Source organism: Hoplias malabaricus, chromosome 2, assembly GCF_029633855.1.
Source record: "Hoplias malabaricus isolate fHopMal1 chromosome 2, fHopMal1.hap1, whole genome shotgun sequence".
Taxonomy (NCBI): Eukaryota; Metazoa; Chordata; class Actinopteri; order Characiformes; family Erythrinidae; genus Hoplias; species Hoplias malabaricus.
In genome coordinates, this window is record NC_089801.1 from 78,676,338 (window position 1) to 78,948,497 (window position 272,160).

At 41.3% G+C, this 272,160-nt stretch overlaps 6 protein-coding genes, 1 long non-coding RNA gene and 1 pseudogene across 7 annotated transcripts in view; 7 read left to right on the forward strand and 1 right to left on the reverse strand.

Moving 5' to 3' along the window:
* The first annotated feature begins 29,317 nt into the window (after positions 1–29,317).
* Positions 29,318–149,173, forward strand: LOC136678193 (NLR family CARD domain-containing protein 3-like). The gene is made up of 12 exons (XM_066656140.1): positions 29,318–29,634; positions 31,491–31,604; positions 32,699–34,738; positions 34,934–35,107; positions 39,118–39,288; positions 43,470–43,640; positions 83,790–83,960; positions 140,432–140,602; positions 142,809–142,979; positions 145,492–145,665; positions 147,812–147,858; positions 148,632–149,173. Exons 1-12 carry the CDS (start codon positions 29,318–29,320, stop codon positions 149,171–149,173), a joined length of 4,263 nt encoding a protein of 1,420 aa, XP_066512237.1.
* Positions 65,156–78,696, forward strand: LOC136687623 (NLR family CARD domain-containing protein 3-like; the record flags this gene model as incomplete). The annotated part of the gene is made up of 7 exons (XM_066662130.1): positions 65,156–65,159; positions 69,047–69,158; positions 69,835–69,948; positions 71,096–71,595; positions 71,689–73,228; positions 77,694–77,873; positions 78,561–78,696. Coding segments are annotated over exons 1-7 (2,586 nt in total), but the record flags the coding sequence as incomplete, so codon positions are not given.
* LOC136687628 (NACHT, LRR and PYD domains-containing protein 3-like) lies at positions 110,519–139,543 on the forward strand. Its single transcript, XM_066662138.1, has 7 exons — positions 110,519–110,649; positions 111,605–112,098; positions 112,192–113,731; positions 113,856–114,029; positions 115,214–115,384; positions 121,152–121,341; positions 138,963–139,543. The coding sequence occupies exons 1-7, from the start codon at positions 110,519–110,521 to the stop codon at positions 139,122–139,124; spliced, it is 2,862 nt and encodes a 953-aa protein (XP_066518235.1). The 3' UTR covers positions 139,125–139,543.
* On the forward strand, positions 134,317–138,705 carry LOC136687634 (NLR family CARD domain-containing protein 3-like). Its single transcript, XM_066662141.1, has 4 exons — positions 134,317–134,322; positions 135,622–135,632; positions 136,578–137,077; positions 137,162–138,705. Exons 1-4 carry the CDS (start codon positions 134,317–134,319, stop codon positions 138,703–138,705), a joined length of 2,061 nt encoding a protein of 686 aa, XP_066518238.1.
* A 38,586-nt stretch (positions 149,174–187,759) lies between the features above and the next one.
* LOC136687383 (uncharacterized) lies at positions 187,760–189,237 on the forward strand. The gene is made up of 3 exons (XR_010800459.1): positions 187,760–187,878; positions 188,363–188,476; positions 189,129–189,237. It is a non-coding gene; the product is annotated as an uncharacterized lncRNA (long non-coding RNA).
* A 3,388-nt stretch (positions 189,238–192,625) lies between these two features.
* LOC136678200 (NACHT, LRR and PYD domains-containing protein 12-like) lies at positions 192,626–210,073 on the forward strand (annotated as a pseudogene).
* Positions 210,074–226,193: 16,120 nt separating this feature from the next.
* LOC136678214 (NLR family CARD domain-containing protein 3-like) lies at positions 226,194–238,174 on the forward strand. The gene is made up of 10 exons (XM_066656177.1): positions 226,194–226,267; positions 226,725–226,838; positions 227,491–227,604; positions 228,464–228,857; positions 228,922–228,940; positions 229,036–230,575; positions 231,316–231,489; positions 235,528–235,698; positions 237,172–237,345; positions 238,072–238,174. Exons 1-10 carry the CDS (start codon positions 226,194–226,196, stop codon positions 238,172–238,174), a joined length of 2,877 nt encoding a protein of 958 aa, XP_066512274.1.
* Positions 238,175–268,749: 30,575 nt separating this feature from the next.
* LOC136678220 (NACHT, LRR and PYD domains-containing protein 3-like) overlaps positions 268,750–272,160 on the reverse strand; it is a 32,040-nt gene continuing 28,629 nt past the window's right edge. Inside the window, exons 17-19 of the mRNA XM_066656189.1 lie at positions 271,741–272,157; positions 269,869–269,972; positions 268,750–268,767 (exon numbers count right to left, since the gene is read on the reverse strand). Of these exons, the coding sequence (XP_066512286.1) occupies positions 268,750–268,767; positions 269,869–269,972; positions 271,741–272,157 (539 nt within the window). The remainder of the gene's footprint in view (positions 268,768–269,868; positions 269,973–271,740; positions 272,158–272,160) is intronic.

Consider the following 272,160-nt stretch of genomic DNA (forward strand, 5'->3'; position numbering starts at 1 on the left):
CTACTTCTGTATCCCAGGCTCCTCAACACCATCTGAGCGCCTCTTCTCTACAGCAGGAAATATAGCTTCAAACAGAGAGAACCAGCCTTAGCCCAGAACATGGGAGAGGTTTCTATTGTTACTCTGTAATGAAGGAGTGAGGGTGTGAGTGAGTGAAGGTGTTTCCTGTAGGAGGAAAGAGGACAGAGGGGATCAGGGTGTAACGGGTGGGTTGTGTTCATCTGTGTCGTCAGTGTAAACACAGACCCTCGTCATAGTGCACTTCCACCTCCAGAACGCTTCAGATATTTGTAAATATTAAATATTTAGTTTTCAAACGACGCCAAACACAATGTAAGTGTGGGCTAACACTGAACTGTCTTTGTTCTTGTTAATCTGGTTAATGGTGTAAACTGAGCACAGACAGTGTGTTGATGCTGAGTGGACGGGGGTTAAGAGATGTGTCTTAAAGCTGAAAGGAAACACAAACATAGGAACAGAAGGAAAAGATGGGGCTTCTCTAAGAAACTCTTCTCCTTTCTGTGAGATTGGATTCTGGGGGTTTGTTGTGGGGGGAAATGAAAGAGTGATGTTTGTTGGTGGAAAAGAAGAATTCTGAAATATACTTTTATTAAAGTTTAATATTATGAACATTTAATAAATCTCTTAAACAGAAGTCTGTCTTTCTAAACTATAAAAAGTGGGACTGGGTCAATTAATATTTAGTTAAAAACTAATAGTAACTTACACTTAATAAAAAAAGACTATGTATTTATTTAAATCAAATTGAGCTAAATTCAATTTAAGTATTAATTGCAATTTACACAATTTTGGCTAAATAAAATTAGCTGTGAAATGCTGAATAGAATTTATTCATATTTTATGAGTAACACCAAAGATCCAGAAAATGTAATAGATTTTACTCATTGGGAGGTCTTTAATTTTAATCACACACTTCCACCCAACGCATTTTGAAACTCGTGGACCCCAGCATTACTGGGTTCTGAACGTCCTCTGACTTCCCAAAGTGAACAGCTTTTAAATTATTAATAGGTAAAGAACAATTTTTATCTAAAATTGTGTATTTTGTTGAGGCGCTCTTAAATGTGGGGACACGCAGTTCTAAGCTCCGCATTTTTTAAGGTGGATCGGTGTTTGAGGGGGAAACGACAGTTGTTTGTATGTGGATGAAGTTTAACTTGTGTGTAAGTTTTTAATTCACTGATTGAATTTCCAGAGACACTCATTTGTAACTCGAGGTGTTTAGTTTGTAGCACTGTCGCTAATGCAGTTAGCCGTCTCCAGAGTTTGGAGGCATTTCCACCTTATGTGATCCAAAACAGCAAAACCACGGAGCAGGAATGGAGTAATCCTCATTTCTGTTTGTGGTTTTCAACGTTTAGAGTTCTTTTCGTTGTCTAAATAAACACCAGATGCCTCTGCTATGTGCAGGGAGAGAGAGACCTAGGTAACGGACTGAGACGGTTTATTTACAAACACTGGTGCTTCGTAAACACAAGACCGGTTTCGAGCACAGACTGGAGAGTTATCACTAGCAGATGGTGAGGAACACCGCTTGTTTAAAAAACAAAGTGTTTTGTGATAACAATCCTGAATTACGGCTTTAAGAAGCGCACTCTCACTTAATACATAGAGTTGCGTTTGAATACAGAGTTCAGTAAATTAGAGGAACACTGCACACCACGAAGTCAGAGGCAATGATTCGTCTGTTTACTAAACATTTAACATTTTACGTATTATGTTAGCATTCCATACTCAATGCATTTTTTCATAATATCTGTAGGAACACCTAGCTACATTTGTTTTCATTTTTAATCTCTTTGGTTTCCTAAGATTAAAAAAATCTATTTCCCAATAGCATTTTTTCTTTTCGCGCCATATACCTGATGGTTTCTGTTAAAGTAGACCATGCAGATCACTCTTAATTTTACTGCTGATGTTATTTCTGTCAGAAACTGTGTTATATTCACTAATTTAGCACTAATTTGTGTTTCGGACATTTTGTAGTGTTCGAAAACAGGCTGTAGTCGATATGGCTCCCAGTTTACTGTTTTTCTGTGAATCTGAATCATAAAACCAAATTCAAGCGTGACTTGAGGGCACTACTATAAACAATATAAATAGTACTTTTTAAAAGCAAGAAAAATTCCAATCGTTTCTATAAATATTTTATGACCTGTGTTTGCTTACTGTCTACAGTCTGGATTAAATTATTTGACTGTACAGCAAGGTTGTGTCTGTTTATATTTTATGTACATAATGTATTTGAAATACAGGATATCATATTTTGTTAACAATTATACCCAGTCAATCTAATTAGGACCCAGGATGCACCTGCAAATAGATGAATAGCTATTAGTTTTAAATTCATATATCACCAAACCAAAATGAACATTTCTGAATGAACTAAAACCAACACTAAAACATTACAATACCTTATGAAGTTAAAGCTAATATTCATCTATCTGCAGGTGCAGGCTGAATCCTAATTAAATTGATCTGGTGTAAGATGAGTGCAGTCTCAAAACATTGTTGAGATTTAAGTGCACCAACAAGTTCTGACCTTGCATCACATCCCCAAAATATATTCTGCCTGTGATCCTTGATGTAGTTGTATCAATCTTCAATTTTTGTATGAATAAATGTTTCAGCAGTTGAATAAATGTTTACCTGGTATTATTTTTATGCACATTGACCTGTTGACTCGAACACGGCACAAAATGACATATTAAGTAGATTTAAAATAAAATAAAAATATGGCAACAAAGTGACACGTGATATTATTGAATAGATGTAAAGTTACTATGATTAGTAAATAGAAACGAGCTTTCTCCAGATACTTAGTACATGCTACTCAATTTTTGCAAGAAATTTAGTAAATGTAAATAAATACTTAAGATATCCATCCATCCATCCATTATCTGTAACCGCTTATCCAATTTAGGGTCGCGGGGGGTCCAGAGCCTACCTGGAATCATTGGGCGCAAGGCGGGAATACACCCTGGAGGGGACGCCAGTCCTTCACAGGGCAACACAGACACACACACAATCACACCTACGGACACTTTCGAGTCGCCAATCCACCTACCAATGTGTGTTTTTGGACTGTGGGAGGAAACCGGAGCACCCGGAGGAAACCCACGCGGACACGGGGAGAACACACCACACTCCTCACAGACAGTCACCCGGAGCGGGAATCGAACCCACAACCTCCAGGCCCCTGGAGCTGTGTGACTGCGACACTACCTGCTGCACCACCGTGCCGCCCACTTAAGATATCTATTCATTCATTCATTATCTGTAACCCTTATCCAGTTCAGGGTCACGGTGGGTCCAGAGCCTACCTGGAATCATTGGGCACAAGGCAGGAATACACCCTGGAGGGGGCGCCAGTCCTTCACAGGGCATATGTAGGCTTATTATTACTAAATCCAACACATTTTAACTGTGCATTTTATTAACATTTACATAATTTTCTTGCTTACATTTAGTTAATTTATTCAACGAATGTTAAAGTTTGAAAATTAGAATCTACTCATTAATATTACGTGTCACTTTGTTGTCTAAAACTAATGGGTCACATTATTTACAGTGTACTGCATCTCCACACACACACACACACACACACACACACACACACACACACACACACACACACACACACACACACACACTCTGAAGCCCTCTATTCAGGGTCTAGTAACGGATTCTAAATAAAATTCAACATTCTCACATTTTAAAGCAGTGAGAATGTGGCGGTCACACCCTGTTACTGAAGAAGAATATTCTGTTGTGTTTCACTGCAACAACAAGCTGAATGTATGAGAGTAAAGACTATAAGAGAATGTAAACACAAAAGATCCTCAGTGATTTCTCTGGTAAAAAAGAAAGAAAAAGACCCAATGTTCCCATGACTAACTCCACAGCTATTAAGAGCTTTATTTATATAATCAGTTTAATATAATCATGTACCAACAGTAGAGATGCACAGACTGATCGTCCGTGACCGGAAAAGGCCGGTTTTTATCGTGATCGACCGGTCAGTGTCTCCACACAGATTTGTGCCGGTCGCATTTACACATGTGCACCACACGAGGGCAGCAGCAGCAGCGCAAACACAGCCACACACTCACTGTTTAAGCACTGTTTCCTATTGTACTACACTTGTGCACTTGTTTTCATTAGGAATCGTTAATAACTGCTCTTTATTTTATTTAGGGTTTTTTTTCGAAGACAACATTTGTCACATTAGTGCACAATTTTATGTTCAGATGTAAAAGTTTCCATTAAACCCTTTGTACAGAAACGCCCTCTATTGTTAATCAACATTAATTAGTTCATAGCGTCAAATTATTTGATCAAAAAGCCCTCAGCACCACCTCATATGTCTCAGTAGTAACACCACTACACACACACTGACTTTCAGCCCCCTGCTCGGTACTGACTGTTTACACCTGGAGCAGGACGACATTTAAACTCGGACATTTAAACCATAACAGACTGTAAAATCTCTTCAAATTCTGTCTTTAAAAAAAACACAGTCTCAGGAGAGAGGCGCCGCACCGGTGAAAAGCTCCAAAAGACAATCCCTTACTCACCACGCCACAGTAAACGTACCTTTATTTCCTGAGTAACGGTAACGCACTGTTCTGGAGCTCCTAGCGCCCAGGCAATGGTAAGTTTTGACGTAAAGTCTTCGTGAATTTAAAGTTGAGGGCGTTCCTTCTTAGATTCAGTGCAGCTGTGGACCAATGAGCGGCTGCCGGCTGTGAGCGGGGTCCTATTCCCTGGGGGAGGGGTGCGCTGCTGGACGCCGCTCTCCACAGGGATTCGCTCACAGCTCTGAGGGGGCGGGTCAGAAGTGATTGACACCTCTATGAACTAATAGCAGGGACTCAGATGAAGACCGAGAGAGTCGATGTGCCGAGATCACTCACTCTCTCTGGGTCTGGGAGAGAGAAGGAGCGCCTGGGAACATATTTTCGAATAAACTTAAATTTACTTGTTATCGCAGAACAACCAAATAAAACCTTTATGTTTGGTGAGAGACAAATTATTACTATAGTTTGGGCACTTTGAGGTACATACTCAGTTCGTTACTTATTCGCCAGTTTCTTATTCGGACTCTGTTCCACTTTTAATGGTGCAGTAGTTGCATTCTGTCGCCGCTAGATGGCAAAGTACGAACACATCTTCCATAACATGGAAAATTACACGTTTAGCTTAATTCCGTGGATATTATCTATTTATTTTCAAAGTGTCTCAAAAATCTGAAAGTTTCACTGAAGACACAATATAACAGACTATTAATGTCCTGAAGATGAAGAAATTTAATTGTAGAATTTTTTTATAATTGCCCTATAAACAGCATTGGAGATGATAGAATGTGTGGAGAAATTGCGCATTTGGCTTAATTCATTGGACATTATTTTTTACTTTTGAAGTGTCTCAAACATCTGAAAGTCTTATTGAAGACACAGTGTAAAAGACTCTCAGAATCCTAAAGATGAAGAAATGTCACTGTGGAATTGCTTTGTCATGGTCCTGTGAATATAGCACATGACATGATGAATATGTAGAAACATGAACTGTGGAGTAAATGTCCTATGGCATTTTTATTATTTAATTGTGAGATTATCAAGAATCTGATATTGATTTTACAGAAGGTGTCGTACAAATATAACATCCCAAAGTGTAGAGTTTAATTCATAAAGGTGTGTGTGTTTAAACACTGAATGTCAATGAGTATAAAAAAAAATGTCAAAAAAACCTGCTCTTGCTCCTTCTATAGTAGAGAACTACAGACCGGTCTCTCTCCTCCCCTTCCTGTCTAAAATCATTGAAAGAGCTGTCTTTAAGCAGGCAACAAAATTCCTCTCCCAACATAACCTTCTTGAGTCGAACCAATCCGGCTTCAAGAGCGGCCACTCGACGGAAACTGCACTTCTGTCAGTAATGGAAGCTCTTAAAGATGCAAAAGCAACAGGTCAATCCTCAGTTCTCATTCTGCTCGACCTATCAGCAGCATTTGATACGGTCAACCACCACATCTTACTAAACAAACTCACTGACATGGGCTTCAAGAACAATGCACTCTCCTGGTTTGAGTCTTATCTCACTGGACGATCCTTCAGTGTGTCATGGCTTGGACAAACATCAGCGCGACACCACCTCACCACAGGTGTGCCCCAAGGCTCAGTGCTGGGACCCCTCCTCTTTGCCTTGTACACCACCTCTCTAGGCCCAATCATACATTCGCACGGCTTCTCCTATCACTGCTATGCAGATGACACACAGCTCTATTTATCCTTTCCTCCAGGAGACACTTCAGTGGCAACTCGAATCTCTGACTGTCTCTCTGACATATCTACATGGATGAAGGAACATCACCTCCAATTGAATTTATCCAAAACTGAACTACTGGTCCTCCCAGCCAAGCAAGCTATTCTCCACAACATCAGCATCAAGCTAGGGTCCCTATCAGTGGCTCCCACCAAGGTTGTAAGAAACCTAGGTGTCATGGTTGATGACCAGCTGACCTTCGCAGACCACGTTACCACTGTAGCTCGATCGTGCCGCTTCTCCCTATTCAACATAAGGAAGATTAGGCCATACCTTACTCAACATACAACACAGCTCCTCGTTCAGACGTTAGTAATCTCCCGTCTAGACTATTGCAACGCCCTCCTGACAGGTCTTCCGGCCTGTGCTGTGAGACCGCTACAGATGATCCAGAATGCTGCAGCACGCCTGGTCTTCAACCAACCAAAAAGAGCACATGTCACGCCCCTATTAGTTGAGCTGCATTGGCTACCCTTAGCTGCTCGCATCAAATTCAAATCACTAATGATGGCCTTCAGAGTATTCACTGGTTCTGCTCCCATCTCCCTCAATAGACTCTTAAAACCATACGTTAGCGCTCGCCCTCTCCGTTCCTCAAAGGAGCGCCTACTAACACGACCAACCCCCCGTACAGGTCAGTTGAGGCTATTCTCATCTCTGGTACCACGCTGGTGGAACGAGCTTCCAAGCTCCATCAGAGCAACAGAAACCCTCTCTGCATTCAAGAAATCATTGAAAACCCAGCTCTTCCGAGAGTATCTTTTGCATTGAATGTCTTTCTTTAATGCACTTATTACTTCCTGCATATTGCACTCAGTGTAAGGTATTTTGTATAAATTGTGCTGTAGTTCGAATGTTAGATCCTCTTTTGTAAATCGCTTTGGATAAAAGCGTCTGCCAAATGCATAAATGTAAATGTAAATTCACGATGCCTGGTTATTTCCAATATTATTATATTCTTATTATTATGCCAATTTATAACAATGTTATGCCATTTTATTAGTCTGGTTGCCTGGCAACATTTTAACACAAAAGAGAGCCTTAAATATGAATAACAATGTGTAAAAAAGCTCAGAAAAAACTGGGCAGCTGGACCCATGAGGCTCAACAAGGCAAAGCTTTCAAGTACAAGGTCTAAAGGCCAAGCCCATGTGTGGATAGACATTACATCCCACACAGTCAAAGTACCAAGAGAGAAATGTACACATGTAACATTAGTTAATAGGGGGTGGGTGTAAGTACACACTGAGTCTGAGGGAGTTTGGGCCAGTGAGGCTTCACAAGGACTTACTGCCTTTGTGTCTATTTACAGAGTAAGAAAAATGAGAGGAGGTTTATTTAAAAGACATTTTTGACCATAACTATTGAGAGCTGGTGAAGATTATGATGAAGATTTTGAACACGGTTTGTAAGAGACTTCAAAAGTTGGTTCATAAAATTGAACCCTTTGATGCTCGTGACAGTTACGCCCAGTGATGATGTCATCGTCTGAGTGTTTGACACTGTTGGTCTCTGCTGTTTTAAACCTGTGTTGGTTCTGCTCATCTATCGTGATCTGTGTGTATCTGACCATAAAGCTGTGTTCTTTGATTTTCCGCTATCGTGTCAACAGCGAGGGCAGCGTCAATCAACGCCAGTTTACATTCCAGAGCCTTAAAAACATCAGTCCTCCTGCTGTTATGGAGATGCTCAGTCAGAGTCCGGTACCTGATTGTTCAGATCCTGATTTGCTAGTGACCCACGACGACGAGACACTGTCACATATTTTAAACCACTTGGCACCTTTAAGAACAAACACGCTTGGCTCCATTTCCTCAGCCTGCTCCTGTGGTGGAGAAAATAAACACAAGTGTTAAGAACTGAACTCTAACAGAGCATTTACAATCAGAGAGTAGTTTATTAACCTTAAGGTGGTCCACACACAGTAGCACAGAGCACTATGTGAATGAGGACAGAGAGGATGTTTTCACAGAGGGTTTATGAAGGTAGTTTATACGTCATAAGCATGAGATAATCACTCAGTTTCTGCAAGATTCGTTTCCTTAGAGACGTCCCAGTTTGATAAACAAGATGGAGGACAGAATGTTTTGTTTCTGATAAAGCACTGACCTCGAAACCGACCCGACACACACTTAGTTTCTGAGTTCTGTTGATGATTAGAAATGAATATAGAGACAAAACAAGCACAGGGTCTTTAACAGAGACATAAACACTTCCACTACAGTCCTCCCCTTGTCTCTAAGGACACTGAGAACATACAGAAACTCTAGGATCTGCAGAAGGAAACTCACATTACTGCACACAGAGGTTAAAAGAGGAGAAAATAATGTATAAACGTTTAATACAAGAACTGAACATCAGCTGTTACATGTTAGACTTTCTGCACCAGTTTCATAAATTCTCATTAAAAACAGCAGTAAAACATTGTAACAGTCATCACATTTAAACTGAGGTATTTGTTTGTTCAGTTTCAATACAGGAGGTGGTTTTAAAGAGTTCTGTCTCATAGAGGAACCTCTTAGTGAAGTGAAGAAGATGGACTGAGAATGGAGAATGGGGATTAAAATGTTCCTGAATGAATTTGCTGGTGAGATTATAACTAATTTGTGTCTAAACCCATCCACGCTTTATTCACTTCATCAAATGTATTTTCAGAAACTGAAGATTCAAAAGGATCAGTGCTGGAATGTGGCGTTAGTGAACACACAGTGCATGTGTCATGGTCATTACCAGTTGTCTTCACTGTGAAGTTCACATATCGCCAGTAAACATTTTTACTGCAGTCTATGAACCTCTCTGTAGTCTCAGGTTTTCTTCCCTGCGTATTTTCACTGTCATCCAGATGGACGCTGTCAGGACGATGCAGATGAAGATGAGTGCTGTCACCTTGCAGAGGTTGAACAAGATGTGAAATTGTCCTGCCATGGTGAACCTGTGGTGTCTGTTCTGGGGCTGGGGCTCTTTTACAGTGTGAGATGTGGACCCACGTGTCCCTCTCAGCAATCTTCACTGTGGTGTGAGTAGTCAGGAGCCCCTGGAACGGTCCTTGACAGCGATCCACTTTCCAGTTCGCCCTCCTGTAGACTTTAGTCAGGATCCAATCCCCAGGCTTCACCGTGTGTCCTGTAACTGCTCGGTAGAGACTCTCTCACCCTCCTGTGCACATCAGACAAAACAGAACACAACGTTGCACAGTATTTTTGCATGTGATCGTCTTCCAAGGCCAGTGTTTCTCCTTTTGGAGCACATCCTGTATTTGGCGGACGGTCAAACATTATCTGGAAAGGGGAGAGTTTGGTCCTGGACCACACTCTTTGTCTCAGACTCGTGCACACACCAGCGGCAGGGCTTCCACCCGATTTAGCCCTGTTTCTGGACACACTTTGATCAGGTTTTGTTTTATTGTGCCATGTGCTCTTTCTACCGCCCCTGCACTCATAGGGTGATAGGCACAGTGTTTGTGTAGTGGCGTGTCAGTTACTTCACTGATGTGTGTTAAAATGTTGCTAACAAACGATGGCCCATTGTCAGATGAGGTTTTCCTAGGAACGCCGAACCTAGGGGCAGTTTCCCTCAACAGTATTTTTGCTACCGTTAGTGCGTCTTGGTGAGAAGTGGGGAAAGCTTCTACCCGTTTTGAAAACATGTCAATGATCACAAGCACATACTTCTTTTTCAGACGCGGTGTTAATTCAATAAACTCCATTTGTAGGTGATCAAAAGGCCTGTGAGGTTCTGGATGTCCATGTGTGTGTTCATATGAAACGGCTCCTGTTGAGTTCACCTTCAGACGGGTGAGACACTTTTTTGAAAAATGTTGTGAGTAATTTGAGAAGCCTTTTACAAACCACTGTTGATTTACTGCGTCTACTGTTCCTCCCCTCGAACGGTGCTCCACTCCATGGGCCATTTTCACAAAGTAAGGAAAGCAATAGGAGGGTAGACATGGTTTGTTGTTTGGTCCCAACCAGATTTTCCCATTAAACGTACGCCCTGAGTTTCCCCATGTTTTCACATCTTTAGCTGTTCTGGTTTTTGAATTTCCTCAGGTGTAACATCCTGAGGTTCAACAATGGGGGCTTGTATTAAAAACACCCCAGGGTCAGACGCTGCCTTCTTAGCTGCAGCATCTGCTCTCGCGTTCCCCAATGCTCCTGGGGTTTTATCACTTGTGTGCGCGTGAACATGTGCTACTGCCACCTGTTTTGGTAAAAGAATGGCGTCCAGAAGTGCTGACACTAGTATGTGATGTGCAGGGGCCTTACCTGATGATGTTAGGAAATGTCTTTGTTTCCACAAGGTCCCAAAGCTGTGAACAGCCCCGTAACTGAACCTGGAGTCTGTGGAGAGGGTGACTGCCTTTTCTTTGGCTAGTTTTCATGCCTCAGTCAGTGCAACTAGTCCAGCAGCCTGTGCTGAAAAACTGGAAGGTAGGCTGCCTGTAAACACAGTGTCTGTTAGTGTAACAACAGCAAACCCTGTTTTTCTCACGCCTTTAGAGTCTTTGTAGCTGGATCCATCTCCATAGAGGATTAAATCAGGATTATCGAGTGGAACATCTTTCAGGTCGTGGAAAGCAGACGAGGTCCAGTGTGTGCAGACGGTCATGGGGCTCCCCGTCCTGTTCTGTGGGAAGGAGAGGAGCTGGGTTCAACACTGTACACCTTTTCACTGTAACATTTGTCATTTCTGTCAATAACGTGTGATATTTGAGGCACCTGGCTGCACTGAGGTGTGATGTCTGTTTTTCCAGAAAGATCATGGACACTGCGTGTGGAAGGTGTAGGGTGATGTCTGCATACCCCACTATCTCTCTAGAAGCTATGATGGCCTTCTCTGCTGCTGCTATAGCTCTTAAGCAGTAGGGATAGCTCTGAGCTACGGTGTCTAGCCGCCCACTGGTTGAAGTTTGTACCGTGTTCTTGTAAGAGAACAGAAGTCATGGAGCCTTGTTGTTCATCTACAAATTGTTCAAAAGGTTTGTCTGGATCAGGCAGAGCTAACACTGGTGCGTTCTGAAGGGCTATTTTTAGATTTACAAATGCCCCCTCCCCTTCAGGGGTTCAGGTTACTTTGGACGAGGCTGTTAGACTCTTTTTATGTGCCGTGTCGTGTAGTGGAGCAGAGGTTTGTGCATAATTTGGAATCCACATTCTGCAGTATCCAGTCAAACCTAGAAAAGAGAGGAGCTGCTTTTTTGTAGTTGGTTGTGTGCGATTTCAGAGATTCTTTCTGCACACAGTGACTTTCCCTTTGCTGACAGATCATGTCCCAGATGTGTGACTGTTGGTTGCACAAGCTGCATCTTGTCCCTCTCCACTCTGTGGCCGTTCTGTGCTCGGAAATGAAGCAGAGAGACAGTGTCAGTTACACAGGTGTTCTGATCAGGAGAACATCTCAAAAGATCATCTACGTACTGTAGAAGTGCACTAGGACCTGGGAGAGAGAGCTTAGCTCAGTTACCCCTCAGGGCTGTACTGAAAAAAAGAGGGTGACTCAGCGTATCCTTGTGGGACACGTGTGAATGTGTGTGATTTCCCTTGAAAAGAGAAAGCAAACCAAACCTGAGAGTCTTTGTGCACTTTCAGACTGAAAAAAGCATTTTCCAAATCTATCACTGAGAGCCACTGTGAATTTTCTGGGACCTGACTCAGAACAGTGTGTGGGTTTGGAACTTCTGGAGCTCGAGCACGAATAGCCTTGTTTACTGCCTGCGAGTCTTGAACAAAGCCCCACTGCTCTGGTTTTTTCCTGGAGCCGTTGATTTTATTACAGGCCAAATTGGAGATCTACACGGTGAGTCCGGACATCCCATAATAATCCCTCTCTCCAACAGACTGTTCAAAACAGGGGTTATTCCATCGATGGCCTCCTTTTTCAGAGGATATTGAGCTGTGCACGGCCTGTAATCACTTTCTGGAGTGATTATTAATTTTGGAGCTCCTTTCATAAGACCATCATCATATTTGTCTTTGGACCACAGCCAAGGTTCAATGGCGTCTAGAAAATCTGCTTCGTTACTGACGCTGATTTGTTGAGACAAATGTGACCCTTCAGCTCGGGCTGAGAATGACACATTTACTGTTGTTCTGTGTGTTTTGGACGTCTTTGAATATTCCCAATCTTCAGTTTCACTCGGCTGTCAATCAGTGATTGTTAAACAAGTTAAAATGAAATTTGACATGTCTTTCCTTTGTTTATTTGTTCCCTTTGCTGAGGAAATGTGAGGTACCTCCCCTCGAAACCACTGACTCTGATCTGAGGTTAAATTCACTGCGCAGTCCGTCCACTGCTCTCCAGTAAATAGAGTGGTTACAGAGACTAACACACTGTCTCTACCTTGGGACACACACATTTGTTCCACATCAACAGGCCAGGTCTCCACACTAGCAGTGCACTGCACATCCCCTGAGGTTGTGACGTTATCGTAATTAAATGTTGCCCGTAAATGATTTAAAAAGGGGAACCACAGGCTTGATTTTTCTAACTGCCGTCCCATCCACACGTGTGTAAGATCGGATGGAGTTTGTGGCAAATGTAACACGTTTATCTCAACACCCTCCTTCGTGCGTGACGTTTTCATTCCTAATTTACACATTAGGTCCCGAGCTAAAAGATCCACAGGGCAGTTTGGTGATAGAAGGAAAGCGTGTTTCAGGGCTGTGTCACTTCCTGCACGGTGACACCAAAGCTCCTCAGCGTAAGAGTCCATTAAAGGAGCTCCACCCGCCCCCAATACAGATGTTTTCCTCCCTGATAAACGTGGGTCGGGTGTAAGGCCCCTGTTTTTATGATGTGTGTGTGGTGTGTGTTCTGATCTCTGTGTGATTCATGCCTCCTCTCCCTCAAGCTGTGTCTCTCTCGCTGCTGGTTCTCAGGACGATTAACAGCAGCGTGTCCCACTTCTTTACAGGTGTAACTCTTGTACTGAGAGAAGTCTCTGAAGCCAGTGCCACCTCTTCCTCGTCCTCCACCTCTTCCTCTGTCTCCTCTGAAACCAGCTTTTGCCGCCTCCAGCGCCGCACACTGCAGTCGGTGCTGCTCCTTTTCTCTCTTCTGTTGTCCTTTCTTCACTTCCTCATTCAGTCTTTTTTCGACGTGTAAAGGCCAGGACGGTCTGTAGTCGTCCTGTGTCCACTTCCACACAGTCGTCTCTCACCTTCGTCTGAATGTCGGATTTCAAACCACTCATGAAGCGTTCTTTTAAGTGTCTTTCCCATGGGCTCCTGTCGTTTCCGGGACAGTCGGCGGGTTTCTGAAGTCCGGAGCGAGCTTCGTGGAGTTGTTCCAGTTCATGTAGATAATCAGTGACAGTCTGTCCTTCTTTCTGCTCGCACTGAGACAGTTTGTCCAGATTCAGTCTGAACTGGAAACGCTGCTTCGATCCTTGTACAGAGGGCAGTCACTGAGACTTGAGAGGGTGATCCAGGGTGCCCCCCCTTTACTGTACGTCTTCGGGAAAAGGAAGACCCCCTTGTGCTTTAGTCCATTCCAGTTTCATCTTGTGTCCACATACTTCTGTCAGTTCATTCACAGAAGGTCTCCACCCGGTCACAAACTCCGGTCCTCCCTCTGAAATCGGAGGGAGATCTTCACATACATCTTCACGTCTGAAAACATAGTCTGCCCCATTAGGCCCCATCACCTGGAAACTCTGCGTTTGAAGCGAGGTGCTCGGTCCCTCTGGGCTTTTCCTGAGGCGCTGCAGTGGGAGGAGGTCTTGCTGCTTTCTTTTTCCTGCTTCTTTCCTCCAGCTCTGATTTGCTCCTCCAGGACTTTAGCACGTTGCTGCAAACGTTCAAACTCTTCATCCTTCTGCTGATGGAGGAGGATTCCTCTCGTCTTCATCCCTTCTACCACTTTGGTGTTGGGTTGAGCTTGTGGTGTCTGGGGAGTAGCTGAGGTTAGAGGAGGGTTGATAAAGGCTTCATCGCCAGCATACTCTTCTCCATCTTCTGCTGTTTCATCTGGAGGAGGAGGAGGAGGAGGATGAGGAGGAGAATGAGGCAGAGGAGGAGGAGAATGAGGAGGAGGAGAAGGAGGAGGACAAGAAGGAGGAGGACAAGAAGGAGGAGAAGGAGGAGAACGAGGAGGAGGAGGAGAAAGAGGAGGAGGAGAACGAGAAGGAGAAAGAGGAGGAGGAGGAGAACAAGAAGAAGGAGAAGGAGGAGGAGAAGGAGAAGGAGAAGAAGAACGAGAACAAGAAGGAGGAGAAGGAGGAGGAGGACGAGAAGGAGAAGTAAGAGGCCAATCATCCAGGGATTCTTTCTGCAAATTCAAAAACTGACCACAGATCACTGTTTCTTTTCTCTTTAATGTGAGGTGTCTGATGTGTGTTTACGCTCCTGGGCCTTTTCCTTATCTGCCTCTTTCTGCGCTGCCTTTCTCCACTCTCCATAAGCACATGACACTCTGGTTTCCATGGGAACTCCTCTGGTTTGTGTTTTATTGTGTGACTATTACAGTGCTCTTCAGCTTTATCAGACCTGTCGTGTTGAGCTTGTGATTGTTGTTTAAAGTCGACTAGTTCATTTCTATTTAACGTCCCCTCGGGGGGAAAGTGACAGTATTTTTCCACTCGTCTGATTGGACGCAGCTGTCTGGTTCCCTTTGTTTCAGGCCTCTATTAATTCACCAAAAGGAGGGTCATTGCAGTGCACTATTGGGGCTGGGGAAGGTTTCCCTTTCCCTCTCTTTGAATGACTTTGACCCATTTCTGAGATTCTTGGAGCGACCAATAACTGAATCCCTTCACACAGACAGTGTTCTACAGACGTCACACGTATAAACTCCTTCTGAAACGAAAGATACTCACCAAGGAACTTTGAAATATGTTCAACCCCCAGGTTCTGTCCTGAGTTTCAGCACGTCAGGGGACGGGAGGTCGGTCCGTGTCCCGTTCCTCAAACAGGTGAGATGTGGTTCAAGGGGTGATCAGTCCCTTTCCACTGGAAACGATCCCCCCTCCGAGACAGTGTTCAATATCCTGCCGACAACGACACACTGTGGTGGAGAAAATAAACACAAGTGTTAAGAATGAAAAGTCCTGGAGTCTGATCTGCTCTAATCACAGTTACTCTGTCCTTCACAATAAGAACAGCACTGATCTCCCTCCTCCTCCCTCCAGCTCTAACAGAGTAGGAGTGTATGTGGACTGTCCGGCCGCACTCTGTCCTTCTACAGCGTCTCCACTGACACACACACACTCACACACACTCACCACCACATTCACTGAACCCCTCTGTGCTGGGTTTATATGTTTATATTTATATTTTCTTTTATTTAAGGTTATTTTTCGAAGACAACATTTGTCACATTAGTGCACAATTTTATGTTCAGATGTAAAAGTTTCCATTAAACCCTTTGTACAGAAACGCCCTCTATTGTTAATCAACATTAATTAGTTCATAGCGTCAAATTATTTGATCAAAAAGCCCTCAACACCACCTCATATGTCTCAGTAGTAACACCACTACACACACACTGACTTTCAGCCCCCTGCTCGGTACTGACTGTTTACACCTGGAGCAGGACGACATTTAAACTCGGACATTTAAACCATAACAGACTGTAAAATCTCTTCAGATTCTGTCTTTAAAAAAACACAGTCTCAGGAGAGAGGCGCCGCACCGGTGAAAAGCTCCAAAAGATAATCCCTTACTCACCACGCCACAGTAAACGTGCCTTTATTTCCTGAGTAACGGTAACGCACTGTTCTGGAGCTCCTAGCGCCCAGGCAATGGTAAGTTTTGACGTAACGTCTTCGTGAATTCAAAGTTGAGAGCGTTCCTTCTTAGATTCAGTGCAGCTGTGGACCAATGAGCGGCTGCCGGCTGTGAGCGGGGTCCTATTCCCCGGGGGAGGGGTGCGCTGCTGGACGCCGCTCTCCACAGGGATTCGCTCACAGCTCTGAGGGGGCGGGTCAGAAGTGATTGACACCTCTGTAAACCAATAGCAGGGACTCAGACGAAGACAAAGAGAGACGATGTGCCGAGATCACTCACTCTCTCTGGGTCTGGGAGAGAGAGGGAGCGCCTGGGAACATATTTTAGAATAAACTTAAATTTACTTGTTTTATCACAGAACAACCAAATAAAACCTTTATGTTTGGTGACAGACTATTTTAAACGTTTGGTCACTTTGAGGTACATATTGTCTATTTTCAGAAAATACCGAAAACTGCATCTGTGTAAGAATGAGTGTTTTAAAATAAGAGCGGTATTTCCAACGAGGGCCACAGGGGGGCAGTGTGAGCCCGCAGCGCTTTACCTCCTCTCCCTCCTTTAATGATTTTGCTGGTAGTTTTATGGAGAGAGATTAGTCTCAAAATACTTTACAAATGCGTAAATGTTAATCCACAGATGTGGCGGTCACACCCTGTTACTGAAGAAGAATATTCTGTTGTGTTTCACTGCAACAACAAGCTGAATGTATGAGAGTAAAGACTATAAGAGAATGTAAACACAAAAGATCCTCAGTGATTTCTCTGGTAAAAAAGAGAGAAAAAGACCCAATGTTCCCATGACTAACTCCACAGATATTAAGAGCTTTATTTATATAATCAGTTTATATAATCATGTACCAACAGTGTTTTAAGAGAAGAATATTCTTTTCTATTGTGTGTCTTCATGTGATTTTAATGCTGTTTTAATCTATGAAATTAGTCACTTGATAAACCACAGTGTAAATAAATATTAATCGTTTTAACACAAACTCAGAAAAGAAATCAGTGTCTCACTGTTAACAGCAGCAGTGTTTAATAATTCTTCAGTTTAATTCTTGCTGTAATTACAAACATTTATTAATTATTATTTATTGTTGGGATTAAAACCATGAGCCTGAAGCTAAACGTGACACAGGGGGTGTTTCTACAGCTGTAGTGGCTATGACTCCAGAAGTAGAGGGTGAGGAGGAAGAGGCTGTCGAGTAAAAAGCTCTGTGCCTGGTTCACCTTGAAGAACAAAGCCTTATTTAAAAAACCCAACAATTTCCACTGAGTAAAGTTCCTTGTCGTTCTGATGACGTAGAATCCCTAAATTCTTGAGATCATTAAAGTAACGTTTAGTTTAAATCAGTGTTGGAGCCAGAAACAGACCCTGGGCAAAAGTGTGTGGACACAATCATTCTTCCTAAAATAATAAACAAATGCTAATTTTAGCACATGGTCAAGGTTTTTATCACGGGGCGAGTGTTTAACACGAGCAGGACACGAGTAATTATTTAAACACAATGCAGCATTAAATGAACATTGCTCTGAAATGTATTTGATCTAGAAGCTGTTACACGCTGAATATTTAATCGTGTATTAATTTGACGTAAAGTACTTCACTTGATTTTTAATTTTCAGAGAAATCCCACAGTTTTCAGTCGAGTTGAATCTGAAGAATATCACTCACTTTATGAGGTATTTATGCAGAACACTGGCTCAGAGAAAGAGTGATCCACACATATATATTTACATTATGAACGCATATAATATCACCTTCTCTTTGATCTTTCTGCTGCAGTAAATTCTCCTCGAGTCGTTTTTCACCAGTTCACAGGCTTCATCCACTTTCATCACCACAAAGACCTGAGGTGTGTCCACTACACAATCACACAGGAGATTACACACATGTAACAAAGCTCAGCAATAAATCATTAATAAATGAGGGGATTCTATATAAATAACACTTTAAATTTCACTTTAAAACTTTACAAATGTTACCTTTTTTCAGGAAAAACAGTTGAAACCTGGACTCGTTTCACCACGGCACTTTCAGTCTTTCAGCGTCTGAGATGAATCTGGGCTCAGAACCTGGTGCTGTTTATGAACAGAAATGTTATATGGCTCTCTCCTTTCAGAAATGTTTCAGGGTGCGTTTCTTGATGCAGTGGCTGACTGTGTTCAGTTTCATCTCTGTTTCTGACTCAGAAACATGTGCCCCCTGATTCTCCCTCTGTTCCGGGGGCAGGTGGGGGGCATAAGGCACAGTTGGAGAAGCACTGGTTTAAAGCACCCACACATGAGCCTAAGGTCACCATGTCCAGTGCCGAGCAGAGTGTAAAATCTCCCAGCACTGGGCGGTGAATCAGTGGAACTGTGCTCTCTGGAGTGATGAAGCTCCGTCTGATGATACCTCTGTGATGAGCTGGAGATTCATCTCAGCACCGACCCTCACTAACGTCGCTGAATACAATCAAACCCTCAGAGCAATGTTGCAGCACAGAGTTTAAAGCCTTCCTAGAACATAGAAGACTGTTACTGCAGCAAAGTATCAACAAACCCACTGTTAATGCCCTTCATTTCAGAAAAGCACTGGAGGAGCAGGTGTCATATTTGGCCTGGAATGATGGCATTGACTCAGGGTGAGGCTGGATACTTCACCTCAGCCACAGCTCCACTGTGTATGAGCCACATGTCAACATTTGGTCCACGCCTGACTCACACAACACACACCATAGCCCAAGTCAAGCCCAGCTCCTGAGAGTCGGCCCACGCCTGGCCACACAACACGAGCTGTAACTCAGGCCAGGCCTGGGTCGTGACGTTTGGCCCAGGTCCAGCTCACACCACACTTGTGCCAGTGCCGTTACTGAACCGTAAATGAATCCCAAAACTGACACAGATTCGGCCCAAATGTGTCTGCTGTCTGGGTCTGTGCTAGGTGTGGAGTTTTATTTAGACTCCGCAGTGAGTTTGTGTCAGAAAGGACAGGCTGTGTGTGTAACTGAGTGAGAGTTTAAGTCTTGTGCTGATGTGTGGACACCTGGGTTTCAGCTTCATGAAGGATACAAGAGGTTTTAAACTGAGAAAAGCAGAACACTCAGTTACACTACATTACAATATGTGTTTGGACACTGACCCACAGATTAGATATAGAAGAGTCTCTGAGTCTCTCTCTCTCTCTCTCTCTCTCTCTCTCTCTCTCATTCACAGTGTAAATCCAGAACTGTGTAACAGGATTATGTTACAGTCCAATGCATTCATATATTGTGTGTTGATCATTTCTTTATTAAACAGAAAGTGAACACATCCTCCACAGAGAACACACTTCTGTGAACTTTACTGAGCCCCCACTGTTTATTTACTGGATTTAACACAATGGGTTAAAAATATAAAATATAAATTGTGGCCACATTATGCCTTTTTCCAGTCTGTTAAACTTTCCCATAGAGAATGTTATGATAAGCACTGGGTGATGATCAGGAGGTTTCTATCCACAGGTGAAAAACAAGAATGAGGAAACAAACTGAACCAAAAGTGACTCTGAGCTGAAGAAGATTTCAGAGGAAGACGGTCTGGATTTCACTCGGTAGGTGTTTAATCGTTAACATTATTTTTCAGTGTCTCATTGTTTACAGCTGTGTGTTTATATCTACCATTCCTTCTCTTAGTTATGTTTTTCAGACCTAAGTTATATTTAAGGTGTTGTTCAAAAAGACGTAATTTTGACGTCTGTGAATAAACTGAACACGGCCAAGTGTCTGTGACAATAAACAGGTTCATCCGGTTTACTGCAGAGGAATGTAGAGTTTATTCACCTGGGATTTTAAAATGTTAACTGCTGTTGAACAAAGTCAAATAATAAATGGAGTCCAGACAACAACAATAGAATTAAATAGAAACAACAACGACTACAAACATTTATTTGTGTTTTATAGAAACTAACATTATTATTAACACAGAGACAAACAGTTAAATAAAAAGGGAATTTTGTCTCCTTTTACAATAAGTTCTTTAAAAATGGAGTAAACCTGCAGTAAAACTACATAGTTGTTACAAGCTTGATATTCCTACTGTGGTAGTGCAGTATATAGATGTTCATATTAACTTTAACAGACATGAGCTCTTAAAGGAGCAATGTAGGATATTAACTGTATTTAGTCATTAAATGTCCAGGGTGTGATCATAGATTAAGGAAACAGTCAAAGCTCAAACACCGCTGCCTCTCACAGCACTGCAGTATATTCTCTTTGAGAAGTGCCCAGTCCGGAGCAGAGCTCCTATGATCCCGCCCCCTGTCATTTTACAGTCCACCGTGTGGTCAGGTCTACAAACAGAGTCTCACAGCCATGAAAGAGAACAGAGTTAATGTTAGATTTTACTGGACCCAAAAAAAAAAAATATAGAAGTACAGACGCCTCTGTATAGATTAGAAAGAGTAAAGACCGTAGTTTTTGTGTTTTATTTAAAGAAAGTGAGGTAAGGCGATGTTTGAAAGGTTTAAAAACAGGACGGTGTGTGTTTTGTGTTTTATACGAAGGAGGTGAATAACAACAGGATTAAAAAGTGTAATAACATTGTTTTATTTTAAAGAAATTGATGCAGATTAATGTGTGTTTCTTCATGGTATGTGTGTGTTTTAAACAAATTGAGTAAAAATTATGTTTGAAAAGCCTCGCATTTTCACCTATTTAAGGTGGAATGGAGAAATCAAGCTTGGTAGTACACAACAAATATAAACGTTTTTAATTTCACACAAACTGATAATACATTCATTCATTCATTCACTGTAACCACTTTTCTGATTCAGGGTCAGGGTGGGTCCGGAGCTTACCCGCAATAATTGGGCGCAAGGCAGGAACACACCCTGGAGGGGGCGCCAGTCCTTCACAGGGCGACAAACACTCACACACACACACACCTATGGACACTTTTGAGTTGCCAATCCACCTACCAACGTTTACCAGTGGATCCACTACCTGCTGCGCCACCTTGCCGCCCTAATACATGTGAATCCACATTTATTTTTGACAGTAATCTTACTCCACAGTTTGTGAGCGAGTGGAGGGGGGAGCCCGGTATATCCGCTGAATATCTCAAATCAACGTAACTTTACGGACCTCCTACACTCTGTTCTGTGACGACAGCTGTAACACAATAATTTCCGAGCCCGTAACGGTTCTCTCTCTCTCTCTCTCTCTCTCTGAGTGTACCGTCTCAGAGGAACTTCAGAGCATCTATAAAAGTCTCTTGTTGCTCTTTTCCTTTCAAGTTTTTTTTTGCCCTGAATCACATATTTAACTGAAATCGTGTGGTTATATTGTGAGAAAAACATTTAGATAGTGACTTTGGATCACTCCTATCACTTACTATCACTCTCAGGGTGCTGTGCGGGTGTCATCAGCTGTGCACGCATCCAACAAGCAGCAGAGAGGTAAAGAGTCTGACACCCCTGTCCCAGTACAGTACTCGCACTTCCCAGTAAACACAGGTCAGTTGAAAACGCATTGAGATGATGTCCGTCGATGTTCGAAATATGTTTGAATTTGGACCAAGGTCATATTAAAGTCAGATTTATTTTAAAACCACATTTTAGTTATAATCTGTGCTGTGTGTTTAATGTTTCACACAAGAATTAAGTCTGTTTTCACAAGAACACATTTAAATATATATATATATATATATATAGCAGGTAGTGTCGCAGTCACACAGCTCCAGGGACTTGGAGGTTGTGGGTTCGATTCCCACTCCGGGTGACTGTCTGTGAGGACTTGGTGTGTTCTCCCCGTGTCCGCGTGGGTTTCCTCCGGGTGCTCCGTTTTCTTCCCACAGTCCAAAAACAGTAGGTGGACTGGGGACTCAAAAGTATCCGTAGGTGAGAGTGTATGAGTGAATGTGTGTGTATCTGTGTTGCCCTGTGAAGGACTGGCGCCCCCTCCAGGGTGTATTCCCGCCTTGCACCCAATGATTCCAGGTAGGCTCTGGACCCACCGTGACCCTGAACTGGATAATCGGTTACAGATAATGAATGATATATAAAACCACCTGCAGGTCCTGCTTCCTCCCCAAACATGCACTGCTTCCTTTTCTGTTCAGGAGTGGCATAGCTGTCATGGAGCTGTCAGGCACCAGTTAATCATGCAATTATTTATAATTTCTTATCACTTGTAATTGAATATGTGTGGACCATCTCTCTGTCTGATTGTCTTTCTCTCTCTCTCTGTATGTCTTCCTCTCTGCTCTCTCTCTCTCACTGCTGGATTTGCTTGGTTTTATTGAACTGTCTTAGGGCTGGACAATATTTAAATATCAATATATATCACAACGATAAATGTTTCAATAACACATTTTCCATATTCCTGTATACATTATTTACAGCACGTGTTACTGACTGACGTTCATTACAGGGCACTGCCCTCAATTTTAAAGTTAGTTTATAAATATTAATATTGATGAAGCCAAGAGGGTGTTGTTTGATGGTAATGTCATGTTTCTTTCCGTTCTTGGCAGTTTTTCTTTGACTTTTTTTATTGTTCATATCGATATGAGAATTATCGTATTGACCTAAATTTAGAAATATATTGTGATATAAATTTTGATCCGTATCGTCCAGCCTTTAATGAGAATATTTTTTCACAGGAAGCAGAGAAGAATGTCCAGTGTCCAGCTTTATCTCTAAAGTATAGAAACTTCATGATGGAGCCTCATAACTTCAGCAGCGGAAAAAGAACTTCAGACTCAAAGTGTGTTACTTTCTATTACTGATTTTATACATCATTAATTTTTCCAGTTTTATTGACTCCTGCTACTCACTTGTCAGTGATGTTGATTCCCAGAGGTCCCAGTCGTACGATGCAGCATTTAATTATGGAATATTCGAGGGATAAATCAGAATGTTAAGTTTAAATTAGTAGCACACATTGTCTTAAGCAGATGTAGACGTAAGTATTTTTATTCAGTAAGATTACTTGTTCTGCTGCACTGTGGCTTAATCTGCTCCTTCTTTTACTGAAGATATCACCAGCTTTTGAAAACACACTTTCAACCTAATGCAAAAAAAAAAAAAAAAAAACATTGTTTCACGAGAAATGCTTTGACAGTGTGTGGAATGTCCCATCCCTAGTAACAAAGAGCCTTTAGGATTTTCTTGAGTTTGATAATAATAATAATAATAATAATAATAATACATTTTATTTCACCTGTCACTCAAGGACACCTCACAGAAAAAAAATAGAAAATAGAATAAATAATAAAGGAACAAAAGAGTAAGCAACATTAAAACAAGTTAGAATAAGACAACACAACTGAGTCAGTCTTAAACAGGTGGGTTTTGAGTGTGGACTTGAATTGTAAAAGTGAGTTTAAATTCCTTATGTCCGGTGGTAAAGAATTCCAAATCTGGGGAGCAGATCGGCTGAAGGCTCTACTCCCCATGGTAGTGAGACAGGCGGAAGGGACAGACAGATGAATGGAGAGAGATCTGAGGGTGCGAGGGGGAGTAGCAACATGGAGAAGATTGGAAAGATATGGAGGAGAAAAATTGTGGATGGCCTTGAATGTGAGCAGAAGGATTTTGTAATCGATGCAGAACTTGACAAGGACCCAGTGGAGCTGTTGCAAGACAGGAGTGATGTGGTGAATGGAGGGGGTTCTAGTGATAATTATTCATTATATAAGGCTACAAAAATTAATTGACAAAATTGATAAAAATCAGTGATAAAAATAATTGGCAGCAGATTTCATTTTCAATTAATAATAATAATTTTTTAGTAACACAGATATATTTCTCCTTTTAATCACTGTGGCTGTTCTTTTGCGTGGTGTGTTTGTGGAGTGTGATGTGTTTTGTGTGTGCGTTTGTGGGGTATGATGTTTTTGTGAGATGTGTTGTTGGAACGTACAGTGTTTGTGCTGTGTGTTTTTGGAGTTTTTAGTGTTTGTGCGGTGTGTATGTGAAGTGTGCAGTGCTTCTGTGGTGTGTTTTTGGAGTGTGCTGTTTTTGTGTGGTGTTTTAATGGAGTGTGATGTGTTTGTGAGGTGTGTTATTGAAGTGTGCGTTGTTTGTGTGGTGTCTTTGTGGAGTGTGCAGTGTTTGTGTGGTGTGATAGTGGAGTGTGCAGTGTCTGTGTGGTGTGTCTGTGGAGTGTGCGGTGTGTTTGTGGAGGGTGCAGTGTGTTTGTGGAGTGTGCGGTGTTTGTGCGTTTTGTTTGTGGAGTGTGCAGTGTTTGTGTAGTGTGTTTGTGGAGTGTGTGGTGTGTTAGTGAAGTGTGCAGTGTCTGTGCAGTGTGTTTGTGGAGTGTGTGGTGTGTTAGTGAAGTGTGCAGTGTCTGTGCATTGTGTTTGTGGAGTGTGTGGTGTGTTAGTGGAGTGTGCAGTGTCTGTGCGGTGTGTTTGTGGAGTGTGTGGTGTGTTAGTGAAGTGTGCAGTGTCTGTGCAGTGTGTTAGTGAAGTGTGCAATGTCTGTGCAGTGTGTTTGTGGAGTGTGTGGTGTGTTAGTGGAGTGTGCAGTGTCTGTGCAGTGTGTTTGTGGAGTGTGTGGTGTGTTAGTGGAGTGTGCAGTGTCTGTGTGGTGTGTTTGTGGAGTGTAAAGTGCCTAGTGTAGCTTTAACTCTTCCTTATGTCTCCACTTCACATTTCCAGAGAGCAGACGTTGAGAGCAGAATCTCCAGAGCCCAGCTGTGTGTCTCTGAAGAGCAACAACTCAATGACTCAGCCTCCATATTTCAGCAATGAAAGAATCAGTTCTGATCAGAGGTGAGACCTGAACCACACTCTAGTGAGTTTTAGCATGAGTCGCCTCAACAAGCAGCCTGTTAATTTTTTCTTGAATTTTCTTGTGTGTGTGTGTGTGTGTGTGTGTGTGTGTGTGTGTTTGTGTGGTGTTTGTGGAGTGTGCAGTGTTCGTGTGGCATGTTTATAGAGTGTGTTTTTGTGTGGTGTGTTAGTTGAGTGTGCATTGTTTGTGTGGTATGTTGGTGGAGAGTGCATTTTTATGTGGCGTGTTGTTAGTGTGCGGTGTTTGTGTTCATACGGGGAACCCATCCTCCTTGGGTCGACATGGGAGACACCACAGAGAACAGAAAAAGTAAAAGTGAAGTGATGACAGATGAAGGGGGTTATAGTAATGTGAATGTAGAATATTAGTGATATGAGTCTGAGGAAGGAGGAGGTGATCAGTAATTTGAGAGTTAAAAGTAGGTGCAGAGTTAATTTGAGATAAAACAGCATGGCCAAACATGATAGGGTAGATGAGACAAGGCCAGGATCCTGTACAGGATACACAGGGGCTGGATCAGGGCAACACCTGGAGAGCTGCAGGACATCTCAGAGCATGAGAGAGACAGGAGAAAGAAAACCAGACAAAGTGAACAAATAAAAATACAGAGGTATTTAGAGTCATGGTAAAGAACGGGCAAAATTGTCTTGCGAAAAAAGCTTCCACGGGTCAGGCAAGAGAACCCAGCGACAGACAGTGTGTTGGCGATTACTAGAAAGCTAACTAAAAAAGCTGTAGCTATGGTAATATAACAGGGTTAATACAGAGCAGTGATAATATGAAAACCAGCTCTAATACAAATAGAGAAGGAGTAACCTGAGAGTGAGTGATTAGCCAAAAGCTTGATTGAAATGGTAGGTTTTTAATCTAGATTTAAGGATTGAGAGTGTGTCTGAGCCCCGAACAGTAACCGGAGGCTATTCCAGAGTTGAGGAGATTTGTGAGAAAAGGCTCTTCCTCCTGCAGTGTTTTTCTTAATGCGAGGAACTAAGAGTAGATGGGCATCCTGTGAACGAAGTGTACGTGATGGGCAATAAGGTATGAGAAGTTCAGTAAGATACTGTGGGCCTAAATTATTTAGAGGTTTATAAGCTAAGAGGAGTATTTTATAGTCAATGTGAAATTTTACGGGTAGCCAGTGTAGGGACGAGAGAACTGGGTTGATATGGTCTAGTGCTGTAGTGAGCACCCTGGCTGCTGCATTTTGAACTAACTGAAGCTTGTGTAGCGCTTTGCACGAGCCCCTGCCAGGAGCGCATTGCAGTAGTCTAGACATGAAGTTATAAAAGCATGCACTAGTTTCTCTGCATCTTTTAAGGATAAAATATGCCAAAATTTGGCAATAATGCATAGGTGGAAGAAGGCGGTTTTGACTGTATTGGATATCTGGGTATCAAATGTGAGAGTCGAATCAAAGGCTAATCAAAGTTTTTAATGATGGTACTGTGTTTTAATGTTGAATTATGAAGATTAATAGCAGCATTTCTGAGTGAATGTTTCTGAGTAGCCCCCTCCAGGGTATATTCCCACCTTGAGCCCAATGATTCCAGGTAGGCTCTGGACGCACCACGACCCTGAACTGTATAAGCAGTTACAGATAATGAATGAATGAATGAATGTTTCTGAGTATCTGTACCTAGTAACAAGACCTCGGTTTTATCAGAATTTAACATGAGAAAATTTTGCATCATCCAGTCTTTAATTTCAGTCAGACATTCTGTTATTTTACGTAGACAAGCAACATCATTAGGTTTGGCTGATATATACAGTTGTGTGTCATCAGTGTAACAGTGGAACTGAATATCATGCTTACGGATTAGTCTACCCAGTGGCAGCATGTAGAGTGTGAATAATATCTTCCTCTAAAATAAATGGTATTGACAGGGAGTAGTTCCCACTTTGTTGCAGTATCTGCTTATATTCTTTTGAGGAAGACTTTGCTTTTGACTTTGGAACAATGCTGCCATGTGACTTTGACTGCACTCAAGAACAAATCTGTGATGTATGAACCTAGAGATGTCCTATTTACACTTACCCACCTGAGGGCAGACTGCCACTAGGGTATCTAGGGATTCTGAATGTAACCAGAGTGGCAGTAGTTCAAATAAATACGTGAGTGAACCAGCAAGAAGTTGTCCTCCTCGCTTTGTGTGTCGAGTAATAATGTTTACTTAGTTACACTATAAGTGAGCAACATAACATAAATTGGCGATGAAGTCATGTTTTTCAGAATATTTTGGATCGATTGGCTGTGAAAGTTAAACCAGCTTTTTGCAAGTTTTGGACCAAAATATACACCCGCGTGGCTAGCTAATGTGCTGATCAACTATGAGCCAACTATCAACGGATACTAGGACATTGAGTGCTTTGAGTTCATCTACAGTGCAAGTAATCCCAGAAAGACGTATGATGGCTGGAATATATGGACATATAGACGTTTTCGATGAGTCTGGTGAGCAGTGGGCAATGTATATTGAACATGTTGAGCATTATCTGGTGGCTAATGACATTCATGAGGCTAAGAAAGTTTCAGTACTGTTCAGTGTGATGGGACCTAAAACATATGGACTGCTTCGTAGCTTAGTAGCTCCCGTGGCATCTGGCACAAAGACTTACAAACAGGTTGTGACTGTGCTTAAAGATCATTTCACACCAAAACCACTTGTTATAGCCAAAAGGTTCAGGTTCCACAAGCGAAATCAGGGGGAAGGAGAAACGGTAGCACAGTATGTAGTAGTGCTCAAGAAGCTATCGGAACACTGTGAGTTCGGGGCTTACCTAGAAGACGCTCTGAGGGACAAATTTGTTTCCAGATTGAAATGCGAAGCTGTGCAGAAACTGTGCGTCTTCTGATGGAGGAAAACCTCATGTTCAAGAAAGCGGTGGAACACACAGCAGAGTGTCAGCAGATAAAGCAGCATGTGAAGTACAGCAGTTAAGTAAATAATATATGAAAATAAATGCAGTGTTTTTGCAAGGTGAAAAATGCCGCCGCTGTGGGAAGGGAAATCACAGTGATGATGACTGCTGGTACAAGACCACGAATGTCACAAGTGCGGGAGGAAAGGCCATACGAAACGAATGTGTAGGGGTAGATCAAAGGGCAGTCACAAAAGAGAACATAAACACAAAGTTAGAAAGCCTGAACAGAAAAGCCATGCTCACAAACACAGCATGAAAGATAGAAAGAAAAAGATCCATCACGTGGAGGCAAATGAAAGGGAAGGAACGAAAGCAGATAGTGACAGTGACTTGGGACTGTATGCAGTGTCTCAAAAAGGGAAGTATTCATGCATATCAGTAGTGTCAATGGAAAGAAAATGGAGATGGAATTGGATGCGGTGAAGGCGGATGCTCCACCATTGTTTGGCAGGGAGTGGCTGAGAGCCATTCAACTGAATTGGAGAGACTTAAAGGTACATGCAATTGAACATAGATAGACAGACAGCTTAGAGACAGTGTTAAAGAGACACTCCGCTGTTTTCTCCGATGAGTTAGGCACCATGACTGGAGTGAAAGCCAGGCTCACTCTAAGACCAAACAGTGTACCCAAATTCTGTCCCCCACGCAATGTGCCATATGCTCTTTGGCCGCGAGTGGAAGCTGAACTGACACGCCTCACTGACCTTGGTGTCATCTCACCGGTAGCGCATAGTGACTGGGCTACGCCAGTGGTGCCCGTGAACAAGAAGGACGGCACCGTAAGACTCTGCGAGGACTTCAAAGTCACACTCAACCCAGCGCTCTGCATCGACAAATACCCAATTCTTCGTATTGAGGACTTGTTCGCTTCTCTCGCTGGAGGTCAACGCTTCAGTAAGCTGGATCTATCCAATGCATATCTACAGATGGAAGTAGAAGAGAGCTCCAAGAAGTTGCTGACCATCTCAACACAGAAAGGACTCTTCTGCTTCAATCGCTTGCCGTTTGGTGTAGCATCATCGGCCGCCTTATTCCAAAAGGCAATAGACCAGGTGCTCCTCGGACTGACATACACTCACTGCTACCTGGACGACATACTTGTCAGTGGTCCTGACGAGCAGACACACCTGAAAACCCTGGATGCAATGCTCAGCAGGCTAGTGGAATACGGCCTGCACATCAAGAAAGAGAAATGTCTCTTCTTCCAGGAGTCTGTGGAATACCTGGGCTACGTAATCGACACTGCTGAGCTCCACAAGTCACTGGAAAAGGTATGCGTCATCGTGGAAGCACCAGCACCAGGCGATGTAAGTCAACCTCGATCTTTCCTAGGAATGCTTAACTATTATGGACTCTTCATCCCTGATCAGGCCACTGTGCTAAAGCCGTTGAATGAATTGCTGAACAAATAAAAGAAATGGTAGTGGACGTCAGCCTGCGCATCAGCGTTCCAGAATGCGAAAGCACTCCTGATTTCACCGGAGGTGCTCACACACTACAACCCCGAGTTGCCTCTTCACCTCACTTGCGACGCTTCACCCTATGGGGTTGGAGCTGTTCTCTTTCATGTCATGCCCGATGGCGATGAAAAACTCATCGCCTCTGCATCCAGCACTCTCAGCAAAGCAGAACAAAACTACGCTCAGATTGAGAGGCGAGCGTTAGCGATAGTCTTAGGAGTACGCAAGTTTCACCAGTACCTGTATCGCAATACATTCGCTCTACTCACTGACCATCGCCCGCTTACAACCATCTTCAGTCCAGTGAAAAGCACACCATCCATGGCAGCCACTCGCATGCAACGCTGGGCACTCCTGCTCTCTGCTCACAATTACACCATTGAGTACAGAAAAGGGGCCTTACATGCCAACGCTGATGGACTGTCGAGGTTACCGCTCCCTCATGACCCCAGGGAGACACAAGGTGCAGTTGGACACATTGCCAGTCGGCCACGCCGAGATCAAGAGCCACACCATGTATGACTCCACCCTGTCCCGTGTCATGGAAATGGTCACAACTGTTTTCCAGCTGCAAAGGATGCAGGGGACGAGCTATCTCCCTATCTCCCTATCATGATCTCACTGTGCAGCATGGATGCCTCATGTGGGGTTTGAGAGTGATTGTGCCACCCAAACTGACAGAGCTACACTCAGCACACCAGGTGTAGTAAGGATGAAGAGCTGTGGCACTGTGGCACAGCAGGTAGTGTTGTAGGCACACAGCTCCAGGGACCTGGAGGTTTTGGATTGAAGTCCCGCTCTGGGTGACTGTCTGTGAGGAGATTGGTGTGCTCTCCCTGTGTCTGTGTGGGTTTCCTCTGGGTGCTCCGGTTTCCTCCCACGCTCCAAAAACATGCATTCGTAGGTGGATTGGCGACTCAAAAGTGTCCGTAGGTGTGAGAGAATGTGTGAGTGTGTGTCACCCTGTGATGGACTGGCACCCCCTCCAGGGTGTGACCCTGCCTTGCGCCCAGTGATTCCGGGTAGGCTCTGGACCCACCACGACCCTGAGATGGATAAGTGCTTAGAGATAATTAATGAATAATATCTTATATTATATCTAAAATGTGCATGAACTAATGCACTCATTTCCAAATGACAGGGTAATCCTGCATGTTCCCTACAGATATCCGTTATAAATCAGGGCACTATCTGTTAAATATTCCTGAAAAACAAAACTTGGCACAAAATTGCACATAAAATTCTGAGCTAAGACTTTTGGTTTATTCATAAAAAGACTGAAATTGTAGGTGGTTGCTTCTATTATACCTTTTTTTATTCACCTGCTTATAATGGAAAGTTTTAAAGTAGCAAATCTTAAACAGTCTGTAAAGTCATTGTTTCCTTTGTCTATCATGTATGTATAAGCACATGGCTCTTTGTTTTGTTCCCGTCTTCCTTGTCTTCGCATTTGCTCCTCCCTCTTCTGTCTCCTTTGTATTGCTGCCCGCTCATTATCTGTCCCAGGTGTTTCTTGTTTGTGTAGTCTTTTTATAGTCCATGTCAGTGTTACCTGTTTGTGGGTCATTGTGGTTGTATGTATGTTTGTGGTTCTTGCTTAAGAGTCTTGCTATGTTCTGGTTTGATGTTTATAGTCTTTGTGTTTAGCCTCTGTGTTTTGTTTATCCTCTGTGTTTAGTGTTTAGCCATCTCGTTTAGCCTCTATGTTTAGCCCTTGTGTTTAGCATCTAGCCTCTGTGTTTAGAGTTTAGCCTCTGTGTTTTGCCCCCCCCCCCTTGTTACTCTCCCCTCCCTTTATTTATTGTTTATTTATGTTGTATAGTAAATTGTCTTGCATATTTTTTGCATATTAAAGTCATTTTGCTTTTTGTATGTTATTGCAGATGTCACATTTGAATTTTTTTTTATGTTTGCAAAACACAATCAAGTTGTTCAGTGAACACATTTGAAAATTTTCTTTGTACCTTTTGTCAGTAAAGAAAAGGTTTATGAGAATTAGCAAAAAAAAAGAACAGAGAAAAGTCTGTTTTTCACTGCATTTTAAAAATTGTCCCAAAAGTTTGGAGAATGGGGTAAAAATATAGAATATCATAAAACCATAGTGATGTCATTAATCAGCCACATGGTCCAGCACTATCTCCAGTTATTTGCCTATATATAAATAAATGGCAAGAACCATTGTTTAAATAAGTTATTTTTCTTTTTCTTGATTTCACATGAATTTTCACATGACACACACTTCTAGAATACATTATTTTTCTTATATATTCTCTTCACCTTTCAGAGAGCAGACATTCAGGGCAGAACCTCCAGAGCCCAGCTGTGTGTCTCTGAAGAGCAACAACTCCATGCATCACGATGTTACTTTCAGTAAGGGAAGAATCGGTACAGACCAGAGGTGAGACACTGACACAGCATCATGCAACATGGAGGTGATTTACAGCAGGAAGTTCCTCAGGATGTGTCCTTTTGCTTTAACAGCTTTACAGCATTCTACATTAAACAGGGATCTAATATATGACCGGGAGGCTGTAGACTCCTTTCTCTGAAATAAATGGTATTAAAAGGGAGTAGTTGACTTTGCTTTTGACTTTGGAACAACACTGCCATTTGACTTTGACTGCTCTCAAGAACAAATCCATTAGTAATGTGAGGTACTGATGATGAATGATCAGTTCTGGATCACAGACACCATTCTGACTCACTCCTGAGGTGTTGAATGGTGCTCCATTAGTCCAGAGAATGCAGTTCAGTGCTTGGTATTGGGCATGATGACCTTCTGTTCATGTCTCATTGTGCGAATGCATTCACTCTTATTGACTAGTGCTTTTGGATTTTACACAAACTGTGTTTGTTTGGAAGTATCTGTGAGTAACATGTGCACCTTAAAGTATCTGAATTTGTTCATTAGCTGATGATGTTTCTAAGGCTTACATTCAATTCTTTTGTGTGTCTCCAGATCACATTTTACTATGTATTACACAATGTAGTGGGGTCTAGTAGAATTACTTTTTTAAATCTTTCAAGTGCACTATTTAGGGGGTAGGTCATGTTTCTTTACTTTTTTGGTTCAACATAAACAATATCTGTCCAGTTACTGACCAATCACAGTCATTGTGGTCTGCATCAATGTGACACACAGTCACATTTCTGGAGAGGTGCACATCATGCTATGGCATAGGTTCGAGCACATCATGCTATGGCATAAAATCAACTGAATGCTCCCAAGAACGTTCCTGAATAAATATGTTTTAAATGTGACAGAGTAAATGCTAAATATTTTACAGTTTAGAGACTATATCTTGTTCTGAAAGGCACTTTCATTAACTTAGACATTTATTTAATAATAGACAGCATGATCCCAAGATGATTATCTAAACTGATCTGAGTGGAGACAACCAACATTGACAGGAAAAAGAATGACTGCGTGTATTGAATAGAAATGAGATACTGTTTATGTCTGTGATACTGATGCATTACTGGGTTCTCTAGGAGGGATGTGCTACTGCAGGATGGTTCCAGGTGTGGAGTGTGTGAGCAGATTCAGACAGATCCAGTCTCTGTCACCTGTGGACACACTTTTTGTAGGCAGTGCATCAGGAGCCTTAGGGACCAGTCTGTCCACTCAGGAGACTTGACCTGTCCCTGCTGCAAAAGGAGGTTTAAAACAGGCTCTGTTCAGTTTCCACACATGGAGGAGTCCATGAATGAATACAAACCAGTGGATGACGTCCTGCTCAGTGTCTCAGAGAGAAACAAAATCTGCCTGAAGAACAAGTACGAAAGCTTATTTGAGGGATTCAAAACACAAGAGAATAAAATCCTCCTGAACAGGGTTTACACTCAGCTCTACATCATCGAGGGAGAGATGGAAGGAGTGAATGAAGAACATGAAGTTTTACAGATTGAAAAAACTAGGAAACATCAAGATGACATAAGATCAATTAGTTGCAATGACATTTTTGTGCTTGATGGAAATGAAAGAGACAAAAAAGCCAAAAACCTCAGAAGCGTTCTGACTAAAGGCATTGCTGGCATTGGAAAAACGGTCTCTGTGCAGAAGTTCATTCTGGACTGGGCTGAAGGAAAAGCCAATCAGGATATAGAGTTCATGTTTGTGCTTCCATTCCGAGAGTTGAACCTGATTAAAGACAAACAGTACAGTCTTCGTGGACTTCTGTGCGACCTCCATCCTGAGCTAAGAGGTCTGGACACAAAGGAATATGACGTGTGTAAAACTGTGTTCATATTTGACGGCCTCGATGAAAGCAGAATTCCACTGAAGTTCTCAGAGTGTGAGAAAATGTCAGACGTGACCAAGGTGTCTTCAGTGTATGTGTTGATGACAAACCTCATCAAAGGAGACCTGCTTCCCTCTGCTCACATCTGGATTACCTCCAGACCAGCAGCAGCCAATCAGATCCCCTCTCAGTACATCAGCCGTGTGACAGAAATTCAGGGATTCAATGATCCACAGAAGGAGGAGTACTTCAGGAAGAGGATTAGTGACCAACACCAAGCCGACAGTGTCATCTCCCACATTAAGACAACGAGGAGTCTCCACATCATGTGCCACATTCCAGTCTTCTGCTGGATCTCAGCAACTGTGCTTCAGCGAATCATGAAACAAGGGACCACAGAAATCCCTAAAACTCTGACTGCAATGTACTCACACTTCCTGTGCACTCAGACAATCATGAGGAAGGAGAAATATGAGGAGGAAGATGAGAGAGGAACTCTACAGGAACTCCTGAGATACAACAGGAAGATGTTTCTGAAACTGTCTAAACTGGCTTTCAAACAGCTGATGAAGGGCAATGTGATGTTCTATGAAGACGACGTGAGAGAGTGTGGGATTGATGTCACTGAGGCCTCAGTGTACTCTGGGATTTGCACTGAGATCTTTAGGGAGGAGTCTGTGCTTTACCAGAGGAAGGTTTACTGCTTTGTGCATCTGACCTTTCAGGAGTTCCTGGCTGCTTTCCATATGTTTAGATTTGTGAACAAGAGCAATGAAGAACTGAATGTGTTGAGTTCTCTAAACAGAGAGTGGTCTGACAGTGTTTCACTGGACAAGCTGCTGAAGGGAGCTGTGTGTACTGCTTTAAAGAGTAAGACTGGACACCTGGATGTGTTTCTCCGTTTTCTGTTGGGCATCTCACTGGAGTCCAATCAACAACTCCTGCAGGACCTACTGACACACACAGTGAGCAGCTCTGAGAGCATCAAGAAAACAGTTCAGTACATCAATTACATTATAGAAACAGAGGATCTTCCTTCTGACAGATCTATCAACCTGTTCCTCTGTCTCACTGAAATGAATGACTCCTCTTTATCCAGTAAAATCCAGGAGTATCTCAAATCAGAGAAACACTCAGATAAGAGACTGTCTGCTGGAGAGTGTTTAGCATTAGCCTACATGCTCGTGAACTCAGACGAGGTGCTGGATGAACTGGACTTGAGGAACTACAACACCACTGAGACGGGTTATTGGAGACTGATCCCAGCTGTGAGCAACTGCAGAAAGGCCGTGTGAGTATTGTTTCTCAGTGAGTTTATTTTAATATTTCAGCATTGATGCTGAATGAGACACATTTCCAGATTGGTTTCGGGGCAGTGTCTAAGAAATAGTTGAACAGAATTAGGATGTTAGCATTAGGGATGTTCAGTGTAGGTGTAATATGATAAATCTAAAAAACTGAGCACTGTGTTTACTTCTCCTTACAGGTTGACTCACTTTAATACGTCCTTGAATTCCTATGAAAGTCTCTGCTCTGTTCTGAAATCACCAAACTCACCCCTCAAAGAGCTGGACCTCAGTCACACTCATCTGCAGGATTCAGGAGTGAAGCTGATCTCTGAGGCACTAAAGAGTTCAAACTGTAAACTGGAGACTCTTAGGTGAGATTTCTGAAATTTTATTCTTGAAAAAGTTAATACAGTTCTCTTTGACCTCTGCAGATATGAGCTAAAGCTGTTTGCAGTTCAGCAGCCAAACCTGAGATCTTTACCTTTTATGGGGACGGAGGAGAGTGGGCATGTTGTCCACACAACTTACAAAGCATTAGCCTGGCAACTCTGTTATGTGTATATGTTTTTGTGTTGTTCATGTCCTGTGTTGTATTCTGTACAATCCAAATGTTCAGTGATTCTGTTGCTTTTGTTTGCAATTTAAATTATATTAGTGATAACATCCTGTTTTCCACAAGAAAACATTTTTCACAGAGACAGAGAGCCATGCCTGCAGAGCAGAAATCAATGTAACAGCATTTTACCAGTGATAATAATGATACTTAATATGCTGCATTTGAGAAAATCTATGATGATGATAAACATGTTAAACATGAGAAAACAGTGTGATACGTTACATTTCTCCAGACAGGTCTAACACAGTCTGTGCTCCATTTGTATTTCTCTAAATAGCTTCTGTGTAACAGCACAACACTGTGGTTCACCTCTGAAAGGTATATAATGTGCAGACTTTGTTAGTAATGATATTAAATGCTGTTAAAACAGAGGGACTACTACGATTATGTGACAAGACACAACTAAATACTTTCTTTTTAAGAAAGGACTAGAGACTAGACCCTGGGCTAAAGGGAGACTAAGACCAGTCACTCACTCCCCTGCTCTTGTGTGTATTCTCCTGCTCCAGCCGACTGCAGTTTACTCTCACTCTGTTTTTGTTTGTGAAAGATAACATAAATGATTCATCTCACTGTGTCTGTGTGGGTTTCCTCCAGTGACTTTGGTTTCATCCCACTGTCCAAACACACATGTTGGGGTGTGTGTGTGTGTGTGTGTCTGTGTGTGTGAGTTTGTTTACTGAGGGGAGAGGAAGAGTGAAAAAAGTGTGGTAATAGAATGTATAGAGCACTACAATATTCGGAATAACATTCAGAACCAATGTTCAGACTGAGCTCATAATGTACACACTCCTGAATAATTAATATTGGAGAATTTCTGATGTATGAAAATCTCATAATTCCTGATTTCACTGGAACTAAGGGGCTGAGTCCAACTCTTGAAAACCAACCCCACACCGAAATCCACCTCCAACAAACTTTACACATAATGGTGCAGTGAGACAAGTACCGTTCCCCTAGCACCCATCAATACACAAACAATAACAAACAGAGCCATATGCTAAGAGAGCACATGGCGGGGAAAACAGACATGACAGGACGGGGGCGTGACACTACGACTAAAGTTTATGTCATTTTCAAATTGTATACTTTTCTTTCAAAACAATATGGAGCTGTTTTCTGAAATATTTCACTTGAGAATAAACAGGTTTTACAAATACAAATGTAAATGTTAGTAAAGAATTTATGTATTTCCTGAAGAATTTCTCCAGATTAAATCAGTTCAGTGGCTGAGTGTCTCTGCTCTTCACAGCAGCAGGTGTCCATAGTTTTTTACAGTACAGTAAGTTGGAATACTTTTTTAGCTTATTTTTTTTTCATACATTTAAACATCATCATTAAGCGTGATCATAAATGTCAGTGTCAATCCTAAATCATAAAAATCTCATAAATGTCAAATAGGTGAGTGAGTGAAGACCTGTGATGCACTGGGGCCCTGTCCAGGGAGTGTTCCTCTTGCATCCAGTGATTCTGGGGAGGATTCAGACCCATGTGACCCTGAACAGGACGAAGCACTTACAGAAAATGAATGAATGTTCAGATTGAGCTCATAGTCTGTGTCTCTTAATAACGTTTATAACACACAGACCCCAAGTTTATAACATTAGTGTTTTCCACACATCATAATTCTGTATTTACTTCTCCTTACAGATTGTCTCGCTTTAATCAGTCCTTGAATTCCTATGAAAGTCTCTGCTCTGTTCTGAAATCACCAAACTCACCCCTGAAAGAGCTGGACCTCTATCAGACTGACCTGCAGGATTCAGGAGTGAAGCTGATCTCTGAGACACTAACGAGTTCACACTGTAAACTGGAGACACTCAGGTGAGAGTTGTGTGATTGTGAGTTGAATGTCCATGTGGATAATGTGTGTGTTCTCCTGCTCCAGTTGGCTGTAGTTAATCTCACAAAGTTTAGTTTGGAGTGAAATTCCATGTGGAAATAGAATGTAAACAGCACTAAAAATATTCAGAATAACATTCAGAACAAATGTTCAGATTGAGCTCATAATGTACACACCCCTGAATAATTAATATTGGAGAAATACTGATGTATGAAAATCTCATAATTCCTGATTCACATGAGTCTGAATTTCACATTCTCTATTTTAACTCTACTTTCTCCTGTATTTACTTTACCTTGCAGACTCACAGACTGTAAATTCACCCTGAATTCCTATGAAAGTCTCTGCTCTGCTCTGAAATCACCAAACTCACCCCTGAAAAAGCTGGACCTCAGTCAGACTGACCTGCAGGATTCAGGAATGAAGCTGATCTCTGAGGCACTAAAGAGTTCACACTGTACACTGGAGACACTCAGGTCAGTTTAGTCAGTTCAGACTTGATTTTTAATGCTTCACCAACATTTAATTTATAAATCTTTAACATTTTATTTAAATGATACAATGTTGCGCTCCACACTCCTTTGTAAGATGTATCTAGGGAAATCAAGGGATAGGTTTAACATGGAATGTGTGGTGTAATGTGGAAGTGAGGGAACAACAGAATGTTCTTTTCAGCTTTTATGAAGTACAGTGAAGTTAGTGAAGTACAAGGTACAATAAAGCAGCAGTAGTAGTATGATAATGGTTTAAGAATATAACAATGCAAATGTAGTTGTAGCAGTGATATGAGAAGTAGAAGACAATGAAAAATCTCAAATGCTAAAACCAACCGACTACTACTGGGTGGACTGTGGATGGTGCCAAAGAAAAGAAATAAACAAAAGTTCCTTAATAAATAAAAATAACCTACCCCAAAAATACAACGCTGGCACTCACAACTAAGTTAGGAGCACCACAACTAAATCTCAAACTAGTGACAGCAACAACAATCTCAATTTGAGCTAGCAGCAAAGATCATCAAACAAAATAGCAGCAACATCTGTATACATAAGCTAGCAGCAACAAGCCTCAAACCATAAGTTAGCAGCATTCAAGTATCCTACGGGTAAAAAGCTCCTCCTCCCATTGTTCCACTTGGTGGGCTTTATATCCAAGAGGTCCTGCCTCTTCCAGGTGAACAGCTCGTCCTATAGGAGGATTAGGACAGCAGTCTTGGGCAACAGCTCCCCCATTGGCTGAACAGGTAATAAAAAGACAGGAAGTGAAAGAAAGTAGAGGGAGAAAACAAAACAAACAGTGCCTCTCTGGCACGTAACATACAATATGAAATATTAAGATGAAGTCAGGTGCTGGATTCCTAGATTATAATTCACCACTCACAAAAATCAGATCGTCTTCTCCTACATTATATCTGCTCTCTGAACACTCCAGGACTTCCGTAAAGTGTTTCCACTGCTGGAGTAACAGTCAACAGCAGACTCTCCCCATGATGATATTATCAGTCATACAGGCTATGCACCAGAGCAGAGGTTTATTATTATAGTGATATACAGACACTGACTCTTTGGTTTTTATCTTTTAATATATGTGTTCTACACAGAGTCTGATCAGTGTAATGTAAAAGATCAGACTGAACTCTGTTGTTCCTAAAGTTATCTTGTTATTTGAGGCATTTCTCTTTAGCTGCTCTAAGAGTTTTTTTTTTGAAGCTTCAGTTCTGTTCTGTTAAACTGTGTGTTTTAATGTTTAAATGAAGCATTTTCTCCCCCCACTGGAGGAAAAATGATTTGCAGTGGGATGTTTTAGTTTGTTTTTGTTGTTGTTTGTTTGTTTCTCCTCTAAATGAAATCAACATGTCTTTCTTAATCCTTTCAGAAATGTTCCTGTAACTATTCAGTGAGTAATGTCCTCTCTCTTTACAGACTAACTGGGTGTAAACTTGGGGAGAAGTGTTGTGAAGATTTGGGCTCAGTTTTACTGGTGAACTCCTCCCTGAAAGAACTGGACCTCAGTAACAATGACCTGCAGGATTCAGGAGTGGAGGAGCTCTCTGCTGGACTGAAGAGTTCACTCTGTAAACTGGAGACACTCAGGTCAGAGTTCTGGGATTTTATTCTTCATGTTCTACTCTGCACAAACCTGATTTTTACATAAAAAAAAAAACATTTATTTTTTTCTAAGCTCTAGTATAAAATATAAAGGAAAAGACTGTGTTACTAGATTATAATAAACACCCCACTGGGATTATTAACACAAATAGGGGTGGGGGATTTGGCCCTAATTTTGACAATAACAATATTCTTGGTGATATGAATAAAACACTGAAAATATTTAAATAAATGTTATATTAATATGAATTATATTAAATAATACATATTTAATAGAGCTGGGCGATATGGACCAAAAATAATATCTCAATATTTTTTTAGCTGAGTGGCGATATAGGATATATATCTTGATATATTTCTTCTCATGCGATAATAACAAAAAGGCACTTCTGAGTCAAAGCTACATATCCCAAATGTCACACAGGATCTTTCATTAACATTCAGCTGTAGATGTCCATGAGACATTGCTCAAAAATAAACTATTGGCATATATTAAATAATAATGGTCCTTAAATTAAATAATGTTATTTTCCTGCCTAGCCTCACTCCATATCTCTGTTCTATCTTGATATATTTTAATATACAGCCCAGATATTTAATACATATTAATGATCTTAAACGCTTTTATTTATTAAAAAGATTTATTTTACTACAAATGTAACATTACAACATTCAAAAGAAATGACAAAAAAATCTGTAAACATTTGGTTTTTGGAAATAACAGTAACTTTCCAAGATTCTGATTTTGTAATAACGTAGCAGAAAGTGTAGTGTGTGAATATAAACAGCAAACATTAGAAAATATACAAAAAGTAACATTACAGCTTTATGGTAAATAATAAAAAATAAATTAAAAACACAGAATAGTGTCTGTGCAGAGTCAGTGTAGTTTATCTACTCTGGTTAGAGCTCATTGGCTGCTGAACTCTTCTAAAGGACTTTCCTCATCCTCCCCCAGTTGCTTCTGCTCGAGGAGGTGAAACAGATTAGTTGTGTTTCCTCCTTCTGTTGTTACAGGCTTCTTTCATTTCTTACATAACCATGGTTTATTGTTCATCTGATATTTTGTAACAATCCACCTCCACACGACTGAAGTCACTCCACCTTTTTGGAGTAAATTCCTCCGTCTCAGAGCCACTTTCCACCGTACTTCACTGTGTCTAAGTGACTCATGTAAAGAATATGCACTGTACTCTGGGTAACTGCATGACATCGTTACGTAAACAAGTCACGATAAATTGATTTTTTATTGGTTTAAAAATTGACGATATTATCACGAACAATACGATATGGAACAGCCCTAATCACAAATACTTTATATGTATATCTTTCCTTTGCTTATTTCATTTATTTATGTATATTGTATAATTTCTTATATATATACACAGTGAAACCTTGACTTACGAGTGAATTAACTTAAGAATTTTCTGAGATATGAACCATCGCTCTGTCGTTTTTTTTGCTTTATGATGCGAGTTGAGAGTTGAGTTACAAGCGAGCGAGCTTACACCACCCGCCATTAGACAGCCCAGTGAGAGTTCAGTTCACTTGGTTATCTTTCTGCATGGACGTCCAGATCTGTTTTAGCACCCCCACCCCTTTTTTTTTTTTTATAGAATCCGCACACCATCCCATAAACCACGGAATCGTCCCATCTTTGGACACTAAAAGATGTGTTCCGTTTTAAACCAATAGAGGATGTTGTTCATTTGTTGTTGTTTTTTTCTTGAGGTCACACATTTATGTTTGAGACAGAATCACGCAGCTCTCCCTCAGCCGGAGAGAGGGGCAGATTCTGCACGGCTCCTAAACAGAGAACACGAGTTTCATTGATCGTCACTTATTATCCAAATATTTCATTGGTCTTCATCATTATCCAATCAGCAGCCAGAGTTATCTGTCCATCATTCAGTGTTGCAGCCAATGGAGTCACAGTCCCTCTGACAGCGGTTTGTTTTGTGGAGGCGCTGAGAGCAGCAGATCAGTATGGAGAGAGATTAGTCTCAAAATACTTTACAAATGCGTAAATGTTAATCCATAAATTAAACACAAGTCACAGATATGTTTCACTGTTCACAAATGAATAGATCACACTCTGTGTCTCACGGTCTGCAGTTTGTACAAATACAGTTACATTCATAAACACATGTGTTTGGTTTTCATAGATATATCATACTTTTTTGTGAAAGTAAATACATTTGTTTAAATTTACATTGTATATATTTGTAAAGTCTCGAATTTAAAATTAATTTGTAAATTGTTGAATCTGCGTTTCTGAAACAAGTCACTCACGAGTTTTCCGTGACATGCATTTTTTCATTTCCTCTCGTGGGTTTTTGGATTTTGAGACTTTTCTCTCGCATTTCACCCAATCCAAATACAAAAGCAGCCTGATCCACAAATGTGGCCAGCAGTCAAACAAGCCATCGCTAGCATGTTTTTTTTTAATATCTGATTTTAAAATTAAAAAAGAATGATCTGTTCAGTCTAAACTCCAGTCTGATCAAATTCACAAAACATGCACGAAGTAGCACTTAGTACACGTTTGTTAATCCAGACCACCCCACAAAGACTGAAATGGGGAGGTGAACTCAGAAGTCTTTGGGGAGAAAGACCCCCCCCCACACACACACACACAAGAAAAGGATGGAGACAGGGTGGGGGTGGGAGCAAGATTGTCTGACCCAGAATTGTTTGTGCGTGGTCCTACTCCCACAATTATTTTATTACATAACTTCAATTACCATGACAGCGAGAGAGAGAGAGAAAGAGAGAGAGAGAGAGAGAGAGAGAGAGAGAGAGAGAGAGACTGGTCTCATTAAGACGTGTTTTCTTCTGTGTTCACTTTTGCTAAAATAAAGTTAATTCCTTCATTCATTCGTTCATTATCTGCAAGCGCTTTTCCAGTTCAGGGTTGCGGTGGGTCCGGAACCTACATGAAATCACTGGGCACAAGGCAGGAACACACCCTGGAGGGGGCACTGTAAATGTTGATGTTTGCACCTACACATCATCAGCTGATTTTTCTCAGGGGAGTGTTTTACTGAAATCAAACACCACACACAACTCAGAACTGACACATTCAGAACTCACACAGGTTCAGTAAAGATTAGTGAGTCATTCAGGTTCTGTACCACATTCACACACCGTCACAAACTGTAGCTGATTCTGACCTCACTTTTCTGAATGACGTTAGAGAAATGAGGCAGTTTGTGAGAAAAGAAAACACAGTGACGTTTCTCCTTCTGTCATTGGGCGTGATGTTCCTAGCCAGGTCAATATATGAAGGAGAACCTGTTCATGAAATGTTCCTGTAACTATTCAGTGAGTAATGTCCTCTCTCTTTATAGACTAACTGGGTGTAAACTTGGGGAAAAGTCTTGTGAAGATCTGGGCTCAGTTTTACTGGTGAACTCCTCCCTGAAAGAACTGGACTTCAGTAACAATGGCCTGCAGGATTCAGGAGTGGAGAAGCTCTCTGCTGCACTGAAGAGTTCAATCTGTAAACTGGAGACACTCAGGTCAGTTCTGTCAATTCAGACTTGATTTTGATAGAGCTTAGCATGTTTATTTAGAGGATACAATATGAAATATTAAGATAGTTATTTGCTGGATTCCTAGATTATAATTCACTACTCACAAAAATCAGATTGTCTTCTCCTACATTATCTCTGCTCTCTGAACACTTCAGGACTTCTGTAAAGTGTTTCCACTGCTGGAGTAACAGTCAACAGCAGATTCTCCCCATGGTGATATTATCAGTCATACAGGCTATGCACCAGGGAAGAGGTTTATTATTATAGTGATATACAGACACTGACTCTTTGGTTTTTATATTTTAATGTGTTCTACACAGAGTCTGATCAGTGTAATGTAAAAGATCATACTGAACTCTGTATTTCCTAAAGTTATCTTGTTATTTGAGGCATTTCTCTTTAGCTGCTCTAAGAGATTTGTGTGAAGCTTCAGTTCTGTTCTGTTCAACTGTGTTTTAATGTTTAAATGAAGCATTTTCTCCCCCCAATGGAGTCACAGTGGGATTTTTGTTTGTTTGTTTTTGTTGTTGTTTGTTTGTTTCTCCTCTAAATGAAATCAACATGCTCTTCTTAATTCTTTCAGAAATGTTCCTGTATCTATTCAGTGAGTAATGTCCTCTCTCTTTACAGACTAATTGGGTGTAAACTTGGGGAAAAGTCTTGTGAAGATCTGTGCTCAGTTTTACTGGTGAACTCCTCCCTGAAAGAACTGGACCTCAGTAACAATGACCTGCAGGATTCAGGAGTGGAGAAGCTCTCTGCTGCACTGAAGAGTTCACTCTGTAAACTGGAGACACTCAGGTCAGAGTTCTGGGATTTTATTCTTCATTTTCTACTCCTATCCAACATGACTTTATACATTTTAAAAAAAGAAAATAATTAGTGTTTAATATTAAGAAAAAGACTGAATTACTAGACTATAATTTACGTAATGTAATATATAATATATGATGTGCAATTATTTGTCGTATAACGTACAATGAAATGTGTCTTCCATTTAACCTATCTGTGGCAGTGAACACACACACACACTAATGCACTAGGGGCTGTGAACACACAACCAGAGCATTTGGGTTCAGTGCCTTGCTCAAGGACACTTCAGCCATGGATGTTCCTGCTGGACCTGGGGACTGAACCAGCAACTTTCCGGTACCAAGCCCAGTCTCTAACCATTAGCCAAGGCTACACTCCATTGGGATTAAAACACAACACAAGTACTTTTTAATGTGTATCTGTGTCTGTAAAAGGAAACCTATGGCGTCACATCAATGTCAAAAATAGAGGACGCAGTAACACCAGGTGGAACATTTAAAGCTGTCCTTTTTTAAAATTGTGTTAGTTAATCGCAAATGTGAAAACCATGAGCACACAGAGAGAGAGAGAGGGAGAGAGGGAGAGGAATTGCACTCACACAAATCATAATATCACTCTCAAAATGTCTGGTTTTAATTCTAAAATGGTTTTTGCCCTCTTCATTTTCAATGTTTTGAAATGGGAGTGTCTGTGACAGTTTGGGAGCGGGGTCAGGGCTGTTCTTCTCAGTGAATGCTATTGGCTGATGTCTCCTGGTTCTGTGACTGCCTCATGCACCGTGTATGTCCCTCTTACTGGGAGAAGCCTTCTATAGAAAAACAAACATGGAGGATGTGTATTGTGGTTATTTGTGTTTCATTTTGAAACAGGGAAAATGTAAAATAAGAGACAAATCCGTATCTAAAATTGTTTTGAGAGTATGGTTCCAAGGCCGTCCCACTCTGTGCAGTGAGAGCATGTGGAATAGAAAGTAAAGGTACACTGTCAGAGATTTTGTCACTGTGGTGGTACCCTCAAGGGTACATGTTTGTACTTAAAATTAGGAAACATAATTGTACCTTATTGTATTATAAATTTAGTTTTTTAAATTGTGATTTCATATGTCCTATTTCATTTCCAGGACTCCAAGATTAGAAATATGTATCCTGCTGGAGAACAGAATGTAATGTACCTTTAAGAAATAAAATTGGACTTTTAAACACTGTTGTACCTTTTAAAGGTACATTTACAGAGTTTGTACCTTTAGTGACTAATAATGTACCTCTAACATACCTTTTTTTCTGAGAGTGTATCTAGTAAACAAGAGTTGACTCACGAACGAATCAGTTCCCTGAGCATCATGAAGTAGGGCACCTCAACCTCACTGTCGACTCAGTCTCAGTTTTCTAACGCCTTCCTGCAGTGAAAATCATTTCCACATGTTTATCACATATTACTATGATCTGAACTCACTGTAGACAGTGGAATATTACCTTATCTTGACTCTGTTTATCCATGGTGCTGTCCCGGGGAAAACAGCAGCTCTGCTTCACCCAGTAGGAGGGACATATACAGTTTATGAGTCAGTCACAGAACCATGAGACATCAGCCAATAGCATTCACTGAGAGAAACTGTCCTGACTCCGCCCCCAAACTGTCAAAACCCTCCCATTTTGAAACATTTGTAAAAGAATAAAATTAGGATCTTAACTTAAACAGGGAGGTATAGAAACCTTTACTGGATTAATGTCTGTATATTTACTTCTAGTAATAGCCCCTCTGTGGGACACTGTTGTGAAAATGTTGTGTTGTGATTTGATTTCATTTCTATTGAGTGAGGATTTTATCAATATCTAAAATGTGTTAGATTTATGAAAACAAGCATCCAGGTCTTTTTTAAAATTATGTTAGGTTTTTTTTTTTTTTTACTTTTTTATAACTTTTACCTTTAGATTTTAACCTGTTTGAGATTGAAGTGTTTTTGTAAATTAAACAGAATTTGGTGCTTTTTGGTTTGATTCTAAACAGCAGCTTGTTTTGCTCTGAGTAAATACCACATCTCTCACTTTACCTCTCTTTGTCTCTCTCTCTCTCTCCCTGCAGATTGTCTGGTTGTTTAGTTAAAAAGAAAGGCTGTGCTTTTCTGGCTTCAGCTCTGAGCTCAAACCCCTCACACCTGAAAGAACTGGATCTGAGCTACAATCACCCAGGAGACACAGGAGTGAAGCTGCTCTCTGTTAAACTGGAGGATCCACACTGCAGACTGGACACACTCAGGTATGGACAGCTTTCTGTATTTGTTTGTGTTCAGTTACTGATGCCATCTGCTGTTACTGTATTTCTATAAAGCTCTACAGCTCATTGTTCCTTCTTCATTTAGCCTCTTCTCTGCTCTAGTAGTATTTAATGGTTAGAGTATCACCCTTCACCGCTCTGTCTCCACTGTTCAGTGTAACTGTTGTCAGGCTGAAGGCTTGTGAGACACTTGTTTTTGCATGCAAAAACCACAGCAGAACTTGCTGCAGTCAAAGATGAACTCCAATTTTCTCAGCACCTGCAGTCAGAGACAGAAAGCAAGCTAAACATTGCTAAAGCAGAGCTAGAGAAGTTACGCTCACAGCTATTTAGCAACCAACAGCGAACCACTCACAGTCATAGGGAGCTGCAGAATCCAAAGTCCAAACATATCCCTGAGTCATCTTTCCCAGCACCAACAGCCCCTACACCAGCTCCACCACTGGAGGCTAACAGAGTCCTCCCAAACACAGCTGAACATAGGTTCTCTCAGTTTAGCTATGTGCCTTCAGCACAGTACCAGACTCCATCCTACAGGGACCTGGATGGGATCGCTCACCATATAACCAAAAATGAGAGCCAAAGCCGGATGGCTCAATTGATATCTATTCGTACCTAAAAGATTTCTTTTAGCAAAGGTTCCCTGGAGCCACGGTAGATAACAGAATCTACCTGATCAGAATGACATCCAGCAGGGAAGTCAGCAGTTTCATTGAACGGCAGCCTAACTAAGTCAGGAGACAATATGATGTGCTCTGTGACGCTTTGGAGAAGGAGTTCTACAATCAGCTGTCATAGGCAGGACTGATGACAGCGCTGCAAGTTAAATAACACAGGTAGTAGTCACACCATCAGTACTATCACCGCCTTAGACAAGCTTATTTCGGGCCCCGAAATGAACCAGGAATAGAAGAAGAGTTGAATTTCAGAACACTTTTTGTCCTAAATCTCCATCCCAACATTAGTTATTATCTAGGGGTTGCAGCATGTCCACGCACCTTGTCTAGCAAACAGCTGCATGACTTAGCACTCAAAGGCTTTTTAAAACACCAACAAACTTTAAATCAACAGTCAGAAATGCCACAAAATTTGTGCTGTTACACTCAGCCTTGGAGCTAGATGAAGCCCCTAAGGCTGAATCATGGTATCCAAAACCATGACATGCTCCATCTCACAGGCTTACAGAAAATCAGGAGAATAATAAACCTTTACAATCCAATAGTAGTTTGCCTCACTGGTCAGGTGAAACTCAACATCACTCAAACCACTGTGTTAATCAGTTAATGTCAGGGCACCCTCAGAATAAATTCCCTACAAGTAGGCATGAGAATCCAGCACTCAAGGAAAATGTTTTGGACCACGGATGGCCCCAAAACTCTCACACACATGACAAAACCCTAGACAAAAGCCCCTGTCCTAACTCGACTAACGAGAACAGGGATGAGAACTGGCACCGGTGTGAAAGCTCAGATGATGCGAATGCACAGAAATTCCAGTTACCGCTGAACAAGTGTTTTTGCACCTGTGTAAAGAGGAGCATCAGACAGCTGACCTCTTCTCAGACACATCAGGTGAAACTGAGCATGTCCCAAGGACCCCTGCAATTCAGACTTGCACGTCTGACCAATTTAATAAGGGGGGTGAAAATCAGACTCCTCTTAATGTCACATTGTTAAAGGTGATCCACTTGCACCACAGTTCCTGGGCCATTTAACAGAAAAGGGGGGGTGCTCGTAGATTAAACTTGACCACAGTCCTGGAAAAGAAGCTTGTACAAGAAGCTCTCTTGGACACTGCATCAGACATCACACTGATGTCATCCACACTCTTTGATGAAGTGTGGGCTGCAGCAGACCATGCCCCACGGAGATTACAGTTACAAAACTGTTCCCTACAAATTGTGCCTTATTCATACACTGGTATCAAAATAAGGTCTGTGGCAAGAGTGCTCATAACAATAGGACCTATAAGTCTGATTCACCCTGTGTATGAGTGTCCTATTGAAAACATTCCCTTCCTTATTGGCAACAGGCTTGAGCCACTGATTGACTTCAAGTGTTTGAAAATCTGGGCCCAGGTTCACAAACCCCTGCCCATCGCACACTCGCATCAACTTGAAGCTCAGTTTTTTCACCTAAACACCAGGTCCACAGAGACTACTAACACCTTTCACACTCCAACAATCACAAAGGATGCCATGAGCCAGAGAATCTCAGCTCATGATGAACAAATGACTTTCCACACAATAACAGTCCCTTTTGCTAACACCAATTCGGCTCCCAAATGGCCTCCAGAAAGAAATAAATTAAAAGACCTGACAAACCAGGGTAACCACAAAAACATACCATGCGATTTTGATTCCATTCAGATCCCAAGTGCAGGAGAAAAAGGAATTAAAGTAAAACATCACATAGTCCAGAAAAATACATACAACACACAACAGGACAAGGGAAGCTTGCAAAACTCCTCAGAGTCGCATTTGCAGTCAGCCAGCAGAGACTGGAAAAGAGCAAAATGGGATGCAAAAATGATTATGGCCAAATGTGTTCCGTGAAAGGCTGAAAAGGGGGGACAAGTTGCAAAAGTACCCAAAAGTTCATGAAAAGTGAGAAACAAGCTAATAAGCTCCTGCCACATGGGTCAGACCCACACAAGGCCCTAAATCTTTCCCCCACCATTCATCCTCTATTCAGGAATGTAAATAAAGATCAGCAAAGTGCTGACTTCAAATGGGTTCCTCACAACCAGATGGAGCCTCACCAAATCACCATGAGACTTGTAGGGAACAACAACACCTTTGTTAAGTCATAAAAGAGCAGCAGACACCCAGAACGTCTTTAATGGTATTAATGTCAGCTTTCACAACCGAATATATATATAAAAAAAAAAATAAAAACTTTCATCTGTACTTATGTTGCATCCGCCTGATAAAGTAATCCACGGTATATCAATCTAGAAATAAAAATTCTAATAAAATAATAATGAATTATCATTGACTCCGCTATGTAGTGCTTATGCCACCACAACGTGTGCATACTATTTACACTACAACACTGAAGTAAAACTAAGCCCCATATAGCAGTCTCTTTATGTGGATTGTAGACTGTTTCTAGAACAGTCTTCAGAAATGTACATTCAGTGTTTAGGGAAGTACAGGAGTACTCTGGTACAAAAGTTCTACGACCTCAATGCTGAAACACTTTAGACTGAAAGATCCTACACTACTGCTGCATCCTGAAACTGAGTCGACTAGTCCATCATTATCTCTGTATTCCTATCATTTTGGGGCATCTAAATGGGTTGGGATCAATGCTCAGCAGATGGAAGGGCAGACTTTAATACCCAGAGTGGTGTTATCAGTCAAACGGGCTACAAACCAGAGCAGAGCTTTATTTATTATAGTGATATACAGCCATTGACTCTTTGGTTATTAATATTTTAATGTCGTCTACAGAGAGTCTGGGGAGTGGAATGTAAAAGTTTAGATGAACCTGTGTTCCTACTAAAGTTATTCTGTTATTCGGGGTGTTTCACATAAATACTTTGGGAAATAGAATGTTATAAAATGGGCAGTAGAACTCACTGCTGTGTTTAACAGATCTATACTCAGCAGCGTTATTATCTGGGGTTCTTCAGTGGGACGGGTCTAGACTCGGCAGTGTTGTGATCTGGGGGTCGGATCTAGACTCGGCAGTGTTATCATCTGGGGTCGTCAGTGGGTCAGGTCTAGACTCTGCAATGTTAGGATCTGGGGGTCTTCAGTGGTTCAGGTCTAGACTCGGCAGTGTTATGATCTGGGGGTCTTCAGTGGGTCAGGTTTAGACTCAGCAGTGTTATGATCTGGGGGTCTTCAGTGGGTCAGGTCTAGACTCAGCAGTGTTATGATCTGGGGTCTTCAGTGGGTCAGGTCTAGACTCTGCAATGTTAGGATCTGGGGGTCTTCAGTGGTTCAGGTCTAGACTCGGCAGTGTTATGATCTGGGGGTCTTCAGTGGGTCAGGTTTAGACTCAGCAGTGTTATGATCTGGGGGTCTTCAGTGGGTCAGGTCTAGACTCAGCAGTGTTATGATCTGGGGTCTTCAGTGGGTCAGGTCTAGACTCTGCAATGTTAGGATCTGGGGGTCTTCAGTGGTTCAGGTCTAGACTCGGCAGTGTTATGATCTGGGGGTCTTCAGTGGGTCAGGTCTAGACTCGGCAGTGTTATGATCTGGGGGTCTTCAGTGGGTCAGGTCTAGACTCAGCAGTGTTATGATCTGGGGTCTTCAGTGGGTCAGGTCTAGACTCAGCAGTGTTATGATCTGGGGTCTTCAGTGGGTCAGGTCTAGACTCTGCAGTGGTGTGTGGCAGTAAAATGAAGTCCACTGAGGACCTGGATGGACTGAATGACCAGGTCGTCCCAGCAGTGGATTGTTCCAGGAGGACACCCAAGATTCATCAGACTCAGATTGTGAAAGAGTGAGGAATCATTTTCACACATGAACTGACCACCCCAGAGTCCTGACCTGAACCCACTGAGAGTCTTTGGGACGTGCTGGAGAAGACTTTACGGAGTGGTCAGACTCTCCCGTCGTCAATACAAGATGTCCACCAAAAATGAAGGCAGTTCTGGAGGAAATAAATGTTGTGGTGTTGTAGAAGGTTGTAGAAACAGAGCCGTGGTGAATGTGCAGCGTAATCAAAGCTAAAGGTGGTCCAGTGGTGTTGGTCGGGCAGTGTAGGGGTCTGTGATGAAATGGTTAGTGAGAGCAGGTACAAGGCAGAACAACCTAATAAATGAGCAGCTGAGTGTAGGGTCTAGAAAGGGTTTAATGTAGCAGTTGTAGAAGAGCGACTCTGCTGCATTATTCTGTGTTGAAGGCTGAGAGGAACAGAGGGAAATGGAGGAAATGAAACACAGAGAAAGAGAAACAGAATATTTCTCTTTGATAAAAAGACAGAGAGGATGAAACACCACAGATGATGATCTTTCTTCTGTTTCCAAAAATGACATCAATGAATGACGCTGTAATGAAGCTGAATGTGGGGCTCAGAGAGAACATTGAGAACACACACCACTTAAACACATCCATCAACTCACAACTGTGTGTGTGTGTGTGTGTGTGTGTGATGTAGGTTGGAGAATGGAGGAGAGATCAGGATAAAAACAGGACCAAGAAAATGTAGGTTCTCTCTCTCTCTCTCTCTCTGACCTGTTGTTTGCCAAATAGTAAACCCACATCCATCTACAGTTAAACCTCAGATCTTGCCGAATACTGACCTCACTGTCTCCTCCTTCAGTCTACATTAACCCCGTCAGCTCCAGCACATATTTGCTAATGCGTTTAACCCTTTAATGAATTACCCACCACTAGAGTGTCTTTTTCTACTTTAATGATAATGTGGTGAACCTTAACATGTGAAATGACTAAACGCACATTCTCAGGTCTGAGCTTATTCTTTACCTCCACATTTTCACTAAGTTCTCTCACACTTTCAGTATTAGACACAAAAGAGTTCACTGTCACACTTCCTTTCTCTGTGTTACAAAGGATTATTAATCAATTCAGTGTTCACAGTGTAAATAATAACCATGTAATAACAGGCTTTTCAACCATTTGTAAACCTTTATTAGTGTATTCTTATTTTAATGTGGTACCATTTTATGTCTGATTGTGTGATGTGTGTCTGATTGCGTGCCGTGTGTCTGATTGCGTATCGTGTGTCTGATTGTGTATCGTGTGTCTGATTGCGTATCGTGTGTCTGATTGCGGGTCGTGTGTCTGATTGCGGGTCGTGTGTCTGATTGCGTATCGTGTGTCTGATTGCGTATCGTGTGTCTGACTGCATGCCGTGTGTCTGATTGCGTATTGTGTGTCTGATTGCGTATTGTGTGTCTGATTGCGTGTCGTGTTTCTGATTGTGTGTCGTGTGTCTGATTACGTCTCGTATGTCTGATTGTGTGTTGTGTGTCTGATTGTGTGGTGTGTATCTGATTATGTGTTGTGTATCTTGTTGTGTGCAGATAACTATGAGCTCACACTGGACCCAAACACAGTAAACACAGAGCTCTCTCTGTCTGAGGGGAACAGGAAGGTGAAGTGGGTGATGGAGAAACAGTCGTATCCTGATCATCCAGAGAGATTCAGTGACTGGAGGCAGGTTCTGTGCAGAGAGAGTCTGACTGGACGCTGTTACTGGGAAACTGAGTGGAGTGGGGGAGGGGTTTATATTTCAGTGGCGTATAAATCAATCGGAAAAAAAGGACTCAGTGATGACTGTTTGTTTGGAGAGAATGAAAAGTCCTGGAGTCTGTTCTGCTCTAATAACAGTTACTCTGTCCGTCACAATAAGAACAGCACTGATCTCCCTCCTCCTCCCTCCAGCTCTAACAGAGTAGGAGTGTATGTGGACTGTCCGGCCGGCACTCTGTCCTTCTACAGCGTCTCCACTGACACACACACACTCACACACTTACACACATTCACCACCACATTCACTGAACCCCTCTGTGCTGGGTTTAATCTTTTTTATTCATTCTCCTCAGTGAGTTTGTGTCAGATAAAATAGTGCTGTGTGTGATCTATTGTTTTGATTGGTCTTTTCTGTCAAACGAGCTGCTGCTTTAAAATGTGAGGAGAATCACAAAAGACGATGAAACAGAAATGAAGCTCAGTTTGTAAAAGAAAGCGAGCAGAGAGACTCTTCAGTGACAAAACAGTGATAAAACCTGGATCTGAGTGAACACTACACCCCTGCACTTCTCTCTCTTTTATATCCCTGATGTAAACAGGATTTTTCAGCTGTTTATTTGATTTCTCTCGTTATAAAGCGCTGTGTTTATTTACACTGTGCGCTGGTCTCCATCATCTCTCACATCAAATCTATGGGGAGTCAGTTACAAAACAGTGGATTCTCTGTCTCTGACGTGTCCAGCTCGGTCCTACTTCTGTATCCCAGGCTCCTCAACACCATCTGAGCGCCTCTTCTCTACAGCAGGAAATATAGCTTCAAACAGTGAGAACCAGCCTTAGCCCAGAACATGGGAGAGGTTTCTATTGTTACTCTGTAATGAAGGAGTGAGGGTGTGAGTGAGTGAAGGTGTTTCCTGTAGGAGGAAAGAGGACAGAGGGGATCAGGGTGTAATGGGTGGGTTGTGTTCATCTGTGTCGTCAGTGTAAACACAGACCCTCGTCATAGTGCACTTCCACCTCCAGAACTCTTCAGATATTTGTAAATATTAAATATTTAGTTTTCAAACGACGCCAAACACAATGTAAGTGTGGGCTAACACTGAACTGTCTTTGTTCTTGTTAATCTGGTTAATGGTGTAAACTGAGCACAGACAGTGTGTTGATGCTGAGTGGACGGGGGTTAAGAGATGTGTCTTAAAGCTGAAAGGAAACACAAACATAGGAACAGAAGGAAAAGATGGGGCTTCTCTAAGAAACTCTTCTCCTTTCTGTGAGATTGGATTCTGGGGGTTTGTTGTGGGGGGAAATGAAAGAGTGATGTTTGTTGGTGGAAAAGAAGAATTCTGAAATATACTTTTATTGAAGTTTAATATTATGAACATTTAATAAATCTCTTAAAAAACAGAAGTCTGTCTTTCTACTGCATCTCCACACACACACACACACACACACACTCTGAAGCCCTCTATTCAGGGTCTAGTAACGGATTCTGAATAAAATTCAACATTTTCTCACATTTTAAAGCAGTGAGAATGTGGCGGTCACACCCTGTTACTGAAGAAGAATATTCTGTTGTGTTTCACTGCAACAACAAGCTGAATGTATGAGAATAAAGACTATAAGAGAATGTAAACACAAAAGATCCTCAGTGATTTCTCTGGTAAAAAAAGAAAGAAAAAGACCCAATGTTCCCATGACTAACTCCACAGCTATTAAGAGCTTTATTTATATAATCAGTTTATATAATCATGTACCAACAGTGTTTTAAGAGAAGAATATTCTTTTCTATTGTGTGTCTTCATGTGATTTTAATGCTGTTTTAATCTATGAAATTAGTCACTTGATAAACCACAGTGTAAATAAATATTAATCGTTTTAACACAAACTCAGAAAAGAAACCAGTGTCTCACTGTGAACAGCAGCAGTGTTTAATAATTCTTCAGTTTAATTCTTGCTGTAATTACAAACTTTTATTAATTTTTATTTATTGATGGGATTAAAACCATGAGCCTGAAGCTAAACGTGACACGGGGTGTTTCTACAGCTGTAGTGGCTATGACTCCAGAAGTAGAGGGTGAGGAGGAAGAGGCTGTCGAGTAAAAAGCTCTGTGCCTGGTTCACCTTGAAGAACAAAGCCTTATTTAAAAAACCCAACAATTTCCACTGAGTAAAGTTCCTTGTCGTTCTGATGACGTAGAATCCCTAAATTCTTGAGATCATTAAAGTAACGTTTAGTTTAAATCAGTGTTGGAGCCAGAAACAGACCCTGGGCAAAAGTGTGTGGACACAATCATTCTTCCTAAAATAATAAACAAATGCTAATTTTAGCACATGGTCAAGGTTTTTATCACGGGGCGAGTGTTTAACACGAGCAGGACACGAGTAATTATTTACTGTTTCTTATTCGGATTCTCTGTTCCACTTTTAATGTTGCAGTAGTTGCATTCAATTCAACATGGAAAAACAAGCTTAATTCCGTGGATATTATCTCTTTATTTTCAAAGAGTCTCAAAAATCTGAGTCTCACTGAAGACACAATATAACAGACTATTAATGTCCTGAAGATGAAGAAATGTCACTGTAGATTTTTTCTTATAATTGCCCTATAAACATAGCATTGGATGTAAATGTGTGGAGACATTGCGTATTTGGCTTAATTCATTGGATCATTATCTTTTTAGTTTAGAAGTGTCTCAAACATCTGAAAGTCTTATTGAAGACACAGTGCAAAAGACGATCAGAATCCTAAAGATGAAGAAATGTCACTGTGGAACTGCTTTGTTCCCCATATCCTGTGAATATAGCACATGACGTGATGAATATGTAGAAACATGAACTGTGGAGTAAATGTCCTATGGCATTTTTATTATTTAATTGTCAGATTATCAAGAATCTGATATTGATTTTACAGAAGGTGTAGCACAAATATAACACCCCAAAGTGTAGAGTTTAATTCATAAAGGTGTGTGTGTTTAAACACTGAATGTCAATGAGTATATTCACGATGCCTGGTTATTTCCAATATTATTATATTCTTATTATTATGACATTTAATTAGTCTGGTTGCCTAGCAACATTTTAACATAAAAGAGAGCCTTAAATATGAATAACAAGGTGTAAAAAAAAGCACAGAAAAAACTGGGCAGCTGGACCCATGAGGCTCAACAAGGCAAAGCTTGTAAGTACAAGGTCTAAAGGCCAAGCCCATGTGTGGATAGACATTACATCCCACACAGTCAAAGTACCAAGAGAGAGACGTACACATGTAACATTAGTTAATAGGGGGTGGGTGTAAGTACACACTGAGTCTGAGGGAGTTTGGGGCAGTGAGGCTTCACAAGGACTAACTGACTTTGTGTCTATTTACAGAGTAAGAAAAATGAGAGGAAGTTTATTTAAAAGACATTTTTGACCATAACTATTGAGAGCTGGTCTTAATCACGATAAATAACTGTGTTCATACGTTCTCATGTCTCGAGCTGTGAAGACTATGATGAAGATATTGAACACGGTTTGTGAGAAACTTCAAAAGTTGGTTCATAAAATTTAACCCTTTGATACTCGTGACAATTACGCCCAGTGATGATGTCATCGTCTGAGTGTTTGACTCTGTTGGTCTCTGCTGTTTTAAACCTGTGTGGGTTCTGCTCATCTATCGTGATCTGTGTGTATCTGACCATAAAGCTGTGTTCTTTGATTTTCCGCTCTCGTGTCAACAGCGAGGGCAGCGTCAATCAACGCCAGTTTACATTCCAGAGCCTTAAAAACATCAGTCCTCCTGCTGTTATGGAGATGCTCAGTCAGAGTCCGGTACCTGATTGTTCAGACCCTGATTTGCTAGTGACCCACGACGACGAAACACTGTCACATATTTTAAACCACTTGGCACCTCTAAGAACAAACACGCTTGGCTCCATTTCCTCAACCTGCTCCTGTGGTGGAGAAAATAAACACAAGTGTTAAGAACTGAACTCTAACAGAGCATTTACAATCAGAGAGTAGTTTATTAACCTTAAGGTGGTCCACACACAGTAGCACAGAGCACTATGTGAACTAGGACAAAGAGGATGTTTTCACAGAGAGTTTATGAAGGTAGTTTATACGTCATAAGCATGAGATCATCACTCTAAGTTTCTGCAAGCTTCGTTTCCTTAGAGACGTCCCAGTTTGATAAACAAGATGGAGGACAGAATGTTTTGTTTCTGATAAAGCACTGACCTCGAAACTGACCCGACATTCACTTAGTTTGAGTTCTGTTGAGGATTAGAAATGAATATAGAGACAAAACAAGCACAGGGTCTGCACAAGGAAACTCACATTACTGCACACAGAGGTTAAAAGAGGAGAAAATAATGTATAAACGTTTAATACAAGAACTGAACATCAGCTGTTACATGTTAGACTTTCTGCAACAGTTTCATAAATTCTCATTAAAAACAGCAGTAAAACATTGTAACAGTCATCACATTTAAACTGAGGTATTTGTTTGTTCAGTTTCGATACAGGAGGTGGTTTTAAAGAGTTCTGTCTCATAGAGGAACCTCTTAGTGAAGTGAAGAAGATGGACTGAGAATGGAGAATGGGGATTAAAATGTTCCTGAATGAATTTGCTGGTGAGATTATAACTAATTTGTGTCTAAACCCATCCACGCTTTATTCACTTCATCAAATGTATTTTCAGAAACTGAAGATTCAAAAGGATCAGTGCTGGAATGTGGCGTTAGTGAACACACAGTGCATGTGTCATGGTCATTACCAGTTGTCTTCACTGTGAAGTTCACGTATCGCCAGTAAACATTTTTACTGCAGTCTATGAACCTCTCTGTAGTCTCAGGTTTTCTTCCCTGCGTATTTTCACTGTCATCCAGATGGACGCTGTCAGGACGATGCAGATGAAGATGAGTGCTGTCACCTTGCAGAGGATGAACAAGATGTGAAATTGTCCTGCCATGGTGAATCTGTGGTGTCTATTCTGGGGCTGGGGCTCTTTTACAGTGTGAGATGTGGACCCACGTGTCCCTCTCAGCAATCTTCACTGCGGTGTGAGTAGTCAGGAGCCCCTGGAACGGTCCTTGACAGCGATCCACTTTCCAGTTCGCCCTCTTGTAGACTTCAGTCAGGATCCAATCCCCAGGCTTCACCGTGTGTCCTGTAACTGCTCGGTAGAGACTCTCTCACCCTCCTGTGCACATCAAACAAAACAGAACACAATGTTGCACAGTATTTTTGCATGTGATCGTCTTCCAAGGCCAGTGTTTCTCTTTTGGAGCACATCCTGTATTTGGCGGACGGCCAAACATTATCTGGAAAGGGGAGAGTTTGGTCCTGGACCACACTCTTTGTCTCAGACTCGTGCACACACCAGCGGCAGGGCTTCCACCCGATTTAGCCTCGTTTCTGGACACACTCTGATCAGGTGTTGTTTTATTGTGCCATGTGCTCTTTCTACCGCCCCTGCACTCATAGGGTGATAGGCACAGTGTTTGTGTAGTGGCATGTCAGTTACTTCACTGATGTGTGTTAAAATGCTGCTAACAAACGATGGCCCATTGTCAGATGAGGTTTTCCTAGGAACGCCAAACCTAGGGGCAGTTTCCCTCAACAGTATTTTTGCTACCGTTAGTGCGTCTTGGTGAGAAGTGGGGAAAGCTTCTACCCGTTTTGAAAACACGTCAACGATCACAAGCTCATATTTCTTTTTCAGACGTGGTGTTAATTCAATAAACTCCATTTGTAGGTGATCAAAAGGCATGTCAGGTTCTGGATGTCCATGTGTGTGTTCATATGAAACGGCTCCTGTTGAGTTCACCTTCAGACGGTGAGACACTTTTTTGAAAAATGTTGTGAGTAATTTGAGAAGCCTTTTACAAACCACTGTTGATTTACTGCGTCTACCGTTCCTCCCCTCGAACAGTGGTCCACTCCATGGGCCATTTTCACAAAGTAAGGAAAGTAGTAGGAGGGTAGACATGGTTTGTTGTTTGGTCCCAACCAGATTTTCCCATTAAACGTACGCCCTGAGTTTCCCCATGTTTTCACATCTTTAGCTGTTCTGGTTTTTTGAATTTCCTCAGGTGTAACATCCTGAGGTTCAACAATGGGGGCTTGTATTAAAAACACCCCAGGGTCAGACGCTGCCTTCTTAGCTGCAGCATCTGCTCTCGCGTTCCCCAATGCTCCTGGGGTTTTATCACTTGTGTGTGCGTGAACATGTGCTACTGCCACCTGTTTTGGTAAAAGAATGGCGTCCAGAAGTGCTGACACTAGTATGTGATGTGCAGGGGCCTTACCTGATGATGTTAGGAAATGTCTTTGTTTCCACAAGGTCCCAAAGCTGTGAACAAACCCCGTAACTGAACCTGGAGTCTGTGGAGATGGCGACTGCCTTTTCTTTGGCTAGTTTTCATGCCTCAGTCAGTGCAACTAGTCCAGCAGCCTGTGCTGAAAAACTGGAAGGTAGGCTGCCTGTAAACACAGTGACTGTTAGTGTAACAACAGCAAACCCTGTTTTTGTCACGCCTTTAGAGTCTTTGTAGCTGGATCCATCTACATAGAGGATTAAATCAGGATTATCGAGTGGAACATCTTTCAGGTCGTGGAGAGCAGACGAGGTCCAGTGTGTGCAGACAGTCATGGGGCTCCCCGTCCTGTTCTGTGGGAAGGAGAGGAGGTGGGTTCAACACTGTACACCTTTTTACTGTAACATTTGTCATTTCTGTCAATAACGTGTGATATTTGAGGCACCTGGCTGCACTGAGATGTGATGTCTGTTTTTCCAGAAAGATCATGGACACTGCGTGTGGAAGGTGTAGGGTGATGTCTGCATACCCCACTATCTCTCTAGAAGCTATGATGGCCTTCTCTGCTGCTGCTACGGCTCTTAAGCAGTAGGGATAGCCCTGAGCTACGGTGTCTAGCCGCCCACTTGTTGAAGTTTGTACCGTGTTCTTGTAAGAGAACAGAAGTCATGGAGCCTTGTTTTTCATCTACAAACTGTTCAAAAGGTTTGTCTGGATCAGGCAGAGCTAACACTGGTGCGTTCTGAAGGGCTATTTTTAGATTTACAAACGCCTCCTCCAGGTTTCTTTGGACGAGGCTGTTAGACTCTTTTTATGCGCCGTGTCGTGTAGTGGAGCAGAGGTTTGTGCATAATTTGGAATCCACATTCTGCAGTATCCAGTCAAACATAGAAAAGAAAGGAGCTGCTTTTTTTGTAGTTGGTTGTGTGCGATTTCAGAGACTCTTTCTGCACACAGTGACTTTCCCTTTGCTGACAGATCATGTCCCAGATGTGTGACTGTTGGTTGCACAAGCTGCATCTTGTCCCTCTCCACTCTGTGGCCGTTCTGTGCTCGGAAATGAAGCAGAAAGACAGTGTCAGTTACACAGGTGTTCTGATCAGGAGAACATCTCAAAAGATCATCTACGTACTGTAGAAGTGCACTAGGACCTGGGAGAGAGAGCTTAGCTCAGTTACCCCTCAGGGCTGTACTGAAAAAAGAGGGTGACTCAGCGTATCCTTGTGGGACACGTGTGAATGTGTGTGATTTCCCTTGAAAAGAGAAAGAAAACCAAAACTGAGAGACTTTGTGCACTTTCAGACTGAAAAAAGCATTTTCCAAATCTATCACTGAGAGCCACTGTGAATTTTCTGGGTCCTGACTCAGAACAGGGTGTGGGTTTGGAACTTCTGGAGCTCGAGCGTGAATAGCCTTGTTTACTGCTTGCGAGTCTTGAACAAAGCCCCACTGCTCTGGTTTTTCCTGGAGCTGTTGATTTTATTACAGGCCAAATTGGAGATCTACACGGTGAGTCCGGACATCCCATAATAATCCCTCTCTCCAACAGACTGTTCAAAACAGGGGTTATTCCATCGATGGCCTCCTTTTTCAGAGGATATTGAGCTGTGCACGGCCTGTAATCACTTTCTGGAGTGATTATTAATTCTGCAGCTCCTTTCATAAGACCAACATCATATTTGTCTTTGGACCACAGCCAAGGTTCAATGGCGTCTAGAAAATCTGCTTCGTTACTGACGCTGATTTGTTGAGACAAAAGTGACCCTTCAGCTCGAGCTGAGAATGACACATTTACTGTTGTTCTGTGTGTTTTTGGACGTCTTTGAATATTCCCAATGTTCAGTTTCACTCGGCTGTCAATCAGTGACTGTTAAACAAGTTAAAATGAAATTTGACACGTCTTTCCATTGTTTATTTTTTCCCTTTGCTGAGGAAATGTGAGGTACCTCCCCTCAAAACCACTGACTCTGATCTGAGGTTAAATTTACTGCGCAGTCCGTCCACTGCTCTCCAGTAAATAGAGGGGTTACAGAGACTAACACACTGTCTCTACCTTGGGACACACACATTTGTTCCACATCAACAGGCCAGGTCTCCACACTAGCAGTGCAGTGCACATCCCCTGAGGTTGTGACGTTATCGTAATTAAATGTTGCCCGTAAATGATTTAAAAAGGGGAACCACAGGTTTGATTTTTCTAACTGCCGTCCCATCCACACGGGTGTAAGATCGGATGGAGTTTGTGGCAAAAGGGTGATCCAGAGTGCCCCCCCTTTACTGTACGTCTTCGGGAAAAGGAAGATCCCCTTGTACTTTAGTCCATTCCAGTTTCATCTTGTGTCCACATACTTCTGTCAGTTCATTCACAGAAGGTCTCCACCCGGTCACAAACTTCGGTCCTCCCTCTGAAATCGGAGGGAGATCTTCACATACATCTTCACGTCTGAAAACATAGTCTGCCCCATTAGGCCCCATCACCTGGAAACTCTGCGTTTGAAGCGAGGTGCTCGGTCCCTCTGGGCTTTTCCTGAGGCGCTGCAGTGGGAGGAGGTCTTGCTGCTTTCTTTTTCCTGCTTCTTTCCTCCAGCTCTCTGATTTGCTCCTCCAGGACTTTAGCACGTTGCTGCAAACGTTCAAACTCTTCATTCTTCTGCTGATGGAGGAGGATTCCTCTCGTCTTCATCCCTTCTACCACTTTGGTGTTGGGTTGAGCTTGTGGTGTCTGGGGAGTAGCTGAGGTTAGAGGAGGGTTGATAACGGCTTCATCGCCAGCATTCTCTTCTCCCTCTTCTGCTGTTTCATCTGGAGGAGGAGGAGGAGGAGGAAGAGGCCAATCATCCAGGGATTCTTTCTGCAAATTCAAAAACTGACCACAGATCACTGTTTCTTTTCTCTTTAATGTGAGGTGTCTGATGTGTGTTTACGCTCCTGGGCCTTTTCCTTATCTGCCTCTTTCTGCACTGCCTTTCTCCACACTCCATAAGCACATGACAATCTGGTTTCCATGGGAACTCCTCTGGTTTATGTTTTATTTTGTTACTATCACAGTGCTCTTCAGCTTTATCAGACCTGTCGTGTTGAGCTTGTGATTGTTGTTTAAAGTCGACTAGTTCATTTCTATTTAACGTCCCCTCGGGGGGAAAGTGACAGTATTTTTCCACTCGTCTGATTGAACGCAGCTGTCTGGTTCCCTTTGTTTCAGGCCTCTATTAATTCACCAAAAGGAGGGTCATTGCAGTGCACTATTGGGGCTGGGGAAGGTTTCTCTTTCCCTCTCTTTGAATGACTTTGACCCATTTCTGAGATTCTTGGAGCGACCAATAACTGAATCTCTTCACACAGACAGTGTTCTACAGACGTCACACGTATAAACTCCTTCTGAAACGAAAGATACTCACCAAGGAACTTTGAAAATAAAAAGTTCAACCCCCAGGTTCTGTCCTGAGTTTCAGCACGTCAGGGGACGGGAGGTCGGTCCGTGTCCCGTTCCTCAAACAGGTGAGATGGGGTTCAAGGGGTGATCAGTCCCTTTCCACTGGAAACGATCCCCCCTCCGAGACAGTGTTCAATATCCTGCCGACAACGACACACTGTGGTGGAGAAAATAAACACAAGTGTTAAGAATGAAAAGTCCTGGAGTCTGATCTGCTCTAATCACAGTTACTCTGTCCTTCACAATAAGAACAGCACTGATCTCCCTCCTCCTCCCTCCAGCTCTAACAGAGTAGGAGTGTATGTGGACTGTCCGGCCGCACTCTGTCCTTCTACAGCGTCTCCACTGACACACACACACTCACACACTTACACACACTCACCACCACATTCACTGAACCCCTCTGTGCTGGGTTTATATGTTTATATTTATATTTTCTTTTATTTAAGGTTATTTTTCGAAGACAACATTTGTCACATTAGTGCACAATTTTATGTTCAGATGTAAAAGTTTCCATTAAACCCTTTGTACAGAAACGCCCTCTATTGTTAATCAACATTAATTAGTTCATAGCGTCAAATTATTTGATCAAAAAGCCCTCAACACCACCTCATATGTCTCAGTAGTAACACCACTACACACACACTGACTTTCAGCCCCCTGCTCGGTACTGACTGTTTACACCTGGAGCAGGACGACATTTAAACTCGGACATTTAAACCATAACAGACTGTAAAATCTCTTCAAATTCTGTCTTTAAAAAAACACAGTCTCAGGAGAGAGGCGCCGCACCGGTGAAAAGCTCCAAAAGATAATCCCTTACTCACCACGCCACAGTAAACGTGCCTTTATTTCCTGAGTAACGGTAACGCACTGTTCTGGAGCTCCTAGCGCCCAGGCAATGGTAAGTTTTGACGTAAAGTCTTCGTGAATTCAAAGTTGAGGGCGTTCCTTCTTAGATTCAGTGCAGCTGTGGACCAATGAGCGGCTGCCGGCTGTGAGCGGGGTCCTATTCCCCGGGGGAGGGGTGCGCTGCTGGACGCCGCTCTCCACAGGGATTCGCTCACAGCTCTGAGGGGGCGGGTCAGAAGTGATTGACACCTCTGTAAACCAATAGCAGGGACCCAGACGAAGACAAAGAGAGTCGATGTGCCGAGATCACTCACTCTCTCTGGGTCTGGGAGAGAGAGGGAGCGCCTGGGAACATATTTTAGAATAAACTTAAATTGACTTGTTTTATCGCAGAACAACCAAATAAAACCTCTAACTTTGGTAATTTTCAATACTTGTTTGAAGCAAATAAATGATTTTAGCATGTATTTGTGAGGATGAAATTGGTAAATCTTTGTCAAAATTAGCAAAATTAGCGTAGCATCTCTCATTGTAAACAACAAAAGATTAATATTTCTTGGTTCATTGGAAAAAAAAAGAAGCATTTGACTTTTTTTGCAGAAAGAACATATATTACTTCTCTAAAATTTAAAATACTCTTCTTCTGGACATAAAAATTATGAAATAAAATGTTAAAATCTGACATTTTAAACTGTTTTAATATATTCATTATTATGACATATAAAATAAAATTATATATTACAAACCTTTTCTAATACAAAAGCCACTGTAAGGATTTCAATCAAATAAATGACAAGAAACAAATAGAAATAACTCTTTGTGTTGGAGTTTTTAAACACCGTCCACACATTTTTGGTTGGTGGACTATTCTCAGTCCAGTAGTGAAGCTGAGGTGTTTAAAAACAGATGTACACCATGCTCCTGTGTGGTCAGTAGAGATGATAAAATGGACAGGGAGTGTAGAAACAAAAAGGTGGTTCCTAGTTATTCTTGCCTTATATTACAAAGAGTTAGTTGAACATTTTCTGAAATATAAAAAACATGCAGTGTCATAAATCAACCACAAGGAGAAAACGTTTGAATGCTTTAAAAAAACGAATATTATATATGTGTATTTTATTTAAGGAACAACAACATACAGTCCACTTCTTCTGCACCAAATGTATATGTCATTGGACTAAACGTTCACATACAGACTTTTCCTAAGGTTTGATTGTGTTTTTCACACAGGAAAGAGAAAACAAGGAGGTGGAGGCTCATGCTGAGAAGACTATGGGTTCATTAAACAAAGGGAATATGCGAAACACGGTCTAAATACAACCACAAGGGAGAAGAGATATATTCACAATGAGTGACAAGAAAGAACTGAACACACTGAGCTTATAAACAGCGACATAAGAATCTTGCAAGAAGATGGTAAAACCTTCACTAATCCTTCACACAGATATTATAACTGATATTATAAACCATTTAATCATAACCTAATGAGTAGGACACACATATCTTAACATACCTTTTTACTTAAACTGTATATTACATCACTACATGCCTCCATCAGCTTCTACATTCTTATGAAAACCAGTGAAAAACTCCTTTACCGTGGAAATGCCGGAATATTCTCTCACACATCAATTTGTCTCAGTGTCTGTGTGGGTTTCCTCCGGGTGCTACAGTTTCCTCCCACGGTCCAAAAACACACGCTAGTAGGTGGATTGGCGACTCAAACATGTCCATGTGTGAGTGTTTGTTACCTTGCTAAGGACTGCCTGCTCCTCCATGGTGTGTTCCCGCCCTGTGCCCAGTGATTCCAGTAATTGTTCCTACAAAGGGAGGGTGCACTCCAGAAAAATGACTTAAATGGTCTAGTCGGACGTGATTAAACCCACCGAGTTACTTAATAATATTTACATTACCCTGAGTCTACCCTGTCTGAACAGGGCTCAAGACATCCACAATTACACACAGTGTCATCAGCCAGGCTGGGCGGGATAGGCACATGCTTCTTCTTATATTTGTAAATCAACTACTGCTTAATGCAATGCCACTGGACAGCTCAACACTTTTGGAAGAGAACTCTATATGTCCGAATATGTTACAGCAGCCAACAGAGACACACCATTTGGCACTGTGCTTCTGATGATGAGGAAAATGGGCCATCAGACCCACCCAGATAAACTGAGACCTATTTTTTTGTGTATGTGTCCCGGCCTTGGATAGCTATTCAGGGAAATGACAGACATATCTAATAAAATGTACAATAAAAGTGAACTTTGGAAGCAAATACAGGACTTGATCCTTTATATCAGCTCACATTTCAGTTTCTCATTCTCTTAGCTCCATTACTTACGAGACTGAGGTCAGTTTCATAGTTCAAGAGACTGTGTACCCTTTTTCTCCTGATTTATTTCCTCTACTTCACACACACACACACACACACACACACACACACACATGCCCAATGCCAGTTGTCTCCTAGATGGGTAAATGTAAATGAGCGATGAGCTGTGGAGCACTGCAACAGTGGCACTGATTTCTCTGGAGTGATTTGAGCTCTAATCCACACGTCTTGAATGAGTTAGAATCTCAGAACTAATCACATTATTACCGGACTTCACTGAGGTTAAAGTGTCTGGATACAATCAAGTCCTCACAGCAGTATAACAATATCTAATGTAAAGACTTTACAGATGAATAGAGGCTGTTACTTCAGCAAAGAGAAGAAAAACTTCCTATGAATTAATTCCAGAATTACAGCATGAGCAAGTGTCAAGACATTTATCCATGTGTCTCCTTTGCTGAGATAATCCATCCACCTCACAGGTGTGGCATATCAGGACGCTGATTAGACAGCGTGATTACTGCACGTGTGGGCCTTAGGCTGGCCATAATAAAAGGTCACTTTAAAATGTGATTTGATGAATGATTTATAACTTTTGGAAGACATTTATTTTTGCACAGATTATTAATTTCCATCCCCTTTCAAATGTCTGCGTTTTAATTTGGTGTTTTTTATTTGAAGCGGATTTCTCATTAATTCTCCAAATTTTACACAACAATACAAACAAAGTCTGGAACGAACAATGTGTGGAACCATAAACTTTCAGTTCAGTTTGAAACTGTGCATTTCACAGAGAGACAACTATATTCATGAAAAGGACACATTTATTAAAAGTAACATCCAGATAATAGAAATATTCCCATGTTTATTATCTATAATTAAAACTTTATAAGCAGACAAAGCATATTTAATTTCATGAAACTTAATTTAAAGATGATTTTATGATCCATTAAAAATAAAACGCAGTCTCCCAACCCCGGTTAAATTATAATGCTAAAACACAGTATATGTACAAGTCTTTAATTTCACTCAAACCGATAATACACGGGTGTCCACATTTATTTTCTACAGTAATCTTACTCCACAGTTTGTGAGCAAGAGGAGGGGGGAACCCGGAATATCCACTTAATATCTCAAATCAACATAACTTTACGGACCTGCTACAATCTGTTCTATGATGACAGCTGTTCTGTGAATATGCTTAAAGCACAACATTACTAAACAAAGTGTTGCATCACGCAGATTTATTTCTTTGACCGGAAAATTAACGGATTCCCCGGATTCATGAAGCTGAGAGGAGAACTACAACACCCAGTGTGCTGTGCGGGTGTCACCATGACGCAATTCCCACATTTCCTGAAAACTACAGGAAGAACCGGATGGAGGGAGTCAGAAGAGAAACTACACAAAGCCGCTGGGGTTTGAGACGGTGAGCCTTAATAACATTAAAACATTATAACATTAATGTGAACACTATCCAGCGGGTTAAAGAGAGAGCCCTGTGTTTGTAGCTGTTCTCTGTGGTTTACTCTCAGCTTTAGTCGTGTTTTTGATCCAGACAGGATGGCGTTCAGTGGACTACAGCTGTTAGTGCGAAGCTTGGTTCTGTGTTTATTGTGTTGCTGAAGTCAAATATAGACCACATCTGAGTGTGTATTAACTCTACAAGAGTATTGTTTACTTTAGAGTCATTTTTAACATACTTTATGGTTCTATTGAACTGCTTTCGGTTTCAACTCTATACCCTTCTTCTTCCTACTGCTGCAGCCAATCAGATGCTCGATTTATTGTCAGTTTTTTAAGCCAATCACCAACAGGAGCTGTCACGTCAGCCAATCACCTTCTTAGTTTCTCTAGAAGAAGGCGGGATTGTCGCTGCTATTGGTTTAAAGCAGATCAACTGAAAACCCAGCAGTGAACAACAACTAAACAGAATCGGGGCGCTTTCTGTCAAAAGACAAAGGAGAAAAACTGTGAAAATAATGCGTTAAAACTTAAAAACTGTTAGAAAATCAGGATTAGGTTTTCCTCTGGTACAATTTGAGCTTATTGTTATTGTTCCAAAACGGTACATGAATCCAAAAAGGGGGATAAATCACCGTAAATATCTTCAGACTCTTACAGGTTTTAGTCTGTGAACCTTCTCTAGAGAATCTAAAGATTTCTCTGGGAGCTTGGGTCTTTCATTTCTCTTATCCTTTAGCTTATATACTGTGTTGAATATTTTAGATTCAAATTTGAACTCCTCTCAGACCAGAATAAGTTTTTTGGTCATCTTTTTTTAATACGTTTTTACTACATTTCAATCTTCACACTATGGTATACAATGAATGTAATCAGTGAATGCTGAGGTGTTCTACCTGCTTTGCGGTCTGTCTGCTCATAGCAAGAGAACTGTTCTTTTTGGGGAGTCTTGACTAGAAGAGGATGGGTTTATGTTTTGGGTGTTGTTTCATCTGATCAGGTTTTCCTGCCATATGAAAACACTTTTTTTTGGATGGTTCAGAGTTTATGACGAATTACAGGAAGTTGAGTCAGTACAAAAGACAGTGGTGGATGTGAACGGGCAATTTATTCACTGCCATCACAAAAAATCAACCAACCAAACAAACAAACAAACAAAAAACACCTAGAACAGATCTAAAACCATTTAGATCTGTTTATTTTTTATCTGAAATTCATTTCCATAACCATACGAAACCAAGTACAAAGCGTGTCATCAATTAAATTCAATTTAAAACATTTATGTGGTTCTGTGTGTTTTAACAAAGATGAGGGGAAAAATAACACATCACTTCTCTTCAGTCTCTGACACAGCAACTGTCGTATTTTTATGTTGTCATACTGTAGTAAACAAATAAATTTAAACAAGTGTGATTTCCACAGCATTACTTCTGCATTATTTCAAAGTGCACACTAGCGTACTACAAAGGGTATAAAAAATGGTAATGCTTCATTATCAGAAGGGCACTCGGTAGTGTAGAAGGTCAAGTTCAGTCAGTCGTGGTTTGGGACACAGCATTAATCAGACGCACCAGTGAGTAGAGCCTTTAACTGAACTGATGAAGAACAGTTTTAAAAACAAAGGTCTTTAATGAGATTCATGATGGCTTGTTGGTGGAGTGCACAGTGTTTGTGTGCTGTGGTTGTGGAGTGTGCAGTGTTTGTGGAGTGTGCGGTGTTGTGTGGTGTGTTAGTGGATTGTGCGGTGTTTGTGTGGTGTGTTAGTGGAGTGTGCGGTGTTTGTGTGGTGTGTTTGTGGAGTGTGCGGTGTTTGTGTGGTGTGTTTGTGGAGTGTGCAGTGTTTGTGTGGTGTGTTTGTGGAGTGTGCGGTGTTCGGGTGGTGCATTTGTGGAGAGTGAGTTTTTGTGTGGCGTGTTGTTAGTGTGCTGGGTTTGTGTGGTGTGTTTGTGGAGTGTGCGGTGTTTGTGTGGTTTGTTAGTTGAGTGTGCGGTGTTTGTGTGGTGTGTTAGTGGAGTGTGCGGTGTTTGTGTGGTGTGTTTGTGGAGTGTGCGGTGTTTGTGTGGTGTGTTTGTGGAGTGTGCGTGTTTGTGTGGTGTGTTTGTGGAGTGTGCGGTGTTTGTGTGGTGTGTTTGTGGAGTGTGCGGTGTTTGTGTGGTGTTTTAGTTGAGTGTGCGGTATTTGTGTGGTGTGTTAGCGGAGAATGCGTTTCTTGTGTGGTGTGTTTTTGGAGTGTGCAATGTTATTGGGGTGTTTGTGGGGTGAGCGTTGACTGTGGTGTTTTGTTGGAGTGTGTGGTGTTTGTGGAGTGTGTGGTGTTTGTGGAGTGTGCGGTGTGTTTGTGGAGTGTGTGTTGTCTGTGTGGTTTGTTTGTGGAGTGTAAGGTGTCTGTGCAGTGTGTTAGTGGGATGTGCAGTGTCTGTGTGGTGTGTTTGTGGAGTGTGTGGTGTGTTTGTGGAATGTGCAGTGTCTGTGTGGTGTGTTTGTGGAGTGTGTGGTGTGTTTGTGGAGTGTAAAGTGCCTAGCGTAGCTTTAACTCTTCCTTATGTCTCCACTTCACATTTCCAGAGAGCAGACATTCAGAGCAGAATCTCCAGAGCCCAGCGGTGTCTCTGAAGAGCAACAACTCAATGGCTCAGCCTCCATATTTCAGCAATGAAAGAATCAGTTCTGATCTGAGGTGAGACATGAACCACATTCTAGTGAGTTTTAGACTCACCTCAACAAGCAGCCTTTTAATTTTTTCTTGAGTTTTCTTTTGTGTGGTGTGCCTTGTTGGTGGAGTGTGCGGTGTTTGTGGAGTGTGCAGAGTTTGTGTGGTGTATTTGTGGAGAGTGAGATTTTGTGTGGCGTGTTGTTAGTGTGTGGTGTTTGTGTGGTGTGTTAGTTGAGTGTGCGGTGTTTTAGTTGAGTGTGCAGTGCTTGTGTGGTGTGTTAGTTGAGTGTGCAGTGCTTGTGTGGTGTGTTAGTTGAGTGTGCGGTGTGTTTTTGGAGTGTGCAATGTTTTGCTGTGTGTTTGTGGGGTGAGCGGTGACTTTGATGTTTTGTTGGAGTGTGCAGTGTGTTTGTGGAGTGTGCAGTGTTTGTGTTGTGTGTTAGTGGAGAGTGCGTTTCTTGTGTGATGTGTTTTTGGAGTGTGCAATATTGTTGCTGTGTGTTTGTGGAGTGTGTGGTGTTTGTGTGGTGTGTTTGTGGAGTGTGTGTTTTGTTACTGGAGTGTGCAGTGTCTGTGTGTTGTGTTAGTGGAGTGTGCAGTGTCTGTGTGGTGTGTTTGTGGAGAGTGTGGTGTGTTAGTGGAGTGTAAAGTGCCTAGCGTGGCTTTAACTCTTCCTTGTGTCTCCACTTTACATTTCCAGAGAGCAGACATTCAGAGCAGAATCTCCAGAGCCCAGCTGTGTGTCTCTGAAGAGCAACAACTCTATGGTTCATCCTCCACTTTTCAGCAATGAAAGAATCAGTTCTGATCTGAGGTGAGACATGAGAGTTTTAGCATGACTCGCCTCAACAAGCAGCCTTTTAATTTTTTCTTGAGTTTTCTTTTGTGTGTGTGTATGTGTGTGTGTGTGAGAGTGTGTGTGTTTTAGTGGAGTGTGCGGTGTTTGTGTGGTGTGTTAGTGGGGAGTGCAGTGTTTGTGTGGCGTGTTTTTAGTGTGCGGTGTTTGTGTGGCGTGTTAGTGGAGTGTGCTGTGTGTTAATTGGGTGTGTGGTGTTTGTGTGGTGTGTTAGTGGAGTGTGTGGTGATTGTGTAGTGTGTTAGTGGAGTGTACATTGTTTGTGCACTGTGTTTGTGGAGAGAAATGATTTGGCAAATTTTTCATGGGCTCAACCCACATACTCAGCTCTACTGCTCATCCCACAAATGCATGTTCCTTACAAATGTGACACCATTTAAAGGGGAAATTAACAGACTTTCTAATGGTATAAGATTTATTGCCAAGAAGCATTGTTACAACAAAGAAATAATCTACAAACACACATTTCCTTACTTTTTGTGCTAAGTTTAGTTTATTACAGAGTCCACTACCAGAAACCTCTGCTTTTCAGAGGTAGTTCTAAATCCTCCAGTAATGTATTTCAGGCTTTGTTCTTTGTCTACTGAAGTATGATTGTGAGAATATGTAAATGTACTCATTCACTTTTAGTTTATAATTCCTCTCTTTTGATGTATTTCAGAATGAGTTTTAAATATTAAAATATTAAGATCAGTTCTAAAGGGAATATGCAAACAGTGAAGTGTTCATTTGTTGGTGTTTTTGTAACATCCTGTGAACAGTACATTACTGAAGTAAAGAGGAGAAACAACATTGGTTCCATTTCTTAGCGCCTTGTGTCAGGCAGGTGATCCACTTTTCTAAATATGGGACATTGATTTATTTTCTGTAAATACAAATCGTGTTTATTTTCTCAGGTTTAAGCCGTGTTTCTGTGTCAGTAAAATGTTACCTTCAGTGCTATAATGATTATTAGTAGATGAAGAAATGGAGAGTAGCTTCTCTTTGGTTGAACTGAGTCAGTGAATTACTCACTTGTATGAACTTATGTTTAAGTCTTGTTCAAGTTTCAGACTCTCTCACACTTACACATTCTGTTTCATCAACTCTTTTATTTCTCCTCTAGCTCTGGGAGGGATGTGCTGCTCCAGGATGGTTCCAGGTGTGGAGTGTGTGAGCAGATTCAGACAGATCCAGTCTCTATCACCTGTGGACACTCTTTTTGTAGACAGTGCATCAGGAACCTTAGGGACCAGTCTGCCCACTCAGGAGACTTGACCTGTCCCTGCTGCAGAAAGAGGTTTAAAACAGGCTCTGTTCAGTTTCCACACACGGAGGAGTCCATGGAGCTGGATGAATACAAAGCAGTGGATGACGTCCTGCTCAGTGTCTCAGTGAGAAACAAAATCAGCCTGAAGAACAAGTACGAGAGCTTATTTGAGGGATTCAAAACACAAGAGAATAAAATCCTCCTGAACAGGGTTTACACTCAGCTCTACATCATCGAGGGAGAGAGGGAAGGAGTGAATGAGGAACATGAAGTTTTACAGATTGAAAACAAACCCTGGAAACAAAACCTGCCAGATACACCAATAAACTGTTTAGACATATTTAACCCTGTACAGTGTACGATGAGAGAAATGGAAGAAGACGACACCAGAGCTGTGATGGATGAATATGTGAGACGTGAAGAAAGAAAAGAAGATAAAAATCCACAAGTGGAAAAACTTAAAAGCGTTCTGACTAAAGGCATTGCTGGCATTGGAAAAACTGTCTCTGTGCAGAAGTTCATTCTGGACTGGGCTGAAGGAAAAGCCAATCAGGATATAGAGTTCATGTTTGTGCTTCCATTCCGAGAGCTGAACCTGATTAAAGACAAACAGTACAGTCTTCATGGACTTCTGTGTGACCTCCATCCTGAGCTCCGAGGTCTGGACACAAAGGAATATGACGTGTGTAAAACTGTGTTCATATTTGACGGCCTCGATGAAAGCAGAATTCCACTGAAGTTCTCAGAGTGTGAGAAAGTGTCAGACGTGACCAAGGTGTCTTCAGTGGACGTGTTGATGACAAACCTCATCAAAGGAGACCTGCTTCCCTCTGCTCACATCTGGATAACCTCCAGACCAGCAGCAGCCAATCAGATCCCCTCTCAGTACATCAGCCGTGTGACAGAAATTCAGGGATTCAATGATCCACAGAAGGAGGAGTACTTCAGGAAGAGGATTAGTGACCAACACCAAGCCGACAGTGTCATCACCCACATTAAGACAACGAGGAGTCTCCACATCATGTGCCACATTCCAGTCTTCTGCTGGATCTCAGCGACTGTGCTTCAGCGAATCATGAAACAAGGGACCACAGAAATCCCTAAAACTCTGACTGCAATGTACTCACACTTCCTGTGCACTCAGACAATCATGAGGAAGGAGAAGTATGAGGAGGAAGATGAGAGAGGAACTCTACAGCAACTCCTAAGTTCCAACAAGAACATGTTTCTGAAACTGTCTGAACTGGCTTTCAAACAGCTGATGAAGGGCAATGTGATGTTCTATGAAGACGACCTGAGAGAGTGTGGGATTGATGTCATTGAGGCCTCAGTGTACTCTGGGATTTGCACTGAGATCTTTAGGGAGGAGTCTGTGCTTTACCAGAGGAAGGTTTACTGCTTTGTGCATCTGAGCTTTCAGGAGTTCCTGGCTGCTTTCTATGTGTTTCACTGCTGTGTGAGCAACAACACGGAGGAACTGCAGCTTCTGAAGCCGAAAAACATGAAGTGGTCTGACAGTGTTTCACTGGACGAGCTGCTGAAGGGAGCTGTGCGTACAGCTTTAAAGAGTAAGACTGGACACCTGGATCTGTTTCTCCGTTTTCTGTTAGGCATCTCACTGGAGTCCAATCAACAACTCCTGCAGGACCTACTGACACACACAGTGAGCAGCTCTGAGAGCATCAAGAAAACAGTTCAGTACATCAATTACATTATAGAAAGAGAGGATCTTCCTTCTGACAGATCTATCAACCTGTTCCTCTGTCTCACTGAAATGAATCACTCCTCTTTATCCAGTAAAATCCAGGAGTATCTCAAATCAGAGAAAGGCTCAGATAAGAGACTGTCTGCTGGAGAGTGTTTAGCGTTAGCCTACATGCTCGTGAACTCAGACGAGGTGCTGGATGAACTGGACTTGAGGAAGTACAAAACCACTGAGAAGGGTTATTGGAGACTGATCCCAGCTGTGAGCAACTGCAGAAAGGCTGTGTGAGTGTTGTGTCTCAGTGAATTTATTTTAATACTTCAGTTCTGATGCTGAAGGAGACACATTTCCAGACTGGTTTTGGGGCAGGGTCTAAAATGTTACACAACAGAAAGTTCTGCAGTAAATTCACCTCAGTGTGTACATAAGGGATGTTCAGTTTAGGTGTAATATGATAAATCTAACAATCACAATTCCAAAATGAACATTTACTCTCTCTTTTTCTCTCTGAAATTCACATCGGTATTTACTTCACATTGCAGATTGCCTTGCTGTAAGCTGTTCATGAATTCCTGTGAAAGTCTCTGCTCTGTTCTGAAATCACCAAACTCAACCCTGAAAGAGCTGGAGTTCAGTGAGACTGACCTGCAGGATTCAGGAGTGGAGCTGATCTCTGAGGCACTGAAGAGTTCACACTGTAAACTGGAGACACTCGGGTGAGATTTCTGTGATTTCATTCCTGAATGGAAATAATTTAAGACTGTTTTGATGGGTCTTTGATTTCAGTAGAAATGAGCTAAAGGGGAACATGTCCATGCGTCTTAAAAAGCATTGACAATGTGTATCTATATTTCTATTGTTTTGTTTGTTTAGTGTGTTCAGTGATTCTATGTGCATACAGAAAAGGGAAAAAGAAAACAGATATGTTTTGGCTCATTTATTCAGACAGGTGTAATGTTCCCAGTGCTTCATTTGCATTTCTCTAAATAGATTCTGTGATGGAGCGCACCACCATATTTTTTCTGTGAAAGGTATTGGATCTCAAAAGTGATGTTTAGAGGAAAAAGTACCTAATGCAACAAAGTAGTCACACCTGTAGGGACAGGATAGATTATCAGGGGGACCTTGAAATGAACCATTTTCACAAACTCCCTGCAGCCCCCCAGCCTTCCTTCTTGTTCCTCATTTAAAGTACAGCACGGGGACACAGCTGTGGTCTGGGAAATAGACTTTGGCCTGAAATAATTATATTATAAAACATATTGTCCAAACATCTATCAATTCTGTGTTACTGAAATAATCATTTATTTTTCATTCAGGTAAAACTGTTTGTAAGGCACCTATCCTCTGTTTGGACGTTATATCCTTAAATATATCGACAGGGGAAGCACATGAATGACTGCCTTCACTTTACTGAAATATTACTGATGCTTCTGTGACGAGTGCATTGCAGTGTAGTAGCGGTGCATTGTAAAATTAGACTTGCCTTTTTCCCGTTCTCTCCACTGGTGAAAGGTGATGTAATAGAAATTCAGATTAAATTTAGAGCAGAGCAGAAGCCACTACCTTTGTTCAATAACTAGGAGAAAAAAGAAGTTTTCTAAATCATGCTTAACGTACCAGGAACTTAAAGTAACAGGGTGAAAGAGGAAGGTGGGGTCTCAGGTGACTTTAAATGTTAATGTCTGCCCACTTTAGGATAAACTGATTTGTACACTTTAATTATTAATCCACAACTGAACACTGTGTGGTTATATGAAGTTGTTATGCCACATTAACATCAGTCTGGAGCTGATTCTATCTGCATTTTCCTGAAGGACACAAAAAAAAAAACATTGTGACATTCGTAGCTCAGTGTAAATATGAAATCAAACATGTAGACATCTCTTTCTCAATCATTTCAGAAATGTTCCTGTAACTATTCAGTGAGTAATGCCATCTCTCTTTACAGACTAACTGGCTGTAAACTTGGGAAAAAGTCTTGTGAAGATCTGGGCTCAGTTTTACTGGTGAACTCCTCCCTGAAAGAACTGGACCTCAGTAACAATGACCTGCAGGATTCAGGAGTGGAGAAGCTCTCTGCTGCACTGAAGAGTTCACTCTGTAAACTGGAGACACTCAGGTCAGTTCTGTCAGTTCAGACCTGATATTTAATGCTCTTTAACATGACTATTATTATCTTTACAAAAATACATATTTTTTATATTTGCATAAATCTGATTGGCTAGTCCTACATTGTCTCTCCAGTCACTTCAGGACTTCTGTAAAGTGTTTTCCACTGCTGGAGTAACGAACAACAGACTGAACACCAGACTTTACATGGTGTTTCCATGGTGATTTTATCAGTCATACAGCCTTCAAAACAAAACAGAGGTTTATTATTATTGTGATATGCAGCCAGTGTCACTTTGGTCATTTATAGGGATTATTAGAGATGTCCTAATCCGATCTCAAAGATCAGTATCGGGTCCGATCACAGCGTTATTTTACTGACCTGTATCGGCTTTATTGGGCTCGATCTTAAGTCTGATCCCTTGTTTCCTCTAGGCAGCAAGCTCAGATTCTCTCCTACGTCTGTAGCATGTGTTGCTACCAGATTTGGCCTGCTGCCTGATTTGGACTGCATATGCACAGAACATCATACTTGTGTAGACTTTGCTGATAACTCTAAATTGTATTAATTTCTTCTCTGAGGATAATTGTAAATAGACACAGCACTGTTTGGCTGAATGGTGTGTGTCCCACAATGTTATTCTGTCATGTTTTTTTTAAACAGAAGACTACCACAACAATATCTTCAGCAGTAAATAAACACATTTAGCAGGGGCTCCAGTTGTTTAAAGCTGTAAAGGACTGTAAGGAATGACTAACTCAGTGTTAATATGTGTTTAAAGATAAAGCTCTCCTCTGCTTTGGAAAACACTCTGCTCCTGTAAGCTACATGTGTGAAGTTCTGCGCATGCGCAGTCCAGATCCAGCAGGTCACACGAATTGGGTAGCCACACCATGCTTTGTAAATGTGGTGATCTGACTCTGCTGGACACCCAAATTGGACCAAGGCCCACACTGTCAGCCAGAGTTAATCCCTGCGTTTGAGTGCACGTTCACGAACTCACACCTTTCTGACTGTTCTGCACAAACACACATTCCCACGAGTCAGATTCAGAGCAAAAGGGGATGTGATTAGAGTCATCAGCCGTCTCATATTTGGACAATAAAAGCCGTGTTGTGTTTGGGTACGATACGGGATGCGTTTTATCCTGTATTTTTGAGGTAAGGCTGAGACTATGATTTGTTTGAGACACGCTGCTCTCCCTGAGTCAGAGGAGGGGCAGATTCTCCACGGCTCCTAAACAGAGAATGAGCTTTTCATTGGTTGTCACTTTTATTAAGCCAATCAGCAGCCAGAATTAGCTGTCCATCATTTATTGCTGCAGCCAATGGAGTCACATTCCCACCTACAGGGTTTTGTTTTATAGCTGCGCTGAGAGAAACAGGTCAGTGCTGTAAAAAGATATTACTTATTTTAGCACTGTGTCCTGAAGAAACTACATTTCATTTCTCCCTCAACACACCTGTGATGACAATAAAACTGCCAGACTTTTAGAATCTGTCACAGTCGAGGGAGGATGAGGACATGCACGCAAGGAATATTTATTTAAACAAAACCAAGGCAAACACAACAAACAGAAAACAAACAGGAGCAGGGAGGCAAGAAAAACTAGAACTCAGTGGAACATAACTGTGAACTGGTGGTAATGTGTAAGACAGCAGACAAAGAAACACATCTACACCCACAAGAATGGACAAGGGAACACTGAAACAAAGGGACTATATATACACAGAGCACTGATAAGGAACACCTGGGGACAATAATGAGAGGGCAGGACAACAAAGTAGACTCCGACGAGAGGGCGAAGCTAAGGCGGGACTAGGGCAAAGATAGGAAGAATAAACAAAGCCGTGTGCTAAATGAGCACATGGTTAGGAAAACAAACAGGACCTGACAGAATCAGAGTAATTCTTTATACAGGTGTGTAAGACAAACATAGGAGTCTAAATAATCAGACAAGTCTGTGTAATTAATATTAAATATAGTAATGAAATGAGGATGAGGCTCTTTCAGAACTCTTAAACCGAGGAGATGCTTTCACTTCAGACCTCATTTTAATTAAATGAAAATATAAAGTAGTCATACAGCGGGTCTTCTGCTCACCTCCAACATTTCTTTCAAATACTGTATTACTTTATGGCTATTCTATATTTTCATTAAATGAAAAAGACTAGAAGAAAAGAGGAGGTTTGATAAATGGAGCTAAATGTAACAAAGAACATAAAGTCACAGGGTGAAAGAGGTCCACTGTTATTTCAGAATAACTGTAAATGTTGATGTCTGCACCTACACACCATCAGCTGATTTTTCTCAGGGGAGTGTTTTACTGAAATCAAACACCACACACAACTCAGAACTGACACATTCAGAACTCACACAGGTTCAGTAAAGATTAGTGAGTTGTTCAGGTTCTGTACCACATTCACACACCGTCACAAACTGTAGCTGATTCTGACCTCACTTTTCTGAATGACGTTAGAGAAATGAGGCAATGATGAGTGAGAAAAGAAAACACAGTGACGTTTCTCCTTCTGTCACTGAGTGTGATGTTCCTAGCCAGGTCAATATATGAAGTAGAACCTGTTCATGAAATGTTCCTGTGACTATTCAGTGAGTAATGTCCTCTCTCTTTACAGACTAACTGGGTGTAAACTTAGGGAAAAGTCTTGTGAAGGTCTGGGCTCAGTTTTACTGGTGAACTCCTCCCTGAAAGAACTGGACCTCAGTAACAATGACCTGCAGGATTCAGGAGTGGAGAAGCTCTCTGCTGCACTGAAGAGTTCACTCTGTAAACTGGAGACACTCAGGTCAGTTCTGTCAGTTCAGACTTGATTTTTAATGTTTCACCAACATTAGTGTTATAGATCTTAGCATGTTTATTTAGAGGATACAGTGTGAAATATTAAGATGAAGTCAGGTGCTGGATTCCTAGATTATAATTCACTACTCACAAAAATCAGATCATCTTCTCCTACATTATCTCTGCTCTCTGAACACTTCAGGACTTCTGTAAAGTGTTTCCACTGCTGGAGTAACAGTCAACAGCAGACTCTCCCCATGGTGACATTATCAGTCATACAGGCTATGAACCAGAGCAGAGGTTTATTATTATAGTGATATACAGACACTGACTCTTTGGTTTTTATCTTTTAATGTGTTCTACACAGAGTCTGATCAGTGTAATGTAAAAGATCAGACTGAACTCTGTTGTTCCTAAAGTTAGCTTGTTGTTTGAGGCATTTCTCTTTAGCTGCTCTAAGAGGTTTCTGTGAAGCTTCAGTTCTGTTCTGTTAAACTGTGTGTTATAATGTTTAAATGAAGCATTTTCTCCCCCCACTGGAGGAAAGATGAGTTTTTTACTTTGTTTTTGTTGTTGTTTGTTTGTTTCTCCTCTAAATGAAATCAACATGTCTTTCTTAATCCTTTCAGAAATGTTCCTGTAACTATTCAGTGAGTAATGTCCTCTCTCTTTACAGACTAACTGTGTGTAAACTTGGGGAAAGGTCTTGTGAAGATCTGGGCTCAGTTTTACTGGTGAACTCCTCCCTGAAAGAACTGGACCTCAGTAACAATGACCTGCAGGATTCAGGAGTGGAGAAGCTCTCTGCTGCACTGAAGAGTTCACTCTGTAAACTGGAGACACTCAGGTCAGAGTTCTGGGATTTTATTCTTCATTTTCTACTCTTCACAAACATGACTTTATACATTAAAAAATACATTTATTTTTTTCTAAGCTCTTATATAAAATATAAAGGAAAAGACTGTGTCACTAGATTATAATAAACACCACTGGGATTATTAACACAACTAGGGGTGGGGGATATGGCCCTAATTTTGACAATAACAATATTCTTGGTGATATGAATAAAACACTGAAAATACTTAAATAAATGTTATATTAATATGAATTATATTCAATGATATATATTTAATAGAGCTGGGCGATATGGACCAAAAATAATGTCTCAATATTTTTTAGCTGAGTGGCGATATACGATATATATCTCGATATTTTTCTCCTCGTGAGATAATAACGAAAAGGCACTTCTGAGTCAAAGCTACAGGTCCCAAATGTCACACAGGAACTTTTATTAACATTCAGCTGTAGATGTCCATGAGACATTGCTCAAAATAAACTATTGGCACATATTAAATAATAATGCTCCTTAAATAAAATACTGTTATTTTCCTGCGTAACAAAAGACTCATAGCTGTGCTGTTAAACTGTAAACAGAAAACATACAGAGCAACAATAGCAGAAAGTTCATTTGTTCTTTAAAAGTGAGTTTCCTGTGAAGCAGACTTCACCAAAGTGCTTCCTCCTGTGTGTGCTCCTGTACGTCTAGTACTTTGTGTAAATAACAAATCATGTAAACAGACTGAATGAAATAAAAATAAATCCATCCTTCAGTCATCAGTAGGGCTGGGCGAAATGGACAGAAAATCATATCTCGATATATTTTAGTTGAATAGTGATATACGATATATGTTGTGAAAAATAATGTGAACAAATGTTTTATGAACATTTTATAAACAGAACATTCAGTTTTGTGTGTTAGCTCCACCTCGTCTCTCAATATTCAAATGAAAATCAAATGTCCGTGTGTGTTTAAGACAAAGGTTTTCATTAACTCTTCCCCATAATTGTACACTGAAAGGCAGCGCTTCTTGTGCAACTGCGACTGGACAATTGTTATCGTGGGTCAGGAGTTTTAATCAGCCTTTTGGAGCCCTTTTTCTCTACTGTTGAGAAGGGGAGCAGACCCTTTTGCTCTGTAGTAAACTACCGCTTTAGTAACACCACGCCACTTCGTACTTTTCTTTTCGTAAGGCACAGCGTTAGCTAATGAAGCTTGCAGTGCTGTCTGAACTAGTTTAGGGAACTGTACTGGGACGTGAATACTTCAGAACAGTGGCAGCAGCACCTCGGAGTTTAACAGCTTCATACAGAAGTTTGTGCTGCTGTTGTAAGTGGTGAAATAGGCTGGGAGTGCTCCCACATTTTGATACTACCTCCTTTCAGCGTTCCCTGCAGATAGCCGTTTCTGCTCCTCATCTGACCGGTAAAATCCGAACCATTTACATATAACAGAACCGCTGTTCTTCTTTTTCATGCCCTGTGTTACTCTGCTCCTGTGTGTGTGTGTGTGTGTGTGTGTGTGAGAGAGAGAGAGAGAGAGAGAGAGCGAGAGAGTGCCCGGGTGGGAGCAGGGCTGTGAGCAGAGTAGAGGTGGGCAAGACCGGGAGTTTTGATTTCGATCCGATACCAATTAAATACAGCGCCAGTATCGCCGATATTGATACTGATACCGATACCACTAGTCTTCACCACGTGCAGGTGCCAAAGCAAAAGACAGGAGCTGGGGGTAGGTGCCAGCGCGCCTGCTCTGCGCTGACTCACCCATATGGGGTTATTTTTGTGCCACAATTCTGAGATTTTCTCCAGTGCGATTAAATTCATTCCAGTTATAGATTCACGGTCCATGTAAAGTATCAGTTCTGTATTTTATCATTTGTGGCTAAATCCAAAAATAGAATATTGTGTGTAAAACTTTATTTATTCACATTTTCATTTGGTTTATTAAATAACGGTATAATTTAATATATAATTATTATATTTTGTATAACGGTATTATATAAAGAAGGTTTTCTCATTTTTAAAATGTGCTCTCTCTCAGAAACAGGTTTGTATCATCACCATGTGTCAGTGTGCACTGTCTGGCGGTGCTGATCTGAACTGCACAGCGACAAAAACCCTTCACTCGACCCACACTCACAGATACGAGGCTCAGCGCGACCCGGCAGTGCAAACCGAATTTTAACACCGTCCTCAAGGCATAAATACAAAGTGCTAACTTTGATGTTTTTACACTTGCTCTTGTAAGGTCACTGTTGTCAGAGCTGTTAGTTTCAGAGCAGGACGGGTTTAGAACCACACTCTGAAACAATTGTACACACGGCAAGAAGGGGACTATATTCTACAGCCGTCTTGTGGCTATTTCTCATTGTTTATTTCATTTAATTACGTATATTGTATAATTTCTTATATATACACAGTGAAACCTTGACTTACGAGTGAATCAACTTAAGAATCTTCTGAGATACGAGCCGTCGCTCTGTCGTTTTTTCTTTGCTTTATGATGTGAGCCAAGATTTGAGTTACAAGTGAGCGAGTTTACACCACCCGCCATTAGACAGTCCAGTGAGAGTTCAGTTCACTTGGTTATCTTTCTGCATGGACATCCAGATCTGTTTTAGCCCTTTTTTTATTTTTTTGTTCATTTATTTATTTATTTGTTTATTTTTTTGATAGAATCCGCACACGTAGTGTTGCCAATTGTCCCGTAAACCACAAAATCGTCCCGTATTCGGACACTAAAATATGCATTCCTTTTTACACCGATACAGGACGTTGTTTATTAGTTTTTTTATTCTTGTTTTTTTTTTTTTTTTGAGGTCACACTTATGTTTGAGACAGAAACACACAGCTCTCCCTCAGATGGAGAGAGGGGCAGATTCTGCACGGCTCCTAAACAGAGAACACGAGTTTCATTGGTCGTCACCTTTATTTATCCAAATATTTTATTGGTCGTCATCGTTATCCAATCAGCAGCCAGAGTTATCTGTCCATCATTTAGTGCTGCAGCCAATGGAGTCACAGCGGTTTGTTTTGTGGAAGCGCTGAGAGCAGCAGGTCAGCAAGGAGTGAGATTAGTCTCAAAATACTTTACAAATGCATAAATGTTAACAAATGTTTTAGGATGTGGGGGACAACTTAAACGGAGACGCATTTGCGCAATATTTAATGTGGAAGTTCAAACAAAATGCCGCCAGAGCCGCTGAATTCAGCTTCATATCACAGACAGTTAGGAGGAGGATCACTGGGGAACACTTGAAGGTGCCCTAAATTTAACAACGTTAAAGTCCAGTGGAACTTCCCTAATTTTGCTGCAGAATAGGGTCGTCAAATAAAATACTTTATAATCATTCCGTATTTGGACACTAAAAGCAGCGTTGCTTTATGTTTCCGTACGCGATGTGTTTCGTATTTTTCCGATTGGACTGTTAAAACGGGTGATTTGTTTCGGCTCCTAAACAGAATATGCGCTTCTCATTGGTCATCACTTTTATTTAACCAATCAGCAGCCAGAGTTATCTGTCTATAATTTACTGCGGCAGCCAATGGAGTCATAGTCCCGCCTACAGGGGGTTGTTTTAGTGTGGCCCTGACAGGAACAGGTCAGTCCTGAAACACTGGGGAAAACAGCAGTGTCACCTAGCGGGGGCTTGTTCTCCTGCTGGCCACTTTAGTGGATCAGGCTGCATTTGTATTTGGATCGGGTGAAATGCGAAAGGAAAGTCTCAAAATCCAAAAACCCGCGAGAGAAAATGAACAAATGCATGTCACGAAAAACTCGAGTGACTTGATTCACAAACGCAGATTCAACACTTTACAAATAAATTTTAAATTGGTTGAAGAAGTCACGTGATGTAAGGAAAACGAGGAAGTGAGTAGAGGAGAGAGTGTTTGTGGCTTCTGACGGTGGAAAAATAAAAAACAGCACTGCCAGGAAATTATCTGTCTCCATCTGGTTTCTTTTTGAATGAAGAGTATTCCAACCACCCTTTATCGAACCCCTACGTGTACACTAGTGTTATCTTAGCTCCTTGTGGCTTTGCTTAATCTGTACCTCGTCAAAGAAATGTTCTGCTATGAGGCACTTACCCCAGACCCCCTGGTTAAAGCTTAGCCCCTCATCATTCATCTCTAGTGACTGCCCTGTCTTGTCGTGCAAACATCTCAGTCGTATCACTGTTTTTATAGCATTGTAGCATTAACGGTGTAGAGAGCAAATTAAGAGAAAGAACACGAAAAGAAAAACTCCCCCAATCTCCTCCACCATTTATTTTATTTATTCATTTATTTTATTAACACTTAATTGGCTTTGAATGGTAAGACTGATGTAGAGATACAGGTGAAATTGTACCATTTTGCTAAAATGCAAATAAATAATCATAAATATACGTAAATATATAAGATAAGCACCGCGACCCTGAAATGGAGAAGCGGAGAAGAAAATGATGATGATGATGATATAAGATAAGCAGTGCGTGTTTTGCTCGTTAAAGTGATTTGAAATGAAACATTATAATAACTTAATTTTAGTCCAATATATTATTTCATTTCTCCGTAATAAAAAACAATGGTGTGCCTAAACGTACATTTGGATTTGAAGCACTGATGGCTTTACCATCAGTTTCCAAAGCGCAAATAGCTTGACCCCAGTGAATCACCTCAGGGAAAACCCTTTTCTGCTCCATAACAATGAGGAATAGCCTCAGAGACGGCTGTAGAATGTAGTCCCCGTCTTGCCGTGTATACAATTGTGTCAGAGTGTGGTTCTAAACCCGTCCTGCTCTGAAACTAACAGCTCTGACAACAGTGACCTTACAAGAACAAGCATAAAAACATCAGAGTGAGCACTTTGTATTTATGTGCCTTGAGTTGCCTTGACGACTGTTTGATAAAAAGAAAAAGACTGGCTGTTTTAATGTTTAAATGAAGCATTTTCTTCCCCCTCTGGAGGAAAGATGAGTCGCAGTGGGATATTTTTGTTTGTTTGTTTTTGTTGTTGTTTGTTTCTCTTCTAAATGAAATCAACATGTCTTTCTTAATTCTTTCAGAAATGTTCCTGTAACTAATCAGTGAGTAATGACCTCTCTCTTTACAGACTAACTGTGTGTAAACTTGGGGAAAAGTCTTGTGAAGATCTGGGCTCAGTTTTACTGGTGAACTCCTCCCTGAACGAACTGGACCTCAGTAACAATGATCTGCAGGATTCAGGAGTGGAGAAGCTCTCTGCTGCACTGAAGAGTTCACTCTGTAAACTGGAGACACTCAGGTCAGAGTCCTGGGATTTTATTCTTCATTTTCTACTCCTCACAAACATGACTTTATACAATAAAAATAGTTATTTTTAAGCTGTAAAATGAAATATTAAGGGAAAAACTGGATTACTAGATTATAATTTACATAATGTAATATATAATGTATGATGTGCAATTATTTGTCATTGTATAACAGACAATGAAAGGTGTCCTCTGCATTTAACCCATATGTGGCAGTGAACACACACACACACACACACACACACACACACACACACACACATACTAGTGCACTAGGGGCTGTGAATACACAACCAGAGTGTTTGGGGGTTCAGTTCCTTGCTCAAGGACACTTCAGCCGTGGATGTTCCTACTGGACCTGGGGATTGTACCAGCAACCGAATAAAATAAAATTGTAAACGAATAAAATTAGGATCATAACTTAAACAGGGAGGTCATGGTATAGAAACCTTTACTGGATTAACATCTGTATATTTACTTTTAGTAATAACCCCTCTGTGGGACACTGTTGTGATAATGTTGTGTTGTGATTTCATTTATATTTATATTAACTTTACTCATTTCTATTGAGTGAGGTTTTGAACAGACTCTAAAATGTCTTAGATTTATGAAAACAAACATCCAGGTCTTTTAATTAATCATGTCAAATTTCTTAAACTGTTTTTTTTTATAACTTTTACCTTTAGATTTCAACCTGTTTGATACTGAAGTGTTTTTGTAAATTAAACAGAATTTGGTGCTTGTTGGTTTGATTGTAAACAGCAGCTTGATTTGCTCTGAGTAAATACCACATCTCTCATTTTACACCCCCCCCTCTCTCTCTGTGTAGATTGTCTGGTTGTTTAGTTAAAAAGGAAGGCTGTGCTTTTCTGGCTTCAGCTCTGAGCTCAAACCCCTCACACCTGAAAGAACTGGATCTGAGCTACAATCACCCAGGAGACACAGGAGTGAAGCTGCTCTCTGTTAAACTGGAGGATCCACACTGCAGACTGGACACACTTAGGTACAGACAGCTTTCTGTATTTGTGTGTGTTCAGTTTCTGATGTCATCTGCTGTTACTGTATTTCTATAAAGCTCTACAGCTCATTGTTCCTTCTTCATTTAGCCTTTGCTCTGCTATAGTAGTATTTAACACTCTGTCTCCACTGTTCAGTGTAACTGTTGTCAGGCTGAAGGCTTGTGAGACAGTGAAGTAAAACTAAGCCCCAAAAAACAGTCTCTTAATGTTTCTAGAACAGTCTTCAGAAATGTACATTCAGTGTTTAGGGAAGTACAGGAGTACTCTGGTACAACAGTTCTACGACCTCAATGCTGAAACACTTCAGACTGAAAGATCCTACACTACTGCTGCATCCTGAAACTGAGTCGACTAGTCCATCATTATCTCTGTATTCCTATCATTTCGGGGCGTCTAAATGGGTCGGGATCAATGGTCAACAGATTGAAGAGCAGACTTTAATACCCATAGAGGTTTTATCAGTCAAACAGGCTACAAACCAGAGCAGAGATTTATTTATTATAGTGATATACAGCTATTGACTCTTTGGTTATTACTATTTTAATGTCGTCTACAGAGAGTCTGGGGAGTGTAATGTAAAAGTTTAGTCAAAGCTGTGTTCTTCCTAAAGTTATTCTGTTATTCGGGGCGTTTCAGTTTAGATTCTCTCAGAGTTTTTGTGTTTATCTGTAAAGCTGCAGTCCATCAGTTCTGTTCAACTGTGTGTTTTGTTTTTCCTGAATGATCCTAATCAGAGATCACACAAACATTTGGTGAAGTAGTATGGTATAAAATGGACAGTAGAACTCACTGCTGTGTTTCACAGTGAAAGTAAGAGCATTTCTCACAGGACTGGGACTAAACAGCTGTGTGGTCTTTAGAAAACCACTGCTCAGTGTTGGAGATTAATCAGAAAAAAAGGCTTCAGTTCACTATGGAGCATAAACACTGGACTCTGGAGCAGTGGAAAAAGATCATGTGATCTGATGAGTCCAGACTGACCCTATTCCAGAGCAATGGGGGTGTCAGGGTCAGAAGGGAAGTGGATGAAGTGATGATGTCCCTGTCATGCACTGTATTCAGTGGGTCAGGTCTAGACTCAGCAGTGTTATGATCTGGGGGTCTTCGGTGGGTCAGGTCTAGACTCAGCAGTGTTATGATCTGGGAGTCTTCAGTGGGTCAGGTCTAGACTCAGCAGTGTTATGATCTGGGGGTCTTCAGTGGGTCAGGTCTAGACTCAGCAGTGTTATGATCTGGGGGTCTTCAGTGGGTCAGGTCTAGACTCAGCAGTGGTATGATCTGGGGTTCTTCAGTGGGTCAGGTCTAGACTCAGCAGTGTTATGATCTGGGGGTCTTCGGTGGGTCAGGTCTAGACTCAGCAGTGTTATGATCTGGGGGTCTTCGGTGGGTCAGGTCTAGACTCAGCAGTGTTATGATCTGGGGGTCTTCGGTGGGTCAGGTCTAGACTCAGCAGTGTTATGATCTGGGGGTCTTTGGTGGGTCAGGTCTAGACTCAGCAGTGTTATGATCTGGGGGTCTTCGGTGGGTCAGGTCTAGACTCAGCAGTGTTATGATCTGGGGGTCTTCAGTGGGTCGGGTCTAGACTCAGCAGTGTTATGATCTGGGGGTCTTCAGTGGGTCAGGTCTAGACTCAGCAGTGGTGTGTGGCAGTAAAATGAAGTCCACTGAGGACCTGAATGGACTGAATGATCAGGTCGTCCCAGCAGTGGATTGTTTCAGGACGACACCAAGATTCATCAGGCTCAGATTGTGAAAGAGTGAGGAATCATTTTCACACATGAACTGACCACCCCAGAGTCCTGACCTGAACCCACTGAGAGTCTTTGGGACGTGCTGGAGAAGACTTTACAGAGTGGTCCGACTGTCCCGTCGTCAATACAAGATCGCCACCAAAAATGAAGGCAGCTCTGGAGGAAATAAATGTTGTGGTGTTGTAGAAGGTTGTAGAAACAGAGCCGTGGTGAATGTGGAGCGTAATCAAAGCTAAAGGTGGTCCAGTGAAATATTAGAGTGTGTGAGTTGTGTTGGTCGGGCAGTGTAGGGGTCTGTGATGAAATGGTCAGTGAGAGCAGGTACAAGGCAGAAGAACCTAATAAATGAGCAGCTAAGTGTAGGATCTAGAAAGGGTTTAATGGAGCAGTTGTAGAAGAGCGACTGCATTATTCTGTGTTGAAGGCTGAGAGGAACAGAGGGAAATGGAGGAAATGAAACACAGAGAAAGAGAAGCAGAATATTTCTCTGTGATAAAAAGACAGAGAGGATGAAACACCACAGATGATGATCTTTCTTCTGTTTCCAAAAAGGACATCAATGAATGACGCTGTAATGAAGCTGAATGTGGGGCTCAGAGAGAACAGTGAGAACACACCACTCAAACACAACCATCAACTCACAACTGTGTGTGTGTGTGTGTTGTAGGTTGGAGCATGGAGGAGAGATGAAGATAAAACCAGGACTAAGAAAATGTAGGTTCTCTTTTTCTCTCTCTCTCTCTCTCATGCTCTTTTGCTTTTTCTGTTTCACTTTCACTTTTTCTTTTCTCTTCTGCTCGTTCTCTTTACATTCGTTGTGTCTCATTTTGTGTTGTTTGTGTGTTGTGTGTTTGTGTGTTGTGTGCCCCTTCAGAATAAGACTTCACTTATAAAGGTTTATAAATGGTTTAAAGTCTGTTTATTAATAGTTATGTTGTTAAAACATTAATAATCAGTTATAAAACAGATATAAAGGGCACCAATAACCTGTGTGTCTGATTGTGTGTCATATACCTTGTTGTGTGCAGATGCCTGTGAGCTCACACTGGACCCAAACACAGTGAACACACTCCTCTCTCTGTCTGAGGAGAACAGGAAGGTTAAGTGGGTGGAGGAGAGACAGTCGTATCCTGATCATCCAGAGAGATTCAGTTACTTGTACCAGGTTCTGTGCAGAGAGAGTCTGACTGGACGCTGTTACTGGGAAACTGAGTGGAGTGGGGAGTGGGGGGTTTATATTTCAGTGGCGTATAAATCAATCAGGAGAAAAGGAGACAGTTATGACTGTTTGTTTGGAGCGAATGAAAAGTCCTGGAGTCTGAGGTGCTCTAATAACAGTTACTCTGTCCGTCACAATAAGAACGGCACTGCTCTCCCTCCTCCTCCCTCCAGATCTAACAGAGTAGGAGTGTATGTGGACTGTCCGGCCGGCACTCTGTCCTTCTACAGCGTCTCCACTGACACACACACACTCACACACTTACACACACTCACCACCACATTCACTGAACCCCTCTGTGCTGGGTTTTATCTTAATTCAGACTCCTCAGTGAGTTTGTGTCAGATAAAATAGTGCTGTGTGTGATCTATTGTTTTGATTGGTCTTTTCTGTCAAACGAGCTGCTGCTTTAAAATGTGAGGAGAATCACAAAAGACGATGAAACAGAAATGAAGCTCAGTTTGTAAAAGAAAGCGAGCAGAGACTCTTCAGGGACAAAACAGTGATAAAACCTGGATCTGAGTGAACACTACACCCCTGCACTTCTCTCTCTTTTATATCCCTGATGTAAACAGGATTTTGCAGCTGTTTATTTGATTTCTCTCGTTATAAAGCGCTGTGTTTATTTACACTGTGCGCTGGTCTCCATCGTCTCTCACATCAAATCTATGGGGAGTCCGTTACAAAACAGTGGATTCTCTGTCTCTGACGTGTCCAGCTCGGTTCTACTTCTGTATCCCAGGCTCCTCAACACCATCTGAGCGCCTCTTCTCTACAGCAGGAAATATAGCTTCAAACAGAGAGAACCAGCCTTAGCCCAGAACATGGGAGAGGTTTCTATTGTTACTCTGTAATGAAGGAGTGAGGGTGTGAGTGAGTGAAGGTGTTTCCTGTAGGAGGAAAGAGGACAGAGGGGATCAGGGTGTAATGGGTGGGTTGTGTTCATCTGTGTCGTCGGTGTAAACACAGACCCTTGTCATAGTGCACTTCCACCTCCAGAACTCTTCAGATATTTGTATTAGTTTTCAAACGACGCCAAACACAATGTAAGTGTGGGCTAACACTGAACTGTCTTTGTTCTTGTTAATCTGGTTAATGGTGTAAACTGAGCACAGACAGTGTGTTGATGCTGAGTGGACGGGGGTTAAGAGATGTGTCTTAAAGCTGAAAGGAAACACAAACATAGGAACAGAAGGAAAAGATGGGGCTTCTCTAAGAAACTCTTCTCCTTTCTGTGAGATTGGATTCTGGGGGTTTGTTGTGGGGGGAAATGAAAGAGTGATGTTTGTTGGTGGAAAAGAAGAATTCTGAAATATACTTTTATTAAAGTTTAATATTATGAACATTTAATAAATCTCTTAAAAAACAGAAGTCTGTCTTTCTACTGCATCTCCACACACACACACACACACTCTGAAGCCCTCTATTCAGGGTGTAGTCTGTGTGATGGTGTCTCCTCAGGGGGTTGGGATGGTTGTGAATATTCAGTGGGGTTGTGTCAGATGGAGCTTCAGTAAATCTTCAACTATCTTCAGGAATCTGTGTAAAATCTGTTTCAAGGCGGTTCCAGTAATGAACTTTATAGTGGAGCTTGTTGAGAACGTGCCAAAGATCTCTGAACTCCTTCAGATGTTAAAAAGCTCCAGAGCTGGGATTTTCAGGGCTGTGAGTTCTGTTCTGAAGCTGAAGACCAGGGCTTCACTTCACTGCTCCTGTAAAGGCACTCTTTAGAGATACGAGGTTCTGACTCAACAGCCGTGACACGCCTCCTTTCTATCAGCAGCTTCAGTGCAGTTCATCACAAGTTTGGGTACACCTGAGTACATGGTTGAGTTTCTGAGGTGAAGGAGATGAACACAAGATAAATAAATGAATTTAGAGAAACAATAAACTTGTAGGTGACTGGGGGGCGTCCAAACTTTTCCACTGAACTGAATCTGTGACGTCATCCTTTAATTCTGGCTCTTCTTCCAGACCACGGTCATTTAAGGAGTGTGTGTGTGTGTGTGTGTGTGTGTGTGTGTGTTGGGTGGGAGGGGTGTGTGTCACTGAATGGAGGATGGACGGTGCTCGGAGGGTTACTTTTAAAATGGATTCCGTTAAAAGGCCCCCGTCAAAGTCTGGTTCCTTCCAAGGCTTCTTCCAGACGGGGAGTTCTTCTTTGCCACTGTTGCCAATGTCTTGTTTTTCGGGGGTTGGGCTGTGGACGCTGCGATGGACCTTTCACAGAATATTCTCCATAATTTTGAAATTCTAATAATAATAAATTGATAAAAGTGAAAACATCTCTTTGTCTCCTTTGTCACAGTTCAGCATTTTTTCTCACATTTAATGAACACAGACAAACATTAATGTCCCCACTGCGCATGGAAACAAACACAGAGAGAAAACATTAATATGGTGAAGACAACGTATACAGCTCCTACACTGACCCATCTCTTACCAATGTAAAATACTGTGGCAGTTTATTTAACACAGAAAGAATAAAGGTGTTCAGTTGAACTCCAGTGAATTGTTTACACACAGGAACATTTAAAAACATAAAACACATCAATAGACGATAGACGTACAGTGATAATGTAGATGTATTTTCATGAGCTCATCACACATTAACCCTCCTTCACTGTCAATCATTTTGAAACGTCACTGTGTCGTAGTGAACAGAAAGCTTCATTAGAGATGTGTACACTTTTGTACGTCACTGAACAGATTATACCATTTGAAACTGAAGAAACACGAGGCACATGTATTTAATAAAAGTGCATTTCATTCTGTTCAGTTTTTCAACACAAAGATCTTGGTAAAAAAGTGCTTCAGGGATTAATTATCAGTCCTTTCCCATCTTTTGATTCTGATTCAGTGATTGAAGTGTCACTGTCGTCATGATTAATGATGATGAGAAAATAAGATGAACAATAAAAACAACCATTAATTGCTGTAAAAGCTACACACAACATTGAAAATAACTAATAAAAGATCAATAATGATATAAATAACCATTTAATCGTAGAATACACTCTAAATTGTGTTGTGTTTCACACAATGATCAATGAAAAGTGTTAAAGTTTATTTTGTTATAAATGATACATTTACACAACTATTTTATTCATCATTCTACAGACTTTTAAGTTGAAGTTGTGGGGTCCCTCTGTGGTTCCCTCTGGGACGGTGTTTTCAGTGATTCTCATTAATCATATAAGACACAAGAATATTAATGTGGGTAAAAACTCGGACATGCATTAACCGTCTGATCGTTTAGAGGGTCCTTGTCGAGTTGTTGATTGACGTACATTTGATCCAATCACATGACGACATCAACCACAGGAAAACAAGGGGAAGGGGGATTAGGACGGGGACGATTAGGATCCACACCGGTTTTTATCGTGATCGACCGGTCAGTGTCTCCACACAGATTTGTGCCGGTCGCATTTACACATGTGCACCACACGAGGGCAGCAGCAGCAGCGCAAACACAGCCACACACTCACTGTTTAAGCACTGTTTCCTATTGTACTACACTTGTGCACTTGTTTTCATTAGGAATCGTTAATAATTGCTCTTTATTTTATTTAGGGTTTTTTTTCGAAGACAACATTTGTCACATTAGTGCACAATTTTATGTTCAGATGTAAAAGTTTCCATTAAACCCTTTGTACAGAAACGCCCTCTATTGTTAATCAATATTAATTAGTTCATAGCGTCAAATTATTTGATCAAAAAGCCCTCAACACCACCTCATATGTCTCAGTAGTAACACCACTACACACACACTGACTTTCAGCCCCCTGCTCGGTACTGACTGTTTACACCTGGAGCAGGACGACATTTAAACTCGGACATTTAAACCATAACAGACTGTAAAATCTCTTCAAATTCTGTCTTTAAAAAAACACAGTCTCAGGAGAGAGGCGCCGCACCGGTGAAAAGCTCCAAAAGACAATCCCTTACTCACCGCGCCACAGTAAACGTGCCTTTATTTCCTGAGTAACGGTAAGGCACTGTTCTGGAGCTCCTAGCGCCCAGGCAATGGTAAGTTTTGACGTAAAGTCTTCGTGAATTCAAAGTTGAGGGCGTTCCTTCTTAGATTCAGTGCAGCTGTGGACCAATGAGCGGCTGCCGGCTGTGAGCGGGGTCCTATTCCCCGGGGGAGGGGTGCGCTGCTGGACGCCGCTCTCCACAGGGATTCGCTCACAGCTCTGAGGGGGCGGGTCGGAAGTGATTGACACCTCTGTAAACCAATAGCAGGGACTCAGACGAAGACAAAGAGAGTCGATGTGCCGAGATCACTCACTCACTCTGGGTCTGGGAAAGAGAGGGAGCGCCTGGGAACATATTTTAGAATAAACTTAAATTGATTTGTTTTATCGCAGAACAACCAAATAAAACCTTTATGTTTGGTGAGAGACAAACTATTACTATAGTTTGGGCACTTCGAGGTACATACTCAGTTCGTTACTTATTCGCCAGGTTCTTATTCGGACTCTGTTCCACTTTTAATGGTGCAGTAGTTGCATTCTGTCGCCGCTAGATGGCAAAGTACGAACACACCTTCCATAACATAAATCTGATATTGATTTTACAGAAGGTGTAGCACAAATATAACATCCCAAAGGGTAGAGTTTAATTCATAAAGGTGTGTGTGTTTAAACACTGAATGTCAATGAGTATATTCACGATGCCTGGTTATTTCCAATATTATTATATTCTTATTATTATGCCATTTTATAACAATGTTATGCCATTTAATTAGTCTGGTCGCCTGGCAACATTTTAACATAAAAGAGAGCCTTAAATATGAATAACAATGTGTAAAAAAGCACAGAAAAAACTGGGCAGCTGGACCCATGAGGCTCAACAAGGCAAAGCTTTCAAGTACAAGGTCTAAAGGCCAAGCCCATGTGTGGATAGACATTACATCCCACACAGTCAAAGTACCAAGAGAGAAACGTACACATGTAACATTAGTTAATAGGGGGTGGGTGTAAGTACACACTGAGTCTGAGGGAGTTTGGGCCAGTGAGGCTTCACAAGGACTAACTGACTTTGTGTCTATTTACAGAGTAAGAAAAATGAGAGGAGGTTTATTTAAAAGACATTTTTGACCATAACTATTGAGAGCTGGTCTTAATCACGATAAATAACTGTGTTCATACGTTCTCATGTCTCGAGCTGTGAAGACTATGATGAAGATTTTGAACACGGTTTGTAAGAAACTTCAAAAGTTGGTTCATAAAATTTAACCCTTTGATACTCGTGAGAGTTACGCCCAGTGATGATGTCATCGTCTGAGTGTTTGACACTGTTGGTCTCTGCTGTTTTAAACCTGTGTGGGTTCTGCTCATCTATCGTGATCTGTGTGTATCTGACCATAAAGCTGTGGTCTTTGATTTTCCGCTCTCATGTCAACAGCGAGGGCAGCGTCAATCAACGCCAGTTTACATTCCAGAGCCTTAAAAACATCAGTCCTCCTGCTGTTATGGAGATGCTCAGTCAGAGTCCGGTACCTGATTGTTCAGATCCTGATTTGCTAGTGACCCACGACGACGAAACACTGTCACATATTTTAAACCACTTGGCACCTCTAAGAACAAACACGCTTGGCTCCATTTCCTCAGCCTGCTCCTGTGGTGGAGAAAATAAACACAAGTGTTAAGAACTGAACTCTAACAGAGCATTTACAATCAGAGAGTAGTTTATTAACCTTAAGGTGGTCCACACACAGTAGCACAGAGCACTATGTGAATGAGGACAGAGAGGATGTTTTCACAGAGAGTTTATGAAGGTAGTTTATACGTCATAAGCATGAGATCATCACTCTAAGTTTCTGCAAGCTTCGTTTCCTTAGAGACGTCCCAGTTTGATAAACAAGATGGAGGACAGAATGTTTTGTTTCTGATAAAGCACTGACCTCGAGACTGACCCGACATTCACTTAGTTTCTGAGTTCTGTTGATGATTAGAAATGAATATAGAGACAAAACAAGCACAGGGTCTTTAACAGAGACATAAACACTTCCACTACAATCCTCCCCTTGTCTCTAAGGACACTGAGAACATACAGAAACTCTAGGATCTGCACAAGGAAACTCACATTACTGCACACAGAGGTTAAAAGAGGAGAAAATAATGTATAAACGTTTAATATAAGAACTGAACATCAGCTGTTACATGTTAGACTTTCTGCAACAGTTTCATAAATTCTCATTAAAAACAGCAGTAAAACATTGTAACAGTCATCACATTTAAACTGAGTTATTTTGTTTGTTCAGTTTCGATACAAGAGGTGGTTTTAAAGAGTTCTGTCTCATAGAGGAACCTCTTAGTGAAGTGAAGAAGATGGACTGAGAATGGAGAACGGGGATTAAAATGTTCCTGAATGAATTTGCTGGTGAGATTATAACTAATTTGTGTCTAAACCCATCCACGCTTTATTCACTTCATCAAATGTATTTTCAGAAACTGAAGATTCAAAAGGATCAGTGCTGGAATGTGGCGTTAGTGAACACACAGTGCATGTGTCATGGTCATTACCAGTTGTCTTCACTGTGAAGTTCACATATCGCCAGTAAACATTTTGACTGCAGTCTATGAACCTCTCTGTGGTCTCAGGTTTTTCTTCACTGCGTATTTTCACTGTCATCCAGATGGACGCTGTCAGGACGATGCAGATGAAGATGAGTGCTGTCACCTTGCAGAGGTTGAACAAGATGTGAAATTGTCCTGCCATGGTGAATCTGTGGTGTCTATTCTGGGGCTGGGGCTCTTTTGCAGTGTGAGATGTGGACCCACGTGTCCCTCTCAGCAATCTTCACTGCGGTGTGAGTAGTCAGGAGCCCCTGGAACGGTCCTTGACAGCGATCCACTTTCCAGTTCGCCCTCCTGTAGACTTTAGTCAGGATCCAATCCCCAGGCTTCACTGTGTGTCCTGTAACTGCTCGGTAGAGACTCTCTCACCCTCCTGTGCACATCAGACAAAACAGAACACAACGTTGCACAGTATTTTTGCATGTGATCGTCTTCCAAGGCCAGTGTTTCTCTTTTGGAGCACATCCTGTATTTGGCGGACGGTCAAACATTATCTGGAAAGGGGAGAGTTTGGTCCTGGACCACACTCTTTGTCTCAGACTCGTGCACACACCAGCGGCAGGGCTTCCACCCGATTTAGCCCTGTTTTTGATCAGGTTTTGTTTTATTGTGCCATGTGCTCTTTCTACCGCCCCTGCACTCATAGGGTGATAGGCACAGTGTTTGTGTAGTGGCGTGTCAGTTACTTCACTGATGTGTGTTAAAATGTTGCTAACAAACGATGGCCCATTGTCAGATGAGGTTTTCCTAGGAACGCCAAACCTAGGGGCAGTTTCCCTCAACAGTATTTTTGCTACCGTTAGTGCGTCTTGGTGAGAAGTGGGGAGAGCTTCTACCCGTTTTGAAAACATGTCAACGATCACAAGCACATACTTCTTTTTCAGACGTGGTGTTAATTCAATAAACTCCATTTGTAGGTGATCAAAAGGCCTGTCAGGTTCTGGATGTCCATGTGTGTGTTCATATGAAACGGCTCCTGTTGAGTTCACCTTCAGACGGTGAGACTTTTTTTTTGAAAAATGTTGTGAGTAATTTGAGAAGCCTTTTCCAAACCACTGTTGATTTACTGCGTCTACCGTTCCTCCCCTCGAACAGTGCTCCACTCCATGGGCCATTTTCACAAAGTAAGGAAAGCAGTAGGAGGGTAGACATGGTTTGTTGTTTGGTCTCAACCAGATTTTCCCATTAAACGTACGCCCTGAGTTTCCCCATGTTTTCACATCTTTAGCTGTTCTGGTTTTTTGAATTTCCTCAGGTGTAACATCCTGAGGTTCAACAATGGGGGCTTGTATTAAAAACACCCCAGGGTCAGACGCTGCCTTCTTAGCTGCAGCATCTGCTCTCGCGTTCCCCAATGCTCCTGGGGTTTTATCACTTGTGTGTGCGCGAACATGTGCTACTGCCACCTGTTTTGGTAAAAGAATGGCGTCCAGAAGTGCTGACACTAGTATGTGATGTGCAGGGGCTTTACCTGATGATGTTAGGAAATGTCTTTGTTTCCACAAGGTCCCAAAGCTGTGAACAACTCTGTAACTGAACCTGGAGTCTGTGGAGATGGTGACTGCCTTTTCTTTGGCTAGTTTGCATGCCTCAGTCAGTGCAGCTAGTCCAGCAGCCTGTGCTGAAAAACTGGAAGGTAGGCTGCCTGTAAACACAGTGACTGTTAGTGTAACAACAGCAAACCCTGTTTTTGTCACGCCTTTAGAGTCTTTGTAGCTGGATCCATCTACACAGAGGATTAAATCAGGATTATCGAGTGGAACATCTTTCAGGTCGTGGAGAGCAGACGAGGTCCAGTGTGTGCAGACAGTCATGGGGCTCCCCATCCTGTTCTGTGGGAAGGAGAGGAGCTGGGTTCAACACTGTACACCTTTTTACTGTAACATTTGTCATTTCTGTCAATAACGTGTGATATTTGAGGCACCTGGCTGCACTGAGATGTGATGTCTGTTTTTCCAGAAAGATCATGGACACTGCGTGTGCAAGGTGTAGGGTGATGTCTGCATACCCCACTATCTCTCTAGAAGCTATGATGGCCTTCTCTGCTGCTGCTACGGCTCTTAAGCAGTAGGGATAGCCCTGAGCTACGGTGTCTAGCCGCCCACTGGTTGAAGTTTGTACCGTGTTCTTGTAAGAAAACAGAAGTCATGAAGCCTTGTTGTTCATCTACAAATTGTTCAAAAGGTTTGTCTGGATCAGGCAGAGCTAACACTGGTGCGTTCTGAAGGGCTATTTTTAGATTTACAAACGCCTCCTCCCCTTCAGGGGTCCAGGTTTCTTTGGACGAGGCTGTTAGACTCTTTTTATGTGCCGTGTCGTGTAGTGGAGCAGAGGTTTGTGCATAATTTGGAATCCACATTCTGCAGTATCCAGTCAAACCTAGAAAAGAGAGGAGCTGCTTTTTTGTAGTTGGTTGTGTGTGATTTCAGAGACTCTTTCTGCACACAGTGACTTTCCCTTTGCTGACAGATCATGTCCCAGATGTGTGACTGTTGGTTGCACAAGCTGCATCTTGTCCCTCTCCACTCTGTGGACATTCTGTGCTCGGAAATGAAGCAGAGAGACAGTGTCAGTTACACAGGTGTTCTGATCAGGAGAACATCTCAAAAGATCATCTACGTACTGTAGAAGTGCACTAGGACCTGGGAGAGAGAGCTTAGCTCAGTTACCCCTCAGGGCTGTACTGAAAAAAGGTGACTCAGCGTATCCTTGTGGGACACGTGTGAATGTGTGTGATTTCCCTTGAAAAGAGAAAGCAAACCAAACCTGAGAGTCTTTGTGCACTTTCAGACTGAAAAAAGCATTTTCCAAATCTATCACTGAGAGCCACTGTGAATTTTCTGGGTCCTGACTCAGAACAGTGTGTGGGTTTGGAACTTCTGGAGCTCGAGCACGAATAGCCTTGTTTACTGCGTGCGAGTCTTGAACAAAGCCCCACTGCTCTGGTTTTTCCTGGAGCCGTTGATTTTATTACAGGCCAAATTGGAGATCTACACGGTGAGTCCGGACATCCCATAATAATCCCTCTCTCCAACAGACTGTTCAAAACAGGGGTTATTCCATCGATGGCCTCCTTTTTCAGAGGATATTGAGCTGTGCACGGCCTGTAATCACTTTCTGGAGTGATTATTAATTCTGGAGCTCCTTTCATAAGACCATCATCATATTTGTCTTTGGACCACAGCCAAGGTTCAATGGCGTCTAGAAAATCTGCTTCGTTACTGACGCTGATTTGTTGAGACAAAAGTGACCCTTCAGCTCGGGCTGAGAATGACACATTTACTGTTGTTCTGTATGTTTTTGGACGTCTTTGAATATTCCCAATGTTCAGTTTCACTCGGCTGTCAATCAGTGATTGTTAAACAAGTTAAAATGAAATTTGACATGTCTTTCCTTTGTTTATTGTTTCCCTTTGCTGAGGAAATGTGAGGTACCTCCCCTCGAAACCACTGACTCTGATCTGAGGTTAAATTTACTGCGCAGTCCGTCCACTGCTCTCCAGTAAATAGAGTGGTTACAGAGACTAACACACTGTCTCTACCTTGGGACACACACATTTGTTCCACATCAACAGGCCAGGTCTCCACACTAGCAGTGCACTGCACATCCCCTGAGGTTGTGACGTTATCGTAATTAAATGTTGCCCGTAAATGATTTAAAAAGGGGAACCACAGGTTTGATTTTTCTAACTGCCGTCCCATCCACACGTGTGTAAGATCGGATGGAGTTTGTGGCAAATGTAACACGTTTATCTCAACCCCCTCCTTCGTGCGTGACACTTTCATTCCTAATTTACACATTAGGTCCCGAGCTAAAAGATCCACAGGGCAGTTTGGTGATAGAAGGAAAGCATGTTTCAGGGCTGTGTCACTTCCTGCACGGTGACACCAAAGCTCCTCAGTGTAAGAGTCCATTAAAGGAGCTCCACCTGCCCCCGATACAGATGTTTTCCTCCCTGATAAACGTGGGTCGGGTGTAAGGCCCCTGTTTTTATGATGTGTGTGTGGTGTGTGTTCTGATCCCTGTGTGATTCATGCCTCCTCTCCCTCAAGCTGTGTCTCTCTCGCTGCTGGTTCTCAGGACGATTAACAGCAGCGTGTCCCACTTCTTTACAGTTGTAACTCTTGTACTGAGAGAAGTCTCTGAAGCCAGTGCCACCTCTTCCACGTCCTCCACCTCTTCCTCTGTCTCCTCTGAAACCAGCTTTTGCCGCCTCCAGCGCCGCACACTGCAGTCGGTGCTGCTCCTTTTCTCTCTTCTGTTGTCCTTTCTTCACTTCCTCATTCAGTCTTTTTTCGACGTGTAAAGGCCAGGACGGTCTGTAGTCGCCCTGTGTCCACTTCCACACAGTCGCCTCTCACCTTCGTCTGAATGTCGGATTTCAAACCGCTCATGAAGCGTTCTTTTAAGTGTCTTTCCCACGGGCTCCTGTCGTTTCCGGGACAGTCGGCGGGTTTCTGAAGTCCGGAGCGAGCTTCGTGGAGTTGTTCCAGTTCATGTAGATAATCAGCGACAGTCTGTCCTTCTTTCTGCTCGCACTGAGACAGTTTGTCCAGATTCAGTCTGAACTGGAAACGCTGCTTCGATCCTTGTACAGAGGGCAGTCACTGAGACTCGAGAGGGTGATCCAGGGTGCCCCCCCTTTACTGTACGTCTTCGGGAAAAGGAAGATCCCCTTGTACTTTAGTCCATTCCAGTTTCATCTTGTGTCCACATACTTCTGTCAGTTCATTCACAGAAGGTCTCCACCCGGTCACAAACTCCGGTCCTCCCTCTGAAATCGAAGGGAGATCTTCACATACATCTTCACGTCTGAAAACATAGTCTGCCCCATTAGGCCCCATCACCTGGAAACTCTGCGTTTGAAGCGAGGTGCTCGGTCCCTCTGGGCTTTTCCTGAGGCGCTGCAGTGGGAGGAGGTCTTGCTGCTTTCTTTTTCCTGCTTCTTTCCTCCAGCTCTGATTTGCTCCTCCAGGACTTTAGCACGTTGCTGCAAACGTTCAAACTCTTCATCCTTCTGCTGATGGAGGAGGATTCCTCTCGTCTTCATCCCTTCTACCACTTTGGTGTTGGGTTGAGCTTGTGGTGTCTGGGGAGGAGCTGAGGTTAGAGGAGGGTTGATAACGGCTTCATTGCCAGCATTCTCTTCTCCCTCTTCTGCTGTTTCATCTGGAAGAGGAGGAGGAGGAAGAGGCCAATCATCCAGGGATTCTTTCTGCAAATTCAAAAACTGACCACAGATTACTGTTTCTTTTCTCTTTAATGTGAGGTGTCTGATGTGTGTTTACGCTCCTGGGCCTTTTCCTTATCTGCCTCTTTCTGCGCTGCCTTTCTCCACTCTCCATAAGCACATGACACTCTGGTTTCCATGGGAACTCCTCTGGTTTGTGTTTTACTTTGTTACTATTACAGTGCTCTTCAGCTTTATCAGACCTGTTGTGTTGAGCTTGTGATTGTTGTTTAAAGTCGACTAGTTCATTTCTATTTAATGTCCCCTTGGGGGGAAAGTGACAGTATTTTTCCACTCGTCTGATTGAACGCAGCTGTCTGGTTCCCTTTGTTTCATGCCTCTATTAATTCACCAAACGGAGGGTCATTGCAGTGCACTATTGGGGCTGGGGAAGGTTTCCCTTTCCCTCTCTTTGAATGACTTTGACCCATTTCTGAGATTCTTGGACCGACCAATAACTGAATCCCTTCACACAGACAGTGTTCTACAGACGTCACACGTATAAACTCCTTCTGAAATGAAAGATACTCACCAAGGAACTTTGAAAATAAATGTTCAACCACCAGGTTCTGTCCTGAGTTTCAGCACGTCAGGGGACGGGAGGTCGGTCCGTGTCCCGTTCCTCAAACAGGTGAGATGGGGTTCAAGTGGAGATCAGTCCCTTTCCACTGGAAACGATCCCCCCTCCGAGACAGTGTTCAATATCCTGCCGACAACGACACACTGTGGTGGAGAAAATAAACACAAGTGTTAAGAATGAAAAGTCCTGGAGTCTGATCTGCTCTAATCACAGTTACTCTGTCCTTCACAATAAGAACAGAACTGCTCTCCCTCCTCCTCCCTCCAGATCTAACAGAGTAGGAGTGTATGTGGACTGTCCGGCCGGTGTTATGCTGAATTCAGCACCCCCGCCGCGAGATGCATCCCCAGCATATTTAGTCCTAAGGGAGGTTAATCGGCGTTTTATGACAAAACAGGCAAAATATCATGTTCATTTCCGTCAAAAAAAAAAAATCGCCTTTTCCCCAGTAGAAACACTCTAGATGTTGAGATGTAGAAAAGAAAATGTCACTTGTAAATAATAAAATGATATAATCTACATGCATCACTGCTTTTTCTGAAGTCAGCTTCGACTTATTCTAAAACAAACGTGTACGTTCATTTTCTGACCACAATGAAACTCCTACATATCCTGTCGCAATGTTTATGGAATACTTAAACACTGGAAATAAATAGGAATATAGGACAAAAGCAGCGAATTGTAAATAAAATTACCACTTCATTACTGTACTTGCTAAAATGTTATATCCATGAAAATGTACACATGCTGCCACTGCCCAAACATAACTGCAATATTAATAGTTGAATTAGAAACAAATGTACCCTACTTTATTTCTGGCTACATTTCTGTTTTTGCCATGAAACTTATACAGGTATTTTATATTGATCCTATAGGTGTACTGACAAAAACAAACCATATTTGTGTGTACAGAAAGAGAGTTACAGGGGGATGCTTTTTAAGGCAGTCCATCTGCCTGAAAAGGCACCCCTGCTTAATTCTGGCTACACTGCATAGAGTCTACATGTGTCCAGCATTCAAATAGGGGTGCTCTTCTTTCTAACATTTGATGTTTTTTTGGTTAAATATACTTGAATCTTTTAAAGTTAGTTTATTTGCAAATGTAATGTATGTATATATGTATACAGTATTGTGTTCATTTTCAGATAAAAATACTTTAAGATAATTAAAAAATTGTTTAACTGTTGATTGTTATAATAGTTTTTAATAGTTTTAATATTTGTTTTTTATTTATTAACATGCTTTTATATATATTATCATTAAAATAATTGCCATAACATATTATTATGCTACAAGTTTGCTTGAACTTGTTTCTAGATTCTAATGTTTATTTACATGTGCAGTTTAAATAATATATTTTCTTTCATAATATATTGTTTTTATATTATAGAATAAATGTGTGGTTGTCACCGCGACCCTGAAATGGAGAAGCGGAGAAGAAAATGATGATGATGATGATGATGTGTGGTTGTATTTTTCAAAAAATATCTTATTTGAATCAAGTGTTTATTTCTTTCTACTTTAAAACACACAGCATTTTTAAGAGGGGGTGCCTATTCAGGCAGGTGGACTGCCTTAAAAAGCACCCCATCATAACTCTCTTTCTGTACACACAAATATGGTTTGTTTTTGTCAGTACACCTATAGGATCAATATAAAATACCTGTATAAGTTTCATGGTTATAACAGTAATGTAGCCAGAATAAAGAGGGGGTGCCTTTTCAGGCAGGTGGACTGCCTTAAAAAGCATCCCCCTGTAACTCTCTTTCTGTACACACAAATATGATTTGTTTTTGTCAGTACACCTATAGGATCAATATAAAATACCTGTATAAGTTTCATGGTTATAACAGTAATGTAGCCAGAATTAAGAGGGGTGCCTTTTCAGGCAGGTGGACTGCCTTAAAAAGCATCCCCCTGTAACTCTCTTTCTGTACACACAAATAAGGTTTGTTTTTGTCAGTACACCTATAGGATCAATATAAAATACCTTTCATGGCTAAACCAGAAATGTAGCCAGAATTAAAATTGGGTACATTTCTTTCTAATTCAACTATTAATATTGCAGTTATGTTTGGGCAGTGGCAGCATGTGTACATTTTCATGGATATAACATTTTAGCAAGTACAGTAATGAAGTGGTAATTTTATTTACAATTCGCTGCTTTTGTCCTATATTCCTATTTATTTCCAGTTTTTAAATATTCCATAAAAATTGCGACAGGATATGTAGGAGTTTCATTGTGGTCAGAAAATGAATAAGTCGAAGCTGACTTCAGAAAAAGCAGTGGTGCATGTAGATTATATCATTTTATTATTTACAAGCGACATTTTCTTTTTTACATCTCAACATCTAGAGTGTTTCTACTGGGGAAAAGGCAATTTTTTTTTTTTTTTGACGGAAATGAACATGATATTTTGCCCGTTTTGTCATAAAACGCTGATTAACCTCCCTTAGGACTAAATATGCTGGGGATGCATCTCGCGGCGGGGGTGCTGAATTCGGCACAACAACGGCTTTAAAAGGATGTCTTTAATGTGACTTTGTTTAGTCGTCTTTTCAACTTTCATTTTCAACCTTAGAAAAACGCTGATTGAACGACATTTAGGTACGTGATTTCAGCGTTGAAATAACGGCTTTAAAAGGACGTCTTTAATGTGACTTTTTTTAGTCGTCTTTTCAACGTCTGTGTTTGGACATCTTTTCAACTTTCATTTTCAACCTTAAAAAAACGTTGATTAGACGACAGTCAAGTACGTTATTTCAACGTTTAAATAACGGCTTTAAAAGGACGTCTTTAATGTGACTTTTTAGTCGTCTTTTCAACGTCTGTGTTTGGACCTCTTTTCAACTTTCATTTTCAACCTTAAGAAAACGTTAATTAGACGACAGTCAAGTACGTTATTTCAACGTTGAATCAACGGCTAAATGTTTACTGGGTTGTAACTGCGTTTGAGCAACTGCACACACGTAAAACTAAAATCCACAAATCATCAAATTTAAAACAACAATAATAATAATTTAAATTCACAAATATGAAAAAAAATTTGAATTTGTAAATCGAATGTCGTGAATTTGTGAATCAGTACCTTCTCAAACGTCTTAAAATGTGCAAGAGCAAACCTTTTTAAGGTTCCAAATGTGACAGTGGGAGTTTTTGAATGAGGTGGAAATAATCCACACATTCGCCTTCTCTGCTGCGTGCGAATCTCTTTTTGCAGTTGCGGGTTTAAGACCCTGTTTTGACGACCAATTGATGGACCAATAGGAAAGCTTTAGCTGGACCAATCAGATCGCGAGGTTTGTTTAACCAATAATTGAATCATTGATATGTTTCTGTCAACCATTGCGCTTATCCACCAAATGAACTCAGGTTCTTGAACCGGTTCCGTTGCTGATTCTTGGAACCATGGTTCTTTCCAGTGAACTGCCGCCTACGGACAGCGGAGAAATGTAACCAAGAGCAGCTGTTCTGACCAAAGCGCGTGGCATCGCGCCTAACTGCACCAGAATCTCACAAAAGCACATAAAACGGTGCGTGTTCCTGTTTTTGTCCTATTATTTATTCATATGAAACGTTGGAAATGACCCTGTCAAGCTCCACTGGGCGATAAGGGTGTATTTGAAGCTCTGAGCTCTTGGTTACGTTTCTCCGCTGTTCACAAGGTCAGCAGGACGCCTCTGAACTCGTCCACAGCGTCCCCCGCTCATGACGTATTCGTGATTCCCATCTAAACGGGTAGAAACGCCGCGGTTCACTGGAAAGAACCAATGTTCCAAGAATCAGGAACGGAACCGGTTCAAGGACCAGAGTTCTTTTGGTGGAAAAGCGCTATGGTTGACAGCAACAAATCAGTTTTCCGATTTGTTAAACAAACGTGTCTGCAGTTGCTCAAACGCAGTTACAAAGTCCGTTACATTTGTGAGTATTGTTTTACAAATTCAAGATCTTTTTGACCCTTTTTGACTCCATAGAGTTGTCCACACAGAGGCCACAGTGGAAGTGAAAGTTGCAGAAAGAGAAGAGGAAAGTGTCCGCACTTCACCGCTTCGACTTTAACGTAAGTTCGTTAATGATCTTTAATGCGTTTAAACAGTTGTGGAGTCACTTCGTTGAATCTGTTAAATTATTAAAACCACTCAATCCTGCGTGTGAACAGGGACAAAGCTCACAGTGACGGCGGTGTGAAAATGATGAGTATCTCTCTGAATTTAAACCGCTGTGGAATAAGCTGCTGTAGCTGTAAACAAACGCTTTAAACCGGAAATCACGGCAGATCTGCGGATACATGAATAAAATATTTAAAACAAACGGGACTTGACGTTCGCTCCGTGGTGTGGACATCAAACAGGGACTTCTTCCACCGAGAGCTGCGAGTGTCTTCAACTAAAGCTGTTTTTAAGCGGTGCTCCAGCTCTGGTCTGGTCCGAGGAGAAGCGCGTTCATGTGATTAATGTGAAAGATATTTGGACGGATAAGGACGTGAAAACATCTGCGGGTGTCTCTTCTGTTCTAGGGTTTCCACGTGACGTGAGACCGTTTCTTTAAAGTTTTTAATTATCATTTAGACGTTACAATTGAAGAAATATAAGCAAACCCAGTAAACAAGGAACGTCCCTGGACGTTCAAAATAGGCCTAAAAGTAGTCTGTCCGTCAAGGACATATTTTAAACGTCAATGGAAGTCCAAAATCCATCTTAATAAGTTAGTTAAGTGGTGACCAATCGATAACGTCAGTAGACGTCCAAAACGAGTTTTATACAAGTAATTTATTTCGGGAGCAATTAATAACGTCAATGGACGTCCAAAATACGTCTAATAGTCGTCTTTTCAATGTCTGTGTTTGGACGTCTTTTCAACTTTCATTTTCAACCTTAAGAGAACGTTTTTTTTACACGGCAGTCATTACGTTATTTCAACGTCGAATCACCGGCTAATTGTTTACTGGGAAGTAGTTTTGTATCTGCTTGATGTTTGTTAACAGGCCTTTTTCGACCAGTGGCTTCTACCCAAATGGCGTCCTACTCACGCCTATAGTTTCATGGGTCGTTGGTGTCACACACACACACACATAAATATAATATGTTTTATTATTATTTTATGACCACCTCCTTGTTCCTACACTGACTGCCCATTCTCTCAGCTCCATTAACAACACAGGAGCACTTTGTTTCACAACTTTTACGGGCTACAGTTTTTTCTAAGTCTAACAATTACAAACTGTAGTCCATTTGTTGCTCTGCATACTTTCTTTGCCCCATTTTTATCCCGTTATTCAGTGGTCAGGACCATTCTCAGTGCTGCAGTGAGACTGACGTTTTGGTGGTGTAGTGTGTGACACAACAGTGCTACTGGAGTTTCTAAACACTGTCCACTCTATAAGACACACCTACCTCACTGCACTTGCACCGGTGATGTAAAATCAGCTTATTTGTCACAACACAGTTAGTGTTGGTCATCTGCTAGTCCTCTAGAGTTTCTTTACCCAGTGAAAATTAGACCGTCTCTCTACTCACATTATTTTAGGTGTGTAAACTGAACCAAGCTACATTTATTTTCATCATCTTTCATGATTAAAATAAGCATAAATTCACAGATCGTGCACATTTCTGTAAACTCTGTGAATCCTGTCCCGTCAGATTTATTTTCCTTTTTTTGGAATGATTGGCTCTTTATGTGGTATTTTTATCTGGAGCCTTGTAGCCTCATTATCATTTTTCTCCATTGAGTTCTGTACACAGCAGTTATCTTCTTACACCATTTCCTTTTGTACATTTTATGTGATAAATTAATATTCAAACTTCAACAACACAATGATTACTCAAATGTTTTGTTTAGCTGAACGTCATGGGGTTTTAAAACTGTAAGTGTGTATTTATGGCTTTGTAATGCCCTGTTGGACAATTAGCCTCATGTGAACCTCTACTGAGAACATATTTAGGATTGATTTGATTGATTTAGGAGCGAAGACATAGAGAATGGGGACATAGTGTCTGTACTTGATTGTATTGTTTAATATACACCTATGGGTTTGTATTTATATCAGTATTATTTTGGTGTGAATCGTGATTGCTGATGAACAAAGGACACATTGGACAGTGATTTATTATTTAAGTAAAACAAGACCAGAGAGGCATTGTACTGTCTTCTGGTTGTAATCCTGTGTTTTACAGGAGCTGTGTCTGTTCCACACATCCCACACTGGGGACCTTTACCACATTTATTTATTTATCAGTTACTCACTGAGTGGCGCAGTCTGTTACTCACTCACACACTCTTTCACTCAGTTGTTGTGCTGTTCATTGCTTCATATCATATGACCCCGTGTGTTCTTATGTGTCCTCTGACCCTCATCGCTGTAAAATCTTGTGTGTGTTACTTCAGTTCTGTGCTGTTTTATTGTATTATTAAAATAATCACCTAATTCTGTTTTTTAACACAGAGACCATCTGCCCTACCCTCTGTTTGCTGTTTTTGACTTAGAACACTTTTGTTTTTGCCTCTGCCTCCAGTCCTCTCCCCTCTGACAGTGTCCTCATCATCCTTTAAATGTGAAAATCTCTTCACAGGAAACAGAAGCATGTCCTGTGTCTGTGAAGAATAAAAATGTCCTGATGGAGCCTCAGAACTTCAACAATGGAGAAGAAAGCTCAGATTTAACGTGAGCCTCTTCTATTGCTTGTTTTAGACGCACCATTCAGTTTTTCAGTTTTTCCTGCTAATGGCTCTTCAGATTTATTCATTCCCAGAAGTCACAGGTGTGTGATGCAGTTATTAATTTGGGCATATTTGGGAAATAAAATTTTCAGAGCACACTTCAAAATAAGCAGACAACAAAAATGTAAATGTGTATTAATCTGTCAGTTTATAGCAAACCACATAATGTATATTTGACATTTATCCCATCTGTGGCAGAGAACTCACACACACACACACACACACACACACACACACACACACACACACACACACACACACTCTATGAGGCCATGGCTGGCCCTGTGTTATAACAGAATATGACACATATGAATGTTGTAATTGCGTGGCTAGATTTATTAACTCCAGACTGATATTTAAATATCTGAATTCTCCTTCCTTTTATATTATCAGCTGTGAGATCTGTTCATGTGTCTCTTCTTCATTTTTTCCAGATGGAAGGGATCCGAAGGCTGTTCTCCAGAGCCCAGATCTGTGTCTATGAGGAGCTACAACTCTATGATTGATTCTTCTTTTCACAGCAGTGAAATGGCTACTTCTGACCCGAGGTGAGACACTCGGGTGTATGCATCATCGCTGTAATATTACACATTACACTTTATAGATTCTGTAAGGGTTCAGTGTCATACATTTTACTGTATCCACCTTATTTTCACTGCTCTGAGGGACATGGTGCATTCAAAAGAATTTTGTGAAAGATTTTCTTTCCCATATTTCCACTTTTTTTTTTAAACTGGTTTTGTTTGTTACGTCCAGTAACTTTGTGTTCTCCTCCCTCTCGATGAAAAAGCTGAGGATGTGGTAAAGACTCAGTATTATGGTCTGTATGGTGTTTGGAGAACTATCCTACTGTTTTGTAACTCTGACCCAGAACTAATGCAGCGAAGAGGAAATCTCACATAGAAAAATAATGAAGAACCCTTTCTTACTTTCTTTGTTTCAAAATAAAGTGGATATTCCTACCTTATTCCTCCTAGTTCTGAAGGTATAGGTCATTATCTCACGGTTTACACTGTTCCATAACTTACAAATCCCCATTATCTGACAAGTCATGTGTTCAGTTATTGTTTGAGTTAATTATAACCTGTGATATTTACAGATTTAAAGATAATTTGGGGATGGTGCTTAATGACCATTTTGCCATTTTCAGATAAAAGTACTTTAACTTCATTGTTTTGTCTCTACTTCACATTTCAGAGAGCAGACATTCAGGGCAGAACCTCCAGAGCCCAGCTGTGTGTCTCTGAAGAGCAACAAGTCCATGCATCACGATGTTACTTTCAGTAACGGAAGAATCGGTACAGACCAGAGGTGAGACACTGACACAGCATCATGGAACATGGAGGTGATTTACAGCAGGAAGTTCCTCAGGAAGCGTCCTTTTGCTTTAACGTCTTTACAGCATTCCACATCAAACAGTGATCTAATATATGACCAGGAGGTTGTAGACTCCTTCCTCTGAAATAAATGGTATTAACAGGGAGTAGTTCCCACTTTGCTGCAGTATCTGCTTATATTCTTTTGAGGAAGACTTTGCTTTTGACTTTTGAACAACACTGCCATGTGACTTCGACTGCTGTCAAGAACAAATCCATTTTCAGTTTTCTTTTACCATTCAGACCTCATTTACTGCACATTGTTGAGAACTATTATATTAGCATTAGCTAACCTGCACCATTTGTTTTCAGTGATAAAAATGTACAAAAAGATCCAGGAAATATAGACCCTCATCAAAAACAGACCATAAACAATGAAATCAGTTAACTAATTAAATATCTTTATGAAATGAATTAGAATTATTCTTTTCTGAATTCTTTTTTAATCATCAGATTAAGTTCCTGTGTTAAGATTCTCATGAGAATTTTCATTTTTATGGAATAAACATGTTGCTGTTTTATTTATTTAGAAACTATAAATGTTTTTATTTTGTCAATGATCGTGATGTGGGTTCATTTAGTAAAAATATCCCTCTTAAGGGGAGCACAGTGGTGCAGCAGGTAGCTGTCGTAGTCGCACCACTCCAGGGACCTGAAGGTTGTGGGTTCGAGTCCCGCCCCGGGTGACTGTCTGTGAGGAGTGTGGTGTGTTCTCCCTGTGTCTTCATGGGTTTCCTCTGGGTGCTCCGGTTTCCTCCCACGCTCCAAAAACATGTGTTCATAGGTGGATTGGTGACTCAAAAGTGTCCGTAGGTGTGACAGAATGTGTGAGTGTGTGTCGCCTTGTCTTGACCCATCACGACCCTGAGACGGATAAGTTCTTAGAGATAATTAATGAATGATATTCATCTTATATTCTAAAATGTGCATGAACTAATGCACTCATTTCCAAATGACAGGGTAATCCTGCATGTTCCCTACAGATATCCGTTATAAATCTGGGCACTATCTGTTAAATATTCCTGAAAAACCAAACTTGGCTCAGAGTTTTATGTGCAATTATGTGCTAAGACTTTTGTTTTATTCATAAAAAGACTGAAATTGTAGGTGGGTGCTTCTATTATACCTTTTTCTATTCACCTGCTTATAATGGAAAGATTCAAAGTGGCAAAATTTAAACAGTCTGTAAACTCTGGGCCCTCACATTCAGACTGTGAAACAGTTTCTTTCCCCAAGCTGTCAGACTCCTGAACAATCAGAGTGTGGTATGAAAAAATGCACTCATCAGGGACTGGACTGAACACACACACACACACACACACACACACACACACAATCTCACCTTTTCAAACTGTCTACTTGCTTCTAAACGTAAGAGGACAGTGTTTATGTTTATGGACAAAAACTGCCGCTATATACAATGTTTACACAGAATGGACATAACTTCACCTTACTGCTCCCAGTACTTGGGCTTATTTCACTGTCCCCTGCCTTTATTTATTGTTTTTTTTTATTGTATCGTAAATTGTCTTGCGTATTTATTGTATTGTCAAGTATTTATTGTAAATCGTCTTGCTTTTTTTAAATTGTTGCAGACATCACATTTTACTTTTTTTTTATATTTGCAAAACACAGTCAAGTTGTTCAGTGAAAACATTTGAAAATTTTCTTTGTACCTTTTGTCAGTAAAGAAAGGGTTTATGAGAATTAACAAAAAAAAAAAGTAGAGAGAAAAGTCTGTTTTTTACTATATTTTAAAAATTGTCCCAAAAGTTTGGAAAATGGGGTAAAAATATAGAATATCATAAAACAACAGTGATATCATTAATCAGCCACATGGCCCAGCACTATCTCCAGTTATTAGCCTGAATAAATGGCAAGAAATATTGTTTAAAGTTATTCTTTTTCTTGATTTCACACTTCATATTTCAGATTGCAGACATTCAGGGCAGAACTTCCAGAGCCCAGCTGTGTGTCTCTGAAGAACAACATCTCCATGGATCTCCCTCATAATTTCAGTAATGAAAGAATTGGTACAGACCAGAGGTGAGACACTGACACAACATCATGCAACATGGAGGTGATTTACAGCAAGAAGTTCCTCAGGAAGCGTCCTTTTACTTTAACATCTTTACACAATTCCACATTATACAGTGATCTAATATATGACCAGGAGGTTGTAGACTCCTCCTTCAGAAATAAATGGTATTAACAGGGAGTAGTTGACTTTGCTTTTGACTTTGGAAGAACACTGCCATGTGACTTCGACTGCTCTCAAGAACAAATCCATTAGTAATGTGAGGTACTGATGATGAATGATCAGTTCTGGATCACAGACGCCACTCTGCCTCACTCCTGAGGTGTTAAATGGTGCTCCGTCAGTCCAGAAAATGCAGTTCAGTGCTTGGTATTGTGCATGATGACCTTCTGTTCATGTCTCACTGTGCGAACACATTCACTCTTATTGACTAATGCTTTTGGATTTTACACAAATTGTGTTCATTTTGAAGTATCTATCAGTAAAGTGTGCACCTTAAAGTATCTGAATTTGTTCATTAGCTGATGATGTTTCTGAGGCTTACATCCAATTCTTTTGTGTGTCTCCAGATCACATTTTACTATGTATTACACATGGTAGTGGAGTCTAGTAGAATTACTTTTTTTAAAATCTTTAAAGTTCACTATTTACGGGGTAGGTCATGTTTCGTGTTTCTTTACTTTTTCAGTTCAACATAAACAATATCTGTCCAGTTACTGAACAGTCACACTCATTGCGGTCTGCATCAATGTGACACATAGTTACATTTGTGGAGAGGTGCACATTATGCTATGGTATAGGTTCGAGCATATCATGCTACGGCATAAAATCAACTGATTGCTTCCAAGAATGTTCCTGAATAAATGTTTTAAATGTGACAGAGTAAATGCTAAATATTTTACAGTTTAGAGTCTACATCTTATATCTTGTTCTGAAAGGCACTTTCTTTCATTAATTTAGACATTTATTTAATTACAGACAGCATGATCCCAAGATAATTAGCTAAACCGATCTGAGTGGAGACATAACTAACATTGACAAGAAAATGAATGACTGCGTGTATTGAATAGAAATGAGATACTGTTTATGTCTGTGACACTGATGCATTACTGTGTTCTGTAGGAGGAATGTGCTACTCCAGGATGGTTCCAATTGTGGAGTGTGTGAGCAGATTCAGACAGATCCAGTCTCTATCACCTGTGGACACACTTTTTGTAGACAGTGCATCAGGAGCCTTTGGGACCAGTCTGTCCACTCAGGAGACTTGACCTGTCCCTGCTGCAGAAAGAGGTTTAAAACAGGCTCTGTTCAGTTTCCACACACGGAGGAGTCCATGGAGCTGGATGAATACAAACCAGTGGATGATGTCCTGCTCAGTGTCTCAGAGAGAAACAAAATCAGCCTGAAGAACAAGTACGAGAGCTTATTTGAGGGATTCAAAATACAAGAGAATAAAATCCTCCTGAACAGGGTTTACACTCAGCTCTACATCATCGAGGGAGAGAGGGAAGGAGTGAATGAAGAACATGAAGTTTTACAGATTGAGAACAAACCCTGGAAACAAAACCTGACAGATACACCAATAAACTGTTTAGACATATTTAATCCTGTACAGTGTACAATGGGAGAAATGAAAGAAGACGACAACAGAGCTGTGATGGATGAAGATTTGAGACGTGAAGAAGGAGAAGAAGATAAAGATCCACAAGTGGAAAAACTTAAAAGCGTTCTGACTAAAGGCATTGCTGGCATTGGAAAAACTCTCTCTGTGCAGAAGTTCATTCTGGACTGGGCTGAAGGAGAAGCCAATCAGGATATAGAGTTCATGTTTGTACTTCCATTCCGAGAGCTGAACCTGATTAAAGACAAACAGTACAGTTTTCATGGACTTCTGTGTGCCCTCCATCCTGAGCTCCAAGGTCTGGACACAAAGGAATATGACGTGTGTAAAACTGTGTTTATATTTGACGGCCTCGATGAAAGCAGAATTCCACTGAAGTTCTCAGAGTCTGAGAAAGTGTCAGACGTGACCAAGGTGTCTTCAGTGGACGTGTTGATGACAAACCTCATCAAAGGAGACCTGCTTCCCTCTGCTCACATCTGGATAACCTCCAGACCAGCAGCAGCCAATCAGATCCCCTCTCAGTACATCAGCCGTGTGACAGAAATTCAGGGATTCAATGATCCACAGAAGGAGGAGTACTTCAGGAAGAGGATTAGTGACCAACACCAAGCCGACGGTGTCATCTCCCACATTAAGACGACGAGGAGTCTCCACATCATGTGCCACATTCCAGTCTTCTGTTGGATCTCAGCGACTGTGCTTCAGCGAATCATGAAACAAGGGACCACAGAAATCCCTAAAACTCTGACTGCAATGTACTCACACTTCCTGTGCACTCAGACAATCATGAGGGAGGAGAAGTATGGGGAGGAAGATGAGAGAGGAACTCTACAGGAACTCCTGAGATCCAACAGGAACATGTTTCTGAAACTGTCTGAACTGGCTTTCAAACAGCTGATGAAGGGCAATGTGATGTTCTATGAAGACAACCTGAGAGAGTGTGGGATTGATGTCACTGAGGCCTCAGTGTACTCTGGGATTTGCACTGAGATCTTTAGGGAGGAGTCTGTGCTTTACCAGAGGAGGGTTTACTGCTTTGTGCATATGAGCTTTCAGGAGTTCCTGGCTGCTTTCTATGTGTTTCATTGCTATGTGAGCAACAACATGGAGGAACTGCAGCTTCTGAAGCTGAAAAACATGAAGTGGTCTGACAGTGTTTCACTGGACGAGCTGCTGAAAGCAGCTGTGCGTACAGCTTTAAAGAGTAAGACTGGACACCTGGATCTGTTTCTCCGTTTTCTGTTGGGCATCTCACTGGAGTCCAATCAACAACTCCTGCAGGACCTACTCTCACACACAGTGAGCAGCTCTGAGAGCATCAAGAAAACAGTTCAGTACATCAAATGTGTAATACAAAGAGAGGACCTTTCTTCTGACAGATCTATCAACCTGTTCCTCTGTCTCACTGAAATGAATCACTCCTCTTTATCCAGTAAAATCCAGGAGTATCTCAAATCAGAGAAACACTCAGAAAATAAACTGTCTACTGGAGAGTGTTTAGCGTTAGCCTACATGCTTGTGAACTCAGACGAGGTGCTGGATGAACTGGACTTGAGGAAATACAAAACCACTGAGAAGGGTTATTGGAGACTGATCCCAGCTGTGAGCAACTGCAGAAAGGCCGTGTGAGTGTTGTGTGACAGTGAATGTATTTTAATATTTCAGTGCTGATGCTGAATTAGACAAACTTCCAGACTGGTTTTGGGTGAGTATCTAAAAACTGTGTACTGTGTTTACTTCACCCTGCAGATTGTCTGGCTTTAATCTGTCCAAGAATACCTATGAGAGTCTCTGCTCTTTTCTGAAATCACCAAACTCACCCCTGAAAGAGCTGGACCTCAGTCACACTGACCTGCAGGATTCAGGAGTGAAGCTGATCTCCGAGGCACTAAGGAGTTCACACTGTAAACTGGAGACACTCAGGTCAGTTCTGTCGGTTTCAGACTTGATTTTTATGCTTCACCAACATTAAATTTGTCATTTAACATTTTATTTAGAGGATACAATGTTGTGCCCCACACTATTTTGTAAGATGCATCTAGAGGTATGAAGGGATGAGTGTAACGTGGAATGTGTGGTGTAACGTGGAAGTGAGGGAACAACAGAATGCTCTTTTCAGCTTTTATCTAAAGCGAAGTACAAGGTACAATAAAGCAGCAGTAGTGGAATGTTTAAGAATACAACAATGCAAATGTAGTTGTAGCAGTGATATGAGAAGTAGAAGACAATGAAAAATCTCAAATGCTAAAACCTACCAACTACTACTGGGTGTACTGTGGATGGTGCCAAAGAAAAGATTTAAACAAAAGTTTCCTAACAAATAAAATTAACCTGCCCCAAAAATACAAATGTGGCACTCACCCCTTACCTAGTGTGTGTATATACAGGGTTTGTCCTACCATGGAATGTATATGTGCCCACACCAGTGGTGGTGGTAGAGAGATTTAACAAGGGAAGAGCAATCCACAGATTTAAAATGGCTGAAGTAAAGCTAGGCTAAAGTAAAGTTAGCAGCACCACAACTAAACCTCGAGCTAGCAGCAAAGATCATCAAACAAAATAGCAGCAACATCTGTAAACATAAGCTAGCAGCAACAAGCCTCAAACCATAAGTTAGCGGCATTCAAGTATCACACAGGTAAAAACTGCTGGAGTAACAGTCAACAGCAGACTATCCCCATGGTGATATTATCAGTCATACAGGCTATGAACCAGAGCAGAGGTTTATTATTATAGTGATATACAGACACTGACTCTTTGGTTTTTATCTTTTAATGTTCTACACAGAGTCTGATCAGTGTAATGTAAAAGATCAGACTGAACTTTGTTATTCCTAAAGTTATCTTGTTATTTGAGGCATTTCTCTTCAGCTGCTCTAAGAGGTTTCTGTGAAGCTTCAGTTCTGTTCTGTTAAACTGTGTGTTTTAATGTTTAAATGAAGCATTTTCTCCCCCTACTGGAGGAAAGATGAGTTGCAGTGGGATTTTTTAGTTTGTTTTTGTTGTTGTTTGTTTGTTTCTCCTCTAAATGAAATCAACATGTCTTTCTTAATTCTTTCAGAAATGTTCCTGTAACTATTCAGTGAGTAATGTCCTCTCTCTTTACAGACTAACTGGGTGTAAACTTGGGGGAAAGTCTTGTGAAGATCTGGGCTCAGTTTTACTGGTGAACTCCTCCCTGAAAGAACTGGACCTCAGTAACAATGACCTGCAGGATTCAGGAGTGGAGAAGCTCTCTGCTGCACTGAAGAGTTCACTCTGTAAACTGGAAACTGTAGTGTATTGGGCAATGTTTTGAACTTTGTGGCTATCCGTAGTGCCGTTCAGAGAGAGTAAAAGATGATGGGTAATGTAGTCTGGCGCGCTGGTCGGAACGGGTTGAAGGAGAGCTGGTGTACGTTTTGTTTCCTACTGCAGTAAAAAGATTATTCGTTCTTCCGTCTCTGTGTGGGTTCATTTTTGTTGTGGATATAACATAAAACTGGCGACGAGGATCGACGAACTTGTGCTGCACTCTGCTGCTATCGTCACTGAGTGAAACTTGTCGACTGGAGCTGTGAGTGGCTGCCGCTAGCTGCATAGGTACGAGACAGAGACTCGCCTGTGTTTTGCGGGTGAGAAAGAAAGTAACAAAAACGGAACAGAAAGAAAATGGCTGTGTTAACTGGAGCTTTTGGACCATTTGAGGAGTCAGTGGAGACTTGGGGAGCTTACACTGAGAGATTTGAATTCTTTGTAGCAGCAAACAGCATCAAAGATGAAGTGAAGGTTGCAACTTTCCTCACAGTGATGGGAGCAAAGGTATTTAGCCTGCTGAGGAGTTTAGTCCAGCCACAGAAACCAGGTACTCTTTCATACACCAACATTGTTAAAGTTCTAGACGCACACTTCTCACCCAAGCCACTGCAAATTGCAGAGAGGTTTAGGTTTCACAAGCGGAACCAAGAAGATGGGGAAACCATTGCACAGTATGTTGCAGTACTGAAGAGGCTTAGTGAACACTGTGATTTTAAAGATAATCTGGATGATGCTCTACGTGACCGGTTAGTGTGTGGGTTGAGAAGTGAGGCAATACAGAAGCGGTTGCTCACAGAAGCTGGCCTAACTCTAAAGACAGCTATTGAAATAGCATTGTCAATGGAATTGGTGGCAAAAGAGGCACAAGAGCTAGGTGCTTCAGCCAGAGTGCATAATGTGACAGCTGGACATGATAGGCCGACGACAAAGCAGTGTTATCGGTGTGGTAAAACAGGCCATTTACCTACTGGGTGCTGGGCAAAAGAGCTCATTTGCCATAAATGTGACAAAAAGGGCCATGTTGAACGAGCCTGCATGAGTTCTAAGCACAAGAGTGGAACTCGTCAGAATAAAACTGAGAGTGGGAAACAAGCAAATTTCCATTACAAAAAGAAAAATGTGCACTGTGTAAGAGAGACACCAGTAAATAGCAGTGAAAGCGACACGGAGAATGCGCTGCCCATAAAAATACTGACAGTAAAGGGGGGCTCTGCAGCCTATGGCACCACAGTTCTAATAGAAGGGCATCCCATAAGGATGGAAATTGATACAGGAGCTGCTGTCTCACTAATATCAGAGACACTTTATACAGAGAAGCTACACCATGTAAAACTGAAACATTCCAATATCCAGTTAAAGACCTACACGGGTGAGACAGTACCACTGCTTGGCAAAGCTCAAGTTAAAGTAGAGCTAAATGGACAGGAAGCAATTCTGTTGCTCTATGTGGTCAAGGGGGACAATCCAGCACTTTTAGGAAGGCCTTGGCTAGAGAAATTGCGGTTGGACTGGTTAAAAGTACAATCAATATCAACTGAAAAATCTAGCTTGACAACAGTGCTAAAGCGACACAGCTCGGTGTTCAAAGATGAACTGGGGTGCATGAAAGACATGAAGGTGAGACTCCAAGTAAATCCAAATCATCAGCCAAGGTTTCTTAAAGCAAGAAGTGTTCCATATGCTCTCAAGCCAAAGGTTGATGCTGATATTAACCGTCTGTTGGAACAAGGTGTGATTGTACCTGTTTCCCACAGCGACTGGGCCACCCCTGTGGTTCCAGTCCTAAAACGAGATGGTTCAGTTCGTTTGTGTGGAGATTTTAAGGTTACTGTTAATCCAGCGCTAGTAACTGAACAGTACCCCCTGCCTGTAATTGAAGATCTCTTTGCTGGGCTGACTGGTGGCAAGAAATTTAGCAAAATTGATCTCTGTCAAGCATACCTACAAATGCATGTGGACGAAAGCTCTCAGAAGTATCTCACAATTTCAACCCATAGAGGATTGTTTAGATACCTCAGATTACCATTTGGTATTACTTCAGCACCAGCACTATTCCAACGGGCCATGGACCAGATTCTAAGTGGTCTTCCAGGGGTACAGTGTTACCTTGATGACATTTTAGTTACTGGACGTAATGACACAGAGCACATAAACAACCTGGACAGAGTACTGGGGCGACTTGAAGAGTATGGTCTACGTGTACGGGAAGACAAGTGCGACTTTTTCAAGTCTTCAGTGGAATATTTAGGCCATGTCATTGATGCTGATGGCCTACATACTGCCCCATCAAAGCTGAAAGCAATTTTGGATGCTCCTGTCCCAGAGAACGTCAGCCAACTTAGGTCGTTCCTGGGTCTTCTGAACTATTATGGGCGATTCATACCCCAGTTGGCTACCTTATTGAAACCAATGTATGAATTGTTGTGTGATGGCAAAACATGGAAATGGTCCAAAGAGTGTGATAGGGCTTTCAACAAAGCAAAAGCCGCACTCACAAATGAGACAGTACTGACACACTTTGATCCCTCTTTGCCCCTTCAGCTGGCGTGTGATGCATCTCCATATGGGATTGGGGCTGTAGTGTCTCATATCTTACCAACTGGAGAAGAGAGACCAATTGCCTTTGCATCAAGAACTCTGAGTAAGGCAGAGACAAAATACCCTCAGATCGAAAAAGAGGCACTTGGAATAATTTTTGGTGTGAAGAAATTTCACACTTACATCTTTGGACGCAAATTCACTCTGTTAACAGACCATCGTCCACTTACATCCATTTTTGGTTCACACAAGGGTTTGCCAACACTCGCTGCAAGCAGACTTCAACGCTGGGCACTTATCCTTAGCGCTCATGACTATGAGATTAAATACCGGAAATCATCAGCTCATGGAAATGCAGATGGTTTGTCGAGACTTCCATTGCCTGATTGTCCGCAGCACATGGACCAGAACATCTTTTACTTTCAAATGGTGGACAACACACCTGTCACTGCTCACCAGGTCAAACAAGCGACCAGAACAGACCCTGTACTGTCAAAAGTACTTGACTGTCTAATGCGAGGGCAGTCACTGCAAACTCTGGCAGCTGTACCTGAGTTCCAACCTTACTTTTCACGGGGGAAGGAGTTAACAGTCACCTCTGGATGTTTGCTGTGGGGCATGCGTGTGATAATTCCACACAAACTGAGAAGACCAGTGTTAAAAGAGCTGCATTCTGGACACTGTGGCATTGTCCGTATGAAGGAGCTGGCACGTAGCTATTTTTGGTGGCCTGGACTGGATAGGGAAATTGAGGAAACTGCCAAATCATGTCCATCATGTCAGTCAGTTCGAAATATGCCAAGCCCTTCTCCACTACATCCATGGGAGTGGCCAGCAAATCCATGGCAACGTGTGCATCTTGATTTTGCAGGGCCAGTAGAGGGTGCTATGTTGTTAGTAGCTGTAGATGCCCATTCTAAATGGCCTGAAGTCTCAGTCATGCCTACAATCACTTCTGAGGCCACAATTCAAGTTCTGAGGGAAATGTTTGGACGGTTTGGGCTACCAGAACAAGTGGTTACTGATAATGGCCCATCATTCGTGTCTAGAGAAATGGAGGAGTTTCTACAGAATAATGGCATCAACCACATCCTCTCAAGTCCTTATCATCCATCCACGAATGGGCTAGCTGAGAGAATGATCCAGACCATAAAACATGCGCTGAAATCATCAAAACATGAAGCTCCTCTCAAGCAGCGTCTAAATACTTTCCTGCTAAAATATCGCAACACCCCTCACGCATCCACTGGAGCATCTCCTGCAGGTCTACTCATGAAACGACAGCTTCGCACACGACTTGATTTGCTGAGGCCCACACCTACCAAAACACATGTCCACAACAAACAACAAAGCCAGGTCATCCAACGCAGCAAGTGTTCTAAAGACCGACACTTCTCTGAGGGAGATCATGTCCTTGCTCGCAATTACTGCACAAAAGAGAAGTGGGTTCCTGCAGTTGTTCTTCAAAGGTCTGGACCTGTTTCATACAAGGTTGGCACTCAGGACAACCAAGTTTGGCGGAGACATGTTGAGCAGTTGCTTCCAAGTCAATCTGCTGGAACTTCAGTGGCAGAGGACTTGGATCTAGTTTTAGCTAGTGAACTGTCAAACCCGAATATGTCAAAGACATCTTCTGTTCCCTCTCCACAAGCTTCCGCTGTCTCTGTTGCTCCATGTGAAACTCCTGCTCTAAGAAGAAATCCACAGAGGACCAGAAATCCACCTGATCGTCTTGATTTGTAAAAAAAAAAAAAAAAAAAAAAAAAAAAAGAGCAACCCACAAGGATAGGGGCAGAATAATCCCCTGGGTTTAGTAGGGAGTAGAGGCAGTCTACCCTCTCTCCCACATAAGAGACTTTGTTCTGCTGTTCTGTTGTTAATGTGTATACAAGTGCATAACTAATGTTTGTACCTTTATCATTTAAGGGGGAAGGAGATATGTAGTGTATTGGGCAATGTTTTGAACTTTGTGGCTATCCGTAGTGCCGTTCAGAGAGAGTAAAAGATGATGGGTAATGTAGTCTGGCGCGCTGGTCGGAACGGGTTGAAGGAGAGCTGGTGTACGTTTTGTTTCCTACTGCAGTAAACAGATTATTCGTTCTTCCGTCTCTGTGTGGGTTCATTTTTGTTGTGGATATAACAGAAACACTCAGGTCAGAGTTCTGGGGTTTTATTCTTCATTTTCTATTCTTCACAAACATGACTTTAAACATTAAAAAATGTAAGCTCTAGTATAAAATATTAAGGAAAAGACTGGATTACTAGAATATAATTTACATAATGCAATATTTAATGTATGATGTGCAATTAATTGTCATTGTATAACATACAGTGAAATGTGTCCTCTGCATTTAACCCATCTGTGGTACACACACACACACACACACACTAGTGCACTAGGGGCTGTGTACACACAACCAAAGCGTTTGGGGTTTAGTGCCTTGCTCAAGGACACTTCAGCCATGGATGTTCCTGCTGGACCTGGGGATTGAACCAGCAACCTTCCGGTACCAAGCCCGGTCTGTAACCATTAGCCAAGGCTACACTCCATTGGGATTAAAACACAACACAAGTACTTTTTAATGTGTATCTGTGTCTGTAAAAGGAAACATATGGCGTCACATCAATGTCAAAAATAGAGGACGCAGTAACACCAGGTTAAATCTGTACCTTTTTTATATTGTGTTAGTTAATCGCAAATGTGAAACCAATGAGCACAGAGAGAGAGAGAGAGTGGGGAGAGAGAAATTGCGCTCACACACATCATAATCTGACTCTCAAACTGTCTGTTTTTTAAATATCAAATGATTTTTACCCTCAACATAACCACAACAGGCAGGTCATGGTATAGACACCTTTACTGGATAAATGTCTGTATATTTACTTCTAGTAATAACCCCTCTGTGGGACAGTGTTGTGATAATGTTGTGTTGTGATTTGATTTCGTTTCTATTGAGTGAGGTTTTGAACAGACTCTAAAATGTTTTTGATTCATGAAAACAAACATCCAGGTCTTTTTATTAATTATGGTAAGGTTTTTAAACTTTTTTTAAATAAGTTTTACCTTTAGATTTTAACCTGTTTTATACTGAAGTGTTTTTGTAAATTAAACTGAATTTGATGTTTGATTCTAAACAGCAGCTTGCTTTGCTCTGAGTAAATACCACATCTCTCACTTTACCTCTCTCTCTCTCTCTCTCTCTCTCTTTAGATTGTCTGGTTGTTTAGTTAAAATGGAAGGCTGTGCTTTTCTGGCTTCAGCTCTGAGCTCAAACCCCTCACACCTGAAAGAACTGGATCTGAGCTACAATCACCCAGGAGACACAGGAGTGAAGCTGCTCTCTGTTAAACTGCAGGATCCACACTGCAGACTGGACACACTCAGGTACAAACAGCTTTCTGTATTTGTGTATGTTCAGTTACTGATGTCTTCTGCTGTTACTGTATTTCTATATCAATCAATCAATCAAATTTTATTTATATAGCGCTTTTCACAACAGAAAGTTGTCACAAAGCAGCTTTACAGAGATCCGGGTCCAAGACTCCTATGAGCGAGCCAGGGGCAACAGTGGCAAGGAAAAACTCCCTCAGTACACAAGGAAGAAACCTTGGAAAGAACCAAGACTCATACTCATGGTGGTTACTAGAAAGCTAACTAAAAAAGCTGTAGCTATGGTCGTATGACAGGGTTAATACAGACCAGTGATAATATGAAAACTAGCTCGAACACTAATAGAGAAGGAGTATTAGTCACTATTCCAGAGTGATGGGGGTGTCAGGGTCAGACGGGAAGTGGATGAAGTTTATGGCCTCGTCAAGCACCGTGCCCCCGTACAAGCCTCTGGAGGATGTGTTATGATCTGGGGCTCTTCAGTGGCTCAGGTCTAGACTCAGCAGTGTTATGATCTGGGGGTCTTCAGTGGGTCAGGTCTAGACTCAGCAGTGTTATGATCTGGGGGTCTTCAGTGGGTCAGGTCTAGACTCAGCAGTGTTATGATCTGGGGGTCTTCAGTGGGTCAGGTCTAGACTCAGCAGTGTTATGATCTGGGGGTCTTCAGTGGGTCAGGTGTAGACTCAGCAGTGCTGTGTGGCAGTAAAATGAAGTCCACTGAGGACCTGAATGGACTGAATGACCAGGTCGTCCCAGCAGGGGATTGTTCCAAGACGACACCAAGATTCATCAGGCTCAGATTGTGAAAGAGTGAGGAATCATTTTCACACATGAACTGACCACCTCAGAGTCCTGACCTGAACCCACTGAGAGTCTTTGGGACGTGCTGGAGAAGACTTTATGGAGTGGTCCGACTCTCCCGTCGTCAATACAAGATCTCCACCAAAATTGAAGGCAGCTCTGGAGGAAATAAATGTTGTGGTGTTGTAGAAGGTTGTAGAAACAGAGCCATGGTGAATGTGGAGCATAATCAATGCTAAAGGTGGTCCAGTGAAATATTAGAGTGTGAGAGTTGTGTTGGTCGGGCAGTGTAGGGGTCTGTGATGAAATGGTCAGTGAGAGCAGGTACAAAGCAGAAGAACCTAATAAATGAGCAGCTGAGTGTAGCTCTAGAAAGGGTTTAATGGAGCAGTTGTAGAAGAGCGACTCTGCTGCATTATTCTGTGTTGAAGGTTGAGAGGAACAGAGGGAAATGGAGGAAATGAACTGTGTGTGTGTGTGTGTGTGTGTTGTAAATTGGAGCATGGAGGAGAGATCAGGATGAAACCAGGACCAAGAAAATGTAGGTTTTCTCTCTCTCTCTCTCTCTCTCTCTCGCTCCCTCTTCCTACTTCATGCTCTTTTGCTTTTCTGTTTCACTTTCACTTTTCTCTCCTGCTCTTTCTCTTTACATTCGTTGTGTATCATTTTGTGTTGTTTGTGTATTGTGTAGGTACCACTTTATAAATGTTTTAAATTCTGTTTATTAATAGTTATGTTGTTAACACATTAATAATCAGTTATAACACAGATATAAAGGGCAACAGTGACCTGTTGTTTGCCAAAAAGTGAACCCACATCCATCTACAGTTAAACCTCAGATCTTGCCGAATACTGACCTCACTGTGTCTCCTCCATCAGTCAACATTAACCCCGTCAGCTCCAGCACATATTTGTTAATGAGTTTAACTCTTTAATGAATTACCCACCACCAGAGTGTCTTTTTCTACTTTAATGATAATGTGGTGAACCTTAACATGTGAAATGACTAAACTCACATTCTCAGGTCTGAGCTTATTCTTTACCTCCACATTTTCACTAAATTCTCTCACACTTTCAGTATTAGACACAAAAGAGTTCACTGTCACACTTCCTTTCTCTGTGTTACAAAGGATTATTAATCACTTTTAAAGTGTTCAGTGTAATTAATAATCATGTAATAACAGGCTTTTAAGCCATTTAGAAACCTTTTAGTTTATTTTTATTTTAAAGTGGCAATGTGTGCGTCGTGCTTGTGCTTGTCTGTGTATCGTGCTTGTGAGTGTGTGTGCGTCGCGCTTGTGAGTGTGTCGCTTTTGTGTGTGCGTCGCGCTTGTGAGTGTGTGTGTCATGCTTGTGTATGCGTCTTGCTTGTGATTGTGTGTGTGTGTGTGTCGTGCTTGTGAGTGTGTGTGTGTTGTGTGTCTGATTGTGTGGTGTGTATCTTGTGTGCAGATGCCTGTGAGCTCACACTGGACCCAAACACAGTGAACACACGCCTCTCTCTCTCTGAGGGGAACAGGAAGGTGAAGTGTGTGTGGGAGAAAGAGTCGTACCCTGATCATCCAGAGAGATTCAGTGACTGGGAGCAGGTTCTGTGCAGAGAGAGTCTGACTGGACGCTGTTACTGGGAAACTGAGTGGAGTGGGGAAGGGGTTAATATTTCAGTGGCATATAAATCAATCAGGAGAAAAGGAGTCAGTGCTGACTGTGGGTTTGGAGCAAATGAAAAGTCCTGGAGTCTGTTCTGCTCTAATAACAGTTACTCTGTCCGTCACAATAAGAACAGAACTGATCTCCCTCCTCCTCCCTCCAGCTCTAACAGAGTAGGAGTGTATGTGGACTGTCCGACCGGCACTCTGTCCTTCTACAGCGTCTCCACTGACACACACACACTCACACACTTACACACACTCACCACCACATTCACTGAACCCCTCTGTGCTGGGTTTTATCTTTTTTCACACTCCTCAGTGAGTTTGTGTCAGATAAAATAGTGCTGTGTGTGATCTATTGTTTTGATTGGTCTTTTCTGTCAAACGAGCTGCTGCTTTAAAATGTGAGGAGAATCACAAAAGACGATGAAACAGAAATGAAGCTCAGTTTGTAAAAGAAAGCGAGCAGAGAGACTCTTCAGGGACAAAACAGTGATAAAACCTGGATCTGAGTGAACACTACACCCCTGCACTTCTCTCTCTTTTATATCCCTGATGTAAACATAAATATTTAGTTTTCAAACGACGCCAAACACAATGTAAGTGTGGGCTAACACTGAACTGTCTTTGTTCTTGTTAATCTGGTTAATGGTGTAAACTGAGCACAGACAGTGTGTTGATGCTGAGTGGACGGGGGTTAAGAGCTGTGTCTTAAAGCTGAAAGGAAACACAAACATAGGAAAAGATGGGCCTTCTCTAAGAAACTCTTCTCCTTTCTGTGAGATTGGATTCTGGGGGTTTGTTGTGGGGGGAAATGAAAGAGTGATGTTTGTTGGTGGAAAAGAAGAATTCTGAAATATACTTTTATTAAAGTTTAATATTATGAACATTTAATAAATCTCTTAAAAAACAGAAGTCTGTCTTTCTACTGCATCTCCACACACACACACACACTCTGAAGCCCTCTATTCAGGGTGTAGTCTGTGTGATGGTGTCTCCTCAGGGGGTTGGGATGGTTGTGAATATTCAGTGGGGTTGTGTCAGATGGAGCTTCAGTAAATCTTCAACTATCTTCAGGAATCTGTGTAAAATCTGTTTCAAGGTGGTTCCAGTAATGAACTTTATCGTGGAGCTTGTTGAGAACGTGCCAAAGATCTCTGAACTCCTTCAGATGTTAAAAAGCTCCAGAGCTGGGATTTTCAGGGCTGTGAGTTCTGTTCTGAAGCTGAAGACCAGGGCTTCACTTCACTGCTCCTGTAAAGGCACTCTTTAGAGATACGAGGTTCTGACACAACAGCCGTGACACGCCTCCTTTCTATCAGCAGCTTCAGTGCAGTTCATCACAAGTTTGGGTACACCTGAGTACATGGTTGAGTTTCTGAGGTGAAGGAGATGAACACAAAATAAATAAATGAAGAGAAACAATAAACTTGTAGGTGACTGGGGGGCGTCCAAACTTTTCCACTGAACTGAATCTGTGACGTCATCCTTTAATTCTGGCTCTTCTTCCAGACCATGGTCATTTAAGGAGTGTGTGTGTGTGTGTGTGTGTTGGGGGAGGGGAGGGGTGTGTGTCACTGAATGGAGGATGGACGGTGCTCGGAGGGTTACTTTTAAAATGGATTCCGTTAAAAGGCCCCCGTCAAAGTCTGGTTCCTTCCAAGGCTTCTTCCAGACAGGTAGTGTCGCAGTCACACAGCTCCAGGGGCCTGGAGGTTGTGGGTTCAATTCCAGCTCCGGGTGACTGTCTGTGAGGAGTTGGTCTGTTCTCCCCGTGTCCGCGTGGGTTTCCTCCGGGTGCTCCGGTTTCCTCCCACAGTCCAAAAACAAACGTTGCAGGTGGATTGCCTACTTGAAAGTGTCCGTAGGTGTGAGTGTGTCTGTGTTGCCCTGTGAAGGACTGGCGTCCCCTCCAGGGTGTATTCCCGCCTTGCACCCGATGATTCCAGGTAGGCTCTGGACCCCCCGCGACCCTAAATTGGATAAGCGGTTACAGATAATGGATGGATGGATGGATATAATGTATAGTTCTGTGGAATTATAATGCCAGATAATAGAAATATTCCCATGTTTATTATCTATAATTAAAAATTTGTAAACAGGCAAAGCATATTTAATTTCATGAAACTTAATTTAAAGATGGTTTTATAATCCATTAAAAATAAAACGCAACCCCTGTTAAATTATAATGCTAACACACAGTATACGTACAAGTTTTTAATTTCACTCAAACCGATAATACACGGGTGTTCACATTTATTTTCTACAGTGATCTTACTCCACAGTTTGTGAGCAAGAGGAGGGGGGAGCCCGGAATATCCGCTGAATATCTCAAATCAACGTAACTTTACGGACCTGCTACACTCTGTTCTGTGACGACAGCTGTTCTGTGACTGCGGCTGCCACCCCCCGCATGTAACGGTTTTTCCTCAGTCCTCTCTCTCACTCTGTGAGTGTACGGTCTCAGAGGAGACAGGAAGAAGCAGACGAAAGAAGTCAGAAGAGAAACTAGACAAAGCCGCTGGGGTTTGAGACGGTGAGTCTTAATAACATTAAAACATTATAACATTAATGTGAACACTATCCCGCGAGTTAAAGAGAGAGCCCTGTGTTTGTAGCTGTTCTCGGTGGTTTACTCTCAAGTTGGTTCTGTGTTTATTGGTTTGCTGAAATCAAATATAGACCACATCTGAGTTTACAACAAGAGTATTGTTTAGTTTAGAGTCATTTTTAACACAGTTTACGGTTCTATTGAACTGCTTTCGGTTTCAACACTACACCCTTCTTCTTCCTACTGCTGCAGCCAATCAGATTACATTTATTTTTGTTAGTTTTTTAAGCCAATCAGCAACAGGAGCAGTCACCTCAGACAATCATCTTCTTAGTTTCTCTAGAAGAAGGCGGGTTTGTCGCTGCTATTGGTTTAAAGCAGATCAACTGAAAACCCAGCAGTGAACAGCAACGAAACAGAATCGGGGCGCTTTCTGTCAAAAGACAAAGGGGAAAAAACTGCGAAAATACTGCGTTAAAACTTAAAAACTCAGGATTATGTTTTCCTTGGGTACAGTTTTAGCTTACTGTACATGAATCCAAAAAGGGGAAGAAAATCACCGTAAATATCTTCAGACTCTTACAGGGGTTTAGTCTGTGAACCTTCTCTAGATAGAGTTCATCTTTCTAAATGTAGACTTTAACATTTTTAAAGACTTCTCTGGGAGCTTGGGTATTTCATTTCTCTTATCCTTTGGCTTATATACTGTGTTGAATATTTTAGATTCAAATTCAAACTCTTCTCAGACCAGAATAAGTTTATTGATAAGCTTTTTAAATAAGTTTTACTATGTTTCAATCCTCACACTATGGTATAAAGTGAATGAAATCAGTGAATGCTGAGGTGTTCTACCTGCTTTGCGGTCTGTCTGCTCATAGCAAGAGAACTGTTCTTTTTGGGGAGTCTTGACTAGAAGAGGATGGGTTCCTGTTTTGGGTGTTGTTTCATCTGATCAGGTTTTCCTGCCATATGAAAACACTTTGTTTTGGATATTCAGACTTTATGACAAATTACAGGAAGTTGAGTCAGTACAAAAGACAGAGATGGATGTGAAAGGGCAATTTATTCACCGCCATCACAAAAAATCAACCAAACAAACAAACACAAAACACCTAGAACAGATCTAAAACTGTTTAGATCTGTTTATTTTTTATCTGAAATTCATTTCCATAACCATACGAAGCCAAGTACAAAGTGTGTTATCAGTTAACATCATTTAATTTAAAACATTTATGTGGTTCTGAGTGTTTTAACTTAGATGAGGGAAAAATAACACATCACTTCTCTTCAGTCTCTGACACAGTAACTGTCTTGTTGTGTTGTGTGATACTGTAGTAAACAGAAATACATTTTAAAATTTAAACAACTGTGATTCCCACTGCATTACTTCTGCATTATTCCAAAGTGCACACTAGCGTACTACAAAGGGTATTAAAAATGGTAATGCTTCATTATCAGAAGGGCACTCTGTAGAAGGTCAAGTTCAGTCAGTTGTGGTTTGGGACACAGCATTAATCAGACGCACCAGTGAGTTCAGCCTTTAAAGATGGAACCGAAAATACAAATAAAATGCAGGTAAATAAACAGTTTTAAAAACAAAGGTCTTTAATGAGCTCGATAAAACAAACCTTACTAATCAAATGTACACAACGTTAACAAAAACATGAACTTGGTCCAAGCATGGTCCAGACTTTCAGGTATAAACACACTTTAAAACACAGTTTAAACATTACATTACAGTAATTGCTTCATATGAGCGATGTATGAGATAGTAGATGAAACAGGAGCTCTGTCTGTGTGTCACAAACTCACTGTGTATGTGTTAATGTCACAGGCTGTGTCAGTGCCCTAGTCATTAAGTAATTTGTTGTTTTGTTTTTCTGACATTTCTGCATTAGTCTGAACACACAGTGCACTATTTTCAGTGCCTTCAAACAATCCACAACACACCTCCATCAGCAGCGTACAACCAATGTAACAGAGCAGACAGCGGATTCTCTCTGGCTCTTTTTCTCTCTCTCTCTCTCTCTCTCTCTCTCTCTCTCTCTCTCTCTCTCTCTCTCTCTCTTTGTCACTTTTCTGGTTTTATTGAACTGTTTTAGGGCTGGACAATATTTTTTATCAATATATATATTATAAATTATATAATTTAAAATAAAATTTTAATTTTTAATCAATTTTAAAGTTAGTTTATCAATATTAATATTGATGAAGCCAAGAGGGTGTTGTTTGATGGTAATGTCTTGTTTCTTTCAGTTCTTGGCAGTTTTTTTTGGGCTTTTTTTATTGTTCATATCGATATGAGAATTATCGTATCGACCTAAATTAAGAAATATATTGTGATATAAATTTTGGTTCGTATCGTCCAGCCTTTAATGAGAATATCTTTTCACAGGAAGCAGAGAAGAATGTGCAGTGTCCAGCTTTATCTATAAAGTATAGAAACTTCATGATGGAGACTAACTTCAGCAGCGGAAACAGAACTTCAGACTCAAAGTGCGTTACTTTCTATTACTGATTTTACACATCATTACTTTTTTCCAGTTTTATTGATTCCTGCTACTCACTTGTCAGTGATGTTGATTCCCAGAGGTCCCAGTCGTACGATGCAGCATTTAATTATGGAATATTCGAGGGATAAATAAGAATGTTAAGTTTAAATAAGTAGCACACATTGTCTTAAGCAGATATAGATGTAAGTATTTTTATTCAGTAAGATTACTTGTTCTGCTGCACTGTGGATTAATCTGCTCCTTCTTTTACTAATGATATCACCAGCTTTTGAAAACACACATTCAACCTAATACTAAAAAAACATTGTTTCACGAGAAATGCTTCAACAGTGTGTGGAACGTCCCATCCCTAGTAACAAAGAGCCTTTTAGGTTTTTCTTGAGTGTGTGTGTGCGTGTGTGTGTGTGTGTGTGTTTTAATAATAATACATTTTATTTCTACTGTCACTCAAGGAAACCTTACAGAAAAAAAGTAGACAATAGAATAAATAATAAAGGAACAAAAGAGTAAGCAACATTAAAACAAGTTAGAATAAGACAACACAACTGAGTCAGTCTTAAACAGGTGGGTTTTGAGTGTCGACTTGAATTGTAAATGTGAGTTTATATTCCTTATGTCCGGTGGTAAAGAATTCCAAATCTGGGGAGCAGATCGGCTGAAGGCTCTACTCCCCATGGTAGTGAGACAGGTGGAAGGGACAGTCAGATGAATGGAGAGAGATGATCTGAGGGTGTGAGGGGGAGTAGCAACATGGAGAAGATTGGAAAGATATGGAGGAGAAAAACTGTGGATGGCCTTGAATGTGAGCAGAAGGATTTTGTAATCGATGCGGCACTTGACAAGGACCCAGTGGAGCTTTTAAAGACAGGAGTGATGTGGTGAATGGAGGGGGTTCTAGTGATAATTGTACTATTCATTATATAAAGCTACAAAAATTAACTGACAAAATTTATAAAAATCAGTGATAAAAATAATTGGCAGCAGATTTCATTTTCAAGATTTTATTGATAATTCTTTAGTAACAAAGATATATTTCTCCTTTTAATCAGAGTGTGGCAGAGTGCACGGTGCTTGTTAATGGAGTGTGTGGTGTTTGTGTGTTGTGTTAGTAGTGTGTTTGTGGAGTGTAAAGTGTCTAGCGTAGCTTTAACTCTTCCTTATGTCTCCACTTCACATTTCCAGAGAGCAGACATTCAGAGCAGAATCTCCAGAGCCCAGCTGTGTGTCTCTGAAGAGCAACAACTCAATGGTTCAGCCTCCACAATTCAGCAATGAAAGAATCAGTTCTGATCTGAGGTGAGACATGAACCACATTCTAGTGAGTTTTAGCATGAGTCGCCTCAACCAGCAGCCTTTTAATTTTTTCTTGAGTTTTCTTGTGTGTTTTTGCTGTGTGTTAGTGGAGTGTGCCGTGTTTGTGCAGTGTGTTAGTGCAGTGTGGTGTGTTAGTGGGGTGTGCGGTCTTTGTGGTGTGTGTTAGTGGAGTGTGCAGTTTTTGTGGAGTGTAAAGTGTCTAGCGTAGCTTTAACTCTTCCTTATGTCTCCACTTCACATTTCCAGAGAGCAGACATTCAGAGCAGAATCTCCAGAGCCCAGCTGTGTGTCTCTGAAGAGCAACAAGTCAATGTTTCAGCCTCCACAATTCAGCAATGAAAGAATCAGTCCTGATCTGAGGTGAGACATGAACCACATTTTAGTGAGTTTTAGCATGGCTCGCCTCAACAAGCAGCCTTTTCATTTTTCTTGAGTTTTCTTGTGTGTGTGTGTGCTGTGTTTTTGCTGTGTGTTTGTGGAGTGTGCAGTGTAGTGTGTTACTGGAGTGTGGTGTGTTAGTGGGGTTTGAGGTGTTTTTGTAGAGTTTTAGTGGAGTGTGCAGTGTTTGTGTAGAGTTTTAGTGGAGTGTGCAGTGTTTGTGTAGAGTTTTAGTGGAGTGTGCAGTGTTTGTGTAGTGTTTTAGTGGAGTGTGCAGTGTTTGTGTAGAGTGTTCTGTGTTTGTGGTGCTTTATTGGAGTCTGTTATGTTTTAGTGGAGTGTTCTGTGTTTGTGTTGTCTGTACGTGGAGTTTGCAGTATTGTTGGAGTCTGAAGTGTTTGTGTGATGTGTTGGAGTGTGTGGTGTGTTAGTGGAGTGTTCGGTGTTTGTGGAGTGTATGGTGTGTTAGTGGAATGTGCAGTGTGTGTTGTGTGTTAGTGGAATGTACAGTGTCTGTGTTGTGTACTTGTGGAGTGTGTCGTGTGTTAGTGGAGTGTGCAGTGTCTGTGTGGTGTATTTGTGGAGTGTGTGGTGTGTCAGTGAAGTGTGCAGTGTTTGTGGTGTGTTTGTGGAGTGTGTGGTGTGTTAGTGGTTTGTGCAGTGTCTGTGTGGTAAGGCTACAAAAATTAACTGACAAAATGTATAGAAATCAGTGATAAAAATAATTGGCAGCAGATTTCATTTTCAAGATTTTATTGATAATTCTTTAGTAACAAAGATATATTTCTCCTTTTAATCAGAGTGTGGCAGAGTGCACGGTGCTTGTTAATGGAGTGTGTGGTGTTTGTGTGTTGTGTTAGTAGTGTGTTTGTGGAGTGTAAAGTGTCTAGCGTAGCTTTAACTCTTCCTTATGTCTCCACTTCACATTTCCAGAGAGCAGACGTTCAGAGCAGAATCTCCAGACCCCAGCTGTGTGTCTCTGAAGAGCAACAACTCAATGGTTCAGCCTCCACAATTCAGCAATGAAAGAATCAGTTCTGATCTGAGGTGAGACATGAACCACATTCTAGTGAGTTTTAGCATGAGTCGCCTCAACAAGCAGCCTTTTAATTTTTTCTTGAGTTTTCTTGTGTGTTTTTGCTGTGTGTTAGTGGAGTGTGCCGTGTTTGTGCGGTGTGTTAGTGCAGTGTGGTGTGTTAGTGGGGTGTGCGGTCTTTGTGGTGTGTGTTAGTGGAGTGTGCAGTTTTTGTGGAGTGTAAAGTGTCTAGCGTAGCTTTAACTCTTCCTTATGTCTCCACTTCACATTTCCAGAGAGCAGACATTCAGAGCAGAATCTCCAGAGCCCAGCTGTGTGTCTCTGAAGAGCAACAAGTCAATGTTTCAGCCTCCACAATTCAGCAATGAAAGAATCAGTCCTGATCTGAGGTGAGACATAAACCACATTTTAGTGAGTTTTAGCATGACTCGCCTCAACAAGCAGCCTTTTAAATTTTTCTTGAGTTTTCTTGTGTGTGTGTGTGCTGTGTTTTTGCTGTGTGTTTGTGGAGTGTGCAGTGTAGTGTGTTACTGGAGTGTGGTGTGTTAGTGGGGTTTGAGGTGTTTTTGTAGAGTTTTAGTGGAGTGTGGTGTGTTTGTGAAGAGTTTTAGTGGAGTGTGCAGTGTTTGTGTAGAGTTTTAGTGGAGTGTGCAGTGTTTGTGTAGAGTTTTAGTGGAGTGTGCAGTGTTTGTGTAGAGTTTTAGTGGAATGTGCAGTGTGTGTTGTGTGTTAGTGGAATGTACAGTGTCTGTGTTGTGTATTTGTGGAGTGTGTGGTGTGTTAGTGGAGTGTGCAGTGTCTGTGTGGTGTATTTGTGGAGTGTGTGGTGTGTCAGTGAAGTGTGCAGTGTTTGTGGTGTGTTTGTGGAGTGTGTGGTGTGTTAGTGGTTTGTGCAGTGTCTGTGTGGTAAGGCTACAAAAATTAACTGACAAAATGTATAGAAATCAGTGATAAAAATAATTGGCAGCAGATTTCATTTTCAAGATTTTATTGATAATTCTTTAGTAACACATATATATTTCTCCTTTTAATCAGAGTGTGGCAGAGTGCACGGTGCTTGTTAATGGAGTGTGTGGTGTTTGTGTGTTGTGTTAGTGGTGAGTTTGTGGAGTGTAAAGTGCCTAGCGTAGCTTTAACTCTTCCTTATGTCTACACTTCACATTTCCAGAGAGCAGACATTCAGAGCAGAATCTCCAGAGCCCAGCTGTGTGTCTCTGAAGAGCAACAAGTCAATGTTTCAGCCTCCACAATTCAGCAATGAAAGAATCAGTTCTGATCCGAGGTGAGACATGAACCACATTCTAGTGAGTTTTAGTATGTGCTGTGTTTGTGTGATGTGTTAGTGGAGTGTGCTGTGTTTGTGTGGAGTGTGTGGTGTTTGTGTGGTGTGTTTGTGTAGTGTGTTTGTGGAGTGCGTGGTGTATTATTCGTGTGTTTCTGAGGTAGGTTCAGGAGTCTGATGGCAGTGGGGAAGAAAGAGTTCTTTAACCTAGTGGTCTTGCATGTGACACTTCTGTACCTCTGGCCTGAGGGCAGAAGTGTGAACAGTCCATGCTGGGGGTGGATGGGGTCTTTAAGGATGGAGGCAGCTCTACTGCGGACTCTCTGGTGGTAGATACTTTGCAGAGAGGGTAGTGGAGTCCTGGTGATCTTCTCAGCAGTCTTCACCACTCTCTGCAAGCGTTTTCTGTCCATCACAGTCGTGCTGCTATACCACACGGTGATACAGCTGGTCAGGAGGCTCTTGATGACACAGCTATAAAAAATTTCCGAGGGTTCTGGGTGACATCACAAATTTTCTCAGCCTCCTCAGGAAATACAACCGCTGCTGAGCCTTTTGACCAGCTGCATGGTGTTCAATGTCCATGCAAAGTCCTCACTGATGTGGATGCCCAGGTATTTAAAGCTGCTCACCCTCTCTACTTCAAGCTCCCGAATGAACAGTGGCTGTTGAGGTCTTTTTTTTATTTTTTTATTTTTTTATTTTATTTATTTTTTTTTTTTTTTTTTTTTTTCCTTTTTTCTTCCCTTATATTCACTATCAGCTCCTTCGTCTTGTCTGTGTTGAGGGTGAGGTTGTTGTCCTCACACCATGCTGCCAGCCTGGTCATCTCCCTCCTGTAGGCCTCTTCATCTCCATCAGTGATGTGTCCTATCACTGCAGTGTCATCTGCAAACTTGAGGATGATGTTGTCCTTGTGATAGGTGACACAGTCATGGGTGAACAGGGTGTAGAGGATGGTGCTGAGGACACATCCCTGTGGAAGCCCAATGTAAGTGGTGATACTGGCTGAAGTCCTGTTGCCAACCTGGCAGACTGGGGCCTGCCAGTCAGGAAGTCCAAAAGCCAGTGGCAGAGGGTGGGGTGCAGGCCGAGTGTGGACAGTTTGTGGGTAAGTTTGTGAGGGATGACCGTGTTAAAGGTGGAACTGTAGTCCACAAAGAGCATCCGGACATAGTCTTTATTTTCCAGGTGAGAGAGAGAATAGTGGAAGGCAGCAGCAATGCAATCCGAGGTGGATCTGTTGGCATGGTAGGCGTACTGCAGGGGGTCCAGGGTATCTGGTATACTGCGCTGGATGTGGGTCAGCACCACTCTCTCAAAGCACTTCATAATGGTCGGAGTGAGTGCCACTGGCCTGTAGTCATTCAGACGGGGGGGGGGTTCTTGGGGAGGGGGATGATGGTTTTGGTTTTGTAGCAGGTTGGAATGATGCTCTTGCTGAGGGGCAGGTTGAAAATGGAGGTGAGAACATCAGCTAACTCGATGTGATGTGATAGTGGAGTGTGTGGTATGTGTGCGCTGTTGTCGTGGTGTGTTTGTGGAGTGTGCAGTGTTTGTCGAGTGTATAGTGTTTGTGGAGTGTGTGTGGTGTGTTACTGGAGTGTGGTGTGTTAGTGGAGTGTGCGGTGTTTGGCAAATTAGGCTAACCCTAACACTCAGCTCCACTGCTCCTCCCACACACTCCGCTCCACTGCTCCTCCCACACACTCCGCTCCACTGCTCCTCCCACACACTCAGCTCCACTGCTCCTCCCACACACTCCGCTCCACTGCTCCTCCCACACACTCAGCTCCACTGCTCCTCCCACACACTCCGCTCCACTGCTCCTCCCACACACTCCGCTCCACTGCTCCTCCCACACACTTTGCTCCACTGCTTCTCCCACACACTCGGCTCTACTGCTCCTCCCACAAACTAAGCTCTTCAGCTCTACAAACACAAATGTCTACATAAATATTTATAATAATGCTAGAAATAACCAGACATTGTGAATATACACTCACCGACATTAAGTGATTAAACAAACACAATTTTATGAATTAAACTCTGCACTTAGGGATATTATATTTGTGCTACACCTTCTGTAAAATCAATATCAGATTCTTGATAATCTGACAATTAAAAAAATAAAAATGCCATAGGACATTTACTCCACAGTTCATGTTTCTACATATTCATCATGTCACTTTCTATATTCACAGGACCATTACAAAAATTCCACAGTAAAATTTCTTCATCTTCAGGACATCAATAGTCTGTTATATTGTGTCTTTAATGAGCCTTTTAGATTTTTGAGACACTGGAAAATAAAGAGATAATATCTGCGGAAGGAAGCTAAACGTGTAGTTTTTCCACGGTATGGAAATTGTGTTCTTATTTCTCCATCTAGCGGCGACAGAATGCAACTACTGCACCATTTAAGGCGAAAGAGAAAATCCTAATGAATCGATTGCTCATCCTTGGTGTCCTGGATCTGAATTTTTTGTTACTCATATTCTGGTATCTGAATTTCGTCTTCCGAATCTGAGCAACTTTGAAATAAATTGTTAGAATTTTTTTAAGCTTGTTCAATTCAAGAGAAATTATTTTCAGATGCATAATTGCGAAGCAAAATATTCAGCTACAAATTCAAAGGTGGTAATATTTCAAAAGCCGATGAGACAGATTTGCTTCCAAAGAACTACATTCTAGTGAGTTTTACCATGACAAGCAGCCTTTTAATTTTTTCTTGAATTTTCTTTTGTGTTTGTGTTGTGTTAGTGGAGAGTGCGGTGTTTGTGTGGTGTGTTGTTAGTGTGCGGTGTTTGTGGAGTATGTGGTGTGTTAGTGGAGAGTGCGTTTTTAGCGGAGTGTGCTATGTTTGTGTGGTGTTAGTGGAGTGCGCTGTGTTTGTGGAGAGAAAGGATTTGGCAATTTTTCATGGGTGCAACCCACATACTCAGCTCTACTGCTCATTCCACAAATGCATGTTACTTACAAATGTGTCACCATTTAAAAGGGAAATTAACAGACTTTCCAATGGTATAAGATTCATTGCCAAGAAGCATTGTTACAACAAATAAATAATCTACAAACACACATTTCCTTACTTTTTGTGCTGAGTTTAGTTTATTACAGAGTCCACTACCAGAAACCTCTGCTTTTCAGAGGTAGTTCTAAATCCTCCAGTAATGTATTTCAGGCTTTGTTCTTTGTCTACTGAAGTATGATTGTGAGAATATGTAAATGTACTCATTCACTTTTAGTTTCTAATTCCTCTCCTTTGATGTATTTCAGAATGAGTTTTAAATATTAAAATATTAAGATCAGTTCTAAAGGGAATATGCAAACAGTGAAGTGTTCATTTGTGATTTTTTGTAACATCCTGTGAACAGTACATTACTGAAGTAAAGATGAGAAACAACATTGGTTCCATTTCTTAGCACCTTGTGTCAGGCAGGTGATCCACTTTTCTAAATATGTGACATTGATTTATTTTCTGTAAATACAAATCGTGTTTATTTTCTCAGGTTTAAGTTTCTGTGTCAGTAACACATTACCCTCTGTGCTAAAATGATTATTATTAGATTAAGAAATGGAGAGTAGCTTCTCTTTGGTTGAACTGAGTTGTCAGTAAGTTACTTACTTGTACGAACTTATGTTTAAGTCTTGTTCAAGTTTCAGACTCTCTCACACTTACACATTCTGATTCATCAACTCTTGTATTTCTCCTCTAGCTCTGGGAGGGATGTGCTGCTTCAGGATGGTTCCAGGTGTGGAGTGTGTGAGCAGATTCAGACAGATCCAGGCTCTATCACCTGTGGACACTCTTTTTGTAGACAGTGCATCAGGAGCCTTAGGGACCAGTCTGTTCACTCAGGAGACTTGACCTGTCCCTGCTGCAGAAAGAGGTTTAAAACAGGCTCTGTTCAGTTTCCACACACGGAGGAGTCCATGGAGCTGGAGGAATACAAACCAGTGGATGATGTCCTGCTCAGTGTCTCAGAGAGAAACAAAATCAGCCTGAAGAACAAGTACGAGAGCTTATTTGAGGGATTCAAAACACAAGAGAATAAAATCCTCCTGAACAGGGTTTACACTCAGCTCTACATCATCGAGGGAGAGAGGGAAGGAGTGAATCAGGAACATGAAGTTTTACAGATTGAAAACACACCCTGGAAACAAAACCTGCCAGATACACCAATAAACTGTTTAGACATATTTAACCCTGTACAGTGTACGATGGGAGAAATGGAAGAAGACGACACCAGAGCTGTGATGGATGAAGATGTGAGACGTGAAGAAGATAAAGATCCACAAGTGGAAAATCTTAAAAGTGTTCTGACTAAAGGCATTGCTGGCATTGGAAAAACTGTCTCTGTGCAGAAGTTCATTCTGGACTGGGCTGAAGGAAAAGCCAATCAGGATATAGAGTTCATGTTTGTGCTTCCATTCCGAGAGTTGAACCTTATTAAAGACAAACAGTACAGTCTTCATGGACTTCTGTGTGACCTCCATCCTGAGCTCCGAGGTCTGGACACAAAGGAATATGACGTGTGTAAAACTGTGTTCATATTTGACGGCCTCGATGAAAGCAGAATTCCACTGAAGTTCTCAGAGTGTGAGAAAGTGTCAGACGTGACCAAGGTGTCTTCAGTGGACGTGTTGATGACAAACCTCATCAAAGGAGACCTGCTTCCCTCTGCTCACATCTGGATAACCTCCAGACCAGCAGCAGCCAATCAGATCCCCTCTCAGTACATCAGCCGTGTGACAGAAATTCAGGGATTCAATGATCCACAGAAGGAGGAGTACTTCAGGAAGAGGATTAGTGACCAACACCAAGCCGACAGTGTCATCTCCCACATTAAGACGACGAGGAGTCTCCACATCATGTGCCACATTCCAGTCTTCTGCTGGATCTCAGCGACTGTGCTTCAGCGAATCATGAAACAAGGGACCACAGAAATCCCTAAAACTCTGACTGCAATGTACTCACACTTCCTGTGCACTCAGACAATCATGAGGAAGGAGAAGTATGAGGAGGAAGATGAGAGAGGAACTCTACAGGAACACCTGAGATGCAACAGGAGCATGTTTCTGAAACTGTCTGAACTGGCTTTCAAACAGCTGATGAAGGGCAATGTGATGTTCTATGAAGACGACCTGAGAGAGTGTGGGATTGATGCCACTGAGGCCTCAGTGTACTCTGGGATTTGCACTGAGATCTTTAGGGAGGAGTCTGTGCTTTACCAGAGGAAGGTTTACTGCTTTGTGCATCTGAGCTTTCAGGAGTTCCTGGCTGCTTTCTATGTGTTTCACTGCTGTGTGAACAACAACACGGAGGAACTGCAGCTTCTGAAGCCGAAAAACATGAAGTGGTCTGACAGTGTTTCACTGGACGAGCTGCTGAAGGGAGCTGTGCGTACAGCTTTAAAGAGTAAGACTGGACACCTGGATCTGTTTCTCCGTTTTCTGTTGGGCATCTCACTGGAGTCCAATCAACAACTCCTGCAGGACCTACTGACACACACAGTGAGCAGCTCTGAGAGCATCAAGAAAGCAGTTCAGTTCATCAAACGCATAATAACATCAGAGGATCTTCCTTCTGACAGATCTATCAATCTGTTCCTCTGTCTCACTGAAATGGATCATTCCTCTTTATCCAGTAAAATCCAGGAGTATCTCAAATCAGAGAAAGGCTCAGATAAGAGACTGTCTACTGGAGAGTGTTTAGCGTTAGCCTACATGCTCGTGAACTCAGATGAGGTGCTGGATGAACTGGACTTGAGGAAGTACAACACCACTGAGAAGGGTTATTGGAGACTGATCCCAGCTGTGAGCAATTGCAGAAAGGCAGTGTGAGTGTTGTGTCTCAGTGAATTTATTTTAATATTTCAGTGCTGATGCTGAAGGAGACACATTTCTAGATTGGTTTTGGGGCAGGGTCTAAAATGTTACACAACAAAGTTCTGCAGTAAATTCACCTCAGTGTGTACATTAGGGATGTTCAGTGTAGGTGTGATATGAATCACAATTCCAAAATGAACATTTACTCTCTCTTTTTCTCTCTGAAATTCACATCTGTATTTACTTCACATTGCAGATTGCCTTGCTGTAAGCTGTTGATGAATTCCTGTGAAAGTCTCTGCTCTGTTCTGAAATCACCAAACTCACCCCTGAAAGAGCTGGACCTCATTAACACTGAGCTGCAGGATTCAGGAGTGAAGCTGATCTCTGAGGCACTGAAGAGTTCACACTGTAAACTGGAGACACTCAGGTGAGATTTCTGTGATTTCATTCCTGAATGGAAATAAGTTAAGACTGTTTTGATGGGTCTTTGATTTCAGCGGAAATGAGCTAAAGGGGAACATGTCCATACGTCTTAAAAAGCATTGACAACTCAGTGTGTATCTATATTTCTATTGTTTTGTTTGTTTAGTGTGTTCAGTGATTCTACGTACATTCAGAAAAGGGAAAAGGAAAACAGATTCACAGATATGTTTTGGCTCATTTATTCAGACAGGTGTAATGTTCCCAGTGCTTCATTTGCATTTCTCTAAATAGATTCTGTGATGGAGCACACCACCATATTTTTTCTGTGAAAGGTATTGGATCTCAAAAATGATGTTTAGAGGAAAAAGTACCTAATGCAACAAAGTAGTCACAACTGTAGGGACAGGATAGATTATCAGGGGGACCTTGGAAAGAACCATTTTCACAAACTCCCTGCAGCCCCCCAGCCTTTCTTCTTGTTCCTCATTTAAAGTACAGCACGGGGAGACAGCTGTGGTCTGGGAAATAGACTTGGGACTGGAAGGTTTGGCCTGAAATAATTATATTATAAAACATATTGTCCAAACATCTATCAATTCTGTGTTACTGAAATAATCATTTATTTTTCTTTCCATTAAAACTGTTTGTAAGGCGCCTTTCATCTGTTTGGAAATTATATCCTTAAATATATCGACAGGGGAAGCACAAGAATGTCTGCCTTCACTTTACTGAAATATTAGTGATGCTTCTGTGACGAGTGCATCGCAGTGCAGTAGCGGTCCAGCAAAACTAGACTTGCCTTTTTCCCGTTCTCTCCACTGGTGAAAGGTAATGTAATGGAAATTCAGATTAAATTTTAGAGCAGAACAGAAGCCACTTTGTTCAATAACTAGGAGAAAAAAGAAGTTTTATAAATCATGCTTAACGTACCAGGAACTTAACGTAACAGGGTGAAAGAGGAAGGTGGGGTCTCAGGTGACTTTAAATGTTAGTGTCTGCCCACTTTAGTATAAATTGATTTGTACACTTTAATTATTAATCCACAACTGAACACTGTGTGGTTATTTGAAGTTGTTATGCCACATTAACATCAGTCTGGAGCTGATTCTATCTGCACTTTCCTGAAGGACACACACAAAAAACATTTTGTGAGAAATGAATATATGTAATATTTCTCCATCACTCACTAAGTGTGACATTCGTAGTGCAGTGTAAATATGAAATCAAACCTGCAGATAAAATCAACATCTCTTTCTCAATTCTTTCAGAAATGTTCCTGTAACTATTCAGTGAGTAATGTCCTCTCTCTTTACAGATTAACTGGGTGTAAACTTGGGGAAAAGTCTTGTGAAGATCTGGGCTCAGTTTTACTGGTGAACTCCTCCCTGAAAGAACTGGACCTCAGTAACAATGACCTGCAGGATTCAGGAGTGGAGAAGCTCTCTGCTGCACTGAAGAGTTCACTCTGTAAACTGGAGACACTCAGGTCAGTTCTGTCAGTTCAGACTTGATATTTAATGCTCTTTAACATGACTATCATTATCTTTACAAAAATACATATATTTTTTATATTTGCATAAATCTGATTGGCTAGTCCTACATTGTCTCTTCAATCACTTCAGGACTTCTTTAAACTGTTTTCCACTGCTGGAGTAACGAACAACAGACTGAACACCAGACTTTACATGGTGTTTCCATGGTGATATTATCAGTCATACAGCCTACAAAACAAAACAGAGGTTTATTATTATTGTGATAGGCAGCCAGTGTCACTTTGGTCATTTATAGGGATGTCTTAATCCGATCTCAAAGATCTGTATTGGGTCCGATCACAGCGTTATTTTACTGACCTGTATCTGCTTTATTGAGCTCGATCTTAAGTCTGATACCCTGTTTCCTCTAGGCAGCAAGCTCAGATTCTCTCTTCCTTCTGTAGCATGTGTTGCTATCAGATTTGGCCTGCTGCCTGATTTGGACTGAATATGCACAGAACATTATGCATGTGTAGACTTTGCTGATAGCTCTAAATTGCATTAATTTCTTCTCTGAGGATAATTGTAAATAGACACAGCACTGTTTTGCTGAATGGTGTGTGTCCCTCAGTGTTATTCCGTCATGTTTTGTTTAAACAGAAGACTACCACAACAATATCTTCAGCAGTAAATAAACACATTTTGCAGGGGCTCCAGTTGTTTAAAGCTGTAAAGGACTGTGAGGAATGACTAACTCAGTGTTTATATGTGTTTAAAGATAAAGCTCTCCTCTGCTTTGGAAAACACTCTCTGCTCCTGTAAGCTACATGTGTGAAGTTCTGCGCATGCGCAGTCCAGATCCAGCAGGTCACGCGAATTGAGTAGCCACAGCATGCTTTGTAAATGTGGTGATCTGACTCTACTGGACACCCAAATTGAACCAAGGCCCACCCAGTCAGCCAGAGTTATTCCTTGCGTTTGAGTGTATGTTCACGGACTCACACCTTTCTGACTGTTCTGTACAAACACACATTCCCATGAGTCAGATTCAGAGCAAAAGGGGATGTGATTAGAGTCATCAGCCGTCTCATATTTGGACAATAAAAGCCGTGTTGTGTTTTGGGGATGCGTTTTATCCTGTATTTTTGAGGTGAGACTGAGACCATGATTTGTTTGAGACACACTGCTCTCCCTGAGCTAGAGGAGGGGCAGATTTGCACGGCTCCTAAACAGAGAATGAGCTTTTCGTTGGCTGTCACTTTTATTAAGCCAATCAGCAGCCAGAATTAGCTATCCATCATTTAGTGCTGCAGCCAATGGGGTCACATTCCCACCTACAGGGTTTTGTTTTGCATCTGTGCTGAGAGAAACGGGTCAGTGCTGTAAAAAGATATTACTTATTTTACCACTGTGTCCTAAAGAAACTACATTTCATTTCCCCCTCAACACACCTGTGATGACAATAAAACTGCCAGACTTTTAGAATCAAAGTAATTCTTTATACAGGTGTGTGAGACAAACATAGGAGTCCTAAATAATCAGACTAGTCTGTGTAATTAATATTAAATATGGTAATGAAATGAGGATGAGACTCTTTCAGAACTCTTAAACCGAGGAGATGCTTTTACTTCAGACCTCATTTTAATTAAATGAAAATATAAAGTAGTCATACAGCGGGTCTTCTGCTCACCTCCAAAATTTCTTTCAAATGCCGTTTTACTTTATGACTATTCTATATTTTCATTAAATGAAAAAGACTAGGAGAAAAGAGGAGGTTTGATAAATGGAGCTAAATGTAACAAAGAAAATAAAGTCAGACGGTGAAAGAGGTCCACTGTGATTTCAGAATAACTGTAAATGTTGATGTCTGCACCTACACATCATCAGCTGATTTTTCTCAGGGGAGTGTTTTACTGAAATCAAACACCACACACAACTCAGAACTGACACATTCAGAACTCACACAGGTTCAGTAAAGATTAGTGAATCGTTCAGGTTCTGTACCACATTCACACACCGTCACAAACTGTAGCTGATTCTGACCTCACTTTTCTGAATGACATTAGAGAAATGAGGCAGTTTGTGAGAAAAGAAAACACAGTGAGGTTTCTCCCTCTGTCACTGAGCGTGATGTTCCTAGCCAGGTCAATATATGAAGGAGAACCTATTCATGAAATATTCCTGTAACTATTCAGTGAGTAATGTCCTCTCTCTTTACAGACTAACTGAGTGTAAACTTGGGGAAAGGTCTTGTGAAGATCTGGGCTCAGTTTTACTGGTGAACTCCTCCCTGAAAGAACTGGACCTCAGTAACAATGACCTGCAGGATTCAGGAGTGGAGAAGCTCTCTGCTGGACTGAAGAGTTCACTCTGTAAACTGGAGACACTCAGGTCAGTTCTGTCAGTTCACACTTGATTTTTAATCCTTCAACAACATTAGTTTTATAGAACTTAGCATGTTTATTTAGAGGATACAATATGAAATATTAAGATGAAGTCAGGTGCTGGATTCCTAGATTATAATTCACTACTCACAAAAATCAGATCATCTTCTCCTACATTATCTCTGCTCTCTGAACACATCAGGACTTCTGTAAAGTGTGTCCACTGCTGGAGTAACAGTCAACAGCAGACTCTCCCCATGGTGATATTATCAGTCATACAGGCTAAGAACCAGAGCAGAGGTTTATTATTATAGTGATATACAGACACTGACTCTTTGGTTTTTATCTTTTAATGTGTTCTACACAGAGTCTGATCAGTGTAATGTAAAAGATCAGACTGAACTCTGTTATTCCTAAAAAATTTTTGAGTTTTAAAAATTGATGATATTGTCACAAACAATACGATATGGAACAGCCCTAATCACAAATACTTTATATGTGTATCTCTCCTTCTAGTGTGTTGTGTGTAGTAAAATGTTGATGACGAGGGAATGGCTAAGATTTTCTCCAGTGCGATTAAATTCATTCCAGTTATAGATTCACGGTCCATGTAAAGTATCAGTTCTGTATTTTATCATTTGTGGCTAAATCCAAAAATAGAATATTGTGGGTAAAATTTATTTATTCATATTTTCATTTGGTAAATTAAATAACAGTATAATTTAATATATAATTATTATATTTTGTATAATGGTATTATATTAATAGACTGAATAAATGTTATAGTTTTAAATTATTTTATCTTTTATATTTTAAAAATTTTATTCTTCATTTTCTACTCCTCACAAACATGACTTCATACATTAAAAATAGTTATTTTTAAGGTCTAATATAAAATATAAAGGAAAAGACTGGATTACTAGATTATAATGTAATGTAATATATAATGGATGACGTGCAATTATTTGTCATTGTATAAGGTACAAGGAAATGTGTCCTCCGCATTTAACCCATCTGTGACACACACATAGTGCACTAGGGGCTGTGAACACACAACCAGAGCATTTGAGGTTCAGTGCCTTGCTCAAGGACACTTCAGCCGTGGATGTACCTGCTGGACCTGGGGATTGAACCAGCAACCTTCCGGTACCAAGCCGGGTCTCTAACCATTAGCCAAGGCTACACTCCATTGGGATTAAAACACAACACAAGAACTTTCTGTATGTGTCTGTAAAAGGAAACATATGGTGTCACATCAACGTCAAAAATAGAGGATGCAGTAACACCAGGTGGAATATTTAAATCTGTACCTTTTTAAAATTGTGTAATTCGAGAGAGAGAGAGAGAGAGAGAGAGAGAGAGAGAGAGAGAGAGAGAGAGGAATTGCACTCACACACTGATCATAATCTCATTCTCAAACTGTCTGTTTTTTTGATTCTCAAATGGTGTTTTATCCTCTTCATTTTAAATGTTTTGAAATGGGAGGTTTGTGACAGTTTGGGGGCGGAGTCAGGGCCATTCTTCTCAGTGAATGCTATTGGCTGATGTCTCCTGGTTCTGTGACTGCCTCATACACTGTATATGTCCCTCCTACTGGGAGAAGCTTTCTACAGAAAATACTTCTACTGTAAAATAGGAGACTACACAGTATCTAAAACAATTTTGAGAGTATGTTTCCAAGGCCGTCCCTCAGCGTCTCTGTGCAGTAAGAGCAGGTGAAATATGAAGTAAATGTAGCTAGTGAACAGGACTCCACTCACGAGCTAATCAGTTCTTTAAGCATGTGGAAGTACGACTCAAGCATCGACTCTTGGCAAATGATTCAGAGAATCAGCCTCAATGTCAACTCAATCTAAGATTTCTAACGTCTTCCTGCAGTGAACATCATTTCCACATGTTTATCACATATTACTGTGATCTGAATTCACTGTATACAGTGGAATATGACCTTATCCCAACTCTGTTTATCCATGGTGCTGTCCTGGGGAAAACAGCAGCTCTGCTTCTCCCAGTAGGAGGGACATATACAGTGTATGAGGCAGTCAAAGAACCAGGAGACATCAGCCATTCACTGAGAGAAACTGCCCTGACCCCGCCCCCAAACTGTCACAAACCTCCCATTTGAAAACCTTTAAAAGAATAAAATTAGGATCTTAACTTAAACAGGGAGGTCATAGAATAGAAACCTTTACTGGATTAATGTCTGTATATTTACTTCTAGTAATAACCCCTCTGTGGGACACTGTTGTGATAATGTCGTGTTGTGATTTGATTCCATTTCTATTGAGTGAGGTTTTGAACAGACTCTAAAATGTCTTAGATTTATGAAAACAAACACTTTTTACTTTTTTTTAATAAGTTATACATTTAGATTTTAACCTGTTTGATATTGAAGTGTTTTTGTAAATTAAACAGAATTTGGTGTTTGTTGATTTCATTCTAAACAGCAGCTTGATTTGCTCTGAGTAAATACCACATCTCTCACTTTACTCTCTCTCTCTCTCTCTCTGTCTCTGTAGATTGTCTGGTTGTTTAGTTACAAAGGAAGGCTGTGCTTTTCTGGCTTCAGCCCTGAGCTCAAACCCCTCACACCTGAAAGAACTGGATCTGAGCTACAATCACCCAGGAGACACAGGAGTGAAGCTGCTCTCTGTTAAACTGGAGGATCCACACTGCAGACTGGACACACTCAGGTACAGACAGCTTTCTGTATTTGTGTGTGTTGAGTTACTGATGTCATCTGCTGTTACTGTATTTCTATAAAGCTCTACAGCTCATTGTTCATTCTTCATTTAGCCTCTGCTCTGCTCTAGTAGTATTTAATGGTTAGAGTATCACCTTTCACCGCTCTGTCTCCACTGTTCAGTGTAACTGTTGTCAGGCTGAAGGCTTGTGAGGCACTGAAGTAAAACTAAGCCCCATATAACAGTCTCTTTATGTGGATTGTAGACTGTCTCTAGAACAGTCTTCAGAAATGTACATTCAGTGTTTAGGGAAGTACAGGCATACTCTGGTACAACAGTTCTACGACCTCAATGCTGAAACACTTCAGACTGAAAGATCCTACACTACTGCTGCAACCTGAAACTGAGTTGACTAGTCCATCATTATCTCTGTATTCCTATCATTTCGGGACATCTAAATGGGTTGGGATCAATGGTCAACAGATTAAAGAGCAGACTTTAATACCCAGAGTGGTGTTATCAGTCATACAGGCTACAAACCAGAGCAGAGCTTTATTTATTATAGTGATATACAGCCATTGACTCTTTGGTTATTAATATTTTAATGTTGTCTACAGAGAGTCTGGGGATTGTAATGTAAAAGTTTAGTTGAATCTGTGTTCTTCCTAAAGTTATTCTGTTATTCGGGGCGTTTCAGTTTAGATTCTCTAAGAGTTTTTGTGTTTATCTGTGAAGCTGCAGACCATCAGTTCTGTTCAACTGTGTGTTTTGTTTTTCCTGAATGATCCTGATCCAAGGTCACACAAACACTTGGTGAAGTAGAATGATATAAAATGGACAATAGAACTCATTGCTGTGTTTAACAGTGAAAGTAAGAGCATTTTTCACAGGACTGGGTCTAAACAGCTGTGTGGTCTTTAGAAAACCACTGCTCAGTGTTAGAGATTAATCAGAAAACAAGGCTTCAGTTCACTATGGAGCATAAAGACTGGACTCTGGAGCAGTGGAGAAAGGTCATGTGATCTGATGAGTCCAGACTGACCCTATTCCAAAGCGATAGGGGTGTCAGGGTCAGAAGGAAAGTGGATGAAGTGATGCCCCCGTCATGCACCGTGCCCCCTGTACAAGCCTCTGGAGGCAGTGTTATGATCTGGGGGTCTTCAGTGGGTCAGGTCTAGACTCAGCAGTGTTATGATCTGGGGGTCTTCAGTGGGTCTGGTCTAGACTCAGCAGTGTTATGATCTGGGGGTCTTCAGTGGGTCAGGTCTAGACTCAGCAGTGTTATGATCTGGGGGTCTTCAGTGGGTCAGGTCTAGACTCAGCAGTGTTATGATCTGGGGGTCTTCAGTGGGTCAGGTCTAGACTCAGCAGTGGTGTGTGGCAGTAAAATGAAGTCCACTGAGGACCTGAATGGACTGAATGACCAGGTCGTCACAGCAGTGGATTGTTCCAGGACGACACCAAGATTCATCAGGCTCAGATTGTGAAAGAGTGAGGAATCATTTTCACACATGAACTGACCACCCCAGAGTCCTGACCTGAACTCACTGAGAGTCTTTGGGATGTGCTGGAGAAGACTTTACGGAGTGGTCCGACTCTCCCGTCGTCAATACAACATCTCCACCAAAAATGAAGGCAGCTCTGGAGGAAATAAATGTTGTGGTGTTGTAGAAGGTTGTAGAAACAGAGCCGTGGTGAATGTGGAGCGTATTCAAAGCTAAAGGTGGTCCAGTGAAATATTAGAGTGTGTGAGTTGTTTTGGTCGGGCAGTGTAGGGGTCTGTGATGAAATGGTCAGTGAGAGCAGGTACAAGGCAGAAGAACCTAATAAATGAGCAGATGAGTGTAGGATCTAGAAAGGGTTTAATGGCGCAGTTGTAGAAGAGTGACTCTGCTGCATTATTCTGTGTTGAAGGCTGAGAGGAACAGAGGGAAATGGAGGAAATGAAACACAGAGAAAGAGAGACAGAATATTTCTCTGTGATAAAAAGACAGAGGATGAAACACCACAGATGATGATCTTTCTTCTGTTTCCAAAAATGACATCAATGAATGACGCTGTAATGAAGCTGAATGTGGGGCTCAGAGAGAACAGTGAGAACACACACCACTCAAACACAACCATCAACTCACAACTGTGTGTGTGTGTGTTGTAGGTTGGAGCATGGAGGAGAGATCAGGATCAAACCCGGACCAAGAAAATGTAGGCTCTCTCTCTCTCTCTCTCTCACTTGTTCGTTTTCACTTTTCCTTTTCTCTCCTGCTCTTTCTCTTTACATTCATTGTGTCTCATTTTGTGTTGTTTGTGTGTTGTGTAGGTACCACTTCAGAATAAGACTTCACTTATTAAGGTTTATAATGGTTTAAAGTCTGTTTATTAATAGTTATGTTGTTAACACATTAATAATCAGTTATAAAGGGCACCAGTGACCTGTTGTTTGCCAAATAGTGAACCCACATCCATCTACAGTTAAACCTCAGATCTTGCCGAATACTGACCTCACTGTGTCTCCTCCATCAGTCGACATTAACCCCGTCAGCTCCAGCACATATTTGTTAATGAGTTTAACCCTTTAATGAATTACTTTAATGATAATGTGGTGAACCTTAACATGTGAAATGACTAAACTCACTTTCTCAGGTTTGAGCTTATTCTTTACCTCCACATTTTCACTAAGTTCTCTCACACTTTCAGTATTAGTCACAAAAGAGTTCACTGTCACACTTCCTTTCTCTGTGTTACAAAGGATTATTAATCACTTTTAAAGTGTTCACAGTGTAATTAATAACCATGTAATAACAGGCTTTTAAACCATTTATAAACCTTTATTAGTGTATTCTTGTTTTAATGTGGTACCATTTTATGTCTGATTGTGTGTCGTGTGTCTGATTGTGTGTGGTGTGTCTGATTGTGTGTTGTGTGTCTGATTGTGTGTCATGTGTCTGATTGTGTGGTGTGTATCTTGTTGTGTGCAGATGCCTGTGAGCTCACACTGGACCCAAACACAGTGAACACACTCCTCTCTCTGTCTGAGGGGAACAGAAAGGTGAAGCGTGTGATGGAGAGACAGTCGTATCCTGATCATCCAGAGAGATTCAGTGACTGGGACCAGGTTCTATGCAGAGAGAGTCTGACTGGACACTGTTACTGGGAAACTGAGTGGAGTGGGGGAGGGGGTTATATTTCAGTGGCGTATAAATCAATCGGGAGAAAAGGACTCGGTGCTGACTGTTGGTTTGGAGCGAATGAAAAGTCCTGGAGTCTGTTCTGCTCTAATAACCGTTACTCTGTCCATCACAATAATAACAGAACTGCTCTCCCTCCTCCTCCCCCCAGCTCTAACAGAGTAGGAGTGTATGTGGACTGTCCGGCCGGCACTCTGTCCTTCTACAGCGTCTCCACTGACACACACACACTCACACACTTACACACACTCACCACCACATTCACTGAACCCCTCTGTGCTGGGTTTTATCTTCATACAGGCTCCTCAGTGAGTTTGTGTCAGATAAAATAGTGCTGTGTGTGATCTATTGATTTGATTGGTCTTTTCTGTCAAACGAGCTGCTGCTTTAAAATGTGAGGAGAATCACAAAAGACGATGAAACAGAAATGAAGCTCAGTTTGTAAAAGAAAGCGAGCAGAGAGACTCTTCAGGGACAAAACAGTGATAAAACCTGGATCTGAGTGAACACTACACCCCTGCACTTCTCTCTCTTTTATATCCCTGATGTAAACAGGATTTTTCAGCTGTTTATTTGATTTCTCTCGTTATAAAGCGCTGTGTTTATTTACACTGTGCGCTGGTCTCCATCGTCTCTCACATCAAATCTCTGGGGAGTCAGTTACAAAACAGTGGATTCTTTGTCTCTGACGTGTCCAGCTCGGTCCTACTTCTGTATCCCAGGCTCCTCAACACCATCTGAGCGCCTCTTCTCTACAGCAGGAAATATAGCTTCAAACAGAGAGAACCAGCCTTAGCCCAGAACATGGGAGAGGTTTCTATTGTTACTCTGTAATGAAGGAGTGAGGGTGTGAGTGAGTGAAGGTGTTTCCTGTAGGAGGAAAGAGGACAGAGGGGATCAGGGTGTAATGGGTGGGTTGTGTTCATCTGTGTCGTCAGTGTAAACACAGACCCTCGTCATAGTGCACTTCCACCTCCAGAACTCTTCAGATATTTGTAAATATTAAATATTTAGTTTTCAAACGACGCCAAACACAATGTAAGTGTGGGCTAACACTGAACTGTCTTTGTTCTTGTGAATCTGGTTAATGGTGTAAACTGAGCACAGACAGTGTGTTGATGCTGAGTGGACGGGGGTTAAGAGATGTGTCTTAAAGCTGAAAGGAAACACAAACATAGGAACAGAAGGAAAAGATGGGGCTTCTCTAAGAAACTCTTCTCCTTTCTGTGAGATTGGATTCTGGGGGTTTGTTGTGGGGGGAAATGAAAGAGTGATGTTTGTTGGTGGAAAAGAAGAATTCTGAAATATACTTTTATTAAAGTTTAATATTATGAACATTTAATAAATCTCTTAAAAAACACAAGTCTGTCTTTCTACTGCATCTCCACACACACACACACACACTCTGAAGCCCTCTATTCAGGGTCTAGTAACGGATTCTGAATAAAATTCAACATTTTCTCACATTTTAAAGCAGTGAGAATGTGGCGGTCACACCCTGTTACTGAAGAAGAATATTCTGTTGTGTTTCACTGCAACAACAAGCTGAATGTATGAGAGTAAAGACTATAAGAGAATGTAAACACAAAAGATCCTCAGTGATTTCTCTGGTAAAAAAGAAAGAAAAAGACCCAATGTTCCCATGACTAACTCCACAGCTATTAAGAGCTTTATTTATATAATCAGTTTATATAATCATGTACCAACAGTAGAGATGCACAGACTGATCGTCCGTGACCGGAAAAGGCCGGTTTTTATTGTGATCGACCGGTCAGTGTCTCCACACAGATTTGTGCCGGTCGCATTTACACATGTGCACCACACGAGGGCAGCAGCAGCAGCGCAAACACAGCCACACACTCACTGTTTAAGCACTGTTTCTTATTGTACTACACTTGTGCACTTGTTTTCATTAGGAATCGTTAATAATTGCTCTTTATTTTATTTAGGGTTCATTTTGAAGACAACATTTGTCACATTAGTGCACAATTTTATGTTCAGATGTAAAAGTTTCCATTAAACCCTTTGTACAGAAACGCCCTCTATTGTTAATCAACATTAATTAGTTCATAGCGTCAAATTATTTGATCAAAAAGCCCTCAACACCACCTCATATGTCTCAGTAGTAACACCACTACACACACACTGACTTTCAGCCCCCTGCTCGGTACTGACTGTTTACACCTGGAGCAGGACGACATTTAAACTCGGACATTTAAACCATAACAGACTGTAAAATCTCTTCAGATTCTGTCTTTAAAAAAACACAGTCTCAGGAGAGAGGCGCCGCACCGGTGAAAAGCTCCAAAAGACAATCCCTTACTCACCACGCCACAGTAAACGTGCCTTTATTTCCTGAGTAACGGTAACGCACTGTTCTGGAGCTCCTAGCGCCCAGGCAATGGTAAGTTTTGACGTAAAGTCTTCGTGAATTCAAAGTTGAGGGCGTTCCTTCTTAGATTCAGTGCAGCTGTGGACCAATGAGCGGCTGCCGGCTGTGAGCGGGGTCCTATTCCCCGGGGGAGGGCTGCGCTGCTGGACGCCGCTCTCCACAGGGATTCGCTCACAGCTCTGAGGGGGCGGGTCAGAAGTGATTGACGCCTCTGTAAACCAATAGCAGGGACTCAAATGAAGACCAAAAGAGTCGATGTGCCGAGATCACGCACTCTCTCTGGGTCTGGGAGAGAGAGGGAGCGCCTGGGAACGTATTTTAGAATAAACTTAAATTGACTTGTTTTATCACAGAACAACCAAATAAAACCTTTATGTTGGTGACAGACTATTTTAAACGTTTTATCACTTTGAGGTACATACTGCCTACATTCAGTGTCAAAGTCTAGTGTTAAAGTGGAACCACTCTATAATGAGCCGAAAACTGCATCTGTGTAAGAATGAGTGTTTTAAAATAAGAGCGGTATTTCCAACGATGGCCACAGGGGGGCAGTGTGAGCCCGCAGCGCTTTACTGCAGTGAATGTGGTGTTTTCCTAAGAGAATGATTACATTTACAGCGTCAGAGAAAGCTGAAGTTTTCCATTTAAAATAAAATGGCATCAACATCAAAGGAAGGAATGTTAAGTTTGAGATTAATCCAATTTCTAATGAAAAACACTAATGTTCCAGAGGTTCATTTTCTGACTCTTACAAAATACACACAAATCAACATCAAAATTAAACCTTTTCTGAAGAAACACAGCTCCAGGATCATATCATATTTATTATTGTGAAATGGGTCTCCTTCACCTCAGGAGATATGGGCCGTTTAATACATTTTGAATGAGCAAAAGTCACTGTGGCTTTGTAAATTGTGTTAGGTTCAAGTTTCTTTAAAGATTCTCTATTGAGTTCAAAATAAACCTTGTGTCTCACACCATCACTGATGATCTCATTATTTCACTTGGAGTCGACTAAATTATATTCATTCACTTTTAATGTGGGCAGAGAAACAGTCTCCTTTGAATGTACAATGATATTTTTAATGAACTGAATCAACGCTAAAGGGATCGCTTTACACACCTTTTTAAAACCTTTATAACTACAGTTTATATCACATTCTTTCACAAAGAGTGAACCATTTAAAACATCTCCATCACAATCTAAAAGATCCTTTACAGAAATGAGACCTTTATCACCCCACTCTTTTTTAAATAACGACTTCTTACTGACTGTGATCGCCCTATTATTCCATAAAGTGTCTTCACGAGGAGAGAAGTGATGTTTGAATATCATTTTCCAGAAAAGAAGAATGTGTTTATGGAAGTGTGAGTTTAACTGGAATCTCACTAATTTCATAGTCACACTTCATAAAGAACTCAGTTCCTCCCAGTTTCTTAAAAATGGACCCAGGAATATGAAACCACACTGAATTTCGCTGCATAATAAATGTTTTTATCCAATTAACCCTAAATGTACCGACCATGGCTTCAAAGTCTAATGCATTAACACCACCTTCATCACATTTCTCCACCAACTGGGACCTTTTGATAGAATGAGTCTTGTTTTTCCACAAAAACTGAACAATAATAGAGTTTTCTCTCCTTATATTTAGTGGTGATACACACAGAGAATGACACGGATAAACAACCCTTGAAATGCCCTCTGCTTTCGTCAATAGGTTTCTTCCAAAGATCGTCAAACCCCTCATCGACCAACGACTAAGACTTTTTTTCATGTCTCTTCTAAACGTTTTGAGACGTTAACATCTTCTCTTCTCAGTACATTCTCAGAGACTAATCTTCCCACATATTTAACTCCATTAACAGCTCTGATTGACGAAGTGTCTTTATGTGTACAATTATGAACGGGAAGAACCTCACATTCTTTAAGGTTCAGTCCTAAACCTGACGCCTCGGAAAATAACTAAACTGTATCAAGAGCTCTTTCAACCGTTAAATCATTTTTCAAAAACAGTGCTGTGTCGTCAGCAAACGGACTGATCTTGTGTTCTCCATCGAAAACATGAACTCCTTGTGACTCAGGACTGTTATTGACCCTAAGGGCTAATAACTGAGTGGTGAAGACCAACAATTTGGGGGAAACAGGGCGACCGTGACGAATGCCTCGCTGGATCTTGAATCTAGAAGTAAGTCCTGGATTTAAGGAAATTGAGCTGTAAACATCATTATAAAACATCTTCATCAATCCACAAACATTTTCCCCAAAACACAAACATTTTAAAACATCTCACAAAAAAGGCGTGTTCAATTGTGTCAAACGCTTTGTAAAAATCAAGGAACAAACTCAGGCCGTCGTTGTCAACACACTCACAATAATCTGACATCTCAGATATCAGTCTAATGTGATTACGGATGTTTCTCCCCTGAACAAAAGCTGATTGACTGTCATCAGTTATATCTTTTAGTCCTTTATTCAAACGCTCAGCAAAGACATGAGCTAAAAGTTTATAATCAGTGCACAGCAAAGTGATTGGTCTCCAGTTTTCTGTTTCATTGTGTTAGAGAGATTACGTTCAGAGACACAATCTGAGAAAGCGTTACACAACAACTCTCTGATATCTGTCCAAAAAAACCTGTAAAATTCGGTTGTTAACCCAATCCAAGCCAGGTGACTGTCCGGAGGGCGTCTTCAAAATAACCTCCTCTCACTCCTCAATTTTAATCTGTTCTTCCATCAGTTGTTTAAAACCTGCATCAATAACTTTTCTAGATTCTCACAGCGTTTAGAAGAAGAGAACAAACAGTTTCAGAGTCATTAGATTTACACAAGTTACAATAAAAGTCTAATATTTCTCTATCAATTTGGCTTTCGTCTTTTGAAACATAACCATTTACATTCAATTCATTAATGTTTTTCTTTAATTGCCTATGGTTTTCAAGGTTAAAATAAAGAGGTATTTGTTCCCCTTCTTCAATCCAACGAGCTCCAGAGCGAACAAACGCACCCTTTGCTTTTTCTAAATATAGGTCTAGTTGACTCTGTGTGTGATTTAATTCAACAAGTTCCTCAGGAGACACATTAGTTTTCTTACAAAGATCATTAACACTGGTGATGATTTTAAGTTGCTTTTGTTTTTTAAACGTAGATAGTTTTTTTACTTGAATAAATCGCCAGTTCTCTTTTCTTAAATTTAAACCATTCCCATTTACTCACAGGTGTCACGCCCTTATCCTGTCGTGTCTGTTGTTCCCCGCCATGTGCTCTTTGTTATTGTTCGTGTCTCCGCCCTGGTCCCGCCTTTGTTCCTCCTCCTCATCAGTGTCTCATTTGTAATCCTGTCCTCTCGTTAGCTGTCCCAGGTGTTCCTTGTCTGTGGTGTGCGTTTAAGTTCCCTTGTCTCTGTGTGTGTTTGTTGGACATTCGCGCCTCTGTCTCATTCTCATCCCTATCAAGTCGGTTTGTGTCTCTCTAGTCTCTTTCTCTGGTCTGTTTTCTTCTTCTCCTTTGCTGCGTGTGCTCCGTTTGTCTATTTCTCTCTCTGCTCTGTTAGTGTTTTCCTTTCCTGTGCTTTGTGTAACTTGTGGTTTCTGTCTCTAGTCTATTAGCTCTCTTTGTCTAAGGATCCTGTCGTGTGATCCAAATCTGTCTGTCCTTGTGTTATCTTCTGTATAAATAAGTGTGTTGTGTTATAGCGAGTGTGTCCGCCTCTGTCAGTCCCCGCGATCCTGACGACAGGTAACATTTCCAAGGCATTGATTTCTAATATCAGTTGTTTGACATCTTTACAGAGATCAGACTTTTCTAAAAGAGTGTTATTAAATTTCCAAATAAGAATGAGACTAGGATCTGACCTTGAAAGCCTCAGAGATAAAGAAATAACACAATGATCAGTTAAAGGTGAGGCAGAGATGTCACATTTGCTGATACAATTTATCAGGGAGGTAGAAATGAGCCAGTAGTCTGTTCTAGAACTTAAACCATTTCTGGAGGAGGCATTAAAGCAGGTAAATTGAGCAGTCCCAGGATTCTTAACCCTCCAGTAATCAATCAAATTTGCACTGTTCATCAATGGAACAATCAGATCATCACATTTATGACATTGAACCTCAGGTGGAACCAAAAACCAGGCTCCAGATTAAAATCACCCCCAACTATAATGTTGAAAAGGAATGTGTATTTTGTGTGAAGTGTTTACATAAGTCCGAAATCACAGTCCTGTTTGTGCCTCTTTCATTGTAGCTATAAACACACACTAAGATAAAGTCTTCATCATTAATTTCTGTTATCACAATCAACCCATGCCCACTGGTATCACTAGTATGACGTATAATTCTACCAGGAAATCTGTTAAACAGAACCATAACACCAGCTGATGTTGATGTCCCATGACTGACCAAGATTGAATCACTCCACTGTAACTTCCATAGATTCACATCTTCAACAGAATGAGTTTCTTTCAGAAAAACACAATTGGCTTCATGCTCTTCACAGAAAAGAAACACAGCTTTTCACTTCACATTGTTTTTAAGCCCCTAGCATTTAAGGAAATAAAAGATAATACACCTGAAAATTATTTTTAACTTAAACACTGAACCATGAGATGCGCAGGAATGTAAGTGTTGTTCTGTCTACAGTCAGAGTAAGGTACATTTAACCTTCGGAGCATGACTGGTGAATCAGTACAGCAGACGTTTTAAACCAAGAGCTCTGACTCTGTAGGGTCAACTCTTTTATTGTTAATCAGCACATATCCTTCCTTTAGAGAAGCTCTCTGCCCTCTCAGTCTGGCGTCCCGTACTAACGGCCACAGCTTCTTACGAGCTTCCCTATCTTCTGTAGAGAAATCTTCATTGATCTGGATATGGATCTCCCGACAGACCCTCGAATCCCTGGACCTCTTCCAAACGTCGTCTCGGACCGTCCTCGAAGGGAACTGGATGATTATTGACTGTGGAACGTAGTTTGAAATGGCGGGATCACTCTTCTTACCCAAGCGATGCACAATGTCGATCATTTCACGAAGCCGTTCCACTGAAATGGGCACCACTCTTGTCAAGATGCCGATAACAACCTCTCTCGTTTTCTCCCCCTCTTTTTCAGCCCGGCCGTTTAACCTCAGATTACACCTTCTTTTGTATCGAGCTTCTGTTACAGATTCTTAAGCCATTTGTTTTCCTCTTGAAGCTCATTCATTTTTTCCTGCAACCTCTCAATGTTCTTGTTTTCAATAGTAGCAGCAGTGTTCTCCTCAATCCTGTGGTGGAGAAAATAAACACAAGAGTTAAGAACTGAACTCTAACAGAGCATTTACAATCAGAGAGTAGTTTATTAACCTTAAGGTGGTCCACACACTGTAGCTCAGAGCACTATGTGAATGAGGACAGAGAGGATGTTTTCACAGAGAGTTTATGAAGGTAGTTTATACGTCATAAGCATGAGATCATCACTCTAGGTTTCTGCAAGCTTCGTTTCCTTAGAGACGTCTCAGTTTGATAAACAAGATGAAGGACAGAATGTTTTGTTTCTGATAAAGCACTGACCTCGAAACTGACCCGACGTTCACTTAGTTTCTGAGTTCTGTTGATGATTAGAAATGAATATAGAGACAAAACAAGCACAGGGTCTTTAACAGAGACATAAACACTTCCACTACAGTCCTCCCCTTGTCTCTAAGGACACTGAGAACATACAGAAACTCTAGGATCTGCACAAGGAAACTTACATTACTGCACACAGAGGTTAAAAGAGGAGAAAATAATGTATAAACGTTTAATACAAGAATTGAACATCAGCTGTTACATGTTAGACTTTCTGCAACAGTTTCATAAATTCTCATTAAAAACAGTAGTAAAACATTGTAACAGTCATCACATTTAAACTGAGTGATTTGTTTGTTCAGTTTCGATACAGGAGGTGGTTTTAAAGAGTTCTGTCTCATAGAGGAACCTCTTAGTGAAGTGAAGAAGATGGACTGAGAATGGAGAATGGGGATTAAAATGTTCCTGAATGAATTTACTGTTGAGATTATAACTAATTTGTGTCTAAACCCATCCACGCTTTATTCACTTCATCAAATGTATTTTCAGAAACTGAAGATTCAAAAGGATCAGTGCTGGAATGTGGCGTTAGTGAACACACAGTGCATGTGTCATGGTCATTACCAGTTGTCTTCACTGTGAAGTTCACATATCGCCAGTAAACATTTTTACTGCAGTCTATGAACCTCTCTGTAGTCTCAGGTTTTTCTTCACTGCGTATTTTCACTGTCATCCAGATGGACGCTGTCAGGACGATGCAGATGAAGATGAGTGCTGTCACCTTGCAGGGGTTGAACAAGACGTGAAATTGTCCTGCCATGGTGAATCTGTGGTGTCTATTCTGGGGCTGGGGCTCTTTTGCAGTGTGAGATGTGGACCCACGTGTCCCTCTCAGTAATCTTCACTGTGGTGTGAGTAGTCAGGAGCCCCTGGAACGGTCCTTGACAGCGATCCACTTTCCAGTTCGCCCTCCTGTAGACTTTAGTCAGGATCCAATCCCCAGGCTTCACCTTGTGTCCTGTAACTGCTCGGTAGAGACTCTCTCACCCTCCTGTGCACATCAGACAAAACAGAACACAACGTTGCACAGTATTTTTGCATGTGATCGTCTTCCAAGGCCAGTGTTTCTCTTTTGGAGCACATCCTGTATTTGGCGGACAGCCAAACATTATCTGGAAAGGGGAGAGTTTGGTCCTGGACCACACTCTTTGTCTCAGACTCGTGCACACACCAGCGGCAGGGCTTCCACCCGATTTAGCCCTGTTTCTGGACACACTTTGATCAGGTGTTGTTTTATTGTGCCATGTGCTCTTTCTACCGCCCCTGCACTCATAGGGTGATAGGCACAGTGTTTGTGTAGTGGAGTGTCAGTTACTTCACTGATGTGTGTTAAAATGTTGCTAACAAACGATGGCCCATTGTCAGATGAGGTTTTCCTAGGAACACCAAACCTAGGGGCAGTTTCCCTCAACAGTAATTTTGCTACCGTTAGTGCGTCTTGGTGAGAAGTGGGGAGAGCTTCTACCCGTTTTGAAAACATGTCAACGATCACAAGCACATACTTCTTTTTCAGACGTGGTGTTAATTCAATAAACTCCATTTGTAGGTGATCAAAAGGCCTGTCAGGTTCTGGATGTCCATGTGTGTGTTCATATGAAACGGCTCCTGTTGAGTTCACCTTCAGACGGTGAGACACTTTTATGAAAAATGTTGTGAGTAATTTGAGAAGCCTTTTACAAACCACTGTTGATTTACTGCGTCTACCGTTCCTCCCCTCGAACAGTGCTCCACTCCATGGGCCATTCTCACAAAGTAAGGAAAGTAGTAGGAGGGTAGACATGGTTCGTTGTTTAGTCCCAACCAGATTTTCCCATTAAACGTACGCCCTGAGTTTCCCCATGTTTTCACATCTTTAGCTGTTCTGGTTTTTGAATTTTCTCAGGTGTAACATCCTGAGGTTCAACAATGGGGTCTTGTATTAAAAACACCTCAGGGTCAGATGCTCCCTTCTTAGCTGCAGCATCTGCTCTCGCGTTCCCCAATGCTCCTGGGGTTTTATCACTTGTGTGTGCGTGAACATGTGCTACTGCCACCTGTTTTGGTAAAAGAATGGCGTCCAGAAGTGCTGACACTAGTATGTGATGTGCAGGTGCCTTACCTGATGATGTTAGGAAATGTCTTTGTTTCCACAAGGTCCCAAAGCTGTGAACAACCCTGTAACTGAACCTGGAGTCTGTGGAGATGGTGACTGCCTTTTCTTTGGCTAGTTTGCATGCCTCAGTCAGTGCAGCTAGTCCAGCAGCCTGTGCTGAAAAACTGGAAGGTAGGCTGCCTGTAAACACAGTGTCTGTTAGTGTAACAACAGCAAACCCTGTTTTTGTCACGCCTTTAGAGTCTTTGTAGCTGGATCCATCTACATAGAGGATTAAATCAGGATTATCGAGTGGAACATCTTTCAGGTCGTGGAGAGCAGACGAGGTCCAGTGTGTGCAGACGGTCATGGGGCTCCCCGTCCTGTTCTGTGGGAAGGAGAGGAGCTGGGTTCAACACTGTACACCTTTTTACTGTAACATTTGTCATTTCTGTCAATAACGTGTGATATTTGAGGCACCTGGCTGCACTGAGATGTGATGTCTGTTTCTCCAGAAAGATCATGGACACTGCGTGTGGAAGGTGTAGGGTGATGTCTGCATACCCCACTATCTCTCTAGAAGCTACGATGGCCTTCTCTGCTGCTGCTACGGCTCTTAAGCAGTAGGGATAGCCCTGAGCTACGGTGTCTAGCCGCCCACTGGTTGAAGTTTGTTACCGTGTTCTTGTAAGAGAACAGAAGTCATGGAGCCTTGTTTTTCATCTACAAATTGTTCAAAAGGTTTGTCTGGATCAGGCAGAGCTAACACTGGTGCCTTCTGAAGGGCTATTTTTAGATTTACAAACACCTCCTCCCCTTCAGGGGTCCAGGTTACTTTGGACGAGGCTGTTAGACTCTTTTTATGTGCCGTGTCGTGTAGTGGAGCAGAGGTTTGTGCATAATTTGGAATCCACATTCTGCAGTATCCAGTCAAACCTAGAAAAGAGAGGAGCTGCTGTTTTGTAGTTGGTTGTGTGCGATTTCAGAGACTCTTTCTGCACACAGTGACTTTCCCTTTGCTGACAGATCATGTCCCAGATGTGTGACTGTTGGTTGCACAAGCTGCATCTTGTCCCTCTCCACTCTGTGGCCGTTCTGTGCTCGGAAATGAAGCAGAGAGACAGTGTCAGTTACACAGGTGTTCTGATCAGGAGAACATCTCAAAAGATCATCTATGTACTGTAGAAGTGCACTAGGACCTGGGAGAGAGAGCTTAGCTCAGTTACCCCTCAGGGCTGTACTGAAAAAAGAGGGTGACTCAGCGTATCCTTGTGGGACACGTGTGAATGTGTGTGATTTCCCTTGAAAAGAGAAAGCAAACCAAAACTGAGAGTCTTTGTGCACTTTCAGACTGAAAAAAGCATTTTCCAAATCTATCACTGAGAGCCACTGTGAATTTTCTGGGACCTGACTCAGAACAGTGTGTGGGTTTGGAACTTTTGGTGCTCGAGCACGAATAGCCTTGTTTACTGCGTGCGAGTCTTGAACAAAGCCCCACTGCTCTGGTTTTTCCTGGAGCCGTTGATTTTATTACAGGCCAAAATGGAGATCTACACGGTGAGTCCGGACATCCCATAATAATCCCTCTCTCCAACAAACTGTTCAAAACAGGGGTTATTCCATCGATGGCCTCTTTTTCAGAGGATATTGAGCTGTGCACGGCCTGTAATCACTTTTTGGAGTAATTATTAATTCTGGAGCTCCTTTCATAAAACCAACATCATATTTGTCTTTGGACCACAGCCAAGGTTCAATGGCGTCTAGAAAATCTGCTTCGTTACTGACGCTGATTTGTTGAGACAAAAGTGACACTTCAGCTCGGGCTGAGAATGACACATTTACTGTTGTTCTGTGTGTTTTGGACGTCTTTGAATATTCCCAATGTTCAGTTTCACTCGGCTGTCAATCAGTGATTGTTAAACAAGTTAAAATGAAATTTGACACGTCTTTCCATTGTTTATTTTTTCCCTTTGCTGAGGAAATGTGAGGTACCTCCCCTCGAAACCACCGACTCTGATCTGAGGTTAAATTTACTGCGCAGTCCGTCCACTGCTCTCCAGTAAATAGAGTGGTTACAGAGACTAACACACTGTCTCTACCTTGGGACACACACATTTGTTCCACATCAACAGGCCAGGTCTCCACACTAGCAGTGCACTGCACATCCCCTGAGGTTGTGACGTTATCGTCATTAAATGTTGCCCGTAAATGATTTAAAAAGGGGAACCACAGGTTTGATTTTTCTAACTGCCGTCCCATCCACACGTGTGTAAGATCGGATGGAGTTTGTGGCAAATGTAACACGTTTATCTCAACACCCTCCTTCGTGCGTGACACTTTCGTTCCTAATTTACACATTAGGTCCCGAGCTAAAAGATCCACAGGGCAGTTTGGTGATAGAAGGAAAGCATGTTTCAGGGCCGTGTCACTTCCTGCACGGTGACACCAAAGCTCCTCAGTGTAAGAGTCCATTAAAGGAGCTCCACCCGCCCCCAATACAGATGTTTTCCTCCCTGATAAACGTGGGTCGGGTGTAAGGCCCCTGTTTTTATGATGTGTGTGTGGTGTGTGTTCTGATCCCTGTGTGATTCATGCCTCCTCTCCCTCAAGCTGTGTCTCTCTCGCTGCTGGTTCTCAGGACGATTAACAGCAGTGTGTCCCACTTCTTTACAGTTGTAACTCTTGTACTGAGAGAAGTCTCTGAAGCCAGTGCCACCTCTTCCACGTCCTCCACCTCTTCCTCTGTCTCCTCTGAAACCAGCTTTTGCCGCCTCCAGCACCGCACACTGCAGTTGGTGCTGCTCCTTGTCTCTCTTCTGTTGTCCTTTCTACACTTCCTCATTCAGTCTTTTTTCGACGTGTAAAGGCCAGGACGGTCTGTAGTCGTCCTGTGTCCACTTCCACACAGTCGTCTCTCACCTTCGTCTGAATGTCGGACTTCAAACCACTCATGAAGCGTTCTTTTAAGTGTCTTTCCCACGGGCTCCTGTCGTTTCCGGGACAGTCGGCGGGTTTCTGAAGTCCGGAGTGAGCTTCGTGGAGTTGTTCCAGTTCATGTAGATAATCAGCGACAGTCTGTCCTTCTTTCTGCTCGCACTGAGACAGTTTGTCCAGATTCAGTCTGAACTGGAGACGCTGCTTCGATCCTTGTACAGAGGGCAGTCACTGAGACTCGAGAGGGTGATCCAGGGTGCCCCCCCTTTACTGTATGTCTTCAGGAAAAGGAAGATCCCCTTGTGCTTTAGTCCATTCCAGTTTCATCGTGTGTCCACATACTTCTGTCAGTTCATTCACAGAAGGTCTCCACCCGGTCACAAACTCCGGTCCTCCCTCTGAAATCGGAGGGAGATCTTCACATACATCTTCACAACTGAAAACACAGTCTGCCCCATTAGGCCCCATCACCTGGAAACTCTGCGTTTGAAGCGAGGTGCTCGGTCCCTCTGGGCTTTTCCTGAGGCGCTGCAGTGGGAGGAGGTCTTGCTGCTTTCTTTTTCCTGCTTCTTTCCTCCAGCTCTGATTTGCTCCTCCAGGACTTTAGCGCGTTGCTGCAAACGTTCAAACTCTTCATCCTTCTGCTGATGGAGGAGGATTCCTCTCGTCTTCATCCCTTCTACCACTTTGGTGTTGGGTTGAGCTTGTGGTGTCTGGGGAGTAGCTGAGGTTAGAGGAGGGTTGATAATGGCTTCATTGCCAGCGTTCTCTTCTCCCTCTTCTGCTGTTTCATCTGGAGGAGGAGGAGGAGGAAGAGGCCAATCATCCAGGGATTCTTTCTGCAAATTCAAAAACTGACCACAGATCACTGTTTCTTTTCTCTTTAATGTGAGGTGTCTGATGTGTGTTTACGCTCCTGGGCCTTTTCCTTATCTGCCTCTTTCTGTGCTGCCTTTCTCCACTCTCCATAAGCACATGACACTCTGGTTTCCATGGGAACTCCTCTGGTTTGTGTTTTATTGTGTTACTATTACAGTGCTCTTCAGGTTTATCAGACCTGTCGTGTTGAGCTTGTGATTGTTGTTTAAAGTCGACTAGTTCATTTCTATTTAACGTCCCCTCGGGGGGAAAGTGACAGTATTTTTCCACTCGTCTGATTGAACGCAGCTGTCTGGTTCCCTTTGTTTCATGCCTCTATTAATTCACCAAAAGGAGGGTCATTGCAGTGCACTATTGGGGCTGGGGAAGGTTTCCCTTTCCCTCTCTTTGAATGACTTCGACCCGTTTCTGAGATTCTTGGAGCGACCAATAACTGAATCCCTTCACACAGACAGTGTTCTACAGACGTCACACGTATAAACTCCTTCTGAAATGAAAGATACTCACCAAGGAACTTTGAAAATAAAATAAATGTTCAACCCCCAGGTTCTGTCCTGAGTTTCAGCACGTCAGGGGACAGGAGGTCGGTCCGTGTCCCGTTCCTCAAACAGTGAGATGGGGTTCAAGGGGTGATCAGTCCCTTTCCACTGGAAACGATCCCCCCTCCGAGACAGTGTGAAATCCTACCGACAACGACACACTGTGGTGTAGAAAATAAACACAAGTGTTAAGAATGAAACGTCCTGGAGTCTGTTCTGCTCTAATCACAGTTACTCTGTCCGTCACAATAAGAACAGCACTGATCTCCCTCCTCCTCCCTCCAGCTCTAACAGAGTAGGAGTGTATGTGGACTGTCCGGCCGCACTCTGTCCTTCTACAGCGTCTCCACTGACACACACACACTCACACACTTACACACACTCACCACCACATTCACTGAACCCCTCTGTGCTGGGTTTTATCTTAATTCAGACTCCTCATTGAGATTGTGTCAGATAAAATAGTGCTGTGTGCGATCTATTTTTTAACTGAATCTGTAATAAAGTCTGTCTTCTTGTCTGTATTTTACTGAACACTTTGAGAATGAGGTGTGATTTTGGCCGCGGCTCTGTGCCGCACAACAGGAGCCCACTGTCCCACCTCCAGCTGAATGTGCCGCGACAAACTCGCTCAGTTCACAACGAAATGGAGTCCCACCAGATTCACTCCCTCCTCGACACCAACTGTTAATGTTTCAGTGGTAAACAGTGGGTGTAGTGTGTAAATAAGGAATGGAGAGATCAGACTAGTGTCCTAATGCACAGCCTGAGTCATGTCTGTCTGAAAATGATTGTTAAACTGAGGGAACGGATTAAGTCTCTAAACGATATTTTTCCACCATAAGACTTTCGGGAGCGACTGGGAACATATTTTAGAATAAACTTAAACTGACGTGTTTGTTTCCTATTGTTCTACACTTGTTTTCATTAGGAATCGTTACAAAATGCTCTTTATTTTATTTAGGGTTTTTTCTTCGAAGACAACATTTGTCACATTAGTGCACAATTTTATGCTCCAAAAGACAATCCCTTACTCACCACGCCACAGTAAACGTGCCTTTATTTCCTGAGTAACGGTAAAGCACTGTTCTGGAGCTCCTAGCGCCCAGGCAATGGTAGGTTTTGACGTAAAGTCTTCGTGAATTCAAAGTTGAGGGCGTTCCTTCTTAGATTCAGTGCAGCTGTGGACCAATGAGCGGCTGCCGGCTGTGAGCGGGGTCCTATTCCCCGGGGGAGGGGTGCGCTGCTGGACGCCGCTCTCCACAGGGATTAGCTCACAGCTCTGAGGGGGCGGGTCAGAAGTGATTGACACCTCTATAAACCAATAGCAGGGACTCAGATGAAGACAAAGAGAGTCGATGTGCCGAGATCTCTCACTCTCTCTGGGTCTGGGAGAGAGGGAGCGCCTGGGAATAACTAAACCTTAAAATAAACCTAAATTGACTTGTTTAATCGCAGAACAACCAAATAAAACCTTTATGTTTGGTGAAAGACTATTTTAAACGTTTGGTCACTTTGAGGTACATATTGTCTATTTTCAGAAAATACCGAAAACTGCATCTGTGTAAGAATGAGTGTTTTAAAATAAGAGCGGTATTTCCAATGAGGGCCACAGGGGGGCAGTGTGAACCCGCAGCGCTTTACCTCCTCTCCCTCCTTTAATGATTTTGCTGGTAGTTTTGTGATTTTAATACTGTTTTAATCTATGAGATTAGTCACTTGATAAACCACAGTGTAAATAAATATTAATCGTTTTTAACACAAACTCAGAAAAGAAATCAGTGTCTCACTGTTAACAGCAGCAGTGTTTAATAATTCTTCAGTTTAATTCTTGCTGTAATTACAAACTTTTATTAATATTTTTTATTGTTGGGATTAAAACCATGAGCCTGAAGCTAAACGTGACACAGGGGGTGTTTCTACAGCTGTAGTGGCTATGACTCCAGAAGTAGAGGGTGAGGAGGAAGAAGCTGTCGAGTAAAGAGCTCTGTGCCTATTACGTCCACTAGGGGTTGGACATAATAAAAAGTTTAATAAATTATTTAAAAAAAAAAACTGGCCGACTCAGCCTCAGACCAAAGTAACTCTTAAATAAAGTCACCAAAAACAAAGAAACAGATACTGAAGGCAATAGTTTATTGTTTTTAGTGTTAAATATTGCCTCATGACAGCTTTAAAAGCTTCTTAGAAAACAGGATAAAGCTTCAGGGGGAGCACAGGCCAAAATAACAAACAATGACTAAAAATAAACCAATTCCAGTAACTAAACTTACAGAAAAGAAAATACAAATAGCTGCCCTGTCTACTCTCACCAAAAACAGGGCCCAAAAGCATAAACAAAATGGCAGGTCTCCCTTATAAATCCTGTTTAAAATACAACAACCACAGAATACAACATCAAAAGAACTTTGGTCTGACACTGTTGGGCAGCCCGCTGAAGCAAAGGATCGGCTTGGACAGAAGAAAAGGAGCAGCTCCTCCAACTCCAGGACAATGGTCCTTTTTAAATCTCCCGCCATCAGAGCCGGCCAATCAGAAGTGAAGCATGTGGGTGGAACAACAGGCAGCAAATCAGCCCCAAGAGCATTCACCTAAAATCTCCAACAAAGAGAAACACTCCAAAATAACACGGGACGTAACACCCCCACCACCAAAATTTAACATACCGTGTTATTTTACAATTTAAACATGAGAAAGAGCACCAGCGAATACACTCTCTGACCCTTTTTTATAACAAATCTACAGATTCCTGAACAATAAGTGCCCACCTCATAATTCGTTGATTTGAGTTTTTCATTCGAGAGAGAAATCAACGGATTATGATCAGTGTACACAACACGTGGAGAAATGATTCTTCTTCATTCCACATTCAGCTCGGAGAAATCTACGTAAAAGGCAGAAAAGAAACCACTTTAAGGGACTACAATGGACAAATGTTACAGCAAAAGTCATTCGATCTGTGCACCCATGCTGCAGTTCTGCATTTCTTGGTCACAGGGTTAAAGCTCTTGGATCAAAGAGAAATGCACCACTTTTTAAATGCTCAGGGTACTGTACGTTTAGTGACTGTCCAGTTGAAGTAGATGTTGTAGTGCACAGTGAGGCTACTCTGAAAGCACTTGTGTCCTTCAGAGGTGAAACTGCGGTACACAGCGAAACTGAACTGAACAGGCGTCCTGTGAGAGCAGAAGAACAACTTCGTACAGATCAACAACTTGTAGGCACGCTTCCAAGGGCTCTTTATCTTCAAAATCTGCAGGAACTTCAGAAAGCTGTATTTGAGTCTGGTTGCAGAGATGAAGCCCCAACTCCTGGGGTTCTGAGATCCATCTCCTGGAGACAAAGAGGCAAGAAAAGACCTCATAAAAATGAAACTCTGAGTCTCCAGAAACTGACTCGCCTCACAGTGTGCTTCAAACACTACTCCTCCTTCCTAAAGGAGCAATGCTGTGGTCAAAAAGGAGCACTGACAGTTTTCACAGACGATCAAAAGAGGACACAGTGTATCTAGATGCTACAGGGAGTGTTCTAAAAAAACAATAAAACAATCCAGGTCCATTTTATGTATGAGATCGTGGAGAGAAACCAAAACAAAGGTTGTCCTCCTTTCCCTGTCGCAACTGATGTGTCATGTGATCACACCACTGCTTCTGTTCTTTATTTTCTCAGTGTGTTTCAAACGGATCGTCTCAGACTTCATGGACACAGGAATATAAACCCAATAATGATTGTAGGTGATGGCCCTATTGTCCTCATGCAGACAATATCACAAGTTTTTTACCAAACAACCCTCAGCGATTTGCTTGTGAAATACTTCAAAATAGTAACTGGAAAAGGCACCACAGAAGACTTCAGTCACTGTTCTTCATCGCTGTCTGAGCCACATCATGAAGAATGCAAAGACCCTATGGAAATAAACAGTTAGTAACATTGTGTTTGTTTGTTATTAATGTGTATTAGTCTGTGTAACTGACCTGTAATATGTACATTATAACAACTCTAAACTTTCTATTCCTCAGTCAGTGCTCCCAGTCACTACAAGTTGTGTGTGCATATATTTGACCTCCTGACATCAGCACAATGGCAGAATTAGACGAGGTGCTTCTCTGCTGCACTGTACTTTTTTCAAGTCCATGCAGTTCTGAAAATGTACAGAAGCACTTCACTGACCTCCAGGCACTGCTTATGGCCTTTGGAGAATCTCCTGTCAATGACAGCAGCATTGTTGCCGAGGACCTTGAGGTAAAAACCTCATTATGATTTTCATTAAACTTCTCTCTTTACCCTTTTCCTCAATCCGTAAATATGTGATTTATTTTATAGGTCACCGTAAGTCAAACACCATTTCAAACACATTTCAAGAATCTCATCAGCAGCGCACCTCTGGACCAAGGAGACCCTAATGTTTACTGCTCTAGGACATTCACCTCTTCCTTAGTCACTTACGTCTCGCCCCAGGCAGCTCTGTGGACAGGTTTGACGCTGGGTGGGTGATTCATTCAGGTGATTCCAGTCTTAGTTCATGCACAGAATGTACATTTGTGAAAAAGTATATCTCACAACGAGGAACACTTCAGGAACATGGTGTTATTTTCGGTGACCTGGGGAGGCGTGGTGAGGGGCTGTTTATCAGCAGTTCTCAAAGAAATGTTCCAGAATTTCAATGAAGACCCTCAGGTGAAATATACTTCAAGTGTTTCTCAGTTTAAAAGTATGGTCTGTATTTTACTAGTCGTGCTGCTGGAAATAATCTGATATATTACAGTGAAACACGCCATTGATCTTCAGAACTTCACCAAAGACGACAGAACCCAAGGGAATCATGGAGAAGAGCCAGTGGGAGCTCAAAAAAACACCATTCAATAGACAACGAATAACAAGACGTGATGACTCTGTGAGAAGTGATCAGGACGCCCATGTTGCCCTTTTAAGGGAATGTGGTGATGGAGAACGAACCACGAGGAAAAAAGAGAAAAGGTTTGAAAAAAAAAATAATACACACAAACACATGATATAATATAAAAGATAAATATATATTAATTGAATGTAAATATTAAATTATTAAATAGGATTTATCAGACTCTGCTCAGACAGTCATTTAAGAGTTATTTAAAGATCTGTTTTTCATCTTTCCGGACGTCTACAATAAGACAATATTCATATGTAACAGTGATTTTATATTTTTATCTTTAAACCGTTATGAATGATTGTATAAGTATTAATTATTAACACCACACTTAGTGCAAAAAGATAAACACGTGCAGCACAGAGAAACCAAACATCTGTATTTTAATTACTATTAATGTCATTATCTAGGAGCAGAAAATACAGAAAGAGACGTGGAAACAAAGAGAAGGGAATCAGAGGGGAGTCTGTGTCACGCCGATGAAGTAGACATTTTTGTACAAAGTGAAAAATATAAGAACCAACAGTGAGTTCATGAATTAACACCTGATAGTGTTTTGTTTATTTGTTTGTTTTTAAATGTACAATGTTTTAGATAAAAATGATACAAGATAATGATTAAAAATTATTAGGTAATTGTTAAAAATGTAGTGAGTTCCAAAAAACAGTTATTTTGAATTTTTTAAAGAAGTCTTCAAGAACAAACAGCACACATTTGAAAGCAGAAGAACCAGTGGACGATGAAAGGGATGAGGACCTCATTTATAAGCGGCCGAGTACAGCACAGGAGCCTTTTTATAGCTCATAGTTTCATGGTCATATTATTTGGACAAAATGTAATAAACACTCTACTATTTGTGTTAAAACTCTATTGACTTGTGCACTGACGTGTAGTTATTTATTTACTGACATGACTTTTCCAGTTTAAAACAGAGCACTAAATCCCCATTGACTTGTGCCTCGCCTACAGCTGACATTCAGGAAACAGCATCAGTGACAGTGAGATAACCACATATCACCACATTAATAATATATTATTCTAGAACTGACACTTCTTTAGGTTTTTAAACAGTGTCTGTCTTCAGAATTATAATAAGTTTTCACAAAGGAAATATCTGAATGTGAACTAATGCATATTTCTATATGATTAATATCCACAGAGTCATCCCATGAAATCAATTACATCTACGCCATCCACATCTTATGAGCCTCTAACTTCAGAGCGTGAGCCGAGACAGAAACAAGTTCATGAAACAAAAGAAACTGTTCCTTTAAAGGTGTTTATTTTATTCAGTCTGTAGCTCCGTACCTTCCAGTGATTCTAGAAGAGTAATAAAGGCTTAGCCACGAAACATTAAAACACTGTACCACTTTAGAATAGGACTACACTTATACACTTTTATTAACGTTTAACAATCTGTTTATTTATGATATTTATTGTGTTGTTAATACATTAAAAATAATTAATTAAGTTATAAAACATAAATAGAAATGGCCTCTTTGCCAAATAGTGAACCCACATCCATCTGCACTGTTAGACCTCAGATCTTGCTGGATACTGACCTTACTTTGTCTTCTCCATCAATCGACATTAAACCTATCAGCGTCAGCACAGATTTCTTAAAAATGGCAAACGTTTAATGAATAAACCACCAACAAACTCGCTTTTTATACATTAACTATAATGCGGTGTGTACCCCGACATAACAACACAATCAGCCAAATTCACATCATCAGGTCTTAGCTTATTCTTTATGTCAACATTTTCAATAAGTTCTCAGACATTTTCAGCATTAGGCAATAAACACAGGTCACTGCTGCTTTTTCTATCTGTGGGTTACAAATGATTATGAATTATATAATTATTATATTATTATAAGGTGTTTTACACAGGTTTTTAAAACATTTGTAAACCTTTATAACTGTGGTCTTATTTTAAAGTGATACCCAAAGCGTATTTATGTAGTGCTCTATATTTAAATAAAACTGCAGCTTGAGACTTAATTCAGCTTCATTTAAATTACTGATATTGCACTTAGCTTTCAGTTCTCAGCGTTAACATTTATATGTTTTATATTATTTGTAACAGAGAGGTAAAGGAATGAAAACAAGAGCACGGAGAGAAAACCTTGGGCCAGTTTGGGGAAATCATTCACCGCAAGAAGTCATTCCAGCAGCAGCCAGATTGTCGAGACCAGTAATTATTCACCGTGATCAGTGGATTAGCATCTGGACCCGCAGACATGGCTAAGCAGTGATGAGAGAGAGTTAGCTTGCTTTTACATGGCACAGAAGTATAATGATGTTGATGGCTTTCAGTCATGCCTGTTGTTCTCAGCCCTTCATCGTGGCAGTATTGTTGGTGCCCCAGTGAAGCCATTTGTGCAAGTACTGAATATTAATGACAACCACTGGATTACTGCAAGTGTTGCCGGCCCCAGGTCTAGGGGTGTCTGGGCCAGCAGCAAGGGACACACAGACCGAGCGGCACTGTGTATCCTTAGAGTCTATGGATCTGTGAATCAGTGAAGAAACACGACAGCAGTGAAAAGCTTAGTCGAAGACAGCGCGAGTTTATTTCTGAACTGCGCATGCTCAGAGTCTAAATTTTAGTGTTCTCCATGCAACTCAATGGGATGAAGCGCCATCTAGGGGTTGAGTGGTGTAACACCATATCAAACAAACAAGAATGGCTTCAAAAGCTTTTAGAATGGTTCTGATGATTAAAATAATAAAATAAGTGTGAGGAGGGGGTGGTCTATGTTAAATTAACTGTAGATGGAGGCAATTTTCTAACCCTCTACACAAGCAACATTCTCTGTCAGCCAAATGAGGTGTGCATATATGACAGCTTAAATTCAGGAGTAAACACCAACACTAAACAAATGCTGTCACGGATGATTCGACCGTCAGCACCTTGTTTCATTATCAGAAAGACTACTGTGCAGATTCAGCAGTCAGGGAGCAGTTGTGGCCTTTTTGCCCTGGCCTTTGTAAAGGTGTTGTGTGACAGAGTTAGACCAGAGGAGTGCCTTATTGAGGAAAAACAAACACTAAGGCAAAGACTCTACAGAGGGATATTGGAGAAAAGGGTCCCAGACTGTGCTTACAAAAAAACACAAGGACAGCCAGAGAGGGATGCAGTAAAAGTATATGTTCACTGTGTCTGCAGGACGTCTCATAATAATGAAGTGATGGTGGAGTGCAGCAAATGCAGGTCCTGGTATCATCCCCCACTTGTGTGAGTGTCCCTAAGTGTGCACTGGACCCCACAGCAGAGGAGTGGCACTGACAAACCTGCATAGGTTAGTGTTTGAAAGATAAAAGACAAACAAACTGTCCTTCATTTAGTTTGTTCTTCTACATTTCAGAGTCTTCTTTACATTTCAGAGTGTGGTGTTGGTGGTGGGTGGTGGGGGTGGTGTTTAACTTGAAACGCTTGTCTTGGATTTAATGAGTACTTTCAATTAAAACGTTTCTCTTGAACATCTGATTTAACGTCTTCATTTAAGGTCCATGTTTAAGGAATTAATCAGTACCAGTTTCCACATTTAAACAGTGTAATAACTAAGCGTCACTGCCACAGTTACCTGGTGTGTGTTTGTTAAGAATAGGGCTGATTTTATTTTGTAAACTTAGATATTAGTGTTTTATGGAGTTAATAAATGTGATTATTTACTGATCAGAAACGACAGTTTGACGTCCTACTGCTACAAACTCCTACAGAACTGACATGACAATTATACCCTGGGTACATAAGGATACATCCCAGAATACTTCAGTGGGGTTTTCAAATCACAGTTTGATTTAACCCTGTTATGACGCACAAAACATGGATTTTTAAAAGAATTCTGAAGACAAGAGTTCAAAACTGCTGTGGTAAAGACACCAGCCAAAATCACCCCCTGTATCTCAGGATATGGTCTAAAAACTACAGTATTTTTTCTGGTAATAAACTGATTTAACCATTTTACTGAATTTAAAACATAAAAATACAAAACTGATTAATGTTTATTTATTCTTTTTTATATCTTTAAATTGATTAGTTTTTTTCAAAAAGAATTTTTCATAAATGTGCCGCTCTATGACTCAAATATCATAGCGTGAAAACCAAAGACAATCATTTTCAAACTTTAAACACTGTTTTCCAGACTACAGTCATGATCTCTAGTGTCTTTTGAATTGAACGTTTTTTACAGTGTTTAACGTTCTAAAATAACTGTCATTTTCAGGAAATGTGAATCACTAACAGGAGTTAATTATTAACTGCTGTTACCCACAAACACCACAACTACACCATAATGAAACCTTATGAACATTGTACCTGAGAAAAAAGGTACAAGACTGCACTTGTCTCCCTGGTAACACTACAGTTGTCTTTAACCATAATATTTTTGGGAAATTTGAAATATTACTATTCAGTTTGATTTAACCCTTTCATGGCCTTCAGCATTCTTCAATTTATGGAATTGTGTTGTTATTCTTATGACGTTTGTAATGCTATTACTTCACAATACTACAGTAAAAATGTATGAACATTATAATCTGGGTGCTCTAGAACATGTTCTTCAAGGCTGCAGTGGAGTGGTCTGGTAACAGTTTGATTTAACCCTTTAATAGCACTCAAAATTGGCCATATATGTAAATTAAACATCATTTTATGAGTTTTGAAATAATATTACTCCACATTCCTACAGTAAATGTGTATGAAAAGTATACCCTGAGTACCTGAGAACATGTTTGATTTAACCATAATGTTTTTTTCGAGGATTATAATAAAAATAAATATATAATTTTTAATTATAATAAAGTTATGATTTTAATAATAATATTAATAATAATTATAATAATAATGCCCCATTACATTGAATGAGGAGTCAAATTAAATCTTAGGGCGCCCTCTTGTGGACGATATGAGGAATTGTCTGATCTCATTTTCATCGGTTCAGGCTTAATTCTGTCCACAAAAGCCCCGTTAGGTTTTATTTATTGTTTAATGTGGTAATTGATAAATAAAGACAACAGCGGGTCAGTTGGATTTTACTGAACACTTTGAGAATGAGGTGTGATTTTGGCCGCGGCTCTGTGCCGCACAACAGGAGCCCACTGTCCCACCTCCAGCTGAATGTGCCGCGACAAACTCGCTCAGTTCACAACGAAATGGAGTCCCACCAGATTCACTCCCTCCTCGACACCAACTGTTAATGTTTCAGTGGTAAACAGTGGGTGTAGTGTGTAAATAAGGAATGGAGAGATCAGACTAGTGTCCTAATGCACAGCCTGAGTCATGTCTGTCTGAAAATGATTGTTAAACTGAGGGAACGGATTAAGTCTCGAAACGATATTTTTCCACCATAAGACTTTCGGGAGCGACTGGGAACATATTTTAGAATAAACTTAAACTGACGTGTTTGTTTCCTATTGTACTACACTTGTTTTCATTAGGAATCGTTAAAAAATATCGTTTATTTTATTTAGGGGTTTTTCGAAGACAACATTTGTCACATTACTGCACAATTTTATGTTCCAAAAGATAATCCCTTACTCACCACGCCACAGTAAACGTGCCTTTATTTCCTGAGTAACGGTAACGCACTGTTCTGGAGCTCCTAGCGCCCAGGCAATGGTAAGTTTTGACGTAAAGTCTTCGTGAATTCAAAGTTGAGGGCGTTCCTTCTTAGATTCAGTGCAGCTGTGGACCAATGAGCGGCTGCCGGCTGTGAGCGGGGTCCTATTCCCCGGGGGAGGGGTGCGCTGCTGGACGCCGCTCTCCACAGGGATTCGCTCGCAGCTCTGAGGGGGCGGGTCAGAAGTGATTGACACCTCTGTAAACCAATAGCAGGGACTCAGATGAAGACAAAGAGAGTCGATGTGCCGAGATCACTCACTCTCTCTGGGTCTGGGAGAGAGAGAGAGAGCGCCTGGGAACATATTTTAGAATAAACTTAAATTGACTTGTTTTATCACAGAACAACCAAATAAAACCTTTATGTTTGGTGACAGACTATTTTAAACGTTTGGGCACTTTGAGGTACATATTGTCTACATTCAGTGCTAAAGTCTAGTGTTAAAATGGAACCGCTCTAAAATGAGCCGAAAACTGCATCTGTGTAAGAATGAGTGTTTTAAAATAAGAGCGGTATTTCCAACGAGGGCCACAGGGGGGCAGTGTGAGCCCGCAGCGCTTTACATCCTCTCCCTCCTTTAATGATTTTGCTGGTCGTTTTATGGAGAGAGATTAGTCTCAAAATACTTTACAAATGAGTAAATGTTAATCCACAGATGTGGCGGTCACACCCTGTTACTGAAGAAGAATATTCTGTTGTGTTTCACTGCAACAACAAGCTGAATGTATGAGAGTAAAGACTATAAGAGAATGTAAACACAAAAGATCCTCAGTGATTTCTCTGGTAAAAAAGAAAGAAAAAGACCCAATGTTCCCATGACTAACTCCACAGCTATTAAGAGCTTTATTTATATAATCAGTTTATATAATCATGTACCAACAGTGTTTTAAGAGAAGAATATTCTTTTCTATTGTGTGTCTTCATGTGATTTTAACGCTGTTTTAATCTATGAAATTAGTCACTTGATAAACCACAGTGTAAATAAATATTAATCGTTTTAACACAAACTCAGAAAAGAAATCAGTGTCTCACTGTGAACAGCAGCAGTGTTTAATCATTCTTCAGTTTAATTCTTGCTGTAATTACAAACTTTTATTACTATTTTTATTGTTGGGATTAAAACCATGAGCCTGAAGCTGAACGTGACACAGGGGGTGTTTCTACAGCTGTAGTGGCTATGACTCCAGAAGTAGAGGGTGAGGAGGAAGAGGCTGTCGAGTAAAAAGCTCTGTGCCTGGTTCACCTTGAAGAACAAAGCCTTATTTAAAAAAAAAACAACAATTTCCACTGAGTAAAGTTCCTTGTCGTTCTGATGACGTAGAATCCCTCAATTCTTGAGATCATTAAAGTAACGTTTAGTTTAAATCAGTGTTGGAGCCAGAAACAGACCCTGGGCAAAAGTGTGTGGACACAATCATTCTTCCTAAAATAATAAACAAATGCTAATTTTAGCACATGGTCAAGGTTTTTATCACGGGGCGAGTGTTTAACACGAGCAGGACACGAGTAATTATTTAAACACAATGCAGCATTAAATGAACATTGCTCTGAAATGTATTTGATCTAGAAGCTGTTACATGCTGAATATTTAATTGTGGCCAGGCCTGGGTCGTGACGTTTGGCCCAGGTCCAGCTCACACCACACTTGTGCCAGTGCCGTTACTGAACCGTAAATGAATCCCAAAACTGACACAGATTCGGCCCAAATGTGTCTGCTGTCTGGGTCTGTGCTAGGTGTGGAGTTTTATTTAGGCTCCGCAGTGAGTTTGTGTCAGAAAGGACAGGCTGTGTGTGTAACTGAGTGAGAGTTTAAGTCTTGTGCTGATGTGTGGACACCTGGGTTTCAGCTTCATGAAGGATACAAGAGGTTTTAAACTGAGAAAAGCAGAACACTCAGTTACACTACATTACACTATGTGTTTGGACACTGACCCACAGATTAGATATAGAAGAGTCTCTCTCTCTCTCTCTCTCTCTCTCTCTCTCTCTCTCTCTGCGGTTTGACTCGGGGCCTGAGAGCAGGCCTGAACCCGTCAGCTCTGCAGGTGGGGAGGGGGTAGATGGGGATGGGACTGAGGCCTCCATGAATGTACCTCTTAACAGTAGTGAGGATAATGTCAATGTTAGCACTGCATCTGTGAACACACCCAATGACCCCACTGACTCGGTCGGGCCTAGTGTCAGCACCCACAGAAAGGCCCGGTGTAAAACTGATAAACCCGTGGAGGAAGATGGACAGTCAGTTTTGAAGCAGGATGACATTATTGTGGGCCGTGTGCGTGATGAGTGTCTCGGAGACTCGGGGGACGCTGTGCTGGACTCCGAGGAGGACAGCGTGGTATCAGACTGTTCAGGGCTGTCTGAACTACCTGTCAGCATGTCCTGTAGGCCGGGCTCTTCAACCCAGGCCGGTCCGTCTGAGGCCTCGTCTGGAATAACTGACCCCCCAGTGGATGTTTATTCTCTCACAAAGATTAACTGGTTTTTAACAGTCACAAAAGGTAAAAGGAATGTGAGCTTAAAAAACTACTTCTCAGACACAGTTTATAAGATCTGTTTATATTACAGCTTATAAGATCTGTGCAGTACGCCTCTAAACATGAGAACTATATGTCACTGTCCCCTAAGAGGCGGTTCAGACTATTGTCTGACTAAGTCTGACTATTCCTGGTGAGTAGGTCTCTATGGCACATCTGTGTCTCTGATGCCTACTGCTTTAGGTGAGGAGCTTTTCCTTGTGAACACTGAGGAGAATTTTGAAGACGACTGGATTAATGGCTATGGAGAGTGTGTACAGTGCACGTAGCACGGATTGTACAGACTGTTTGTGTGTTTGGAGCACTGCTGGACTCGGGAGGTAGGTGCTGATGGGCTACAGCTGCCAGGGTGAGTACTGTCCGGGAAGTGGAGACAGGCCGGCGCTGTTGTTCTCAGCCTCCTTATTAACTGCTCGCGGCTCACATTTGACTGTCCCCTTTGGATTTTTAACACAGACTATGACAGACTCGTCTGAGGAATCTCCACTGGACTCGCATTTGTTGGTGAAACAGAGTGGGGATTCAGGCTCTTTGAGCTGGATGAGAGACTGGAATGTTCTGAATCTGAAGGACAATATATGTGTTTGTTTCAGTTTGTTTTGAACATGTGGTGTGAAGCTCAGCTTCCCCTAAAATGTAAAAAAATAAGTGATCAAATATATTCTGTTGTGTGTACATGTCAGTGAATAAATATGCACTACAACGCGCTCAACTTTTGTTCAGAATTAGCTTCTTATCACTGGTAAAGACGCGGCTTTCCCGCAGTTTCACAGTGCTTTAAACAGTGTGGAGTTCAATAGCGAAGCAGCGAAGTGCAGCGAAATGAGACGAGTCATTGGATAAATGCTGGGCTTTGTCCCGCCCATCGGACGCTCAGCGTCTCTGGGGGTCTATGGGGCAGTGGGCAGGCCTCGGCTGGCCCGGACGCTCAGCTTCTGCATGATGATTGGATGATCTGTCTGAGGCTGAATCCCTTTTTGATTGACAGCGAAATGAGCGAATCAGCGATCCTTTGGTGTAAAGATCCGTGGGAGCACAGGCGGACACACTTCACATGGGCCAAGGCCGTTTAAGCAGCCTAGCTCTGCTGGCCATTGAGTGGACACCAGTCAAGTCCCTGGAAAAGACGCCTTGTTGGTACGACAGGGTCACAGATCATTTTCTTGAAAAGGAACGGAGGGTAGAATTTACGTATAAATAAACCAACACATTTTATGATGTAGACTGAAATTGAGCTTCCCCTCCTTGAAAGACCAGCACTGCTTCCTCTTCTGTTCAGGAGGCGTAGCTGTAATGGAGCTGTCAGGCACCAGTTAATCATACATTTATTTATCATTTCTTATCACTTCTAAATGTATATGTGTGGACCATCATGTCCTGTTCTGCTGTTGGTTGCACTGAATATGGATAAAACAAATAGACATGAAATCATAGCAACGATTAAATAGAAGCATTAATTAAAAAAAGTAAAAAAAAATTAAAAAAAAGAAAAAGAAAAAAGATGATACTTGAATCTAGTGTTTTCCACCATCCAAAGTGAAGAAGAGCACAAATGAAAAGGCTTGGAATACACAATAAACCTCAGCAAAACCATGAAACATTACTGCAGCTATGGAGTTCACGCTGCAGCTATGGAGTTCTAAATCGTTTGATTATTTTCTTATTAAACAAGTGCTTGAGGGTTTAATGCAAAGACTAAGATATTTGAGCAGTTAAATCATTGCCCCTAACAATTATACTTCCCTTATTCAACCTCTTTCTGTGGCAGTGATTTGTTCTGCTCAGGGGACAATAACCCAGCTCTGTGAACACACTTCATCTGTTTATAACACAGTTCATTTTAAAGATGTGAAAGTCATCAAATGCCCAACAATAATGAGATGCTGTTAGTGACTGTTCCAGAATCAAGGGTGAGTTGTGTGTCTTGTTTTTAAAACGCTCTAATGACACAGATTTAATTATGTCAAGAGTTTTTAATGCAGCAGTGAAGTTTAACACTTTATACAAAGAAATAACACATAGCGCATTGTTTACATACTGCCGCGTGACGAAGGGAGGTCAGGTGCCGGAGCAACTCACACTTCCTGAAAACTACAGAGAAATGACAGAAATCATGTTATCTGTTGTGCACATACTACCCCCCACCCCCACCACCCAACATTAATGTGAACATTATCCCGCGGGTTAAAGAGAGAACCCTGTGTTTGTAGCTGCTCTCGATGGTTTACTCTCAGCTTTAGCTGTGTTTTTGATCCAGACACGATGGCGTTCAGTGAACTGCAGCTGTTTGTGTGAAGTTTGGTTCTGTGTTTATTGTGTTGCTGAATTCAAATATAGACCACATCTGAGTGTGTATTAACTCTACAGGAGAGTTATTTACTTTAGAGTCATTTTTAACACCGTTTACGGTTCTATTAAACTGCTTTCGGTTTCAAAACTACACCCTTCTTCTTTCTACTGCTGCAGCCAATCAGATGCTCGATTTATCAGTTTTTTTTTAAGTCAATCGCCAACAGGAGCTGTCACGTCAACCAATCATCTGCTTAGTTTCTCTAGAAGAAGGCGTGTTTTTCGCTGCTATTGGTTTAAAGCAGATCAACTGAAAACCCAGCAGTGAACAGCAACGAAACAGAATCGGGGCGCTTTCTGTCAAAAGACAAAGGGGAAAAACGGCTAAAATACTGCGTTAAAACTATGTTTTCCTCGGGTACAATTTGAGCTTAATGTTATTGTTCCAAAACTGTACATGAATCCAAAAAGGGGGGAAATCACCGTAAATATCTTCAGACTCTTACAGGGGTTTAGTCTGTGAACCTTCTCTAGATAGAGTTTATTGTTCTAAATGTAGACTTTAACATTTTTAAAGATTTCTCTGGGAGCTTGGGTCTTTCATTTCTCTTTTCCTTTAACTTATATACTGTGTTGCATATTTTAGATTTAAAAAATAAAAACACACATAGAACAGATAAAACAGTTTAGATCTGTTTATTTTTTTTATTTGAAATTCATTTCCATAACCATACGAAGCCAAGTACAAAGTGTGTCATCAGTTACATTCAATTTAGATAGATAGATAAATAGATAGATACTTTATTGATCCCCAGGGGAAATTCAAGGTCTCAGTAGCTTACAGACATCACATACAACAATCACTAAACAGCAATGGACTAATAAAGTTTAAAAAAAACAAAAAAACCCTAAAACAAATATCAAAATATCAGAATCAAATATCCAAGAAGTTGACATAGTGTGCTTAAGAATAATCAATCAATCATCAGAATAATCAAACATAGCCTGGCAAGAATCTGTGATACTGTGAGCAGCTGAGGATGATCTCTTGAGTGCAGCATATGGTTTAAAAGTTGAAAAAGTGTGGATAGTGCAAAGCGTATGGAATGTGCAATATAAGTACAGTGCAATATCAGTGCAGTTTCAGAATTAGAAATAAATTTATTAAATAAAATAGTGCAAGGCAAGGCAATTCAGTGCAATGTACCTGTAATTAAGTAGAAACCTACTATTGTAGCTGTCAGATTAAGGTACACATGAGGTTTATGTGGTTCTGTAAGTTTTAACTTAGATGAGGGGAAAAATAGCATATCAGTTCTCTTTAGTCTCTCACACAGTAACTGTCTTGTTGTGTTGTGTGATACTGTAGTAAACATAAATATATTTTAATATTTAAACAACTGTGATTCCCACAGCATTACGTCTGCATTATTCCAAAGTGCACACTAGCGTAATACAAAGGGTATAAAAAATGTTAATGCTTCATTATCAGAAGGGCACTCTGTAAAAGGTCAAGTTCAGTCAGTTGTGGTTTGGGACACAGCATTAATCAGACGCACCAGTGAGTAGAACCTTTAAAGATGGACCCGAATATACAAATAAAATGCAGGTAAATAAACAGTTTTAAAAACAAAGGTCTTTAATGAGCTCGATAAATTGTGATACGACACCAAAACTTACTAATCAAATGTACACAACGTTTAAAAAAACATGAACTTTAAAACACACTTTAAAACACAGTTTAAACATTACATTACAGTAATTACTTCATATGAGCGATGTATGAGATAGTAGATGAAACAGGAGCTCTGTCTGTGTGTCACAAACTCACTGTGTATGTGTTAATGTCACAGGCTGTGTCAGTGCCCTAGTCATTAAGTAATTTGTTGTTTTGTTGTTCTGACATTTCTGCATTAGTCTGAACACACAGTGCACTATTTTCAGTGCATTCAAACAATCCACAACACACCACCATCAGCAGCGTACAACCAATGTAACAGAGCAGACAGCGGATTTCACAGCCCTGCTAAAATTATATGTAGCGGCCTCATTGAATAAACACTTTGGGTGCGTCAAAATTGCACACTTAATTGTAATAAAGCTAGTTTTTGAATGTATAGTATGAAGTATCGTTTTACGTGTCAAAGCTGAGTTTACTAAGTATCTATAATGTGTAATTATCTCTGTCCTAAATAGCACGCTACTTTCCACATAGTGCACATAGACAGCGTACAAAATGTTAGACAGAGAGATGTGAACCTAATGTTAATATACATACAGTGCACTATTTTAGTGCAGAAAATATTATTTTATGACGTGTGTTGTACACTACAGAGTTTACAGGGAGTTGTGATTCTGCTTATGAAAAAATGTCAGACTGTGATGCAACAGCAGCTTGGTATGATGTGCGTTGTTAAAGCAACAGTTTGTCACTCCCTGTTAATAAGAAACTGTAATATTTCAGTATTTTGTGCCCTAGCTGCTGAGCTCGTACTTCTAACATGAGCACATAGGATGTGCTGTATATTATTTTTGTGATTTACACAATTGATTTACACAATGTTTAAGGTTCTCAGAGCCCTTACTATAAACATTTGTGCTGAGTTTAGAATTATTCAGTCACTTTACTGCTCACAGACTGATCTACAGGGGACGCTATTCATTCCTTTACATCAGTGAAACTGTGTCCTTATTAAACCCTTGGTGTTCTCACCATTGTAGCCCCCCTAATTATTGTTTATTATTTATATGGGTTTTTCTGTCTCTCTCTCTCTCTCTCTCTCTCTCTCTCTCTGGTTTATTGAACTGTCCTAGGGCTGGACAATAATTTTATGTCAATTTATATCGCAATATTAAATGTTTCAATAACAACAATATAGATAGATAGATCTTTATTGTCACATACAAAGTTATACAAGTACAACATTGCAGCGAAATTAGCTTCCGTCTGTACACTCACATAAACAGGGGTTAGGTGAGTGCAACAGACGCGACCGCAGCAGGTTACCCGCGCCATCGTACAGTTAGAAGAATAAGCTATATTAACATTGGGGAAGTGGTGGTAAAAAAAATGAAGGTCCCAGACTGTGCCTAAGAAGCACAGTGTGTGATCTTGAAAAAAAAAACAACACCTTTAGCACACAAAGCAATACACACAAATAGTTTCAGTGACGTAGACAAAAAGCAGTAGGAGGCGTGTTCAAGGGGGAAGGGGGGGCAGGTTCAGTTCGTGAAAATGTCCAGATGTAGTGGTGGTCACGTGTCCTTGAGCCCCAGCTCAGACAGGGGAGGTGCAACAGGTCTCCATGACGACCATTCCTTCTGGAGGAGTTGAAACCATCAGCAGCCAAGGCCACTGATAGCTGGGGCAGCCAAAACAGATAAATTTCAGCTTGTTAGAATCAGAGATGTGAGCTGAATTTTGAGCTAATAGTCCCTCTGATTCTGATAAACCAGGGCACCACCTAATCCAATCAGCAGAAAGCCCACGATCATAAATCCAAATAGGTATACATCTTCGATGTCCTCAATGGAGAGAGGCGCCAGACATACCACGCGCCACCTCTCCCATCCATCCATGGCATATCCAGCCAGCGTCATTCCATCAGGACAGGAGGGCTCCCCCATGCCCAAACGTCTCCTTGAGAATACGGTGTCAATAGCGTTGAGAGACCAGCTGATCAATTCCATTTCTTATTTGTAATTCGAAGAGCGGCATTAGAGAGACCGGGGGTAGACAGGACAAGACCAGAGAAGCGAGCAGGAGAGATAAGGAGCGGAGAGGGAGAAAATGCGGCCGCCTCCCACAAGAGCAAGAGAGAGAAAGCATTAGTGGTGTCAGTGTAAACACACGACTAATCTGAAATGGTTTTAAACATTTAATTTAAAATAAATTAATAACTGTATCAAATTTGACCATGACTTAATTGACTATTAGCTCAGACAAAATTAAACAAAGGGTCTGGGCCTGACCTGATCCGGCCAGAGATGCTTAAATACAGCAATGCGAAGCTTCAGATGGATTTTAAATACTGGTGAATTCCCTGAAATCTGGAATTAAGGCATAATCACTGCCATCTTCAAAAATGAAGATAAATATTGATCCAGCAAACTAAAGTTCTTCTGTAACAAAATCAATCACAGGATTCTAAATTTTATATAAGTTCCAGATAATCAATAAATCACAAATTAGAGTCTTATCAAAACATAGAACATCAGATCAGATCATCTACACACCCTCCAAACCCTGATAAAAAATCAAGTCCATGACAGATTTTGTGGGATTTTAAAAAGGCTTTTGACACAAAAATGTTTTAAATTAATCCAGAGTGGTGTCGGGAGTCGAGTACAGCATCATAAAATCAGTGCACAGTAACACACAATGCTGTGTAAAAGTTGACACAAAAAGAACAGAATGTTTAAAAGAAAGTAAAAGGTAAAGCAAGGCTCCAACCTTATTTAATAAATGAATTGACCAACTACAGGATTCAGCTGCTCCTGGACTTGCTCTAGACGACCAAGAAATCAAATACTTACTTTACGCAGATGATTTCGTGATCTTAGCACCAACAGATGCACTCCAATAGAATCTGTCCATCCTAGACAGTTACTGTAAAGATTAGGCCCCTAAAGTAAATATGGATAAAATAAATGTTATTACTTCACAGAATAAACCTAGATTATAGGTGAATAAACACCTGTTCTTTCTTGGTGATATTTAAATTTCTCACATCAGCAACTACACGTATTGGGTGAGCTGTTAACCTCAACGGGAAATGTCAAATCAGCAATTATATCACTGACAGAAAAATCTCATGAGGCTTATTGCGCAATCAGAAAAAGCTGCTTCCACTGCCGATCTGGAGAGATAGAAACTGAGGGTCACTTCCTCCTCTCATGCACAAATACAGCAACATCAGAGACTCCTTACTGCCTCCTAAAGTCACCAACAAAATCCCTGCATTGTTTGGAGGAGGAGAGTGTGTTGGTCTTCAGCAGCAGTATTTTCTTGTTCTGTTGCTGTTACCTATTGCAAGGTTTGATTCAGAGAAGAGCCTGAGTATAACCTCAAACCAAACCAACTGTGGGAATTAGGCCAAATCAAAGTCCCATTCTTAATCCAGAGACACTGTAGCAATTAAAATATCATATTTACTTTAAACCAGTGGTTCTCAAACTTTCAGCCCATGTGGATGTCATATTCTGTACCTCGTGTTCCTGTCTTCTTCAGGTGCTTTAGCAGACCTCGAGTCACGGTGATCAGACTCCAGAGTGAAGAGGAATATCACGGGTTCTACACAAAACTACACACTTAAAAATAATGTTTTTCAAAGGTTCTTTTGTAATGAAAACATTTCTGTATAGAACCCTGAACACTTGAATGACCTTCTGCTTGATTATAAGGTGTGAATTGTGAATGGGTTCTTCAGACTGATGGAGAATGTGCTATAGATGATTCTATATGGCACCTTTTAGAAAAGGATTCTATACGGCAATGAAAAGGGTTCCTCTATTGTTACGCTCTGTGTGTGTCCGTGAACCACATTTTTTTCTGGTCAAACAGCTATTAAGTAAAGTTAATTTATTTTGGTGACACCTGGCGTTGAGCGAGGTGAACACGGGCTCATGTGCAGCTGCTCAAGAGCATCCCGCTTTCTTTTAAATGTTTCTATGACATATTTAAGCAGAATGTAAAAATGAAATGTGGGCAAAACCACGTTCCTAACTTCACTCATCAAAAGAGATGTCTTTAAATATTAAGACACACTTTGTGTGTAACTTAGATAATATAATGTACCTTATTTTCAAATTAACTTCTTTTATTTTCTACTCTTTTATGACCACTAACTATGTCCCCTTTCAATGACTGGGTTTAGCTGCATTATTGCTGCACAGTTCAGTTGTTCCCATTCACTCTGTATAGGCCAAACCTCTACAGAAAAGCAGGAAATGAAATGGGATGTTCTGGAGCAGCTGCACATGAGCCTGTGCTCACCACACTTAAAGCAAAGCATCAGCAAGTGGAGTACAAAGGCTCGATGCACTGGAGTCTGCAGCAGTGGATCTGAATTATGGGAATTTCCAAGTAGTGAAGGTTACTTTATTTTGCCTTAAAATATTAGACAAATGTATTAAACATAGTCATCAACTTTAGGATGTTTCAGACTCAGCCTTAGACCCTGTAGAGAAGAGCTTTCTTTGTCACGGTGCCAGCAGCACTGAGGAAAACAATGCAAAACAGAGTGGGGCTGTTTACAACTCTACACACTTAACATAACATTTCTGATTGAAAGTTGGTGTCTGATAAACCATTGGCTGACGCTAGAAGTGATTGTCAGTGTCTCCACCTCCTCATCACTCCCACTTATTGTCTGGGCTTGAGTTACATTAATGTAGGGAACATAACGGATACAGGAAGAGGGAGCGAGGGGCAGCGGGTAAAAACAGAAAGTAAAAATATCTTTGACCGCAGGAGCATTTACAGAAGGAGAGAGAGAAGCTGTTTGACGCGGTAAGATAAACTGTCTTTATTAACTGTCGTTTATTAAAAGCTGAAACTCAAACCGCCTCAAACCTGTGCGTGTTATCAGCGTTAAAATAGTCGTGTTCAGTGCTTAGCTCTTCTCTCGCAGTGACAGAGACGATCTGCCGTATCACACACCACTGTCAGAAAATGTTCCCAATATTTAAACTACAGACAGACAAATACGACACTTTAAATCTGTGTCCGAAACATAAAAAAATTATAATAAATAATAAAATAATAAAAAAATAAATAATAAAAAATAATCTGTTAGACATTTTGAAAGGCTAAATCCCTCTATCAGGCAGGAAAACCTAAAGAACACTGGAAAAGTAAAAGTGAATTGGGTTTATATTTTATACTTGATCAAAGGCTCAATCAACATAATGTACTGGAAAAACAAAAGAGGAACTCTGTACTGCTGAAACAATGAACCCGTGACTCAAACCAGAAGTAACAGGAGTTTGCTGTTCCTAGATCATTGTTTTAGTACATTAAACCACATAAGCGTTTTAGACTCTTCCACATCAAAATCTTACAAAAAGCTGAATATCTGTAAGGCCACGGAAGTTGATGTCAGAACCATCGCCGGTATTAAGCGCAGACTTGATGCTGTTGGAGTGGACTACAGAATGGTGCCAGGATGAAGGAGCAAAACCAATTCTGTACCCCACTCTGTGTTTTGTGTACGTTTCAGCTGTCTACGTCAGCTGCGTGGGAATCATAAACGTTGTACTGATGGCCACTGCTTTTTCTCTTCCGAGAAATGCGTAACGCTTTACGGCACAAATCTCCTACGAGAAGAGTCTAGCTCGGTATTCCTGGTACAGACGTTATATGACAGAGAGAGTGATGTATATTTAAACATAAGGCCTTAAGTGCAGTATTAAGAGATGTTCACTGTTCTGTGTGTTTAGACGTATGCTCTGAGTCTGTGCTCCAAAGAGAGAAATGTTCAGGATAAGCTGTCAGTGAGGATAGAGACTATACATTTTACTCCTCCCTTAGTCTCTTGAACGTGCAAATGTAGACCAGATTCCTATTTGGAAAGGTTAAGAATCATATAGATCAGGGTCCTAGCCAAGAGCTGACAGAGAGAAAATGGGAAGAAACGAGAGAGCGCTGAACCGGACACCTCTCTCACGGGATCTTTAAGAACCAGTAAGAAACTGTTTCTGTAAATAAAGATGTATTCACACCTTTAACCATGTCTGTGGAGATTATTTTCCATCACCTGTCTTCACAATACAGCAAATAAACAACAAGAGCAAGGAGGAGAGAGAGAGAATGAACGGTCATACAAGAGTTAATACTGGACTGAATTTACACAGTAGAATACATACCAATCTGTGTCTCACTGTCTGCAGTTTGTACAAATACAGTTAAATTAATAGGTACATAGATATATCATCATTGTATGTGAAAATAAATACACTAGTTTAAAATGTATTTGTAAATTGTTGAATCTGCGTTTGTGGATCAAGTCACTCAGCTACTTTCCTCACTGTGGAGCTGTATGGAGTCAAAAAAGGGTCAAAAAGATTTTGAGTTTGTAAAACAATACTCACAAACGTAAAATACTTTGTAAATGCGTTTGAGCAACTACAGACACGTAAAACTAAAATCCACAGATGTATTGGAATGATCAAATTTAAAACAACAACAACAACAACAATAATAATTTAAATTCACAAATGTTTAAAAAAAAGATTTGCATTTGTAAATCAAATGTCGTGAATGTGTGAATCACTACCTTCTCAAATGGATTAAAATGTGCAAGAGCACACCTTTTTAAGGTTCCAAATGTGACTGTGGGAGCTTGTGAATGAGGTGGAAAAAATCCACACATTCGCCTTCTCTTCTGTGTGTCTGAATCTCTTTTAGCAGTTGCGGATTTAAGACCCTGTTTTGACGGCCAATTGATGGACCAATAGGAAAGCTTTAGCTGGACCAGTCAGATCGCGAGGTTTGTTTAACCAATCGAAATCATTGAATCATTGATTTGTTTCTGTCAACCACAGCGCTTTTCCACCAAATGAACTCCGGGTCTTGAACCGGTTCGGTTCCTGATTCTTGCAACCTTGGTTCTTCCCAGTGTGATTTATGGCTTTGTAAAGCCCTGTTGGACAATTAGCCTCATGAGAACCTCTGCTGAGGACATATTTAGGATTGATTTGACTGATTTAGGAGTGAAGTTGGAGTTGATTGTATTTTTTAATATACACCTATGGGTTTGTTTTTATATCAGTATTATTTTGGTGTGAATCGTGATTGCTGATGAACAAAGGACACAATGAACAGTGATTTATTATTTAAATAAAACAAGACCAGAGAGGCATTGTACTGTCTTCTGGTTGTAATCCTGTGTTTTACAGGAGCTGTGTTTGTTCCACACGTCCCACACTGGGGACCTTTACCACATCAGGTACTCACTGAGTGGCACAGTCTGTTACTCACTCACACACTCTTTCACTCAGTTGTTGTGCTGTTCATTGCTTCATATCATATGACCCTGTGTGTCCTCTGACCCTCATCGCTGTAAAATCTTTTGTGTGTTACTTCAGTTCTGTGCTGTTTTATTGTATTATTAAAATAATCACCTAATTCTGTTTTTTAACACAGAGACCATCTGCCCTACCCTCTGTTTACTGTTTTTGACATGTGCTGTGTCTATGAATAATACAAATGTCCTGATGGAGCCTCAGAACTTCAACAATGGAGAAGGAAGCTCAGATTTAACGTGAGCCTCTTCTATTGCTTGTTTTAGACGCACCATTCAGTTTTTCAGTTTTAATGAGTCCTGCTAATGGCTCATCAGATTTATTCATTAACAGAAGTCACAGGTGTGTGATGCAGCTATTAATTTGGGCATATTTGGGAAATAATATTTTCAGAGCACACTTCGCAATAAGCAGACAACAAAAATGTAAATGTGTATTTATCTGTCAGTTTATAGCAAACCACATAACGTATATTTGACATTTATCCCATCTGTGGCAGAGAACACACCCACACAAACACACACACACACACACACACACACACACACACAAACCATTAGGCCATGGCTGCCCCTGTGTTATAACAGAATACGACACATATGAATGTTGTAATTGCGTGGCTAGATTATTAACTCCAGACTGATATTTAAATATCTGAATTCTCTTTCCTTTTATATTATCAGCTGTGAGATCTGTTCATGTGTCTCTTCTTCACTTTTCCAGATGGAAGGGATCCGAAGGCTGTCCTCCAGAGCCCAGATCTGTGTCTATGAGGAGCTACAACTCTATGATTGATTCTTCTTTTCACAGCAGTGAAATGTCTACTTCTGACCTGAGGTGAGACACTCGGGCGTATGCATCATCGCTGTAATATTACACATTACACTTGTATAGATTCAGTAATGGTTCAGTGTCATACATTTTACTGTATCCACCTTAATTTCAGTGCTCTGAGGAATGCAGTGCATTCAATAGAATTTAGATTTTCTTTTCCATATTTCCACTTTTTTTAAAACTGGTTTGTTTGTTACGTCCAGTCACTCTGTGTTCTCCTCCCTCTCGATGAAAAAGCTGAGGATGTGGTTAAGACTCAGTATTATGGTCTGTATGGTGTTTGGAGAACTATCCCACTGTTTTGAAGCTCTGACCCACAACTAATGCAGAGAAGAGGAAATCTCACATAGAAAAATATTGAAGAGCCCTTTCTTACTTTCTTTGTTTCAAAATAAAGTGGATATTCCTACCTTATTTCCTCCTTGTTCTGAAGGTATAGGTCATTATCTCATGGTTTACACTGATCCATAACTTACAAATCCCCATTAACTGACAAGTCAGGTGTTCAGTTATGTATTTAATTAATCATAACTTGTGATATTTACAGATTTAAAGATAATTTGGGGACGGTGCTTAATGACCATTTTGCCATTTTTAGATAACATTTCTGACAAGTATTTTAACTTCATTGTTTTGTCTCTACTTCACATTTCAGAGAGCAGACATTCAGGGCAGAACCTCCAGAGCCCAGCTGTGTGTCAATGAAGAGCAACACCTCCATGGATCTCCATGTTCATTTCAGTAATGAAAGAATCGGTACAGACCAGAGGTGAGACACTGACACAGCATCATGCAACATGAAGGTGATTTACAGCAGGAAGTTCCTCAGGAAGCGTACTTTTGCTTTAACATTTTTACAGCATTCCACATTAAACAGTGGTCTAATATATGACCAGGAGGTTGTAAACTCCTTCCTCTGAAATAAATGGTATTGACAGTCAATCAATCAATCAAATTTTATTTATATAGCGCTTTTCACAACAAAAAGTCGTCACAAAGCAGCTTTACAGAGATCCGGATCCAAGCCTCCTATGAGCAAGCCAGGGGCAACAGTGGCAAGGAAAAACTCCCTCAGCACACGAGGAAGAAACCTTGGAAGGAACCAAAACTCATACAGGGAACCCATCCTCCTCGGGTCGACACCGGAGACACAACAGAGAACAGAAGTAAAAGTGAAATGATGACAGATGAAGGGGTTATAGTAATATAAATGTAGTATATTAGTGATGATGGAGAAGCGGAAAAGAAAATGATGAGGATGATGATATTAGTGATGTATGAGTCTGAGGAAGGAGGAGGTGATCAGGGATTCTGTGTGAGTTAAAATTAGGTGCAGAGTTAATTTGAGATAAAACAGCACGGCCAAGCATGATAGTGTAGATGAGACAAGGCCAGGATCTTGTATAGAATACACAGGGGCTGAATCAGGGCAACACCTGGAGAGCAGCAGGACATCTCAAAAAAAAAAAAAAAACATGAGAGAGACGGGAGAAAGAAAGCCAGACAAAGGGAACAAATAAAAATAGAGGTTAGTAGGGTCATGGTAAAGAATGGGCAAATTTGTCCTGCGAAAAAAGCTTCCACGGGTCAGGCAAGAGAACCCAGAGACAGACAGCGTGTTGGCGGTTACTAGAAAGCTAACTAAAAATGCTGTAGCTATGGTGATATGACAGGGTTAATACAGAACAGTGAAAATATGAAAACCAGCCCGAACACCAATAGAGAAGGAGTAACCTGAAAGTGAATGATTAACCAAAAGCTTGTTTGAAAAGGTAGGTTTTTAATCTAGATTTATAGATTGAGAATGTGTTTGAGCCCCGAACAGTAACCGGAGGCTATTCCAGAGTTGAGGAGCTTTGTGAGAAAAGGCTCTTCCTCCTGCAGTGTTTTTCTTAAAGCGAGGACCAAAGAGTAGATGGGCATCCTGTGAACAAAGTGTACGTGACCGGCGATAAGGTATGAGAAGTTCAGTAAGATACTGCGGGCCTAAACCATTTAGAGATTTATAAGCTAAGAGGAGTATTTTATAGTCAATGCGAAATTTTACGGGTAGCCAGTGTAGGGACGAGAGAACTGGGGTGATATGGTCGAATTTTCTAGCTCTAGTGAACACCCTGGCTGCTGCATTTTGAACTAACTGAAGCTTGTGTAACGCTTTGCACGAGCTCCCTGCCAGGAGCGCATTGCAGTAGTCTAGACGTGAAGTTATAAAAGCATGCACTAGTTTCTCTGCATCTTTTAATGATAAAATATGCCGAATTTTGGCAACATTGCGTAGGTGGAAGAAGGTGGTTTTGACTGTATTGGATATGTGGGTATCAAATGTGAATCAAAGGCTACCCCTAAGTTTTTAATGATGGCATTGTGTTTTACTGTTGAATTATCAAGATTAATAGCAGCATTTCTGAGTGAATGTATCTGAGTATCTGTACCTAGTAACAAGACCTCAGTTTTATCAGAATTTAACATGAGATAATTTTGCATCATCCAGTCTTTAATTTCAGTTAGACATTCTGTTATTTTATGTAGACAAGCAACATCATTGGGTTTGGCTGATATATACAGTTGTGTGTCATCAGCGTAACAGTGGAATTGAATCCCATGCTTACGGATTAGTCTACCCAGTGGCAGCATGTAGAGTGTGAACAATACAGGGCCAAGCACTGATCCTTGTGGAACACCATATTTAACTAAAGTATTGACAGGGAGTAGTTCCCACTTTGCTGCAGTATCTGCTTCTATTCTTTTGAGGAAGACTTTGCTTTTGACTTTGGAACAACACTCCCATGTGACTTCGACTGCACTCAAGAACAAATCCAATTTTTGTTTTCTTTTACCATTCAGACCTCATTTACAACATATTAGCACCATCTGCACCATTTGTTTTCAGTGATAAAGTACAAAAAGTACAAAAAGATCCAGGAAATATAGACCCTCATCAAAAACAGACCATAAACAATGAAATCAAGTAGGCCCCAGACCCACCACGACCCTGAGATGGATAGGTGCTTAGAGATAATTAATGAATGATATTCATCTTATATTCTAAAATGTGCATAAACTAATGCACTCATTTCCAAATGACAGGGAAATCCTGCATGTTCCCTACAGATATCCGTTATAAATCAGGGCACTATCCGTTAAATATTCCTAAAAATCAAAATGTGGCACAAAATTGCACATAAAATTCTGAGCTAAGACTTTTGTTTTATTCATAAAAAGACTGAAATTGTAGGTGGGTGCTTCTATTATACCTTTTTATATTCACCTGCTTATAATGGAAAGTTCCAAAGTAGCAAATCTTAAACAGTCTGTAAACTCTGGGCCCTCACATTCAGACTGTACAAGAGTTTCTTTCCCCAAGCTGTCAGACTCCTGTGGTATGAAAGAGTGTGTATGAGTGTGATATGAAAAAATGTACACATCAGGGACTGTACTTAACACACACACACACACACACACACACACACACACACACAGTCTCACCTTTTCAAACTGTCTACTTGCTTCTAAACTTAAGAGGACAGTGTTTATATTTATGGAAGTAAACTGGTGCTAAATACACTATTTACACAGAATGGACAATAACTGCACCTTACTGCTCCCAGTACTTGGGCTTATTGCACTGTCCCCTCCCTTTATTTATTGTTTATTTTTATTGTATCATAAATTTTCTTGCGTATTTATTGTATTGTCACATTTATTGTAAATCGTCTTGCTGTTTGTACATTGTTGCAGACATCGCATTTTAAATTTTTTTATATTTACAAAACACAATCAAGTTGTTCAGTGAAAACATTTGAATTTTTTCTTTGTACATTTTGTCAGTAAAGAAAGGGTTTATGAGAATTAGCAAAAATAAATTAATAAATAAATAAAATGGACAGAGAAAATCACTGCATTTTAAAAACTTTTTCACTGCATTTTAAAAATTGTCCCAAAAGTTTGGAAAAAGGGGTAAAAATAAAACCATAGTGATGTCATTAATCAGCCACATGGCCCAGCACTATCTCTAGTTATTAGCCTGAATAAATGGCAAGAAATAATGTTTAAAGGATTTATTTTTCTTTTTCTTGATTTCACATGAATTTTCACATGAAACACACTTCTAGAATACATTACTTTTCTTATGTATTCTCTTCACATATCAGAATGCAGAAATTCAGGACAGAACCTCCAGAGCCCAGCTGTGTGTCTCTGAAGAGCAACATCTCTATGGAACACTCTCTTAATTTCAGTAATGAAAGAATCGGTACAGACCAGAGGTGAGACATTGACACAGCATCATGCAACATGGAGGTTATTTACAGGAGGAAGTTCCTCAGGAAGCGTCCTTTTGCTTTAACATCTTTACAGCACTCCACATTTAACAGTGATCTAATATATGTCCAGGAGGTTGTAGACTCCTTCCTCTGAAATAAATGGAATTAACAGGGAGTAGTTGACTTTGCTTTTGACTTTGGAACAACACTGCCATGTGACTTTGACTTCTCTCAGGAACAAACCCATTAGTAATGTGAGGTACTGATGATGAATGATCAGTTCTGGATCACAGACACCACTCTGACTCACTCCTGAGGTGTTGAATGGTGCTCCATCAGTCCAGAGAATGCAGTTCTGTTCATGTCTCACTGTGTGAACACATTCACTCTTGTGACTAGTGCTTTTGGATTTTACACAAACTGTGTTTATTTGGAAGTATCTGTCAGTAAAGTGTGCACCTTAAAGTATCTGTGTATTTGTTCATTAGCTGATGATGTTTCTAAGGCTTACATTCAATTCTTTTGTGTGTCTCCAGATCACATTTTACTATGCATTACACAATATAGTGGGGTCTAGTAGAATTACTTTTTTAAATCTTTAAAGTGCACTATTTAGGGGGTAGGTCATGTTTCATGTTTCTTTACTTTTTCGGTTCAACATAAACAATATCTGTCCAGTTACTAACCAATCACAGTCATTGCGGTCTGCATGTGACTGTTTCTGGAGAGGTGCACATCATGCTATGGAATTAAATCAACTGAATGCTTCCAAGAACGTTCCTGAATAAATATGTTTTAAATGTGACAGAGTAAATGCTAAATATTTTACAATTTAGAGACTATATCATCTTCTGAAAGGCTCTTCCTTTCATTAACTTAAACATTTATTTAATTACAGACAGCATGATCCCAAGATAATTAGCTAAACTGATCTGAGTGGAGACAACTAACATTGACAGGAAAAGGAATGACTGCATGTATTGAATATAAATGAGATACTGTTTATGTCTGTGATACTGATGCATTACTGTGTTCTCTAGGAGGGATGTGCTGCTCCAGGATGGTTCCAGGTGTGGAGTGTGTGAGCAGATTCAGACAGATCCAGTCTCTATCACCTGTGGACACTCTTTTTGTAGACAGTGCATCAGGGGCCTTAGGGACCAATCTATTCACTCAGGAGACTTGACCTGTCCCTGCTGCAGAAAGAGGTTTAAAACAGGCTCTGTTCAGTTTCCACACACAGAGGAGTCCATGGAGCTGGATGAATACAAACCAGTGGATGACGTCCTGCTCAGTGTCTCAGAGAGAAACAAAATCAGCAGGAAGAACAAGTACGAGAGCTTATTTGAGGGATTCAAAACACAAGAGAATAAAATCCTCCTGAACAGGGTTTACACTCAGCTCTACATCATCGAGGGAGAGAGGGAAGGAGTGAATGAGGAACATGAAGTTTTACAGATTGAAAACAAACCCTGGAAACAAAACCTGCCAGATACACCAATAAACTGTTTAGACATATTTAACCCTGTACAGTGTACGATGGGAGAAATGGAAGAAGACAACACCAGAGCTGTGATGGATGAAGATGTGAGACGTGAAGAAGGAGAAGAAGATAAAGATCCACAAGTGGAAAAACTGAAAAGCGTTCTGACTAAAGGCATTGCTGGCATTGGAAAAACTGTCTCTGTGCAGAAGTTCATTCTGGACTGGGCTGAAGGAAAAGCCAATCAGGATATAGAGTTCATGTTTGTGCTTCCATTCCGAGAGCTGAACCTGATTAAAGACAAACAGTACAGTCTTCATGGGCTTCTGTGTGCCCTCCATCCTGAGCTCCGAGATCTGGATACAAAGGAATATGACGTGTGTAAAACTGTGTTCATATTTGACGGCCTCGATGAAAGCAGAATTCCACTGAAGTTCTCAGAGTGTGAGAAAGTGTCAGACGTGACCAAGGTGTCTTCAGTGGAAGTGTTAATGACAAACCTCATCAAAGGAGACCTGCTTCCCTCTGCTCACATCTGGATAACCTCCAGACCAGCAGCAGCCAATCAGATCCCCTCTCAGTACATCAGCCGTGTGACAGAAATTCAGGGATTCAATGATCCACAGAAGGAGGAGTACTTCAGGAAGAGGATTAGTGACCAACACCAAGCCGACAGTGTCATCTCTCACATTAAGACCACAAGGAGTCTCCACATCATGTGCCACATTCCAGTCTTCTGCTGGATCTCAGCAACTGTGCTTCAGCGAATCATGAAACAAGGGACCACAGAAATCCCTAAAACTCTGACTGCAATGTACTCACACTTCCTGTGCACCCAGACAATCATGAGGAAGGAGAAGTATAAGGAGGAAGATGAGAGAGGAACTCTACAGGAACTCCTGAGATCCAACAGGAAGATGTTTCTGAAACTGTCTGAACTGGCTTTCAAACAGCTGATGAAGGGCAATGTGATGTTCTATGAAGACGACCTGAGAGAGTGTGGGATTGATGTCACTGAGGCCTCAGTGTACTCTGGGATTTGCACTGAGATCTTTAGGGAGGAGTCTGTGCTTTACCAGAGGAAGGTTTACTGCTTTGTGCATCTGAACTTTCAGGAGTTCCTGGCTGCTTTCTATGTGTTTCACTGCTGTGTGAACTACAACACGGAGGAACTGCAGCTTCTGAAGCCAAAAAACATGAAGTGGTCTGACAGTGTTTCACTGGACGAGCTGCTGAAGGGAGCTGTGCGTACAGCTTTAAAGAGTAAGACTGGACACCTGGATCTGTTTCTCCGTTTTCTGTTGGGCATCTCACTGGAGTCCAATCAACAACTCCTGCAGGACCTACTGACACACACAGTGAGCAGCTCTGAGAGCATCAAGGAAACAGTTCAGTACATCAATGACATTATAGAAACAGAGGATCTTCCTTCTGACAGATCTATCAACCTGTTCCTCTGTCTCACTGAAATGAATAACTCCTCTTTATCCAGTAAAATCCAGGAGTATCTCAAATCAGAGAAAGGCTCAGATAAGAGACTGTCTGCTGGAAAGTGTTTAGCATTAGCCTACATGCTCGTGAACTCAGACGAGGTCCTGGATGAACTGGACTTGAGGAAGTACAACACCACTGAGCAGGGTTATTGGAGACTGATCCCAGCCGTGAGCAACTGCAGAAAGGCTGTGTGAGTGTTGTGTCTCAGTGAATTTATTTTAATATTTCAGTGCTGATGCTGAAGGAGACACATTTCCAGATTGGTTTTGGGGCAGGGTCTAAAATGTTAAACAACAAAGTTCTGCAGTAAATTCACCTCAGTGTGTACATTAGGGATGTTCAGTGTAGGTGTAATATGATAAATCTAAGAATCACAATTCCAAAATGAACATTTACTCTCTCTTTTTCTCTCTGAATTTCACATCTGTATTTACTTCACATTGCAGATTGCCTTGCTGTAAGCTGTTCAAGAATTCCTATGAAACTCTCTGCTCTGTTCTGAAATCACCAAACTCACCCCTGAAAGAGCTGGAGTTCAGTCACACTGAGCTGCAGGATTCAGGAGTGAAGCTGATCTCTGAGGCACTAAAGAGTTCAAACTGTAAACTGGAGACACTCAGGTGAGATTTCTTTGATTTCAATCCTGAATGGAAATAAGTTAAGACTGTTTTGATGGGTCTTTGATTTCAGTAGAAATGAGCTAAAGGGGAACATGTCCATATGTCTTAAAAGGCATTGACAACTCAGTGTGTATCTATATTTCTATTATTTTGTTTGTTTAGTGTGTTCAGTGATTCTACGTACATTCAGAAAAGGAAAAATGAAAACAGATATGTTTTGGCTCATTTATTCATACAGGTGTAATGTTCCCAGTGCTTCATTTGCATTTCTCTAAATAGATTCTGTGGTGGAGCACACCACCATATTTTTTCTGTGAAAGGTATTGGATCTCAAAAATGATCTTTAGAGAAAAAAGTAGTTAATGCAGTAAAGTAGTCACAACTGTAGGGACAGGATAGTTTATCAGGGGGACCTTGGAATGAACCATTTTCACAAACTCCCTGCAGCACTCCAGCATTCCTTCTTGTTCCTCATTTAAAGTACAGCACAGGGAGACAGCTGTGGTCTGGGAAATAGACTTGCGACTGGAAGGTTTGGCCTGAAATAATTATATTATAAAACATATTATCCAAACAGGGCGGCACGGTGGCGCAGCAGGTAGTGTCGCAGTCACACAGCTCCAGGGGCCTGGAGGTTGTGGGTTCGATTCCCGCTCCGGGTGACTGTCTGTGAGGAGTTGGTGTGTTCTCCCCGTGTCCGCGTGGGTTTCCTCCGGGTGCTCCGGTTTCCTCCCACAGTCCAAAAACACACGTTGCAGGTGGATTGGCGACTCGAAAAGTGTCCGTAGGTATGAGTGTGTGAGTGAATGTGTGTGTGTCTGTGTTGCCCTGTGAAGGACTGGCGTCCCCTCCAGGGTGTATTCCCGCCTTGCGCCCAATGATTCCAGGTAGGCTCTGGACCCCCCGCGACCCTAAATTGGATAAGCGGTTACAGATAATGGATGGATTATCCAAACATCTATTAATGCTATGTTACTGAAATAATCTGTCGCCCCTGGCTTGCTCACTTGAGGGTTTTACATTTTGTTTTTACATTTCATGTCAAATCTTGTCTTACTGGAATTCTGTGAAGCCGCTTTGTGACAACATCAGTTGTGAAAAGCGCTATATAAATAAATTTGAATTGATTTGATAATAATTTATTTTTCTTTCCATTAAAACTAATTGTAAGACACCTATCCTCTGTTTGGACATTATATCCTTAAATATATCGACAGGGGAAGCACACGAATGTCTGCCTTCACTGAAATATTAGTGATGCTTCTGTCACAAGTGCATTGCAGTGCAGTAGCGGTCCAGCAAAATTTGACTTGCATTTTTCCCATTCTCTCCACTGGTGAAAGGTGATGTAACGGAAATTCAGATTAAATTTTAGAGCAGATCAGAAGCCACTACCTTTGTTCAATAACTAGGAGAAAATAGAAGTTTTATAAATCATGCTTAACGTACCAGGAACTTAAAGTAACAGGGTGAAAGATGAAGGTGGGGTTTCAGGTGACTTTAAACGTTAATGTCTGCCCACTTTAGTATAAATTGATTTGTACACTTTAATTATCAATCCACAACTGAACACTGTGTGGTTATTTGAAGTTGTTATGCCACATTAACATCAGTCTGGAGCTGATTCTATCTGCAATTTCCTGAAGGTCACAAAAAAAAAACATTTTGTGAGAAATAAAAAAAAAATTTCTTCCATCACTCACTAAGTGTGACATTCGTAGCGCAGTGTAAATATTAAATCAAACCTGTAGATGAAATCAACATCTCTTTCTCAATTGTTTCAGAAATGTTCCTGTAACTATTCAGTGAGTAATGTCCTCTCTCTTTACAGACTAACTGTGTGTAAACTTGGGGAAAAGTCTTGTGAAGATCTGGGCTCAGTTTTACTGGTGAACTCCTCCCTGAAAGAACTGGACCTCAGTAACAATGACCTGCAGGATTCAGGAGTGGAGAAGCTCTCTGCTGCACTGAAGAGTTCACTCTGTAAACTGGAGACACTCAGGTCAGAATTCAGACCTGATATTTAATGCTCATTAACATGACTATTATTATATTTACAAAAATACATATTTTTTGAATATTTACATAAATCTGATTGGCTAGTCCTACATTGTCTCTCCAATCACTTCAGGACTTCTGTAAAGTGTATCCACTGCTGGAGAAACGAACAACAGACTGAACACCAGACTTTCCATGGTGTTTCCATGGTGATATTATCAGTCATACATCCTACAAAACAAAACAGAGGTTTATTATTATTGTCATAGGCAGCCAGTGTCACTTTGGTCGTTTATAGGGATGTCCTAATCCGAGCTCAAAGATTGGGTCCGATCACAGCATTATTTTACTGACCTGTATCGGCTTTATTGGGCTCGATCTTAAGTCTGATCCCTTGTTTCCTCTAGGCAGCAAGCTCAGATTCCCTCCTCCGTCTGTAGCATGTGTTGCTACCAGATTTGGCCTGCTGCCTGATTTGGACTGCATATGCACAGAACATCATGCTTGTGTAGACTTTGCTGATAGCTCTAAATTGTATTAATTTCTTCTCTGAGGATAACTGTAAATAGACACAGCACTGTTTGGCTGAATGGTGCGTGTCCCTCAATGTTATTCCGTCATGTTTTGTTTAAACAGAAGACTACCACAACAATATCTTCAGCAGTAAATAAACACATTTTGCAGGGGCTCCAGTTGTTTAAAACTGTAAAGGACTGTGAAGAATGACTAACTCAGTGTTTATATGTGTTTAAAGATAAAGCTCTCCTCTGCTTTGGAAAACACTCTCTGCTCCTGTAAGCTACATGCGTGAAGTTCTGTGCATGTGCAGTCCAGATCCAGCAGGTCACGCGAATTGGGTAGCCACAACATGCTTTGTAAATGTGGTGATCTAATTCTGCTGGACACCCAAATTGAACCAAGGCCCACCCAGTCAGCCAGAGTTAATCCCTGCATTTGAGTGCACGTTCACGAACTCACACCTTTCTGACTGTTCTGCACAAACACACATTCCCATGAGTCAGATTCAGAGCAAAAGAGGATGTGATTAGAGTCATCAGTCGTCTCATATTTGGACAATAAAAGCCGTGTTGTGTTTGGGTGCGATACGGGATACGTTTTATCCTGTATTTTTGAGATGAGACTGAGACTATGATTTGTTTGGCACACACTGCTCTCCCTGAGTCAGAGGAAGGGCAGATTCTGCATGGCTCCTAAACAGAGAATGAGCTTTTCGTTAGCTGTCACTTTTATTATGCCAATCAGCAGCCAGAATTAGCCGTTCATCATTTAGTGCTGCAGCCAGTGGAGTCACATTCCCACCTACAGGGTTTTGTTTTGCTGCTGCGCTGAGAGAAACAGGTCAGTGCTGTAAAAAGATATAACTTATTTTAGCACTGTGTCCTGAAGAAACTACATTTCACTTCTCCCTCAACACACCTGTGATGACAATAAAACTGCCAGACTTTTAGAATCTGTCACAGTCGAGGGAGGATGAGGACATGCACGCAAGGAATATTTATTTAAACAAAACCAAGGCAAACACAACAAACAGAAATCAAACAGGAGCAGGGAGGCAAGAAAAACTAGAACTCAGTGGAACAAAACTAGAACAGGAACATAACTGTGAACTGTTGGTAATGTGTGAGACAGCAGACAAAGATACACATCAACACACACAAGAACCGACAAGGGAACACTGAAACAAAGGGACTATAAGGGACTATATATACACAGAGCACTGACAAGGAACACCTGGGGACAATAACGAGAGGGCAGGACTACAAAGGAGACTCTGACGAGGGCGGAGCTAAGGCGGGACTAGGGCAAAGACAGGAAGAATAAACAAAGCCATGTGCTAAATGAGCACATGGCTAGGAAAACAAACAGGACCTGACAGAATCAAAGTAATTCTTTATACAGGTGTGTGAGACAAACATAGGAGTTCTAAATAATCAGATCTGTATAATTAATATTAAATATGGTAATGAAATGAGGACGAGGCTCTTTCAGAACTCTTAAACCGAGGAGATGCTTTTACTTCAGACCTCATTTTAATTAAATGAAAATATAAAGTAGTCATACAGCGGGTCTTCTGCTCAAATTTTTATTCAAATACTGTATTGCTTTATGACTATTCTATATTTTCATTAAATGAAAAAGACTAGGAGAAAAGAGGAGGTTTGATAAATGGAGCTAAATGTAACAAAGAAAATAAAGTCACAGGGTGAAAGAGGTCCACTGTGATTTCAGAATAACTGTAAATGTTGATGTCTGCCCTTACACATCATCAGCTGATTTTTCTCAGGGGATTGTTTTACTGAAATCAAACACCACACACAACTCAGAACTGACACTTTCAGAACTCACACAGGTTCAGTAAAGATTAGTGAGTCGTTCAGGTTCTGTACCACATTCACACACCGTCACAAACGTAGCTGATTCTGACCTCACTTTTCTGAATGACGTTAGAGAAATGAGGCAGTTTCTGAGAAAAGAAAACACAGTGACGTTTCTCCTTCTGTCACTGAGCGTGATGTTCCTAGCCAGGTCAATATATGAAGGAGAACCTGTTCATGAAATGTTCCTGTGACTATTCAGTGAGTAATGTCCTCTCTCTTTACAGACTAACTGTGTGTAAACTTGGGGAAAAGTCTTGTGAAGATCTGGGCTCAGTTTTACTGGTGAACTCCTCCCTGAAAGAACTGGACCTCAGTAACAATGACCTGCAGGATTCAGGAGTGGAGAAGCTCTCTGCTGCACTGAAGAGTTCACTCTGTAAACTGGAGACACTCAGGTCAGAGTTCTGGGATTTTATTCTTCATTTTCTACTCTTCACAAACATGACTTTATACATTAAAATTTATTTTTTTTCTAAGCTCTTGTATTAAATATAAAGAAAAAGACTGTGTTACTAGATTATAATAAACACCACTGGGATTATTAACACAACTAGGGGTGGGGGATATGGTCCTAATTTGGCAATAACAATATTCTTGGTGATATGAATAAAACACTGAAAATACTTAAATAAATGTTATATTAATATGAATTGTATTAAATAATATATATTTAATGGAGCTGGGCGATATGGACCAAAAATAATATCTCTGTATTTTTTAGCTGAGTGGCGATATACGATATATATCTCGATATTGTTCTTCTCATGAGATAATAACAAACAGGCACTTCTGAGTCAAAGCTACAGGTCCCAAATGTCACACAGGAACTTTTATTAACATTCAGCTGTAGATGTCCATGAGACATTGCTCAAAAATAAACTATTGGCACATATTAAATAATAATGCCCCTTAAATAAAATACTGTTATTTTCCTGCGTAACAAAAGACTCATAGCTGTGCTGTTAAACTGTAAACAGAAAACATACAGAGCAGCAATAGCAGAAAGTTCATTTGTTCTTTAAAAGTGAGTTTCCTGTGAAGCAGATTTCACCAAAGTGCTTCCTCCTGTGTGTGCTCCTGTACGTCTAGTACTTTGTGCAAATAACAAATCATGTAAACAGACTGAATGAAATAAAAATAAATCCATCCTTCAGTCATCAGTAGGGCTGGGCGAAATGGACAGAAAATCATATCTCGATATATTTTAGTTGAATAGTGATATACGATAAATGTTGTGAAAAATAATGTGAACAAATGTTTTATGAACATTTTATAAACAGAACATTCAGTTTTGTGTGTTAGCTCTACCTCGTCTCTCAATATTCAAATGAAAATCAAATGTCCATGTGTGTTTAAGACAAAGGTTTTCATTAACTCTTCCCCATAATTGTACATTGAAAGGCAGCGCTTCTCGTGCAACTGCGACTGGACAATTGTTATCGTGGGTCAGGAGTTTTAATCAGCCTTTTGGAGCCCTTTTTCTCTACTGTTGAGACGGGGAACATACCCTTTTGCTCTGTAGTAAAGCTTTAGTAACACCACGCCACTTCGTACTTTACCTACACTGAAGTTCTCACGGACTACTAACTATTACTACCAGTAGATTGACCAGAGGAGGATAGGTCACCCCTTGTGAGCCTTGGTTCCTCCCAAGGTTTCTTCCTCAGCTGAGGGAGTTTTTCCTTGCCACTGTCGCCCCTGGCTTGCTCACTTGAGGGTTTTTACATTTTTTTTTACATTTCATGTCAAATCTTTGTCTTACTGGAATTCTGTGAAGCTGCTTTGTGACAACATCAGTTGTAAAAAGCCCTATACAAATAAATTTGAAATTTGATTTGATTACTTTTCTTTTCGTAAGGCACAGCGTTAGCTAATGAAGCTTGCAGTGCTGTCTGAACTGGTTTAGGGAACTGTACTGGGACGTGAATACTTCAGAACAGTGGCAGCAGCACCTCGAAGTTTAACAGCTTCATACAGAAGTGTGTGCTGCTGTTGTAAGTGGTAAAATAGGCTGGGAGTACTCCCACATTTTGATACTACCTCCTTTCAGCATTCCCTACAGATAGCCGTTTCTGCTCCTCATCTGACCAGTAAAATCCGAACCATTTACATATAACTGAGCCACTGTTCTTCTATTTCATGCCCTGTGTTACTCTGCTCCATTTTGTGTGTGTGTGTGTGTGTGTGTGTGTGTGTGCGTATTTGAAGCGCTGATGGCTTTACCATCAATTTCCAAAGCACAAATAGCTTCACCCCAGTGAATCACCTCAGGGGAAAACCCTTTTCTCCATAACAATGAGGAATAGCCTCAGAGACGGCTATAGAATATACTCCCCCTCTGCTCCCCTGTGTGTATGTGTGTGTGTGTGTGTGTGTGTGATCTTAAACACTTTTATTTATTAAAAACATTTATTTCACTACAAATGCAACAGTGACAACATTCAGAAGAAGCAACAAAAAATCTGTAAACATTTGCTTTTTGGAAACAACAGTAAATTTCCAACATTCTGATTTTGTATGAAATAAATAACGTAGCAGAAAGTGTAGTGTGTGAATATAAACAGCAAACGTAAAGAAGTATACAAAAAGTAGCATGAAAGCTTTATGGTAAATAATAAAACAATAAATTAAAAACACAGAGTAGTGTCTGTGCAGAGTCAGTGTAGTTTATCTGCTTTGGTTAGAGCTCATTGGCTGTTGAACTCTTCTAAAGGACTTTCCTCGTCCTCCACCAGGTGCTTCTGCTCGAGGAGGTGAAACAGATTAGTTGTGTTTCCTCCTTCTGTTGTTACAGGCTTTTTTCATTTCTTACATAACACCACGGTTTATTGTTCATTTTATATTTTGTAACAATCCACCTCCACACGACTGAAGTCACTCCACCTTTTTGGAGCAGATTCCTCCGCCTCAGAGCCACTTTCCACCGTACTTCACTGTGTCTAAGTGACTCATGTAAAGAACATACGCTGTATTCTGGGTAACTGCATGACGTCGTTACATAAACAAGTCACGATAAATTGATTTTTACTTGTTTAAAAATTGATGATATTATCACGAACAATACGATATGGAACAGCTCTAATCACAAATACTTTATATGTGTATCTCTCCTTCTAGTGTGTTGTGTGTAGTAAAATGTTGATGGCGAGGGAATGGGTAAGATTCTGTCACTGAGCGTGATGTTCCTAGCCAGATCAATATATGAAGGAGAACCTGTTCATGAAATGTTCCTGTAACTATTCAGTGAGTAATGTCCTCTCTCTTTACAGACTAACTGTGTGTAAACTTGGGGAAAAATCTTGTGAAGATCTGGGCTCAGTTTTACTGGTGAACTGCTCCCTGAAAGAACTGGACCTCAGTAACAATGACCTGCAGGATTCAGGAGTGGAGAAGCTCTCTGCTGCACTGAAGAGTTCACTCTGTAAACTGGAGACACTCAGGTCAGAGTTCTGGGATTTTATTCTTCATATCTATACTTCACCAACATGACTTTATGCATAAAAAATATAATAATTATTATTTTTAAGCTCTAGTATAAAATATTAAGGAAAAGACTGGATTACTAGATTATAATTTACATAATGTAATATATAATGTATGATGTGCAATTATTTGTGATTGTATAATGTACAATGAAATGTGTCCTCTGCATTTAACAAATCTGTGGATGTGAATACACACACACACACACACACTAGTGCACTAGGGGCTGTGAACGCATATCCAGAGCATTTGGGGTTCAGTGCCTTGCTCAAGGACACTTCAGCCGTGGATGTTCCTGCTGGACCTGGGGGTTTGAACCAGCAACCTTCTGGTACCATGCCCAGTCTCTAACCATTAGCCAAGGCTACACTCTATTGGGATTAAAACACAACACAAGTACTTTTTAATGTGTATCTGTGTCTGTGAAAGGAAACATATGGCGTCACATCAATGTCAAAAATAGAGGACGCAGTAACACCAGGTGGAACATTTAAATCTGTACCTTTTTAAAATTGTGTTAGTTAATAGCAAATGTGTAACCCCTTTAGAAAGAGAGAGGGAGAGTGGGGAATTGCACTCACACACAGATCATAATCTCAATCTCAAACTGTTTTTTTGTTCTCAAGTGGTTTTTACCCTCTTCATTTTAAATGTTTTGAAATGGGAGGTTTGTGACAGTTTGGGGGCGGGGTCAGGGCCGTTCTTCTCAGTGAATGCTATTGGCTGATGTCTCCTGGTTCTGTGACTGCCTCATACACTGTATATGTCCCTCCTACTGGGAGAAGACTTCTACAGAAAAACAAACATGGAGGATGTGTACCGTGGTTATTTGTTTTTCGTTTTGAAACGGGGAAAATGTAAAATAGGAGACTACTCAGTATCCAAAATTATTTTGGTTGTCCCTCAGCGTCTCTGTGCAGTGAAAGCGGGTGGAATATGAAGTAAATGTAGCTAGTGAACAGGAGTTGACTCATGAACGAATCTATCCTTTGAGCATCTGGAAATAGGGATTGACTTTTGGCACATGATTCAGAGAATCAACCTCACTGTCGACTCAGTCTCAGTTTTCTAACGCCTTCCTGCAGTGAAAATCATTTCCACATGTTTATCACATATTACTATGATCTGAACCCACTGTAGACAGTGGAATATGACCTTATCTCGACTCTGTTTATCCATGGTGCTGTCCTGGGGAAAACAGCAGCTCTGCTTCTCTCAGTAGGAGGGACATATACAGTATATGAAGCAGTCACAGAACTAGGAGACATCAGCCAATAGCATTCACTGAGGAAAAACTGCCCTGACTCTGCCCCCAAACTGTCACAAACCTCCCATTTCAAAACCTTAAAAGAATAAAATTAGGATCATAACTTAAACAGGGAGGTCATAGTATAGAAACCTTTACTGGATTAATATCTGTATATTTACTTCTAGTAATAACCCCTCTGTGGGACACTGTTGTGATAATGATGTGCTGTGTTGTGATTTGATTTCATTTCTATTGAATGAGGTTTTGAACAGACTCTAAAATGTCTTAGATTTATGAAAACAAATATTCAGGTCTTTTTAATAATTATGTTAAGGTTTTTAAACTTTTTTTATAACACTTACCTTTTGATTTTAACCTGTTTGATATTGAAGTGTTTTTGTAAATTAAACAGAATTTGGTGCTTTTTTGCAGCAGCTTGTTTTGCTCTGAGTAAATACCACATCTCTCAATTTACCCCTCTCTCTCTCTCTCTCTGTGTAGATTGTCTTTTTGTTTAGTTACTGAGGAAGGCTGTGCTTTTCTGGCTTCAGCTCTGAGCTCAAACCCCTCACACCTGAAAGAACTGGATCTGAGCTACAATCACCCAGGAGACACAGGAGTGAAGCTGCTCTCTGTTAAACTGGAGGATCCACACTGCAGACTGGACACACTCAGGTACTGACAGCTTTCTGTATTTGTGTGTGTTCAGTTACTGATTTCATCTGCTGTTACTGTATTTCTATAAAGGTCTACAGCTCATTGTTCCTTCTTCATGTAGCCTCTGCTCTGCTCTAGTAGTATTTAATGGTTAGAGTATCACCCTTCACAGCTCTGTCTCCACTGTTCAGTGTACCTGTTGTCAGGCTGAAGGCTTGTGCGACACTGAAGTAAAACTAAGCCCCATATAAGTCTCTGTATGTGGATTGTAGACTGTCTCTAGAACAGTCTTCTGAAATGTACATTCAGTGTTTAGGGAAGTACAGGAGTACTCTGGAACAACAGTTCTATGACCTCAATGCTGAAACACTTCAGGCTAAAAGATCCTACACTACTGCTGCATCCTGAAACTGAGTCGACTAGTCCATCATTATCTCTGTAGTCCTATCATTTTGGGGCGTCTAAATGGGTCAGGATCAATGGTCAACAGATTGAAGAGCAGACTTTAATACCCAGAGTGGTGTTATCAGTCATACAGTATACAAACCAGAGCAGAGCTTAATTTATTATAGTGATATACAGACATTGACTCTTTGGTTATTAATATTTCAATGTCGTCTACAGAGAGTCTGGGGAGTGTAATGTAAAAGTTTAGTTGAATCTGTGTTCTTTCTAAAGTTATTCTGTTATTTGGGGCGTTTCAGTTTAGATTCTCTAAGAGTTATTGTGTTTATCTGTGAAGCTGCAGACCATCAGTTCTGTTCAACTGTGTGTTTTGTTTTTCCTGAATGATCCTGATCAGAGATCACACTAACACTTGGTGAAGTAGAATGGTATAAAATGGACAGTAGAACTCACTGCTGTGTTTAACAGTGAAAGTAAGAGCATTTCTCACAGGACTGGGACTAAACAGCTGTGTGGTCTTTAGAAAACCACTGCTCAGTGTTAGAGATTAATCAGAAAACAAGGCTTCAGTTCACTGTGGAGTATAAAGCCTGGACTCTGGAGCAGTTGAGAAAGGTCATGTGATCAGATGAGTCCAGACTGACCGTATTCCAGAGCGATGAGGGTGACAGGGTCAGAAGGGAAGTGATGCCCCCTTCATGCACAGTGTCCCCTGTACAAGCCTCTGGAGGCAGTGTTATGATCTGGGGGTCTTCAGTGGGTCAGGTCTAGACTCAGCAGTGTTATGATCTGGGGGTCTTCAGTGGGTCAGGTCTAGACTCAGCAGTGTTATGATCTGGGGGTCTTCAGTGGGTCAGGGCTAGACTCAGCAGTGTTATGATCTGGGGGTCTTCAGTGGGTCAGGGCTAGACTCAGCAGTGTTATTATCTGGGTTCTTCAGTGGGTCAGGTCTAGACTCAGCAGTGTTATGATCTGGAGGTCTTCAGTGGGTCAGGTCTAGACTCAGCAGTGTTATGATCTGGGGGTGTTCAGTGGGTGAGGTCTAGACTCAGCAGTGTTATGATCTGGGAGTCTTCAGTGGGTCAGGTCTAGACTCAGCAGTGTTATGATCTGGGGGTCTTCAGTGGGTCAGGGCTAGACTCAGCAGTGTTATGATCTGGGGGTCTTCAGTGGGTCAGGGCTAGACTCAGCAGTGTTATTATCTGGGTTCTTCAGTGGGTCAGGTCTAGACTCAGCAGTGTTATGATCCGGGGGTCCTCAGTGGGTCAGGTCTAGACTCAGCAGTGTTATGATCTGGGGGTCTTCAGTGGGTGAGGTCTAGACTCAGCAGTGTTATGATCTGGAGGTCCTCAGTGGGTCAGGTCTAGACTCAGCAGTGTTATGATCCGGGGGTCCTCAGTGGGTCAGGTCTAGACTCAGCAGTGTTATGATCCGGGGGTCCTCAGTGGGTCAGGTCTAGACTCAGCAGTGGTGTGTGGCAGTAAAATGAAGTCCACTGAGGACCTGAATGGACTGAATGACCAGGTCGTCCCAGCAGTGGATTGTTCCAGGACGACACCAAGATTCATCAGGCTCAGATTGTGAAAGAGTGAGGAACTATATTCTCACATGAACTGACCACCCCAGAGTCCTGACCTGAACCCACTGAGAGGCTTTGGGACGTGCTGGAGAAGACTTTACGGAGTGGTCCGACTCTCCCATCGTCAATACAAGATCTCCACCAAAAATGAAGGCAGCTCTGGAGGAAATAAATGCTGTGGTGTTGTAGAAGGTTGTAGAAACAGAGCCGTGGTGAATGTGGAGCGTAATCAAAGCTAAAGGTGGTCCAGTGAAATATTAGTGTGTGAGTTGTTTTGGTCGGGCAGTGTAGGGGTCTGTGATGAAATGGTCAGTGAGAGCAGGTACAAGGCAGAAGAACCTAATAAATGAGCAGCTGAATGTAGGATCTAGACAGGGTTTAATGGAGCAGTTGTAGAAGAGCGACTCTGCTGCATTATTCTGTGTTGAAGGCTGAGAGGAACAGAGGGAAATGGAGAAAATGAAACACAGAGAAAGAGAAACAGAATATTTCTCTGTGATAAAAAGACAGTGAGGATGAAACACCACAGATGATGATCTTTCTTCTGTTTCCAAAAATGACATCAATGAATGACGCTGTAATGAAGCTGAATGTGGGGCTCAGAGAGAACAGTGAGAACACACACCACTCACACACAACCATCAACTCACAACTGTGTGTGTGTGTTGTAGGTTGGAGCATGGAGGAGAGATCAGGATTAAACCAGGACTAAGAAAATGTAGGTTCTCTCTCTCTCCTGCTCTTTCTCTTTACATTCGTTGTGTCTCATTTTGTGTTGTTTGTGTGTTGTGTAGGTACCACTTCAGAATAAGACTTCACTTATAAAGGTTTATAAATGGTTTAAAGTCTGTTTATTAATAGTTATGTTGTAAACACATTAATAATCAGTTATAACACAGATATAAAGGGCACCAGTGACCTGTTGTTGCCAAATAGTGAACCCATATCTGTCTACAGTTAAAGCTCAGATCTTGCCGAATACTGACCTCACTGTGTCTCCTCCATCAGTCGACATTAACCCCATCAGCTCCAGCACATATTTGTTAATGAGTTTAACCCTTTAATGAATTACCCACCACCAGAGAGTCTTTTTCTACTTTAATGAAAATGTGGTGAACCTTAACATGTGAAATGACTAAACTCACATTCTCAGGTCTGCGCTTATTCTTTACCTCCACATTTTCACTAAGTTCTCTCACACTTTCAGTATTAGACACAAAAGAGTTCACAGTCACACTTCTTTTCTCTGTGTTACAAAGGATTATTAATCACTTTTAAAGTGTTCACAGTGTAATTAATAACCATGTAATAACGGGCTTTTAAAGCATTTATAAACCTTTGTTTATTCTAATTTTAATGTGGTACCATTTTATGTCTGATTGTGTGTCGTGTGTCTGATTGTGTGTGTGTATCTTGTTGTGTGCAGATGACTGTGAGCTCACACTGGACCCAAACACAGTGAACACACGCCTCTCTCTGTCTAAGAGGAACAGGAAGGTGGAGAGTGTGTGGGAGGAACAGTTGTATCCTGATCATCCAGAGAGATTCAGTTACTGGAGGCAGGTTCTGTGCAGAGAGAGTCTGACTGGACGCTGTTACTGGGAAACTGAGTGGAGTGGGAGGGAGGTTTATATTTCAGTGGCGTATAAATCAATCAGGAGAAAAGGAGGCAGTTATGACTGTTGGTTTGGAGCGAATGAAAAGTCCTGGAGTCTGATCTGCTCTAATAACAGTTACTCTGTCCGTCACAATAAGAACAGCACTGATCTCTCTCCTCCTCCCTCCAGCTCTAACAGAGTAGGAGTGTATGTGGACTGTCCGGCCGGCACTCTGTCCTTCTACAGTGTCTCCACTGACACACACACACTCACACACTTACACACACTCACCACCACATTCACTGAACCCCTCTGTGCTGGGTTTTATCTTTATTATTCAGACTCCTCAGTGAGTTTGTGTCAGATACAATAGTGCTGTGTGTGATCTATTTTTTGGATTGGTCTTTTCGGTCAAACGAGCTGCTGCTTTAAAATGTGAGGAGAATCACAAAAGACGATGAAACAGAAATGAAGCTCAGTTTGTAAAAGAAAGACAAAGACCCAATGTTCCCATGACTAACGCCACAGCTATTAAGAGCTTTATTTATATAAGCATGTACCAACTGATCATCCGTGACCGGAAAGGGCCGGTTTTTATCGTGATCGACCGGTCAGTGTCTCCACACAGATTTGTGCCGGTCGCATTTACCGTATTTTCCGCACTATAAGGCGCACCTAAAAAACTCAAATTATCTCAAAAGCCGACAGTGCGCCTTATAATCCGGTGCGCCTTATATATGGACCAATATTGAGCCAATGTAAAGACCCCAAAATGGCTCCTATTCAGAGACACGCATATGACGCAGAGTTTAAACCCAAGGCGATCAGTCACGCAGAAGAACACGGGAAAAGAGCAGCAGCAAGAGAATTTAACATTAACGAATCAATGGTGCGAAAGTGGAGGAAGCAACAAGATGACCTACGCCAAGTAAAGAAGACTAAACAGAGTTTCCGAGGGAATAAAGCGAGATGGCTACATTTGGAGGACAAACTCGAACAGTGGGTTGTTGAACAGAGAGCAGCAGGTATAAGTGTCAGTACAATCACTATTCGAATTAATGCAACCGCGCTAGCAAGCGAACTTGGCATTAATGACTTTAAAGGCGGTCCTTCTTGGTGCTTTTGGTTTATGAAAAGACGTAATCTCTCCATCCGCACACGAACAACTGTTTCACAGCAACTTCCAAAAGACTACCAAGAAAAGCTGGCCACTTTTCGCGCATATTGCAACAACAAGATTACTGAAAAAAAAATCCGGCCAGAGCACATCATCAACATGGACGAAGTTCCACTCACCTTTGATATTCCCGTGAACCGCACTGTAGATAAAAAGGGAGCCCGTACGGTAAATGTTCGAACCACAGGGAATGAGAAGTCATCCTTCACTGTAGTTCTCGCTTGCCAGGCTAATGGCCAGAAACTTCCCCCCATGGTTATTTTCAAGAGGAAGACTTTGCCAAAAGAAAACTTTCCAGCCGGCGTCGTCATCAAAGCTAACTCGAAGGGATGGATGGATGAAGAAAAGATGAGCGAGTGGTTGAGAGAAATTTATGTGAAGAGGCCGGGTGGCTTTTTTCACACAGACCCATCCCTGTTGATCTACAACTCCATGCGCGCCCATATCACAGATGGTGTCAAAAAACAAGTGAAGAACACTAATTCAACACTCGCTGTCATTCTGGGTGGATTGACAAAAGAACTCCAGCCGCTAGATGTTGGTGACAACACGGCATTCAAAGCTAGACTGCGAACTGCGTGGGAACAGTGGATGACAGAAGGCGAACACACGTTCACCAAGACAGGTAGACAGCGCCGGACGACATATGCCACCATCTGCCAGTGGATTGTAAATGCATGGGCTGATGTATCAGTCTCAACTGTGGTCCGAGCTTTCAGGAAGGCAGGAATTGTCACTGAACTGCTAGACAGCAGCAGCGACACTGACTTGATCAATGACGACTTCGAAGAGACAGAGCCGGGCATGTTGGATCCCGTATTTGCCCAACTGTTTAATTCGGACACCGAAGAAGAAGAATTCCAGGGATTCGTGGATGAGGAATAACTTAGTAAAGTGAGCTTTACGTGTTTATTTTGTGTGTTGTGTGATTTTAACGTTTGAGCAACGTTGAGTTATTGATATATTGTTATCGCTTTGCACTATTTCGAGTGTTACTATATTGTGATTATTATTATTATTATTGAATCGAGGAAAAGTCCCCCCCCCCCACTATGTGGGGTATATTAACATTGCACTACATGTTTTACCTTAAACTACGCTGGGTTGTAATCTATTAATAAAGTTGAACTGACCTATCTGACTGTTTTGTTGACATTCCCTTTAACGCAGCTCCATCTAATTGATGCATAACGTAACCCCCAACCTCTACTGTAGCGTCTATTGTATGCGCCTTATAATCCGGTGCGCCTTATATATGGACAAAGTTTTAAAATAGGTCATTCAATGAAGGTGCGCCTTATAATCCGGTGCGCCTTATAATGCGGAAAATACGGTACACATGTGCACCACACGAGGGCAGCAGCAGCAGCGCAAACACAACCACACACTCACTGTTTAAGCACTGTTTCCTATTGTACTACACTTGTGCACTTGTTTTCATTAGGAATCGTTAATAATTGCTCTTTATTTTATTCAGGGGTTTTTAGAAGACATGATTTGTCACATTAGTGCACAATTTTATGTTCAGATGTAAAAGTTTCCAGTAAACCCTGTACAGAAACGCCCTCTATTGTTAATCAACATTAATTAGTTCATAGCGTCAAATTATTTGATCAAAAAGCCCTCAACACCACCTCATATGTCTCAGTAGCAACACCACTACACACACACACATGACTGTAGACTGGGAGAGAGAGGAAGCGCCTGGGAGCATATTTTCGAATAAACTTAAATTTACCTGTTATCGCAAAACAACCAAATAAAACCTTTATGTTTGGTGAGAGACAACCTATTACTATAGTTTAGTCACTTTGAGGTACATACTCAATTCGTTACTTATTCGCCAGTTTCTTATTCGGATTCTCTATTCCACTTTTAATGGTGCAGTAGTTGCATTCTGTCGCCGCTAGATGGCGAAGTACGAACACACCTTCCATAACATGGAAAAACTACACGTTTAGCTTAATTTTGTGGATTTTATCTCTTTATTTACAAAGTGTCTCAAACATCTGAAAGTGTTATTGAAGACACAGTGTAAAAGACTCTCAGAATCCTAAAGATGAAGAAATGTCACTGTGGAATTGCTTTGTCATGGTCCTGTGAATATAGCACATGACGTGATGAATATGTAGAAACATGAACTGTGGAGTAAATGTCCTATGGCATTTTTATTTTTTAATTGTCAAATTATCAAGAATCTGGTATTGATTTTACAGAAGGGTTAGTACAAATATAACAAATAATGTATAAACATTTAATACAAGAATTGAACCTCAGCTGTTACGTTAGACTTTCTGCAACAGTTTCATAAATTCTCATTAAAAACAGTAGTAAAACATTGTAACAGTCATCACATTTAAACTGAGTGATTTGTTTGTTCAGTTTCGATACAGGAGGTGGTTTTAAAGAGCTCTGTCTCATAGAGGAACCTCTTAGTGAAGTGAAGAAGATGGACTGAGAATGGAGAATGGGGATAAAAATGTTCCTGAATGAATTTACTGGTGAGATTATAACTAATTTGTGTCTAAACCCATCCACGCTTTATTCACTTCATCAAATGTATATTCAGAAACTGAAGATTCAAAAGGATCAGTGCTGGAATGTGGCGTTAGTGAACACACAGTGCGTGTCATGGTCTTTACCAGTTGTCTTCACTGTGAAGTTCACATAACTCACTACTCGCCAGTAAACATTTTTACTGCTGTCTATGAACCTCTCTGTAGTCTCAGGTTTTCTTCCCTGCGTATTTTCACTGTCATCCAGATTGACGCTGTCAGGACGATGCAGATAAAGATGAGTGCTGTCACCTTGCAGAGGTTGAACAAGACGTGAAATTGTCCTGCCATGGTGAATCTGTGGTGTCTGTTCTGGGGCTGGGGCTCTTTTACAGTGTGAGATGTGGACCCACGTGTCCCTCTCAGCAATCTTCACTGCAGTGTGAGTAGTCAGGAGCACCTGGAACTGTCCTTGACAGCGATCCACTTTCCAGTTCGCCCTCCTGTAGACTTTAGTCAGGATCCAATCTCCAGGCTTCACCGTGTGTCCTGTAACTGCTCAGTAGAGACTCTCTCACCCTCCTGTGCACATCAGACAAAACAGAACACAATGTTGCACAGTATTTTTGCATGTGATCATCTTCCAAGGCCAATGTTTCTCTTTTGGAGCACATCCTGTATTTGGCGGACAGTCAAACATTATCTGGAAAGGGGAGTGTTTGGTCCTGGACCACACTCTTTGTCTCAGACTCATGCACACACCAGCGGCAGGGCTTCCACCCGATTTAGCCCTGTTTCTGGACACACTTTGATCAGGTGTTGTTTTATTGTGCCATGTGCTCTTTCTACCGCCCCTGCACTCATAGGGTGATAGGCACAGTGTTTGTGTAGTGGCGTGTCAGTTACTTCACTGATGTGTGTTAAAATGTTGCTAACAAACGATGGCCCATTGTCAGATGAGGTTTTCCTAGGACCGCCAAACCTAGGGGCAGTTTCCCTCAACAGTATTTTTGCTACCGTTAGTGCGTCTTGGTGAGAAGTGGGGAGAGCTTCTACCCGTTTTGAAAACATGTCAACGATCACAAGCACATATTTCTTTTTCAGACGTGGTGTTAATTCAATAAACTCCATTTGTAGGTGATCAAAAGGCCTGTCAGGTTCTGGATGTCCATGTGTGTGTTCATATGAAACGGCTCCTGTTGAGTTCACCTTCAGACGGTGAGACACTTTTTTGAAAAATGTTGTGAGTAATTTGAGAAGCCTTTTACAAACCACTGTTGATTTACTGCGTCTACCGTTCCTCCCCTCGAACAGTGGTCCACTCCATGGGCCATTTTCACAAAGTAAGGAAAGTAGTAGGAGGGTAGACATGGTTTGTTGTTTGGTCCCAACCAGATTTTCCCATTAAACGTACGCCCTGAGTTTCCCCATGTTTTCACATCTTTAGCTGTTCTGGTTTTTGAATTTCCTCAGGTGTACCATCCTGAGGTTCAACAATGGGGGCTTGTATTAAAAACACCCCAGGGTCCGACGCTGCCTTCTTAGCTGCAGCATCTGCTCTCGCGTTCCCCAATGCTTCTGGGGTTTTATCACTTGTGTGTGCGTGAACATGTGCTACTGCCACCTGTTTTGGTGAAAGAATGGCGTCCAGAAGTGCTGACACTAGTATGTGATGTACAGGTGCCTTACCTGATGATGTTAGGAAATGTCTTTGTTTCCACAAGGTCCCAAAGCTGTGAACAGCCCCGTAACTGAACCTGGAGTCTGTGGAGATGGTGACTGCCTGTTCTTTGGCTAGTTTGCATGCCTCAGTCAGTGCAACTAGTCCAGCAGCCAGTGCTGAAAAACTGGAAGGTAGGCTGCCTGTAAACACAGTGTCTGTTAGTGTAACAACAGCAAACCCTGTTTTTGTCACGCCTTTAGAGTCTTTGTAGCTGGATCCATCTACACAGAGGATTATATCAGGATTATCGAGTGGAACATCTTTCAGGTCGTGGAGAGCAGAAGAGGTCCAGTGTGTGCAGACGGTCATCAATCAATCAATCAATCAATCAAATTTATTTGTATAGCGCTTTTTACAACTGACGTTGTCACAAAGCAGCTTCACAGTTTCAAAACAGAACATTTAAATAAAAGCCCAATGCAAGCAAGCCGAAGGCGACAGTGGCAAGGAAAAACTCCCTCGAGGCTGGAGGAAGAAACCTTGGGAGGAACCAAGACTCACAAAGGGGACCCATCCTCCTCTGATCAAACTATAGATTGAATTTTAAATGATCACCAATGAAGTGTCATTATGCTACATAATAATAATAATAATAATAATAATAATAATAATAAGGTGAGCAGCTGGTCTGGTCTGCAGGAGAATCCAGCAAACAGTCTTCCATCAGTGGGCCACCATTCTCTCAGAAAAAAACAGTAAAACAGTAAAAGGGAAGCAGTTAGTTTAGTTGAGTGCAGCAGAGAATAAGAGCATGTGAATATTTTAGTGTAGTGACGGATCAGACTGTAACAGACTGGGAGTAGGGAAACCAGAAGGAGCTCAGGCAAAGACATCCTTTCGTTCCAAGCAAGAGAAATTGTGAGCACATCATCCAGGTTTACCCTGATTCTCCATGTCCATGAGTTCCTGAAACGACAACCTTAAACTAGACAGAGGTTAGTTGCCAAAGGCTAAACTGAACAAGTGTGTTTTGAGCCTAGACTTAAACATAGTGACTGTGTTTGCGTCCCGAACACTAGCTGGAAGATTGTTCCAGAGCTGAGGGGCTTTGTAGGAGAAGGCTTTCCCCCCCGCTGAAGTCTTATGAATTCTGGGTACTAGTAAGAGGCCGGCGCCCTGAGATCTGAGTAATCTTGGTGGTTCATAGTGTGTGATGAGGTCTCGCAGGTATTCAGGGGCGAGACCATGTAAGGATTTATACGTGAGTAAAAGAATTTTGTAATCAATACGGAATTTAACTGGAAGCCAGTGAAGGGCCGATAAGACTGGACTGATATGATCAAATTTTCTAGTCTTAGTGAGGACCCTGGCTGCAGCATTTTGAATTAACTGGAGTTTACTCAGGTTTCTGCTGGAGCATCCTGATAAAAGTGCATTGCAATAATCTAATCTTGATGTAATAAAAGCGTGAATTAATTTTTCCGCATCTGGGAGGGATAAGGAATTTCTTAACTTAGCGAGGTTCCGAAGATGTAGGAAAGCTATTCTTGTAATGTTACCTGTATGCTGATCAAATGATAGATCTGAATCAATTATAACACCCAGATTTTTAGCTGATGAGCTCGGGAGAACAGGGAAGTCAAAATTATGTATTAAATCTGATACCTTATTTATAGCAGGTTTTGGACCTAGAAGGAGAACCTCGGTTTTGTCGCTGTTTAGCAGAAGGAAATTGTATGACATCCAATGCTTCACTTCTTTAACACAGTCCTCCATTTTCTTTAGTGTAGGTTTGTCATCTGGTTTGGCTGATATGTATAACTGTGTGTCATCTGCATAACTGTGGAAGGTAATGCCATGCCTGCTAATAACTCTGCCCAGTGGCAGCATGTATAATATGAATAGTAAAGGTCCTAAAATGGAGCCTTGGGGAACTCCAAATCTCATTTTTGTATGAGTAGAAGAAACATTATTTACGTTTACAAACTGATAGCGATCTGTGAGGTAAGACTTAAACCATGATAGGGCTGTTCCTGTTATTCCAACCATGTTTTTTAATCTTTCTAGCAGAATAGTATGATCAATTGTATCGAAAGCTGCACTGAGGTCTAGTAGAACTAGCATGGATACGCAGCCTCGATCAGAGGCGAGAAGAAGGTCGTTTGTTATCTTAACTAAAGCTGTTTCGGTGCTATGGTGTGGCCTAAAACCAGATTGAAATTTTTCATATATGTTATTCTTATGCAAGTATGACCTAAGTTGTTGGGCCACAACTTTTTCTAAGATCTTAGATATGAAGGGAAGGTTAGAGATGGGTCTGTAATTGGATAGTACACTAGGATCAAGATTCGGTTTTTTGATTAGGGGCTTAATAACTGCTAGTTTAAATGCTTTGGGTATGTGACCTAGTCTAAGGGATGAATTTATGATTGTTAAAATGGGATTGATTATGACTGGTAATACTTCTTTAAATAGTTTTGTTGGTATTGCATCAAGTGTGCAGGTCGTACAATTTGACGAATAGATGATTTTCTCCAGTTCTAGCTGTGGTAGTGGGTCAAAGTCCTCTAGTCTTTCTTCTATGTTTTGTTCTATATCATCCACACCAGATGACAGACAGGCTGGATTTAGTAATATGGTATTTATTGTTTGTCTAATATTTTCAATCTTATTGTTAAAAAAGTCCATAAAAGCTCCCCCCATAAAAGCATGGGGCTCCCCGTCCTGTTCTGTGGGAAGGAGAGGAGCTGGGTTCAACACTGTACACCTTTTTACTGTAACATTTGTCATTTTTGTCAATAACGTGTGATATTTGAGGCACCTGGCTGCACTGAGGTGTGATGTCTGTTTTTCCAGAAAGATCATGGACACTGCGTGTGGAAGGTGTAGGGTGATGTCTGCACACCCCAGTATCTCTCTAGAACCTATGATGGCCTTCTCTGCTGCTGCTACGACTCTTAAGCAGTAGGGATAGCCCTGAGCTACGGTGTCTAGCCGCCCACTGGTTGAAGTTTGTTACCGTGTTCTTGTAAGAGAACAGAAGTCATGGAGCCTTGTTGTTCATCTACAAATTGTTCAGAAGGTTTGTCTGGATCAGGCAGAGCTAACACTGGTGCGTTCTGAAGGGCTATTTTTAGATTTATAAACGCCTCCTCCCCTTCAGGGGTCCAGGTTTCTTTGGACGAGGCTGTTAGACTCTTTTTATGTGCCGTGTCGTGTAGTGGAGCAGAGGTTTGTGCATAATTTGGAATCCACATTCTGCAGTATCCAGTCAAACCTAGAAAAGAGAGGAGCTGCTTTTTTGTAGTTGGTTGTGTGCGATTTCAGAGACTCTTTCTGCACACAGTGACTTTCCCTTTGCTGACAGATCATGTCCCAGATGTGTGACTGTTGGTTGCACAAGCTGCATCTTGTCCCTCTCCACTCTGTGGCCATTCTGTGCTCGGAAATGAAGCAGAGAGACAGTGTCAGTTACACAGGTGTTCTGATCAGGAGAACATCTCAAAAGATCATCTACGTACTGTAGAAGTGCACTAGGACCTGGGAGAGAGAGCTTAGCTCAGTTACCCCTCAGGGCTGTACTGAAAAAAGAGGGTGACTCAGCGTATCCTTGTGGGACATGTGTGGACATGTTTTTCCCTTGAAAAGAGAAAGCAAACCAAATCTGAGAGTCTTTGTGCACTTTCAGACTGAAAAAAGCATTTTCCAAATCTATCACTGAGAGCCACGGTGAATTTTCTGGGACCTGACTCAGAACAGTGTGTGGGTTTGGAACTTCTGGAGCTCGAGCACGAATAGCCTTGTTTACTGCTTGTGAGTCTTGAACAAAGCCCCACTGCTCTGGTTTTTCCTGGAGCCGTTGATTTTATTACAGGCCAAATTGGAGATCTACACGGTGAGTCCGGACATCCCATAATAATCCCTCTCTCCAACAGACTGTTCAAAACGGGTTATTCCATCAATGGCCTCCTTTTTCAGAGGATATTGAGCTGTGCATGGCCTGTAAACACTTTCTGGAGTGATTATTAATTCTGGAGCTCCTTTTATAAAACCATCATCATATTTGCCTTTGGACCACAGCCAAGGTTCAATGGCGTCTAGAAAATCTGCTTCGTTACTGACGCTGATTTGTTGAGCCAAAAGTGACCCTTCAGCTCGGGCTGAGAATGACACATTTACTGTTGTTCTGTGTGTTTTTGGACGTCTTTGAATATTCCCAATGTTCAGTTTCACTCTGCTGTCAATCAGTGATTGTTAAACAAGTTAAAATGAAATTTGACATGTCTTTCCTTTGTTTATTTTTTCCCTTTGCTGAGGAAATGTGAGGTACCTCCCTTCGAAACCACTGACTCTGATCTGAGGTTAAATTTACTGCGCAGTCCGTCCACTGCTCTCCAGTAAATAGAGTGGTTACAGAGACTAACACACTGTCTCTACCTTGGGACACACACATTTGTTCCACATCAACAGGCCAGGTCTCCACACTAGCAGTGCACTGCACATCCCCTGAGGTTGTGACGTTATCGTAATTAAATGTTGCCCGTAAATGATTTAAAAAGGAGAACCACAGGTTTGATTTTTCTAACTGCCGTCCCATCCACACGTGTGTAAGATCGGATGGAGTTTGTGGCAAATGTAACACGTTTATCTCAACACCCTCCTTCGTGCGTGACACTTTCATTCCTAATTTACACATTAGGTCCCGAGCTAAAAGATCCACAGGGCAGTTTGGTGATAGAAGGAAAGCATGTTTTAGGGCTGTGTCACTTCCTGCACGGTGACACCAAAGCTCCTCAGTGTAAGAGTCCATTAAAGGAGCTCCACCCGCCCCCAATACAGATGTTTTCCTCCCTGATAAACGTGGGTCGGGTGTAAGGCCCCTGTTTTTATGATGTGTGTGTGGTGTGTGTTCTGATCCCTGTGTGATTCATGCCTCCTCTCCCTCAAGCCGTGTCTCTCTCGCTGCTGGTTCTCAGGACGATTAACAGCAGTGTGTCCCACTTCTTTACAGTTGTAACTCTTGTACTGAGAGAAGTCTCTGAAGCCAGTGCCACCTCTTCCACGTCCTCCACCTCTTCCTCTGTCTCTTCTGAAACCAGCTTTTGCCGCCTCCAGCGCCGCACACTGCAGTTGGTGCTGCTCCTTTTCTCTCTTCTGTTGTCCTCTCTTCACTTTCTCATTCAGTCTTTTTTCGACGTGTAAAGGCCAGGACGGTCTGTAGTCGTCCTGTGTCCACTTCCACACAGTCGTCTCTCACCTTCGTCTGAATGTCGGATTTCAAACCACTCATGAAGCGTTCTTTTAAGTGTCTTTCCCACGGGCTCATGTCGTTTGTCAGACTATTTTAAACGTTTGGTCACTTTGAGGTACATACTGTCTACATTCAGTGTTAAAGTCTAGTGTTAAAGTGGAACCGCTCTAAAATGAGCCGAAAACTGCATCTGTGTAAGAATGAGTGTTTTAAAATAAGAGCGGTATTTCCAACGAGGGCCACAGGGGGGCAGTGTGAGCCCGCAGCGCTTTACCTCCTCTCCCTCCTTTAATGATTTTGCTGGTAGTTTTATGGAGAGAGATTAGTCTCAAAATACTTTACAAATGCGTAAATGTTAATCCACAAATTAAACACAAGTCACAGATATGTTTCACTGTTCACAAATGAACACATCACACTCTGTGTCTCACGGTCTGCAGTTTGTACAAATACAGTTACATTCATAAACACGTGTTTGGTTTTCATAGATATATCATCATTTTATGCGAAAATAAATACATTTGTTTACATTTACATTGAATATATTTGTAAAATCACTGTCTCGAATTTAAAATGTATTTGTAAAGTGTTGAATCTGCGTTTGTGGAAGTCACTGCGTTTATTTGTTTATTTCCTCTCGAGGGTTTTTATTTGGAGCAAACTGGAGGATTTCCTTTAATAAAATTTAGAATAAAAATGACAGGAACACGATAATTTAAAGATCCTTTATTGAAGGGACATGTCCTGATATCTTCATTACATTCACTAAATAGGAAACATCTATAATTAAATTATATTTACAAACTAATTTAGGGGGCAGTGTGTTCATCTGAACACAGAGTAAAACATAATAAACACTCTTCACAACAAGGACACACTTCCTTAAAGAGTCATTTAAAACCATGCAGAGAAACTAGATGAAGTACAGTGCACTTCTCTGAACGTCTGTTTATATTCTTAGTTTAAGTTGAGCCACATTCACCTGAAAAGGGTGCACCACTGTCTCAGAATTCATCAAACCATCACTACATTACAGTGAGTTTCCACTTCACTAAGTTCACCTCACTTGTAGCGACATGCACTGACTACACTGTCATATACACCCACTGTGACTGAGTGCTCATGGTAGGTTTGCTGAATATTACGACTGTTTGTAAGTTATTAGCACCATTTCTACCATTGTCCATTAATGGAGAGGAGCTGCTATAAATATTCATTTCAATAGTGGGCCATTTTCGAGGGTGTTACTTAAGGGTTTACACATTTAAACTGATTATAATCCAATACTGTGCTGAGTACAAAACAAATACAGTCCCATAATGTTCTGTAATCACATTAAATACACACTGAAAATAAATCCTACTGTTGATTATACACATTGATGTACAGTCGTCTACAACCAAAAGTGGACAGGGAGTGTTCTCCAAACACATTCAATATTTTGGATTCAAATTTCAGTCCAGAATCCCTCAGTCTATTTTACTACATTACTTCATGTCCCTGATCAATGTCATCATGCCATATAACACACAGCACTGTATTATTTAAACTATTACCATTTCCCATCATTGGTCTTTACATTTTAGAGCTTTTTCCTGGCTGTGAAACATGTTCTGTTACGTCAGTGTGGACATTTACATCACACAGTTCATCTCATCTTCTTATCTGTTTAGTCCCTTTAAGTGTGGCAACAGGACAATCAGAGAAGTCCAGACTCTACTCTGAGCTGCTCCTGGGTCGCTGAGCTCCTCACACGATCACAGAGAGATGCCCAGTAACCCACCTCAGTTCAGCCTCTCGTATCCACAGACTTGTTCTTTTAACCATCATTGTCTTGTTCTTTTGACCATGATCTTTGGGTGGACACACAGACTGAGTGTAAAACTGAGAGCTTTGCTTTATGGCCCAGCTTCTTCTTCACCACCACAGTCCAGCACAACGACCACAGGACTGCAGCCCCTACACCCAGCCTATGATCAATCTCACACTCCCTCTTCTCATCGCTCCTGAACAACTGACCCCAAGATACAGAGACTCCTCCAATTTGAGTGGGTTCTTGACCCCTACGTGGAGGAGCACACCATCTTTTTCTGGGAGATAACCATGACCTCTGTGAGGTGCTGATTTGCAGACAGACTGCAACAAAAGCTCAAGTGCACGCTGGAGTCCTCCGTACACCATCATCTGCAGAGATAACACCTCCCAAATCCCCTGAGAGAAGACTCCTGTCCCATTAATATTTATTGGTGAATATAATTTCAGCTGGGAACCTGTTCTTTATCAAGTACATTATACTCATTAGTGGTGTCAATGTAAACACACGACTGATCTGAAATGTTTTTAAACATTTAATTTAAAATAAATTAATAACGGTATCAAATTTGACCATGACTTCCTCCAATTATACAACTGTTTTACAGAACAAGTCACGTAGGCAACGTAAACACAGCGTTACTACTGTTGTTCTCATAAATCTCATAACTAACGTTCACTCTCGCCGTCTCTCTCTCGCGCACGAGCTCACAAACATCTGCTGCTAGAAGTTTGGCACATTGTTGTCCCCCATCTTCCTCGCTTAATTCACACATTCATCTCTCAGAGTTGTTGAAGTTAGATAATGGAGGCGTTTTATCGTCTGAGCTGTGAGCTGTGAGCTGCAGTTTTCTCAGTTAAATGAACACTATGTAGTATTTCTACCTTAAAATGACAATGATGTTCCAATGAGCTGTAACAGGGAGAATAGAGCCTCTGTGGCTGCTACACTGGGTCCTCTGCTGGTTTACTGCACTAAGAAACTTCTGAATCACAGGGAGGAGGACTCTCCTGAGAAATGTGTAATGCTTTACTGCACAAATCTCCTACGAGAAGAGTCTAGCTCGGTATTCCTGGTACAGACATTATATGGCAGAGAGAGTGATGTATATTTAAACATAAGGCCTTAAGTGCGGTATTAAGAGATGTTCACTGTTCTGTGTGTTTAGACGTATGCTCTGAGTCTGTGCTCCAAAGAGAGAAATGTTCAGGATAAGCTGTCAGTGAGGATAGAGACTATACCTTTTACTCCTCCTTTAGTCCCTTGAACGTGCAAATGTAGACCAGATTCCTATTTGGAAACGTTAAGAATCATATATATCAGGGTCCTAGCCAAGAGCTGGCAGAGAGAAACTAGAGAGAAAATGGGAAGAGACGAGAGCGCGCTGAAGCGGACACCTCTCTCACGGGAACCTTAAGAACCAGTAAGATACTGTTTCTGTAAATAAAGATGTATTCACACCTTTAACCGTGTCTGCGGAGATTCTTTTTCATCACCAGTCTTCAAAATACAGCAAATAAACAACAAGAGCAAGGAGAGAGAGAGAGAGAGAGAGAGAGAGAGAGAGAGAGAGAGAGAGAGAGAGAGAGAGAGAGAGAGAACGAACGGTCGTACAAGAGTTAGTACTGGACTGAATTTACACAGTAGAATACATCCCAATCTGTGTCTCACTGTCTGCAATTTGTACAAATACAGTCAAATTAATAAATACACAGATAATTTTATGTGAAAATAAATACACTTGTTTACATCTACATTGTATATATTTGTAAAATCGAAGTCTCAAATTAAAGGTTTATTTGTAAATTGTTGAATCTGAGTTTGTGGATCTAGTCACTCAGCTACTTTCCTCACTGTGGAGTTGTCCTAACACTGAGGTGAAAGTGAAAGTGAAAGTTGCAGAAAGAGAAGAGGAAGAGCTCTGCACTTCACCGCTTCGACTTTAACGTAAGTCCGTTAATGATCTTTAATGCGTTTAAACAGTTGTGGAGTCTCTTCGTTGAATCTGTTAAATTATTAAAACCACTCAATCCTGCGTGTGAACAGGGACAAAGCTCATAGTGACGGCGGTGTGAAAATGATGAATATCTCTCTGAATTTAAACCGCTGTGGAATAAGCTGCTGTAGCTGTAGATAAACGCTTTAAACCGGAAATCACGGCAGATCTGCGGATACATGAATAAAACATTTAAAACAAACGGGACTTGACGTTCGCTCCGTGGTGTGGACATCAAACAGGGACTTCTTCCACCGAGAGCTGCGAGTGTCTTCAACTAAAGCTGTTTTTAAGCGGTGCTCCAGCTCTGGTCTGGTCCGAGGAGAAGCGCGTTCATGTGATTAATGTGAAAGATAATTGGACGGTTAAGGATGTGAACACATCTGCGTGTGTCTCTTCTGTTCTAGGGTTTTCACGTGACGTGAGACAGTTTCTTTAAAGTTTTTAATTTTCATTTAGACGTCAAAATTGAAGAAATATAAGCGAAGTAGTTTTGTATCTGATTGATGTTTGTAAACAGTGGCTTCTACCCAAATGGCTCCCTACTCACGCCTATAGTTTCATTGGTCGTTGATGTCACAGTACACACACACACACACACACACACACACACACATAAATATAATATGTTTTATTATTATATTATGACCACCTCCTTGTTCCTGCACTGACTGCCCATTCTCTCAGTTCCACTAACAACACAGGAGCACTTTGTTTTACAATTTTTACAGGCTACAGTTTTTGCTAAGTCTAACAATTACAAACTGTAGTACATATGTTGCTCTGCATACTTTCTTTGCCCCTTTTTATCCCGTTATTCCGTGGTTAGGACGCTCAGTGCTGCAGTGAGACTGACGTTGTGGTGGTGTGTTAGTGTGTGACACAGCAGTGCTATTGGAGTTTCTAAATACTGTCCACTCACTCTCCACTCTGTAAGACACACCTACCTCACTGCACTTACACCGGTGTAAAGTCAGGGAGTAGCTCATTTGTCGTGACACAGTTTGTGTTGGTCATCTGCTAGTCCTCTAGAGTTTCTTTACCCAGTGAAAATTAGGCCATCTCTCTTCTCACATTATTTTAGGTGAGTAAACTGAACCAAGCTACATTTATTTTGATCATCTTTCATGATTAAAATAAGCAGAAAATCACAGATTGTGCACATTTCTGTAAACTCTGTGAATCCTGTCCCGTCAGATCTATTTTCCTTTTAGGAACGATTGGCTCTTTAAGCTTTATTTTTATCTGGAGCCTTGTAGCGTCTGTTCATTATTATTTTTCTCCATTGAGTTCTGTACACAGCAGTTGTCTTCTTACATCATTTCCTCATGTACATTTTATGTGATAAATTAATATTCAAACTTCAACAACACAATGATTACTCAAATGTTTTGTTTAGCTGAACATCATGGGGTTTTAAAACTGAAAGTGTGTATTTATGGCTTTGTAAAGCCCTGTTGGACAATTAGCCTCATGTGAACCTCTGCTGAGAACATATTTAGGATTGATTTGACTGATTTAGGAGGGAAGACATAGAGAATGGGGACATAGTGTCTGTACTTGATTGTATTTTTTAATATACACCTATGAGTTTGTATTTATATCAGTATTATTTTGGTGTGAATCATGATTGCTGATGAACAAAGGACACAATGAACAGTGATTTATTATTTAAGTAAAATAAGACCAGAGAGGCATTGTACTGTCTTCTGGTTGTAATCCTGTGTTTTGCAGGAGCTGTGTCTGTTCCACACGTCCCACACTGGGGACCTTTATCACATTTATTTATTTATCAGGTACTCACTGAGTGGCACAGTCTGTTACTCACTCACACACTCTTTCACTGTTCATTGCTTCATATCATATGACCCTGTGTGTTCTTGTGTGTCCCCTGACCCTCATCGCTGTAAAATCTTTTGTGTGTTACTTCAGTTCTGTGCTGTTTTATTGTATTATTAAAATAATCACCTCATTCTGTTTTTTAACACAGAGACCATCTGCCCTACCCTCTGTTTTTGACATAGAACAATTTTGTTTTTGCCTCTGCCTCAAGTCCTCTGTCCTCCAACAGTGTCCTCATCATCCTTTAAATGTGAAAATGTCTATGAAGAATAAAAATGTCCTGATGGAGCCTCAGAACTTCACCAATGAAGAAGGAAGCTCAGATTTAATGTGAGCCTCTTCTATTGCTTGTTTTAGACGCACCATTCAGTTTTTCAGTTTTAATGAGTCCTGCTAATGGCTCATCAGATTTATTCATTCCCAGAAGTCACAGGTGTGTGATGCAGCTATTAATTTGGGCATATTTGGGAAATAATATTTTCAGAGCACACTTCGCAATAAGCAGACAACAAAAATGTAAATGTGTATTTATCTGTCAGTTTATAGCAAACCACATAAAGTATATTTGACATTTATTCCATCTGTGGCAGAGAACACCCACACATACACACACAAACCATTAGGCCATGGCTGCCCCTGTGTTATAACAGAATATGACACATTTAAATGTTGTAATTGCGTGGCTAGATTTATTAACTCCAGACTGATATTTAAATATCTGAATTCTCTTTCCTTTTATATTATCAGCTGTGAGATCTGTTCATGTGTCTCTTCTTCACTTTTCCAGATGGAAGGGATCCAAAGGCTGTTTTCCAGAGCCCAGAACTCTGTCTATGAGGAGCTACAACTCTATGATTGATTTTACTTTTCACAGCAGTGAAATGACTACTTCTGACCTGAGGTGAGACACTCGGGCGTGTGCATCATCGCTGTAATATTACACATTACACTTGTATAGATTCTGTAGTGGTTCAGTGTCATACATTTTACTGTATCCACCTTAATTTCAGTGCTCTGAGGACCGCGGTGCATTCAAGAGAATTTTGATTTTCTTTTCCATATTTCCACTTTTTTTAAAAACGGGTTTTGTTTGTTACGTCCAGTCACTTTGTGTTCTCCTCCCTCTCGATGAAAAAGCTGAGGATGTGGTTAAGACCCAGTATTATGGTCTGTATGGTATTTGGAGAACTATCGTACTGTTTTGTAACTCTGACCCACAACTAATGCAGCGAAGAGGAAATCTCACATAGAAAAATAATGAAGAGCCCTCTCTTACTTTCTTTGTTTCAAAATAAAGTGGATATTCCTACCTTATTCCTCCTTGTTCTGAAGGTATAGGTCATTATCTCACGGTTTACACTGTTCCATAACTTACAATTCCCCATTATCTGACAAGTCAGGTGTTCAGTTATTTTCTGAGTTAATTATAACTTGTGATATTTACAGATTTAAAGATAATTTGTGAATGGTGCTTAACGACCATTTTGCCATTTTCAGATACATTTTCTGACAAGTACTTAACTTCATTGTTTTATCTCTGCTTCACATTTCAGTGAGCAGACATTCAGGGCAGAACCTCCAGAGCCCAGCTGTGTGTCTATGAAGAGCCACAACTCCATGGAGTTCCCTCATAATTTCAGTAATGGAAGAATTGGTACAGACCAGAGGTGAGACACTGACACAGCATCATGCAACATGGAGGTGATTTACAGCAGGAAGTTCCTCAGGAAGCGTTCTTTTGCTTTAATAGCTTTACAGAATTCCACATTATACAGTGATCTAATATATGTCCAGGAGATTGTAGACTCCTTCCTCTGAAATAAATGGTATTGACAGGGAGTAGTTGACTTTGCTTTTGACTTTGGAACAACACTGCCATGTGACTTTGACTGCTCTCAAGAACAAATCCATTAGTAATGTGAGGTACTGATGATGAATGATCAGTTCTAGATCACAGACACCACTCTGATTCACTCCTGTGGTGTTGAATGATGCTCCATCAGTCCAGAGAATGCAGTTCAGTGCTTGGTATTGGGCATGATTCTGTTCATGTCTCACTGTGCGAACGCTTTCACTCTTATTGACTAGTGCTTTAGGATTTTACATGTATTTTACACAAATTGTGTTTATTTTGAAGTATCTGTCAGTAACATGTGCACCTTAAAGTTTCTGAATTTGTTCATTAGCTGATGATGTTTCTGAGGCTTATATTCAATTCTTTCTAGTGTCTCCAGATCACAATTTACTATGTATTACACAATGTAGTGTGGTCTAGTAGAATTACTTTTTTTAAATCTTTAAAGTGCACTATTTAGGGAGTAGGTCATGTTTCATGTTTCTTATTTTTCAGTTCAACATAAACAATATCTGTCCAGTTACTGACCAATCACAGTCATTGCTGTCTGCATCAATGTGACACATAGGTACATTTGTCAACATTGACAAGAAAATGAATGACTGCGTGTATTGAATATAAATGAGTTACTGTTTATGTCTGTGATACTGATGCATTACTGTGTTCTCTAGGAGGGATGTGCTCAGGTGTGGAGTGTGTGAGCAGATTCAGACAGATCCAGTCTCTATCACCTGTGGACACACTTTTTGTAGACAGTGCATCAGGAGCCTTAGGGACCAGTCTGTCCACTCAGGAGACTTGACCTGTCCCTGCTGCAGAAAGAGGTTTAAAACAGGCTCTGTTCAGTTTCCACACACGGAGGAGTCCATGGAGCTGGATGAATACAAACCTGTGGATGAAGTCCTGCTCAGTGTCTCAGAGGGAAACAAAATCAGCCTGAAGAACAAGTATGAGAGCTTATTTGAGGGATTCAAAACACAAGAGAATAAAATCCTCCTGAACAGGGTTTACACTCAGCTCTACATCATCGGGGGAGAGAGGGAAGGAGTGAATGAGGAACATGAAGTTTTACAGATTGAAAACAAACCCTGGAAACAAAACCTGCCAGATACACCAATAAACTGTTTAGACATATTTAACCCTGTACAGTGTATGATGGGAGAAATGGAAGAAAACAACACCAGAGCTGTGGTGGATGAAGATGTGAGACGTGAAGAAGGAGAAGAAGATAAAGATCCACAAGTGGAAAAACTGAAAAGCGTTCTGACTAAAGGCATTGCTGGCATTGGAAAAACTGTCTCTGTGCAGAAGTTCATTCTGGACTGGGCTGAAGGAAAAGCCAATCAGGATATAGAGTTCATGTTTGTGCTTCCATTCCGAGAGCTGAACCTGATTAAAGACAAACAGTACAGTCTTCATGGACTTCTGTGTGCCCTCCATCCTGAGCTCCGAGGTCTGGACACAAAGGAATATGACGTGTGTAAAACTGTGTTCATATTTGATGGCCTCGATGAAAGCAGAATTCCACTGAAGTTCTCAGAGTGTGAGAAAGTGTCAGACGTGACCAAGGTGTCTTCAGTGGACGTGTTGATGACAAACCTCATCAAAGGAGACCTGCTTCCCTCTGCTCATATCTGGATAACCTCCAGACCAGCAGCAGCCAATCAGATCCCCTCTCAGTACATCAGCCGTGTGACAGAAATTCAGGGATTCAATGATCCACAGAAGGAGGAGTACTTCAGGAAGAGGATTAGTGACCAACACCAAGCCGACAGTGTCATCTCCCACATTAAGACGACGAGGAGTCTCCACATCATGTGTCACATTCCAGTCTTCTGCTGGATTTCAGCAACTGTGCTTCAGCGAATCATGAAACAAAGGACCACAGAAATCCCTAAAACTCTGACTGCAATGTACTCACACTTCCTGTGCACTCAGACAATCATGAGGAAGGAGAAGTATGAGGAGGAAGATGAGAGAGGAACTCTACAGGAACTCCTGAGATCCAACAGGAACATGTTTCTGAAACTGTCTGAACTGGCTTTCAAACAGCTGATGAAGGGCAATGTGATGTTCTATGAAGACAACCTGAGAGAGTGTGGGATTGATGTCACTGAGGCCTCAGTGTACTCTGGGATTTGCACTGAGATCTTTAGGGAGGAGTCTGTGCTTTACCAGAGGAAGGTTTACTGCTTTGTGCATCTGAGCTTTCAGGAGTTCCTGGCTGCTTTCTATGTGTTTCACTGCTATGTGAGCAACAACATGGCGGAACTGAAGTTTCTGAAGCTGAAAACCAGGAAGTGGTCTCATAGGGTTTCACTGGACGAGCTGCTGAAGGGAGCTGTGCGTACAGCTTTAGAGAGTAAGTCTGGACACCTTGATCTGTTTCTCCGTTTTCTGTTGGGCATCTCACTGGAGTCCAATCAACAACTCCTGCAGGACCTACTAACACACACAGTGAGCAGCTCTGAGGGCATCAAGAAAACAGTTCAGTACATCAAACGCACAATAACATCAGAGGATCTTCCTTCTGACAGATCTATCAACCTGTTCCTCTGTCTCACTGAAATGAACGACTCCTCTTTATCCAGTAAAATCCAGGAGTATCTCAAATCAGAGAAACACTTAGATAAGAAACTGTCTGCTGGAGAGTGTTTAGCGTTAGCCTACATGCTCGTGAACTCAGATAAGGTGCTAGATGAACTGGACTTGAGGAAGTACAACACCACTGAGACGGGTTATTGGAGTCTGATCCCAGCTGTGAACAACTGCAGAAAGGCTGTGTGAGTGTTGTTTCTACATGGTTTTTTTTTATGTTTGCTTAAAAATTTTTTTTAAAACAGATTGTTTTACTGTGAGTAGAAATTCCTCACTGTGTGTATAATTAGGATGTGATAAATAAAATGAATGAGACATTACAGAACAGGTCGAGTTTGATGAACATGGATAAGACTGATGTCTTTCTCTTGTTTACTCACTCACACTGTATCTCACACAAATCCCCCAAGTTTATAAAAGCAGTATTTTCCTCAAGTCTGATCATTTTTATTCCTGTGAGGCTGAATTTCAAGGAGAGTTCAGACTTGTAGTTCAGTTTCCTTGGGTTGGACCTGATATGAAAATTCATACATTGTTATATTTTAGTCCTGGTTTGGTCCTGAACCCAATATGTATTTTAAAAAAAGCAATGATGTATGACGTACGCAAGTGATGCATGTATGACATTAGTTTTGTCGTCTGAACAATGCCCCACACTGAGCTTAATGCACTTCTCGGGGCTGTGTACTTGGTGGTATATTTTCCAACTGGAAACACAACAAGACATAGTCAAATGGATAAAGGAATCAAAACAGCACCTGAAATTTCTCCACTGCACAGAATAAAAAAGGAGTTGCTGCTTGTTTGGTGAGCATCAGTGTCGAAAGGAAGCGTTCACATTTGCTCAAACAAACCAAACTAAAAGACAGTTCCTCACCTTCACGTTTTTTACTGTATTATGCACTGTGTTTACATTGTGTTGCAGATTGTCTGGCTGTAAGCTGACCATGAATTCCTGTGAAACTCTCTGCTCTGTTCTGAAATCACCAAACTCACCCCTGAAAGAGCTGGAGTTCAGTGAGACTGAGCTGCAGGATTCAGGAGTGAAGCTGATCTCTGAGGCACTGAAGAGTACAAACTGTAAACTGGAGACACTCAGGTGAGATTTTGGATGAATGTCCATGTGGATAATGAGTGTATACTCCTGCTCTGTATGGCTGTAGTTTGCCCTCAAAAAGCATTCAGTGATTTTACTATTTGTGTTTGTACTATATTCTATTTATAAACTGACACTTATTTCCCAAAAGAAAACATTATTCTCAGGCACAGAGACAGAGAACCATTCCTGCAGAGCAGAAATCAGAGTAACAGCATTTTACCAGTGATAATAATAATAATAATAATAATAACAATAATAATAATAATAATAATTTGCAGCAGATAGTGTCGCAGGGACCTGGAGGTTGTGGGTTCCCGCTCCGGGTGACTGTCTGTGAGGAGTGTGGTGTGTTCTCCCTGTGTCTGCGTGGGTTTCCTCCGGGTGACTGTCTGTGAGGAGTGTGGTGTGTTCTCCCTGTCTCTGCATGGGTTTCCTCCGTGTGACTGTCTGTGAGGAGTGTGGTGTGTTCTCCCTGTGCTTGCGTGGGTTTCCTCCGGGTGATTTTCTGTGAGGAGTGTGGTGTGTTCTTCCTGTGTCTGTGTGGGTTTCCTCCGGGTGACTGTCTGTGAGGAGTGTGGTGTGTTCTCCCTGTGTCTGCGTGGGTTTCCTCCGGGTGACTTTCTGTGAGGAGTGTGGTGTGTTCTTCCTGTGTCTGTGTGGGTTTCCTCCGGGTGACTGTCTGTGAGGAGTGTGGTGTGTTCTCCCTGTGTCTGCGTGGGTTTCCTCCGGGTGACTTTCTGTGAGGAGTGTGGTGTGTTCTCCCTGTGTCTGCATGGGTTTCTTCCGGGTGACTGTCTGTGAGGAGTGTGGTGTGTTCTCCCTGTGCTTGCGTGGGTTTCCTCCGGGTGATTTTCTGTGAGGAGTGTGGTGTGTTCTTCCTGTGTCTGTGTGGGTTTCCTCCGGGTGACTGTCTGTGAGGAGTGTGGTGTGTTCTCCCTGTGTCTGCGTGGGTTTCCTCCGGGTGACTTTCTGTGAGGAGTGTGGTGTGTTCTCCCTGTGTCTGCATGGGTTTCCTCCGGGTGACTTTCTGTGAGGAGTGTAGTGTGTTCTCCCTGTGTCTGCGTGGGTTTCCTCCGGGTGACTTTCTGTGAGGAGTGTGGTGTGTCCTCCCTGTGTCTGCATGGGTTTCCTCCGGGTGACTTTCTGTGAGGAGTGTGGTGTGTTCTCCCTGTGTCCGCGTTTTATCATTTGTGGCTAAATCCAAAAATGGAATATTGTGTGTAAAACTTTATTTATTCATATTTTCATTTGGTGTATTAAATAACGGTATTATTTAATATATAATTATTATATTTTGTATAATGGTATTATATAGGTTTTTTTTTTAGGTTTATAAGTTTTATCATTTTTAAAATCTGCTCTCTCTCAGAAAAAGGTTGGTATTGCACCATGTGTCAGTGTGCAATGTCGGGCGGTGCTGATCTGAACTGCACAGTGACAAAAACCCTTCACTCGACCCACACTCACAGATACGAGGCTCAGCACGGCCCGGCAGTGCAAACCGAATTTTAATACCGTCATCAAGGCAACTCAAGGCATAAATACATAGTGCTCACTTTGATGTTTTGACACTTGCTCTTGTAAGTTCACTGTTGTCAGAGCTGTTAGTTTCAGAGCAGGACGGGTTTAGAACCACACTCTTGTACACATGGCAAGAGGGGGACTATCTTCTACAGCCGTCTCTGTGGCTATTTCTCATTGTTTATTTCATTTATTTATGTATATTATATAATTTCTTATAATTTCTGACTTATGAGTGAATCAACTCATGAATTTTCTGAGATACCAGCCGTCGCTCTGTCATTTTATTTGCTTTATGATGTAAGTCGAGATTTGAGTTACAAGCGAGTGAGCTTACACCAGCCGCCATCAGACAGCCCAGCGCGAGTTCAGTTCACTTGATTATCTTGACGCATGAACGTCCAGGTCTGCTTTAGCACTGCCCCTCTTTTCTTTCGATAGAATCTGCACACGTAGTTTTGCCAACGTCTCGTAAACCATGGAATCGTCCTGTATTCGGACACTAAAAGATGTGTTCCGTTTTACACCGATACAGTTTTTTTTTTGTTTTTTTTTTTTTTGAGGTCACACTTATGTTTGAGACAGAAACGCACAGCTCTCCCTCAGCCGGAGAGAAGGGCAGATTCTGCACGGCTCCTAAACAGAGAACACGAGTTTCATTGTTCGTCACTTATTATCCAAATATTTCATTGGTTGTCATCATTATCCAATCAGCAGCCAGAGTTATCTGTCCATCACTCAGTGCTGCAGCCAATGGAGTGCTGCAGTCCCTCTGACAGTGGTTTTGCGGAGGCGCTGAGAGCAGCAGGTCAGTATGGAGAGAGATTAGTCTCAAAATACTTTACAAATGCATAAATGTTAATCCACAAATTAAACACAAGTCACAGATATGTTTCACTGTTCACAAATGAATACATCACACTCTGTGTCTCACGGTCTGCAATTTGTACAAATACAGTTACACTCATAAACATGTGGTTGGTTTTCATAGATATATCATACTTTTATGCGAAAATAAATACATTTGTTTAAATTTACATTGTATATATTTGTAAAGTTGAAGTCTCGAATTTAAAATGTATTTGTATATTGTAGAATCTGAGTTTGTGAATCGAGTCACTCACAAGTTTTCTGTGAAGTGCATTGTTCATTTACTCTTGTTCATTTACTCAAAAACTGCAGGTTTTTGGATTTTGAGACTTTCCTCTCGCATTTCACCCGATCCAAATACAAATGCAGCCTGATCCATAAATGTGGCCATCAGGCGAACGAGCCACCCCTCTTCCTGCTCTGAAACTAACAGCCCTAAAAACAGTGAACTTTCAAGAACAAGCATAAAAACAAAACATCAAAGTGAGGTGCCTTGAGTTGCCTTGACGACAGTTTGATAAAAATAAAAAGACTGATCATTTTTCTGTTTCTTATTATTTGCGAATATATGTTTTGATTTCAAATAAAAAAATAATTATTATTAGTTTTTACATTTTATGGATTTGGAGAATGAAATGAAAATCAAATAACCATCTGTTTTTCATTGTTTAATATCTGATTTTAAAATTTAAATAAAGAATGAACAGAAGGTACATTCAGAAGGACCCAGACGGAGGTGTTTATCTGTTCAGTCTAGTCTCCAGTCTGATCAAATTCTCAAAACATACACAAAGTAGCTCTTAGTACACGTTTGTTAATCCAGACCACGCCCACAAACGGAGAGGTGAACTCAGAAGTCATTGGGGAGGAGTCGAGGGTGGCTTATGACTGTGTATGAAACCAGACACCGACCCCCCCCCACACCCACACAAAAGTAAAGGGTGGAGACAGGGTGGAGGCGGGAGCAAGTTTGTTTGACACAGAAATGACGTGAGTTTGCTGGGTATATATAGGGCTGAGGAGGAGGAGTTTGTGCGTGGTCCTACTCTCACAATTATTTTACTACGTTACTTCAATTACCATGACAGACAGAGAGAGAGAGAGAGAGAGAGAGAGAGAGAGAGAGAGACTGGTCTCATTAAGACGTATTTTCTTCTGTGTTCACTTTTGCTAAAATAAAGTTCATTCATTCATTCATTGTCTGCCAGCGCTCATCCAGTTCAGGGTTGCGGTGGGTCCGAAACCAACATGAAATCACTGGGCACAAGGCGGGAACACACCCTGGAGGGGGCAGTGTAAATGTTGATGTCTGCGCCTACACATTATCAGCTGATTTTTCTCAGGGGAGTGTTTTACTGAAATCAAACACCACACACAACTCAGAACTGACACAGGTTCAGTAAAGATTAGTGAGTCGTTCAGGTTGTGTACCACATTCACACATTGTCATAAACTGTAGCTGGTTCTTACCGCACTTCTCTGAATGACGTTAGAGAAATGAGGCAGTTTGTGAGAAAAGAAAACACAGTGACGTTTCTCCTTCTGTCACTGAGCGTGATGTTCCTAGCCAGGTCAATATATGAAGGAGAACCTGTTCATGAAATGTTCCTGTAACTATTCAGTGAGTAATGTCCTCTCTCTTTACAGACTAACTGTGTGTAAACTTGGGGAAAACTCTTGTGAAGATCTGGGCTCAGTTTTACTGGTGAACTCCTCCCTGAAAGAACTGGACCTCAGTAACAATGACCTGCAGGATTCAGGAGTGGAGAAGCTCTCTGCTGGACTGAAGAGTTCACTCTGTAAACTGGAGACACTCAGGTCAGAGATCTGGGATTTTATTCTTCATTTTCTATACTTCACCAACATGATGTTATACATTAAAAAAAGAAAATAGTTATTTTCTAAGCTGTAGTATAAAATATTAAGGAAAAGACTGGATTACTAGATTATAATTTACGTAATGTAATATATAATTTATGATGTGCAATTATTTGTCATTGTATAATGAACAATGAAATGCGTCTTCTGCATTTAACCCATCTGTGTATGTGAACCCCCCCCCCCCCCACACACACACACACACTAGTGCACTAGGGGCTGTTATCAACCCTCAAAACACAACCAGATCATTTGAGGGTTCAGTGCCTTGCTCACAAGTGCTTTTTAATGTGTATCTGTGTCTGTAAAAAGAAGCATATGGCGTCACATCAATATCAAAAATAGGTGGAACATTTAAATCTGTACTTAATTAAAATTGTGTTAGTTAATCGCAAATGTGAAACCCATGAGCAGAGAGAGAGAGATAGGAATTGCACTCACACACAAATCATAATCTCACTCTCAATCTGTCTGTTTTTTTTTATTCTCAAATAGTTTTTATCCTCTTCATTTTAAATGTTTTGAAATGAGAGGTTTGTGACAGTTTGGGGGCGGGGTCAGAGCCGTTCTTCTCAGTGAATGCTATTGGCTTATGTCTTCTGGTTCTGTGACTGCCTCATACACTATATATGTCCCTCCTACTGTGAGTAGCCTTCTACAGAAAAACAAACATGTACGATGTGTACCGTGGTTATTTGTGGTTCGTTTTTAAACGGGAAAAATGTATAATAGGAGACTACGCAGTATCCAATATTATTTTGAGAGTATGGTTCCAAGGCCATCCCTCAGCGTCTCTTTGGAGTGAGTGTGGGTGGAATACAAAGTAAATGTAGCTAGTGAACAGGACTCAACTCACGAACGAATCAATTCTTGTGGAAGTAGGGATTGACAATCACAGAAATAGGAGACATCAGCCTATACCATTCACTGAGAGAAACTGCTCTGACCCAGCCCCCAAACTGTCAAAACCCTCCCATTTCAAAACATTTTAAAAAATAATAAAATTAGGATCATAACTTAAGCAGGCAGGTCATAGTATAGAAACCTTTACTCGATTAATGTCTGTATATTTACTTTTAGTAATAACCCCTCTGTGGGACACTATTGTGATAATGTTGTGTTGTGATTATATTTCATTTCTATTGAGTGAGGATTTGAACAGACTCTAAAAGGTATTAGATTTATGAAAACAAACATCCAGGTCTTTTTTTTAATTATGTTAAGTTTTTTTTTTTTTTTTATAACTTTTACCTTTAGATTTTAACCTGTTTAATACTGAAGTGTTTTTGTAAATTATACAGAATTTGGTGCTTGATGGTTTGATTCTAAACAGCAGCTTGTTTTGCTCTGAGTAAATACCTCTCTCTGTCTCTCTCTCTCTCTCTCTTTCTCTCTCTCTCTCTCTCTCTGTAGATTGTCTGGTTGTTTAGTTAAAAAGGAAGGCTGTGCTTTTCTGGCTTCAGCTCTGAGCTCAAACCCCTCACACCTGAAAGAACTGGATCTGAGCTACAATCACCCAGGAGACACAGGAGTGAAGCTGCTCTCTGTTAAACTGGAGGATCCACACTGCAGACTGGACACACTCAGGTACGGACAGCTTTCTGTATTTGTGTGTGTTCAGTTACTGATGTCATCTGCTGTTACTGTATTTCTATAAAGCTCTACAGCTCATTGTTCCTTCTTCATTTAGCCTCTGCTCTGCTCTAGTAGTGTTTAATGGTTAGAGTATCACCCTTCACCGCTCTGTCTCCACTGTTCAGTGTAACTGTTGTCAGTGGCTGAAGGCTTGTGAGACACTGAAGTAAAACTAAGCCCCATATAAGTCTCTTTATGTGGAGTGTAAACTGTTTCTAGAACAGTCTTCAGAAATGTACATTCAGTGTTTAGGGAAGTACAGGAGTACTCTGGTACAACAGTTCTACGACCTCAATGCTGAAACACTTCAGACTGAAACATCCTACACTACTGCTGCATCATGAAACTGAGTCGACTAGTCCATCATTATCTCTGTATTCCTATCATTTTGGGGCGTCTAAATGGGTCGGGATCAATGGTCAACAAATTGAAAAGCAGACTTTAATACCCAGAGTGGTGTTATCAGTCATACAGGCTACAAACAAGAGCAGAGCTTTATTTATTATAGTGATATACAGCCATTGACTCTTTGGTTATTAATATTTTAATGTCGTCTACAGAGAGTCTGTGGAGTGCAATGTTAAAGTTTAGTTGAATCTGTGTTCTTCCTAAAGTTATTCTGTTATTCGGGGCATTTCAGTTTAGATTCTCTAAGAGTTTTTGTGTTTATCTGTGAAGCTGCAGACCATCAGTTCTGTTCAAGTGTGTTCAACTTGTGCCCCCTGTACAAGCCTCTGGAGGCAGTGTTATGATGTGGGTGTCTTCAGTGGGTCAGGTCTAGACTCAGCAGTGTTATGATCTGGAGGTCTTCAGTGGGTCAGGTCTAGACTCAGCAGTGTTATGATCTGGAGGTCTTCAGTCGGTCAGGTCTAGAATCAGCGGTGTTATAATCTGAGGGTCTTCAGTGGGTCAGGTCTAGACTCAGCAGTGTTATGATCTGGGGGTCTTCAGTGGGTCAGGTCTAGACTCAGCAGTGGTGTGTGGTAGTAAAATGAAGTCCACTGAGGACCTGAATGGACTGAATGACCAGGTCATCCCAGCAGTGGATTGTTCCAGGACGACACCAAGATTCATCAGGCTCAGATTGTGAAAGAGTGAGGAATCATTTTCACACATGAACTGACCACCCCAGAGTCCTGACCTGAACCCACTGAGAGTCTTTGGGACGTGCTGGAGAAGACTTTACGGAGTGGTCCGACTCTCCCGTCGTCAATACAAGATCTCCACCAAAAATGAAGGCAGTTCTGGAGGAAATAAATGTTGTGGTGTTGTAGAAGGTTGTAGAAACAGAGCCGTAGTGAATGTGGAGCTTAATGAAAGCTAAAGGTGGTCCAGTGAAGTATTAGAGTGTGTGAGTTGTGTTGGTCGGGCAGTGTAGGGGTCTGTGATGAAATGGTCAGTGAGAGCAGGTACAAGGCAGAAGAACCTAATAAATGAGCAGCTGAGTGTAGGATCTAGAAAGGGTTTAATGGAGCAGTTGTAGAAAAGCGACTCTGCTTTATTGACAACATGAATTATTCTGAGTTGCTTAAAAAATTGTCAAATTGACAACATGCATTATTCTGTGTTGAAGGCTGAGAGGAACAGAGGGAAATGGAAGAAATTAAACACAGAGAAAGAGAAACAGAATATTTCTCTGTGATAAAAAGACAGAGAGGATGAAACACCACAGATGATGATCTTTCTTCTGTTTCCAAAAATGAAATCAATTAATGACGCTGTAATGAAGCTGAATGTGGGGCTCAGAGAGAACAGTGAGAACACACACCACTCAAACACAACCATCAACTCACAACTGTGTGTGTGTGTCTGTGTGTGTGTGTGTGTGCGTGTTGTAGGTTGGAGCATGGAGGAGAAATCAGGATAAAACCAGGACCAAGAAAATGTAGGTTTTCTGTCTCTCTCTCTCTCTCTCTGATGATGATGGTGATGTATTTGGAGACATTGTGAGATTATTATTTTCTTTATTAATTGTAATATTTTCTGCTGATTGTAAACAAAGTAGAACAACAAAATGTGATTAAACATAAACCTCTTTATCTTTGACACTCACTTTATTTTTCTTTATCAGTCTCTTTTTTTTTTAATCTCTCTCTTTCCTCTGGATACTCACTGTCTCTTTTCATCAGTCTTTTGTCTTTCTCCTTCTCTCCCCTTCTCTCTCTATCCCTTTCTCGCTCTTTGTCTTATTCTGTTTCACTTTCACTTTTCCTTTTCTCTCCTGCTCTTTCTCTTTACATTCATTGTGTCTTATTTTGTGCTGTTTGTGTGTTGCGTAGGTACCACTTCAGAATAAGACTTCACTTATAAAGGTTTATAAATGGTTAAAAGTCAGTTTATTAATAGTTATGTTATTAACACATTAATAATCAGTTATAACACAGATATAAAGGGCAACAGTGACCTGTTCTTTGCCAAAATGACCTCACTGTGTTGAATAATGACCTCACTGTGTCTCCTCCATCAGTCGACATTAACCCCGTCAGCTCCAGCACATATTTGTTAATGAGTTTAACCGTTTAATGAATTACCCACCCACCACCAGAGCGTCTTTTTCTGCTTTAATGATAATGTGGTGAACCTTAACATGTGAAATGACTAAACTCTCATTCTCAGGTGTGAGCCTATTCTTGTAGTTGAAATAGTATGCACACATTGCTGTGGCATAAGCACTACATAGCGGAGTCAATGATAATTAATTATTATTTTATTAATAATTAATGATTTAATTTATTCTGCTAATCTCCATGTTTGAGAGCCATTAAATAATATGTAGTGTCTTTACCTGTCTTAATTTCAGCTTAGACAAGAAGGCCATCTTCACATATTATACAGCAGAATTAGCTAGAATTAATTATTATTAATGAATTATGCTCATTGACCCGCCGTGGTTTCTTGACTCTGAAATTGAATCTGAACTAGAAGTTATAATTCCATACAAGAAAGGTGCACACACAAACAAATAACCAAGGATTGGTTTTATCACACAACTGGTTTATTAATTGTAATATCAAGTAATGAATATCGATTATACATTCATATATTGAAATTGATTACATACATGTTGTTATGGATTACATAAATGGATACATGAGGGAACAGCGAGATTAATATATGAGGGAATTTCTCTATGATAATTACACTAAATTTTAAGAAGGGCTATTGTTTATCCCAGCAAACTTTCAGTACCAACCCATGAGCCATGAGAGACATGAGACCATGTGACCTTATGTATCCGGAGATGGACAAGGAGCATGTTGCTGACGGTGACTTCCAGCACGACTTCATGGAGAATTGCAGACGCAGGTCTTGTAGGTTTCAGCCGCGGGCGTTCCTTTTCTCCTGAGGCTTTCAGATGCAGCTGTCGGAGCTGGTGGCATTCTGAAGGTCTCTGTGGGGATTCTTCATCGTCGCTGATCTCCCACCTTGTGAGAGAGAAACACATCCATGCAGGTCTCTCCTGGGCAGGCTTCTCCTCGTCTCAGAAGGTCATTCTGAGAGTGCGTGCGGCTGCCTTCGTCGTTGCTGGTCCGGAGGCGTTGTTGTCCTTTTGAGGGTCAGAGGTCTAGTCTCCTCCAATGCTCTGGATGTGGCATTGAATTTTTGCTGGAGTTAAACTATAGCTCTGCTAACTATAGTTTTCTATTAGAGATAAAAATTAAAATAGAAAAATCTGTTCTTTCTGGACCACGAGGGGCCCAAGACTGTTGAAGAGAGCCATGAGAGAGCCTGCGCCTGCAGAGCAAGGAAGCTCTCTTGACTACCCTATCTGAGAAGCATTGTCTGCTGGAAGCAGCAGAGAGACGTTCTTCAGAAAAAAACGTCTTCCTCTCCAAAATTCTCAGAGTGCGTCTCTGAGGAGGGTTAAAAGAGAGAGAGCTAAGTGTGGTGTGTGACTGGCTTTTACCAGAGTTTAGAAAAACAGCCTTTAATACCGATTGGATAAGATTGGAGCCTCTCTTGCTCCTGATTGGCTGCTTCCTGTACCTTGGTGGTGACATCACATAAAATTTATGACACTTAACAAGACAAAGACTTGACCATCCCTGGTGAATGAATATTCCAGGATTCTGAATCACACTTTGCAATATGAAAGATTATGTTAACACCAAGTAATATCATTCAGACACACCAAGTTTTACATAATTATTAAACAACTAAACACATAGTATGTGGCTACCTTGGTTCTACATAAATTCATATAAAACAAAAATGATTTTAAACACATGTAAATTTATTCCACCTATTTTGATTGTCAAAATGGGATTAATTTCAAACAGTTGTGCCCATATGTGACTTCAAATTGTTTTAAACCAATAGGAATTAAGGTTTGTGATTGTTTTGTTTAACAATATTTCAAAATGTGTGAGAGAACAGTTTTAATCATGTTTGAGTCTGTGTGTCTCTCTGCATTTTGCAAAGATTCTCCTCTTGACCCTGGGACCTAAACGTCCTAGAGTAAGGTTTTACGAGCCTACTCTGGATGCTAATCTCAAATTCCGATCTTGGTTTGGAGATGTCTCTGAAAACAAACTAGCGAAAGCTTGGCTACTTAAAATCATATCTTCAGAAAGTCAAAATTTCTTATTAGAAATTAATACACATTCATCATATCCACTAAATTCTTTACCTCCACATTTTCACTAAGTCCTCTCACACTTTCAGTATTGGACACAAAAGAGTTCACTGTTACACTTCCTTTCTCTGTGTTACAAATGATTATTAATCACTTTTAAAGTGTTCACTGTGTAATTAATAACCATGTAATAACAGGCTTTTAAACCATTTATAAACCTTTATTAGTATATTTTTATTTTAATGTGGTACCATTGTATGTCTGATTGTGTGTCATGTGTCTGATTGTGTCGTGTGTCTGATTGTGTGTCGTGTGTCTTGTGTCTGATTGTGTTGTGTATCTGATTGTGTCGTGTGTCTGATTGTGTGTTGTGTGTCTGATTGTGTGTCGTGTGTCTGATTGTGTGTTGCGTCTGATTGTGTGTCGCGTCTGATTGTGTGTCGTGTCTGATTGTGTTGTGTGTCTGATTGTGTTGTGTGTCTGATTGTGCTGTGTGTCTGATTGGGTGTTGTGTGTTTGATTGTGTGTTGTGTATTTGATTGTGTGTCGTGTGTCTGATTATGTGTCGTGTATTTGATTGTGTCGTGTGTCTGATTGTGTGTCGTGTGTCTGATTGTGTTGTGTATTTGATTGTGTCGTGCGTCTGATTGTGTGTCGTGCGTCTGATTGTGTGTTGCGTCTGATTTTGTGTCTGATTGTGTGTTGTGTACTTGATTGTGTGTTGTGCATCTGATTGTGTGTCATGCGTCTGATTGTGTGTCGTGCATCTGATTGTGCGTTGCGTCTGATTGTGTTGTGTGTCTGATTGTGTGTTGTGTATTTGATTGTGTGTCTGATTGTGTGTTGTGTGTCTGATTGTGCGTTGTGTACTTGATTGTGTGTCATGCGTCTGATTGTGGGTCGTGTGTCTGTGTGTTGTGTATTTGATTGTGTGTCGTATTGTGTCGTGCGTCTGATTGTGTGTCATGTGTCTGATTGTGTGTTGTGTGTCTGTTGTGTATCTGATTGTGTGTCATGTGACTGATTGTGAGTCGTGTGTCTGATTGTGTGCTGCGTCTGATTGTGTTGTGTCGTGTATTTGATTGTGTGCTGTGTATCTGATTGTGTGTCATGTGACTGATTGTGTTTCGTGCGTCTGATTGTGTCGTGTGTCTGATTGTGTGTTGTGTATTTGATAGTGTGTCTAATTGTGTGTTGTGTATTTGATTGTGTGTCATGCGTCTGATTGTGTCTGTTTGTGTGTCGTGCGTCTGATTGTGTGTCGTGTGACTGATTGTGTATCGTGTGACTGATTGTGTGTCGTGCGTCTGATTGTGTGTCATGTGTATTTGATTGTGTTGTGTGTCTGTGTGTTGTGTATTTGATTGTATCGTGTGTCTGATTGTGTGTTGTGCGTCTGATTGTTTGTCTGTTTGTGTGTCTGATTGTGTGTCATGTGTCTGATTGTGTGTCTGTTTGTGTGTCGTGTGTCTGATTGTTTGTCGTGTGTCTGATTGTGTGTTGTGTATTTGATTGTGTGTCATGTCTGATTGTGTGGTGTGTATTTGATTGTGTGTCATGTCTCTGTTTGTGTGTCATGCATCTGATTGTTTGTCATGTGTCTGATTGTGTGTCATGTATTTGATTGTGTGTCGTGTGTCTGATTGTTTGTCTGTTTGTGTGTCGTGTGTCTGATTGTGTGTCGTGCGTCTGATTGTTTGTCGTATGTCTGATCGTGTGTTGTGTATTTGATTGTGTGTCGTGTGTCTGATTGTGTGATGTGTATTTGATAGTGTGTCGTGTCTGTTTGAGTGTCGTGCGTCTGATTGTGTGTCGTGCATCTGATTGTGTGTCATGCATCTGATTGTTTGTCGTGTGTCTGATTGTGTGTTGTGTATTTGATTGTGTGTCATGTCTGATTGTGTGGTGTGTATTTGATTGTGTGTCATGTCTCTGTTTGTGTGTCATGCATCTGATTGTTTGTCATGTGTCTGATTGTGTGTCATGTATTTGATTGTGTGTCGTGTGTCTGATTGTTTGTCTGTTTGTGTGTCGTGTGTCTGATTGTGTGTCGTGCGTCTGATTGTTTGTCGTATGTCTGATCGTGTGTTGTGTATTTGATTGTGTGTCGTGTGTCTGATTGTGTGGTGTGTATTTGATAGTGTGTCGTGTCTGTTTGAGTGTCGTGCGTCTGATTGTGTGTCGTGCATCTGATTGTGTGTCATGCATCTGATTGTTTGTCATGTGTCTGATTGTGTGTCGTGTGTCTGATTGTGTGTCATGTATTTGATTGTGTGTCGTGTGTCTGATTGCGTGTCGTGTTAGTTAGTTATCGTTACACTTATATAGTGCCTTTCTAGATACCCAAGGACGCTTTACAATCTACACTGCTCAGAACGCTCAATTCACACACACACACTGGCGAGAAGCGGCAGCCAAACGCGCACAGCGTACTCTCAACCAGAAACGACCGTCCACCTGGAGGACTGCATCGGGCACTAGGATTTCACCCAGGACAGAGCGCCAATCCATATCTGGGCACACACACATTCACTCACACATACACACTCATTAACTCACAAACCAGGACAGTTATTACAGAAGCCAATTCACCTACCCTCCATGTTTTTGGACTGTTGTGTCTGATTGTGTGTCGTTTGTCTGATTGCATGTCGTGTGTCTGATTGTGTGTTGTGTATCTTGTTGTGTGCAGATGCCTGTGAGCTCACACTGGACCCAAACACAGTGAACACACTCCTCTCTCTGTCTGAGGGGAACAGGAAGGTGAAGTGTGTGGAGGAGAGACAGTCGTATCCTGATCATCCAGAGAGATTCAGTGACTGGGAGCAGGTTCTGTGCAGAGAGAGTCTGACTGGACGCTGTTACTGGGAAACTGAGTGGACTGGGAGAGGGGTCGATATTTCAGTGGCGTATAAATCAATCAGGAGAAAAGGAGACAGTGATCACAGTTGGTTTGGAGCGATTGAAAAGTCCTGGAGTCTGTTCTGCTCTAATAACGGTTACTATGTCTGTCACAATAGGAACAGAACTTATCTCCCTCCTCCTCCTCCTCCTCCCTCCAGCTCTAACAGAGTAGGAGTGTATGTGGACTGTCCGGCCGGCACTCTGTCCTTCTACAGCGTCTCCACTGACACACACACACTCACACACTTACACACACTCACCACCACATTCACTGAACCCCTCTGTGCTGGGTTTTATCTTTGGAGTCCAGACTCCTCAGTGCGTTTGTGTCAGATAAAATAGTGCTGTGTCTGATCTAATTTTTGGATTGGTCTTTTCTGTCAAACGAGCTGCTGCTTAATGAAGCTCAGTTTGTAAAAGAAAGCGAGCAGAGAGACTCTTCAGGGATAAAACAGTGATAAAACCTGGATCTGAGTGAACACTACACCCCTGCACTTCTCTCTCTTTTATATCCCTGATGTAAACAGGATTTTTCAGCTGTTTATTTGATTTCTCTCGTTATAAAGCGCTGTGTTTATTTACACTGTGCGCTGGTCTCCATCGTCTCTCACATCAAATCTATGGGGAGTCAGTTACAAAACAGTGGATTCTCTGTCTCTGACGTGTCCAGCTCGGTCCTACTTCTGTATCCCAGGCTCCTCAACACCATCTGAGCGCCTCTTCTCTACAGCAGGAAATATAGCTTCAAACAGAGAGAACCAGCCTTAGCCCAGAACATGGGAGAGGTTTCTATTGTTACTCTGTAATGAAGGAGTGAGGGTGTGAGTGAGTGAAGGTGTTTCCTGTAGGAGGAAAGAGGACAGAGGGGATCAGGGTGTAACGGGTGGGTTGTGTTCATCTGTGTCGTCAGTGTAAACACAGACCCTCGTCATAGTGCACTTCCACCTCCAGAACTCTTCAGATATTTGTAAATATTAAATATTTAGTTTTCAAACGACGCCAAACACAATGTAAGTGTGGGCTAACACTGAACTGTCTTTGTTCTTGTTAATCTGGTTAATGGTGTAAACTGAGCACAGACAGTGTGTTGATGCTGAGTGGACGGGGGTTAAGAGATGTGTCTTAAAGCTGAAAGGAAACACAAACATAGGAACAGAAGGAAAAGATGGGGCTTCTCTAAGAAACTCTTCTCCTTTCTGTGAGATTGGATTCTGGGGGTTTGTTGTGGGGGGAAATGAAAGAGTGATGTTTGTTGGTGGAAAAGAAGAATTCTGAAATATACTTTTATTAAAGTTTAATATTATGAACATTTAATAAATCTCTTAAAAAAACAGAAGTCTGTCTTTCTACTGCATCTCCACACACACACACACACACACACACACACTCTGAAGCCCTCTATTCAGGGTCTAGTCTGTGTGATGGTGTCTCCTCAGGGGGTTGGGATGGTTGTGAATATTCAGTGGGGTTGTGTCAGATGGAGCTTCAGTAAATCTTCAACTATCTTCAGGAATCTGTGTAAAATCTGTTTCAAGGCGGTTCCAGTAATGAACTTTATAGTGGAGCTTGTTGAGAACGTGCCAAAGATCTCTGAACTCCTTCAGATGTTAAAAAGCTCCAGAGCTGGGATTTTCAGGGCTGTGAGTTCTGTTCTGAAGCTGAAGACCAGGGCTTCACTTCACTGCTCCTGTAAAGGCACTCTTTAGAGATACGAGGTTCTGACTCAACAGCCGCGACACGCCTCCTTTCTATCAGCAGCTTCAGTGCAGTTCATCACAAGTTTGGGTACACCTGAGTACATGGTTGAGTCTCTGAGGTGAAGGAGATGAACACATTCACTTCACTTCTGCTTCTCTTTTTATTTTCTGAATTTCCCAATATTTTATGTTTAAAAATAAACAGAAACTGTGGGTTAAATGCTTAATTTATAAGCTATAATTCTTCTTTTTTTTCATTTAGAGAAATTATAAACGTGTAGGTTGACTGAGGTTCTTCAAAATTTCCCACTGTTTAACTTCATCCTTTAATTCTGGCTCTTCTTCCAGACCATGATCATTTAAAGAGATGTCTGTTTTTATTACTGTGTGTGTGTGTGTGTGTTGGGGGTGTCACCAAATGGAGGATGGATTTGTTGCTGTCTCTGTTTCTAAACTAATTGTACAGTTGTTAATAAATGAATGATGGGTCTCTGTTATGAATTTGTTAATAACCACATGTTGTGAACGAAAAACAGAAAAAGTAAATAAATGTTTTAAAAGTTTCTTGGTTACTTTATCATTTTATAATTTTGCAGTTATTTCATACGTATTTTTCTTTGTATTTTGCCTGTCTTTTGTTTCTTTTTTTAAATCTGCTTCTGCTTCATTTTTTCCTTCTGACTTTTGAAACAGTTTTCACGGATGGCAGGGTCTTCACAAACCTCCATTGGTCACTGATTGTGTTGTAGTGGAAATAGTTATGCACATGTTGCAGTTGCATAAGCACTACATAGGAGTCAATGATAATTAATTATTATTATTTTATTAATATTTAATTATTTATTTCATTTTGCTAAGCTCCATGTTTGGGAGCCATTAAATAATATGTAGTGTCTTTATCTTTCTTAATTTTAGCTTAGACAAGTAGGTCATCTTCACATATTATACAGCAGAATTAGCTAGAATTAACTGTTATTAATGAATTATGCTCATTGACCCGCCGTGGGTTCTTGACTCTGAAATGGAATCTGAACTAGAAGTTATAAGCACTTTAAGGATTGCTGCTCAATTTCGTTGTACATGTGCAATGACAATGAAGGCTATCTATCTATCTATTATTAATAGTAATAATATCAAATAATGAATATTGATTATACATTCATATAATGAAGTGGATTACAGCGATACATGAGGGAACATTGAGATTAATATATGAGGGAATTTCTCTATGATACGACATTTAAACTCGGACATTTAAACCATAACAGACTGTAAAATCTCTTCAGATTCTGTCTTTAAAAAAACACAGTCTCAGGAGAGAGGCGCCGCACCGGTGAAAAGCTCCAAAAGACAATCCCTTACTCACCACGCCACAGTAAACGTGCCTTTATTTCCTGAGTAACGGTAACGCACTGTTCTGGAGCTCCTAGCGCCCAGGCAATGGTAAGTTTTGACGTAAAGTCTTCGTGAATTCAAAGTTGAGGGCGTTCCTTCTTAGATTCAGTGCAGCTGTGGACCAATGAGCGGCTGCCGGCTGTGAGCGGGGTCCTATTCCCCGGGGGAGGGGTGCGCTGCTGGACGCCGCTCTCCACAGGGATTCGCTCACAGCTCTGAGGGGGCGGGTCAGAAATGATTGACACCTCTGTCAACCAATAGCAGGGACTCAGATGAAGACAAAGAGAGTCGATGTGCCGAGATCACTCACTCTCTCTAGGTCTGGGAGAGAGAGGGAGCCACATAAGAGCGGTATTTCCAACGAGGGCCACAGGGGGGCAGTGTGAGCCCGCAGCGCTTTACCTCCTCTCCCTCCTTTAATGATTTTGCTGGTAGTTTTATGGAGAGAGATTAGTCTCAAAATACTTTACAAATGCGTAAATGTTAATCCACAAATTAAACACAAGTCACAGATATGTTTCACTGTTCACAAATGAACACATCACACTCTGTGTCTCACGGTCTGCAGTTTGTACAAATACAGTTACATTCATAAACACGTGTTTGGTTTTCATAGATATATCATCATTTTATGCGAAAATAAATACATTTGTTTAAATTTACATTGAATATATTTGTAAAATCACTGTCTCGAATTTAAAATGTATTTGTAAAGTGTTGAATCTGAACATTCAGTAATTTACAAATACATTTTAAATCTGAGACTTCGACTTGGAGCAGTGCAGAAAGTAACACTGCTCACATTATCACCTCAACAATGAAGCACACTCCAAGTGTCACAAGCAAGAGTCAGTGCTCCTCTTCATACTGCAGCTGTAATGTGATCCACTCAAAAGAAACCCCTCTGATTCCAGTCCACACCGATATCTTACAGAAACATGGACTGAGAGCACTTCAGGCTGCGCTTGAAGACGGTCTGTGGCTTAACCCCTTGATCACCTCCAGCCTCTTAAATCTGAAGAGTGCCCGGTTTTAAACAGTTTTCAAAAACACAAGACCCTTCCTCAAGGGAAATGATGTGACTGGTTTGGTCCCCCACAGTTACACCAGGGTCCAGCACCGTCCCACAGTTCTCCACTGAGTGAATCCCCTGTCAGCGTTGAGCCCAGTTTATAGTTTGAATGAATGTGTGTGAGTGTGTGTCGCCCTGTGAAGGACTGGCGCCTCCTCCAGGGTGTGTTCCCGCCTTTGGTCCAGTGATTCCAGGTAGGCTCCGGACCCACCGCGACCCTGAACTGGATAAGGGTTACAGACAATGAATGAATGAGTGAATATTAATATGAACACTGTGCTACTCAGCAGCAGCTGATTGAGATCTGTAGTGAAAACATTGAAAGCTGATGATATTTAATGCAATTTACTTATACAATGCTGTAAAGTGTGTGTGTGTGTGTGTGTGTGTGTGTGTGTTCCAGTGTCTTCCTGCACCACCATTATTCTTCTTCATTCCACATTCAGCTCGGAGAAATCTATGTAAAAGGCAAAAAAGAAACCACTTTAAGGGACTACAATGGACAAATGTCACAGCAAAAGTCATTCGATCTGTGCACCCATGCTGCAGTTCTGCATTTCTTGGTCACAGGGTTAAAGCTCTTGGATCAAAGAGAAATGCACCACTTTTTAAATGCTCAGGGTGCTGTACATTTAGTGAGTGTCCAGTTGAAGTAGATGTTGTAGTGCACAGTGAGGCTACTCTGAAAGCACTTGTGTCCTTCAGAGGTGAAACTGCGGTACACGGCGAAACTGAACTGAACAGGCGTCCTGTGAGAGCAGAAGAACAACTTCGTACAGATCAACAACTTGTAGGAACGCTTCCAAGGACTCTTTATCTTCAAAATCTGCAGGAACTTCAGAAAGCTATATTTGAGTCTGGTTGCAGAGATGAAGCCCCAACTCCTGGGGTTCTGAGATCCATTTCCTGGAGACGAAGAGGCAAGAAAAGACCTCATAAAAATGAAACTCTGAGTCTCCAGAAACTGACTCGCCTTACAATGTGCTTCAAATACTACTCATCCTTCCTAAAGGAGCAATGCTGTGGTCAAAAATGAGCACTGACAGTTTTCACAGACGATCAAAAGAGGACACAGTGTATCTAGATGCTACAGGGAGTATTCTAAAAAAAACAATAAAACAATCCAGGTCCATTTTATGTATGAGATCGTGGTGAGAAACCAAAACAAAGGTTGTCCTCCTTTCCCTGTCGCAACTGATGTGACATGTGATCACACCACTGCTTCTGTTCTTTATTTTCTCAGTGTGTTTCAAACTGATCGTGTCAGACTTCATGGACAAAGGAATATAAACCCAATAATGATTGTAGGTGATGGCTCTATTGTTCTCATGCAGGAAATATCACAAGTTTTTTACCAAACAAACCTCAGCAATTTGCTTGTGAAATACTTCAAAATAGTAACTGGAAAAGGCACCACAGAAGACTTCAGTCACTGTTCTTCATCGCTGTCTGAGCCACATCATGAAGAATGTAAAGACCATATGGAAATAAACAGTTAGTAACATTTTGTTTGTTTGTTATTAATGTGTATTAGTCTGTGTAACTGACCTGTAATATGTACATTATAACAACTCTAAACTATCTATTCCTCAGTCAGTGCTCCCAGTCACTACAAGTTGTGTGTGCATATATTTGGCCTCCTGACATCAGCACAATGGCAGAATTAGACGAGGTGCTTCTCAGCTGCACTGTACTTTTATCAAGTCCATGCAGTTCTGAAAATGTACAGAAGCACTTCACTGACCTCCAGGCACTGCTTATGGCCTTTGGAGAATCTCCTGTCAATGACAGCAGCATTGTTGCCGAGGACCTTGAGGTAAAAACCTCATTATGATTTTCATTAAACTTCTCTCTTCACCCTTTTCCTCAATCCGTAAATATGTGATTTATTTTATAGGTCACCGTGAGTCAAACACCATTTCAAACACATTTCAAGAATCTCATCAGCAGCGCACCTCTGGACCAAGAAGGAGACCCTAATGTTTACTGCTCTAGGACATTCACCTCTTCCTTAGTCACTTACGTCTCGCCCCAGGCAGCTCTGTGGACAGGTTTGACGCTGGGTAGGTGATTCATTCAGGTGATTCCAGTCTTAGTTCATGCACAGAATGTACATCTGTGAAAAAGTATATCTCACAACGAGGAACATTTCAGGACCATGGTGTTATTTTCGGTGACCTGGGGAGGCGTGGTGAGGGGCTGTTTATCAGCAGTTCTCAAAGAAATGTTCCAGAATTTCAATGAAGACCCTCCAGGTGAAATATACTTCAAGTGTTTCTCAGTTTAAAAGTATGGTCTGTATTTTACTAGTCGTGCTGCTGGAAATAATCTGATATATTACAGTGAAACACGCCATTGATCTTCAGAACTTCACCAAAGACGACAGAACCCAAGGGAATCATGGAGAAGAGCCAGTGGGAGCTCAACAAAATACGATTCAATAGACAACGAATAACAAGACGTGATGACTCTGTGAGAAGTGATCAGGACGCCCATGTTGCCCTTTTAAGGGAATGTGGTGATGGAGAATGAACCATGAGGAAAAAAGTGAAAAGGTTTGAAAAAATAAATACACACAAACACATGATATAATATAAAAGATAAATATATATTAATTGAATGTTTATATTAAATTATTAAATAGGATTTATCAGACTCTGCTCAGACAGTCATTTAAGAGTTATTTAAAGATCTGTTTTTCATCTTTCTGGACGTCTACAATAAGACAATATTCATATGTAACAGTGATTTTATATTTTTATCTTTAAACCGTTATGAATGATTGTATAAGTATTAATTATTAACACCACACTTAGTGCAAAAAGATAAACACGTGCAGCACAGAGAAACCAAACATCTGTATTTTAATTACTATTAATGTCATTATCTAGGAGCAGAAAATACAGAAAGAGGTGTGGAAACAAAGAGAAGGGAATCAGAGGGGAGTCTGTGTCACGCCGATGAAGTAGACATTTTTGTACAAAGTGAAAAATATAAGAACCAACAGTGAGTTCATGAATTAACACCTGATAGTGTTTTGTTTATTTGGTTTTTTTTAAATGTACAATGTTTTAGATAAAAATGATACAAGAAAATGATTAAAAATTATTAGGTAATTGTTAAAAATGTAGTGAGAACCAAAAAAAACAGTTATTTTGAATTTTTTAAAGACGTCTTCAAGAACAAACAGCACACATTTGAAAGCAGAAGAACCAGTGGACGATGAAAGGGATGAGGACCTCATTTATAAGCGGCCGAGTATAGCACAGGAGCCTTTTTATAGCTCATAGTTTCATGGTCATATTATTTGGACAAAATGTAATAAATACTCTACTATTTGTGTTAAAACTCTATTGACTTGTGCACTGACGTGTAGTTATTTATTCACTGACATGACTTTTCCAGTTTAAAACAGAGCACTAAATCCCCATTGACTTGTGCCTCGCCTACAGCTGACATTCAGGAAACAGCATCAGTGACAGTGAGATAACCACATATCACCACATTAATAATATATTATTCTACAACTGACACTTCTTTAGTTTTTTAAACAATGTCTGTCTTCAGAATTATAATAAGTTTTCACAAAGGAAATATCTGAATGTGAACTAATGCATATTTCTATATGATTAATATCCACAGAGTCATCCCATGAAATCAATGACATCTACGCCATCCACATCTTATGAGCCTCTAACTTCAGAGCGTGAGCCGAGACAGAAACAAGTTCATGAAACAAAAGAAACTGTTCCTTTAAAGGTGTTTATTTTATTCAGTCTGTAGCTCAGTACCTTCCAGTGATTCTAGAAGAGTAATAAAGGCTTAGCCACGAAACATTAAAACACTGTACCACTTTAGAATAGGACTACACTTATACACTTTTATTAACGTTTAACCATCTGTTTATTTATGATATTTATTGTGTTGTTAATATATTAAAAATAATTAATGATGTTATAAAACATAAATAGAAATGGCCTCTTTGCCAAATAGTGAACCCACATCCATCTGCACTGTTAGACCTCAGATCTTGCTGGATACTGACCTTACTTTGTCTTCTCCATCAATCGACATTAAACCTATCAGCGTCAGCACAGATTTCTTAAAAATGGCAAACGTTTAATGAATAAACCACCAACAAACTCGCTGTTTATACATTAACTATAATGCGGTGTGTACCCCGACATAACAACACAATCAGCCAAATTCACATCATCAGGTCTTAGCTTATTCTTTATGTCGACATTTTCAATAAGTGCTCAGACATTTTCAGCATTAGGCAATAAACACAGGTCACTGCTGCTTTTTCTATCTGTGGGTCACAAATGATTATGAATTATATAATTATTATATATTATTATAAGGTGTTTTACACAGGTTTTTAAAACATTTGTAAACCTTTATAACTGTGGTCTTATTTTAAAGGGATACCCAAAGCGTATTTATGTAGTGCTCTATATTTAAATAAAACTGCAGCTTCAGACTTAATTCAGCTTCATTTAAATTACTGATATTGCACTTAGCTTTCAGTTCTCAGCGTTAACATTTATATGTTTTATATTATTTGTAACAGAGAGGTAAAGGAATGAAAACAAGAGCACGGAGAGAAAACCTTGGGCCAGTTTGGGGAAATCATTCACCGCAAGAAGTCATTCCAGCAGCAGCCAGATTGTCGAGACCAGTAATTATTCACCGTGATCAGTGGATTAGCATCTGGACCCGCAGACATGGCTAAGCAGTGATGAGATGGAGTTAGCTTGCTTTTACATGGCACAGAAGTATAATGATATTGATGGCTTTCAGTCATGCCTGTTGTTCTCAGCCCTTCATCGTGGCAGTATTGTTGGGACCCCAGTGAAGCCATTTGTGCAAGTACTGAATATTAATGACAACCACTGGATTACTGCAAGTGTTGCCGGCCCCAGGTCTAGGGGTGGCTGGGCCAGCAGCAAGGGACACACAGACCGAGCGGCACTGTGTATCCTTAGAGTCTATGGATCTGTGAATTTGTGAATCAGTGAAGAAACACGACAGCAGTGAAAAGCTTGGTCGAAAACAGCGCGAGTTTATTTCTGAACTGCGCATGCTCAGAGTCTAAATTTTAGTGTTCTCCATGCAACTCAATGGGATGAAGCGCCATCTAGGGGTTGAGTGGTGTAACACCATATCAAACAAACAAGAATGGCTTCAAAAGCTTTTAGAATGGTTCTGATGATTAAAATAATAAAATAAGTGTGAGGAGGGGGTGGTCTGTGTTAAATTAACTGTAGATGGAGGCAATTTTCTAACCCTCTACACAAGCAACATTCTCTGTCAGCCAAATGAGGTGTGCATATATGACAGCTTAAATTCAGGAGTAAACAACAACACTAAACAAATGCTGTCACGGATGATTCGACCGTCAGCACCTTGTTTCATTATCAGAAAGACTACTGTGCAGATTCAGCAGTCAGGGAGCAGTTGTGGACTTTTTGCCCTGGCCTTTGTAAAGGTGTTGTGTGACAGAGTTAGACCAGAGGAGTGCCTTATTGAGGAAAAACAAACACTAAGGCAAAGACTCTACAGAGGGATATTGGAGAAAAGGGTCCCAGACTGTGCTTACAAAAAAAACACAAAGACAGCCAGAGAGGGGTGCAGTAAAAGTATATGTTCACTGTGTGTGCAGGACTTCTCATAATAATGAAGTGATGGTCCAGTGCAGCAAATGCAGTTCCTGGTATCATCCCCCACTTGTGTGAGTGTCCCTAAGTGTGCACTGGACCCCACAGCAGAGGAGTGGCACTGACAAACCTGCATAGGTTAGTGTTTGAAAGATAAAAGACAAACAAACTGTCCTTCATTTAGTTTGTTCTTCTACATTTCAGAGTCTTCTTTACATTTCAGAGTGTGGTGTTGGTGGTGGGTGGTGGGGGTGGTGTTTAACTTGAAACGCTTGGCTTGGATTTAATGAGTACTTTCAATTAAAACGTTTCTCTTGAACATCTGATTTAACGTCTTCATTTAAGGTCCATGTTTAAGGAATTAATCAGTACCAGTTTCCACATTTAAACAGTGTAATAACTAGGCGTCACTGCCACAGTTACCTGGTGTGTGTTTGTTAAGAATAGGGCTGATTTTATTTGTTAAACTTAGATATTAGTGTTTTATGGAGTTAATAAATGTGATTATTTACTGATCAGAAACGACAGTTTGACATCCTACTGCTACAAACTCCTACAGAACTGACATGACAATTATACCCTGGGTACATAAGGATACATCCCAGAATACTTCAGTGGGGTTTTCAAATCACAGTTTGATTTAACCCTGTTATGACGCACAAAACATGGATTTTTAAAAGAATTCTGAAGACAAGAGTTCAAAACTGCTGTGGTAAAGACACCAGCCAAAATCACCCCCTGTATCTCAGGATATGGTCTAAAAACTACAGTATTTTTCCTGGTAATAAACAGATTTAACCATTTTACTGAATTTAAAACATAAAAATACAAAACTGATTAATGTTTATTTATTCTTTTTTATATCTTTAAATTGATTAGTTTTTTTCAAAAAGAATTATTCATAAATGTGCCGCTCTATGACTCAAATATCATAGCGTGAAAACCAAAGACAATCATTTTCAAACTTTAAACACTGTTTTCCAGACTACAGTCATGATCTCTAGTGTCTTTTGAATTGAACGTTTTTTACAGTGTTTAACGTTCTAATATAACTGTCATTTTCAGGAAATGTGAATCACTAACAGGAGTTAATTATTAACTGCTGTTACCCACAAACACCACAACTACACCATAATGAAACCTTATGAACATTGTACCTGAGAAAAAAGGGACAAGACTGCACTTGTCTCCCTGGTAACACTACAGTTGTATTTAAAAATAATGTTTGGGGAAATTTGAAATATTACTATTCAGTTTGATTTAACCATTTCATGGCCTTCAGCATTCTTCAATTTATGGAATTGTGTTGTTATTCTTATGACGTTTGTAATGCTATTACTCCACATTCCTACAGTAAAAATGTATGAACATTATAATCTGGGTGCTCTAGAACATGTTCTTCAAGGCTGCAGTGGAGTGGTCTGGTAACAGTTTGATTTAACCCTTTGATGGAGTTTAATATCTGAGTATTTTCCAGCCTGTTACTCCTAATTCTTACAGTAAATACACATAAATATTACACCCTGTGAACCTGAGGACATGTTTCTCAATACAACAGTGGGATTTTCTGGTAACAGTTTGATTTTTTATTTTAATCTCCGAGTAAACTGAATTCCCTCCATTTTATGGACTTTTTAAGGGTTGTAAACCGTTCTTTTAGCCACTCAGGTCTGTTTTTAATATTAACTGTAGTGAATTATGTGGAACTGTGTTTTAAATTCCATTTCTTATGAATTTTCAATATCTGAGTCCCCCCTCTTGCTCTCACACGTTCTACCGTAAACCGCGATGTAGATGCGCACAGGAAATACTAGTGTAGATAGATAGATGTACAATGAAATTGAGCAGCAAACCTTAAAGTGCTTAAACAAAAAAAAAAACAGTAGAAACATGCAGTTTTTTTACAATATAAATAACAAATTATTGCACAAGCCCTGGGTAGTTGAAGAGATTAATGTCCGTGTGTTTGCTGTGTATTGCACAGGCCCTGAGTGGCTTAAGAGGTTTGTGTGTTCAGTTCCCGTACAGCACTGGGGTAAAAGCTGTTTTTCAGTCTGTTTGTCCTGGATGTGATGGACCTGAAGCGTTTTCCTGAGGGCAACTGTTGGAAAAGATGGTGTCCAGGCTGGCAGGAGTCTTTCAGTATATTGGCTGCCCTGCTTAGGCAGCGAGAGCTGAACAGATCCTCCAGCCTGGGCAGTGGACAGCCGATGATAATCTGGGCCATGTTGATCACTCTCTGTAGAGCTCTCCTTTCTGCCACTGAGCAGCTGCTGTACCATGTTGAGATGCAGTAGGTCAGCACACTCTCGATAGCACAGCGGTAGTAGGACACCAGCAGCTTCTCCTGAAGGTTGTTTTTCCTGAGAATTCTCAAGAAATAGAGTCTCTGCTGTGCCTTCCTAACCACAGCTGTGGTGTTAGTGTTCCAGGAGAGATCTTCAGAGATGTGCATACCCAGAAATCTGAAGGAAGAGACTCTTTCCACACAGTCCCCATTTATGATGAGTGGTGTGGGGTCTATGCGTTTCCTCCGGAAGTCTATGACCTGTTCTTTTGTTTTGGTGGAGTTCAGGGAGAGATTGTTCTCTGCACACCACTCCACCAGTCCCAGGACTTCATCCCTGTAGGCGCTCTCATCTCCACCAGATATGAGTCCCACCACGGTTGTGTCATCCGCGAACTTGATGATTGTGTTGCTGGAGTGGGTGGGGGTGCAGTCGTGGGTGTAGAGTGCGTAAAGGAGAGGACTGTGGAGCTCCAGTGCTGAGTGTTACCCTGGAGGACTGATGGCGGCCTAATCTAACAGACTGGGTGCGGTTTGTTAAAAAATCCTTAATCCAGATGCATGTGGATTGAGAAAGATCAAGGTGTATGAGTCTGGTCACCAGTCTGCTGGAGATGACCGTATTAAAGGCGGAGTTAAAGTCTAAAAATTCTTACATAGTTTCCCTGGTGTTCCAGGTGTGTGAGTGCTGTGTGAAGGGTAGTATTGATGGCATCCTCAGTGGACCTGTTTGCTTTGTAAGCAAACTGATGTGGATCGAAGCTGGGAGGGAGAGTGGCTCTGATGTGCTGTAGAACCAGTCTCTCAAAGCACTTCATTATAACCGGTGTGAGTGCGACTGGACGGTAGTCATTGAGGTCGCTGATGGTGTTCTTTTTGGGCAGCGGGATGATGGTGGCAGACTTCAGACATGGTGGTATGATGGATTTTGATAGGGACAGGTTTAAGATTTTTGTAAAAATGCCACAGAGCTGGTCTGCGCATATTTTCAGTACCTTTCCTGTCACACCATCCGGACCAGCAGCTTTCCTGGGGTTCACTGCTTTAAGTGCACGTCTCACCTCGTGTTCTTGCACCATGAGGATGTGGTTATTGGAGACTGGTGGAGGTCTTGTGTTTGTCTCCACTGCTCCCACCTCATAGCGAGCAAAGAAACAGTTAAGTTCCTCTGCCAGTGAAGCACCAGATGGCGTTATGATTTTTCAAAATTAAAGTCAACGTTTTGTGAATTCATTTTTATTATTTCTAGAAAACAGTAAATACTCAATAATAAACTTGTAATATTTTGAGTTTAAGTTCATATTTCAAGAATAAAATTATATATTTATAATAAAGTTATATTACGAGAATAAAGTCTATTTAAAATGATTTAATAACGTTAATGTTCAAGAATAAAGTGAACATTTTTAGAATAAATAAAAATATGAGGAAGTTTTATTGTTGAAGCTGCGTTCTCAACAATTCTCAACAGTTGACCTGCTACTGTCATATTTCTCAAGAATGAACGTTAAAAAATGAATAAAACCATAAAGAATGAGCGCTGTGTAGAGGATTACACCGTCAGTGCCACTGTAAAGCTGCTTATTTGTAATTATTTGATTAATTTAGACTGTTGCAGAGGTGTTTGCTGATAACTATTTTCTTCATTCTGTGTTGTCTTCAGCAAAAGCGTAGTCTACGAAATAAAGGTACAATACTTTAATAAACAGACACAAGATGAAGGAGACACATGAAGCTGGAACTGTCCTTTTTCCACTGGAGGAGCAGGGACTGTGTTGTGGACGATGACAAATTGGGCAACATTAGGTTCTGACCGGCTTTAATGGACTCACTAGGTGTGTAACTGTGTCCTTTTTACAAAACTCGGGGTCACAAATCCCCTCAGTGTCGTATCATCACGCAGTGCCCCATTACATTGAATGAGGAGTCAAATTAAACCTTAGGGCGCCCTCTTGTGGACGATATGAGGTATTGTCTGATCTCATTTTCATCGGTTCAGGCTTAATTCTGTCCACAAAAGCCCCGTTAGGTTTTATTTATTGTTTAATGTGGTAATTGATAAATAAAGACAACAGCAGGTCAGTTGGATTTTACTGAACACTTTGAGAATGAGGTGTGATTTTGGCCGCGGCTCTGTGCCGCACAACAGGAGCCCACTGTCCCACCTCCAGCTGAATGTGCCGCGACAAACTCGCTCAGTTCACAACGAAATGGAGTCCCACCAGATTCACTCCCTCCTCGACACCAACTGTTAATGTTTCAGTGGTAAACAGTGGGTGTAGTGTGTAAATAAGGAATGGAGAGATCAGACTAGTGTCTGATGCACAGCCTGAGTCATGTCTGTCTGAAAATGATTGTTAAACTGAGGGAACGGATTAAGTCTCGAAATGATATTTTTCCACCATAAGACTTTCGGGAGCGACTGGGAACATATTTTAGAATAAACTTAAACTGACGTGTTTGTTTCCTATTGTACTACACTTGTTTTCATTAGGAATCGTTAAAAATATCCTTTATTTTATTTAGGTTTTTTTTTCGAAGACAACATTTGTCACATTAGTGAGGAATTTTATGCAAAAGATAATCCATTACTCACCACGCCACAGTAAAGGTGCCTTTATTTCCTGAGTAACGGTAACGCACTGTTCTGGAGCTCCTAGCGCCCAGGCAATGGTAAGTTTTGACGTAAAGTCTTCGTGAATTCAAAGTTGAGGGCGTTCCTTCTTAGATTCAGTGCAGCTGTGGACCAATGAGCGGCTGCCGGCTGTGAGCGGGGTCCTATTCCCCGGGGGAGGGGTGCGCTGCTGGACGCCGCTGTCCAAAGGGATTCGCTCACAGCGCTGAGGGGGCGGGTCAGAAGTGATTGACACCTCTGTAAACCAATAGCAGGGACTCAGGCGAAGACAAAGAGAGTCGATGTGCCGAGATCACTCACTCTCTCTGGGTCTGGGAGAGAGAGAGAGGGAGCGCCTGGGAACACATTTTAGAATAAACTTAAATTGACTTGTTTTATCGCAGAACAACCAAATAAAACCTTTATGTTTGGTGACAGACTATTTTAAACGTTTGGTCACTTTGAGGTACATACTGTCTATTTTCAGAAAATACCGAAAACTGCATCTGTGTAAGAATGAGTGTTTTAAAATAAGAGCGGTATTTCCACCGAGGGCCACAGGGGGGCAGTGTGAGCCCGCAGCGCTTTACCTCCTCTCCCTCCTTTAATGATTTTGCTGGTAGTTTTATGGAGAGAGATTAGTCTCAAGATACTTTACAAATGCGTAAATGTTAATCCACAGATGTGGCGGTCACACCCTGTTACTGAAGAAGAATATTCTGTTGTGTTTCACTTGTTGTGAAAAATAATTTTATTATTTTGTGTTAGTGGACAAATATCCTTAAATGATTAGTTAAAATTAAGCATTTATAATTGTGTGAAATCTTGTATCTTATATGTACTCATATGAATGATTAACCAGTATTTAACCATGCATTTAAACAGTTTAGAATCTGCACACTAACTGGCATGTTGACACGTGATATATACACCTTTTTAAATTCCTAAACGTTTAACTTTGAATAATAGTGCACTTAAGCTTTTAGAAGACATATATAAATTACAACTGTTAGCCAAAAGGGGGAGTTGAACTGTAGGGCATCTCAGTGACCTTAAGTCCATTAGTGACTCCTCTGAATCTTGCTGATGGGAGAGGAGTGTGGGAAGAAGAGGTATATTGTCAAGCTTACCTAAGAATTAATGTTTTGGGGTCAAGGTGTATGGAAAACCTGCACGCGAGAAACATGAGTACTAACATGTCTAATTATGCATATTAATATATGTTAATCAGCTAGAAACGCCTCACCACCAGGCTATACGTCATCTGGGGTATAATTGTGGAGTCAGATGGGAGGAGAACTCAGAACTCTACTGGGAAGGCTATTAGACTTTTTCATGTATTAGTTCTCTTGGATCCAATAAATACTTTGATTTGCTTTGAACTTCACTCGACTGGTCTTTGTAACGCTTCCGGAACGAGCACGCCTCCCTGAGGAGGAAGGTTGTATTTTGGACCTTTTGGAGATCTTCTAAATTTTAATTACTTTGGGAACGGTCCAAAAGAACGTTTTAATTCTTCAATTGGTGACCCCGGACGTGCGGAAGTGTGAGAACAAGACCGACTTTGGATTCCTTTCCACTCGCGGCCGCAATGAACTAAAGTGGGTGAGTAGACCCTGTTTTATTCAAATTCTGCATATTGGAATCTCTAAATCAGAGTGGTGTGGAGGTCTGAAGCCGGTCCGGAGTGAGGTATTGAGCAAATCAATTTATTTTAAATATGTTTTTATAATTTTTTATCGGTTTATACATTTGGGGTTGTTGGTTTAAAAAATTAATTATGGAATTTAAAATATAATAGATGGATGTTGGTTTCCCATCTTTTAAAACTGAGTCGTGGCGTCCTCCACTCGGAACCTGACGAGGTATCGAGTTAATTGCCCGGTCGGAAAGGCCGTCCGAGAGGGGTGGTTCCCTCTGAAGTATATTCATAAGCGGAAGTTGTTCCCGCAGGTTAAGTATATTAATATTCGCGGACGCTGTACCCGCGAGCGGAAGTTGTTCCCGCGAAAAAAAAAAAAAGAGCGGAAGTTGTTCCCGCCAGAGTTTGTGGTGTATTTTAATGAAATTTGATTGTGTATTCATGTTTCATGTCTGTTCTGAGAGCCTGTGTTATTCTTAGAGGCTGTGACATGACTGTCGTGTATGTTTTTGCTCGCTAGAGGGCGATAGAGGAGTGTCTTTCTGTGTATGTGTATGTGTATGTGTATGTGTATGTGTCAGCTGAGTGTGTGTGTCTCACCCCCTCCCTTTTTTTCCATCTTATAACTTTTTCAGCTGAAATAATTTTTTGGGAGAAAAAGGAGAAAGTGGAGGACTGATCAACCCCCTTTTCTTCTGCGGTTGCCTTTGAGTTTGTGTGGGGAGAACTGTCCATGTGCTGTAAAGAGCCATAAATTTTCTGTGGGTGTGTTTAGAGAAAAGGGGGGAAAGGACACCTCTGCCTAGAGAGTGTCAGAGAGAGAGTGTGTTTAAAGAAAAAGGGGAATGTGATAAAGAATGAGTGATTTAGAAATTAATAGGGAAAGAAATTTGTAATGGTATAAATTATGAGCTTCGTTCAAGGACAGTTATTTAAATGAATATGAACCTCAATAAAATGAGGGGTTTGTTTATTCATGACAATGAGCCCTGAACAGAAGACGTTTTTAAAGTAAAATATATAAAGTGAATTAAATGAGCTTTCTTGGAGACTATACATTAAGAAAATATAGACAATGAGCTCCAGAAAGACGTTTTTAGAGGTTGAGAGTAGGAGAAAGGAGAGCAAGGTGTAAAGCTGAGTAATTAATAGGGTACATTGGGGAAACTGTAAGGTTTAAACATGGGAATTAAAGGGAAAATTGTTAATTGAACATTTGCTCTAATTTTGAATCTGGTTTCTTTGATATTGTTAATTTAGACTTGTAGTGGAAAAAATATATTTTGTATTTTGTTTACTGCTTATTGTCCTAAGAATATTATTTTTCCGGTTTAGTTTGCATATTTTAACTGTGGTAGTTCGTCTTAAAAATTTATTTTCTGCCTCGGTTTCAATTTTTCGGTCATCATAACATATTTTGTAACTTGCTTGCTAATTCAGTAGTTCATATAATTTTGTTTTTGCTTGCTAGAATATATCTTGTGATTTCACTGTGGCTTGTTGACTGTTAAGTGTGTCTGGAAATTTGTTTTCGTACCTTGAATATAGTCTTTGGTTTAATTATGTGTTGTGAGCTCACTGTCTTGTCTTCCTAGCTTTTTTGTTGATTACAAATTTTATTTCATATATTGGCGTGTTATTTGCTTCTGACTAATAAGCTTTTTCGGTCCGTGGGTCGGTTTCATACTTCATGTAAATTAGGCTTGACTTGCTTTTAAATTCAATACTGTGTTTGAAGACAAACTTATGTTTTCTATCCACCTGTGAAATTATTCACAGGGTTGAGGTGGTTCTGCTTTTCTTTGGCTGAGTTTGTAAACTTGACTCTAAAACTTTGGACTTTTTCTTTTATATAAACTAAGGCGGACTGTGCTGAGAGCAGCGGCGGCTGCGTGGGCGCTCTGCGGGGGTGACCCTGGGAAAAATGTTTTAATTCACTCTGAATTGCGATGAAACCTAGCGGTGATAATTGATTTGCAATTAAAGGGTGAACTAGAACGAAGACCCATTCAGGTAAGGTCCAATTTTTTAATCAGCTTCTTACAGACATTATGGCTACTACTAGAGACTTACATAATGAATTAAACGCCATTTACGGCGTGGGGAACTGGGAATGGAAACCGTTTGTACAAGAAATTGACATAATAACTGAGGGATTAAAACAGGGAGAAATACATTTGAAAAAGCGGGATGTTGTGCACAAAAGTGTGCTCCAGAGATTTGAAACGTGGGCTAAAATACACACGGGGGAGAAAACGTCTTTAATAACCTGTATTAATCAGTTAAAAAGAGAGTTGGAGGAAATATTATGTCAGGCTGAAGCAGAGGTTAGTAAGGCTAGCCTTTTCCAAAGACCTAAGGCAAAGACAAGTTTAAAAATAGCTAAAACGGACATTGCGGAGCTTCAAAATTTTAAAATGGCGTTCCTCAGTCTCATTCCGCAGCTTGTGGTTTTGAAAACACCCGGTCAATCACCTTCGAGCGCTGTTTCACTTACTGCCGAGAACACGGAAGTGGAAATTGAGTATACGAACCACAAGGGGGAGGAGCCTACAGCTCCGCCTCCCCCATATAATCTAGGTCACGTCACACCAGTTGATAATGTCCTCCCTGTCTTCAGTGTAGACTCTGGCACGGTGAGTTTACGGATGGACAACGAAGACAGGGGCTCTCATTCCGAGCAGCCAGCTCAAACAGTCACACACACAAACGTACAAACACAAGATCCATTCCAATTGCGAAAGGCACATGACTCAATTTCAATTGCACAGACAAATATTCACACTGACTGTTCTGACATTATAGATACCACAGGAAATTATGTAGAACAGGATAAACCGCGCCTTGTCGATAAACAAACACTGACAACACCATTTAAGAACCCGATGCCACGTAAAAATAAACAAAACATCAGGATTAAAGCAGATTTAGAGGGACATGTCACAACGGATGACTCTGACCAAGATGAGGGACTTATAGCAGATGATGAGGACAGTGCGAATGAACGTCGTGGTGGTAGACGGATTACTGATTTGAACAATACATTGCGTGCCATGGAAAAACTCATATTAGAAGAACAGAGACAATTGGACTTAAAAAAACAGACTGTAGAATGTGACATGCACACTTCAGACAAAACGGACATTTTGAGACGAAGCACCAGACCCCGACACCCGCCTGACAGATATAGGACTGACACTAACGTCGACACTATGTTTCCATTAGTGGCCACTAGTACAGGAACATATAAATATGTACCATTATCATTGACTGATGCACAGACTTTGGTCGATCAGCTTCCGCCTTTATGTAGTGGAGCGGCTGCTTGGATTAGAAAGCTGGACAGTCTGACAGGTGGCATGACTTTAGCACTGGGGGATTTTAGAAACATTATTAAAAGATCGACTACTTCCATGGAAGCAGCTGAAATAGAGAGACAGGCTCAGACATTTACTCAACCTAATTATGATATTTTCCACGCTCACTCGCAGCGCCTCACTGACGTCATGAGAGAGATGTGGCCAACCAGAGTAGCGTCCACAATCCCATCATATGCCTGGGATGAAAAGCTTAGCCCAGGGGAATATATGGGTAAAGCAGTTGAGGATTGGACTAACACTACAGGGGTTCACCCTGCTAGGGGGCAGCAGGTGGTTTGGTTTAGGACTGCAGTTGTGAAAGGCTTGCCAGCCCTCATAAAGGACAAAATTGAGGACGATCCTAATATGGACCCTGACGCACCACATGACTTGTGGGTTAGGCACGTTTTGTTCCATATGAACAAATATAAGGAAAAATTAGATAACAAAGACAAGGAGACACTTAAGTTACAAAGAGACCTACTAACTGTTCAACTAGCAGAAGCTAGGAAATCTGTAAATGATAATAAAAAGCAAACAAAGTCTGACACCATGATGCCTATGACTGCACCACCATATAATATGCAATCACCACAAACATTTATGAACACAAACACATACATGCCTACCCAATCAGGGCCACCACAAAACCCACCGTATAATTATGGACCAAGTCCATATTTCTCATATTAACCCTACTCATGGGGCAGGGGGCGCGGTAATGGCAGGTGGAGGGGCAGGGCTCGCCGCCGGACAGGGGCGTGCCTAAGATGTGGAGCTTTGGATCACTGGGCAGCACAATGTAGGGCACCACTCTCTACTGACACCAGCTATCCACACCAGGCACCACACCCACAGGCGGCACCAAAACCGGAGCCATCACATCTTCCTGCTGGCCAATACAGCATGGAGCCGTGGGGTGGACATTGACGGGGCCCAGAGGAGCACCAGGACAGCAGGGCCAGGGCGGAACACATGCTGTCATTAACTGTGGGGGCCTCCGAAATCCTTTTTCTGGTAGACACGGGAGCCACATGGTCAGCCATCAACAAAGTATTACCAGCACATCTGATGAGCGAACATACTGTGCAAGTAAGGGGCTTCTCGGGGACATCTACATCACTGCCAAAAACAAGACATTTGCCAGTCAGTACTGGTACACAGACTGTGTCACATTCATTTTTAATTGCACCACAAGCACCCTTGAACATTTGTGGTAGAGACTTGTTGATGAAAATGGGAGTTACTATTTTATGCCAACCAGATGGGATCACACTTACGTGGTTGGATGGACACAAAACTGTGGCAGTGGTGGGGTACACTGATGGTATGTACCTGATGAGACCTCAGCAGGATGAGTCGGTAGACATTTATTGGGGTTTAGTGACTGGACAGACGGACCCGTCACCACGACTCATTGCTTTGTTCCACCAGTGGTCACCTTGGATTACAGCTATGGCACCCTACGTCCCTCCGCCCGACCCATTACATGTCACCCTGTTCTATGATGTAGGGGGAGATTTAACTTATTATGAAGCTTTTCAAACAGAATTAGAGGGTACAGAGTGGTCGGTTGATACCACAGGGATTTATGTGGGTCCTGAAGGGGTGGCATCTCCTGTTTCACTAACACCACAACAACATTATTGGTATAAACTGTCTGACACGGTGGCACCACACATTTCACTAGCTCTCCATCAGAGACACGAGGCCAAGCAGTTGGGCCCTATGGTAAAAAGAGCAAATGAGGCCACGGATTGGGTCCGGACCCAGCTGCCTGGTGTCATGTTTTCGCAGTCCACACAGACATATCACATCACTGATAACTCATCCATCCAAGTCACATTGCACCATCAAATGCTGCCTAGATACCATGGTTGTGAGGACTCTGATTATCTACAGATGGAGGTATTATTGGCATCACTACCTGACACATTGTGGTCCATAGGACCAGATGATGTAGGATAAACTAATCAGACACCTGTCTCTTTTTGTATGAATATTACACAACCAATTTGGATTCCCCAATATAAACACAAAACCAGAGACTGTGTAAGACATGTTAGGATTTTTAGAACTGACTGGTTACAGCAGACAATACATTACTGACTTTGTCGGACGAACATAACCTTTTAGGGACATGGTGAAATCGCTAGGGATGGGAAATTTGTCTGGTAAGCTCAATTGGACGGTGGAGTCTGAACAGGTGTTTATAGATGTTAAACAAGCCTTATCTGTTGCAGTTGACTTAGCCAGACCTGACTATTCCTTACTTTTTACATGGATGTTTCTGAAACAGACACTGTGATTAATGGTGTACGGTTTCAGAAAAAGGGGGAACGCAGAACTGCTAGCAGTAATTTCAGCATTAGAAGTGGCACATATAGGAAAACAACAAACACTGGACAATCTAAAACAATGGTGGCACCCATACATGTCAGCATTAGTGGTTGATTACATCACTAAATGTCAGATTTGTAACACTCAGAATGTAGCAAAAGCATTTAAACTAGCTCCAGGAAGGTTTCCATTGCCAGATTCTCATGGACATGAGATTCAAATGGATTACACAGATATGATTGATCCCATTAGGAGATATAGATATCTCCTGGTCGTTGTAGATAGATTCTCGGGGTGGGTAGAGGCACTCCCCAATCTGAGGGAAGATGCAAAATCAGTCTGTAAGTTTCTGATTAATTGTTGGATTCCGAACCATGGGTTTCCTAGGAAAATTTTTTCAGATAACGGGAGTCATTTCACGAGTAAAATACTGCAGTGGGTGGAGCAGTCGTTGGGGCTGCGCCATAGCTATGGTTGTGTGTATCATCCTGCCTCACAAGGTCAAGTGGAGAGGATGAATCAAACTTTGAAAACCAAATTAGCAAAAATCAAACTGGCCACGGGCATGAATTGGCTTGAGGCCCTTCCAATTGCTTTAATTAGTGTCTGTAGTTCAGTAAATAGAACAATAGGATTTACTCCTTTTGAATTAGTGAGAGGCATGCCATTTCCAGGCCCCAACAATGCGCTTGCGTCCCCACAGAAACCACCTCAAGCAGAGTACCGACAGCTATATGAAGAACTAAAAGCTGTTTGTAAAGATTTCTCTATACAGGTGCAGGAAAGGAGAGAAGAAGAAGAAACGGAGGAGAAGGATCCAGAAGTGACAGTCTCACCCTGGGTCCTCCTGAAGGTCATCAAGCGGAAGTGGTACGAACCTCGTTGGACATGACCCTACCAGGTGACAGAGAGAACCAGTTGTGCAGTCCGGCTGAAGGGTAAAGGCTTATAGTGGTACCACCTCACACAGTGCAGAGCCGCACCGACACCTAACATCAAACATTCACTGAAGGAAAACAACACCTCAGAAGAGGCTGATCAAGCAGCCTCAACCAACATAGGGGCAGAATAATCCCCTGAGGCAGGGGCACCACAAGGAAAGTCTATCCTTGCCCCCAGCGCAGATCCCTACCAACGGATGAAGAATACACTTTAACACATACACATATAGGGCTCATTGTAATCTCTTAGTCCAGAGGGTGAGTGGTAGGACAGAGGTGTCCACTCCCAACAGGAGCGGTGTAATTGCCCGCTACCACCACAATCTGCCATCACGCTCTACCTAAGTCACTCGCCAACCCGGGGGTGACCTAGGCAGACCAATCTAACATTAATTGCTTACCATTTATATAAATGTATTGACCTGTCAGTTGGACAGGTCAAAAGGGGGAATTGTTGTGAAAAATAATTTTATTATTTTGTGTTAGTGGACAAATATCCTTAAATGATTAGTTAAAATTAAGCATTTATAATTGTGTGAAATCTTGTATCTTATATGTACTCATATGAATGATTAACCAGTATTTAACCATACATTTAAACAGTTTAGAATCTGCACACTAACTGGCATGTTGACACGTGATATATACACCTTTTTAAATTCCTAAACGTTTAACTTTGAATAATAGTGCACTTAAGCTTTTAGAAGACATATATAAATTACAACTGTTAGCCAAAAGGGGGAGTTGAACTGTAGGGCATCTCAGTGACCTTAAGTCCATTAGTGACTCCTCTGAATCTTGCTGATGGGAGAGGAGTGTGGGAAGAAGAGGTATATTGTCAAGCTTACCTAAGAATTAATGTTTTGGGGTCAAGGTGTATGGAAAACCTGCACGCGAGAAACATGAGTACTAACATGTCTAATTATGCATATTAATATATGTTAATCAGCTAGAAACGCCTCACCACCAGGCAATACGTCATCTGGGGTATAATTGTGGAGTCAGATGGGAGGAGAACTCAGAACTCTACTGGGAAGGCTATAGACTTTTTCATGTATTAGTTCTCTTGGATCCAATAAATACTTTGATTTGCTTTGAACTTCACTCGACTGGTCTTTGTAACGCTTCCGGAACGAGCACGCCTCCCTGAGGAGGAAGGTTGTATTTTGGACCTTTTGGAGATCTTCTAAATTTTAATTACTTTGGGAACGGTCCAAAAGAACGTTTTAATTCTTCACACTGCAACAACAAGCTGAATGTATGAGAGTAAAGACTATAAGAGAATGTAAACACAAAAGATCCTCAGTGGTTTCTCTGGTAAAAAATGGGATTAAAACCATGAGCCTGAAGCTAAACGTGACACAGGGGGTGTTTCTACAGCTGTAGTGGCTATGACTCCAGAAGTAGAGGGTGAGGAGGAAGAGGCTGTCGAGTAAAAAGCTCTGTGCCTGGTTCACCTTGAAGAACAAAGCCTTATTTAAAAAACCCAACAATTTCCACTGAGTAAAGTTCCTTGTCGTTCTGATGACGTAGAATCCCTAAATTCTTGAGATCATTAAAGTAACGTTTAGTTTAAATCAGTGTTGGAGCCAGAAACAGACCCTGGGCAAAAGTGTGTGGACACAATCATTCTTCCTAAAATAATAAACAAATGCTAATTTTAGCACATGGTCAAGGTTTTTATCACGGGGCGAGTGTTTAACACGAGCAGGACACGAGTAATTATTTAAACACAATGCAGCATTAAATAAACATTGCTCTGAAATGTATTTGATCTAGAAGCTGTTACACGCTGAATATTTAATTGTGTATTAATTTGACGTAAAGTACTTCACTTGATTTTTAATTTTCAGAGAAATCCCACTGTTTTCAGTCGAGTTGAATCTGAAGAATATCACTCACTTTATGAGGTATTTATGCAGAACACTGGCTCAGAGAAAGAGTGATTCACACATATATATTTACATTATGAACGCATATAATATCACCTTCTCTTTGATCTTTCTGCTGCAGTAAATTCTCCTCGAGTCGTTTTTCACCAGTTCACAGGCTTCATCCACTTTCATCAGCACAATGACCTGAGGTGTGTCCACTACACAATCACACAGGAGATTACACATATGTAACAAAGCTCAGCAATAAATCATTAATAAATGAGGGGATTCTATATAAATAACACTTTAAATTTCACTTTAAAACTTTACAAATGTTACCTTTTTTCAGGAAAAACAGCTGAAACCTGGACTCGTTTCACCACGGCACTTTCAGTCTTTCAGCATCTGAGATGAATCTGGGCTCAGAACCTGGTGCTGTTTATGAACAGAAATGTTATATGGCTCTCTCCTTTCAGAAATGTTTCAGGGTGCGTTTCTTGATGCAGTGGCTGACTGTGTTCACTTTCATCTCTGTTTCTGACTCAGAAACATGTGCCCCCTGATTCTCCCTCTGTTCCGGGGGCAGGTGGGGGGCATAAGGCACAGTTGGAGAAGCACTGGTATAAAGCACCCACACATGAGCCTAAGGTCACCATGTCCAGTGCAGAGCAGAGTGTAAAATCTCCCAGCACTGGGCGGTGAATCAGTGGAACTGTGCTCTCTGGAGTGATGAAGCTCCGTCTGATGATACCTCTGTGATGAGCTGGAGATTCATCTCAGCACCGACCCTCACTAACGTCGCTGAATACAATCAAACCCTCAGAGCAATGTTGCAGCACAGAGTTTAAAGCCTTCCTAGGACATAGAAGACTGTTACTGCAGCAAAGTATCAACAAACCCACTGTTAATGCCCTTCATTTCAGAAAAGCACTGGAGGAGCAGGTGTCACATTTGGCCTGGAATGATGGCATTGACTCAGGGTGAGGCTGGATACTTCACCTCAGCCACAGCTCCACTGTGTATGAGCCACATGTCAACATTTGGTCCACGCCTGACTCACACAACACACACCATAACCCAAGTCAAGCCCAGCTCCTGAGAGTCGGCCCACGCCTGGCCACACAACACGAGCTGTAACTCAAGCCAGGCCTGGGTCGTGACGTTTGGCCCAGGTCCAGCTCACACCACACTTGTGCCAGTGCCGTTACTGAACCGTAAATGAATCCCAAAACTGACACAGATTCGGCCCAAATGTGTCTGCTGTCTGGGTCTGTGCTAGGTGTGGAGTTTTATTTAGGCTCCGCAGTGAGTTTGTGTCAGAAAGGACAGGCTGTGTGTGTAACTGAGTGAGAGTTTAAGTCTTGTGCTGATGTGTGGACACCTGGGTTTCAGCTTCATGAAGAATACAAGAGGTTTTAAACTGAGAAAAGCAGAACACTCAGTTTGTGTTTGGTGTTTGGTGGTGTGTTTGTGGAGCTAGGGCCTGTGGGGGAGTCTGCTGTCAGCGTTTGGCGGGAGCATAGCGTCCTCCCACACCCGGCTGTGTGAGAGTCTGGAGTTTGGAGGAGTGTTGTCTGGCGGCGGTAAATGTCGTCGGCCACGAAAACAATGTCTCCGCATCGCGATTGTTTTGTTTTTGACTAGCGAGCAGTTCGTGGTTGATTTGGTGGAAAAAGGTTTGGTTATAAATGACCAGTTTACGCCTGTGCTGCACCTGAGTACCCCGTCTAAAAGAATTACTTTGTCCAACGTCCCTCCCTTCATTAAGGATGAACAGATTGCTCAGGAGCTTTCCCGGTTTGGGAAGCTCGTCTCCCCGATCAAGAAGGTCCCTTTACCCTGTAAGTCGCCCCTAATTAAACACTTGGTGTTTTTTAGAAGAGTGGTTTTCATGGTGCTGAATGGAGGAGCTGAAATGTTGGACTTAGTTTTGAAGTTTAGAGTTGACAGTTTTGTGTACTCAGTGTTTGCATCGACTGACAGTACTATGAGGTATTTTGGGTGTGGACAGGTCAGACATCTTGTTCGTGCCTGCCCTGACCGAGTTAATACAGGCACTGAGGGGACGGGGGGGCACTGAGCAGTCGGGGCCTGTAGCGGCTGTGCCTGCGGTGGTTGTTCCCCCTGCGACCGCTGGTTGGCCGGCTGCACGGACTCCGAACAGCACAATGTCACCACTGGGGGGGTCCGCTGTTGGGGTGGCTGCCGGGGCCGTGTTGGCCGCGGTGGAACCCTTTTCGGCGGGGTCCTCTGTTGGGGTGGCTGCCGGGGCCGCGTTGGCTGCAGTGGAGCGCTCTTCAGCGGGGCCCTCTGTTGGGGGGGCTGCTGGGGCCGCGTTGGCCGCGGTGGAGCCCTCTTCGGTGGGGTCCGCTGTTGTGATGGAGCCCTCATCAGCGGGGCCTGCTG

What these genes read in the sequence shown, in the direction of transcription:
- LOC136678214 (XM_066656177.1), top strand. Translation starts at nt 226,194, where the DNA reads ATGTCTATGAAGAATAAAAATGTCCTGATGGAGCCTCAGAACTTCACC. An exon ending in ATGACTACTTCTGACCTGAG is followed by an intron (nt 226,839 to 227,490) that starts GTGAGACACTCG and finishes TTCACATTTCAG; the next exon opens with TGAGCAGACATTCAGGGCAG. An exon ending in TGTAAACTGGAGACACTCAG is followed by an intron (nt 231,490 to 235,527) that starts GTGAGATTTTGG and finishes CTCTCTTTACAG; the next exon opens with ACTAACTGTGTGTAAACTTG.
- LOC136678193 (XM_066656140.1), top strand. Translation starts at nt 29,318, where the DNA reads ATGCCCGATGGCGATGAAAAACTCATCGCCTCTGCATCCAGCACTCTC. An exon ending in TGTAAACTGGAGACACTCAG is followed by an intron (nt 83,961 to 140,431) that starts GTCAGAGTCCTG and finishes CTCTCTTTACAG; the next exon opens with ATTAACTGGGTGTAAACTTG. An exon ending in TGCAGACTGGACACACTCAG is followed by an intron (nt 145,666 to 147,811) that starts GTACAGACAGCT and finishes TGTGTGTTGTAG; the next exon opens with GTTGGAGCATGGAGGAGAGA.
- LOC136687634 (XM_066662141.1), top strand. An exon ending in CATATTTAACCCTGTACAGT is followed by an intron (nt 137,078 to 137,161) that starts GTACGATGGGAG and finishes AAGATCCACAAG; the next exon opens with TGGAAAATCTTAAAAGTGTT.
- LOC136687628 (XM_066662138.1), top strand. Translation starts at nt 110,519, where the DNA reads ATGGAGGTGATTTACAGCAAGAAGTTCCTCAGGAAGCGTCCTTTTACT. An exon ending in AGCAACTGCAGAAAGGCCGT is followed by an intron (nt 113,732 to 113,855) that starts GTGAGTGTTGTG and finishes TTCACCCTGCAG; the next exon opens with ATTGTCTGGCTTTAATCTGT. An exon ending in TGTAAACTGGAAACTGTAGT is followed by an intron (nt 115,385 to 121,151) that starts GTATTGGGCAAT and finishes CTCTCTCTTTAG; the next exon opens with ATTGTCTGGTTGTTTAGTTA.